At 38.7% G+C, this 242,816-nt stretch overlaps 3 protein-coding genes, 3 long non-coding RNA genes and 1 pseudogene across 16 annotated transcripts; 2 read left to right on the forward strand and 5 right to left on the reverse strand.

Moving 5' to 3' along the window:
• Positions 1–2,068: 2,068 nt before the first annotated feature.
• On the reverse strand, positions 2,069–15,505 carry LOC144309717 (putative ankyrin repeat domain-containing protein 26-like protein). The gene is made up of 4 exons (XM_077890818.1): positions 13,692–15,505; positions 9,376–9,490; positions 9,045–9,218; positions 2,069–2,195 (listed from the first exon to the last, which is right to left on the reverse strand). Exons 1-4 carry the CDS (start codon positions 13,952–13,954, stop codon positions 2,088–2,090), a joined length of 660 nt encoding a protein of 219 aa, XP_077746944.1. The 5' UTR covers positions 13,955–15,505; the 3' UTR covers positions 2,069–2,087.
• A 16,465-nt stretch (positions 15,506–31,970) lies between these two features.
• LOC144309718 (DNA (cytosine-5)-methyltransferase 3A pseudogene) lies at positions 31,971–35,239 on the reverse strand (annotated as a pseudogene).
• An 11,968-nt stretch (positions 35,240–47,207) lies between these two features.
• LOC144309719 (WW domain-containing adapter protein with coiled-coil-like) lies at positions 47,208–75,840 on the forward strand. The gene is made up of 9 exons (XM_077890820.1): positions 47,208–47,320; positions 47,883–47,995; positions 52,298–52,606; positions 64,929–65,174; positions 66,675–66,797; positions 67,925–68,073; positions 71,389–71,507; positions 72,978–73,164; positions 74,145–75,840. Exons 1-9 carry the CDS (start codon positions 47,211–47,213, stop codon positions 74,262–74,264), a joined length of 1,476 nt encoding a protein of 491 aa, XP_077746946.1. The 5' UTR covers positions 47,208–47,210; the 3' UTR covers positions 74,265–75,840.
• On the reverse strand, positions 68,317–136,264 carry LOC144309720 (homeobox protein Mohawk-like). Of its 9 annotated transcripts, XM_077890822.1 has the most exons (8): positions 134,960–135,076; positions 134,268–134,420; positions 133,724–133,990; positions 131,816–131,975; positions 124,099–124,252; positions 123,352–123,687; positions 91,573–91,664; positions 68,342–68,506 (listed from the first exon to the last, which is right to left on the reverse strand). In XM_077890822.1, the coding sequence occupies exons 3-8, from the start codon at positions 133,909–133,911 to the stop codon at positions 68,486–68,488; spliced, it is 951 nt and encodes a 316-aa protein (XP_077746948.1). In that variant the 5' UTR covers positions 133,912–133,990; positions 134,268–134,420; positions 134,960–135,076; the 3' UTR covers positions 68,342–68,485. The 9 variants fall into 9 exon arrangements, with proteins under 9 accessions (XP_077746954.1, XP_077746948.1, XP_077746950.1 ...); XM_077890824.1 differs by lacking the exons at positions 134,268–134,420; positions 134,960–135,076 and adding an exon at positions 136,142–136,264; XM_077890825.1 differs by lacking the exons at positions 134,268–134,420; positions 134,960–135,076 and adding an exon at positions 135,293–135,802.
• LOC144309722 (uncharacterized) lies at positions 133,224–183,058 on the forward strand. The gene is made up of 4 exons (XR_013375627.1): positions 133,224–133,475; positions 134,713–135,374; positions 178,026–178,099; positions 182,878–183,058. It is a non-coding gene; the product is annotated as an uncharacterized LOC144309722 (long non-coding RNA).
• Positions 152,472–184,508, reverse strand: LOC144309721 (uncharacterized). Of its 3 annotated transcripts, none has more exons than XR_013375625.1 (5): positions 184,330–184,508; positions 161,776–162,061; positions 160,953–161,065; positions 157,197–157,391; positions 152,472–152,581 (listed from the first exon to the last, which is right to left on the reverse strand). It is a non-coding gene; the product is annotated as an uncharacterized LOC144309721 (long non-coding RNA). The 3 variants fall into 3 exon arrangements; XR_013375624.1 differs by lacking the exon at positions 184,330–184,508 and adding an exon at positions 182,175–182,595; XR_013375626.1 differs by lacking the exons at positions 152,472–152,581; positions 184,330–184,508 and adding exons at positions 154,957–155,186; positions 182,175–182,595.
• Positions 184,509–201,522: 17,014 nt separating this feature from the next.
• LOC144309716 (uncharacterized) lies at positions 201,523–204,900 on the reverse strand. The gene is made up of 2 exons (XR_013375623.1): positions 203,232–204,900; positions 201,523–201,943 (listed from the first exon to the last, which is right to left on the reverse strand). It is a non-coding gene; the product is annotated as an uncharacterized LOC144309716 (long non-coding RNA).
• Between the last annotated feature and the right edge of the window lie 37,916 nt (positions 204,901–242,816).

Below are 242,816 nucleotides of genomic sequence, written 5' to 3' on the forward strand. Positions count from 1 at the left end.
TGCACTCTTTGGATTTGTCTTCTAGAGGATCTACCATAGAGAGCACAGTTGAACTGCAGCTCAAAATGTAGACAGCTGCTACATTTTCATATCCACCGTAGCACTCACACCAAGGCCTTGTGTCTCTGCTAGGCTGTGTCCAGCCAATGACTTAGCACAGAAGGAATACAAGTCATTTCTGTCTCCCGTAGGACCCCTCTACAGGCAAGCTTCTGATGGGGACTCAAGATCAGAAAACCCCGAGGGCCTGTGCTCTGATTCTCCAACAGGGGCTTGCCCTGAGATCCACGGTACAACTTTTCCCCACCACTGACACCATGAATAGCATAGGGTCTACTGGATCCTGCGACCAAAGCAGTGAGGACTCCTAAGCACAGCCTGCACCTGCTGCACAATTCATCTGCTCTGAGACCACTGAAGTCTTGCATTCCTTAGTTTCACCAAGGTGTATGGATGAAACGAGTACTCAATGTAGGACAAGGTTTCCCAACCTTGTACCATGGACATGGTGGATTGTTGTGGAGGCCTCTCTTGGGTATGTTTACCAGCACTCCTGACATCGACCCACTAGATGCCAGCAACATCCTCAGTTGTGAGGATCGGAAATGTCTCCAGACGAATCTATTGTTAGCAGTGTCTATAGCTAATAATACTGCATTGTATACTTAAACTTTGCTAAGAGGGTAGAGCTTATGTTAAGTGTTCTTACCAATTAATTAATTAATTAATTAATGAGACCAGGAAGAGACTTTGGGAGGTGATGGGTAGGACTATGGCTTTAAGGCATTGATGATTTCACAGAGGTCTATACTTATCCACAAACTCACTGAATTCGATACATTAAGTATGTACAGCTTTTGACATGTCAAAAAACAGGTCTCCAGACACTGCCAAATGCTCCCTGAGGAGCAGAATTCTTCTCCCACCACCCCACCCCCAACGCATTGAGAATTAGTGGCGTAAAATATGCTACCTCCAGAACCCAAAGAGGTCTCCCAGTTTCTGTCTTTGTGAAAAGGTATTCAAAATGTGGCAATTTTTCTTTCACTCCTGCGAGAATATCCTGGCATGCCCACTGGATGCCTCAAAACTTCACGGATATGTCAATTCATGCCGTCTTACCAAGGGCCCAAAGCGTTATAGCCTCTTACTGATCCTCATGTCAAATTAGCATGGTGTCAATATGATAGGCCAATGAGATATTCTGGGGATGTTCAAATGGTCTAGCTCCATGAGTTAATAAAACGCTGAGGCAAATTAAATGAATGAACACTTTGCCTATACTCTATGAATATGAACTATTTCTGATTCACTAGCGGACTAGAAAAGAATGCATTTGCCAAATCAGTGGTGACACATACCATGTACCTGATGTCTTATCAATCTGTTCTGGAAGCAATAAGAGGCGCACAATAACTATGACTGGAATTACTCTTTGTTTAAGTTGACAGTAACTACAGATATTTGCCACAATCTATCCTGTCTCTGAATGGGCCAGACTAGTGAATCAAGCAGAAATGTGATAGAGCTCACCAGCCTTTCATCCTTTAGCACTATCCCACTGCACCTCTGCTAGGATGCAGGGTTGTTTTTGGTATACCCTACCAAATGAAGGCTTGGAGACAGTTTCAGAGGTTTCTGCTTGGACTCTCTAAATTTTTTTTTCTCAGTTATATTTCCTTATTCAGGAGAGACACAGAAAGAAAGGCAGAGACATAGGCAGAGGGAGAAGCAGGCTCCCTGCTGGGAGCCCTATGTGGGGCTCAATTCCCAGACTCTGGCATCAAGCTCTGAGCTAAAAAAGAAAAAACTCACAATTTCAACAAGAAACACTTTTAGCTACTGTAAAATCATACAGAAAAAAAAAAACTATTGCAAATGACATCAATCTATATTACAAAGGATTCTGAATTATACTATACAATGTTCTTCACCATGTCCTGTCAGAGTAATTGTTTTCTACCTAACCGATCACATGCTGACATTTTTCACTATACTTATAAATACTCTTCTTATTAAGTTAAACTTTCCGCCTTGAGAAATTGTTACCACTCTCGACCAAATACTAAGATTCACAAAAAAAAACCTTACCTTTTAGCGTAGTCAACTGCATTTATATTTGCTTTTTCTACTAAAAATGCCACCATTTTCTCTTTTTTTTCATTTATAGCAAGTAAAAGCGGTGTGAGGCCATCCTGTAGGAGTGCAAACAAAATTTATAATTTACAAAATTACATATTTGGATAATGAATCGTAAAAATTCTGAACGATCCTGTAACTTAAACATGTAACATAGAAAGTAAATAAAATTAGCCCTTTCGTTCTCAGCCCTCCATGGTTTCACCAGCTGCTCCTTCTTTTTAAAATACTGCTTTCTCACGGAGCGTGGGTGGCTCAGTTGGTCAAGCATCTGCCTTCAGCTCATCAGCTCAGGTCATGATCCCAGGGTCTCAGGATGGAGTCCCACCTTGGGCTCCCTCTGCAGCAAAGAGTTAGCTTCTCCCTCTCCTTCTGCCCCTCCCCTCCACTCGTGCTCTCTCTCCTGCTTGCTCACTCTCTGTCTCTCTCAAAAACATAAAGTCTTTTTAAAAACTAAAATAAAAATAATAAAATAGACCTCCTCTTCCTCTTCAACAGATTACCTGCAGTCATTCCACAAACTCGCTTCAAACATTGCCTGGCTCCAAGAATCTTTGCTTCGCTCACAATATATATCATGGTATACCCTAGTTATTTTCTTCTGCACCATCTAAACCAAAAGATTCTAGAGGGGAGGGGTTATTTTTTATCTCTGTATCTCCACTCTCTAAAACACAGTAGTAAATATTTAAAGTATCGTTACTGATTTTAATGGATATCTCCGGAGTAGTGTTTCTTCAATTATATTCCAAAGAACACATGATTTGCAAGAGATACTGTCCCCCAAAAGAAAGATTCAATGATCATCTATGTTTGTGAAACATTACAAAACTGCACTATACATCTAGCACAAATGAACCCCATTTACATTTGCTTATCCCCATTTGACAATTCCTTCTTTTGTAGCAAACATTAATACTTGAGAAACAAGAGTTCCCAGGGATATAGTTTTAAGAACTTTCCAATAAAGGTAAGGGTTTTCTCCAGGTTGTACAAACTTGCTGGATTCTCATCTATCAATGGTATGGGGATCCCAGATGTCAACATAAAACACTCCAGCTCCAAATGAGTCACTAAGGAGATGGACTCTGAATGAAAAGAGCTAGGTTTCAGGGCAGCTGGGTTGTGCAGGCAGTTGAGGGACGCTTGGTTTTGTCTCAGGTGTGATCTCAGGGTCGTGGGATCCAGCCCCACATTGGATTCGGGGCTCCCCTGGCACTGAGCACCAAGTCTGTTTAAGACACTCTCTCTCCCTCTCCCTCTCCACCTCCCCCACCCCCACAAGCCTGTGCATGTGTGTGCTGTCTCTCTAAAATGCATAAAGAAACCTTTTAAAAATTAAAAAGAAAAGTAAATAAATAAAAATAAAAGAAAGAAGCTTCAAATGAATTTTGACCACTTAATACTAAATAATCTTTGGTTAAGGTGGGCCCACAATGAGATGAGCACTCGGTGTTATTCTTTATGTGGGCAAATTGAACTCCAATAAAAAATTGTGGGTTTTTTTGTTTAAAATAAAAAATAAGAACAATAAAATATTAAAAATAAATAACTAAATAAATAGTCCTTGGACTTTCTCCTATTATACCATGATAAAGTTTTTTCTTAACTGTTAGAAAGCTCAGTATGAGATTTTTCTCATTTTTACCCTTTTATTCAAATTCAGTTCCATATAACATACTATTAGTTTCAGAGGTAGAAGTCAGTGGTTCCTCAGTCTTATGTAACACCCAGGACTCATTCCATCATGTGCCCTCCTTAATGTCCATCACCCAGTTATCCCATCCTTCCACTCCACCCCTCCAGTGACCTTCAGTTTGGCTCCTATGATTAAGAGTCTCTTAGGCTTTGTCTCCCTCAGTCTCTCTGGTTTAAGTTTTTCTCTTCTTCCCCTTCTCCTCTGTCTTGTTTCTTAAGTTCCACATATGAATGAGATCATATGATAATTGTCTTTCTCTGACTGACTCAGGGTATTACGCTAAGTGAAATATGTCAATGAGATTTTATTCTCAACTATACTCATTCTGAGAACCTAATGCACATCTACTTCTAAAAAAACCGGTTTGTATTCTAGTTTCTATTATCATTGCTATTTTTGATTATTTATAATTTAGACTAAGTGTAAATCAGAAATAAAAATGTCATGACTTACCAATAAAAATTCTAATACTAGATGAGCACTGGGTGTTTACATGTTGGGAAACTGAGATTAAGTAAAAACTATTAATCACAAATTCTAATACTGCTTTATACGGATTATTTTTAGTATAATAAAAGCTACTATGTAAATTGAGTATTTAGGGAATAATACCAAGGAGAAAGAGAATACTGTCTGGAATATGCATAATCTATCCAAGCAGAACCAGGATTAACCTCACATGGCTTGCAGATATTCCAAAAGGTACATGATTACTGTACATATATAGAAAAAATGTTTGTAAAAAAAACGACTTTCAATTCCTAACTTAGAAAATTCATCCCGAGGCACCTGGGTGACTCAGAGGGTGAACATCATGATCCCAGGGTCCTGGGATCGAGCCCATATCAGGGTCCCCATAGAGAACCTGCTTCCCCCTGTGCCTAGCTCTCTGCCTCTCTCTGTGTGTCTCTCATCAATTACTGAATAAAGTAATGAAAAAAATAAGGTGACAAAGAAACAGAAAATTCAATCCCAATCCTAAGAAATTAACATAAAATACAAAATATATATTATAAATTAATATGGAGTGTCTTGAAAATCTTGAAATCTTTGTCAACATATACCATAAAACAGTAATTGTAAACTCAATGGTTATGGAGGCAAAGCAGGTGACACGAGTCAGTGAAGACCCTAGGCGGGGACACGAGCAAACTGGAGACACACGCCTCCTATAAAGGGACAGCCTCTGCACAGCATACCAAACAGCAGCATGGGCTCAAGGTACCAGAAGTGATCTGTAAGAAAAGCTCAAAATCCAGAGTTCTACATGCGTGCCATAATTTTAAGTGTTAGCTCAACTGACAGTGGAAACTAAATACATCCAGGGGCTACATTTAGTCTATAGCCTACTTGTGTTTTTCTATTTGCTGTGACTGTTTCCAATGGCCGTGCGTAAAACAAATACTTGGACATCAAACCTTTCCTAAAGCATCAGGATCATGTTTTACCAACAAATTAGGCCCCACCTTCTAAGGAAAATTGCTGTGAAGACTCATTAACACCTACTGTCAGAATTTTCCAATGCTTGTTTCAACTACAATCTATTTGTATTTACTTCCCTCACATTGCTAACCGAACAGACAGGAGTTCAGAGGAATGCTGAAGCAAAGTTATTAAAACAATTACCATCTGTATTGTCACTAACTACATGCTGAATGTTTAACACAGTAGTGATTATGCACTATGCCAGGGCCCTATGAATTTGAAAGACATCCTAAGATAGTCTATCCCACAGCTTCAACTAAAAAAGAAGGTTCACGGATTTCTACTGCTGCAATTGGGAAAACCCTGCTTGTAATAATCAGAATGGTAGCAAAACACGTAAAATCTTTAAAGGGTCAGACTCTACTTATTAAAAGACTACTCATAAAGACTTCCCATCTGGGTGCCGGTGAATGACTGATAGTTGGAAGAAAAGGTAATTATTTTTCAAGCCAACAGAGATGACCAATAATTTTCATCTGTAATTCTCAAAGAGATACAGACAGATGAAAGGCTAATGTTGGAGAGAGTGGAAGGAAGTAGCCAGTATCCAACTTCAGTTAAATCTCTTCCAGAGATTTAATATTTTTACATCTCTAAATTTGTATATGTATACCTACCCATTCAGTAGTTGTTAGCCAAGAGTTGTAACAGAATCTCAAAACCCTATTTCCAAATTTCTGCGTACACACGTTATTGGATTCACTCCATCGAAATCTTCACGGGACAGTTTAGGCTTGTAAATTCTTTTAAATTCCCTAGTTGACTGTGATTCACCAGCACAAGTCTAGCTGAGAAGTAGTACAGTACACAACCATGCCAGTCTCCTCTTTCACCTATGTGGCCAATTCTCCCTATCACTTGAGGATTCAGCCAAAAACAGAAATGAGTCACTTATCAAACCTGCATTCAATTTCCATGGCTAGAGGTAGAACAAGGACTAGTAAACTCAAAATGCAACTTGATTCCATTATTTACACACTCCTTACATCCTTCCCATCAAGACATTCTAGATTTGCAAGCAGAGTTTAGACTCGTATCTAAGTGGCTATAGCTGCAAAATACTATACTGTGTTCTTTCCTCTGCTTGTCCACTTTTTGTTTTTTTTTTAAGATTTCTATTGATTTATTCATGAGAGATGAAAGAGAGAGAGAGAGAGAGAAAGAGAGAGAGACAGGCAGAGACACAGGCAGAGGGAGAAGCAGGCTCCTCCATTCAAGGAGTGCCATGTGGGACTCGATTCGGAGACCACGGGATCATGCCCTGAGCCGAAGGCATATGCTCAATCACTGAGCCACACAGGCGTCCCTTTTTGTGCCCATTCAACCACCTGTTTACTGCCAATCTGATGTCCTTAGAGTCCTCCTAGAATTGATCTCTATATAAGTTTACAACACACTCACTGGTTCGTAAAGTAAGAATTATTATCCCTGAAAATTGAAGACTCCTTACCTAAACATAAACACTAAGAAAAACAAACACAATCCCAAAACCTTGTCTTGATATTTCCCCTCACTTGCCAAATTTCTAAATCGCTCTGCATGTTCCTGACTGCTTTCTCCTTTGCCCCTCTTTTGTCCCTCTTAAGTCAAGGCTGATAAAAGACAAACTCTGACCGTGTTAATCAATCACTTTTTGATCAAATAGGAACTTCTCAACAGCAGCAAGATTTGATATTGTAAAATACACTTGTTTTGTGTTTTAAGACAAAGCCTATTTCCAAGGCAAATTTTGCTTTCCTCTGTTGTTTGACACTAAATAAGAAAACAAACTGGGTGAGAAAACATTTTTGAAAATAAAGTTTCAGAACACATTCTGTGTTCTCATAAATATTTGCCATAAATACATAAAAGAAACTTGCCTTCTCTAATGCTTCTTTAGAGGTATCATTATTTAGGGGCAACTGAGTGGCTCAGTCCGTTGAGCATCTGACTCTTGGTCTTAACTCAGGTGATGATCAGAGTTATAAGATCCAGCGCTGCGACAGACTCAGCGCAAAGTCTACTTCAGATTCTTACTCTCTTTCTTTTCCCTCTGCCCCCACAACACCCCCTGCTTGTACATGCTCACTCCCCCGCAAAAAATAAAATCTCACGGCTGAGTAATATTCCATTGTGGACATATACCACAGATTACTCAACAATTAGAAACAAAAAATACCCACCATCTGCTTCAACATGGATGCAACTGGAGGGTATTATGCTGAGTGAAGTAAGGCAATCGGAGAAGGACAAACATTACATGGTCTCATTCATACGGGGAATAGAAAAGAGTGAAAGGGAATAAAGGGGAAAGCAGAGAAAACGAGTGGGAAATATCAGTGAGGGGGACAGAACATGAGAGACTCCTAACTCTGGGAACCAAACAAGGGATGGTGGAAAGGGAGGTGGGTGGGGGGTTGGGGTGACTGGGTGACGGGCACCAAGGGGGGGGCACTTGACGGGATGAGCACTGGGTCCTGTGCTCTTTCTTGGCAAACTGAACTCCAACTAAAAAAATTTAAAAAGAAAAAACTAAAAGATAAAATAAGTACATAAACCCCAGAGTGTGAGGTGAAAAAATAAATAAATAAAAAAGCTTAATTAAAAAAAGGAAGGCAGGAAGGAAGAAGTATTATGGTAAGCCTGGGGGGCTCAGTGGGTCAAGCATCTCTCTCTGGTTATGGTCACGATCCCACTCCTGACATCAAGCCCCGTGCATCAGGCTACCTGGCTCAGTGGGAAGGCCGTTTCTTTCCCTACCTCTGCCTTTCCTCCCTACTCTTGTTTGCTCTCTCTCATATAAATACAATCTTCAAAAATAAAAAGTTTTGTTATTTAAAGCAAAAGCTTAGACAGTTATTTCAAAATATTTTCATCCAGGAAATGTTTGAGCTTCCAAATATGAAAAATCGACCCTATCTATGACACACAACAGTGTTTCTGCAAGGGCAGCGACTGAAGGTAATGCACGTCAAAGAAAGCACAGGGAGACTGGCAAGTGTGGTCATCACCAGCTCCCCATGCACACCTACCACCCCACTGAGGAAATACATAGGCTGAGCAGGAGCTACTCTCCGGAATGGGAGGCCTCACCGTGGTACATGGCTGGCAGAGTGGCTACCAGCACAAGCAGATACCACCTGTAGGATGTCATGACCTGATCCCCCTGCTCTCATCTTCTGAACCTTAGGGCCTAGAGTGCCCAAGGCCTATTACAACCTGCTGCTTTCTCCTCCCATTTACATTCACCCAAGCTACTCCTCTGGGTCACGGTCTCCTACTCATCCCCAGAAGCATCCATTTCCTAAGCCCCTGCACAGCTTTCGGCCTCCATCAACACCACACTCCCCTCTAGGCCTTCAATCCTTTGTGGGCTCTGAGGGCACCATCTACTCCCAGGCACAAAGGGGAAGATTTTCTTTCTGGGGTGGAAGGGTAGCTAGCAGACAGAATGTTTCCTTACTATATGCATTACTTTTCTCTTTCCCTCCCTCTGCCTTGGTTTTGGAGTTGTTTCCATGATGACAGGACCTGCTGTATAAAATTCAGTGTCGATGTCTTCATATATATATGTGCTATAGTACAAATATATCTACATATACATGTTGAAAAACCTTTTGCAGCTACATTTATTTATTTATTTACTGATTGATTTACTGATTGATTTACTGATTTATTTATTTATTTATTTATTTATTTATTTATAATGTGAAATACGTTGTAAAAAAAACTTGACCTGTACCTTGTTTTTGGCCTCTATATCTCCTTTATTCAAAAGCAGCTTGCGTGCTATTGAGATATTTCCCTCATAGGCCGCATAATGGAGAGCGGTGTTGTCCTTGAAATCCTTAGTATTTACATCAGCACCTTTTCTGAGAAGAATATCTACACATGCCTCTTCTTGGCATTGTACAGCCTGTCAGCATTATAACGAGAAACAGAATGTAAATTCTGGGAACTGAAAGGAAACATGCCACAAGTTTCACCAATGAGTTATGTTTAATTGCAACAAATGTTCATTCCAAGGACTTCAATCCAATCCACCTCAGGCAGACATAGGTGTGACCACCCACCTTCACGAGAGCTGTCCTGTTTTCTCCATCACGGAGGTTTAGCTGGCATTGAGAAAGTACCAGGATCTTCACCATATCTACACTCCCAATGGCACACGCCAAGTGGAGAGCCGTCCTGTGAGCATGAAAGGACTTGTCAGGAAATTACAGTGTACCTTTCCAAAACATTCAAATTAATTCACAGAATTGTAAATGTTAAATACTGTATTATTCTCATGACTCCAAAACAAAGATTTAGTTTTCTTTGGAAGAAAGTACAATATTTATTAGTGATTCTTCACCGCTCTATTAAAAGAGCAGCCTATCTGTTTAGGAAGAGCATGACCTCAGGAGGCAGCTCAACCTGGGTTTGATTCCCACTTTAACTCTGTCGCTTCACAGTGACCATTTAGCCTTATCGCAATTTCCTCATCCACAAAATGGGCATAAAAATAGTTGTCTCAGGTCGCCTGTCTGGCTCACTCTGAAGAGCATGTCACTCGATCTCGGGAGCCAGGGGTTCGAGACCCCTGTTGGTTATAGAGGTTACAAAACAATAGTAATAATAAATAAAATAAAAGGTACTTATCTCACAAGACCTCTTGTCGTGATCCTTAAATGAGGATCCATGCAAAGTTTTAGAATACTAGTTCCTAGCACAAATATTATTATAGCTATTACTACAACTTACAAAGACCCACTACAATTAGGGAAAACAATCCAATTATGCCCACTTTGCAGCTACGTTTAAGGATGAGCAAGAATACTCTATTTCAATGATTCCAAGATGCTCATTTTGTCACCTTTTAATATCTCTGACATCGGAATCCAATTTCTAATTCAAAATGTCTTAAAACTATAACTGGCATGATTTCTAAAAATTTCTTCTTGGTACATAAATAGTGGGGCATCATACAATCTACGGTGTGTCTTAAGTGAAATAATAGTGACATATACAACAGGTCTGTTGCACTTCTAGTCCTATGCTTGGAATTACATTGTTCAAGAGCTAAAATAATTTTCAGTAGTTGAAAGCATTATGAGAAGAGAGGACTAAAAGAACAAAAGAATGTTTTTAAAGCAACCCTTACTTTAAGTTTCAAGGGATTTTAAGTCAAAAGAAACTCAGGATTCAAATAAACGGGGAGAGTTCTTTTATTTTTGGGGGGGTGGTGGGAAGCTCATTTTACTAAGCATTTTAATTAATAGAAAATGTTTAGATTCATAGAAATCAAGTATTTTCAATTACCAATATTAGTATTTAGTATTATTGCAATGTCAAAAGGGCAGGTAAAGGTAATCTTTTACAATTTCTGATTCAGAAATGTTTTCCTTTGACAGGAAGTTCCAAGGAAAAGCTTCACGTGAGATTAAGTCCTAATACTTCCATTTAAAATTTCTCACCTAGGGGCACCCGGGTGGCTCAGTTGACTGAGTGTCCAACTTTTGGTTTTAGCTCCGGATGATCTCACGGTCATGAAGACAGACGCCCACATTAGGCTCCATGCTCAGGGTGGATTTTGCTTGAGATCCACGCTTTCCTTCTATTCCTCCCCTCCCATGACCTTCTCTTTTTCTTTTTACAATAAATACATCTTTTATCATTTACAAAATAAAATAAAATCTCTCATCTTAGGAGTGCCTGGCTTGCTCAGTCTGTAGAGCATGTGTCCTTAAATGTCCAGCCCCATGATGGGTAGAGAGATTACTTAAAAATGAAAGCCTTAAAACCTAAATACATAAAATTTCTCATCTTGCTCATACTGGGCAACATGGAGTCTTCTTTTTTAAGATTTTATTTATTCATGAGAGACACAGACAGAAAGCACAGACATAGGGAGAAGCAGGTGCCTCACGGGGAGACCAATGTGGGACTCGATCCCAGAACTCTGGGATCACTCTCTGAGCCAAAGACAGATGCTCAACCACTGAGTCACCCAGGAGTCCCTGAAGTCTTGTTAAAATTGAAAAGATCCTGAGTAGACTATGTCTGCTACATAACTTGTGTTCAGGTTTGTCTGAGAAATAAATGGACTGAAAGAATACATAAATTTATTTGGAGAATATAAATAATAGTGAAAGGGAATAGAAGGGAAGGGGAAAAAATGGGTAGGAAATATCAGAAAGGGAGACAGAACATGAAGACTCCTACCGCTGGGAAACAAACTAGGGGTGGTGGAAGGGGAGGAGGGTGGGGGTGAATGGGTGACGGGCACTGAGGGGGGCACTTGACGGGATGAGCACTGGGTGTTATTCTGTATGTTGGCAAATTGAACACCAATAAAAAATAAATTTATTATTAAAAAATTCATTTGGAGAGCTCTGTAGTTTTTAAAGATTTATCTATTTCTTGGAAAAAGAGAGAATGCAGGAGTGCGGTGAAGGGCAGAGGGGCAGAGAGATAGGGAGACAATCTCAAGCAGCCTCCCCATTGAACATGGAGCCCAACAGGGTGCTCAACCCCACAATCCTAACATCATGACCAGAGCCAAAATCAAGAGTCTGATGCTCAACAAACAGCCACCAAGGCACCAAGAAAGTTCAATATTTTTAAAGAAAACTTTTGTGAAGTAAACTAATATTTTTGAAATAGCAATAAAATGTGTATTTGCTATTTTTTAATTTTTTTTCAGAAGAGGGATACAACAAAAATTCTATAAGGTTTTGCAATACCATTTGTATTTTTTATTTTTTATTTTTATAAGGATTTAACCAAAATAAAATCATTAACCGTTCACTTATTAGATGTTATAAAGCTGCACATAATAAAAACATATGTATAGGTCATCCCCCGTGGCGCAGCGGTTGAGCACCGCCTGCAGCCTGGGGTGTGATCCTGGAGACCCAGGATCGAGTCCCACGTCGGGTTCCCTGTAATGGAGCCTGCTTCTCCCTCTGCCTGTGTCTCTGCCTCTCTCTCTGTGTGTGTCTCTCGTGAATAAATAAATAAAATCCTTAAAAAAATAAATAAAAATAAATAAAACCGTATGTATATATTTAATGTATGCGTAATACAACCTACAATACAGATAAAAATATTCCCCTTAGTTCTGAAGAGGCTAAAGGTTGTTAGAAAATACCAATCCTCTCCCATCAATTTTTTTTGAATAGGAAGAGGGGCGCTTAGGTGACTCAGTTAGGCATCTGCCTTTGGCTCAAGTGTAGGGGTCCTGGGATCGAGCCCTACATCATCAGGCTCCCTGCTCCATGGGTTTCTGCTTGTTGTCCCCCTGCCCCTCCCTGCTGCTTGTTTGCCTGGTCTCTCTCTCAAATGAATCGATAAAATCTCTTTAAAGTAAATAAGTAGAAACTATTTTTTGTCTACACAAGATTCATATTCTTGTTCTCCTGGATTAGTTCATTGATAATAAACCTTTCTTAGAATTTTTATGTATCTTTCCTATAGAAATCACAGATTTTAAGAAAATGAAAAATCCACTTAGAATCCAAATGTTTGAAGATAACTAATTTTATATTTGCACATCTTTTTGGCTAACTCAAAACCATTGTCTGCTTATATGTATGTATCATCAAAACAATTTTTCACTCATTTAATGATCCAAAGTACAGCTTTGCATGTTAATGTGTATCAATTATCTCTGCCACATTCAGTGGTCACATAGTAGTCCAGCCTCTGGATACACTGCCATTTACAAATACAGGCCATTAAGTGACTCCTTAATACACTGCTATTGTAAATAGTGCTGAGAATAGCATATTGTATATTATTTATTTCTAATTATTTCCTAAAGATATTTTACATCAATAAGCTTCATGGCTCAAGGAAATACTTATTTTTCAATGTGGTACATAACCACCAAACTATCTGAAAAGTCCAAAACAACTTAAATTTTAAGTAGTATAAGTAACATCATTCCTTATCTTCACAAAGCTTGAGATGGAAAATGGGATTTTATGCCTCTTTTTAAAATATTTTATTTATTTGAAATTAAGAACACCAGCAGAGGGGAGGGGGAAAGAGAAAAGCAGACTCTCCACTGAGCAGGGAGCCTCACCAGGGGCTAAGCTCCAGGACCCAGAGATCATGACCCTGAGAGGAGGTCAGAAGAGGCCAACTGACTCAGCCATCCAGGGGCCCCTATCTCATTCCTGTAATAACTTCCCTGTAAAACGAAGATGTTCTTTTTCTCCAAAACATATGTTGTAAATATTTTGCAAGTACATTCTCTTTTATTTTGCTAATATTACTTTCTGATTCAGAGGCGTTTTTTTTTGTGTCTGTGGCTGAATCAAACTCCAGAATTTTTGCTTTTAATGTCATGAGCCCCTCTACTGCTCGCCCCGACTCCTCCCGCCCGCCTCAAAAGCCCTGTTACCTGTTCTTCCTGTCCCTTTTATTTAAGTCATGTAAACCAAAAACCAGCAACTGCTGTATCTCCTGCATTTTTTCTGTATCGCCCTCAATCACAGCTCTGTGGATTCCCCGGAGATCTTGATATCTGATGTGGTATCCGGGACCGGGGCTGTGGAAGCTGTCAACAGTCATAGTCATAGGCGGCGACCTGACCCTCAGAGGCCTGAGGTTGAAGCCGAAGCGCAGCAGGCCCCACCCATTCCGCGCTGTAGATCTCTTTTTCATAATGAAGCCGACAGGCTTCAGTGACACAGGTTTCACCGCCTCTAGTGCGATACACTCCCGCGCCAGCAATAAGGCAAGTGGGCCTCGCCTCAATGTCTCAGGGACTAAGCCCAACGACTTAGAATCTTCCTACGCAGAACCAGTGTAACCTAGCAACGCTGCTAAATGCGAATGCGCCTGCGCACCTCAGAAGCTGGCATCCCTGCGCATGCGCACAGAGGGCAGTGGCCAAGGGTGCCCAAAGCATATATGCGAGGAGGCCCAAGCCTCTCAAATCTCTGAGATCCCCTGTGAGCTGGCTGGCTTCCCTTTAGAAGTTGGTGGGATGACTGAGAATTTGGGGACATTTGCAAAATCCTCTGGGGTGTGGAAATGTAGTCTTCTGGGCCTGTGAGTGGCTCAGTGGTTGAGCATCTGCCTTTGGCTTCGGTCATGATCCGGGGTTCCTGGGATCAAGTCTTGCATCGCACACCCCACAGGGAGCCTGCTTCTCCCTCTGCCTATGTCTTGCCTCTCTCTCTCTCTCTCTCTCTCTCTCTCTCTCTGTGACTATCATAAATAATAAAAATTTTTAAAATTTAAAATAAAAAAAATAACATCACTCATTGAGCCCTGCACCACGCAGGGGGCTGATCAGCTCCCCCAAGTGCCCACACCTGAAAGTCAGCACAAAGGCCCCTCCACCAGAAGAATTGATATCAATCAATTAATAACCAAATTAATAACCAAATTTAAGACATACTTAGATAATAATACACTTATACTTGGTGACTTCAATCTAGCGCTTTCTACATTTGATAGGTCTTCTAAACACAACACCTCCAAAGAAACGAGAGCTTTAAATGATACACTGGACCAGATGGATTTCACAGATATCTACAGAACTTTACATCCAAACTCAACTGAAAACACATTCTTCTCAAGTGCACATGGAACTTTCTCCAGAATAGACCACATACTGGGTCACAAAACAGGTCTGAACCGATACCAAAAGATTGGGATCGTCCCCTGCGTATTCTCAGACCATAATGCCTTAAAATTAGAACTAAATCACAACAAGAAATTTGGAAGGACGTCAAACACGTGCAGGTTAAGAACCCTCTTGCTAAAAGATGAAAGGGGAAACCAGGAAATTAAGGAAGAATTAAAAAGATTCATGGAAACTAATGAGAATGAACATACAACAGTTCAAAATCTTTGGGATGCAGCAAAACCAGTCCTGAGGGGGAAATACATCGCAATACAAGCAGCCATTCAAAAACTGGAAAGAACTCAAATACAAAAGCTAACCTTACACCTAAAGGAGCTAGAGAAAAAACAGAAAATAGATCCTACACCCAGGAGAAGAAGAGAGTTACTAAAGATTCGGGCAGAACTCAATGAAATCGAGACCAGAAGAACTGTGGAACAGATCAACAAAACCAGGAGTTGGTCCTTTGAAAGAATTAATAAGATAAACCATTAGCCAGCCTTATTAAAAAGAAGAGAAAGAAGACTAAAATTAAAATCATGAATGAGAAAGGAGAGATCACTACCAACAGCAAGGAAATACAAAGGATTGTAAAAACATATTATGAAAAAAAAAACATATTATGAATAGCTATACGCCAAATGGACACATTTCTAGAAAGCCACAAACTACCAAAACTAGAACAGTAAGAGATAGAAAACCTGAACAGGCCAATAACAAGGAAGGAAATTGAAGCGGTCATCAAAACCCTCCCAAGACACAAAAATCCAGGGACATGTGGCTTTCCCTGGGGAATTCTATCAAAAGTTTAAAAGAAGAAATCAGGGGATCCCTGGGTGGCGCAGCGGTTTGGCGCCTGCCTTTGGCCCAGGGCGCGGTCCTGGAGACCCGGGATCGAATCCCACGTCGGGCTCCCGGTGCATGGAGCCTGCTTCTCCCTCTGCCTGTGTCTCTGCCTCTCTCTCTCTCTCTCACTGTGTGCCTATCATAAATAAATAAAAGTTTAAAAAAATTTTTTTTAAAGAAGAAATCATACTTATTCTACTAAAGCTGTTTGGAAAGATAGAAAGAGAAGGAGTACTTCCAAATTCATTCTATGAGGCATCACCTTAATTCCAAAACCAGACAAAGACCCCACCAAAAAGGAGAATTATAGACCAATATCCCTGATGAACATGGATGCAAAAATTCTCAACAAGATACTAGCCAATAGGATACAACAATACATTAAGAAAATTATTCACCATGACCAAGTAGGATTTATTCCCTGGACACAAGGCTGGTTCAACACTCGTAAAACAATCAATGTGATTCATCATATCAGCAAGAGAAAAACCAAAACCATATGATCCTCTCAATAGATGCAGAGAAAGCATTTGATAAAATACAGCATCCATTCCTGATCAAAACTCTTCAGAGTGAAGGGATAGCGGGAACCTATCCAGAAAAGACCATATACTGGGTCACAAATCAGGTCTGAACCGATACGGAAAGATTGGGATCGTCCCTGGCATATTCTCAGACCATAATGCCTTAAAATTAGAACTAAATCACAACAAGAAGTTTGGAATGCACTTTGCAATATAATTCAAATTAGAAACCAAAGATGCATATCAATTTCGTTAACTAGTGACACTCAAATTTTTGTCTTCTGTAGAATTTGTAACATACCAATTTAAATGAAATTTATAACTAAAATTTATTCTTTTCCCTCATTTTTTAAAATAAATTTATTTTTTATTGGTGTTCAATTTGCCAACATACAGAATAACACCCAGTGCCCATCCCGTCAAGTGCCCCCTCAGTGCCCATCACCCATTCACCCCCCCCACCTCCCCTTCCACCACCCATAGTTCGTTTCCCAGAGTTTGGATTCTTTATGTTCTGTCTCCCTTTCTGATATTTCCCACACATTTCTTCTCCCTTCCCTTCTATCCCCTTTCACTATTATTTATATTCCGCAAATGAATAAGAACATATAATGTCTGTCCTTCTCCGATTGACTTATTTCACTCAGCATAATACCCTTCAGTTCCACCCACGTTGAAGCAAATGGTGGGTATGTGTCATTTCTTTTTTTTTATAATAAATTTATTTTTTATTGGTGTTCAATTTCCGAACATACAGAATAACACCCAGTGCTCATCCCGTCAAGTGCCCCCCTCAGTACCTATCACCAATTCACCCCCCCGCCCACCTCCCCTTCCACCACCCCTAGTTCGTTTCCCAGAGTTAGCAGTCTTTATGTTCTGTCTCCCTTTCTGATACGTCCCACACATTTCTTCTCCCTTCCTTTATATTCCCTTTCACTATTATTTATATTCCCCAAATGAATGAGAACATATAATGTTTGTTCTTCTCCGACTGACTTACTTCACTCCGCATAATACCCTCCAGTTCCATCCACTTGAAGCAAACGGTGGGTATTTGTCATTTCTAATAGCTGAGTAATATTCCATTGTATACATAGACCACATCTTCTTTATCCATTCATCTTTCGATGGACACTGAGGCTCCTTCCAGAGCTTGGCTATTGTGGACATTGCTGCTAGAAACATTGGGGTGCAGGTGTCCCGGCATTTCATCGCATCTGTATCCTTGGGGTAAATCCCCAACAGTGCAATTGCTGGGTCGTAGGGCAGGTCTATTTTTAACTCTTTGAGGAACCTCCACACAGTTTTCCAGTGTGGCTGCACCAGTTCACATTCCCACCAACAGTGTAAGAGGGTTCCCTTTTCTCCACATCCTCTCCAACATTTGTGGTTTCCTGCCTTGTTAATTTTCCCCATTCTCATTGTGGTTTTGATTTGTATTTCCCTGATGACAATTGATGCAGAGTATTTTCTCATGTGCGTGTTGGCCATGTCTATGTCTTCCTCTGTGAGATTTCTGTTCATGTCTTTTGCCCATTTCATGATTGGATTGTTTGTTTCTTTGCTGTTGAGTTGAATAAGTTCTTTATAGATCTTGGAAACTAGCCCTTTATCTGATATGTCATTTGCAAATATCTTCTCCCATTCTGTAGGTTGTCTTTGAGTTTTGTTGACTGTATCCTTTGCTGTGCAAAAGCTTCTTATCTTGATGAAGTCCCAATAGTTCATTTTTGCTTTTGTTTCTTTTGCCTTCGTGGATGTATCTTGCAAGAAGTTACTGTGGCTGAGTTCAAAAAGGGTGTTACCTGTGTTCTCCTCTAGGATTTTGATGGACTCTTGTCTCACATTTAGATCTTTCATCCATTTTGAGTTTATCTTTGTGTCTGGTGCAAGAGAGTGGTCTAGTTTCATTCTTCTGCATGTGGATGTCCAATTTTCCAGCACCATTTACTGAAGAGACTGTCTTTCTTCCAATGGATAGTCTTTCCTCCTTTGTCGAATATTACTTGACCATAAAGTTGAGGGTCCACTTCTGGATTCTCTACTCTGTTCCATTGATCTATGTGTCTGTTTTTGTGCCAGTACCACCCTGTCTTGATGACCACAGCTTTGTAGTACAACCTGAAATCTGGCATTGTGATGCCCCCAGCTATGGTTTTCTTTTTTAAAATTCCCCTGGCTATTAGAGGTCTTTTCTGATTCCACACAAATCTTAAAATAATTTACTCTAACTCTCTGAAGAAAGTCCATGGTATTTTCATAGGGATTGCATTAAACATGTAAATTGCCCTGGGTAACATTGACATCTTCACAATATTAATTCTGCCAATCCATGAGCATGGAATATTTCTCCATCTCTTTGTGTCTTCCTCAATTTCATTAAGAAGTGTTCTATAGTTTTTAGCCCACAGCAAATATAATTCTCAATGGGGAAGCACTGGGAGGCTTTCCCCTAAGATCAGAAACAAGACAGGGATGTCCACTCTCACCACTGCTATTCAACATAATACTGGAAGTCCTAGCCTCAGCAATCAGACAACAAAAAGACATTAAAGGCATTAAAATTGGTAAAATTTATTCTTAAGGCTGACCGTGAAGACCATTTAATTTATTAGCATTTGGCTGAACTAAACACAGAAAGGACAAGGAGAAAAAAAGAGTTGTGGCTGCAATACTACAAAAGAAAAGAAATCCTGCAATCTGCAAAGGAAACAAGTTACAATTAAAATGCTAATTGCAAAAAAAGTGAAATGCTAATTGCATATGTAATACACTGTTTGATACATGATAGGTCACTTCTTTTGGCTAAAAAGGATATAAATCAGACGATATGGCGGGGGGGTGTGTGAGTTACATGTTATACTTTGATACTGAAAACCCTTGCTTGTTAAGTCAAAATAAGCTCATGAAATTCATTAAGAAAACAAAGGAATCTGAAAGTAACATAGAGATACTGGCCCTCTGTCTTATTAGTGCTGAGAGAGAACACGAAATGGACAAGGTCTGACCCAAGATGGCACACTATCCTGCTATTATATTACTCCAGAATAATCACATCAAAAAGTGAGATCTGGGGATCCCTGGGTGGCTCAAGGATTTGGCGCCTGCCTTTGGCCCAGGGCGTGATCTTGGGAGTCCTGGGTGATATCAAGTCCCACATCTGGCTCCCTGCGTGGAGCCTGCTTCTCCCTCTGCCTGTGTTTCTGCCTCTCTCTGTATCTCTCTCTCTCATTCATAAATAAATAAATAAATAAATAAATAAATAAATAAATAAAATCTTTAAAAAAACCATTAAAAACCAGTGAGATCTTTTAGTTCATGCCAGCCTTTCTCAGGCCTCACCCCAGCAGTTAGAAGGGGAGTACGTGTCTATCAAGAAAGACCTAATAAAAGATACATAGTTTTTTACAAGAACATAAACCTTAACTTTTTACAGTGCAACTCCCAGACCAAGAGCAGCCACTTAAAAAGAACTACATGGAAAGTTAATTACATCTGCTTTACCCTCTACATCACTAAGCTATACTGTCAGAAAAACAGATTTAAAATATAACATGGTGAAGGCACTCATCAGAATTAAATAGGGGAACAATGGTCATAAACAACTCGCAAATGTTAGTGGCACGTGACACTGGAGATTGATTACCTCACTCCTACTCTGTGGACACATGTCCTCTGGGAACTCTGCTCCCCATTTCCACACTCCTGGGCCCCCGTGCGAGAGCTTCTACCATTTGGAACAGCACCTGTGACCAACGGGGAGTGCACGGGTGGAGAAATGTAGCAGACAGTGCGCTGGCCCTCAAAGACTTCTGCCTTGCAGTGACACACTTTACTTCTTTTCACATTTCATTGACTAAAAAGTCACATGACCATAAGTAACATAACCTTATATGTGTCTGTGAACAGCAAATATCAGACAGTATACAGCAGGATGGATAGATGCTTACAACAATATACAAAATTCTTTTTCATTCCAAGTGAATCGTCTGAAAGAAATTTTAGGTCATACACACAAAAGCCTATGATTTCACTTCTGGCATGCAAGGTAGGTACCACTATTATCATCATTCACATATAAGGAACAGAGGTGCCACGAGGTCAGACAATGAGGTATTATCATCACACTGTTGGCATGATATTCTTGGCACAGCCAGAATCCAAGTCCAAGCAATGTAGCTCCACAGCCCCGGCCCTGAACTACCACCACAGATGTGTGTGCACCAGAATGGAGAGCCCGGGGATCTGCACACACGGAATACTCCTTACTACACCCAATTGACCATATAGCTAAGGCACTCCAAGAGAGGTGACTAGACAAACATAATGACAATGAAATGACCTCAAGGATGAAAGACAAAGGAACAAAAGAAAAAAGAAAAGAGGCAGCGAAAGGTCCACACTTGACCTGGATGAATAATGAAAGGTGTCCTGGAGGTTGCAGGATCCCTCCCTCTAGAAATTACCTTTAGTGCCTTGAGCCTCACACCAGACTCTCACTCATTCAATGAGTGGTAGCTGAGTGCCTAAGGGACCAAACTAAACTTCAAGGAGTACTACTCAGTCCCTCCTCCACCGAAATCAAATGGAGCTGGTGACAAAAGTTCACTTGTAATTCTATGCTAGATTCTGGGACACATATTCCTGTGATACTGTGAATATGGTGGTGATGTCTCCAAGTCAGCCCATAAAAGCAGGTTTCAATCCATCCTATGAGGGGTGTCTGGGGGGCTCAGGCAGTTAAGCATCTGCCTTCAGCTCAGGTCATGATCTCAGAGCCTCAGGGAGGAGCCCCACATCAGGTGCTCAGCGGGCAGTCGGTCACCTTCTTTCTCTCCCTCTGCCACTTCTTACCTGCTCATTCATTCTCTCTCTCTCTCTCTCTCTCTCTCTCGTAAATGAATAAACTGTTTTAAGAAAAAAAATCTACCCTGTGAGATTCTACCTCAACCTTGACTTTTCTTCCAACAGAACTTGTGTTTCTATAGCCCTTTTCACACAACTCAGAGAAGCGTGGACCTAGCCTCTGTACAATCGCCACATCCCGTTCCATCTCGGCCCTGAGGAACAGGCCACTCCCTTTTACCATCTGGGTCCACAATGAATTGTGGTCAATGTACTCTGAGAACCAATGCAGAATGTCAGGCCCACGCTCATGACCAAACACCTTCCCGGCAACAGGACATGAACTACCACCTACCCTGGCAATAAAACAAGGGTTCTGAAAACCACACAGTCCAGAGACTGAGGAGATAACGAGAGATGAAGCGGGGTACTGCTAACGCCAACACAAGGCTCGGCAAGCCAGTCACCTCCGGTCACGTACAATCACCTGTAGGATGATTTGGCAAAGCTGAATACAGTGGGAGACACATGTTCATGCCCCAACAAATCCACTGTTAGGTAGAATAGCTCAGGAGCTTGTAACTTCCCTACTAGAATTCCTGGTCTCTGGAGATGGAGAAAAACAGGAATCACCTCCACAAGGGAAGTGAGAACTGCCTTCCTGCCTCCACTCATTCCAGGCAATCAACTACCTGCTCTTATGTGATGCTCAGGAGGAAACATCCCACGTGCATTTTTGTAGAGCAAATAGACTCCTGTTATTAAATTAGGAATCGATCCAAAAGTAAGGTGACTGTTCTGCAACGAAGCATGGTTGAATAAACACTTAAATCTCACACTAACTTTCAGAAGGCAGCTGATGTGTTACGCTGAACACAGACTACCTCGGTAGGAGACAGCCCCATCAAGCAACCATTTCGGGACATCTGTAAGAAGAGAAACTGAGCATTTCCAATGACAACCTGGCTCCTAATCACTCAGCCCCAGTCCCACACAGATCTCTAAGAAGGGCTACATATGGTCTCTGTCTTGAGAGTGTGAATTACAAAGGCAACTGTTTACTCAGGGTCTCAGGAATTCCTATCTTTGGCAGACTTTACCTGTTTCTGTGCCAGAAAAAAATGTCAACTATAACGTAAGAAATAAGGTTGTCTGCTTCCTCCAACACAGCTGGCTGAACAATTACCTTGGACTGCCCAAGGAGCATTACCAGCTTCTGATGCCCAGGTCTCCACTCTGTCAGACCAGGTGGCCATGGATCATTTGCAACATCTGGCTATCTTTTCCCTTTCCTCCCACCAAGGCAAATAGGACTGCAGAGGCAAGTAACATAACCACCCCAACCGGGTTACTCTGAACCTAACACCACCTCTCCCCTTTCGAACAGTACAATTTGTTTCTAACAAGCCCTGTACCCCCCCCAAGTATCTTATAAAATATTCTTTTGAATCTCACTTACTACTATGTAAATCTCACCTTCCCTCCCCCACTACTTTGCTTCTCGTTGCTTCTAGACTCAAATAAAAGAGGAAACCAAAGGCCTGCACAGAAAATAAGTTTATAAAACCACTGCTCAAAACATGATCTCTCTGTCTTTCTCTCTCTCTCTTTCTCTCTTTAATAGCTTGGCTGTATCAATTATCTTGGAAATAACTTTTTTCCAAGCAACACTCATGGTGCTAATTAGTAAGAAAATTGGAATTACTGAAGGATGAAGATCACACATAAACTTCAAATTGGTCTTTCATTTTCTAATGTTTCCTACTTGGAAATATAAATATAAATAAATTCTTGTTAATAGGTTACCTTCTGAGCATCTGTTCAAGACTTACTTGTAGACTCAGACAAAGAAGACTTCCACTTTTAAAATTCTACCTAAATCGCAAGTATTAAAATCTTCACAAATTCACATGAATATCGAGATTTAAAATAAACTAATTATCCATCATATCTTCCTCCCTCTGGTCAACTACCCTGTCCACAACTTTGTGTGTTTCATTAAAAACAACATTCCAGGCTATCTTTTCCAAAGGAGAAACTGAATATTTCCAATTACAAATATAATTTGGCAGGGAGTTGGTATTCAAAATACACAACGAATTCTTTACAAACCAGCAATAAAAATAAGAACCAAATGATAAAACTAGGTAAAGCGAGACTTTTGGTTTCAGCTCAGATCATTAGGGAGAATGAAAGTCACAGAGCAAACTGCCTCTCGGAAATCAGAAAAAAACAGAGGAATAGAGAGATTCATGGCCAAGATCAGCTTAGCAAAGCAGAAGCCGGTGGAGCCAGAAGCTTGTAGGAAAACAAAAATGGTAACTCTGATGAATTGATGGTGACTGGATGCGGAAGTCTGAGAGTCAAAAACCTCCTGAGCCCCAGTCCTAGGGGAGGAGGCCCCTGCACGTTCCTTGCACCAAATTCTCATAGTGAAGACTGGAGAAAAATCCCCTTGGGTTTGCAATAGAAGAATAGAGAAACAATCATTTTGAAATACGTTAAGTCAAGAGCTTTTTCCGTAACCGAGGCCTGCCCTCTGAGAAAAGCAGCTTTAAATAGAGCCCTATTGGACCTGGGGAAAGAGCTGTAAGGTGAACTCCAGCCCCTGCTAGCCTTCCTGACCCAACTAAGGAAGGAGGGGAAAAAAGGAGGCTAAGAAATGCTTATAGGAGTCAGCAGAGCCCAGGACTCAGGCCCACTAAATAACGGACACTTAACCATCAAGATCACAAGAACAACTCCCCACCAACGGGGTGCCAGTGAAACCACAGTGGTCATAGCTGAGAGATGCACATCAAAGACCTCAAGAGAGTTCCTTAAAGAGCCAGAGGAGGAGGCAGGGAACGGGAGAGACACGAAGGTTTCCGAAGCCTCTGACACTGACAGCTATAGCAAACATTCAACACAACCTAACCTCTAGCTGGCTTAACATAAAAGCTCACACTAAAAGCTGGATTATATCAGTTCCTATTACCCAATAACTATGTCCAATTTTCAACAAAAATAATTACAAGACATGATAAGAGAGAAACACAGTTTGAAGAGATAAAGCAATCATAAGAATCAGACTCAGATATGACACAGATTTATGGAAGCAGGAGAAATACGGAGATTAAAATAAGTATGATGAATATGCTAATGCCTTAGCGGATTAATATGCTAATGTGAGATGGAAACTCAGAGAGAATTAAAGTGAAATGCGAGAAACCAAGAACAGTGTAACAGCAATGAAGGCTGCCTTTGGACGTGGCCAAGGGAAAAATCAGTAAGGTCGAAAATATGTTCATGGAAATTCCCAAAAGTGAAATGCAAAAAGAAACAAAATATCCAATAACTGTGGAACAATGCAAAAAGGATAGCAAACACATGATGGAAAACACCAGAAGGAGAACAAAGAGAGGAAGGAGAAGAAATATTCAAAGTAATAATAGCTGAAAATTCTCCAATATTAATGATAAAACACCAGACCACATACCCAGGAAGCTCAGAGAACACCAAACAGAATAAATGCCAAAAAGATCTACATCTTGCACTAATACTCAAACAGCAAAAACCAAAGATAAAGATACTGAAAAGAGCCAGAGGGGAGAAAAAAGCACCTTATCTACAGAGGACGAGGATAAGAAATACATCAGACACCTCATCAGAGATCATGCAAGCAAGAACAGAGAGGGTGCAGGTAAAAAAAGGTTAAAAAGAAAAACCCACCACCTAAGAATTCTGTAGCTGGTGAAATTGTACTTCAAAAGTGAAAAGAGGACCCCTGGGTGGCTCAGCAGTTGAGCGCCTGCCTTCAGCCCAGGGCGTGATCCTGGGAACCCGGGATCGAGTCCCATGTCCGGCTCCCTACATGGAGCCTGCTTCGCCATCTGCCCGTGTCTCTGCCTCTCTCTCTATCTCTCTCTGTCTCTCATGAATAAATAAATAAAATCTTAAAAAAATAAAAATAAAAAACAAAAAAGTGAAAAGAAATAAAAACAAAACACTCAAATAAACCCAAGGAATTTACTGCTCAGCAGACTTGTCTTGCAAAAAGTATTAAAACCAGCGTGCTGAGTTCTTAAGGAATATGACAAAGTGAAGTCAATTAAAGCAATGTTATAAAGGATGGGGAAAAAAGGAATTGAATATATTCTCCTATAAGGCAACTGCACTACCTGTGAAAAGGTGTAATGTTATTTCAGAGTGGACCTGGATTAGTTAGAAATGAATATAACAAACTGTAGGGCAAGCACAAAAAATTCTTTTAAAGAAGTATATGGGGATCCCTGGGTGGCGTAGCGGTTTGGCGCCTGCCTTTGGCCCAGGGCGCGATCCTGGAGACCCGGGATCGAATCCCACGTCGGGCTCCCGGTGCATGGAGCCTGCTTCTCCCTCTGCCTATGTCTCTGCCTCTCTCTCTCTGTGTGACTATCATAAATAAATAAAAATTAAAAAAAAATATTTAAAAAAAAAAAAAAGAAGTATATGGACAGGGTTGTCTGGGGGCTCGGTTGGTTCAAGCGTCTACCTTCAGCTCACGTCATGACCCCAAAGTCCTGCAATAGAGCCCTGCATTGGGCTCAGTGGGGAGTCTGATTATCCTTCTCTCCTGCAACTTCCTCCCCCTGCTCCTTCTCTCTCTCTCTCTCAAAACTAAAATCTTTAAAAAGAAAAAGTATATGAATATGCTAAGAAAGAATGGAATCCCATAAAATGTTAAACTAAAAGCAGAGACGGAAGAGAAAGAGAGGGTGATAAAAATATAAAAAAGAACAACTGTAATGAGTGAAAATCAGTTGCAAACATGGTGAATATTAACCCAACTACAGCAACAATTACCTAAAATGTGGATGGTCTAAATATGCCAATTAAAACAAGAGACTGGAGGTGCCTGGATGGCTCAGTGATTGAACATCTGTCTTCCGCTCAGGTCGTTAATACTGGGGTCCTGGGATCCAGTCCCACATAAGGCCCCCTGCTCAGTGGGGAGCCTGGTTCCCCTCTGCCTAGGTCTCTGCCTCTCCTTCTATGTCTTTGGTGACTAAATAAATTAAATCAAGCAAGCAAGCAATCAAACCAGAGACTGCAAGAGCAGATAAAAAGATCCAACTATATGCCGTCTACAAGATACCTACTTTAAATAGAAGTACAGGGATCCCTGTGTGGCGCTGCGGTTTAGCGCCTGCCTTTGGCCCAGGGCGCGATCCTGGAGACCCGGGATCGAATCCCACGTCGGGCTCCCGGTGCATGGAGCCTGCTTCTCCCTCTGCCTGTGTCTCTGCCTCTCTCTCTCTCTCTCTCTGTGACTATCATAAATAAATAAAAAATTTTAAATAGAAGTACACAGGTAGAAGAGAAGTAAAGGAAGGGGGAAAGAAACCAGGCCTACACCACCCAAAAGAAAGCTGAAGAACTCATATCAATTTCAGACAAGGCAGATGGCAGAATGAGGAAAATTCTCAGGGATAAAAGAAGGTATTACACAGTGAAAAAGGGATCAATTCTCTGAGAACACAGAACACTCCTTACTGTGTATGTATGTGCCTAACAAGAGAGGGTCAAAATACATGAGGCAGAACTGATAACATCCAAGGAGTCATGGATAAACACACTAGCACCTTTAGAAACTTCTATAGCCTTCTACACAATAATTGACAGACCCACTAGGCAGAACATCAGTGCGGATACAGTTGAACACAACAGCACCAACTAGTCTAACACTTCATCTAACACAGCACTACACAGTCTTCACAAACTCACGCAGAACCAGACAGACCACATCCTGGCCATAAAACACACTGTAACTATCTAAAAGAATGGAAATCACACACCATTAGCTTAGACCACATGGAGTTAAGTAAGAGAAATACAGCAGAAGAATCTCCATACATTTGGAAATTAAATGAGTTAAAGTTGAAGCACTGAAATTTTTAACTATTCTGAACTAAATGGAAATACAACTTATGCAAATTTGTGGAAGGCTGCAAAGGAGTGGTTAGAGGAAGATTTCAGCATTGAAGGCATATGTTAGAGAGAGAGAGAGAGAGAAGAGAACACTAAAATCAGTAACTTAAGCTTCTACCTTAGGAAACAAGAACAAGAAGAGCCAGGAGAAGAAAAGGAAGAATAAAATAGAAATCTGTGGAATTGAAACAGGCAAACATGGCTAGGTGGCTCAATCGGATAAGCATCTGAATCTTGGATTTGGCTCAGGTCATAATCTCAGGGTCATAAGACTGAGCCCTGAGTCAGGCTCTATACTCAGCAGGTGAGTCTGCTTGAGATTCTCTCTCTCTCTCTTCCTCTCCTTCTCCTCTGCTCATTCTCTCTCTCTTTCTCAGAGGAAAGGAAAGGAAAAAGGAAAAAGGAAAGGAAAGGAAAGGAAGGAAGACGCCCAGTTGGCTCAGCGGTTGGGTGCATGATCCTGGATTCCTGGGATCCAGTCCCACATCCAGCTCCCTGCATGGAGCCTGCTTCTCTCTCTGCCTATGTCTCTGCCTCTCACTCTCTCTGTGTCTCTCATGAATAAATACATAAAATCAAGAGGGAAGGAAGGAAAGGAAGGAAAGGGAAGGAAGGGAAGGAAGGGAGGGAGGGGAGAGAGAGAGGAAAACAATTGGGGAAAAAAACAACAAAGTCAAAAGCTGGTTCTTTAAGATGATTCATAAAATTGGTAAACCTACAGCCAGGCTAGCCAAGAAAAAATGAGAAAAGAGACAAATTACTAATACCAGAAATGAAAGAAGAGTCGTCGCTATGGATCCCACGGAGATTAAAAATTAAAGGTAACGATAATCCTATGCCCTCAAATTTGAGGATTTACATGACACGCACCAATTCCGTAAAAGACACAAGTAACAAAAACTCCTACACAAAGAGAAATAGGTGATCTCAATAGGCCTATACCTAAAGAGAAATTAAATCAATAATTAGTAACCTTCCTCAACAGCAAGCACTGAGCCCTGACGGCTTCACTGGCAAAAATAAGAAGATGACATTATACCAATTCTCAAACTCTTTCAGAGAAAATAAAAGAGAGGCTGTACTTCCAACTCATTCTATAAGGCCAGCCTTATCCTACTATCAAAACCAGATAAAGACAGCAGAAGAAGGAAAACTATAGTAGTCTATACTTTTCTATAGAGATATAGACTACTATATAGTCTATAGACATATAGACTACTATATCTCTTATGAACAGAGATGAAAAACTCTTCAAAAAAATTTGAAAAATTTCAAATCAAATTCAACAACATATAATATGGATGCTATACCAAAACCAATGTTTTTTTTTTTTCCAGGAATGCACAGGCTGTATAATATGCAGAAGTATTAGTGTAAGCCATCACTCCAACAAGATAAAAAATATCTATTTGATCATATCAACAGATGCCAAACAATTATTAAGAAAAATCCAACACGTATTCATGATAAAAGTTACCACCAAACTGGGAATAGAGGGGACTTCCTCAACTTGATAAACATGTATAAAATACCTAGAGCAAACCTACTTAATGGTGAAAAACTAGATTTCCCTCTAAGATCAGTAACAAGGCAAGGATATTCCCCTCTTACCACTAGTAAAGATTCAGTACTTAAGAAGAAGTCCTAGCTAATCCTCTAGGAAGGGAAAAGAAAAGAAAAGATTTACATATGGGGAAGGAAAAGGTAAAACTGCCTTTGTTCAGAGACAACATGACTATGTATGTAGAAAATCCTAAAGAAACACGAAAAAAACTCTGGGAACTAGTAAGTGATTATAGCAATGATTCAGGATGCAAACTTCATGTACAAATATCAATTACTTTCCTATATACCTGTGTTCTATGAAAGAGAGAAGAAAAAGGCTGACAAGTCCACCTTGATGAGAAATGGCTTCTTAAGGGGACTTATGGACAGAAGTGTGTCTTGGGAGGCTGAAAAATTAGTAGATCTCCACAACCCCACCTCCAGTGAGACCTGTTTTGGGGCCCAAGAAGCTGGCGGGTAACTGCTGGAAGCCCACCCAGGAGGAAATGCTTGAAAATCATAATCCTATCTCTAGAGCAGATGAAGGACATTCATGGGTGTACTTAAGGGTGTGACCAGACAAAAAGAAAGAATATGAGAGGGACCTGTGCTCCAGAAGGCTTCAGGCCACAGAGAGCCATCAGCATGGTGGGTCTGCCCAAGATAGCATTGTTCACACTGCCAATGAACAATGGGAATTTGAAATTAAAAACAAAATACCATTTACATTAGTGCCCAATCTAACAAAAAGTGTACAGAATCTCAATTCGTATAAAACTCAGCTGATGAGGAGCCCGGGTGGCTCAGCGGTTTAGCGCCGCCTTCAGCCCAGGATCTGATCCTCGAGACCCAGGATCAAGTCCCACGTCGGGCTCCCTGCTTCTCTCTCTGCCTGTGTCTCTGCCACTCTCTCTCTCTCTCTCTCTGTGCTCTCTGTGTCTCTCATGAATAAATAAATATTTTTAAAAACTCAGTTGAAAGAAATCAAAGATGATCTCCATAAGTAAATTCCATGTTTACGGACAAGAATATATAATATGATCAAGATGTCAATTCTTCCCAACTTGGTTTATATATACAACACAACCCCAACCCAAATCCTAGCAAGTTATCACATATATATGACAAACTCATTCTCAATTTTACATGAATAGGCAAAAAAAAAAAAAAAAAACAGAACAGCTGACACAATATTGAGAAATACAAAGTCAAAGGACTGACACCAACCAATTTCAAGATTTCCTATAAAGCTTCAGTAATAAAGACACAGCAGTATTGGTCAAAGAACAGAAAAACAGGGATCCCTGGGTGGTGCAGCAGTTTAGCGCCTGCCTTTGGCCCAGGGCGCGATCCTGGAGACCCGGGATCAAATCCCACGTCGGGCTCCCGGTGCATGGAGCCTGCTTCTCCCTCTGCCTGTGTCTCTGCCTCTCTCTCTCTGCGTGTGTGTGACTATCATAAATAAATAAAAATTTACAAAAAAAAAAAAGAACAGAAAAACAGATCTGTAGAACATAACAGAGCTCAGAATAAAACCCACACGAATACAATCAACTGGTCTTTGGCAGAGGAGCAAAGACGATTCAGTGAAGAAAGGCCAGTCTTTTCAAATACTGATGCTAGACAACTGGATATTCACATGCAGAAAATCTTTGAATCTAGGCATAGAACTTATCCCTGTTCACAAAAATGAACTCAAATTAGATCACAGAACTAAATATAAAGACAAATCTGCACAATTCCTGGGTGACTTTGAGCATGGCAAGGAGTTTTTCCATGCAACTCCAAAAGCCCAACGTATGAAAGAGAAATTGCAAGGTTGGACATTATTAAAATTAAGAACTTCTGTTCTGTGAAAGAAACCGTTCAGAGAATGAAGAAACAAGCCACAGACTGGAAAAAAAATATTTGCAGAACACGTATCTAATAAACGACACGTATCCACAAAAGACAACTGTTAAAACTCAATGATAAGGGAAAAACACAACTCCCTTAAAAATAGGCAAAAAATGGAAAAGACACTTCTGTAAATCTAAGACTGTTCTAAAAAGAAGTCTACTATTTCAAAGGTATCTAATGAGAAAACTGTCCAAAGAATCCAAAAAGACGTTTCTGCAAAGATGATACAAAAATAGCCAATAAACACACAAAAAGATAATGAACTTCATCAGTCATCAAGGAAACGTAAACCACAGCAACAAGGAGGTATCATGTCCCACCTTCTTCTAGAAAGGTGAGAACAAAAAAGTCAAACAAAAGCAAGTGTTAGCTAAAACAAGTGTTGGTGGGGCACTTCAGCGGCTCAGTTGGTTACACAGCCGACTCTTGATTTTGACTCAAGTCATGATACCAGGGTCGTGTGAGATTGAGCCCCAAATCAGGGTCTGTGTTCACAAGGAGTCAGCTTGAGATTTCCTCTCTGCCCCTCTCCCTCACCACTGCCCACCTCCCTGCTCGCTCTCTTGCTCTCTCTCTCAAATAAATAAAATCTTTTTTTAAAAAATAGGGTTAAAAAAAATAATAATAAAAAATAAAAATAAATAAATAAAAAAAATAAAAAATAGGGTTGACAAGCATACAGAAATCAGAAGCCTCACACACTGCTGGTGAGAATACAAAACAGTGGAGCCACCTTGGGAAACTGCTGGTTCTTCTAAGTGTTAAACACAGACTTAGCACTTAACCCAGCAATTCCGCTCCTACATACATGGCCCCCAGAAATGAAAATATGTCCACATAAATACCTGTATGTGAAGGTTCCTTTTTTTTTTTTTTTTCATTTTGTATTTTTTTTTTTCTCCAGGTGGGGTTTTTAACGGTCACTTTCCCACACTCTGGATAATTTCTGATCCCACCACAAGGAGCCCTTGAATTGGCTAATGTGAGAAACTGGGAATGAAGACCCCTTTTAACTGCCATCTTGCCGAGGGAGTCTCCTTTTTTTTGGAAAAAAAAATCGAAAGGTTATTGCGTGAGCCTGGATGAATCCCACTCTCAACCCTCCACGGTCCGACCCACCCCATCTCACCTCATACCCGTTTTTGGCAGGGAGAAGCAGGAGTACGTGGTCCCGAATTCTCCTCCTTCACCTTGTTAAACACTAGAGGGAAAGCCCGCCATGAATGGCAACAATTCACCTTCAAGCTGCCTCCCTTCATCCAACGTTAAAACCCTTTGCACATAAGGCAACGTGGAAGCTGATGTTTTTACTCACCTCGCTGTTTTAAAGCACCATTATGAAGTCAGGTTGTACAGTAATTAACAGTACCTTTTATATATATCTCATATCTGTCATTTATATATATATATACACACACACACACAAACTGGAAGAGGTAACAGCAGCTTATAGAAATGGATCTTCTTCAAGGTTTCCTGTGTGGTAAGCACCTGAAATACTGCATAAAAGGGTCTTGTGTGATGTGTCTCCCTGCTGCTCATTGGGCTCTGTTCTGCATGACCAGGAATGGTGCTGGCAAGAGAGCTCAGCGGCTGGAAGGAAAGTCTGCTGCTGAGCGTCACTATTTTCCACCCCCTGCTTGTGCTCCTATCTGATCAGGCTAGAGAAGACAACAAAACATACATAGTTAGAAAAAACTCCAATATATAGATTTCTGTAGAATTTCCTTTTTTTTCCCTCCTGTCCTTCCTCTGCAAGGTATTGTTGCTATGTCCTGTTACTGGTTTTTGCTGCAATAAACCCTCTTTGTTTCAATCACAGCAAGAAACAAAAATCCAAACAGAAACCCCTCTGAAAAGAGTAGAAAACAAAAGGTTTTACCTACAAAAAGGGGAGGGGGAGACAGGAGGGACCTTGGTTTTGTTTTTAAAAAGGACTGAAGATTAACATTGAAAAATCAGGAGATGATGTGCAACCCTTTGTGCAAGGCAAAGCCCTCTGGTACTTCCGCCTCTGGTTTTGTTTTAAATTTCCTTTTTCTCTTCTGCGTGCGGATACTTCTCTCCATCTTCATGTTGTCAGTGTTTTGCTGTGTTTTGTGTTTTCTTGTTTAACTTTGTGTCACTACCTCAGTCTGCCCTCATGTCCCTTACACACAAACAAAACATTCCTTCAGCAGAGCGAAGAGGTGGCGGATGACCGGCACGCTCCACGACCGGCCCAGCAGTCTCTGCGTCGCCAAGTGGCTCATGTTGGAGACATCAGTATAGTGGACAGGGAAGCCAAACACCCTTTCCATTTTAGTGCACCGTAAGATGTCCTCTTTCTCATTCATGAAGACGGGGACATGCTGGTCTTTGCCCTGCTTTATGGAGTTCGACCTAGTAGTAATGGTCCTCACTTTGCTGAACTTGGCTATCCAGCCGTGCTCCAGACACTCCTGCAGCTCCAGCTTATCATTCACAGTGGATGCCAATGGCCTCCTGTTCATACCAGGAAGGTTCCCCCAGAAGTAGTGGGCCCTGTGTGCAGCTGACACTTCTTTGGCATTAATCATCATAGGGTTGGACTCGAGAATTCGCGAGATGTCCCTCTTGTCACTAATGCCCATGGCCACCACATTCTCAAAGAGCCGGAAGAAGGGGCGGTCATCTCCCTCCTTGGGCCGCGCATCATGCAGCAGGTGGTAGAACTCAAAGAAGAGCCGGCCAGTGCCCTCGTAGAGTCCTTTATGGGCAGGATTGATGATGGAGAGACCATTGCAAGGACTGCCCCCAATCACCAGATCCAATGGGCCCCACTCCTGGATATGCTTCTGCGTGACGCTGCAGACGTCCCCAACATACATGATCTTCCCCACCGTGATGGAGTCCTTGCACACCTCGGAGGCGATGTAGCAGTCCACCTGAATCCCCAAATCCTTCAGCACCAGAAGCCCTGTAGCAATTCCATCAAATAGAGACAGCACCCGGATGGGCTTCCTCTTCTCAGCTGGGACAGGCAGGTAAACCTTCATAGGGTCAAATTCCTGGTCGTGGCTGTTGGTGAAGAACATCTGGAGCCATGAGGGCCAGTCGTCCCGCTGCCGCAGTAGCCCGTAAGTGCCCTTGTGCCCACACATGTAGCAGTTCCGGGGGTCCTCCTTGATGGCTGCCAGGTGGCCCCCAGCCCCAATAAGAGATCCACACCCTCCACACAAAAACACCTGCAGCAGTTATTGTTCCCACACATGAGCACCTTGCCCCCCACCCCCCACAGCAAATGGTGTGGTAGGACTGGTAGCTGTCATCATCATGGTGATACGTATGCACACTCCAGGAAGCAGTTCTTACAGTTTTGGCACATTTCTCCAACAAAGAGAGGGTGTTCCAGGGTAACGTTGAGGCTCCCACAAGAGATGCAAATGTCCTCGATGTTCTGGCACTTCTGCCGCACTTTGTACACCAGCTGCTCTCTTGTGCGTTCATCAATGATCTTAGGCTTCTCAGTCGTACTCTTTCGGGGCTTTTTGGCTGGGGGGGGTGGTGCATAGGCAGCTGCCTCAGGTTCGACCCACATGTCTGTGTAAACTTCTTTGTAGGGGTTCTTCTCTTCTTTGGGTGGCTTCAGGCCCTTGGGGCCAGAAGGCTGGAACCCTCCGAGAGACCACTCGATCATCTGTTTGTTCTGCACCTCCACGGACTTGGCAGTGTCGCTCTCATCGCTGTCGTGGCACGCTGGGAACAACTTCCCCGCATGGCTACAGGCCACCTGCAGGACTTCATAGATGGCTTTGCGGTACATGGGCTGCTTGTTGTATGTGGCCTGGTGGAAAGCACTGCAGAAGGAGCTCAGCGGCATCAACTTCTCAACACACGCCATCAAGAACTTGCCATCTCCAAACCACATGACCCAGCGGGTGCCTTCAGCTCCTCAGCTCCGGCCTGTCATCCACCAAGACACAATGCGGCCTGGCCACCAGGAGAAGCCCCGACGTTTCCCCCACACCAGCTCCCCAGTGCCAAAGCCCCGGCCGTCCTCGTAGGCCAGCTCATCATTGGCTGCTTTGGTGGTGTTCTTGTCCCCAGCATCTGCCCCCACGGGCTCAGGTGTGGTGGCCACAGTGGGGGATGCAGGGTTGGTGGGCTGCTGCATTGCAGGAGGACTGGCCTCCTCCACCTTCTGAGACTAGCCAGACCCCTGGTTTTCTTCCACAGCATTCATTACTGCGATCACCTTGGCTTTTCTTCTCAGCCCATAAGGCCACGTGCAGCCCCTCTATGTAAAGATTCTTAGCAGCATTATTCATCATAGGCAATAGGTAGAAATGACCCAAATGTCCAAAGCTGGATAAAGAGGTTAACAAAGCTGGTATATCCATAAATACTACTGGGCCATAGAAAGGTATGAAGTATTGCTACATATTATCATGTGGATTAAGCTAAGTGACAGGAGCCGATGGCAAACAAATCTACCCACCATATGATTCCATTTACATGAATTGTCCAAAACAGGTAAATAGAAACAGAAAGTAGATTAGTGGTTGCATAGGGCTGGAGTGAGGAAGGGTCAGAGGATGAAGGATTAGCGGTAGACAGCTACATGAGACAGGGGTTTGTTGGGAGGAGATGAAATTATTCTAGAATCGTGGAGGTGGCTGCATCACTTTGTGCGTACACTTCACATCCTTGCACATATACTTGAGATGGGTAAACTGTCTGATATATGTCTCAATAAAGTGGTTACAAAGAGTTACTATCTAAATGTTGATGACACCCCAATCAGAGTTGCGAGATTTCACAAAAGGAAATATAAAAAGACAGCACAGTTCATACGTCCACTAAAAAAATAAATAAATAAATTACTGTTTCTCTTAAGTTCAAATTAAACTGGATGCCTTGTATTTTATCTGGCAACCCGACTCCCAAGTCTATTACCTACAACCTAGAACTTACTAATTATCCTCAAGATCCACGTATCCAACTACACAGTAGGAAGTTCTACTTGGTTAACTGCCAAATAGCAAATGAACATAAAACTAAAATCACCTTTCTTATGAGAAGATATTCAATTATGTCAGAAGTGGTAGGTCAGGGCTTGTGCAGGTCTCTGGAGCCCTCTCTCAACCCCCGATGGCCTGGCATCAACAATCTGGTGGTTGGATTAGTGGATGTGGTGTCTAGGAGCTGAGGTTTAACCAACACGGGGGAGGAGTTTCAATATGTTGAGAAACATCACCCTGATGGTGAGGGCAGGCTGAGCATCCAACTCCCTTTCTCAAAACAAAAATCACTTTCCTTCCCTCACCCATGGGTTCATTGCCATTGTCTTGACCTGGAAATCTCCAGGCCCATCCCATCTCTGTAGCAACTAAATTTTACTTCTGAAAAAAAAAAACCAGTCTGATATCATCATTCTGCTGCTTTAACCCTTTCAATATACTGGCTCCTACCATGGTCAAATAAAGTCAAAGCCAATTAAGAAGAGGTCTCTACCTGGGCCCCTGGGTGGCTCAGTTGGTTACACCCCGACTCCTGGTTTGGGCTCAGGTCCTGATCTCAGGGTCGGGACCCCGGATCCTTCACAGGGCTCCACACTCTGTGGGGAGTCTGCTAAAATTTCTCTCTCCATCTCCCTCTGCACATTCTAGCACTTGTGCGCATTCTCGCATACGTGCACATGTGGCTCGCTTTCTCTCTCTTGCTTGTTGACATACTTGAAAGTGAACAGAATGGGTCAAAAGACACACGTGAAGTTTGCGTGTGATAGAGGCTGGGAGTGGGGGGCAGCTAGTAAGAAACATAGAATGGACTAGAGGGGCACAGTAAACATTAAAAGCACATTTTACAGCAATTACAGGAAGATCCTTGTAATAGTACACATGCTACTGTGCCACTTAAATGCTAGCAACATCAATTTGTTTACTCATTGCTTTTCTAAAACCAGGATATCAGTGACTATGCTTCCTCGCCACTTACTAGTCACATTTACTTTGAAAAACCACCAAGCTTAAAACTCAAGAGCTAGTGTAACTAAGACTTTGAAAAAAAATTAGTGTCCTTTTCTTAGTAGAAATAACAACCACCTATCACTACTTTTTGGTCTTTCACGTGCTATAATTTAATACTAAATGCCTGCTTGTATTTGCCTAACCTATGTAACTATCAAAGAAAGAAGATCTTCACTATTGTATTTGAAACTCACAAACCACCTTGTTAACATTATAACATTATAATTTCCATTTTATAGGAAGGAAACAGTGGCCACATTACAACTAAATAGAGACACACATGCATGCATTGTTTTGGGCATGTCTGTTTAATGGTTAAGGGGTGCTGATGAACACAACGATACACAAAGGTACCGTGGCAATTCCATAAAAACTAAATCAAGCACTCTAGTCTTTACATGTATTGTTAGGAAAAATGCCACATCTCAACTTTTTCATTTCTTGAGAGTTGCTACTGCTTGAGGCAGGCAAATTTCAGCCAATTTGATGGAAAAAAATGGACTAAGATTTCTTCTAGCCTGTGAAGCAAAAGCACATTGCAAGTGGCTGATTTTCAAATACTATACATCAGTAACATCCTTCTCTCGTGACAGACAACCATAGCAAATTCACCTGAGTTTGGTTTTGGTGCAGATAGAGCTAAGGCACCACAGGTATCAATTTCCTACAGACTCAGGTAAGACTCACATCTTTTTTTTCAGCATCCGGAGGACAGACCCGGCACTTGCTGCCTCGGGCGACGTGGCCGGAGGCTCTCGAGCTGTCCAGGGACCGTCTGTCCGCCGCTGGCGCTGCCCTAAACACGAGCCGCTTCCGCCTGGGCCCCTGGGCCCTCGCCGCTGCCCCGCGGGAGCCGGACGCCGCCCCCTCCTCAGGCCCCGCAGCTCCTCCAGCCAGCCCGTCTGCCCGGAACAGTCCGCGCGGCACCCACGCTCCGGGAGTGCCGGGTCCGGGAAGCACCGCCGGCGAGGCACCAGGCCGCAGCGCGCAGCCCACGACCGGTCACTCCTGCAGCTCGGGGTCCCTGCCTGCGCCCCGCCCGCGGCCCGTACCTTCCTCAGCGCAGACATCCTCGGGCGCTCGGAGTTCAGCAGGCGCAGGGCGACAGGGCACACAGCCCGTCCATCCGCAGGGCTGGCCGTCAGTCCGGGGGACCGCGCTCGAGCGCAGTGCACGCTGGGAGCCCCCCGCCGGCGCCTGCGCACTGGTCGACCGGGAGGCCCCGCACGCTGGGGGCCGGCCTGAGTGCGGAGGCACCTGGGGAGGGGCCACACCCGCACCGGGGAGCCCAGGCAGCACCGCGCCCTGCCGTCCGGGGGTCCTTCCGCCCCACCGCTCCCCCGCCGCCGCCGCCGCCGCCACGCGCCCCACCGCGCTCCAGCCCGGCACACGCTCGGAGCCCGCCGCCGGCGCCTGCGCACTGGGCGCCCAGGAGGCCTGGCGCGCTGGGGGCCGGCCGGCGCGCGGAGGCACCTGGGGAAGGGCCAGGCGAGCGCGGGGAGCCCAGGCAGCGCCGAGCATGGCGTCCGGGGTTCCTTCCGCCCCACCGCTCCCCCGCCCCTGCCGGCGCGCAGGCCCCGCCCCGGATGCCACCTGTGGCGCGGGTCCCCTGGCGCTGGAGGCGGCGGTAGCCTGCAGCACGTGCAGCTCGCCCGCAGCCCCACGGTCCCAGCGCCGCCTGTGCGGCCGGTGCCAGGGCGACACGAAGGTAGCGCGCGTCCCCCCAGGGGCGGTGCCCCGCATCCGGAGGACAGACCCGGCATTAGCTGCCTCGTGCGACGTGGACGGAGGCTCTCGAGCTGTCCAGGGACCGTCTGTCCGCCGCTGGCGCTGCCCTAAACACGAGCCGCTTCCGCCTGGGCCCCTGGGCCCTCGCCGCTGCCCCGCGGGAGCCGGACGCCGCCCCCTCCTCAGGCCCCGCAGCTCCTCCAGCCCGCCCGTCTCCGGCACAGCCCGCGCGGCACCCACGTCCCGGGAGTGCAGGGTCCGGGAAGCACCGCCGGCGAGGCACCCAGGCGCCGCGAGGGACGAGGCCGCCGCGCAGCCCGCGACCGGTCGCCCCGGCAGCTCGGCCCCCGCGGCTCGCACCTTCCTCAGCGCTGACATCCTCGGGCGCTCGCGGTTCAGCAGGCGCAGGGCGACATGCTTTGTGGCCCGTCTGTCCGCAGGGTCGGCTGGCCGTCAGTCCGGGGGACCGCGCTCGAGCCCAGTGCACGCTGGGAGCCCCTCGCTGGCGCCTGCGCACTGGGGCCTCACGGGGTAAACAACCCCCACTGAGCCCTGCACCAGGCAGGGGGTTGAGCAGCTCCCCCAAGTGCTAACAACTGAAAATCAGCACGATAGACCCTCCCCCAGAAGACCAGCGAGAAGGACAGGGGAAAAACAAGTTATTGACCAAGCAGCACTGGAAAGTTCCAGGGTAAGACAAGGGACTTGCAGGATACAGAATCAGACGATATTCCCCCTTGTTTTGTTGTTGTTGTTGTTGTTGTTGTTATTTTTTATTTCTGTTTGCTTCCCCCACCCCTTTTTTCCTTTCTTTTTTTTCTTTTTCTTCTCTTTTTCTTCCTTTTTTCTTCCTTTTTTCTTTCTTCTTTTTTCTTTTCTTTCCGTCTTTCTCTCCTCTCTTTTTCTCCTTTTCCCAATACAACATGTTTTTGGGCACTCTGCACTGAGCAAAATGACTAGAAGGAAAACCTCACCTCAAAAGAACGAATCAGAAACATCCTCTCTCCCATAGAGTTACAAAATCTGGATTACAATTCAATGTCAGAAAGCCAATTCAGAAGCATTATTATAAAGCTACTGGTGGCTCTAGAAAAAAGCAAAAAGGACTCAAGAGACTTCATGACTGCAGAATTTAGAGCTAATCAGGCAGAAATTAAAAATCAATTGAATGAGACACAATCCAAACTAGAAGTTCTAATGATGAGGGTTAACAAGGTAGAAGAACGAGTGAGTGACATAGAAGACAAGTTGATGGCAAAGAGGGAAATGAGGAAAAAAGAGACAAACAAGTAAAGGACCATGAGGATAGATTAAGGGAAATAAATGACAGCCTGAGGAAGAAAAACCTACGTTTCATTGGGGTTCCAGAGGGCGCCAAATGTGACAGAGGCCCAGAATATGTATTTGAACAAATCATATCTGAAAACTTTGCTAATCAGGGAAGGGAAACAGGCATTCATATCCAGGAAATAGAGAGATTCCACCCCCTGAAATGAATAAAAACTGTTCAACACCTCGACATTTAATGGTGAAGCTTGCAAATTCCAAAGATAAAGAGAAGATCCTTAAAGCAGCAAGAGACAAGAAATCCCTGACTTTTATGGGGAGGAGTATTAGAGTAACTGCAGACCTCTCCACAGAGACCTGGCAAGCCAGAAAGGGCTGGCAGGATATAGTCAGGGTCCTAAATGAGAAACACATGCAACCGAGAATACTTTATCCAGCAAGGATCTCAATCAGAATGGAAGGAGAAAGAAAGAGCTTACAAGACAGGCAGGAACTGAAAGAATATGTGACCTCCAAACCAGCTCTGCAAGAAATTTTAAGGGGGACTCTCAAAATTCCCCTTTAAGAAGAAGTCCACTGGAACAATCCACAAAAACAGGGACTGAATAAGTATCATGATGACACTAAACTCATATCTTTCAATAGTAACTCTGAACGTGAACGGGCTTAATGACCCCATCAAAAGGCGCAGGGTTTCAGACTGGATAAAAAAGCAGGACCCGTCTATTTGCTGTCTACAAGAGACTCATTTTAGACAGAAGGACACCTACAGCCTGAAAATAAAAGGTTGGAGAACCATTTACCATTCGAATGGTCCTCAAAAGAAAGCAGGGGTAGCCATCCTTATATCCGATAAACTAAAACGTACCCCGAAGACCGCAGTGAGAGATGAAGAGGGACACTATATCATAATTAAAGGATCTATCCAACAAGAGGACTTAACAATCCTCAATATATATGCCGCGAATGTGGAGGCTGCCAAATATATCAATCAATTAATAACCAAAGTGAAGACGTACTTAGATAATAATACACTTATACTTTGTGACTTCAATCTAGCGCTTTCTACACTTGATAGTTTCCTAAACACAACATCTCCAAAGAAACGAGAGCTTTAAATGATACACTGGACCAGATGGATTTCACAGATATCTACAGAACTTTACATCCAAACTCAACTGAAAATACATTCTTCTCAAGTGCACATGGAACTTTCTCCAGAATAGACCACATACTGGGTCACAAATTGGATCTGAGCCGATACCCAAAGATTGGGATCGTCCCCTGCATATTCTCAGACCATGATGCCTTGAAATTAGAACTAAATCACAACAAGAAGTTTGGAAAGACTTCAAACACGTGGAGGTTAAGGACCATCCTGCTAAAAGATGAAAGGGTCAACCAGGAAATTAAGGAGAAATTAAAAAGATTCATGGAAACTAATGAGAATGAATATACTACCATTTAAAACCTTTGGGATACACCAAAAGCAGTCCTGAGGGGGAAATACATCACAATACTAGCAGCCATCCAAAAGCTGGAAAGAACTCAAATACAAAAGCTAACCTTACACCTAAAGGACCTAGAGAAAAAAAAAAAAAAAACAGCAAATAGATCCTACACCCAGCAGAAGAGAGTTAATAAAGATTCGAGCAGAACTCAACGAAATCGAGACCAGAAGAACTGTGGAACAGATCAAACAAAACCAGGAGTTGGTTCTTTGAAAGAATTAATAACATTAATTAATTAGAGGTATTGAATAATATAAATGGTGAAGTAACCTCGTACTTGGAATTTAAAAAATTCTATCAGATGGTAGCGTGGAAAATACAGAAAGGAAAGAACAACTAGAAGGCTATAAAAGTGTAGGTTGAATCCAACAGATTTTGCCTTGGATATTTGGGTGATCATCCTACCTTAATCAGATTTGAAAGGTCTTTGAGACTGATTATTTCTTACCCCTTCTTGAAACATTGTGGGTAGTACATTTCCAAAGAAATTCAAAACATAAATGATAGATAGCATTTTCATGAAGATAAATTTAGAATAATTTTAAATACTGTAACAGAGTCTAGGTAGGAAAACAAAACATGTTAGTTATTTTAGCACAGAAAATTTGACAACACAGAAAATTTTACATGCAGGATTGGTTAAGCACATACTGCCTGTTATTGAGGAGTGGAGAAACCAAAAAGGAACACTGAGGTAACACACATACAGTATATATATATTTACCCTGAGAGCTGAAGTATGGTAGGAAGAGGATGTAGTTATTAGAACCTAATGGCTTAAAGGAGGGGCCCTGCAGAACTGGTGATATAGTACCTGCAAGCGGTGTGATGAAGCTGGTTCTGGCTTGGGTCAGATAACAGAGAACTGGAAACTGGAGCTGTGGCTGCTAGGTGTCTCCTTGTCCTGCCTCTCAGTGTGAATTCCAGTGCCTCCTATGGGCAGAATCTAACAGGAAGCTAGCTGACTAAACAGCATTATTTGCAGTATCCCAGTCCTAGTAGCATCACAGTAGAGAAGGGGGTGGTGTTGAGGCTGAGACAGCAGCTTAGTAAACCTTAATAGTTGTTGTCATCAAACTACTTGTAATGAGTTATTTCCAATAAAGTATATATTCAGGATTTTAGAATGAATCTAATTTTGTGGAAAGTGGCCTTGTTAATTTGCAAAGTAACAAACTCTAAAGTGCCATTTATCATTACAATTTCAATTTGGTAGTTCTTTGCTGATAGTTACAGTGGCAGGCCACTTGGACATTGTTTTGGCTTTTTAAAAAATCATAATTCAGAGAAAACTAATTCTGCTTGTTTTGATTTCTAAGACATGGGCTAAATGTAGTGAAATCAGAAAGAATAAATAATGGGCATGTAAGCTTGATGGACCCAAATCATAAACGGTGTCAGGGGATTTCATTTTATGGGTGGAAGCTGAAGACTGTTACCTGAATGGATTAAGTGTTACGTGTTTTCAGAATCAGGATTTCCCTTTCTATAAATTTCAAGTATAGGTATATAATCTCCGAGTAATGGTCTTTTTCATTATAATGCACCCAGTGCTGTGAGCATAACACCTAAATTATTTATAAATTACAAATTTAATCTTATCTGAGATGTTAGCTTTTGAATCTTTCTGCAGGTTACTGTAAACTCACTTTGTCTTTAAATCACTTTTAATGGAAGTTTTTGAGTAAAAATTTTAAAACATAAAATTAGTTTTTATCTAATATTTTCATAATGAAAGAATAAAATAACAGATGAATAACGTAGGTCAAGACATTATTTTAACCTAGGTTTAAGAAGTTATGGAATAACTTTTTTTTAAAAATAGTTCTTTTTTCTCTTTGAAGTTTTCAGACTTTAAATCCAACTTTGAAAATCAGTAACAATATTATCTAGTTATCTACATAGACATTTGGTTGTATGAATGATTTATATGTATCAAACGTTGATGATGGTCTAGTAGAAGTTAACCTTATTTTTTCAGTATTAGATTAAGATACTCACATGTAGTTCCCTAAGTCCTGTGATGAACATTTATTGTGATTTAACATAGAACCTAGCCTATGATAAACTATTTAGGAAAAACTTTTTTGAATGTCTCTTCCTTCCTAATATAAATCATAATAAGACTTACAGATCACATGTAGCTTGTTATAGATTAGTTATGCATATTTGTGATTTTTAAGACGCCTCCGAATTGCTTCATTTAGAAAAAAAAAATTATTCACATTTAAAGAGTTAATTGATATCTTCCCTTCTACATATCTACCAATTTTGATTTGCTGGGAAGTTCTTTAAATTCAATCACAGATGACTTTGCATTTATATTCCAGCACCACTTGTTATCCCTTAAATATCTTCTGCATTTTTTGGAGCTTTTCAAATTGAGGCTCTCAAGATCTACTTTCTGTAACCAGTCTTTGCCTGAAGATATTCTACTTAATTTTTTAAAATATATAAATTTATCAGAAAACTCTTAGGCCCCATGAATTTCTTTGTTATAGTAAATGCCTTTCCTTGATGTTGTAGATGTTATTCAGTGAACCATTCCTTATTAACAATTCATCAGTTAATTTCTAGGATTAACTATTTTTTTTTCCATCTTTTCACTTGGGGAAGAAGTAGTAGGATTCTGTATTTTAAGGGAGAGTGCAGAAAGGGATATACACTTTTTTAAGAGGAGAAAAACATGGTTAAAAGACATTTTGAATTGAAGGAGAGCAGATGGGTGCCTCTTTATTTGTTGAGTACATTCTTTCAGAGCAGTCCTTTTCATCCCTTTTGGTCTCAAGACCTCTGTCTCTACAGTCATGAAAACTGAGAGCTGTTGTTTATCTTCTACCAATATTTACCATATTAAAAATTAAAGCTTGATAAATGAGTCACTTGGGTGACTCAATCAAACATCTGCCGTAGGCTCAGGTCAGGATCCTAGGGTCCTGGCATAGAGCTCAATGTCATACTATTCAGTGGGGAGCCTGCTTCTCCCGCCGCTCCTCACCCTTGCCTAAGAGTGCCTGCCATGTCCCCCAACTCAAAATCTTTATTTAAAAAACTTGATAACTATGAAAAATAATTCTAAAATCAGTTGATTGTAAACCCTTTAATGTTAGCTTATGTAATGTTTTTATGAAAAATAATTATAAAATTAAAAAAATAGATCTTGAGTATCTCTTTAATGCCTCTCTTAAGAGGAAACTTCAGATGTGCTCTGCATTCAATCTTCCATGATAACATACTTTTCTACAGCATCTGGGAAAACTCCACTGTTTTTGTGGTAGAATGAGGAAGAAAAAGACCATCATATTAGTGTTATTATGAAAATAGTTTTGATCTTTTGAAATGATTTTGGGGTCCCTCAAGGGTTCCTGGACAACACAAGGAAAACTCCTGCCTTAGTATATCAAGCCTAAGCCAGCAAATTTGAAGTGTTTGCAGACCTTTTTGAAGTTTAGTTCTTCGCTTGTTGGTTTTTTTTTTAATTTTTTAATTTTATTTATTTATTCATGAGACACACGGGGGGGAGGGGCAAAGACACAGGCAGAGGGAGAAGTAAGATCACGCCCTGGACCGAAGGCAGGTGTTAAACCGCTGAGCCACCCAGGGGATCCCTAGTTCTTGGTTTTAGATACTCTTTTTTTTTTTTAATCAAATTTAACAACTTTAAGATCTAATGTTTAATATGGTGATGGTAACTGGTAACACTATATTGTGTAATTGAAATTTGCTGAGATGAAGACTTAAATGTTTTCATAAAATCTGTTAGGTGATGATGTGTTAATGAACCAGATGGGTGGAATCCTTTCACAGTGTCAAATCATCACAGCATACACTAAATATCTTCCAGTTTTGTCAATCATACTTCAATAAGGTTGAAAATACACAATGAAGAAAAGCATTGTAACACCTATTGCACAACAGTATTTAAATATTTCCCATTACTAAAAGGTTTCCCCCCCACAACCTTTTTTTTTTTTTTTGAGTATGGAAGTGGGGTGGAGAAGATAAACTAGAGTTATTAGTATGTTGTTGTAATGCTGTACGCTGAAACACATTTTGTTAAGTAAGACATTAAGTTATACTGAGCTAAGATTTGGTGGGCAGAATCCACACAGTGTCATAGACTCCTATTCTTCAAGGTTCTGGCCTGTAAACTTTTAACTGTCCTGGAGTTAACCTGGGTGTAAATTAACTGTCATTAAATAATATACCATTTACTTGAGCTGGAAAAAAAAATACCCTTTTTTCTTAAAGTGAGACTTTGACAAGGAAAAAAGTATGTTGATATAATTTTTTTTTTTTGATGCATGCTCCTTATCCCCTGCAGAACAGGTAACAATTCACAAAGCCATCGCTTTGAAGAGCAGTGGTGTAGATCACTCTGCCCTGCTCTGATGTCCTCTCATCCACCTGTCTCAAATCTTATCTACCTCTCCAACCAGACTAGTTATCATAATCAATCTCATGTAACCACCTTCCAAGCAACCCAAATCTTCCAGATACATGCATAGAAGTATTCAGTTTGGGGCAGCCCAGGTGGCTCAGCGGTTTAGCGCCACTTTCAGTCCAGGGCCTGATCCTGGAGACCCGGGATCGAGTTCCACGTTGGCTCCCTGCATGGAGCCTGCTTCTCCTTCTGCCTATGTCTCTGCCTCTCTCTCTCTCTCTCTCTCTCATAAGTAAATAAAATCTTTAAAAAAAGTATTCAGTTTGTATAATAATTTAGGTACAGGGAGTAGTAAGTGGTGAAAAAGCTTTTAGAACTTGGCCTTCTGTGATTGGGTTTCTGCAACTTGGTTGTAGCCTACCTTTGGAAACTAGAAGGATTGAGAATTAACTTTCTGTATGAGAGGTTTGGAGGCACAGGGCTGATTGCCAATAGCTTCATTATTTTGAGGCATAATCCCAAGAGCATAAGTGTGACAGAATCTGCAATATTTTTTCATCTCTTAAAATTATTGCAGCATTTTGAGAATTGGTATTGATTTGGTGGCAATAATGGGCATCCTGAAACTTAAGTTTTTATCCTTTTTTCTGTCACCAATTAGTTTTATGGCGTATGGATAACTCTTACGACTATCTCTAGGCTTGTTGCCTACTTGGCAAAATTAAAGCTGAGTCAGCAGGGCATGAAGGTTCATTCTTTTCCTCAAGCTTTAAGATTGTGTCACTGTCCACTGGTGAACCAGAATTGTAGACTACCAACGTATAACATTTCATTAATCTCAAAGCTCCTTTGAGGAAATAGTCCAGAAATTCATCTAGAAGTAACTTGGGATTCTTCCAGATTCCTGGGGCCAGTGCACTTCTTTAAATTTTACACTTTTTAGATCAGTAGCATGGAAATTGGCCCTCCTTTCAGATTTCTCTAATTTCTTTATAATTTTACTATACCTATAAAATACCTAAAGAGAATGTATCTGAGAGTTTTTGAAAGGCTAGTTTTTGTTACAGGGATATGAGTGATGCTGCTGACCTCATATATTATGTGAGACAAGGTTTAGCTTGCCCAATCTCATGGATTTTGAAGGTGAAGCAAATATATGGCTTTTAATTAGCTCTGTGTTTATAGTTTTATTTTTAAATTCTGTGGGTTTTTTTTTTCTTCACTAAGTAACAGTGAATACAGACCAATTGTTCTTGGTTACTAATATATATGAGTATTATTGTGCATGAGTTTAAAATTGATACGCCATCATGTCATGAAATCAGTTAAGTATGGGTTTTCTAATCTCCACCCCCCCCCATGTGACAGGATTTCAGCAATTAAAATTATGTAATGGGGAACTTTGGTAATGCTTTTCCAAAGTCAAGATGTTAATTTTGCATTTCTCATTCTGTGCTTAATAAACTAATGTATATGAATCTGTTTTAATTTCGTATTTTACCGGATTTTCCATTGTTATTTTTGAAGGTTTTCATAGACTAAAGTCTCCTAAGAGATATAGATAGATATCTACACACACACACACATAGATAGATAGATATCTACACACACACACACACACACACACACACAATTACATTTTATATCAGGGTACATTTTTTTTATGGTCTTTTCCCTTATATGTGCTTTGAAAACCATTGACTGTTGAAGTTTCATAATAAGTGGTTAAATAGTATTAATATTTTCTAATTTTTAAAAATGTATTTTTAAGCCTTATGATTCTGCAGATGACTGGTCTGAGCATATTAGCTCTTCTGGGAAAAAATACTACTACAATTGTCGAACCGAAGTTTCACAATGGTTTCCCAAAAGAGTGGCTTGAAAGGTATTTGCTCTTACTCATTAAAAAATACTTATTATTCTTGACTACAGCTTAACATCTTAGAACTTTCTCAGCTTAGGTTTCTTAGTGAAACTCCTCATTCCCCCCTTCAATTGCAATAGTTGGCCCATTATGTTTTCTATAATTTCTCTTTGCTTAAAAAAAAAAAAGAAAGAAAGAAAAAACTTGGATAAGTCACTGTCCACAAGGACCTTGTAAACCATCAGTATATTTAAGATTTTATATCAACCTATATTATCATTTATAATGAACATTTTCATAATTTAAAGTATATTAATGTTTCCTTCATATGTGTAGAATTAATATTGGGGAGTTTTGGTTGTAGGGTTTAATGGTGTTATAAACAATTGCTATAATGCTATCACTGAGAAACATTAATGTTCTGTTAGCTATGTTTCATCTCCCATACCAGTTGATATTATGGCTATGTTCAGTTCTTTTATTTTCCATATAACATTCTGTTGAGCATTTGGTCAGAAGTGTCATATGTAAACTCATTGTACCTGATGTAATTTTTATGAGTTTATCTATGTTTTATTTTTAGAGAACAGAGACAAAAAGAAGCAAACAAGATGGCAGTTAACAGCTTCCCAAAAGATAGGGATTACAGAAGGGAGGTGATGCAAGCAACAGCCACTAGTGGGTTTGCCAGTGGAAGTAAGTATTAATTTTTTTTTTCTTTGAAACAACATGATGTTTAATTCACTCCTATAGTTTGTATGTTTATATCCATATGCATAGCTGTTTACATATGTAAACTAAAATAATGTAAATGTATAGTTTCTTTTATGTTAGATCTGTCTTCCTAACCTCCACCATTTTGTTTCCTGAAAAGGAAAAGAGTTCATGGAGGATTAGTACACGTATGTTATTCTTCACTACTCATACTGGCTATGATGCAGTTGAATTGGTGGAAAACAAAATCTCATATTGTGGATTGACTCTTAAAACAGGAGTTGTTTGGGTTTTTTTTCCCCCCTTTGCTGAATTGTGTCCTGTTAAACTGGACAGTGAAACTTCTTCCAAAACTCATTGAATGTTTGAATCTAACAATTGAATTGTAGCCACACACAGATGGTAACATTAAAGTGTCTCTTGGTGTTTTGTGTTTATCAGTGAGAAACTTTTTTACCTTTTATCTGGGAACTGATTACATCATCATAGATGTGAATAGCATCTCTATACTGTGAGCATACCTTAAAGGTTTTTGAGGTCACATTTTGTCTAAGTGGGACAATATGAGTAATATGCATTTATTTCTTAATTCAAATTAAATTTGAATTTGAAGCTTTTAGTAAAGGTCCTCTATTCCCAGTGGCTTCCTTTTGCCCAGAATAGAATTTAAATGCCACCATAGACTTCTTAGGCTTTTTATTAGATTTTGAAATTTGGAAGAATTTTTAAGATGTGTTCAGGGAATTCTTGGACATCTTCTTCCTGTAACTTACATAGAAGGTTGTATTTGGTCTTAGCAAGACAGTACTGCTTTTTTGATGGGAAAAGTTTTAAGATGAAGCAGATAGTAAAGTAACATAATTCTTCACTGAATTTTTAAGATATGTTCCTTTGAACATTTAATTTTTTTGTACTAGTGAAATTGTATTTAATTCTTACAAAACAATGATTTAGTGTACTGAAGTAAGGAAATTAAAACTATTTTTGAGACAGAAGACTTGGGTCCTGGTTCCATTTTACTTAATATCTTGAATAACTGTTACTTCTTGCAAACAATCAGAAATAAGGTAAAGGTTTTCCTCTCCAGGTTTAAAAAAAAAAAAAAAAAAAACCGCACCCAGCTTGTAGTAGTTCTGTCTGAACAAACTGCAGAAGGATATTGAGAAGATATGGTGGAGGAGTGGCAAATGGTTGTAAAAAAAATAGTCACTTTTTTTTTTTTTTTTTTTTAAGATTTTGGGCCAGGCCTCTCACTTAGTGGGTGATAGTTCCCAGAGAGGGAAAAAAAATAGCCTAGTGCGTCAGCTTTATTCTTTCCAAAATACCCTATCATTTTAAGTCTCTTCTCCTCTCTTGAAGTAAATGGAAGTAAATAAAGATCTGATGGAAGTATTGATGAAAGTGAAAGTAGTGTTTTTTTGTCTTTCTAATAAACCATCTTTAAGGAAATAAAATCAGAATTGTGTTTTTAAATTGTGTGCATCTTTTTCTTTCACAAATGAAGGAGTTCCTTCTCTTTTTTCTTTGTAATTTCAAAAGTGAAGCATGTTTGTTACTAAAAAATAAAAAGGGGATTTTTTTAATTTCATGAGCCAAGAACATTTGGGGACATACACTTTTTTCTGCGTGTATATAAATGTGTATTAAAACTACATATGTGTGTGTTTTACATAATGGCATTATATGTTACTATTTTTAACCTTTTTTTGTTCATTAATATTTTGAGGAAATATTTCTGTGTCAGTTTAGAAATCCCTGTGTGTTAAAATTACATGGTTTTCCTTTTTTTTTTTTTTTTTTTTTTGATGTGCCCTCATTTATAGGTAATCATCTGTGGATACTTGGGTGGTTTTTATCCTTTTCCTACTGTCAGCAGTGCTGTGATGTCTATCTTTGCCCATTACTTCCTTAGTCACATTCCTAAAAGTGCAAATGAGGAGTCAGTAGGTCTCTGTGTGTGTTGAAGTACAGTCATGTGTCTCACTTTTTCAGTTTTAAGTGATAATTAGAAAAAAAAAAACCTTAGCTATATTTCTTTTTATTTTTCCTTAATTGGTCAACTGAGTTATACCTAAGTGTGGTAGTAATGAAGTCATTGAGTCATTTAAGTGCTTAACTTTTTCTGTCCAAAAAGTATTGGCAGAATTTTCCCATGTGTCCAGCACATTGGTGTTCATGTTGGGTAAGACCTAAAGCTTTGCAGTTTGAACTGCTAATACAAGGTATGCGTGTTGGTGGGGGTGGGCAGATTGAAAGATTTTATATGAAAGGAGAAAAAGGTAGAAAATCAATTTATTTTATGCACTACAGCAAATAATGTTATCTAGAACTTGACCTTGAAAACTTTATGGATAAAATTTTTAATTTGGTTTTACTGCTACTAGATTATTTTCATTGTCTTTAATCTGTGCCTTACAGAATTATTGCTCTATACTTAGAGAAACCTTAACTTGGTGTTTCTCAACTGTAGCACCAATGACATTTTGGGTTAGGTGATTCTTTGTTGTGGGTTGCTGTCCTGTGTCTTAGGACATAGAGTACTGTACCTGGCCTCTACATGCTAGATGCCAGTAGCACACCTCCTCTCTTCCAAGTTGTGATAACCAAGAATGTCTCCTTACATTTGCCAAATGTCTTTGTTGTGGAGGCGGTGTGCAAGTAAAGTCACCATGTTAACTGTTTCGTCTAGAGTTGTGAATCATAGAAAGCTGTTGTAGCTACAGCTTCCTTAGTTCCTATAATGCTGCTGCCACTGTAAAGCTTACAAGTGTCTGAAGAAGTATCAACTTTAATTTTCATCTGAATACATTTGCTTGATACTCTTTGACTCTAGTCTTACAGAAGTGAGATTTTTTTCTTGGTGTCCAGGAAATAAAAGTTATTGGTAATCAAGTGACAGGATTGGTGGGAATTGGGTATGGTATTATTTCTGTTTTATTCCTAAACGTTTCTGTTGTAGCAGTATTCTTTTCAGGAAGAAATTGTAGAATAAAATTTAAGTTCCTTGTGCATGCAAATGGATAGTTTACTGATGAGTTAATATCATGCAACAGATGTTTGTATTTTGCTGTGATTAGCTCAATCTGTTCACCTTTTTCTGTTAAGGTTAATATATGTGTAACTTACAACACTGAATTTCATTTATTAAGTCAAAGACTTTGTGTTTTGATATAACTAAAGCTTTTTGGCAGTAGCCAGTACATTCTGTTTAGTATAACATGTAGGAGTTGTACGCTGAAGGTTTGGAAACTGACTTGTAGTTTAAGCATACTTCCTTCTTTGTGCTGTCTTGGTTTCTAGATTCAGAGGAACCATGAATTGGGAAAAAAAAACCTAAAATACTCAATGGGGAGGGCATCTTTTGGTAATATTATTATTACATATGTGCTTGAATCTTAAGATATTTCTCTACTTGAAAGTTGTTTTAAGTTTCAGTTATTGATTAGACTTATAATTTTGGTTAGAGATTTTTTGATAAATTTTATCAAGATTGGAATTTTCCTTATTTTTTTGTGGAAGCAGAAGTATTTCTGAGGTTTAAATGTTTTGTGACCAAATTGGAAGAGGATGTTTTTAATATAACTGGTAATAGCAAGTAGATTTTTCTGACTATGCTGCTGGATGTAGGCCTTCTCTGTTTTCAGATAGCATTATCTATAACTTGAGCTTATTACTAACTTGTATTGTTAGCATTTTCAAAAATATGAACTGATTTAATTACTGATTGCACAGTTCATCATAAATTCAGCCGTCCCATTTAAAGCCCTAGCACAAACTACTTTAGAGACCACTAATTAGCTACTTCAGTATTCAGAAAAATCAGGCTAATAAAGCTAATATTCCTTTGCAGTTGAACCACTGTGGATAATTCAATTATTAGAACCCATGGCCCATATTTTCAAAGAATGGACCATTTGCTTTTTATATTTTTAAAATACTTTAAAATTTTTCATTTGAGTGAAACGTTAAAACTCCATATATGGACTGTTTGTTTGTTTGTTTTTTTCCAGTGTTTTGTTTGAATTGTGGTGTGGTTCTAAAGAATCCCCAAAAGCTCATAGCTCATTTGAAATCTGAGTATAGATTACTTAGAGTTGAGGCTAAATATCCTCTTTCAGTATTTGCTGGTGGTAAAACTGCAGATACTAACTGGGCTTGCAGTTTTATAACAAGATATAAGTATGTTGCTAAATTAGCTGATGTTATAGACAGGATTCTAACGTAATCTTTTTTCTTCCCCCTTCTGTCATTCCAACATCTCTTTTTTCGAACTGTGAACTAAAGTGGAAGACAAGCATTCCAGTGATGCCAGTAGTTTGCTCCCACAGAATATTTTGTCTCAAACAAGCAGACACAATGACAGAGACTACAGACTGCCAAGAGCAGAGACTCACAGTAGTTCTACGCCAGTACAGCACCCCATCAAACCAGTGGTTCATCCAACTGCTACCCCAAGCACTCTTCCTTCTAGTCCATTTACGCTACAGTCTGATCACCAGCCAAAGAAATCATTTGATGCTAATGGAGCATCTACTTTATCAAAACTGCCTACACCCACATCTTCTGTCCCTGCACAGAAAACAGAAAGAAAAGGTATGCCATTATTACTAGATGCTGCACGTTGAACTGTAGATTGAGTTTTTTTTATTATATTACAGTATCTCCATTAGCTTGAATAAGACTCTTAATTATAAATTCTTTTTAAAAGTCTTTTAAATGTTACTGCGTAGATTTAGGTCTAGAGTTAGCCATATTTAGCTTTTTCTTTTAATTTTAATTACTAAGCCTTAGCTGTTTTGCCTTTGACACTTCGAAGTCAAGTGCTTATTAATTTATAAGTTAGTAATGGTTTAAAGTCAAAGGACTGTCCCATCATATTTGTGTAAAAGTAATTTTTGTTTTTTGTGATAATTGTCATGATGGTTTAGTTGAGATATTGTCTCAATTTTCTGTTAATTAAAATTTGATATGAATAGAGACCTTTTAAAACCTGTTATTTCTGCACAACATGCAACTATTGGTTTCAGTTTGTGAATAAGAAAACTGTGTCCTGGGCCAGAGGACAAAGAGTCTTAAAGTCTGAATTAGAACTTAAATCTGAAGGGTAGAAGTTAACTTCAGAACTCCAATTGTGTTTATCCAGCTCAGTGCTGATAACCGTAGCATGTTAAAGGAGAAAAATTGTGGCTACAACTACTCAGGAGATAACATACAACAGAAGCAGAGTGATGAGATAATAAGTTTATTTGCACAGACCACTCACAATTCTAAACTTAACACATTATAATGTGTTTTAAGAAATGAAGGAAATTAAAAGACAATAGGCAAATAAATTATAGGCAGACCCATTAGCAGCCTAATTAGCAGATTAGCATGAGTAAATTCTGAGAAACTTTTAAATGTCCTGTGGGTTTAAGAGATGTTACAGGGAGCTAATGAGTCTTTAAGCTTTTAATCTATGGTTTGATTCATTATTTCACATTGATTTAATTTGCTTACAAAGGGTTCTCATAGATTTCTTTGCTGCTTGTTTTCTTTTATGCATGTTATTTGAATTTCTTCTGTAAGTACTCATTCCATATTTAAACCACGTACTTTGGGCCGCCCGGGTGGCTCAGCGGTTTAGCGCCGCCTTCGACCCAGGGTGTGATCCTGGAGACCCGGGATCGAGTCCCACGTCAGACTCCCAGCATGGAGCCTGTTTCTCCCTCTGCCTGTGTCTCTGCCTCTCTCTCTCTCTCTCTCTCTCTCTCTGTCTCTGATGAATAAATAAAATCTTTAAATAAATAAATAAATAAGCCACGTACTTTTGTCATCTGGTGCTTAATGCATCATAAACAGATCGTCCCAAATGTTGTCAGATTCCCCTAAGATAATTTGTACCAAAATCCATATGTTGAAGTCATATTTACCCTGATGCAGAATTAAATTTGTAAAGAGAATTCTTGAGGGAAATCTGAATTAATGCAGTAATTGTTAATGTGGTAGTACTTTCTAAAGGATGTTAACGGTTTTTCAATTTTTATAATTTTGATTATTTAGTCACAGAAATTCTTTTAAAAATCATTAAATCCTGTGGCCTTTTAAAAGTCTTTATCTTGGGGTGCCTGAGTGACTCAGTTAAATGCCTTTGGTTCAGGTCATGATCCCAGGGTTTTGGGATTGAGCCCTGCAACCCTCTCCCTGCTCAGCAGGGAGCCTGCATGTCCCTGTCCCTCTGCCCCTCCTCCCTACTTGTGCTCTCCCTCTGTCTCTCACACCTTTTTTTTTTTCTCTCATACCTTTTTAAAATCTCAAATAAATAGAATCTTTTTTTTAAAAAAATATCTTTATCTCATTTCTCTCTTGTTAATTTAATTCTTAGCTCTTACCTCCTTTTTGAAATTCTTTCCATCACTGGCTTCTGGAATAATGCTATTTTTCAATATTCTAGTTCTCTTCTTGCCCCCTAAATAACCAGTATTGTTCATCCTTTTACTGTTTTCTTTTTTTCTTGCTCAGTATGTTCTCTTTTGCCAGGCAGTCTTATCTACAAAAGTGACTCCCAAATCTTTATTTCTGACTCCTACCTTTTATCTGCTTTATTTCAATAAGGACTTGTTGTGTCCCAAATGCCTCCCTTTCCCCACAGCTTATTCTCAGATTCTTGGTAAGTAACTACACTGTCCTCCACTGTTTCTTGTTCTTTAGAATTTGTCCTCATCTCTGTCTACTGACCTATCAGCAGATCTTGGATTCCGCCTTCTCTATCCTTTCTCTGGTTGTCGCCACTACTATGGAAACTCCAGGCATCTCTCTTGAAAAAGCCTTCTAATAACTGTTCTGCATCCTTCCATCCACACTATTCACTGACAGTTGTTTCATTATAAAATTTAGATTGGATTGTGTTACTTCTAATACTTTTCCATTATCCACAGGATACGTCCATACTTCTTAGTGCCTGACAGTCTGCTTGCAGCCTGTTATATCCTGGGCATGTTATATCCATTCTTGTTGTGAGCTTTCGCTGAAAAAGGACATGCTCTAACATTCCATCCTGTTGAGCTCTTTAAGAGGCAGCTCCAATGCCCTTGGGTTCTCAGCGTCAGTTATGCTCTCTTAGTCTGTGTTTCCCAAACCTCTCCCTGTTATATTTATTTATTATTATAGCACCTATCATATTGTAATTTTAGTTGACTTAATTAAACTGTTTAGAGTTAGGTATTAATTACATGTTGAACTTGGTTCACCTATACTACCTTCTCCCTCCATGCTTCACCATTCCTGACAAATTTTTAAAATATCATTAAAAAATTTCTTTTAAATATTTATTTATTCATGAGAGAGCGAGAGAGGGTGGGGGGTGCACAGACACAGGCAGAGGGAGAAGCAGGCTCCATGCAGGGAGCCCGACATGGGACTCAATCCGGGGTCTCCAGGACCACGCTCTGGGCTGAATTCTGCGCTAAACCACTGAGCCACCAGGGCTGTCCAAATACCATTAAAAATTAACTGTGTACCAGGCTTGGTGCTAAGTGTTTACTACATATTTTAGTTTATTTTTTAAGACAGTATTGCAAAGATGGTGTATCTTTTAGATAAGAAGAACCTGAACATTGCCACTGTTTAAGTACATGATGTTAGAGGCAGCTTCTCCAAAATTCATGTTATTTCCATAAAACCCTAGGGTAACGAAAGACACAAATCTATATATTTTTTTTTAATTTTTATTTATTTATGATAGTCACAGAAAGAGAGAGAGAGAGAGGCAGAGACACAGTCAGAGGGAGAAGCAGGCTCCATGCACCGGGAGCCTGATGTGGGATTCGATCCCGGGTCTCCAGGATCGCGCCCTGGGCCAAAGGCAGGCGCCAAACCGCTGCGCCACCCAGGGATCCCGACACAAATCTATATTAATTTGAACCCCAGTAATTAAAAATTGGTAACAAATCCTAGATGATTCCATTTTAATACTACAAAGTATATTTGCTAATCACAAACTTTTTCTAAAACTTTTACATATGGTAATTTTAAACTTACAGGAAGAAACTTGGTTACCTTGCAGTTGACTATTGAAATAGGAAAAATTGTATAATTTTCCCAAGTATTCCTTGTGTATAAATGAAGACTACTATTTTCAAACTGTTCATTAGTTGGTCTAAATTTGTGAAGTGTCCATTAATTTGAAATATTTTTTTTCTCTCAGGCACATCCATGTTCTTTAAGTTAAGCCTTTTTATTGACTGTTATCAATATACTGATTTCCTTGTTTGAGTTTTCCTTAACAAATAATTTATATTAAAAGGCTGATGATTGGGTAATATCAGACTTTTGGACTCTTGGTTGTAAGTGCTAATAGTATGGCTAGGCTCTATCTGGGGGTGTCCATGGTAAGATGCTGTGTTAAATAATAGCAAGATCTTTGTCATTATGACCCACTGCTCTATCCCTAGTTCTGGAAAAAATAATAGACCATCAATACTTGTAGATGGATAAGTAACAGAGAATGGTAATGGTGTGTGTGTTAAGGGCTTGGAAAGCACTTGCAGTAGTTCATGGTTTAAGAAATGGATTTGGAGAAAAAGAAAAGTATTATAATTGTTGTAAACCTAAAGATTTAGATCTGTTTAATGCCAGTGTGCCTTTTGAGAAGAAGCAACTAAATTAATTAATTTAAAGGATAAATTCAAAGTCTGTGCTTGCTTGAGAGACAGAGTGTGGAAAATCTGAAGCTCTGGTTTTGTAGGAAACAATCCTGGTGTTAGGTAGGGTGAAACAAGGTCAGGCATCTTCTTTTAGATCTGTATTTGTTGTTAGGATAACATTTGAACATCTCTTGGCATATTACTTTATTGGACAACCATATAACAGAGTGATAGAGACAATGATATACTTAAACACCTAAAACTTGGTTTTTATCAGTTGGTATCCCATTAACCATTCCTCATATATATATATATGTGTATATGTATATATATATTATTTATTTATTATACAGCGCAAGAGAGAGAATATGAACTGGGGGACTAACGGGGAGAGGGAGAAAGAATCTCTAGCAGACTTCCTACAGAGCATAGTGCAGAGCCTGACAAGGAGCTTGAGCCAAAACCAGGAGTTGGAAACTGGAACCTGGATGAGAAGTCATCCAGGAGCCTCTTCAGTCCCCCATAGACTGTTCTAAATTGTATCTAACTCTACCCTTTCTTCCAGATTCATGAAATGACAAAATAGGCAGGAAACCATTGCTTTGGCCAAATAACTGCCAGAGTGAGAGGAGTTTAATGACCTTAATTAATAAGTTTCTTACTTAGTAATTTTAGAGTTATGATTTATTAGCATAAACAAACTTGAAAAGTAAGGCAAAATAACCAAAGAAGCAGACCTATTCATTGAGTAATGCTAATCTGCTGAGGGCTAGTTTGCATCTAAATCCTTAATGTGGTTACTTAATTCCGCACTCAATCTAACAGGAGGGGGGATTAGTCATTAATGTGAGGTGTGAGTCACTTGGAATAAACTTTGCTTTTGTGTCTTGATGGTATGTAGACTGAGTGAAATTTAAATGAACCTGAAGATTTCAGTATGCATTAAGGCAGTACTAGCCTTTTATAAGCTAGTGTAGTAGGTCATTAACTAACTTGAGTGGGCCATGTTCAGCCCTCGCTCCTTTGCTTTACTTTATAATAATTTTTAGGATTACTAAACTCTTCATGAAAATTAGGAAAACTGGTTACAGATGTGTTAGTGACTCAAATTTTTTTTAAGATCTTAAAAAATTTATTTGACGGAGTAAAAGAGCACAAGCAGGGGAGAAACACCCCACCAAGCAGGGAGCCTGATGCAGGGATGCAGGGCTGGATCCCAGGGCTCTGGGATCATGACCTAAGCCAAAGGCAGGCATTCAACTAACTGAGCCATGCAGGCCCCCCATGATTCAAATTTTGTTGAATAACTGAATACGTTAGTAGAAGAATTTAGTCTGTATTAGTCTGTAACTTTAAAATTATGCTAGTTAATCTAAGATGGCACTTTTAACAATGGGACGGGGGAATAGCTGTGATGAAAGAATATACTATTTATAATTTGAGGGGTGGGGAAGGGCTTTTTAAATCAAGATCCAGTATGCCTTTGCCTTTTAAAAAAAAAATGTTGATAAATTTAAACACAAGACATATCTCAAATTGGTAGAAAATACTTGCAACACGTATAGCAATATGTTAAGGATTCATTAAGAATACATCAAAATAGTAGGAAAAAAGACAATCTAATAGAAAAAATAAGCAGTAGATATGAACAAGCAGTTATAGAAGAGGAAATTAAAATTGCCAGCCTTGGCTTACAGCTATAAAAGTTAACTCAAAATGGATCAAATACCTAAAGTTAGGAGCTGAAACTCTAAAAACTCTAAGAAGGAAACGGGTGAAAATTTCTGTGACATTGGATTTGGTAGTGATTTCTTAGATGTGACACAAAAAGCACAGGCAACGAAGGAAAAAGATAAAACGGACTTCATCAGTATTAAAAGCTTTTGTGCATCAGAGGGCACTCTAGAGTCAAAAGGCAACCCATACAGTAGGAGGAAATAAATTGTAAATCCTATATCCAGTAAAGGATTAATATCTAGAATATATGAAATCCTATAACTGAGCAATTAAATGAAACAAGCTAGCTCAAAAATGGGCAAAGGACTTGAATAGACGTGTTCTCCAAGGCCAGCCAGTAAGCACACAAGGCATTCAGCATCAGGGAAAGCAATCAAAACTACAGTAAAAAAAACATTTCACACCCATAGGATGATTATTATGAAAACAAACAGCAATGAAAATAAATGTTTTTGAGGATGTGGGAAAAATTAGACCTCTTTTTTTTATTTTTATTTTTTAAGACCGCTTGTACATTGCTTCTAGGAATGCAAAATGATGCAGCTCCTGTGGAATACAGTTTAGCAGTTCCTCAAAAAATGAAACCTAGAATTACCATAGGATCAAACCATTCTGTGCTTGGATATATAACCAGAAGAATTGAAAGCCAGGGAATCAAACCGGTGGTTATACACTGATATTTGTACCATTGTTATTTAAAATAGCCAAAAGATGGAAATGGTTCAGGTGTCCATCAGCTGTTACAGGTTTTAAAAAAATATATATTAGCTAGACATACAGCCTTAAAAAGGAAGGAAATTCTGACGCATGCTGCTGTGACATAGATGAAATTGAAGACCTTATGCTGAAAGGAGGTAGTATAGTGGCTACTAAGGAGTGGGATGATGAGCCCTTGTTTAATTGGTGACAGAATTTCTGTTTGGAGAGATGAAAAGGTTTTGGAGATGGATAGTGCTATGTGATGTTTGCACAACAGTTTGTAAATACTTAATGGCCCTGAGTTGTAAACCTAGAAGTAGTTAAAGTAGTAAGTTTTATGTTATATATATTTTAGCAGGCTAAAAAATTTCAAGAGAAAGATTATCAGTGCATATTGGAAATTAAGATTAAAATAAGATTTTTCACCTTTAAGATTAGTGACAGTTAACAGCTGGATGTGGGGAAGCACAATTGGTGGGAATGTGTATGTCGGTTATTAGAGGAATCCCTTTAATAAAATCTGTTAAAAGTTTCAATACGGGGATGCTTGGGTGGCTCATGGTTGGGCACCTGCTTTGGCTCAGATCGTGACCCCGGGATCTGGGATCGAGTCCCACATCAGGCTCCCTGCGAGGAGCCTGCTTCTCCCTCTGCCTGTGTCTCTGCCTCTCTTTCTGTGTCTCTCATGAATAAATTTCAGAGTATGTTTATCCTTTACATGTATAGCATAAAGATTTCCTCAGTTGAATAAAAAAGCAAGGTGCAAAAATATATCTTAACATATTTTACATCACCATATTTCTGTACGTTTGTAAAATGCAAAGAAAAGGTTCTGGGTGGTGGATATGTGATTTAACATATTCATGAATTATCAAATTAAAAATAAGTGAAAATCACAGATTATATACCAGGTTACTGCCACCTAGATACCTTATTATTACATTTTTTTCCTACTACTTTTGAATACTTTGTTTCCTTTGTAACTTCCCCATGTTGTAATCTTCAGTGTAACACCATTACTACAAAACAGAACAAAACAAACTGCCCTTCTTGCAACAGTAGTTTGAGCTTTGTTCACATGTTCCCCTGAATATTATTACAGCAACTCTCCAAGCATCAGAGGAAATTAATGATTAGAAATGTAGTATGGTACCTTTTACCCTTTTTAAGTGCAGTGTCTTTAGATCTTATTGTAGATCTAGAAGGAATTCTTTGGCGTGCCAGAAAAATGTAGGTCAAAAATAGATTTTGACTTTGGTTTATGCTCTTGGATATTTTGGATGGGGGCCTAGATTTAGAAGAGGTGAATATTAACTTTAAACCATAAAAGAATTAGGGTATAGTAACAGATTTTTAGGTGACTCTGAAGTTTAGTCTTTAGTAGATTATGGCCCCTACTGGTAAGCATTGGAAATGTAAGTGAATAATTCATACAAGTATAAGGGGAAAGAAAAATTTTGTCAAAGCATATATACCAAAAATGAGAGGATAAAATTTTAAAGTTTATAGTAAAGAGTTGGTTAGAGATCTGTAAGTCTTAGAAATAATCATAAGGGAAAGTGACTTAGTTTAAGTTTAAAATAGGTGTGTAAGAGATTGAAAAAAATGCTCAAAGGAACCTAGATTTGCTTGGGGAGAGTTTACATTTAAGGAATGAGACTGGAGGATGATATTCTTTAAAAGTGGAAGAGCCTATAGAAATGGCTTTGTAATGCAAAAAGTGTTCTTTTACCTACATTTACTTCTTGGTCTTTATTTTGAAAGACCCAAGTTTTTATTTGTTTAGTTTGATAAAAATATATATTTGATGACATTACTGTTTATTCCAAATAGTTCCATTTCCTCTCTGTGTTTTTTAAAAAGAAAGGTTGAGTATTTTATAGGGTTATTTAAAATAAGCTTAAATAAGTTAAATTTATCTCTAAGACTACATATAGTTCCTTACTTTTATGAAAGTAGCATAAAGCTGTAATTGTCAGTTATTTAGGATGGAGATCTTAGACTTTCCTCCGTATTATCATAAATTCTATACTTAGAGATTAGAGGGAGAATGCATGTACGTGGACCTGGGCCTTTACTGCAGGATCAGGTACCCATTCAACAAGTACATGTTGATGCCATCTTGGTGTCATGTCCTCTCGTACCAGGGCTATAGAGATAAATACAACAAAATCCCCCTACTGAAGTTGTTAAAGTTCTGCAAGAAAGGAAAGACAATAAACTATATAATAGAAGATACTGGGTAACGTTAATAGATCTCTTTTAGGGCATTCAAAACACAGGAGAGGTACCCAACCAATACCTTTCTTTAGTAATATTTTAAGACTACCTTACAGAGTAGTATTTTATATCTATATTATTAAACTCAGTACATTGTTCTCAGTTATATATATAGATTGAGGAAAGTAATATGTAAAATGTTTAACATGTAACATGTTTTGGAAGGGCATTTGTATGGATGTGTCTTTATAGGGAGACAAGGTGAGTGGAGCTATTATTAAAATAGTGTGGAAATACTTATATATGTGAAGAGTCTAAAAAACCAAAACCAAGTGTATAGATACAGAGCACACAGCTTGGTGGTTGCTGGGACGAAATAAGTGAAGGAAGTCAGAAGATACAAACTTCCAGTTATAAAGCAATGGGGACATAATGTGCATAATAATACTATTGTATATTTTCAACTAAGTCTTGAAAGTTCTCATAGCAAGAAAAATAATTTTGTAACTGTTTGGAGATCATTTTGCAGTATATATAGATAAGAATGTTGAACACCTGACACTACTAGAATGTTGTATGTCTGTTATACCTCAATGGAAAAAATAGGAGACCTACCTGGGAAAAATGATTTAGCTTTTCTGTCTTGCATCTTATCCTTAATTCCACTCACTCCTGTACCTTTGTGCTATGCTGCTTTGTTTTGGTTTTGTTTCCTTTGGTTTTTAAGGTGAAAAGCAACCTTGAAAGCTCTAACCTGTTTTTTCAGAATCAACTAGGGTGTCAGAATCACCTATAGAATTCTTACAACTTCAACATATGCCTGGGCCTCCCCAGGTTCATTAGAGTGGAGCCCAGGTATCTGTTTTGTTTTGTTTTGTTTTTAGCTTTATAGATAATTCTGATAAGCTTTCTGCTGAAAACTGATACTCAAACCTTTTAATAGAAAAATTCTGGCCTTTAAAGATGTTGCCTGTTCAAGGGTCTCCTAGATATTAAGCAGGATCACCTGGTTTCCATACTACTCTTCAGTGATCTTTGACAGAACTTCAAAAGAAATTTATCTTAGAGTAAACAAACTTACTAAAACTAAGAGTTAAGGATATTTAGTTTTTGTTACTTTATTTCTTTATGGTAATATGTATAGTTTTCTTTTCTGGGGTGTTTCCTTTTTTTGGATTAAAGGGCAGCACTCAAGAGTTTTTTAAGCTGTGCTTATTTTAAAAATGTGTGGATAGATTGAGCAGCATCAGAATACGTTAAAAAACAGAAGAAAGCCACAATAAAAGTAACAAAAGAGTAAGGATCATTTCAGAGGTATGTAAGCACTAATTTGATGGTTCATGCAGAAAGTAAAAATGCAGAACTTGTTTTCATTTTAAACATTAATCAGGAATGCCCCTAAGCTGACCCTTAAGGAGTATGATCTGGAGAAAACTGTCATCATAAAATGTAAGAACTGACAGGTTTTCAAAGGGGAAATTTTATTTCTTTCAAGTTTCTGTATACTTGTATATGAATCCAGAGCAACAAAATTGAACGTGATAGGCAATCTGCTAAACTGAATAACCCTCTTTAAAATGTGTGCTTTACAAAAATTCAGATGTTACACTTTTATCAATTTTGATCATAGTTGATCAACATAGCCATGAAATATATTTTAAAGCAGCTGTGAAGTCCATACTTCAGAGAGCTATTGCCCCTAATTCTTTTGACTATTATAGTAGTGGTATAAAAAGGCTGATAGAGGAGTCCTTTTTCAGTAAGTTTACTAGTAATTCCCAGCTTCTGTGGGGACATGAAGATTAATAAATGTTTAGTTCTTAGAATTGGAAATGAGGATTTGCAGTTACTAGGTAGCAGTGTAATATTCAGATGCAGTATTCCTGCAACTTTTATACATCATATAATAGTCTTAATTTGGGATATATATATATATATATATATATATATACAAACTTGAAAATCTTCAAGAAATAGGTGTGTATGGAAAATTAAAGATTTTTAGCAAATCTTCATATTTAGGCCAGTATTGTAAGCATATGCATGAACATCTTGATTAGTTGTTTTAATATTTTTATCCAGAGGTCCTCTGTTCCTCTTTTTTTCTTTCTTTAAAGTTATTATATTAGTAATATTCCATGGTATGAAAATACAGTGTTCATCTTTCTGTTGGTGAACATTTAGTTTGTTTCTAGTTTTGTGCTAAAATAGAAACAAGCATTGTATTATTATAAAAATTGTAAAGCCATTCCGGTTTCTTCTGGGAAATGTCTTTATTTCATCTTTTGTTCATTTTTCTTTCGTGTAGTTTGTCTTTTCTGATTATAGGAGTTCCTTAGAATACTTATCTGTGCTTTGAATGTAATTGGTTTGCTTTTTGTAGTTTTCTGCGTCTAGATGTCAAAGATACCTTCTTGTTTTCATCTTCTAGTTCTAAAGACACATAACTGAAGTTTAATCGACCTTATATTGGTTTTCTTTCAATTGTGAGTTTTTATACTGGCAAGACACATTTCACTAGCTGTGTTCTTTTTTTTTTTTTTCATGAACTTCATGGCCGTACTAGCCCTTACCTTTTTCTTTTTTTTTTTTTTTAATTTTTATTTATTTATGATAGTTACAGAGAGAGAGAGAGAGGCAGAGACACAGGCAGAGGGAGAAGCAGGCTCCATGCACCGGGAGCCCGACGTGGGATTCGATCCCGGGTCTCCAGGATCGCGCCCTGGGCCAAAGGCAGGCGCCAAACCGCTGCGCCACCCAGGGATCCCTACCTTTTTCAAATAAGTTAATAGAATCAACTTCTCAAATACTGCCAAAAATGCTTTTGGAGTTTTGATTGCGATTGCATTGACTCTATATATGTAATTTGCAATGATAGCTTTCAGATAATGACCATTTTCCGTGCATGTTTTATTTATTTATTTATTTTTGGTTTATTTAAAATACTGAATATATGTATTGTGGATGGGTTGCTATTAAAAAAGCATCATTTCTAGTGCTAATAAGTTTTAAATGTGACAAATAGATATATTTATAGAAGGAAAGTATGTAATCTGGAAACTCAATTGTTAAGTATGAAAGTTCAAAGTTGGAGTTTCATTCTTCTGATCTGTAGCCTATATTGGAGGTGCTCGCCATGGTGTTAAATCCTGATTTGTTTTCTGGTCATTGTCATGTTTTGGAGGGCTGTTACTGTGGTCATAAACATTTTCACCTTAAATTAAGTCCAGGAGAATTGTATTGTACCTTTATCTTAATAGAAGCTTATTTGAACGTGTAGTTAATACATAACTAACTGTGTTTGAAACAGCATTACCAGTAAACAGAACATGAGACTTTTAGAATCAGACATGAATATAGCAGAATCACTGCTTTACCAAGTTTTGTGATTTCAAGCAAGTTACATAATCTTTCTTGTTTAGTTTTCTCACCTGTGAAATCGGGATATAAAAATACTTAACCCTATTATTCTAAGTAGGTAGATCTTTACTGAGCCCCCTCCCTGTGTCACCTTGGGAAGATGGAATGAAATTACTTGAGTTGGGTGTTTGGCACATGAAAGTTGCTCTTTCGATGTTGGTTCTAGTTTTCTCCAAGTAGTTTTTTTTCAGCCTTGTTATCTCCTTTTTACTTAGAGTCTACACCAGGAGACAAATCTGTATCACATTCTTGCACAACTCCTTCCACATCCTCTGCCTCTGGACTGAATCCCACATCTGCACCTCCAACATCTGCGTCAGCAATCCCTGTTTCTCCTGTTCCACAGTCACCGATACCTCCATTACTTCAGGACCCCAACCTTCTCAGACAGCTGCTTCCTGCTTTGCAAGCCACACTGCAACTTAATAATTCTAATGTGGACATATCCAAAATAAATGAAGGTAAATTGGTAACAGTTTTATTATTATTATTTGCTTCGTGTCGTTAGTAAATTCCCCAATTTAGGAGTGGTCTTTTGTTTCATTTTGAAATTCACATTTGAGCGTCATTCTTTGAAATTCATATCGTAACCTCATGGTTGTTGAAAGCCTTTGGTATTGTAATTGAGTTAGTAGTACTTGGATTTTTCCTGTATATTTTTCTTTTTTTTTTCTCTCTGTATATTTTTCAAGACTTGCTGTGTACGGTATTTACCGGAGATAAAGCTATTCTGTCTGCTTAATGTGTATAATAAATCTCTTTTTTTTTAATTAAAATTAAATTTTTTTAATTTCTAAAAACTGATATAAAAACACTTAAATTCTAGCATATTGTTAATTCCAACTTTGCTTTTCAGTATGCTGTTTAGCTAGCAACATCAAAGAAGTCTGAATAAAAGTGGATATAGTTTTAATTGACAAGCTATTCAAATTCAAACAGTCTTAAGAGCATTTTAAAATTTTCTGTTTAGAATAGTCCATTTCAGTATGTGTACATTGTTACATAATATATTTAACAGTAGTGCTAAATGGTTAAGTTCTTCCTTTATCTTAAAAATGGAGCTATTTCACGCTAGTTGGTCAATAATTTTGTTCTTACTGTACTTTCTTGCATTTTGATTTTATTCTCTTAAGATAACTGTGCCATTCTATTTGATAGGTACATGTTTTACTAGGGAAAGTAGGACTTTAAGCAGTTTGAAGAGATGATAGCATAAGAAAATGTCAATAATAAAGGATCTTGTGCTTTGAAAATAAATGATGTTCCTAAATTACCTAGCTTCTTTTATTTAATGTCTGTTCTTTAAAAGATTGTTGGAGTGGGTATTAATGTAGGGTTTTATTTTATTTTATTTTTAAAGATTTTATTTATTTACTCATGAGAGGCACAGAGAGAAAGAGAGGCAAAGACACAGGCAGATGGAGAAGCAGGCTCCATGCAGGGAGCCTGACATGGGACTCGATCCCGGGTCTCCAGGATCATGCCCTGGGCTGAAGGCAGGCACTAAACCGCTGAGCCACCTGGGCTGCCCTAATGTAGGGTTTTAATGGTCACCTTGTTTAGTAAAGCATTCACATGAAATAACTACCCTTTATCTTTTTAATTTCAGGTAACCTACAAAAGCCCTTTAGCTATTAATGAATAGATTTCTGGTATAATCAGAATTTCCAGGGAACACTCTTTACTGTTTTTAAAAAGTCTCCGGAGTTTCTTAAATTGAACACAAATTTTAATGCAAAGGAAAACTACTGTTTTCCTTTACAAAAAAAAACCATTAAATTTCTTCTACCTCTGATCATTTCCTATCTCTGGACCCATTTTATTACCATCTTACAGATTTTTATTTTGAGAGTTCTAGTTTGAAACACTGCAGTTTCTTTGGGGTTTTTTTAGTTTTCAAGTTGTTACTAATACCATACTGTGCCACTATGTTTTTATTTTAATTTAAGATATGTGTTTAGTTCTTACAGCAGCTGTGACACAAGCCTCATTGCAGTCTATAATTCATAAGTTTCTTACTGCTGGACCATCTGCTTTCAACATAACTTCTTTGATTTCTCAAGCTGCTCAGCTCTCTACACAAGGTATTCATTTTCTTAGGTATTGTGAGAATTGTATATTAATTTGGAGCAGGGGGTTCATGGTAAAACTTTTTGGTTTCTGAAGAGACTAGCTATAACAATTTGATGTTTGTTTTACAGGATCCTGTAATTTGTTTTTACTTTTATTTATTTATTTATTTGAGAGAATGTACATGAGGGCGGGGAGAAACAGACTTTCTGCTGAGCAGGGAGCCCAATGTGGGACTCAATCCTGGGACCCTGAGACCATGACCTGAGCAGAAGGCAGATGCCCAATCTATTGAGCCACTCAAACACCCCTGATGTTTGATGATTTTTTTTTCTAACACTAGTATATACAGTATTTTTTTTTCCAGATGAGGCAAACATTGACATTTATCTTCCAGTATTGCCATTAAATCTGTAATACATATTTAATTCAGACTTTAAGTTGTCAATGTACTCTAAAGCTGAGTGTAAACTGATATAAAGCTGAGTGTAAACTGATAGGTCCTCAATTTTTATGAAACATTGAATATATTTTAAGTGTTGGTTTGGTTCACATTTGATGTTTAATGATTTTTGACTGACCACAGGATACAGAAATGCTCAAGTCCTGTCTTAAATTACCTATTTCTCTTCTCCATGAAACATCCAATGGAAAGAGGCATATATAGGAACAAAGAAGAAATGAATTGGTCACTTTGACTTGTCCCCCTGCCCCAATTCTGAAAACTAATAAACTGAGCAGAAACACTTATTCTGAAATTGAAATATAATAGTGCAAAGACTTAACTCTCTGGTTATCCTCATGAGGCAGGAGATAAAGGGGTATAACCAGGCCTAAATATAGAATAAGAAAGAACAAATAAGAATGGTGAGGATGCCTTCCATGTGAGAATAGTTCAGGCTTACCTTCTTGCTTCAGCCTAAAAAAACAGGTTGGAGGAGGCATACATTGGATGTGCTTCTCTAATTCACAGCTCGTTTTTAGTCCGTGACTCCAGTGAGTATTTCAGATTCTGACTTTAAACAGTTAAGTGTTCTGTCTGGTGTTCAGGGGGCATGTAGAGGGATGGAAAGACCTCTACATATATATTACGGAAGTTTTGGTTTATTTGGAATTAATTAATTGCTTTACTTTTTCACAGCTCAGCCATCTAATCAGTCTCCAATGTCTTTAACTTCTGATGCATCATCCCCAAGATCGTATGTGTCTCCAAGAATAAGCATACCTCAGACTAACACAGTCCCTATCAAACCTTTGATTAGTACTCCTCCTGTTTCATCACAGCCAAAGGTATGTTGCTTTTGAGGGAAATTTGGAAAAGAAAGCACGAAAGCACTCACTTCTGGAAAAACAAGTTTAATGTTTTAGACTCTCTATTGTAGGAAAAGCCCTCTTTGAGAACGTGTAGTAGTGGTGGAGTGAATGATGGGTCAGCTTAGATGCAGGTTAGTCTCAGTAAATTGAGGACTCTAGAGGGAGTTGCATCTATGCTACTTTTAAACATTTTTTTAATTAAAAAATTATATTTATTTATTTACAGAGAGGGCATGGGGGGGGAGGGCAGAGGGAGAAGCAGACCCCTTGCTGAGCTGGGAGCTCACTGGCGGCTTGATCCTAGTACCGGGAAGTCAGACACATAACTGACTGAGCCACCTAGGCACCCCCATCATATGTGTTACTTTTATACGCTGATTGTTTTCTCTTACTGGCTGAGATTTGTGACCTGGAGGAAGAGTGGGATAAAGAAGGATAAAATAATTGTCTTAATATTTGTAGAGTTTTTTAACTTTTTAAAAGATATAACCTGTTTTCCAGTGGCTTTCCTCCCATACTTTTATTTTAGAAATGAATCCATTTCTGTGCTAAGAGCTTAATAGTATTATATTTAACTTCACATCATGAGAATCAACTACTATTTGCTTCATTTAATAGATAAGAGAATTAAGCCTTCAGTTAAATCCAGTTTTTGTGGTGGAATCAGAATTTAAGGCCTAGGTCTTTCTGAACACAGAATCCATTTTACTAAGCTTATACTACCTGTGTTTCTCCAAGCAAAAGTTTGCATGAATGGCTCCTCAGAGACAGTTAGAAAATTGCTGGTCTCTTCTTATTGGAATATAAACCAGACCTTAACAACACTGCCTTCAGATTTTATACTATATCATTTGAGTCTTGCCCAAATTTTTTTTTTTTAAGATTTTATTTATTCGTGAGAGACACAGAGAAAGGCAGAAACACAGGCAGAGGGACAAGCAGGCTCCATGCAGGGAGCCCGATGTGGGACTTGATCCCAGTACTCTGGGATCACACCCTAGGTGGAAGGCAGACGCTTACCTGCTGAGCTACCCAGGTATCCCTTACCCAAAATTTCTTAAGCAAATCTTAGTCATACTCATTCTTTGCTTTGTAGTCCTATTACCAGCAAAACATTAAAAGATTTGGAAGTTGGTATATGCACAAATTGCAGTTTTTTTTCTTAATGGTAAATTTAAGAAATTCTTTTTAGTTAAAAAGTAGGCTATTTCAATCCTTCATGCTGAAGATTTTTTTTTTAAGAAGGAACTTTTTTTTTTTAAGAATTTATTTATTTATTCATGAGAGACACAGAGAGAGAGAGAGAGAGAGAGAGGCAGGCAGAGAGAGAAGCAGGATCCATGTAGGGAGCCCGACGTGGGACTCGATCCTGGGACTCCAGAACCAGGCCCTGGGCCAAAGGCAGGTGCCAAACTGCTGAGCCACCCAGGAATCCCCTGAAGATTTTTTTTTTTTTAAGATTTTATTTTATTTTATTTTATTTTAATTTTTTATTTATTTATGATAGTCACACAGAGAGAGAGGCAGAGACGTAGGCAGAGGGAGAAGCAGGCTCCATGCACCAGGAGCCCGACGTGGGATTCGATCCGGGGTCTCCAGGATCACGCCCTGGGCCAAAGGCAGGCGCTAAACCACTGCGCCACCCAGGGATCCCTAAGATTTTATTTTTAAGCAGTCTCTACGCTTATCGTGGGGCTCGAACTCACAACCCTGAGATCCAAGAGTTGAATGCTCTACCTACTAAGCCAACCAGGGGTCTTGCCAAAATTTTATATTGAAATAAAGTTAAGGCTTAAAGCTTTAGGCTTTTTCACAGAAGCCTAAAAATAAAAACGTATTGAAAGATAACTTGAAATTGATGCTAGGACAGCTTTTAGGTCTTCCTTAGCTTATCCCTTCCCTATTTAAGTCATTTATCTAAACTCATTTTAGGGTCAGTCTGGATTGATACATTTAACTCAAAATTTAAAAAGAAATTAGTCTATTCTGCAATTTCATACTGTTTGCACTTTGTGAGAGAAGGAAAAAATTGTTTCAACAAAGGAGATCTTCTTAGAGCTTAAAACTCGTCAGGGTGTAGTATCTTAGGAGTACAATAAATAATGACTAAAAGTGATTGTAAAGTTTTACAATCAGTTATAAGATTAGCATTTCAAATCCCTTATGTATATGGGCATCAATTTTTTTTTTTAATTTTATTTATGATAGTCATACAGAGAGAGAGAGAGAGAGGCAGAGACATAGGCAGAGGGAGAAGCAGGCTCCATGCACCGGGAGCCTGACGCGGGATTCGATCCCGGGTCTCCAGGATCACGCCCTGGGCCAAAGGCAGGCGCCAAACCGCTGCGCCACCCAGGGATCCCCATCAAATTTTTTTTTAAGTGGGAATTCAGTATTAAGTAGACCTTATAAAAATGCTTATAAAAATGATTTTTATGTAGCCAGGCTATCCAGATTTGTTTGGGGGAATATTAAAAAAAAAAAAAAAAAAAGGAAGAAAGAAGAAAAAAACAAAACTATTATTGGAGGATGTGACTTAATCACAAATGGCTGTCTGCCTTCGTGCCTTAATTCGGGGCTTGTGTTTAAAAGTACTTGTTTTCTTTTTCTGTGGCATGTAAGTATGTGTAGTGTACATATCCTCACTGACAATCATGGTCCTCTTGTTCCACCTCTGTAGGGTAACATGTCTTTGAAGACCACTCCAGTGTTGACTCATTCACTGGTAGACCAATCTATACGCTCTGCATATGTGGTTTAAATTTGAGCAGCTGTATTTGTATGATATAGTAACATTAATTTTTACTGATATAAAAATAACTGAATCAGAGGAGCTATCTTAGTGTATTAGAAAGAAAACTGGGCTCAACATTAGAGAACTAGTTTGTGTTCTTCTGCTTTACAAAAAGTAATCTTAAAGTCTTCTGGGCCATTTTATGAAGAAATTCTATGTTAGTCTCAAAATGAACGTGGCTCTTCTAACTGTGAACTTTGGGAAATTAATCTGACTGCAATTCTTGAAGTCTCTAGATTTTTCAGAGTTTAAGACTATCCAACTAGATTTGGAGGGGTGTGTGGATTTGGGGACCTGGATGACCATGATTTACACAATTAAATATGTCTATATCACTAATAATTATGAAACAATTAGGGGACAGCTCATGTTATCTTAAAAATTACTAAAGAATAGAAATAAGAGACTTCACATTGATAGTACTTTTGGTTTTATGTACTTTCCATGGTATTTATGTATATAATAGAAGCCTGTCTCACCAGATTTTGACATTTCAGGTTAGTACTCCAGTAGTTAAGCAAGGACCGGTTTCACAATCGGCCACACAGCAGCCTGTAACTGCTGACAAACAGCAAGGTCATGAACCTGTCTCTCCTCGAAGTCTTCAGCGCTCAAAGTAAGTTCATGTGTGTTGAAACATTTTTTCATTAATGTTGCATGCTGCATTGTTTGAATATTATAAAAATATATGTATAATAGAACTTGATCTTGTAAGAATCCATGGTTAGCCTAAGTTTTATGTATTATAAGATTTACAAAGGCAAATCTTACTCCAAGTAGGTTGTTGTCTCTAGTAATGAAGCCAGCTTATTTTTTGAAGAAAGTCATTCTTCAGATTTTACTTAATAGAATATGATAGGAGTAACAATATGTCATACTTGTACAAAGAGGGCACCTGATTTTATAATACTTGTTGGAAATGACATCATTTTTTAACCTCCTCATAGCAGTTTTAGATATGAGTGTATTGCTGAATCCAAAAATGGGAAATACTATTTCTCAACTGGTATGTGTCAGGTTTTCCTAAGAGCTTCAATTTTGACCCCTGTGTGGAGTGCTTGTCAGATAGGGCTGTATTGTGTTACATGTTTCTTTGTTAATTAACAAATACAACTTTAAATGATTTTCATTTGATTGATTTTCCTATTTTGATTTCTTGCTATGAGGTAGCAAAATAATTCAACTATTGTTTTTATTGTTGTTTTCTAAACAAGCATTTCAGAACTTTTACATCCAAATGAGAGTTGTTCCCTTCAAAATAATCACCTTGGGAAGCTGTCTACTTACTCCAGCAATGTTGCCATTGCTCAGAACATTTTTGGGAAATACTTCTTTTAAATTGTCTTTAGAGGCTGCAGTATTATTTTAAATATCCTCAGTGATGAAAACTCTTCATCCTTTGGGAGATTTAGTTTTTGGAAATAACTGAAATTCATTCAGAGCCAAGTCTGGTGAAGCAGGTAGGAAATCAACTTGGGTGATTAAAGTTTTGGTTCTTACCACCATATCCCCAAACCCTAGCCAAACCATACAGTTTTAAAAGAAGATAACTTATCTCAGAGTGTTATTTTGGGTCTTATTTTGCCACTAAACTCATTTGTTGCTGTCCAATAAAATGCCTGTATTTTGCTTCACATTATCTACCCTCTGATTCAGTATTTTGTTCTGACACTAAACAAAGGCAATAGATTTTTTCCCCCTCTTTATCTACATGTACTTAAGATGCAATACTCAGTTGTGCCTTATATCTACAACTGTTAAAATATGACCATTTCTTAGTTACATTCTGAGTAGTGTTTCTGGTATACAAAATCACAGGTTCTGCTGTCAAATTTGAAGAGCACTATTAGTTTAAATTTAACTGACATTACTGTTCTTAGAAGGGCCCTTTTTCCTCCCAAAAGTGTGTTTAAGGAGTACATGATATATAACTACACTTTGGATTTTAAATTCTATGTATTTGATGTTAAAATAACAGATTTTTCTTAGGAATTTGGATATCTTTAATTTAATAGAAGATATTGACAATTTTTAGGTATCTCCTTTTAAAAATATACTATACATTCAATTCTTTTTTCTCTTCCAGTAGCCAGAGAAGTCCATCGCCTGGTCCAAATCATACTTCTAGTAGTAATGCATCAAACGCAACAGTTGTACCACAGAATTCATCTGCCCGACCTACATGTTCATTAACACCTACGCTAGCAGCACACTTCAATGAAAATCTCATAAAACATGTTCAAGGATGGCCTGCAGATCATGCAGAGAAGCAAGTATGTTACATGATTCATAGCAGATGTTTTACCTTTGGATGAATGACAAAATATAATTTCTTCTAGAAAATCTAATCTAGATCACTGAATTTAAGCTACATTTAAAGTAATGTCTAATTAGATTGTCTATAGTCAGTGCATTAAATTAAATATTTGGTAAGCACTTATTTTAGGGCATTTATGAGATAACTTTTTATGGTTTCACATAAAATATTTTAATATACTCAGCATTTAGCACTGTGCTGAGTGCTTTATTTTCTCCACTTCTCAAAACTGTTAAGCAGTGCAGATGAGTTCTCCCATTTTACCATTGAAGACCCTTAAGACCAAATAAATTATATACCAAAGTCACCCAGTTAGAATAGTTATGAGGCTTAAAGCCAGGATGCTACTCAGCCAGCTGCTCTGATAGTTTTAGAACTTGTTCATACTATTACTCTTCTATCTCTCCACTAGACTAGCAAGTAGAAGTTAGAAAACAGTTTTGCTTTGGAATGAGGGACCTTTGGACATTCCAATTAACTGCCATTGGCTTCTCCCTTTTAGCAGCTTACTGACTGTCTGAAATTTTCTCTAAGTTCACAGAGGTAATATTGCATATCTTATGACATCAGAATACAGTGAAGTCCCTTTTAACATTGTTACACCTGAACTTTACTCTGGCTGACTCAGCATCTTATTAACCACGAATCATGAGCTCTTCTATCCTTAGTGCTATGCAATACTAAAATTGGAAATACTATATCCTCCAGAAGTTGAAGGGGGAAATCTTGGAAAAATACCTTCTTTCCACCATTAGACAGTTTTTTAAAGAAAATCCTTTTTCTCCTTTAGATTCACTATCATTTTTGTGGATTTAAAGGCGGATTGTTCTGTAATCTTGGTACAAAGTTGTCAGAAATTTAATGTTTTGGGGTTTTTTTTTTTTTTTTTTGTACGTGATTGTGGCATGTATGTGATCTTTATTTCTTTAATTATAGGCATCAAGATTGCGAGAAGAAGCCCATAATATGGGAAGTGTTCACATGTCAGAAATTTGTACTGAATTAAAAAATTTAAGATCTTTAGTCCGAGTATGTGAAATTCAAGCAACTTTGTGAGAGCAAAGGTAAGTTTTTCACTGACAAAGTTTTTGTCTTAGTATATCTTAAATCAGACTGAAGAATATAAATCAAATTTCATTTCTGAAATTTAAAGTTCTCTTTGATAGAACGTGTTCCATAACACTGTAACTGCATTTTTAAAAAACGATTGATTTAAGAGAGAGAGTGAGTGAGGTGGGTGGGGGGGAGCAGAGGCAGAGAATCTTTAAGCAGACTCCCTACTAAATGTGGAGCCTGATAACACGTCTTGATCTCTAGACCCATAATAAGATCATGACCTGAGCCAAAACAAAGAGTTGAACTCTCAACCAACTGAGCCACCCAGGTGCCCCACACTATGATTACACTTTGTAATTTAATAATAATCCTGGTGAATGGTAATGGCATCTAGATTTTAGTTCTCTAACCCATGGTAGATGCTTCATTAGACTTTTGTCTTCTAACTCTGTAAAGTACAATAGTATTTAAATAGTGAAATGTTATAACACTGTTAACATATAATGTTAACTAAATGTTAACAACAACTGTTAACACAGTTGACAGCAACTAATTATAAAGGGTCTCCTCTTCAATTGAGGGTAGTATTTGGTTGCTGGCCATACTTGTTTCAGTTGAAATTTCAAATCACTGTAAACATTGTCTTTGGATATTTCCAAGATCCCTTGGAAATTTAATTGTCTAGCAAGTATATCTGTTTCTGAGGTGTTTTCACTTAAACTCTTCTTGTCTCTCAGTTTTTAATCTAGTATCCTACTCAAGCAAGGATATCTACATCCAAGTAAATAGGACAGATATTTTTTACATGTGTCTTATAAAATCAAGGACAAATTTTTAAGGGCCTCTCACATCCTATCTTTATAAGTCACTGGGTCACAAGTAGAGTTAGTCTTAACATGAATCTACAAATATTTAGTAAATACCAAGTTGGCATTTATAGTAAAAATTGAAAACTGTTTTTGTCTAATCCTTTATTAAATTCTCTGGAGTTGTATTTTGAATATCAACTGGGATTTGTTTATGATTGCTCTGAAAGTACTTCAAACATACATAAAACTTGACTACATTTTGGCTTAATAAGACAGGTGATTTGACTTTTAGGAAATTATTTGCTGCCCCAACTATTGACAACAGTATACACTGATTACCAAGCTATAAATACTATATAATTATGCCTATTTCACTGGTACAGGCAGTAAATATCATACTCCATAGAAAAGAAGGGTCAGAAGTTCATGGAAGGTTTATGAAGTTCATGGAAACCTAGTTAGCCGTGGAGTTTATTTTATTTTTTGTTTTAAATATGCTTGTTAATTGGAATTTGACTCAGCTTTCTTTATGAGCCTATGTTTATATTGAGAATTTGTTCTTCAAAATGATTAGCCTCTTGCACCTAGTTTATTCTAGGCTTATTCTGTTGTGGCCTAGAAAACATATTTGGCTCAGGTTGTGATCCCGTGGTACTGGGATCAAGTCCCACATCAGGCTCCCTGCAGGGAACCTACTTCTCCCTCTGCCTATGTCTCTGCTTCTGTATGTCTCATGAATAAAGAAATAAAATAAAATATGTGTCTCATATTTAATATGTGCTGCCTTTTGTGTGTATCTGTGGTGATACAGTAAATGACATTTTAAAAAATCAGTCTTTATAGTCAAATTAATTGAGAAATTGTTAGAAAACCAGGAGACATTCTAACTTTTGTCATCCTAGTGTTTCATGCATTCACTGGTCATTTTGTCTTAACTCTAGACTAACACATTTATTTATTTTTAAATATTTATTTATTTGAGATGGGGAGGGGCAGAGGGAGAGAGAATTTAGAGCAGACTCCCTGCTGAGCACAGAGCCTGCCATGGGGTTTGATCTCAGGACCGGACCTTAAGATCATGACCTGAGCCAAAAGCAAGAGTTGGGACACCCAACTGACTCAGCCACTCAGGTGCCCCTAGACCAATCCATTTTTAATTTCTTAGTTTTAACTGTAGTTATTCATTTTATCTTTTTTTAAACATTTTTAAAAGATTTTTTATTTATTTAAAAAAATTATTTATTCATGAGAGAGAGCAGCAGAGACAAAGGCAGAGGGAGAAGCAGACTCCATGCAGGGAGCCTGACGTGGGACTCGATCCCGGTCTCCAGGATCAGGCCCTGGGCTGAAGGCAGAGTTAAACTGCTGAGTTAAAACTAGACCTGCCCTACGACCAGCAATTGCACTGTTGGGGATTTACCCCAAAGATACAGATGCAGTGAAACGCCGGGACACCTGCACCCCGATGTTTCTAGCAGCAATGTCCACAATAGCCAAACTGTGGAAGGAGCCTCGGTGTCCATCGAAAGATGAATGGATAAAGAAGATGTGGTCTATGTATGGAATATTACTCAGCCATTAGAAACGACAAATATCCACCTTTTGCTTCGACGTGGATGGAATTGGAGGGTATTATGCTGAGTGAAATAAGTCAATCAGAGAAGGACAAACATTATATGGTGTCTCATTCATTTGGGGAATATAAAAATAGTGAAAAGGAATGAAGGGGAAAGAAGAGAAAATGAATGGGGAAATATGAGAGAGGGTGATAGAACATGAGAGACTCCTAACTCTGGGAAATGAACAAGGGGTGGTGGAATGGGAGGTGGGCGGGAGTTGGGGTGACTGGGTGACGGGCACTGAGGGGGGCACGTGATGGGATGAGCACTGGGTGTTATGCTGTGTGTTGGCAAATTGAACTCCAATAAAAAGAAATTTTTTTAATTTTTTAAAAAATTAAATAAATAATATAAAAATCATGTACTATGTATTTCCCTAAATTAAAGTGGAGTGAGTCAGAGCTCCAGGCGCTTGACAACTGCATCCCCTCACACTGTGTCAGTTTTGGGGCCATCATTGGAGACAGCCATGGTTCAGTGTGTTTCTGATCGCAGAGGTCCATGAGTCCCCAGGACACCAGATCAATTTTTGGAATTATTTACATACTTAGAACAATTGAGATAAAGAATAAGACTCTGGTGAACCAGGCAGATGGAAAACCTCTCTGAAGGTGACAAAAAGCCAACAGCTCTAAATCTACAGGAGCTTACCCCAAATGGACACAGCGATTCCCTGGGGCTCCCTGCTCCTACCTCCACAGTCTCTATCTTTATCTCCCCCATACTAGATCCAGGCGGGGTCACACACATATACATAAAGATTGGTTGGTTCCACAGTGACTCTACACTTCTTTCCTTTGAAGAATAGCATATGCTGCATGTCTCTAATAAGAAAGTAATACAGGTTCACTGCAGAATCTGGGAAAAAGTATAAGAGAGAAAGTAAAGGAAATTTAGGGAAAACTAATATAACATTTGGTTCTATGGCTTTCCAAACAGGTTTATATGTTTTTTAAAATGGGGTCATGCTGTACGTTTGCTTTTTCACTAAATTTCTACGTTTGCCTTACACCTTGTTAATAAATGATAATAATCTGCCATTTGGTCTTCCCTGATGTGAAAATGCTTTTTGCCTGTGAAATATAAACAGATTGAAAGAATTCAAAATCCAGCTTCATCCAGTTTAAACTTGAATATTGAGAGACTCAAATGTTATGAGAAGGGGTTATCTTTAGAATAATAATTACTAACTAACATTCATTGGATGCTTATTCTTATGTTAGGCATGATGCCAGGAACTCTAAAATGTTATCTGGTTAGATGCTTACAATAACCCTGTAAAATAGAATCATGGCCCTTATTTTCAAATGACACAGTAGCATAGAGGGGTCCAGAAACTCGCAAAGGACTCAGTTTGGCATTGGGGGTGGTGAGTCTTAGTGCCATGTCAGCCAAACTAAAGGTCATGTTTTTAACTACTGCATTCAATTATTCAAGTGGTCTCTATCGATAAAGTCATTTCTATACACTAACAATGAGACTGAAGAAAAAGAAATTAAGGAGTCAATCCCATTTACAATTGCACCCAAAAGCATAAGATACCTAGGAAAAAACCTAACCAAAGAGGTAAAGGATCTATACCATAAAAACTATAGAACACTTCTGAAAGAAATAGAGGAAGACACAAAGAGATGGAAAAATATTCCATGCTCATGGATTGGCAGAATTAATATTGTGAAAATGTCAATGTTACCCAGGGCAATTTACACGTTTAATGCAATCCCTATCAAAATACCATGGACTTTCTTCAGAGAGTTAGAGCAAATTATTTTAAATTTGTGTGGAATCAGAAAAGACCCCGAATAGCCAGGGGAATTTTAAAAAAGAAAACCATATCGGGGGCATCACAATGCCAGATTTCAGGTTGTACTACAAAGCTGTGGTCATCAAGACAGTGTGGTACTGGCACAAAAACAGACACATAGATCAATGGAACAGAATAGAGAATCCAGAAGTGGACCCTCAACTTTATGGTCAACTAATATTCGATAAAGGAGGAAAGACTATCCACTGGAAGAAAGTCTCTTCAATAAATGGTGCCAGGAAAATTGGACATCCACATGCAGAAGAATGAAACTAGACCACTCTCTTGCACCAGACACAAAGATAAACTCAAAATGGGTGAAAGATCTAAATGTGAGACAAGATTCCATAAAAATCCTAGAGGAGAACACAGGCAACACCCCTTTTGAAGTCGGCCACAGTAACTTCTTGCAAGATACACCCACAAAGGCAAAAGAAACAAAAGCAAAAATGAACTATTGGGACTTTATCAAGATAGGAAGCTTCTGCACAGCAAAGGATACAGTCAACAAAACTCAAAGACAACCTACAGAATGGTAGAAGATATTTGCAAATGACGTATCAGATAAAGGGCTAGTTTCCAAGATCTATAAAGAACTTATTAAACTCAACACCAAAGAAACGAACAATCCAATCATGAAATGGGCAAAAGACATGAACAGAAATCTCACAGAGGAAGACACAGACATGGCCAACACGCACATGAGAAAATGTTCCGCATCACTTGCCATCAGGGAAATACAAATCAAAACCACAATGAGATACCACCTCACACCAGTGAGAATGGGGAAAATTAACAAGGCAGGAAACCACAAAGGTTCGAGAGGATGTGGAGAAAGGGGAACCCTCTTACACTGTGGGTAGGAATGTGAACTGGTGCAGCCACTCTGGAAAACTGTGTGGAGGTTCCTCAAAGGGTTAAAAATAGACCTGCCCTACGACCCAGCAATTGCACTGTTGGGGATTTACCCCAAAGATACAGATGCAATGAAATGCCAGGACACCTGCACCCCGATGTTTCTAGCAGCAATGTCCACAATAGCCAAACTGTGGAAGGAGCCTCGGTGTCCATCGAAAGATGAATGGATAAAGAAGATGTGGTCTATGTATACAATGGAATATTACTCAGCCATTAGAAATGACAAATACCCACCATTTGCTTCAACGTGGATGGAACTGGAGGGTATTATGCTGAGTGAAGTAAGTCAATCAGAGAAGGACAAACATTATATGTTCTCATTCATTTGGGGAATATAAATAATAGTGAAAGGGAATATAAGGGAAGGGAGAAGAAGTGTGTGGGAGATGTCAGAAAGGGAGACAGAACATAAAGACTCCTAACTCTGGGAAACGAACTAGGGGTGGTGGAAGGGGAGGAGGGCGGGGGATGGGGGTGAATGGGTGATGGGCACTGAGGGGGGCACTTGACGGGATGAGCACTGGGTGTTATTTTGTATGTTGGCAAATTGAACACCAATAAAAAATACATTTATTATAAAAAAAATAAAGTCACTTTTGGAGACCATGACAAGGACAAGGCTTAACATGCTGTTTACTAGAAACCCTACTGAATGACAACCTATTAATCTATTAAGAATCTTTTTTTTTCTTTTTGTTAGTATTTTAGACCACAGAGATGCAAAGAGACTTTGTTTCCAGCTTATGATTTAATCTGTAAAGTAAAAAAGTCTATCCAAATCACAGAATAGGGACTCTAAGCTCTCTTGAGCTCTCTCCCATGCTTTAATTAGATTGACATTTTAATAGATGTGATATCCTTCTAATCACTCTTCTATTGCCCAGAGTGAATTACTGCTAAATAACTCCTAGACAGCTGTGGCTACATCACTTTTAGAAGAAATTTTTGTGGTTAGCCTCTCTTTGGGGTAGTCAGAGCTTCTGAATGAGTAATGATAAATCATTCTAAGTGATGTTTGCCTCAGCAGGAAGGAAAAAAATACCCAACAACCTGCAACACGTATCTGTTGATGACTGAACTGCTTCTTCCAGATCCACTATGACCAGAAGTGAGTTCTACTTCAAAACGTTAGCATGACAGGAAGAGATTGCAATTGAGCTTGGCGAGTATCAAGGACACTGCTTGCAGAAGAGTTATTGAAGACTGAGTTTCGACAGCCTTGAGACGAGGGAGTTGTGCAAGCTTTCTGAATAGTGAGAATTATAAAATGAAACCCACCTCATCTTCATGGATAGAGTTACAATTTTTTCCCTTTTGCAATATGCTAGCTAAATTATTTATCCTGAGGCCTTAAAGAACGAGTGGCTTCCAAAGTCATTTCAGAGTTTGAAGAAAAATCTTTTCCAAAAATTAAGCCAGTGTTTCCTCCAGCCATGACTTCCACCATCTGGCCATAGATTCTTTTCCTTCCTGCTACCTCTCATGTGGGCTGGCCCCTCACCATGGCTAATGATGCCCAGATGTCCTGGATCCACAGGGTCCCCACCTTCAGCTGCCTGTCAATGCATCATCTCCTCTAACTCCTGCCAGGAAATAAAAATTAGAAACCACATTCCTCTCTTCTGGACCAATAGCAAAGAGCTCCCTGGTCAGGGTAGGGTAAGTTGACATCTCAAAGCTTTCAGGGTAGGTTATATTTCCATTAAGAACAACAGAATATCTTTATTTTTCCAGCAGTACCCATGAAGGCACAGACCCCAGCAGTCTGTGTGCAAACCTGTGAAACTGTTGCTTGGCTCCTTATCAGTTAGGGAGTCTAGCCTTGATGGCTTTCCTTGCTATGCAGAGCATAAGAACTTGAGACTAATGGCTCCTTGTTAATTCCAAGTGGTACCTTTGTTATTGTAAAATGCACAGGTATTCTGACGCATCAATCTAGGCTGGAGGACTAAAGGTGAAGGAAGTGGGACTTATAATTTGAAAGGAACTTTTCAAATAAGCAGAGTACCACCCATCTGTCATGCCTTAACTTCACTTTCAATCTTTTTCACTAAATATTCTTGATGCTAAATTGTTCTGCGTAATCCCAATCTACCAAGATTGCTCCTCTGTGATCTCAAAGGTTCCACCTTTCCAAAGTCTAAGACTTTCACTTTGAAACTTCACTTTGAAAATGAGAATGCTGTCTATGGGGAGGAAATTGTTGGTGAGTGACCAGAAAGGGGGTTTGGAAATGTTAAATATTCTCATTTCTGTCCTTAGTTCATTGTTATTAACTACAAGGCTGGTCTAGTGTGAGGCGCAGAGACAGTTTAGTGCAGTGGTTGGAGCCCAGACCCTGGAACCAGACAGCAGGAGTTGGACTCTTGCTCTACTACTTACTATCTCAGCTGGCCAGCCGCTTGACTTCCTTGTGCTTCAGCTTTCTCACCTATAATGGGTCTAATAGCACAAGACTCATAAACTTCTTTTGAGGACCATATGATTGAATATTTTCTAAAACAGAAGAGAGCTTGAGCACTTACACCAAGCACTATATAAATCCTCATAAAATTAAAAAAAATTAACCTCCTCTCACTTTACTTTTTACATCTAGAATATGGGGTTGAATGTAGTCACCCGTAAAAGAGTATTGTTCAGAGATTTAATAAGAAAACCATTATGTAAGAACAAAATATTTTAACTCTGGGCAAAGTCCATCAGCTCAGATTAATGGATTAAGTGTGCAGAATCTATCATCGTCAAGGACAAAATGATGCTACTTTGTGCCAAACTATCACAACATGCCAAGACCAAGAGGACTGGAGCCACATGAAAGAAGAGCTGCAAACTTGAAGTGTCTAATGGATGTCGTTACTTCATTTTCGCAAGGGGAATATTGGAGATGTTACCCAAAATGTTTCATCCATGAAAGCTACGTTTCCAGCCAAAGTCTCAGAAAATGACTTCCTAACTATGCATGAATAACTCCCTGTGTGTTGCAAGGAGCATTAATTGTTTATAAAAGCACTCCATTTACATTCCAGTTGGGCTACTAGTTTTGAAAACTGGATGGACTTACCAATTCTTAGCTAACCCTTAATTCTGGCCCAAAGTTGACATTGATATTCATCCTCTAAGTTCTTCAGTAGCACAAGAACTCTTTTTCCCGAGATCAATGATATAGCTGCCACACTGCAGTTCTAGAAGGTTGACTTGTCAAATGAATGTGTAGCTGCATAGTGTTAGGTTGTGAAGTATTAATAGGTCTATCTTCAATAAAAAGAAATGGAAAAATATGCATTTGTAATGATCTAGAAACTGGCTGGAGAGTCTGGCTCCATCCATGTATTTTCTTTTTCTTTTTTTTTTTCCATCTATGTATTTTCAAGCTCTTCAGTATCTCTGAGAAACCATCAAAAAGTATTTTTCCTTTGATATATGAACTGTAGTGTATCTTTGAATTGGCTCACATTTTTGCCATGCTTTTCAAATTCCTCAAATTACCATCTCCAGAAATGGCACTAGAGACTAGGAGACCTTGCTGTTAAACCTGTCTGACTGCATTAACAGCAGAAATGACACAATAAAAGAGATGACGTTCACAAACTTCTTGGATCTTTCCGAGGAGTAGCAAATGACAGCTTCTCTACTCACAGTTCATCTGCTGTATTTATTAATAGAAAAGAAACATATTTTAGACACAAGATGAACAGGATTACTAGTCCTTCTACTTTTCAAATACATTTCAACGTTAATACATTTAAAATGTTAAAACTGTACTTGGCATGTCAGTGTTCTATGTTCACACATTTCTACATTTAAAGGTTCTGCGATTTTCTGCTTTTCATTTCAGAAACAGTCATTTAAAGTCTAAAGTGGAGTAGGGATGGGCTTTGAAATGAAGATTGGGAAGATTTTTGCTGATGGTATTGAAGGGCATGAGAATTTTAAGAAGGAACTAGGCATAAAAGGAAGATAAAATCCTTCTGGTGCCTTGGCTGTGGCTAGAGGTTCAAGAGCACTAGTCTAAAGGTCTTCTGATGTCCCATTTCGATGAAATCCCACCACCACCACGACCACCCCTCCACCTCTGCCATTTAAATCTTGCCAGAGGTATCCACTCTAAATTTCATCCAGAAATCTACATCCCAACACATTTATTAAATTCCAAAAACATACAGATCCTAATCCACTATTATCACCTAAATTTAGAATACAAGAGATTTATAGGGAAAAAATGGGAAAAATTGCTGCATGGTAATAAGTTGATCTGTTTGAAGGGAAAACAAAAACATTTTATAGATCAAAAAACCATCTTTTTGTATCATAATTTTTTGAAGCACAAGATATGTCCTGGGACCATAGGAAAACAGCCGACTCACCAGGCATGCAGCCTTGGGCAAGCTATGCACACTGCGTCTAAGTGTCTTTCCCTACAGAATGGGGACAGCAGTAACCCTACTTCCCTGGGTGGCTGTGAGGGTTAAATGAGGTAGTGAGTACTGAACTCTTGGAACAATTCCTGGTCCATAGTAAAGGCTATGGCATCATGATTCCTGAAGTGAAGAAGCAATGCTGTCACCCTTCACCAGCCACAGGAGCTGCTCCAAGTTCCACGGAGGTGCTAGCCCTATATGTGCTTTCTGCTATCACACCCTAGCCTCTAACCTGTCTTCTTGAATGCTGTAGAGAGGAGAATAATACACACAGGGAACCTCTCCAAAGGGCAGGCTCCTGGATCCCGTCTCTGAGACTGTGACTCCATAGGTCATAGAGATGCCAGAAATGTGCCTTTGAATGAGTTCCCCAGGTGCTCTAATATATGGCTGCCTGGGGAGAAAAACTGCTGCAGAGCATCACAATATGTGCTGCCGAAGTGAGCACTGCTGCAGAGCATTAGAAGTGGTTGTGTTTGGTGCAGGAATTTCTGGGTTTCACTCAAGTGTAGCAGCAAATGTACAATTTCTTCAGTTTTTCTCAAAAATCATTATGGATTCTTAATGTTCCAACAAAGATCAAATAACAGGGCTGTATTTAACAAACTAAGTTCTTGATTCTATCTTCATGTGAATAGAAGATATAACACTATTGTTGGAAAATATTTTTCAGAAATGGGTGCTCCAGCTTCAGAGATAGTTTTCATTGCCTATTTTTACTGAAATATGAATATAATGCCACTAAAAATGCCTTTTTTGGGGGAGAGATAAAACATTTCACTTTACTTGCATTGTTTTTCCCCAGTTATTACAATTTTTAATATACTATGACATATAATTCAGGGATAGTCATTACAAATACAAACTAGAGAAAAAAGAAACCCAAGATTTTTGCTGTAATATATTACAGAATACTTCAGAATAATCAAATCATCCTCTTTCTTCTAATTGGAACAGTGATGGTAACAATATACTGTTATAAGATCTGTGTTTTCTGTTTTGAAAATAAACATGTTGGCCCAACTGTATATTGCTGTGGTGGTGGGACCTTTTATTTTTGTAACCCTTGTATTTTTTTATCTTTCCTTTGGGAAAATAGGGTGACAGATAGTAATCCACATGGGATGATTAAAAACTAATTATTCAACGTAACATAGATTTTTTTCTTTCTAGGGTAGGATAATATGCTTTTAAAAACTAAAGTAAACTTAGTTTCTGCTGCTCTTAGTAGAATGTTTTATTCACGGCTGCCTCAAAAAGAACAGAGCATTGTTTTATTATACATCAACATAGTGATGAGGTTTTACAAACAGTTTTTGGTCGTTTTTAATGTTATTTTTATAACAGCCCTGAGACTAGAGCTATAACTAGTTATAACTATCATATAACTAGAGCTATATGATCTCTAAAGAGGAACAAGGTTAAGGGTACAGAGGGCGCCTGGGTGACTGAGTTGGTTAAGCATCTGCTTTCAGCCCAGATCCTGATCCCAGGGTCCTGGGATCGAGTTCTGTATTAGGCTCCCTGCTCTGTGGGAAGCCTGCTTCTCTCTCTCCTTCTGCCTGCCACTCCCCTTGCTTGTGCTCTCTGTCCAATAAATAAATAAAATCTTAAAAGAAAAAAGGATATAAGGTACAGAACCACTATGCAAAAAGCGGGCTACCACCAAGGCCAAAATCACTGAAATTGAATGCAGTGGAAATGATGTTGAATGTAGCTGTGAAGTAGGATTGAGAGAGTCCTGTCCAGGCCTGTGGGTGGCTTTGCTCTTGAACAAAGGCAAAATGTCAGAGCATCTTCTTGGACCAAAGGACCAAGAACCAAAGTGCAAATGGTGGTCACCTCAAAGCCACCTAATGGTTGATGGGCAGGCTGAGAACAGAGAATGGCCCAGGTGTCTGTGGAAGGGTGAGCTGAGAATGTTCCTTTCCAGAGCATGTAGACCCATCCTGTGCTGAGACCCAACTGCCAATGGCCTACCAAAATTATATATAGTGAATAAAAAGGGTCACTAAAATAATAAAGTTCCATACCACAGCCTTAAGAAATGTAATATTCAGGAAAGGTACTTCTGTGAGCTTCACAAGATATTAAAAATATAGAACTTAATCATGGAAACAAAGAAATGATAAAGAGAAAGCAAGCACCCATATACATCAAAAAACAAAACAAAACACAACACCAGATCTCAATGACCACCAGGGAAGAAGGAGAACAAATATAATATACAGAAAAATTCTTGCAAAGCCATTTCATGAAAATTTAAGTACAAAAGAATGGCACATTTTCATGATTTAAATATATTTAAATGCAAACAGCTGCCATACATATTGTCTTATAAATGTTATGTGCTGTGGTTTGTAAATAAGGCACCTTAAAAATAAAAAGAAAATATTTATTTTATCATTAAATATTATTTAGAGAAAAGAACAATGAAACTAAAACTTTCTCAAGGCTAAAAGTAGTCCTCTGCCATTCCTTATATTTTCTACCTTTTACCATAATTTTGAGACTTTAGAAAGAAATGTAGCATTTTAACAATCAATAACATAAATCAATTTTAAACAAAAGAGAGAAAGGGAGGGAAAGGCAGGGGGCTGTGCAAAAAGAAAAAGAAAGCAAAAGTTACATTTCCAGAACAAACTAGATCCACTTACCCACATTTTTGTTTCTGGTGATGGAATACTCTATATACATTCTCAAAATGATTTAAAAATTAAAATTTCCAATTCTAAATTCTCTTCAGACATCCAGAATTAGATGGTGAATGAGCAACGAGAAACAGTCATTATTGCCTTGAATCAAAATGATATAAAAGAGTCTGGCTTTCCGGTGGTCATCAAGACAGTGTGGTACTGGCACAAAAACAGACACATAGATCAATGGAACAGAATAGAGAATCCAGAAGTGGACCCTCAACTTTATGGTCAACTAATATTCGATAAAGGAGGAAAGACTATCCACTGGAAGAAAGACAGTCTCTTCAATAAATGGTGCCAGGAAAATTGGACATCCACATGCAGAAGAATGAAACTAGACCACTCTCTTGCACCAGACACAAAGATAAACTCAAAATGGGTGAAAGATCTAAATGTGAGACAAGATTCCATAAAAATCCTAGAGGAGAACACAGGCAACACCCCTTTTGAAGTCGGCCACAGTAACTTCTTGCAAGATACACCCACAAAGGCAAAAGAAACAAAAGCAAAAATGAACTATTGGGACTTTATCAAGATAGGAAGCTTCTGCACAGCAAAGGATACAGTCAACAAAACTCAAAGACAACCTACAGAATGGGAGAAGATATTTGCAAATGACGTATCAGATAAAGGGCTAGTTTCCAAGATCTATAAAGAACTTATTAAACTCAACACCAAAGAAACAAACAATCCAATCATGAAATGGGCAAAAGACATGAACAGAAATCTCACAGAGGAAGACATAGACATGGCCAACACGCACATGAGAAAATGCTCTGCATCACTTGCCATCAGGGAAATACAAATCAAAACCGCAATGAGATACCACCTCACACCAGTGAGAATGGGGAAAATTAACAAGGCAGGAAACCACAAAGGTTCGAGAGGATGTGGAGAAAGGGGAACCCTCTTACACTGTTGGTGGGAATGTGAATTGGTGCAGCCACTCTGGAAAACTGTGTGGAGGTTCCTCAAAGAGTTAAAAATAGACCTGCCCTACGACCCAGCAATTGCACTGTTGGGGATTTACCCCAAAGATACAGATGCAATGAAATGCCAGGACACCTGCACCCCGATGTTTCTAGCAGCAATGTCCACAATAGCCAAACTGTGGAAGGAGCCTCGGTGTCCATCGAAAGATGAATGGATAAAGAAGATGTGGTTTATGTATACAATGGAATATTACTCAGCCATTAGAAATGACAAATACCCACCATTTGCTTCAACGTGGATGGAACTGGAGGGTATTATGCTGAGTGAAGTAAGTCAATCAGAGAAGGACAAACATTATATGTTCTCATTCATTTGGGGAATATAAATAATAGTGAAAGGGAATATAAGGGAAGGGAGAAGAAGTGTGTGGGAGATGTCAGAAAGGGAGACAGAACATAAAGACTCCTAACTCTGGGAAATGAACTAGGGGTGGTGGAAGCGGAGGAGGGCGGGGGGTGGGGGTGAATGGGTGACGGGCAATGAGGGGGGCACTTGACGGGATGAGCACTGGGTGTTATTCTGTATGTTGGCAAATTGAACACCAATAAAAAATAAATTTATTATTAAAAAAAGAGTCTGGCTTTCATACATAAGAGTAAACAAACTACATATTTTTGTCATGAAAGTACAAAATAATTGTGTTTTTGGGTGGCTGGGGTGGAGAAGGCTAATGACAGCCAGGAAAACCATACATTCCTTCTAGTATCCCCAAGCTCTTGTAGGTAAGTTAGGTAAGTGGCCTTCTCCCCTTTTTAATAGGATGTGGTAGTTCTAGTCACTTTTCCACACTCAGGCGTTGGAAGCAAGAAGAGGGATTGGTATTCAAGGGAAGACTAGTTTTTTATCAAAAACAAAGAGATGGGTAGGCCTCTGCTCCTAGAAGAGTGCCATAGCACCATTGTTCATGACATTTCCTATTGTTTTGGATGTCTATCTCCTTAGACGCACACCCAGGTAATGCCCAGCATGAATGCACCACTCTTTGTTTTGCATACAGTTTGCACATAGGTGCACAGCCAAGGGAGCTGAAGGCATCTACTGAGCATAGGAGGAGTAACAATCCTTCTCAGGCCACCCAGAAAGGGAGCTGAACACAAGACATTACAAAACACATATGAAGAAGTGAGCCACTGTTTCAGGCCTCAGGGCAGCAGTTAATTACACAGACCTCAGCATAAGATGAGAACAGGAGGTGAGAAGGTGGAGTTGGCAAGTAAGTCTTTTTAGAAAAAGTATTTCTTTTATTTTCCAAACTTGAAGTATCTGGATACATTATCTAGTTGATTTTCAGCCTGCTTTAGGAGGCTTATAAAAACCATTCTATAAAATAATTGTTTATTAGACAACATAACATATTGATTCTTACTCAGACAAGAAGGTGGCCAATAATACTCTCAAAGTGAAATTAGTAAGGAATCTGTATTTGAGTTGACTTATAAGAGTCTGTAGGAGAAGAATAAAGAAACGAAAGATGAGCAGTAATGAAGAGCCCTTGGTAAAAATACATTTAATTATTCATACAACTAATGATTGTAAAAATAAAAATTGGCAGGGCTAGGAAAAGCAGAAAGTGGGCCTAGAAATAGAAAAGAGATTATCTTATACCGAAGAAAAGAGGAAGTAATAGGAGTTGCGTGGGGCAAGTGTTGGAAGCACCTATCAAAAGGTTGCTTTAGAAATGTGAGTCAGAGTTCATGACTAATTGAAGAATTTTTCAAATGGAATTTCAAGCTAATTTTAGAAATATTTGAGGCACAGAGAGAATAACCAATTAGTTGCTCAATTCGCCCAGCTGCTTTTAATGGGATTTGTGCCTTTGTTTTGGTTTATCATGAATTGAGCACACCTGTTCTCTGCTAATAGTACAAACTGTGAAGGATAGACTCACTTAACCACACTTGATTCCCTCAAAAGTAAAGTACACTGGAAAAAGGATAGATTTAGAAGCAGAGAGCTTGGGGTCTGAATCCCAGTTCTGTTGTATATTAGCATGTGGTCTGAGACAAGTTACCTAATCTCTCTAAGCCTCATTTTTTTCATCTGTAAAATAGATACAAAAAAATACTGAACAATGAGGACTATTGTAGAAATTATAAATAAGCACTGTAAGACATAAGGCACCCAGTAATACTTAATACATAGCAGTTATAATTATTCCACAATTGGAAATACTCTGCAGTGGCAGCAACCTTTTGTGAATGTTGAAGATTTATCTTGAAGTGGAGCAGATAAGTAACAGAACAATTTGAAATAGCTTTTGTATTTGAATTATCTAAGCTAGGTCAAGGGCAGCCATGTTATGTCTACGATGCTCAAGTGTAGAGAATTCTCACAGGAGCAAGGTTGCATATTATGAAGGCTTCGGTTTTGCAATGTCTTGGAGACTATCACTTCAGTTGCTTGGTAGCCATAATACTCAACACTTGAGGATGGAATCTTTGGTGAGAGTGAGAATGAGCATACCAAGACAAATTACAGGATTATGTCAGCAACTGGTCTTTTGCTGCTCATTTTGGGGTTGACGCATGTAAGCTATTGGACCAGTGGCTTATATATGTTACCCATGTAATCATATAGGCATGTTGGAGTATTTACTCTTAAATGCTTAGAGAAAGTATTACATGTGAAGACCCTTATTCAAGGTAGACTACAGCACCTAAATTTGAGAAAACAGCTTTGGAAATTCCTAATTCTTATAAGCTACTTCCCTAATATTTATTATTAAGGATTTCCTATGAAGATATAACTAACTAGTATATCTGTCCTTTTCACAAGGAATAAACTAATGACTTACATCATATTTAAAAGGCCTTAACTGTATCACTGCTTCATCTTAACTATACTTGAATCCTTAAATTCTTGATTGACTGGAGCAAGAATATATAGATTATTTCAAATACTCTTGATATTTTACAAAGAGACTGATGATTATTAAAAAGTTCTTCCCACTAATGACCAAATGAACAAAATACTTATTTTTCTTGAAATTTTTTTGCCATCTCTGAATGGTTGACACTTTGATAGAGAATGTACAACTACACTACAGTGAATCTGAAGTTATCCAAGTGAAAACCAAATTATCTTCTTGTACCAAATGTAAAATTATACTTTGTACATATTATTTTATCACCCTAAATCCCCCCTGCCTTTTGGGGGCATAAGTAAGGGCCAGGTTAAGTGAACACAATTCAGGTGATGATAATGTTAACTGAGCATCTTGCAAGTTGTAAGTGTGCAATTTATTTCATTTCCCTTTTGTGTGCACATATCATTTCCTTCATTTATAATATAGAAATTGAGACTCAGAAAAAATGACTGTCAAGTCCAAGGCCAAGTTGTTAGTAAACACTAGGACTAGTACTAGAAGCCACATCTTTTAAGCACAACAGAATTTGCTCTTCTCCAAGTTGTCTTTATTTACTTTTTCATGAGTCCATGGTTCATACAGCAAACATTTACTGAATGCATCTTATATGCCAGGCACTGTGGTAGGCCCTAGAAATACGAATCACCAATGAATCTCATCCCTAAGCAACTCACACTTTGATAAATGAATGACAACAGCTCCTTTTGCCAAGTGCTCTGGGAGCAAGGAGGAGGAGAGAGCAAAGGCAGGGGTAGGAGCTGGTGGTCCTGAAAGGAAAAGATATCCCTGAGCAGCAGATAGAGGCCTTGGGCAGCTGCAGCTGCAAGCAGTCTCCTCTATTCACACTAGCATGCCCAGCCAGTGTTATCATTATCTGAGTACCAAGTCCCAGAAAAGATGGGAAAAGGACAGGCCCGGGGAAAGATGAGCAGGAATTACTCAGGTGAAGAAGATGGGGGAAAAGCATTCCAAGGGAAGGGAATGGCTGCTGTATGAAAGCACGATGTCATGACATTATATGGCTCCTTTGGGAGACTCTATTTGGTGTAGCTGAAACGAATGAGGTGGGCGGCAGGGCAGTAGGGAAGTGAACCAAGAGAGATTAGCAGAGGCCAGGCACTGTGAGGTTTATGGTTTTGGGTGCATCCTGCAAGGTACAGGAAGTGAGTGAAGGGTATTTACCAGTGGTATGATCAGATGTGGATCATAGAAAGCTCCCTCTTGCCGTAGTGGAAAACCAGATTGGAGGAGCCAGGTGGGATCATGGCAGGAACCTAAGGCAGAAGTGAAGAGTCCTGGGATTAAGGACGGAACAGTGAGGATGACAAGCCAAGATTTGAGAGATAGGGGGGCAGACTTGTTGAATGTCTAGATAGGTGTAGAGATGGGAGTCAGGAGTTTGAGATGTCCCTTAAATTTCTGACTGGGATGAATGGATGGACAGTGATGATATCCTCTGAATTTAGGAAGAAAGGGAGAAAAGGAAATGTCCCTTTAGAGGAGGAGGGACATAATGAGTGATTCTGACATGCTGAGTGTATGAGGTGCTTTGAGGACTTACAAGTGTGGATGCTGGGTTGATGCCATCCTTAACATAGAACACTGTGTTTCTGGATGACTTACAGAAATTTTTTGATATTTTCTACTCAAAGCATTTATTTTAACATGGAAATTCATCAGCATATAGGAAAAGCAGCTATACAAATAAATAAGGATGAGTCTTATATGAATCTAACTACAGAATAATATTTTAGCACATAGATCTAAACATTTTCCCATTTGTTAATATTTTTCAACACGTGATTTAAAAAGTCTAAGATACCAAAGTCTTAAAAGATAAATTATTTAAAAATCTTTATTAGTCACACACCCTTAAAACATTTGCATTTGCTCTGAGAGGGAAATATACACCCAAAGGGTGAAGGAGAAAAAAATAGTTTCCTTAAGTGAAGGAATGGGAAGAACAGAAGATCTATCTGGCCACTTGCCAGAGAATATTGAAAAGCTGGACATTTCAAGACAAATCTCCACTAATCCATCTTTTACCAAAGTTCTCACTTAAAGTCCACTTTTTGACATGAAATATTTAATAGGAACTTATTTTAGCCACAAAGTGCCCTTAAAAAAATGTAATACTGGGCTCCTTACTCGGCTAAAAGAAGAAGGTATGAGAAGAAACTTGCATTTAAAAAAAGGAAAAAAGGGACTTGAGGAAAGCCTTGACCAGTTAATGAGAGTTTCTATTGAAAACTGAAAGTTAATGACAACACAAAGTTTCTTTGCTATTTAGGACAGATGTTTCTTAAAGAATGGATAAATCAATAAAGTTCATTTTCTATTGGCATCTGGAACCACAATTTTAATCTGTTGAAATGGCACAAAGACAAAGAACAAAATACAAATAAACACAAAAAGGTTTTCTGTAGAAAGGAGCACCTTTTAATTGGCTTTCACCCTCAGTTTATATTCAGCTCCCTAATGGGGAATAAACTCCCTCAGGAAGGTGACTTTTTGTTGGGTGCGTGCATGATGTTCATTTGTCTTGCATCTAAAAATTAGAACATAACAAGCTTCTAATCATCACCTGTTAATTCAAAACAAAAAGAATTCTTTTTTTTTTTCCATTGAAAGCAGATTGTAGTAAAAAAAAAAAAAGGGCAGCATTCTCCAAGGTCATATGCTGTTGGCAAAGCTCAAAAAAACCTTGTAGTCCAACTTGCTTATGTTCAGCTGTGTTTACTTAGACTTAACATGACAAAGTCTGCCTCTGATTATGCTGTGCAGTCATCTGCCCACAGATAAATAGGTATTACACAAACTTTTGGAGAGAATGACATTTGGCCTCCATAATTTTGGAATAATTTACTATGTACCTTCAACTTAAAACACCAAAATGATCCACAATATGTTTTTGGGAATGAAGCATAAATATTTCATTTTACAAAGGGAGCAGTCTCCATGACCTTTATGGATTTTAGGTGATTTACTAACAAAGTATGGTACTGGTTTGGAAGGTGTGGGGTAGCTCTGCAACAGGCAGTTTGAGGCAACATTTATTTCAGTCTTTTCAATAACCATCAAGATTTCAAGGAATTTCTGTAAACAAACTGTCACTTAAAGAAAATAACTTTCCATCATTTTTTGCAACAAGTCTCCAGAACAGAACATGCATATAAAAATAAGAGTTAACTAAATTATTTCCAGAGACTGCATCTTGGAGTAATGTTTACACTATTGGTAGAAAGCAAAAGCTCAATGTTTTACCACCATATCTTACAGTAAATGCAAAATTTTGCTTTTGGAGTAATGTAAACCATTTCCACAGCATACAGTCTGTTCCTGATTACCTAAGAATTGATTCTGACCCATCATATTTACTTTGCTTGCTGTTGTATTTACATAATAAAAGATACACAGACATTCCTCTCCAAAGTAAGATTGTTTCAAAGGTGGAAGTACTTATTATATTCCCCAGCTATCAATCAATAAACCAATCAATCAACAGATCTTTACTGTATTTTGCTAACAGCTGGTAATACAGTAGTGAACGAGAGGGAGATGGTTCTGTCTTCTGAAAATTATCTAATGAGAAAAATGATAAATGGAACACGTGCTGTCACTTTCTGGGTTACCTAGTTTAATTTACATAATTATGAAGAGTTTTCCTCCACAGAAATGAATATATTTTCAACCCTGAGTCTTGTTTTATTATTGAATTAACTTAGGAATATAGCCCTTCATTTAGAATGTGGTCTGTCAAGGGAGCCATGAATATTCAGCTGTGCCAGCTCCCTTTACCAGTTCAGGACACATCTGTAAAAAGGTTAGTTTTGACTGATTCATTTAATACTTTCTAGTTTGACCTTTATTCTAATTTACTGAATTTGCTTTGATACACACTCTGTAAAGTGAAATAAGGTAAAGGATGGCACTGCTACTCTTCTAGCAACTGCCACTTACATTTAATAAGCAAAGATTTCCAAAAGCCTTTCCCTCTAAAGAACTGAATAGATCTATGTACCTTATGCCACATTCCCCCACTGTTTTCTTACTGACTTTGGGATTCACAAACAATGATTTTAGGAATACACACACACACACACACACACACATTCATATATGCATATGTTTTCAAATGTGTATGCCTTTAAGGTTAGGAAACAAATCCATAACATGTGCTGGAGACTAGTGTCCTGCTCACACCAGTCTCTACAAGAGCATATATGTAGGCCTCATCAGCTTTATTTTTTTTAAGATTTTACTTAATTATTCAAGAAAGACACAGAGAGAGAGAGAGGCAAAGACATAGGCAGAGGGAGAAGCAGGCTCCATGCAGGCAGCCCGCTGCAGGACTTGATCCCAGGACTCCAGGATCACAACCTGAGCCGAAAGCAGATGTTCAACTGCTGAGCCACCCAGGCGTTCCAGGCCTCATCAGCTTTCAATGCAAAACTGCATCCACAATCATTCTAGAAAGGGCAGATTCCCCAGATTCGACGTGTAGTCAGAGAACTGAATCCAGGAAAATGAGGGAGTATGAAATTCTCTTCTGAAGCCCAGCCACATGACCAAGCCACTGATGGAACAGCAAGCCCAGTGAGGAAGGCTGCTGCTCTAGAGAGAAAGAAATTACTTTCACAGCTTGATACCTAGGTCCTATGATAGCTGCCTCAAAGAGGAAGGTAAATGATGTTAGAAAACATGGGGGATGTACAAATGACCACAGTTTACTTTCCGAGCATGGGAGCTGTGGGGCCAGTTGATATATTAAAGTAATGAAAACCCTTTAAGTTATGCAGCCACTTGCTGGGGGATTTCTTATTAAGGAAAAGTAAATTTGCAAGTATTAGATTGGACCAAGACATAACCCTGCACAAAAACTAGCACGAATTCCTTTTCATTTTAAAAAAGGAATTTGTAAGTCCTATATGTGCAAATTATCTGACATTCAGTCAGGGCTATCAGGCAGCAATATTATGTCTAAGAAAAGAATGGCAGACATCAGTATCTCCACACATGCAGTTTGCTCTCTAAAACACCGAATTTAACACAGAAGAAAATGTTAGTTAGCAGATCACTTGACGGGAATTAGTTTGCAGAAGATATGTAGTTGAATCAAACTTATATGGCTCTCTCAATGTTAACCAAAGTTGGAAGAAAAAAAAAAAAAGGAAAGCTTTCACAACCAAAAATCTTGAAAAATTTCCTATATTTTCTGGTTTCATTTTTCCCAGAACTGAAACACCACAAAATAACATCACCTCAGTGCACTCACTTCTAGCTCAGCCAGGAAGTGCTGAGGTACATAAACATTTTTTATTTCACTTTTTTACAAGAAGGTGACCAACATTTTCTTAGCCTTCCAAAAAGCTTCAGGTTTGGAATACATTTTGGTTAAATGTCAGCAAAGGAATTTGCTCATCGTTCAAAAAGCACTTTTTCTTTCCAACTTTGGAATATATGTAGAAACTGTGTTGTGAATGGAATTACCAAAAAGGCTTGGAGCCACAAAGGGAAATCTAGTTTTACAATTCCGAAAAGAGTTGTGTAGGGAAGCCTTCTGTATGGGAGGAAACAGAATGAACAAAGGACATTCATATAGCACAGCTTGTCAAGTGCTTTCACAACCATTAGCAACAGCTCTGGGAGGTAGGACATTTTCTCTCCCTCATTTAAAGATATGGAAATAAATCAGAGAAGTTAAATGATTTATCTAATGTTTTTCAGTTAATGGTAGAGAAAAAATATCTGAACCCAGATCTTCAAAGTCTAAGGCCATAACTAGAAGGCGCAGATTGAAAACCAAACGCCAGCATTGTGCATACTGGGAAAAAGCTAGAAGTCTTGCCAAGGTGTATCATCATCACTATTATTTAACACTGTATGTAGAGGTACAAGTCAATGCAATAAGCCAGGGAAAGAACTCATGGCAAAAATTTCAGCAGGAGGTAAAACCATCACTGTTTGCATGTAATATAACTGTATTGCTAGAAAACATAAGAAAGTCTACTAAAAGGCCTACAAAAATAATAAGCAAATTTATTGCGGTAGCAGAGTATAACAACATATGCAAATCAATGGCATTCTCATATAAAAAGCAACAACCAGTTAGAAACATGTGATGGAAGAAAGGACTCTACTTACAACAACAAAGCAGCAAAAAGATAAAATGCCTATGAACAAATTTAACAGAAATATGCAAGACTTATTTAGAACATTTTAGAACCCTCCTAATGGCAGCAAAAGAAGCTATGGACAGACATATCAAGTTTTTGGATAAGATGATTCTACATCCTAAAAATATCGATTTTCTGTAATTAATTTGGAAATATAACACAATTCCAATAAAACTAACAAAATAGTTCTTTTTAGTAGACAGGTTGATCCTAAAATTAATATGGAAAAACAAGCAACAATAGCTAGAAAAACTGAAAAAGGAGAAATGAGAATAAACACAGCCATATATTAAACGTATTCTAAAGGCTCACTAATTAAAACAGTGTGGGACTTTCTAGTAAAAGAGTAAAAAAAAAAAGAAGTCAGTAGAGGAGAATAGAGAGATAAGATAGGCTCAGTTTAAAATGTGGTATTCCTGGGGATCCCTGGGTGGCTCAGCGATTTAGAGCCTGCCTTTGGCCCAGGGTGTGATCCTGGAGTCCCGGGATTGAGTCCCACGTCAGGCAACCTGCGTGGAGCCTGCTTTTCTCTCTCTCTCTCTCTCTCTCGAATAAATAAAGAGAATCTTTAAAATAAAAATAAAAATAAAATGTGGTATTCCCATCAGGGAAGAAGGAAAAAGACAAATGGATCAATAAGTGGTATTAGGATAACTAAGTAGCTGTATGGGAAAAAAAATTGAGTAGTTTTTCACATTGTATGATACCATATGTCAAATTAAGATGCATTCCTAAAAGATTTAAGGTAAAAATTGAGACCCATAGAAATATTGGAAGAAAACTCGTGACACCCCCTTTAAAGCTGTGAAGGGAGGAAGTTCTATCACTTAAAATCTAGAAGCCATACAGAGACAGATTATTAAATATAATTACAGTTTTTTAAAGACTACATGAGGAAAAAATCAAAATGAAAATAAACATATGTAATTAATAGAGACAAAATATTTATTACTCACAAGTATCTCCCTACTCCATAAAGTGTTCTTCAAATTAATAAAACATTATCCACAAGAGAGTCCCATAGCAAAAAGAGTATGAATATATATACACACAGGGAGAATGAAATTTTGTGACTGTCTTATTTCACTTAAAAAAATGTCTTTAAGGTTCATTCATTTTGTAGTGTGTGTCAGAATTTCCTTCCTTCTTAAGGCTGAATACTCTTCCATTTTATGTATATGCCACATTTTCTTTATGCATTCATCTGTCAGCAGACACTTGAGCTGTTTTCACCTTTTGGCTATTATGAACAACACTTCTATGAATGTGGGTGTTACAAACATCTGCTTGAGTCCCTGTTTTCAGTTCTTTTGCATATATATATCCAGGAGTAAAATTGCTGGATCATATGGTAATTCTATTTCTGCTTTTCTGAGGAACTAGCATACTGTTTTCTATAGAGGCTGCACTTATTTTATATTCCTACCAGCAGTGCACAAGGGTTCCAATTTTTCCACATCCTTCCCAACACTTGATTTCTGTTTTGTCTTATTTATTTATTTATTTATTTATTTATTTATTTATTTATTTATCTTTTTTTTTTTTTAAATAGTAGCCATCCAATGGGTGTGAAGCAGTATCTCATTATGGTTTTGACTTGCATTTCTCTAGTGACTAGTAATGTTGAGTGTCTTTTCATGTGTTTATTGGCCATTTGTGTATCTTCTATGGAGAAATGTCTATTTAACTCCTTAGCCCATTTTTTAATTGAGTTGTTTTTTGTGGAGTTGAATAGTCTTTTATATAAAATAAGGGAAATAATACTTTATATTCATATTTGCTTATAAATATTAAGGATTCTCTGTAAGGGTATATTAAAAGTTAAATATTTAAATAATGTACTTAGATGACATTCCTCTGTTACATATTTATAGTATCCTGTATTTCTTTGTAGTATTTGGCATACTGCTTCGTTCAATGCTTATCTCCCACAATATGCTGTCTGTCATGCTCATTGTTTTAGCTTTAATACATAGCAGAAAAGATCTCAAGGATTATTTGCTAACAGACTCACTAACTGATGAAGAGAGTAATTTATCACGTTAGAACATATTATGCTATTAGGATGCTAGACTGTTAGATTACAAAATAGTAGTCTTGTTGGAAAGCAGAAAGAAGGACCCAAGGGAGTTAAGCAGCAGGCTCGGGGCTGCATTATGATTTTTGTATGCTCTAGGGCCTTCTGTCTTTGCATACTCTTTCCTATATAAAAAAAGGTTAAAATTGTATTTTATGATTACATCAATAGGTAGATGTATATAATTCACATTTGTTATGTATTCATTACTATTATGTTCATTTTTCTTTTGATTTTAAAAGAAGTAAGATAGAAGTATTTCCATGGGTCCTAGCCATTGTGCTACTGTTTGGAAGTTAGCCCTTGGAGAGGTAACCAAGGAATAAGTAGTAGATGTGAGGTATTTCTTAAAGAAAGCAGGCCTATGATGCTGTGATGCTATGACCAAAGACTTAATCCTGGGGGACTGAGAGGCAATATGAACACATGTGAACCAAGTGTGCATGAAAAGAAGTAAAAGGAACATACAAATTCAACCATTTTGAGGCTTATCTTCTCTGCTTCTGCACCACTGTTCTCTGCCCTCTCTAACAACTTGCTACAGTAGTTGGCATCCATTGGCATTAAACAGGGGTTACTTCTGTGAAACTAAGTTTTGAATTTCAAGGACAATGAAAAATAAAACAACTTTCTTCTCACCCTACTCTAAAATGTTCTTCTAGTTAATTCACTTGAAATTTCAAGAGAAATTTATCTTTAAAAGAAACTAACTCTGCTTTTCTAAATGGAAACTTACAATCTATAAAAAATTGTCTTCTTTTGTTTGTTTGTTTTTTTTTTTTGGTGAGCATAGTGAGATGAACATAGTGACTCCTGTTGTACATATACACACACACATTATGTTTTAGAGAGAGTGTGTACACAAGAGGGGGATGGGGCGGGGGAAGGGCAGGAGAGAGAGAGACTCCCAAGCAGACTCCACACCCAGAGTGGAGTCTTACAGGAGGCTTGACCTCATGACCCTGAGATCATGACCTGAGCTGAAATCAAGAGTCGGATGCTTAACAGACTGAGCCACCCAGGTGCCCCCAAAATGAATTATTGTAATAAAATATTTTCTTATCTCAATATGGTCCAAAATATTACCATTTTAACATCTAATCAATATAAAAATTGATGATATATTTTCTGTGTTGTTTTCCTCCACATATTTAAACATATCTCAGTTTAGACTAGTCATATTTTAAGTGTTCAGTGGCCTCATGAGACTAGAGGCTAATATATTGGACTGCACAGTTCTAAGTGACTCTAGATAAAATGCACACATGAACCACTCTATGACCCATCTCTTAATTCTCATAGTGAGATAATGAATCCTGAGGAATCTCTGAAATACTGAAAATGTCCATAGTTTCCCACAGCATTCCTGTGAAAGCAGAGATTTCTAGAGTTATCCTACAATGAAAAAGTTGAAGATAAGACAGGGCTTGACTGTAGCATGTATTTTGCTTTCCATTCTTGATCCCTGGTTAAAGAAACCTCTTATTCACTACTAATTGGTCATGATGACCATTTCCTTTTACCACATCATCTTCAGTTTCTGTATTAGCACAAGGAGAAAAGATTCCTTGCTGTTGCTGACTTCATGCACACTCTTTCCCCCTTAAGAGTACTTTTTAATCTTTTTTATGGGATAGTGGGAGAAGACTGAACGAGGCTTATAACAGGCTTATACATAAGCCCCACAGTACTCAATAAGTAAAGAATACCAGTTTAAAGACTCACCCCACACTACTCAACATGGAATCCACAAATTCCTTCAAGAGTCTCTTCAGGCCTAATTTGTCAGTAATTCCTGGTATTTAAAAATTCTCTGGTCCTTTAGCATACAGACCCTGATCTGGAAATAAGAGTCATTCCCTTATCCTATTATGATTTTCTTGTCTTCTTAGCTCTCTCCTTTCTCAGTCCAATGAACTTTTCAAATGTTCTTTTCCCACATCACTATGAAATATTTTTTGGATGTTTCTCTTCTAGTTTTTCTTTCCTATTACACATTTATTCGGTCTTTCAATTTCTGACATCATTATTTCTTATAATCACCACTATACTTTCTATTTTTCTAGATGATTCTCTCTCAAAATCAGATTCTCTAGCTCTTTATCAAGATAGAGCTATCCGACCTATAGTCAAGTATTAAAACAGCCCTTCCATCCCAGGAAAGAAATTTATATATAATTTACCTCAAGTACCCAAGTTTAAATGACCAGTGGTTAAGATAGAGGTGAATGAAATGATTTTTGATTCTGGCTGAGTCTTTCAATGGTGGCAGAAAGCACTTGAAGAGAAGTGTCTAATTGTGATGAGCTGGCTAAAGAAGGTAAAATGTGTCTAATGTTGCTCCTTTGTTTTTTTTTAAGATTTTATTTATTTATTCATGAGAGACACACACAGAGAGAGATAGAGGTAGAGACACAGGCAGAGGAGAAGCAGGCCCCATGTAGGGAGCCTGATGCGGGACTCCATCCTGGAACTCCAGGACCATGCCCTGGGCCAAAGGCAGGAGCTAAATCGCTGAGCCACCCAGAGATCCCAATGTTGCTCCTTTGATTTAACATCCTCCCAGCTTTTCTCTCGTTAATAAATCAGAGAGTAAGCCAAGGATTGGGGATCACAGAAGGTACTCCAGTGCTAGAAGAAAGCATGGTCAGGGCCTAACTTCCACTTTGAAGATGTCTACCTCTTCAACACAACCTCAGAACTCTAGGGGTTATAATGACATTTCTGGCTTATCCCTAACTCCATACCTCTGCCAGTTTCTCAACATATGTGTTTACTGGTGATATTTCTAAGTCATATCATGGGACTAGATGGGAAGCTTCTCTCAGAAATATGATAAACTATAGCCCAATAATATCACTGCTTTGAAATAAGATAAAAATCTTTTTGTCCTGCACAATCACATGTAAGAACAAAAGTATTCATGCTAGAATACCCTAAAAATGGAAATAGAATGAAAGCAGCAGTGCTTTGAAATCACAGACCATCACCAAGGAGAGGACCATCATGGGGAAAAAAGAATGTGTCTCTTAGAATAACATAGTTTCAAATTTAAAACAAATGGAAGAAATGATCTAATTATCTAATTGACTCCTTTCCTAAAATCACTATCCACTTTTTAATACCAATTTCTATTCCTCTATCATGTTATTCACTTTTCCTGATAATGCATGTATCATTTTCTTAATAGAGCACGAACATAAAACAAAGTATTTTCTGGTGGATTTGTTTTCTTTTTTCCCAGAAGCTTCAAAGCCACCCTCAGTTTCCAAACTGGCCAGGAAGATGGAATGGACAAGTCCATTAGTATGGGCTTCTGAGCCCAGAGATGACCTCTACACTAACTGTCCTGACCTGGATTCAACTCTGCAGAGGTTATGAGAGCACCCTGCCTAACCATCAACTCTGCTTCAAAGAGGAACCCCAAATAAGTCCTAAACTCATAGTCCCAAGAACACTAGAAACTCCAGAACTATCTCCAAATGGGGTTCCAAACCTAGGTGGAATGATGGTTGGGTTTTAGGGAATCCTTGAAATCTTTAAAATTATAAACACGTATAACTAAAGAAAATAAGTTCCCATTTAACATCACAAATACCTTATAAAGAAAGTGAAAGTAATAAACCATGAGGCCCCTTAGGTTTGTTTAGCATCTTGGGGGGCAGGTTAAGTATGCAAAGGTAGGCCTGGAACAGAGTTTGCAAGCTGATGCTGGAGAAAGCTGGATTCTACTACACTGAGTGAAAAGAACTTGGAGATTTCGAGACAATTAGGAAACTAGCGGGTGAATAGGAGAGGGTGGAAGGCAGAAACTTGAACTAGTGAGATGCTGTGAGGCTGGGGGACCACATCAAGCATAGCAGGAAGAGTCCCATGTGGAATGTCTAAAGGACACTTAAGAACAGGGAAAAATAGTGCTGCACATGAAACTATGTGAACTGCTATAATATAAGGCTCTCCTCCGTTCTCTCCAAATTTTCCATAGTCTACTACATTTCTGCATCTTCTGAGTGGAAGGACATGCTGGCATTTGAGGAATAAAGTACATTTCATATCTGAATCTTTGTGATGCAGAACAGGGACAACATATGTGAGATGGCAGTGCAACCCAAAGGTTGAATGTAGCATGGAAAGTACATAGTGACATATGCTTTGAAGACAGAACCCTCAGGCATAGTCAGAAATCCTCAGAAGGAAGGGCACCTGGGTGGCTCAGTGCTTGAGCGCCTACCTTTGGCTCGGGGCATGATCCCAGGGTCTGGGATTGAGTCCCACATCGGGCTATCTGCAGGGAACCTGCTTTTCCTTCTGCCTATGTCTCTGCCTCTGTGCCTCTCTTGAATAAATAAATAAAATCTAAATAAATAAATAAATAAATAAATAAATAAATAAATAAATTCCTCAGAAGGGCCCGACATTCCACAGCATGAATAAAGTGTCCAAGAGAATCCTATTTAGATTTAAGGAATCAAAGATACTCCTTCTACCATCTGGGTTACACTGAAGTGTCAGGTAAGGAGAATGGATGCACATTCCTCTGGACAAGGATCCAAAGCTTTCTATCCAGTTTTCAAAGCAGCCCATATACAAAAGGAGGAACAGCTCTAAATAAACTAAGAGTCACTGTTTGGGAGACTTCTACTCCATGAATGATTTTTTTTTATTTTGAATATACTTAACTAGAATGGAAAACACCGTAAAATCAAGTGGAAAAAGCCTGAACGAGGAGCTGAGAGACTCAACTTCTCTTTCTGGCTCTGTCATTAAGTAGCTGTGCACCAGTGGGTCACTCCTTCCCACCCTGCAAGAAAGCAGGGATAATTATCCTTATTTTTACGTCATAGAGTTATAATGACGATCAAATAAAATAACAGATGTTCATGTACTTTCTAAAGTACATAGAGCAACACAATGTATTAATAGATCTAATCTGGCATTAGATTTGCTAACCTAATACCAGAATAGTAAGTACAAAAAATGACTTTAGTAAAAATATTTTTACAATTCAATCATGGATATTATACCCTTTTCTTGCCATAATAAACAATGGCATTCTGCTTTAAAGGATATTTTTATCGTTCATCCAACTTTCGGAGTCTCACTGTGTTCTAGCCTCACTTTACAACTTCTATTTTGTGACTTTTCCTACCTACTGCCTTGTTCCTCTACAGGCAAGCACATCATACTTATGCAAAGGGAAAAGAGGCTTTGCTTGCTGCTTCTACACATGGCAATGGACATGACATTTGATCTTAACATAGGGATTAAGTCATTCATGAGTACAGCTCCAAAAAAACAACTAGCCTTGCTGGTACTACAACATCCAGAAATTCAGAGTTGCTTCTGGTACAGTTACAATTTGTAGTCTGTCTGGCACTGAGAAATCCAACTGCAGTCTCTGTGGTTTAAATAAAATGTATCTACAGCAGCTTGGAGCCATGTTTTAAAATTTTCCATGTTATTTTAGTTCAAGGACAAGCTTTCAAAATTAAAAGAAAACTTTGGCTTTAATTATAGATTAAAAATGAGGGTTTTTTTTTTAAAGGAATGCTATTGTGTCCAACTTTTGGAGAGAGCATTCAAAATAAAAAAAAAATTCTTCCCCTAAAGTAACAATCTTCATTAATATAGGAAGATCAAAAACTGAGAGCATACACTCACACATAAAGACAACATTTTTGTGGCTTTAAAACTATGATAGTCACAGTTCATCTACTCAGTATGATATTTTCCAGTAATTTCAGTCACATTTTACAATCAGGATGCAATACTTTAATAGGCATTACTGCTGACACAATGACAGGACTAATAAAAGGCAGTTGATATTGTTGTTTAACCTCAAATGTAAGAAAAACCTAATATCTTAGAATATAAACTTAGGAAACATAGAAGTTGAGTTATATCCTTCATATAACCAAAGGATTCAATGCAGGAATATTTGAAGTCATCAAGTCTCTACACTGTCTTTAAAATTTGATTCAATTTAAATCTAATGTTTGTGGAATGTATCTATTCTGCAATTCAAGGCACAGCTGTATTTTCTGTGGATTTCTATAGAGTGGCTTGAAGTAGAAGCCTGAAGTCAAATTTACCAGCAGAGGCTGTAAGTGAAGCCTTAGACCCCAGACTCTAGACAAGTGCCAGCTCCTCTCCTGCCCTCAGTGCTCTGGGGCCACTCAGGATGCTACAGGAAAGAATCTGACTTCTTTTCTCAACAGATTTGCTGCCCCCTCCAAGGGAAAAGCTCCCCCTAATAAAGGGCCCCATCACCCTTGTTCTATATGATTGCTTTATCTACTTTCTCCACAGCTTGGGCTCCACAGCTCTCAGGAAAATTGCTTTGGGCAGATGTTTGCTTCCCTATGGCCATTGTTATGTCCCTGGATCCCTTCTCCTTTCTACAGAGATGCTCTGTACTTCCTCCTGGAAGTCTATGGCCTGTGTGCCATTGCCTGTCCTACAGAGAAAGCTCTGTCCTAATTTGTCCTAATGGCATCATCTCCAGCCTTAAATACTCATTCATACTGGGACTCTGAAAAAACTTGCATTACTACAAAGGAAGTGATGAAATAAATTCTGGACTGAAGGTTGTAATCAAAGATGAAGGAGTGACAAGGCTGATAATAATCTTCTGGAATGGAGAAATGATTAGGATGGCCCAGAGGAGTGAAGGGGGCTCCTTTGATACTCTCTCACACATTCAATCATTTAGAGACCTGCACGTTCTGCTTTCAAAATACTGTGTGGGAAATGGGGATGATAGGTGGTACTTACCTCACAGGGTCGTTATGAAGATTAAGTAAGAAAATGACTGGCACTTGGTAAACAGTGCTCAATAATTACCAGCTACTATTATTGTCATTATTATGCCTAAACTATTTTGACCATGCTGTTTTCCATCACCTCACAGACATCAGCTGTCCTAAAATAAAGTCCTGCAATTTTTAATGGCGATTCATTTACTATAGAAGACAGAAGGGGTAGACAGAGTACCTACTATGATTGGTGGGAGGCTGAGCACAGAGCAAGGACATAGGCTCCTTAGGAACCAGGAGGTAGAATAAATCTTGGAAAATGAGGTGGGGGGATCTCTCAAGATATTACCATCTGTGTAACTTTCCCTAGGTTTGGGGAAAAGTAAAAAAAAAAGGGGGTCCAGAGCAAGGCTTTAGAGTCAAACAGATCTGAGCTTGAATTCTAGCTCTGCAACATCACAGCTTATGTGGACAAATTTTATATAACTGTTCTTTCATCATCAAAGTAAGGATAGTAAGACATATATCACAGAGTTATTGTGGGGTTAAATAAAATAGCACATGAGGGTAAAGCACAGTGCAAGGCACATAGTAAGCACTCAATAAATGGCAACTGTTGTTACCATGTGCAGTAGATGTTCACCATCACACTGGGAACCATTTAGGAATCTACCTTAGAAATACATTGTCAGGGATCCCTGGGTGGCGCAGCGGCTTGGCGCCTGCCTTTGGCCCAGGGTGCGAGCCTGGAGACCTGGGATCGAATCCCACATCGGGCTCCCGGTGCATGGAGCCTGCTTCTCCCTCTGCCTATGTCTCTGCCTCTCTCTCTTTCTCTCTCTGTGACTATCATAAATAAATAAAAATTAAAAAAAAAAAGAAATACATTGTCAGTTGTCTGATGGTTGCATGTTTGTTAAAATGCCAGCTTCAGGGCAGCTGGATGGCTGTGGTCAGTTGGTTGAATGTCTGACTTTTGGTTTTGGCTCAGGTCATGATCTTAGGGTTGTGAGACTGAGCCCTACATTGGGTTCCACACTCAGAGTAGAGTCTGTATGGGATTCTCCTCCTCTCTCTCTCCCCTTCTGCCCTCCCCTTACTCACACTCTTTCTCTCTTTCTCTCTCAAAATAAATAAATAAAATCTTTAAGAAACAGCCTCATGTTATGAGCTAACATTATGATATTATTATGATAAATATATGTATCATTAAGGAAAGCAAGACTAATCAAATATATAAAGAGAATACATAATGTGCAATTTTTGTACTCATATGTAACTAATTATGTAAATGTCAACTAATTTATTTAGACAAGATTTGATTTCACAAAACCTATCCATAGCAAAGCAGTATACTTTTCATACTTTATAATTAAAAGATCACACTAATTATAATGCTTATTGTCTAAACTTTTGAGATCGAATGGGCAAAACCTTACTTAAATCCCTCTAAGTGATCTCTTCTGGGATAGGCAATATTTTGCCCCTGTGACTTTTTCCCCAGTGTCACATCTGTGAATCTGTTATGTTCCATATTAAAAGTGGCACTGCAGAGGTAATTAAGATTACCAATTAGCTGACCCTAAACTGTGGAGATTATTCTGGATTATCTGAGTGGGTGCAATTTAATCACACATGCCCTTATACTCAGAGCTTTATTCTGTGGGGATACAGGACAGAAAGATTAAGTGTCAGAGGGGAGCAATGTGCTGTTGCTGGTTTGAAAATGCGGAGAACCAGTGAGGGGATCAGGCAACTTTGGTAAGCTGAGAGGCAAAGAAGTGGGGTCCTCAGTCTTACAATCACAAGGAAATTATTTATGCCAATAGTTTAGACAAACTTATGAGTGTGATCTTTCCCAGCGCCCCCAGATAAGAGCCCAGTGTGACTGACACCTTGATGTCAACGTAGTGAGACTATGAGTAGAGAATCCAGTCATGAATGCCAGACTTCTGGCTTATAAAACTCAGAGGTAATAAATGGTATTAAGTTGCTGTTGGTGGTAATTTGTTATGTACCGATATAAAGCCAATACATAGGAGTAACAACTATTCTGCACTTTATAACCACAGTTGTCCCTTTCAAATCCGTCATGGTTAAGTATTAAAAAATACTCCTTTTCTGTCTGTGGCATATGAGCTGTCTGTTCCTAGCAATGTATGTTCCATGATCTCAAGCTGGCTTTCCAGCATTTCTTTCTTCTTCTTCATTTCAAAGCCTTCATTTAATATTTTCTTAGAATAAGTGCTTGGATATATTGCTGCCCATTAGCATCTCCCACAGAGGGTATGCAGGTTTGTTGGAAAAGAAAGCCCTTCAAATCCCTATATTCCAGGAAAAAAAAAAAAAAAAACCCTTGTGAAGGGATTTGCTGCAATGTCCGGCTAAAAATTAGCTCTGATATTTACTGTTTATTCTTTTTGCCCAACAGCATATCAACCAGTGATAATATGTAAAGCCCTTGACCTCATCGAAATGATTCTAGTGCTTCAAAGGATATACCAAAGCATTTGCTATATAATCCAGAGAAAGACCCACCCCATAGAGCAGATATTGCCTAACATCATGACAATAAAGTCATCACAAGCAAAAGACTCTGGAAATGTTAGGTCCAAATAAAAGAGGGTGCTACTCTAGGAAAGACATTAGGAACAGTGGCCTATTTTAAATTAATTACTGTATAAATAGCACAGTCTCCACATGTTGACAGCTGGACAATCAAGAATATCCCTGAGGGAAGAAAGAAAACTCATAGAAAAGTATTCTGTGGTCAGTCTACCACTGCCCAGAGACATGAGAATGTGGTGAAATATTCAGTCAGCTTAGCCACAGTCGAACAAACTGAGGAAGAATCTGGATAGCAGAGCCCTAAATAAAGATCATGCATTTTACTCTTTAATAAAAAGAGAGAGAGAGAGAGACTGGAGAAGGGGATTGAAGGAGGAGGGGAAGGTAGGGAAGGAAGGAAGAAAGGAAAAGAAAGAAATTAGAGAAAGTCAAGATATTCTGACATTTTCAAAATAAATCAAATATGTAAATTTTAATATGCAGCTCTTTAATATGATATTTTTGAAATATGATAACAGTTTCTCTCCCATGGCATCTCTTTACTTTGATATATAACTTTAATCAGCTATATTTATAGCAATAGCTAAAAATTATTAAGTAATCCAAGTACAAAAGAGTAAAAAAAAAAAACCTAACAATCTGAAGTATATGATTATTCAATGCTCCATTAATCGATTTGCTTGACGGAATGATTGGGGAAAAGGAATGGAATTCTTAGCCACTTTTTTTTACTTAAAAATTCCCAACAGTACTCACTCACAAAGAACTTAGGTTTTCCACTGGAAGGGTGAAAAGAAAAGTTAGTTCTAGCAAGTCCTGCCACATGCTCAACTAGAGGGTAAAATAGTATCCATTCAGATTTGAAATGGATACTATCACATTTCAAAAAAAATCACATTTCAAAAGTGTAGCATTTATTAGGTCTATGACTACCAACTACTACAATATCATGTCATAATTACAAGTATTTTTTATTTAAATTATATTTACCTTTTTATTTCAAGCACTGAAGTTTGGAAAGTCTTATCATCATAATGTGTCATGTTTATGTACATGAAACCCAGCAAGATTTTTCCAGGAGTTCCCATGTTCCATTCTGTATGAAATTACTCTTTATTTATTATTCCTTTGATATTCAAAATCTATACATAATTCTGAATGTGTGTAAATTCCCACTAAAAACTATCAGCAACAAACATCTTTGAGAAAAACATTTACTGACAACAGTCTATATTACAGAGTTCCCTTTAAGATGGTGCACTGAAGAAGCTTTACTTATGTCTCTCAAAATCCCATTAAAATTATGGGATGTAAATTTAAAAACAAGTGCCTAGCAATGCTTGAAAACAATAAATGGCACCACCATCAAATCAGAAAAATTGAGAAATTCACAAAAGATGAAATGCAGACTAAATTGATGAGGAAATCTACACAGAGAACTACAACTCAAAACAAGTGGCAGAGTGTGGTAGAGTGTGAGCTGCTTTTCCCAACAGGGCACAGAAGACACTACAAGCCAGGAATTTATAGAGAACAAAGTGGGCCATGGGAAGAATCATGAAGGTTACCAGTTATAGAACAGACATCAGAAGAGCTAGCCCATGCTTTTCCTTGCTGAGTCTGTAGAGCACCTCTAGATTACCTGAATCCAGGACACAGTTTCTACAAATGTTCTTTAAACAAGTTAGGGGACCTAGCAAAGATGACTCCTAGCAAAGGCATAAAGGCCATTAAGAGATGCAGAGTAGAGATTCAGATAACTTCTGATCTCTACAGGGGTTATGACTGCTATGAAAAAGGAGTGATAAGAAAAAAAATGATGTTCTTAGAAAATAAAAAACAAGACACCAAAATTAAAAGAAGTAGAAAGGCTGACCAATAGAATGGATGGGGCAAAGCTGATGACCAAATGAGTGATCTGGAAGATAAAGCAGAGATAATTGTTCATGATATGGAGGGAAAGATGAAGAGCATGTGAGAGAAAGTAGAGAACCAAGGGATCCCAGGCCAAGATGATTTCATAGATGAACTCTTTCCAATCCTCAAGATATACAGAAAAACTAATCCTTACGTTGTTTAAACTTTTCCAGAGTAGGAAAAGATGAAGTATTTTCTAGCTCATTCCACAAGCCTGGTATACCTCTAATATCAAAATTGTGCAAGGAGAGTGTTAGAACAAAAGAAAATTATAGATAAAGCTCACTTGAGAATTTTGATATAAAATGATTAAATAAGGGCAGCCCTGGTGGCTCAGCGGTTTAGCGCTGCCATCGGCCTAGGGTGTGATTCTGGAGTCCCAGTTTCAAGTCCCACATCGGGCTCCCTGCATGGAGCCTGCTTCTCCCTCTGCCTGTGTCTCTGCCTCTCTCTGTCTCTCAGGAATAAATAAATAAAATCTAAAAAAAAAAGAAAAAGAATTCAAGGAGGTTAAACCCTAAGAAACTTACTCTACACAAACAGATTAAAAGAGGACAGTCAAATGGTATTAAAAATTGTGGAATTAGCATCTGATCATTATAATAACCTATTTAGTTATGTGTACATTTTGGGAGTGGGGAGAATCTCTTATTAAATAATCTAGGAATGGAAAGAGAATCCCTTACCTTGACAAAGTGATGACATCAGAAATTTTCTGCAAACGTTATACTTAACAGTAAAATATAAGAAAAATTCCCTTTGATGCCTGCCATCACTACTATTATCCAACATTGTTTTGGAAAATTTGGTCAATGGAATGTAATAACTGGAGGGAGGGAATAAGGGCAAGAGAGAAAAGAGCAGAATAAGTACATAAAGCTGTTACTATTTGAAAGTTGGATGTTTATTCATCCTCTGACAATCAGGTAAAAGAAAATATAAGATGGTATAAGAAAAATACACAAACCTCAACAGATTTCCTATTATATATCAGTGATAAATATGATAATATGTAATAGATTGGAATTCATCCACAATGGAAACAATAAAAATGAAAAAATAAAACATCTAATAATTTAATGAGAAGTATGTAAACCTTATGTAAAGAAAACTATAAAAATTTATTGAATATCCTGAAAAATAATCAGCATAAATGGAAAGACTGAGTGGAAAGATGATATAATAAGGATAGAGATATTCCCCAAATTACTATATAAATTCAATGCAATCCCAGATGAATTTCCAATGAAATTTTTTAAATGAAACTTGTCAATCTTGTCCAAAGTTCAACTGGAAAAGAAAATCTTAAGTGCCTTGATGAGAGTATTTTGAAAACACGGACAGCAGACATTCCCTGCCATATGTCAAAATGCACAATAAGGCTCCAGTCACAAAAACAGTGTGCTACTGATGTAGAAATATTTTAAAAGTTTGGTGGAATACATTAGAGTCTAGAAATAGACACATTAAAAGGAAGGTAAGGTATAATAAAGGTAGCATTTCAAATATGTAAGGAAATGTGGAAGTACTCAGTAAGTTGTGTTGGGACAAATGGTGTTGAGGAAAAAACAGAAATCAGATCACTACTTCATATAATTTACAAAAAAGTTTAGGTAGATAAATGTACAATTTATCTTTATCTTTTTATATACTTGTACAATGTACAAGTATATAAATGTACAATTAAAATAATAAAAGTTTGTTTTTATGTTTTTTTGGGATAGGTCTACCTAAAAATGACACAAGACATAAAGAACACACTGACATATTTAATCATAAGCCCTCTCCACTCTTGGCATCCTAACCTACCCTTAAGGTACAAAACCCTCCCTGGGCAAGGTCCTTTCCTACTACCATGGGGGCTCCTGTGGCCAAGCTCCCTGAAGCTCCTTTGAAATGTTCCTGAGCTCAGAGTCCAAATTTGTAGTGATAAAATGGTATGCACTTAACTATGACTTTGTCAACTGTAGCCTTCTTTTTCTCCCTCTACTTTTTCGCAGAATCTCAGATTTTCAAAGGTATAAAATACTTATGCATCCCCATTTTACAAGTGAAGGAAAACCAAGGCCCTGGTTAATAAAAGAACTTGCCTTGGAACACATACCTAGCTGCTAGCAGTTCAGCTGAATATGGAGCTCCTGGTTTCAAAGGCAATTGGTTTCTGCTCTTTCCACATTATAACTTCCTGTGGCCTAATCTACAAGTGGCTAATTTTCAGGTCAGGTATGGAGGCTTACTACAGAGAAAATTTGAACCCAATAAAGTCATTTTTCAAACCACATATGAAACAGTAGGAATTTAACTATAGTCAAAATACAGATTAAACTTGTATTGTTTCCAGAGTCCCTACTCATTTATACCATAATTTTAGTTAAAGTACCTGAGAGACAGGATGAGATCAAATAGAACATAGATCATTTGCCTTTGTCTTTTTGTTCTGAGCTTCCTATTAGCATTTCACTGAGTGTGTATGTCAGAGGGTGGGAATTAGGAATGGTATTTAGGGGTTGGTAATATGTCATGAAATCATAACGTTGAGATTTTTTATATTTTCCTAATGAGAGGAAAGTTATTGTAACTATAAACTAAATTTTACTGCTTCAATCATAGTAACCATGAAATAGTCCTCAAACACCTTTCAAGATAGTTGAAAATTACTATTCCAGATGATTTATGTTTGTACTTTTTAAAGCACATTTTAAGAAAAAATATAAATAAAAAACCTCCTGAAGGAAAAAAGAACACAGGTTAGATAAACCAGAGGCCCCATGGGTTATGAGTAAATCTGAACTGGTGCCATTTTTCTGGAAAGGTCTAAAGTAAAGGAACCCAGGAGACACAATAAAAACTAAGACAAGACCAACTGCACTACTGACAAGGTTGTGAAAAAATTCCTTGATCCAACTGGATAGATTTAGCAGCTCAGAAAGAATTGAGGAGTGGGGGGGAACACCAAGAGAGATAAAATGAAGTCAAGACAATGATAAAAGAAAATGCAAAACAATGGCAGTCAACCTCAGTTGCAAACTAGCAAAAGCTATGTGGGTTCTCAAGCAGCCACAATATTATAACCATCTAGTTTTGTGCTCAGGCGAAGACATCACACCAAAGGCACTTGGCACCAAATAACTTCTGGCCAGGGATTTTACATTTAGAAATGTAAGACCCAGTAACATTTAAGGAATTCCCCCTCTTGCCAGATAGCCATCCTCTTGCCCTGAAGCCATGTGACAAATGATCCTGAATACCACGTTGCCTTTTATGCATCTGTTGTCTAAATCAGTGTAGAAACTGGAAGGAGAGACTGAATTCTGGCCCTTAGCAAAAGGCTACATTTTAGTGTCATAATGACAGTCTTGGCAGAACAGGGCATTCTTACTTGAAATGTCTCTGCCATACTAAGAGCTTTGTCCACCATAACCTGAACCTGGCTTGATCGAAGGGACTATCAGTTCTAAATTTTAAATACACAATCAACTATGTGAAAATTTAAAAGAAGCAAACTGTTTCTTGGAAATCTCACTTCATGAATGATTGTCTCTGACTACTTTTTAGCACTTGAAAAGGTTTCATTTTCATTTGTGTTGTTTTCTGTTTTTATATCACCAAAATATTTCTCTCAAAATCACCACTGAAAACTTTTTTTTTGTTCTTTTTATTTAATGACACTTGATCAAAGGCAAAATTGCTTTTGTGTACTCTGTGTGTGTGTGTGTGTGTGTGTAGTGTAGTGTATAATGGCACCAAAAAGGGAATACATTCTTTCTGTCAAAGATGTTCATCTTGGTCACTGTATCAAAGATGCTCTAAAGCACTGAAGCCGGTAGGCAAGAAACTGTTTTTAATCCTCTCTGAAGTGCAGGATGGCAAGAGAGACACAACATGCACTTGAGAGCATCCTGGCCACAGTGCCATCACTTCAGGGTTGCCCAAATCTGTGAGTATTTTCATAGCTTGCTTTTCAGACTGGAAAGATCTAAAATTGTTGGAAATAGATGAGCAATGTTGTGCTTAAACCTGAGACTAGTCTATCTTCCCCAAACCATTTTCAATTTGGGTTGTTATTATCACTCAAGTTTTTTTCTGGCCACTATCAGGTAAGGATTCAAGGTCTCCAGTGTCCACACAAGGCAGAAGGAAGATACCACTGGTCATTTTGAAAAGCCACTTTGTTTTCCTAACTACATCCAATTTCTTTCACCACTATGACTACACACACATGCAGACACACACACACAAACCAGCAGTATTAAGTTTCAGGCGTTTTCTGCAAACTATTCATATTTCCCTTAGTAACCAAAGGATGACCCCTAGGTAACGATGCCTATTACAGCCTGCAGTCCATAAACATATGTAAAGATCTTTCCACTGCAGCCATTAAAATAGAGAACGTTTTTTAAATGAACATATACCCTGCCTAAGTTCTCAAAAGTTCAACAAAAAATGACTTAAGTATTTACTTTTATTTAAAAGTAAAAGTCAATTAAGTACCTGAAATTGCCCAAAGCAATCAGACTTATTGTACCAAGGATCTGGATCATATCTCCAAACAACTAAGCAACTCATCCAAAAACACTAACAATTTCAATGCCTAGAATAGAGCCTAAAACAATTTTCTAACCTGCAAATTCAAGAATTGAACTAGAGGAGCCATTAAAGTTCACTCTTGGATTTATAAAAATATCCTTGACTATTTCCTTCTTTAGTACAGTGAAAATGAGAGAAATTGGGTAACAAAGTTGTTAAAGAAGAAAAGGAGAAAAGGGGCATTATGCAATTGTATTTTAAACGGCCTTCCTTGACCTAAACTGAAAACTAAGAGAAAAATTCAAAATTTGTAAAAGAACCATTTCTTTTGTGAGTGAACAAAATTGTTACTTTGTTGCTTCCTCAAAACTCACAACTATAAATGATATAATTTCTAATAGAAAACAAGAACAGGAGTTTCCAAAATTTAAAAGTACCAAAATTCTGGTCTGGAAGAAAACACGTATTTATTCTGAGTAAAAATTCTGTTACATCAACAAGACACATTTTGACATAGAAAAATACCTGTTTAATTTTAGAAACAAAGTAGGGAGGCAGAAGGGAAAAACTAACTGCAGTTAACCAAAAAAGAAAGAAAGAAAAGAAACCACTTCCATATTCATTAAATAGAATGTCTTGTTATTTTCACAGACAGTAAAAACTTTTTGACATCCTTTTTAGTCCCAGACTGGAGAAGTGTCAATGGATCTTATTTGGTCTCTTCTTCAGTGTGTAGAGTTTACAAGCCTAACCAAATTTAGAATTAGTGGGAGTTATGCACTTATGTTCCTTATACATAAGAGAAGAAAAAAAGGCCCTTTTATGCCAGCTTTGAGCTGGGCTTGAATTTTTATGACTTATTTAGAAGCCCTAGGGAATGAAAAAAAAAAGTTTCTTAATGGAAATACTGACACAGTCTTAAATATAGTGACATGAACAAGCACTTCTATGAAACAGCACCAGGATGTGACTGACCACTCCAGCAAGTTTGAAGTGAAGACAGTTGCAGACAATTGATGATAACTGACTGAATGACATTAGGAAAGTAATGGCAAGCTAGAAAAATCAAAATTTCCGGTTGGTAAACTTGTTTTTAATAGGAAAATATGTAAAATGTATGGGATCTTTACTCCAGTAAATGGAGGAAAAAGAAAATGTAAAATTTTTGCATAGATTTTCTTCAATTGTTACCGGATTAAAAGTAGTCATTCTTAAAAAGTCAAAGCTGTCATATCAATCCTGAGAGATGTAGCGAAGAGTTTAAATCAGTGGATCTAAATCTTGGTTTCTCAGATCTTACAAGGCTATGTACTAGATAGAGATACACAACAAATACTTGTTTTTTGTCTACCTGTTACACTTTTCATTCTTTGGTGGATTTCTAAAAATTAGCTAGTCTTTTCCATTTATCATCATATTTTCCAGAAAGTCACTTATTTACTTGAAAATTGGGTTAGTTTCATTTTATACTTTCTAAATTACTATGTTGAATCTCTTAAACCTCTCGAAGTTTTCAGCTACATTTTGTTTAGCATTTTCCTCTGGCTTTAACTTTTTTCACAATTGCCTCTTTTTAAAAAAGCTGTTTAAACTTATTCAAGATCATTTTTTTTCTCTTATCATGTTCAGGGACACAGATCAACATGTATATGTGTACATTAAAATGTCCTTTATAGTTTGGAAGGCAAACAGACCAGATCATTAAAACACTAACTCATTTAAGAAACAGTTACGGGGCAAATATGGGAAAGACACTGTATGAAGTGCTAAGGGGGCTATAAAATGTATAAAACACCACTTCAGGACCCCAGAGAACTTTTAAACACATAAGGCAGTGAGTATCAGCACAAAAGAGAGACAGAATACCGCTGTCTTTCAGAAAAACAGTGTGTCTAACCTTCCCACAAATGTGTATTAGTGTTGCTATCATACTTAGGTATCGGATAGAAGAAATGTAATATTTGTTACAATGTAAAATGTTCCCACAAATGTGATTTAGTGTTGCTATCATACTTAGGTATCAGATAGAAGAAATGTAATGTTTGTTACATTGTAAAATGTAAAAGGAATGCAAAACGTACATTTTTAACAATGTAAAAGGACAGAAAACATTAGGACTAAACATAGTTCTAAAAAATGTGTATATTTTCTAAACCAAACTGCCATAGACTTCCGATTTGTTTGCAAGCCATATGGTATAGGGGCTTTAGGTCTCAGTATTTACATTTACGGTTTTTCAGACTCTCATGTAATACCAAAGAACAAAGAAAAGTGAAGGAAAAGTTACCCCTGAAGAAATCAGAAGAAATCAGAAAACTGCTCATGCCAATAGTTGTTCTTTTTTTTTAAATTTTTGTTTGCCATTACTCTCTCAGTTTTTAACAGTAGATGGAACACTTTTGCAATTTCATTTAAATTTTGCAAGTGAATTCATAAAGGAAATTTAATTTTAAAAAGCAAGCTACTGTTAAATACTCCATATGATGTATTTGGCTTTCATCATCACTGATAAACATTTACAAATCTATGGTGTTTAGAATATCGTGCTTAAGTTTGAATGATTCTGGAGTAACCTCACGCCTACCCGAAAGTCAGAACTTCTGTAGATATCATTTATAAGATTACTGCTTTGGAATAAGTAATTAGGAAAGAACCCTTTTCAAATGGCTATGAGAAAGACATCATTCTTTATTCAAAGATATTAGGGGCAAGTTTAGGATTGTGGTTAATTCTGAAACTACTGATTTGAAAGGGTGGAATATATAAAAAGCAATAGGAGGAGGTAGTTTAGAGAAGAAAGGATATTGAAGCACACCCCACATGCTGTGTTTAATATTATCATCTTAGGAGAACAGACAATTCTATATTTTTAAAATCAGTACTTAAATTTCTACTTGGAGATTTCACTTATGATGGAATACCTCATTCCCAGATGGTGTTTGATAGGCAAAGTATTATTGTAGTAAGGATACAAGACAAGAAATTGGATAACCTTTCAAGTATCCTTTAAATGTCACTAACTGGGCTCGTGATAGAGGGTTTTATTATTCTCCGCTGAAGTACATGAGCAGTCATTTGCATGCCAGGAAAAGAATGTCTGGAATAATCCAAAAGGGCAAAGCTTAGCTCTTTCACTAAAAATAAGGAAGTGACAGGCACAAAAAGGGAAATAAAAGAAGATAAAAGTATCCAAAGCAGACTTACTAGTCAACAAATCCCATAGAGAAACTACTATGTACACAGAAACATACTATTTTAACAGCTGGCTCTTGACAAAGCCTTCTCTTGACTACCATGAAGCTTTCTTTAAGCTACTCACAAATACAAAACCTAAAATTGATGAAACATATAAATTAGTAGTGATTATTCACTGTTGAAAAAGATCTGCCAAGACAGCCCTTTAAATCTTTCTTCTGCTTCATGTAACTATGGTTTCTTTGTTGAGCAGCCTAGCACAAAGCACAGGGCTCCAGTGAGCCTAGGATAGGGCCTGTGTAGAGTGGCTCTTAATATTTTTGTACATGGAATGAATGCATGAAAGAGCACCTCATACATGAGAGAACTGTATCTCAGAAACGTACCTGTGAAAGTCAGCTTTCCGAACTGGGAGTGCACTTCTTCAAAGAAGCCATTCTGTATAAAGTTAAGGTTAAATCCCAGGCTAATTCAATGCTTTTTTTTTTTTTTTTAAGATTTTATTTATTTATTCATGAGACACACAGAGAGAGGCAGAGACAGAAGAAGTAGGTTCCCCACAGGGAGCCTGATGTGAGACTGCCCCTGGACTCCGGGATCAGGTTTTGAGCCAAAGGCAGATGCTCAACTGCTGAGCCACCCAGGCATCCCTAACCCAGTGGTTTTACTGAACTCCTGAGCATACCTGGGTTTTTACCACTGATAATGCCCTTTACATTCTAAAGTACTTGTGTATGTAGGAAGAGAGAAAAAAGAACATCATTAGCTGAGAGGAAATGTTTGAAAATGGCATTTAGCCTCTGGCATCCTCCCAAACTTATTTTCTACTTCCTATTTCCTCTTTCCCTAATAACCAAAATCCTTAGTTCTGTCATTTTGCTCCAACTGTGGCAGGCCATCCAAATGGCCTCTACCTTCCAAAAAATTCCATGTAGCAAATAAATGACTTCTTTTTTTTCTCTCAATCAAAATCTCCATTTCTTCAGGGATATTCACCTCAGTCAAGTGGAGGGGAAGCTAATCTAATTAATTCACACTACCATAGGAAAAGAGTTCTATCGGCCTGTATGTTTTTGCCACACCACATGTGTCTAATTAAGAGGGATTTTAGACAGTTTAACACGATGAAGTTTAAACATTCAGCCTGTGGGAGCTGGTTAAATTTATGAATTATATACTAGCAGAGCAGTGGGGCTCAGAGAATAAGCATTCAAATGTACTAGCCATTTATAAGTTGATCATTTGTGAGCTGCAAAAAGAAAGAACATAACAGGGATTTGTTCTCAAGCCAAGCAAAAGAAGGGGAAGAAGTCTACCCGTTTTACTTCAAGACTTGCCTGATTTTTCCCCTTGTCAATAGACTTCTTAGAAACCTCTCCTTTCTCCTTCAGTAAAGAAGGAAATTTGTTAGGTTTTTGAGGATAAATCAAACTGCAATGCAAGTTAGGAAAGGCTCCAGTGAGGACTCACTGTAAGGTGGCACAGATGGCACATAGCTCCTTCATGGATGGTCCCATCTGGAGAATATCAGTACTGATTCAATAGAAATGGAGGTGGATATTAAAGCTAGTCTTCATCCTGATACCTCAGAGAGCAGACTCACTGAGGGACTAGAGGGCTCGAGGTCAGTTTGTCATGGGGATTCACTCCATCACATACCTGAAAATTGTCATCCATTAACCTAACATGATGAACAGTAAGATGAACAGTATTGTAATTTTAATTTAGACATAGACAACACTGAGTGACTAAGTTTTCTCAAGTATTATTTAGCTGTATTTAGAAGCAATAACCTTAATAATTCTAGTCAATTCTTGTTTAAAGATTTTATTTATTTATTCATGAAAGACACACAGAAAGAGGCAGAGACATAGGCAGAGGGAGAAGCAGGCTCCCCAAAGGGAGCCTGATGTAGGACTGTATCCCAGGACCCCAGGATCACGACCTGAGCCAAAGGCAGATGCTCAACGACTGAGCCACCCAGGGGCCCCTAATCAATTCTAATGTTATAATTTCTGCTGTTAGAAAGAAATATTTTAGCCAATACTTATTGAAAGCCTATTTTGTCCCCTGGGGGAAAAAATCTTTTTTATCCCTTGCATGATGGGGAGACTGTAGATTACAAAAAAATGTTTAATGTCTACATAAAATCAACAAAAACATGTTTGCATCTACTTTGATGTTGTCAGTCAAGTGGAGAGGAAGCTAATCTGATTAATACACACTGACATAGAAAAGACTTCTATCCACCTATATGTGTTAATTATGATTACTACTTTATAATCTAGCAGGCTTCACCCTCCTAGAATTTACAAGAACAGGTGAAATGAAACTCAGTGATACATTATCTTTCCACACACCAACTCTTTCATTTGGCTTTTTTTTATTCAATTATCATTAATGGAATGAATCATAAGATACTAAAAATGGGTGAGGAAATGGATACAATTCTTTTTTAGCATAGATAAATTAATACACTATGTTTAAAGGTGATCTAGTCTTGAAAAAGAATTTAAAAGATGAAATCTTTGCACTAGGGACACCTGGGTGGCTCAGTGATTGTCTGTCTCTGGCTCAGGGTGTGATCCCGGGGTCCTGGGATCGAGTCCTGTATCATGATCCCCACAGGGAGTCTGCTTCTCCCTCTGCCTATGTCTCTGCCTCTGTGTGTGTGTGTCTCATGAATAAATTTTTTAAAAAATCTTTAAAAAAAGGACAAAATCTTTGCACTACTATAAAACTGGGGTGGAGGAGGGGAGTGGTATTTAATAGCAGATTGAGAGGATTTCTTTTTAGGCAAAGAAAGAAAGATATAACCAGAAGGAATTGAAGGAATTCAGAATAAGCCTGTATGCCAGAGAAAACCATAGCAGTTGCTCAGAAAGTATTTATTGAAATCCCCTGTTCTACTATTTATGCTTGAGTGGTAACCCAGCTACAACTGCAGCAACGTTGTCGCTCGGTTCCCCCAGAAGACAGCCATTTATTATTTCAGGCTGAGATTTAGCAGACGAGTCTTAGACCACCAATCTTTCTCAACTCTCTATCCACAAAACCAAAAAATTTATTTCGTTCTTTTTAAAGTTCATACTCATGCATGCAAAACCAGAAGTTTACATGTCTAGGTTGCTTTCTCATTGTTTGCATAACTAAAAAATAGGCTTTTATTTAAAAATAGAACTTGGCAGATGAACAGGCCATTGATTGGATATTTTAATAAAAATAAATGGCCAAGATACTTAATTTCGAGAAGTATCAACTATACAGGCAAGTTTCCCTCTTTGGTTTTCTACTTTATCACCTTTGAAAAGAGCATGCATTTTCAGAAGATTCATCACAATGTGTAAATTTCAAATTTGTTTCTACTGGGTAACATAAAGAAATTTATAAGAAATTTCACAAAATAATAGATCTTCAATTATTCCACCTAATCAAAATTAATCTTCATTGTTTCAAAAAATCTTCCTTGTTTTTGTCTATATATATATTTGTACTGTCATAACTGCATTCAATGTTTCCACAATTTTAAATTGTTTTCCACTTAACCTTATGCTATCAATATTTCTCATGTTGCTTTAAAGTCACTATCAGTATTATAAATAAAAATGTTGATTTTTATGCTATTCTAATCTAGCTTTGGATTAGAATAACATTTACATTTTTAAAAACTGACATACTTCCCATATTTTTATATGTTCCAGAAAAATGCATGAAGGATGAGAATTAATTATTTCTTCAAAGTTTGGGGGAAAAAATCCAACAAATCTATCAAATCATATGTTTTGGGAACAGGGTTTACTAAAATCCTTGACTTTCCCTGAATTAGTGATCATTTATAACTTTTCTCATTGTAATTTTATAATTTACTTCGTGTGGATATTACCAATTCATTTCATCTGCACATTTATATATAGTATATTGTCAAATAACTGTGCATAATACACCACAATTTTAAAAAATATTTTTAATGACTATATATTGATTGCTATATCTCCTTTCTCATTTCCAACTTTAATCTCTGCCAAGTTTTACCTGTTTCTTTTAGTATTGCTTTCAGAGTCAACTCTTAATTTATTTTTCAGCTTTCCATGTTAACTTTTTCATTTTATTTTTATTCTTTTTTCAATTATCTGTACTTGCACATTTTGACGTCCTATCCCTTTCTATCTCTGTAAATAAAATTAATGAAGCTCTGAATTATCTCCAAGTTCTGCTCTGGTCACATTAGTTAGATGTTAGTATGTAATTAAAAAAATTTTTTTTATTAGCTAAATAGTCTTTATTTCATCTTTTACTTCTTACTAGACCCAATTATTACTTACAAGACTAATTTTGTATGTCAGAGCATTTGGAGTTGTTTTCAACCTTGAAGTTGGAGATGCAAACAGAAAGTGAAGTTAAGTCTTTAAAAATGTATTGAGATTTTCTCTGAATCCTTACAGATAATATATCTTTTTTTAAAAAGATTATTTCTTTATTTATTCATGAGAGACACACAGAGAGAGAGGCAGAGACACAGGCAGAGGGAGGAGCAGGCTCCCTGCAGGGAGCCCGATGTGGAACTTGATCCCGGAACTCCAGGATCATGCCCTGAGCTGAAGGCAGACACTTAACCGCTGAGCCACCCAGGTGTCCCACAGATAATATATCTTGTACACATTTGTAGACACTTGAAGATTTCCAGTTAAATAATCTGAAAGGTATATTAAACAGACCAAATGTAATTCTTTTATAAAGACCTATTGCCCACATATCAAGCTCCTTACAAGGACTACACTCAGTATCATTTGTGTAGTGTTTAGCAGAGGGCCTAGAATATCATAATTGCTCAATAAATGAATTGTGGCAGTATATGTAATAATTAAGAGTTATCATAGTCTTGTAGTAGTTATGTTCCTCCTACCCCTTACACAGGCTAAGCTGCACTACTGATCCGGAGAAGAGTTATTAACTTGTGTTTTTGGTCTGGGTTTTCTTATCTATGATATAACATGGCAGGACTAGATGCTTTCTAAAGTTATTTCCAACTCTAAAATTTCTAAATCTCATTTGTTGGCATTTTCAGGATCTGGACTCTATCTGCACCAGATGTAGGTCACACATATCCTTTGTTCTGAAGCAACTTGCTCAAACACACTCTTTACGAGCAAAACTCTGGAAACTGAAGTGAAGATAGAAATTTTTACCAAACTCACTACTCCATCAGAAAGTTCCGGACAGGCAGAAATCAATTCATAATTTTTGGAATAAAAGTAAAAATTTCAAAGCTATTTATCAGTCTTACTTGTGCTTTCCAGGAATAAAAGTAAAATTTCCAAAGCAATTTAAGCCCGATCTACACTTTTCCTTCACATGAGTCTTGGCACCCATGCTAATTTGTGTTCATTTTCCATCACTATTAGCAATCAAAGAATTTAAGAGAAAAGATGGAACACAAAGTGTTTGCATGGCTGGCTATAATTCAGGGCATTCCTCCTCCAAGAATGTATATCATTGAGATTAAAAATGAGCATTAAGAATGAAAATTCTCATCTTTATTACTAAGAGTGAAAAACCCAAGTAGACCATCATCTACTAACAAGTACATCTGGTAATTAAAAACAAAACAAAAGCTTTCAAATTAAATTATGAGCTATATGTGAATAATCTCTTATAAAAGCAGTAAAGATCATGCCATTATACCTGTTGAATTTGCTGCAGTTTTAGTTCTATTTTAAACAAGGTGTCATGAAAAGCACAGACTTACCTGTACGGTAGACAAAGTTGCCTTCGGTTTCTGATGATGAGGGAGACACCAATTCTTCCTCAAATTCATTGGAACTAAAAGATCCCGAATGGTTTCTTTGCCTTGTCTTTCCCATCATGGCAGCATTTGTGGCCATGACATGTCTCAAGGAGTCGTTAAGGTAACGATTCAATAAGCTGCTCTTGTATTCGGGGGGTGATACGTAGTCCTCACTGGCCTGTGACTCTGGCCTCACTCCAGCTTTTATGACTGAGCTTTCACTTTTAGTCACAGGATGATGAACTGGATTATTATAGCCCCCTTCATTTATGTGGTTTCTTGGAGGATTTTCTCCATCTAAGGGAGAAAAATACCAATAGGTAGTACTTACATATACTATTCCCTGTTATAGTCAATCATTAAATATATACATAAATAAAGAATATTTAAAGTATATTAAATTGTCTTTGATACCCCAGGTTAATTTTTAGGGAAAGGAAGCAGGAATCTATGTAATCTCTCCCTATGGTATCTTAATTTTAACGAATTTCACAGAAAATGTTATTCTGACACATGATAAATCTATAAACAAGAGGAAGCAGCCATATTCTGTTGGTCATTTATAGAATTGTAAAAATGAAGTTACTTCACGCAATAAAAAAGAATCATTAGAGTACCATCATATTTAGTGGAGTCAACCTTAAAAAACAGCACTTGGGGTGAACTTCTTATTAATAGAGGGAAAGCAAAATAAAAATATTAACAAACCTTCAGAACATGAATCATCGCTGCTTACACTAAGTCGCTCAGCGTTTCCTTGAACATACTTGTTGTACAGTTTTATTCGTAAAGCCCAGCTTAAATCTGGCTGTCGAACGGTATTCTTAAGCCGACGTCTTGCATTAGCAAACCAATTTGACACCTAAAAAAGTTTTATTTTTCAATTAACAAAACAAAAAATATTACCCATCACATATTACTTTCCCACAAGGGACCTAAGCCTCTCACAGTATCTCTGATCATTAAATATTCTCAGAATGCAATAGTACTAGACATTCATTCATTCATTCAACAAATGCTGAGCACTTACTACAGAGACTGAGCACCTACTGTGTTCTAGGAATAATAATAATTAAAAAAAGAACAGGCTTTGCCATCAAATGCTCAGTCTAGTAAGAGGTAGGATAGTGTACAAATAACTTTAGTATAGGAAAGAATGTGATTGAATGGCTTAAGAGGCATTAGAATAAAATGATACAGGAATCCAAAGGAAGAAGGGGTTACTTTCATGTATGACTTAAGACTTCATGAGGAATTAAGTGAAACATTGAAGGAGTGTGTCAGGTATAATGGGTAGGAAAGTGTGTTCCCAATAAAGAGGACTTGAGAACAAATATAAGTCAAATTCCAGAGACATTGTGGTGGGTGAGGAAGAGGGAAAGAGTTAAAAATGACCTTGAGCCATTCCTTTGTAACCAAGAGAAGGACAATGCCATTTTGAGAAGGAAAGTAGAACTGTTTATGGGTGAAATGATGTGCTTGGTTTAGGGAATGATTAGTCTGAGGTACTGGAAAAGCATACAGGTGAGATGTGAAGGAAGAAAGCAAAAATGATATCTGAGACTCAAGGGAGAAGAAAATCAGATGTGGGTCAAATGCACAGAAGTGTCGGCGGCAGCTTTGAGTAGTCAGGGAGATGGCTGAAGACCAAACCCTGGAAACCTCCAGAGATCAAAGAGACAGAATTATAACAGAGAAACTAGCACAGCAGTCAGATACAGCAATCAGAGAAGTAGAGAGAGAGAAATGCCAATAACACTCAGCTTTTTTTTTTTTTTTAACACTCAGCTTTAAGTTGAAAGTCAAATGCTTCCAAAGAAAATAGCTGAATGCAAAGAAACAAACACTGCAAAACAAAAGAAAGTTACTTCCATTTCTTTTTAATAGATACTATTGTATTTCTGGAAGTTAGAATGGTGCTTGAGATTTCCTTGAAAATATCTGGCTATCATCAGGAAAAAATATATGTAAATAACCCAAAGGGCCAATATTTGCTTTTAAAAGAATGATATATGGAAAGAGAATTACGTCTTTCTGCCAATTTTTTTCTAGAACATGAGTCCACATTACAACAATAGTTTGTGTGGCAGTGCTTACGTTGGAAGTTTCTTTTTTTTTTTAGAGATTAATAATATAAACCTACAATTTTTACATATTTCTCAAGACATAATTATTGAATGGGCCTATGGTGAATCCTACTTTTTAAAAAAACAGAACTACATTTTTTCCCTCTTTGACTCTACAAGTTTTTAAAACATGGTGGTTTTTCCCAATTTACATACACACACATACACATGCACACACACATATATACAGAAAATATATCATAGGTAATATATATCCAATATTAATTACCTTTGAGTCTTAAGTAATAACTGTCCCCTTAAATTTATGTGCATTGATGTAATAACTCACCATGGCATTCCAGAAGTTTTAGTTTTTATCAAGCCCTCTTCCTATCAAGTTGTGCTATTATACTATGATTTAATATGGCTTCAATTTTTTTAGTCTTCTCCAACCTCTAGACAGACACCTTCTGCAAATACTCATTCAATAAATATACATTGAGTAGTTCTTGTGCTCTAGCTATGGTGGTCAGTGCTAGGAATGTTAAATATTAGGATAAACTTCGTCCCTGCACATATGGAAGGATTAGTGTGGAACTATGTATTAACTGAAATACATGGGTGAACATTTACTATGGAAGCACAAAATGCCTGGTCTAGTCTTCAAACCTTCCTCTACTCTCCAAGTCATAGCCGAAGTATTTATTCAGGTTTTTGTTAGTAGTAACTGGGAATTTTAGAACTTTTTTTTTCTGGATTTCTCTATCTTCCATTCTATGCACTTGAATGAATCTTAACCATCACCATCAACTTCAAGTGTTGATGTACCATTATGATTTAATTGCTTGACTTCTTCAAATCCTCATCAATATCTTGTTATCCTATAACTGTGGCATAATGTTTTCCTATTCTGAATTTGCCAAAATCAAGTGTGAATCTACAGAAGTCACTTAACTTTTCTGAACTTCAAACCCTTCATCTATAAAATGCATTAGATGGTTCCTAACATCCTTGCCAACTCTAAAAACTAAGATCTGTGAAATACAGTCTAAGCTCTCCTACAAAAGTGTTAATTTATTCCTTTTATAGTTGGTACTAATCTACCTTCTGCTTTTGACCACTGCCCTTTTGGGGCAATCAGACATGTGTGTTTATGTCTTAAACTTTAGCACAACCATCATATAGTACAGTGTAATCCAATTCTTACGTGACTCTGCATATTTTTATTTAAATGCAATGGCCTTCTAATTTCCAAGGACATTAAGACTATAATTCTAACATACAAAAATTGGGACCTTTGAATATCATGGTGGGATTACAGTTTTTCAAATACAGGGGTCATATCCTTTTTATGTTTTATATAATTAGTTCTTACCATAATATATTTATCACATGTTAGAAGATTTTCCAAAAAGGTCTGCTGATATCTAAGATGAGCTGTCTGTAACCTGATTTCATAAGTTTGACTGGCAAGCAATCTGCTAATATATTCACTCTGCCAGTACTTTATCACTAGAAATTTACTGTACAATTTAAGGTGTTTAATATCTGCTTGCATTGTCATGTAAACAGCAAACAGTTGGTTAACAAATTTGCATAAATACTGTTTTTCTTTTCTTTTCTTTTTCTTTTTTTTTTTTTTTTTTTTTGGTCCTGATGCACTAATGCAAACTCCATCTGTTTCACAGAAGGTAAAAATACCAGTTCAGATTTTTCTACCTTCAACTTACTATGGATTCCTTCAGGTTGTCATGCAAATCTCATTAAATTCTATTTTACACGAAACAGGCCTCCTTACTATGGATAGGTTCTGCAACATCATTTTGATGTCAAACTCAGAGCTTAAGAAACAAGGTATTTTATAGTGAAAACTTGGAGAACCAAATATCTAGAAGTTGGAAGAGAAAAACTAGTAATTTTCATCCCTACTTTAACCAAGGTGTTTACATTCATCGTATTGACAGAGCAATCATTATAGTAAACCCAAAGGGATAAGCCAGCATCTGTCCACCTTTGAACATACAGAATTAAAAAACTTATTCTGAGTTACCCAACTGAAATATTGACAACCTCATTTCTATTCCATATAGTATAACACTTGGAATAATGTAGAAAGACCAATTTGAAATTTTGTTGAAAATTTAACAGTTGCTATAATCCTTGCAGTTGATAACTACATACATATTCCGGCAGAAGCACTCACCAAGCAAAAATGGAGTTATGTCAACAGAAGGGGCAAAATCTTAGAACAGAGCAGTTTTAATCAATGGTACATTGGTATGTTTAGCCATTATCATAGAAATGTGAAACTTCTATAAGTAAAGGAAACATTAACACCCAATCATTAAACATAATCTCAAGCTCAATGTGCATTGCACTCTGCATTGGGATCATGAAAGAAGTCAACTCAAGGAGACAGTTCACTCTTATAATCCAGAAAAAATATAATAACTATGTTTTAAAATATATACACATGAACAATGGGCAACACTGAAACCAGATATAGCACCCATCTGTCCTTCTCTGAAAAACTTCTTCCAAGGCAATTATTCTGCAGTATGCTCTATATCCTACAATAATATAAACCCTAAATGCATGCCACTTTATGTCATTCCACAATAAAGCTCTTCACATTTTGATAATACAGAGTATATTTTTTATAATGTTTAAGCAATGGGCAGCCACAGAGATTAAGCACAATGGAATATTTTGGTTGGTTAAAGTACACACACACACACACACACACACACTACCTGTTAATTTTATGGAAATGTGTATATCTCATTAGGTAGTAAGATGTCAGGTTAACAACAAAGAACTCTTTTAGCTTCATTTGTCAGGGATAAATAAAATATAAGTGTAGATTAATGTCCTTAGTGCTTCTATTTATCAGAAAAAGTACCTTTTGAGGTGCTAAAAACATTTCCTCCACTAAAGTTTCAATTCTATGCTTCTAGGTTTAGTGGGACTGCTGACCAGGTTTTATGTTCTTCCTTATCAATTTAAGAGTAACAAAACAAAGCAAAAATATGTTTTATGGAAAGCTTAATGGCCTGATACACAGCCAAAAGGAAAATGTTAAATGTGAAGGAAATTGTCAAAATACAAGACACTCTAATAGTTAAGGAATAAAAGTTATGTTAATTGCTTATTAACATCAGTTATAGAAACAGAGACAGAAGGTACTGCAATAAACAAGAAATAGGAGTTTGGAACTAGAAATAAGGGGAACACCCCATATTTATTCACAGACATTAAAAATATGACATATTTCCAGACATACTGAAGATGATAAAATGAGTTACATTCATGCCGTTGTATGGAACCATCATATAGCATTAAGGATAATGAGCTGCTCCCTGTGTATTCAATGGAATGGATTTAAAAACTAGAATATCTATAAGATTTCAAGACATTCTCTAGTTTTCAAAATGATACTTTGGAAAGCCACATGGTGATTATAGCGGTATTCCCCAAAAGAACCTATTCACTCTACAAACATGTATGAACAGTTTATGGAAAATACAGTGCTGGATAACATGGGGAGTGTGAAGATGAAAAAGACATGATCACTATTCTCAAGAAACCTGACTCCACAGTAGAAATTTGTTCACTGGGAGAACGTGATTCATTAAATAGGGCTCTAATTTGCAGAGATCAAAAGCTTTATTCAGCCCATAGCTTTCTATTTTTCCTCCAGAAGTGTAAAGTATTTACATAATTTATTTGGTTTCCCAGAGAGTCAGAATTTGCTTGAATGTTGAATGTATGTCTGACTTTCACAAACTCCCCCATACAATGCAATATAAGTGCAGCTGACCCTTGCACAACACAGGTTTGAACTGCATGGAACCACTTATGCACAGATTTTTTTTTCACCAAATCAGTAGTATTGTAAATGTATTTTCTCTTCCTTATAATTTTCTTACTAATATTTTAATTTCTCTAGGTCACTTCATTATAAGAGTATGGTATATGATATGTATAACACACAAAATATGTTTCTATCGACTGTTCATGTCATTGATGAGGCTTCCAGTCAACAGCAGGTTATTAGTAGTTAAGTTTTTGGGAAGTCAAAGCTATATATAGATTTTTGACTTGCAGGAGGGTTGGTATCTCTAACTCTTGGGTTGTTCAAGGGTCAGCTGTAGATAGATACGTATGTATACATACACACACACACACACACATATATATACAGATATTCTTACATGGATATCTTATTATGCCTCATTGAAAATAACTGGACCAAAATTGGATTATTATACTTAAAGTCCCTTGCCTATTCCACACATTTTTATTTTTTCTGTTAATCACTATAAAGTTCCAGAAACCAACTTCATTTGCTATAAAAATTTGAAAATCATTAAGCAGGAATCACTTATTATTATAAATAATTATCTTCGCTTCACTTAAAAATCAAATAATTTTGTGCATTTTTATTTTCTGAGGAGTAGTGTAAGAGAAAGAAAATACAATGAAAATATAAAGTATAATTAGAAAACCATAATAGAGTTACCAAGCTCTTAATGCAGAAAGAATGGTTATTTGCATTTGAGCTATCATTATAGGTAGAAAATAATTTGGTTCTGTATTAAAATTATGACTGCTTGCATTGCAACTCAACAGTACTATTGTACACAAAACTTTAAATGTCTCTGCTAATGACAATGTTACTTTTCATAATTAAAAAAAGTCTAAATATGCCATATGCTTTCCGTATAAAAGGACGGCAAGCATTAAGTATGGAACTGTATGATATACCAAATTAATCTAATGTTTTATTGCTGACATCATTGTGAAGTATTCAAATAGTTCTATAAACTAGTGTATTTTCAAAATAAATAGCATACCTGTTTAAACTGAAATTTGAGCATATGTATTTATTTTCACGAGTCAAGTTTTTCTGACTAGAATCACTGAAAATTCATAGTTTTATGTTAAACAGATACTGAGCCAAGAACACTAAATAAATTTTCCCCTCCAGTGCTACAGCAAATCACTATTAATACTATTGCCTGTTAACATGAAGCAAAACAGATGTTATTCTCTACAATTGTATTCTGAATATAAGCAGACAAATGCATATTATAGTTTTAATAAGCTTGAATACAAGTCAACTTTCATGCTTTGTCAAACTTTCCAGCAATTCCTAAAATGTCAACCTTCAATACTCTGGAAAGCAAGTTTTATTTTATCTAGTAGTTAAGTATTATCTTTTATTTGGGGCCTCCCTCACTATAAATTTAATGGAATGACCAAAACTTCACAAATGCAGTAATGTAGTTGCTACTATCATACATGAAACTTCTCAGCTCACTTACCTCCTCCTCCTGTTTCTGAATAAATTTGTTCTGTTTGCATGTATAAAAGTTCATGTCACCACACTTATTAAAGAAGTCTGTGGTGCGTTGGAAAGAGCATTTGATCTGGAATTACATTATTTCCAAGACTACTTCTATCCCTTAGTAACATTTAACTGCCACAGTGCCTTGGTCACATCACCTGTAAAATGCTCATTACTGCTCTAACTCACCATATTTTGGGGGAATATCAAGTAAGATTACGTACGGAAAAGTCAAATATAAAGAAGTGTTGTTCACTAGAGAAGAAACAAACCTGCACCCTTTCTCTGCACTTAACAAAGTGGTAAACCAACCACTTGAAATTGGCCTCTTCTCAACCCCAGTAGAAAGATACCAGCAGCAAAATTGTGTGGATTCTAGCTAATGCTCGGGATGCCTCTTACTTAATAAAATAAATACAATTAAATTAAATTTTAAAAAATCCACCTCTTGCTCTTCCTCTCCATCTCTTGGCTCTATTAGTCAAGGTAATTCTGAAAGTCAGCCTGTAATCGACCTTTCATGTGGGGCCCTAATGTGTAGTGCCTTTGTTTGTACACGGTTCTCAAAGTTTCAGCCAGGGCCAGCAACTTTAGTATCCTGAAAACTTGTTAGAAATGCAAATAATTGACCCCACTCCAGACCTACCCCTGAATCAGAAACTCCCGTGTGGGGCCTAGCAGTGTGGGTTTGAACAAGTCCTCCAGGCGACTCTGATGCACGCTCACGTCTGAAAATCACTGCAGGTCGTCCCATCCTACCCATCTATGCATGGCACCTTGTCATAACTCGCAGGTGACTTTTCACCTCCCTCCTTCACAAAGCACCACGCGTCCCTCCTGCATCGAGCACGAGCACTGAATCGACAGCTCAGATTGAGGGGAGACCCAGGGCAGGAGCCCGAGCCCCAGGACGGGCCTCCGCCGACCCCGTCCCACCGGCTCGGCTCGGGAGGCGTCAGGCGGGGGTTGGCGCAAACACGCCGCGGGCCGGCTCCTCGGCCGCCGTTACCTGCACGAGCGTCATCTGCGAGCCGAGCGCCAAGAGGATCTTCTCAGTCTTGGTGGGGTACGGGTTGTCACGGTGCTTGTAGAGCCACTGCTTCAGGGGCCGCGCCATGTCTTGCAGGGCCTGCCGCTTGTGCCTCACCTTCCCGCCATTCTGCCTGGCCCTGAGCATCGGGGGAGGGGGAGGGGGAGGGGGGAGGGGGCGGCCCGGGTGAGCGGCGCCGCCCGGCCGCTGTCCCCGGGGCCCCGGGGCCCCCCGCGCCTGGACGCCTGGACGCCTGGGCGCCGTAGGCCGCGCGGCCCGCTCTCGGGGGCGTCGGGCTCCGAGGGACGCGCCCGCCCCGCGCCCGCCAGCGGAGGTGAGGCAAGGACGGAGCCGCACTAACGCGCATCTCGCTTTGAAATGGCCTGCTTGCCGCCAGGGGCACGTGGCGGCAAGGACACTGTCTTGAAAGGCGGGAGAGCTTGGCCAGCGGCCAGCGCCTAGAGCTGGAGGGGACCGGACGGTTGTTAAGCGACCTGAGGGAAAATGGTATTTAGGCTCCGGATCTCGCAGCGGGGCCGGCCCCTCTCCCCCGCGCCCGCCCTAGGGATGGGCCCGGTCAGGGTGCTGCCAGCTCTCGAACGTTCCCGTGGGGAGCTCACGCCTGCCTCTCCCGCCTCTCGGGAGCTTCCCGAGCTCAACCACTGGACGGCGGGAATAGAGCAAGGGATGCTGGCGGTCCTGCCGCCCCCGCTCTTTCCCACGGAGCTATTTTCTTTGATCCTCTGGACAAAGGGGAAATTCTCCACGCAAGTGTTTGTGGAGGAAGGACGCAGAACCTTAACCCCCCACACACACACACACCCACACACCACCCCAGGGGCCTTTTCCCGACTGAAGGGAGACTTTAAAAGGTATGGAAAGCTCGGTCCCTGAGCAAAAAGCACGTTCAAAAAGGGAGGGAAGAGGCTGAAGCAGCGCGGAGCCCTAGGAGGCTTCGGCGCTGCGCTCCCCGGCGGCTCCGGGAGGTGTCGCCGCGCGCCGCGCCCTGCGGCTCCGGGACGGTCGCGCGCCTGCGCCGCAGCTTCCAGGACTTTCGCCTCCTGAAACACTTTGAAGTGCAACTCAACGCGAAAGGACTGGTAGTGACATTTCCACGAAACCTAATCTCTATTTCACTAACCAGCAACGCCGCAGAGCAAGCAGCTGATGCAATCTTTCAGGTGGAGACGGCCAGGACGGCCGCCCCTCTCCCGCGGGGCGCTCGGGGAGCCGCCGCGACGCCTCGGCAGCCGGAGGGAGCTGCCGGCCCACCCGCGAGTTCCCGCTCCGCAGCGGCCCCTCACCCCACCAAGCCGAAACCCGGCGCGGCAGGCCGGCCGCCTCCACCCCCCCCCCCCCCGCCCGGGCTCGCAGCGGGCCCCGCCGAGCCGCGCGCGCCCGCGCCCGCGCCCAGGGCGCCCCGCGCATTGGCGACCTTGCCAACACCTTCGAGGCAGCTCCGAGGCCCCGTCGCGACAGAAGATGGGGAAGGCCACGGGGCCGGCCTGACCCGGGACGCCCTGACCGCTTGGCCCTGCCCTGTTCCTTGGCATCGCGCTCAGCCCCCTCTGCCTAGCTCTCAGCCGCGTCTGCACCCGTGGGCCGGAGCGGGGCAGGCAGCCCCCACCCTGAGATGCAGGTATCGGGGCCCGAGGGGCCGTCCCAGGTGTTCTCACTTTCCAACAAGCCTCTTGTGAGCTGTCCTGATGAGCTGATTCCCCTATATTTCGAGAAACTAATGCTCGAGACCAGGGGCGGAGACCTTCCCTCCCGGGGACTCTGGGTCTCTAACCCAGGGGCCTGGCTGCCACTTGCACGCCCCGCGCCGCTCACCGCTCCCACTGTCCCGGCTGCAGGCGGGCGGGGGTCCCGGGAGGGTGCGCGTACCCAGTCCTCCGGTGTCTCAGGCCGAGGTTGTCCTTGAGGGGCGGGCCGTCCGGAATGCCCACCTCGGGGCGGGCGTGGGCACTGTCCAGGACGCCACCATAGGGCCGGCTGCCCCGTTCCCGCTCCGCAGCACCGCGGTCCTCAAAAAGCACGGCGCCGCTGAGCTTGTTGAAGACGATGGTGTTCATGGTGCGCGCTGGCAGGGGCGCGCCGCGCGGCCGCAGCGCCTCGAGGCCTGGCCGCCGGGAGCTCCGCAGGGCTCGGGTTCTAGACGAAGAAGATGCATCACGTTACTCGCTCAGTGCTCACGGCCCAACGCGTCCCGAGCCCCGGGCTTGGCCGAGGCTCTGGGCCCGGGAGCCGAGGGGAGGAGCGGGGCTGCGGCACCTGGACACGGGAATCCTTGCTCTCCCCACCTGGCTACACCGCTAACCCGCCAGCCTCCCCTCCCCCCCAACCCTGCTCGCTGGGGGGACAGGTCCCTACCCTCCTTCTGGCCCCCCGACATCGAGTTCCCAAGGAACCTCAACCAGGAATAATTTACCTGCGTTGGCAAAGGAAAGTAATTCCTAAACGAGTTCTTTTCTTGGTTTTAATCTGGAAGAACTGCAATCGGGTTAGCGGAGCCCGAGAGGCGCGGGGAGGGGGGTGTTGGTTCTTCAGGCACACGGAAGTCTAAAGCATCGCGGAGCTCCCACTCGGGTTAGAAGGAGGGATTGGAAGGAAGGGAAATTTGGGGGTAATATGAACGACTACATCTGCAAGTCCCGGTTAATGAGTCCCAGGCCACACTGGGATTCCGGGGATTTTCATGTTTTCTAGATCCTGGATGGTTTGGCTGAAACCCCTGCGTTCTAATTCTGGCTAAGGTCCCTGGGGGTAGGGGTGAGGGCAGGGAAAGTCAGCTCACTCCAGAGCTAGAAAGTTAAGTGGCGTCAGAGGCAAATGCACCACTTTGTGTCCCTCCCCCCCACCCCCGCCCGCTCCAGGACGCGCAGGGTCCCGGCGGGTCAAAGGCGCCGGAGACCCGGGCCTCCCGGAACCCGCTGTCAGTGCGGTCCTCTTCCTCAGCGCGGGTGTGAGCCTGGAGCTCGGAGCCCCTCCTCACTCGCCCCTCTCTGGAGCCTCGGGGAACCATTTCAGAGGTTGCATAGGTGTCAGGAGCGGAAGGAGGCATAGCGGTCCGCGCACCACCGAGCCTGCGGCTTCCATCCTTGGAAAAAGCTTGCAGCTCACCTCCGGGGTCGCGGCGGCCCCGAGCCTCTGGCCGCAGAGCGCCGGCCTCAGGTTCAAGCGCGCGCCGCGGCGGAGCAGTGGAGTTACCGCCCCCATCACCCCGCCTCGCGCCTCGGGGTAGCTCCTGTTTCTCCCCAGCCGCCTCCGCACTCCTGCCAGCGCCCCCTCACCCCGCCCCGCCCGGGCCGGGGCAGCCACCCCAACACCGCCAGATCTTCTGCCTCGCAGAGCGCCCACACTCGCCAACGCCCCCTAACCCCGCCCTCCCGCCGCCACAGCAGCGGCCACGCGCGACACTGAGGACCGTGACCACAAAGATTGAGAGACGGCTACCGTCAGGATTCCTGGGGAGGTGCAGCCAGCCTTCTGCGGAGTGCTCAGTGCACTATAAGGCTGAGTCCTCCCGCGCAGGCAGGTACGTGTCTGGAGTGTGCCCACAGCCTCGGCGAAAAGTGTCCAAGCAAATTTCCGTGCTTGCAGCCCCTGTTCTAAGGTCAGGACTAGCCTTGGTGGTGGTGGTGGTGGTTTTTTTTTTTTTTTTTTTTTTTTTAAATCAGTGCGCGTAGTGCTTTGCGTTCACGCTGAGATGTTTGTCCAACACACCCTTTCCCACTCCGACTGTGTCTCTCCGCCCCGTGGTCCCATAGTCAACGGCGAGTTTTTCCAGGCGACTCCGCCGTGAGGTTTGCCACCCCGGACCTTTTCCTGGCTGTCCCAAGCCCACGCAGAGGTCGCAGCCACAGACACCCGGCGCAGTCTGGGTCTGCAGGCTGCAGGCGAGTTGGGAGGGGGCTGCAAGGGTCCGAGAGCCGGGTCCGGAAGCGAGGGGTTCGGGGCGTGGGGCGTGGGAAGCGCAGCTGCCGGCCCTCACCCGGCGCCCAAGCGCAGTCCCCAGCGCCCCTTTCTGCTCCTGCACCCCCCACTTCCCCTTGCCCCGCCTCGCTCCAAACTGTCGCTTGGGGAGCTCCCTGCGTGTGGAACTACCGCACCCGACGCCCGCGAACAACTGTAAAGCCGCGCAGGAGCGGCCACCCCGGGGCGCGGACCTCGAAGCGGGGTGGGGGCAGGGCGGGGAGAGCCGAGGGCAGGAGGCAGAGGGAACGCGCCCCCCCCCCCCCCCGGAGCCAGGGCGAGCCGCGCGTCCCCCGGCGCCGAGCACGACGCGCGACCCGAGGGCTGTACCTGTGGCGGTGCGGCCGGCGGCCGGCGGCAGGGCGGCTGGCTCTCCCGCGTCGAGGCTAGGCGCGCTCCCATCCCCGCCGCATGTTCTCGGCGCGGGCTCCAGCGCGCTCACCGCAGCCACCGGCGTCCTCTCGGCTTTATTTACGCAGACGGGCGCGCGCGGCCCGGGCACAGGAATACCGAGGCCTTCTCATGTTTCTTGACTGCGCGGCCCAGCCGGCGAACATCCTGCGGGCGCGGTATCCACGTTCCCGGGCCGGCGAGAGGAAGCCTCAGCACCCTCCCGGCCGCGGGGACTGCCGTTAACCTCGCAGACGAGCCGCCGCTGTAGGCGCCGCCGGGGAGGCCCCCCCGGCCCCCCTCCCCCCCCGCTCGCCGGGTCCTCCCCAGCGGGGCCCGGCTCTCAGATCCACCGGCCCCGCAGGCGCAGAGCAAAAGGGGCTATTTCCTTCACACTTAGGGGAGAAATTGGAGAAGCCGCAAGTAGCGCTCGGCTCGGGCTCCGGGAGCTGAGAGACTGCGGTGCAAATCCCGCGTCTTAGCTGGCCCGAGAGCCGGAAATTTAGCCACGCGCGGCCAGCAGGAGAGTGCGCTGCGATGCGCCCTTCATTTGCTTCGCGATTAGCGGGAGAGAAGTTAGAGCTCAGGTTTGTGCCTCTAACGTGCGAGCATATCACGGGAGGTGCTTGCGCCCCGGGAGCTTCTTTTCTGGTGTCACCGGGCTTCTGAGGTCCGGGTTGTCTCGGATCCAGGCGCACGTCCCGCGTCCGAGGCCAGGGCTGGAGAGGCTGCGCTCGCCGTGGACACAGGGGTGGAGGGAGGCAAGGCTGGGGCGAGGCGAGCCCAGGTGCCCAGCCCACGGTGACCCAGGTAGAAAGAGAGGGCGAGCCCAGGGCCAGGGACCTGCATGGAGGAAAGGGCATGGAACTTGGAAGAATCCCGAGCTGGGACACAGTGCAAGGAGTCAGAATGCCTCTCAGATTCCCTTATTGACGATAGTTCTCTTCCCACCATCACCCTAAATATAAGAGTAGCGAAAGCTGTAATTTGGGTGCAACGGTGAAGCTCAGAGCTTCTGGCAGCCTTGAATATCCTCCAGGCGCCGAGCACGAAGCCGCCCGCGTACTCGCCGCGGGCCTTGCCGCCGCAGCGACACCTTCATCTTTTTGTAAGAGCGAAAGTAGATTTTCCCAAACCTGAAAGTTATGACATCATTATTCTTTTCTCCTTAAAGGTGGCTGGTCAGCTCTGGGGCAGAGGCCCACCTAAGCATCTTCCTTTTATGGCCCTGGAAGTGGTTAAATATATCTCTATATTAAAGCTACTATTTCCAAGACTAATCACACCTTCGAATTTTCCATTATGTTATCTCCCAAAATACGCGATGGCAAACCCGGCAGTGGCACAATCTAAAGCAGAACAGGACGAAGGTTTAAGTTTTTGCGCGTTAGGCAGATAAATATTATCATTTGAGCACATTCCCCCCTGTCCTTGTTTTCCCTTCATGTATAATTTGAGGTTGGAACGTTAGCATTTTGTCATTGGGGCCGCACTTGACTTGCTGAAGTGTGAATTCAATATACACATCGGTCTACAGAACTCGCTGTGGGATTTAAAGTCCCATCATAAAATTTCAGCCACAGACTTGCAGCGAATAAGTTTCACAACAATTGATAAATTGATAATTCACAGGAAGAAAGAGAGGGATTCTCTCCTATGGCTCTATGATGGTGGTCACCAGTCATTATAATGAAATCAGCTGTAAAACGCCCCTCTGACATCTATTTTGGTCAGCTGTGCTGTGTAAAGCAACAAGCATGTACTTGGTTGCTTGTAATTTCATTGTACAGTACTGAGTTAGGGAGTAGTATATACTGCATTTTGTTGTTTTAGTCTTAACTGCATTTACACAATTTTAAAATGCACTTAGAGGACTTTCATCTTAGATATATTTACGTATAAGATTTGTTTTCTTAAAATGTGATATAAAATATACAGCAAAATAATCTTTGTGTGAAACATTTTTTATTTGGTATAGGAATAAATATACACACCTTTGTCTTAAGTCACTGAAAAAGTATTGCAGAATTATTTTAGATTATAGTTTAGTAATTAGAATCCATTTTAAAATGAAAAAAAAAACAGTGAAGGGTTGGTTTTTAAATGAAATCATATGGAGGATCCCTCCATAATATACAAATGGGCATGTGTTTTCTGATAGACCAAAATTTTTATTTTTGCAAGTTTCATCCTCTGTGCAAGAATAAAGTTTCTTCTTTATTTTAACCCACAGTTCAGACACAGTTATCATTATATTAAATTCCACCTCTTCTGAAGATGAATTTTACTGAGCTTCTAATGCTATGTTGTAATCTCAGCATATGAAATGCTGCATTATAATCCTCAGAAGCAAACCTTCAAGTTTTAGAAAACATATCAGAAGACCTAAGAGAATATGTAGTTTGTGGGAGATGGCCATGTGCAGGTGAAAGAAAAAACAGCTTAGGCCAGAAGTCAGAAAATTTGAGTCCTAATCTTAATTTTGGTTAGTTTGATCTTGGTTTAGCCTGAACTTACTAAAGCATAAAAGATGAAGCTATTAAGTTTTCCACAAATTTGCCATATGCTATTATTAAGATTTTTTTTTTAATGTGAAAGCAATATATTACTACTGCTAAAGCTAGAAAAATGTTAAGTAACAACATTTGGCAGAAATCTTGATTCATTCTGTTAGACCTAGAGTGTCATTATAAACATAAGCAATTTTCACTTTCTAATAAAAAAAAAGCCTTCATTTTAAGCATTTTGGTATTTTACCAAGGAGCCTGACAGTTCAGAACAAATATTGATTAAAGTTTTTGAAAATAAGGATTGCTTTTAAACTCTTTTTTTCTAGTTATTACTTATAGGCAATGATATAAATTACAAAGCCAGGGAATGACTGTCACTTCCCGTCCAAATGTTATAAAATAGTAAATTTATGAACAAATAGCAGGTTCACCTCACACTTGGCCAGTGTGACTTGTAGAGATACATGTCGAAGTGCATAAGGGAAACAGCGAAGCCCATAGTGAAAGCCACAGCTGCAGAAACGTGGTGGGTGAGCCAGCAGAAATGGGAGCCTCCAAATTTCTCACAAGGCATTTTTTGCTTTGTTTATGATTTAATTTTAATTGCATAAATAATGCAGGATAAATTCTCTCTGAGAGGGCCTTCTCCATAAATTCACTCACAGCCAAGGAACAGAGTACAAGTGAAAGTTCCTCGTCAGCCAGCTCCACCCAGTCACGTTCCTGGGTAGCAACCACCAAGAGGTGGCCACTGCTGATTTGATGTGCAGCCTTTGGCTCCTTCTTCTCTGGGTTCACATACATGAATGCAAGCAAATCATCATAGTTTCGCTTTCTGACCTTTTGAAATAAATGAGACCATAACTTATGCCCTTATATAAACATACACAGACACACAGAATTAAACTAAAACTCGCTTTTTCATTCGATTTCATAGAGAACTTTCATATTAGGACATATATATGTAATTCCGTATTTTTAAGTCTTACATGATGCTCCATAATCCATTTAGTCATTCTCCATCATCATTTCTGCCTTTTCAATTCTCACTATAATAAACATTAAACACCTTTGTTGGACTATTTCTGCACAAGTGTAAGCATGTTTCTAGGAATCGCTATACAGATGTGGAATTCCTGGGTTGAAGGAGACATGATTTAAAAATTTTGATAGATATTTCCTAATTTCCCTCCAATCTATGCCCCTAAAGTCCCCGTTTGCTGACGTGCTACATAGCATTTCATATATTTGGACATCATAATGTTTGCCAGTCTGATGAGTAAAATAGTGTCTTATTGTGTGAGAAGATTTTCATTTGTTTATAAGCCATTTGTATTTCTTAATTAAAGAAACTTGCTTATAATTTTATTAGATGCCTTGTTAATTTTATAAAGATCCTTTATAAATCATTTTTCCATGATATATATGTTTTATATAGTGCAAATATGTTACCTGGTCTGACATCTGCCTTTTGCCTATTTTGATTTTGCCTTATAGGGGGTTTAAAGGTGAATATAGGTCAATAGGTCTGCATTTTCCTTTATGAATTCTTGGTTTTGTGTCTTCCTTACAATTTTGTGTCTGTATTTTGTGTTTTTATTTTCTTCTAATGGTTTTAAAAAATTATTTTCACTTGGCTCTTTAATCCTCTTGGAATTAATCTGTATATGTTGTGAGGTGGAAATCTAACTTGATTCTTTTCTCTTCTTCAGTTGAATAGCTAGTTATTCCTGTGGTGTCCCTTAAAGAGTTTTCCCCCACTGATTTGAAATTCCTTTTCTGGTGTACATGGCGAATTCCTTTCCAATGTAGATTGGTCTAAGAGATGTTGCAAAACACCCAAAAGGCTGTAATAAATTTAATCTTCAAAATTTTAAAACCATCTTGCGCTCCAAAGACTTCCAATATTATTCTGTTTCTAATTTCAGAGCATGTCAAGTATCGAAATAGTAATATGCATGGCCTGGTTATGGTTCTAATTTAGAAGGCTAATTCAACACTGTTCTAGGACGAAGCTGCCTTTTATTTTGTCATGTCCTGCTCGAAGCAGGAGAGCAGTTTCGGGCAGCCATAGTCTCCAGAGTAGAGGACGGCTGTACAGAGCTTTTCAAATGCATCACATAACCAAGTGGTAACTGACCACCAGCAATATAAGGTTATTTGTAAAAGTGATGAGTCCCTGCCATCCATCATTTGAAAAAGTAAAATGCATCTTTTTTTTTTCTTGCTCAATACTTAATGGAATGCGAATTACTTTTTTTTTTTTTTTTTTCACAAAGCAACCAGTCAATATGAGAACCTTCAATCTGCTTGCATATTAGTCGAATTCACTCTGGACAAACATGCAAATATTTTGTTGCCAACACTCCTCAAAACGTTAGCTACATAAAAAGTACAGAAATACAAATAATGAACAGTCAGTAGAGCTGAGATCCAGGTGGGTTAATGTTCTTCTTCTACTTCCCAGAGCTTGAGACAGGGCCTGAAGTAACCGTGAAGCACTAACACTTCATCTTTTCGTTTCATTCCAAAATATCTTCGGTAGCCACCAATAATCACAGAGTCTCTACTCCATTATACACATGAAAATATACTATATTGTGGAATCTTGAGGTGAAATCTGGAGAACGTTTTGTCCTCAAAATGTGCATTGAAATACAAGAATTTCTCCCAGGAGACTATTCTATCTTGAAAATCAATTTGCTTGCATATCAAAACGTGGCCATTTAAATATAGTGAAGACTTTTGATCACCAGCTAGTATGACTCTATGTTTGGAACCAAATGGACTTCAGGTACTCAATAGAGTTTTAAGATGCAATTACTCTATGTACTTCATGCTGTATCAAGCTTTTGGCTGACCCCACCACCCCATCCATCCTCCCTGCTTTCATTTTTATTCTGTTTTCATGTATGTGTGGTTTATTTGAATAAATTCACCAAAGGAATGCGTGTGAGCAAAAGTGATGTATTCAACTTTTGCTTAATCTGCTTAAAAAGAAATTGCTTGTCTTCTTTAACTCTTCCCTGTTACCAAGGGCTGGAACACGGATGTGACAGTGACCCACATCTATTGATCAGATAACAACTCAAAGAACAGCAGAGAGTCACAAGATGAAAGGAACCTGGGGCTTTGAATGGACCACATGGATGAGAGCTTCCGGGCTTGGGCTCAGATAACTCTTTCTGGGAATGGCTGGACAGTAAATGTGTGAGGTTTTGTGGGTCATAAGTTCCCCGTTCAACTCTGCCACTGCAGTGTGAAAGCAGCTGTAGATAATGCTTGAGTATGAATGAGTCAATGAATGAGTGTTGCTGTGTTGCTGTAAAACTATTTAATGGACACCGAAGATTGAGCTTTATGTAATTTTCATGTGCAACACAATATACTTCCCTTGACTTTTTTTTTTCCAGTCATTTAAATATGTACAAACTGTTCTTACCTCAGGAACAGAAACAGACAGCAGGCTAGATTTGACGGGAGGTTGATTTTGCTGGCCCCCCGCACCTGGGCTATTCAGCTCTGGACTCTTATGAGGGACCAATAGACTTCCCCTTCTTGAAGTCACAGTACTTTGGGGTTTCTTGACAAAGGGAACTTAGCCTATATGCTCCATAATGCACACCTGTACAAAGTTACCGCCAGCGGGCTTAAGCAAAGCACTTTTAGATGACTGGAGGCTTTCCCAAACAGAGGGAACTCAAAAGATGTCAAGAAAGCATGCTTTCTCCCCTCTCCTCCTGAGAATGTGTTAAATATGTTTAGAGAATCAGCCTAATTATTTTCACAATATTTTTAATGCTGTTCTTTTTGTATTTTAACCCCCTTTAAAAAAAAAGTATTGACATACCTTTAGACACGGTATTGTTTGGGTTTTGATGCTTATGTTTTTTTTAAGTCATGGAAAAATGGTGATTAATTTATAAGGATTACTGTTTTCTAGCTCACTTCCTCCTGCCTCTCCCCCAAACCCCACAAAATTCAAACTATTTTTTCCATTGTTTTCTTTTAAAATAATCAACAGTAAACATTTATGGGACACCTGCATGCAAAATCCTGTGCCAAGAACTGCATTGAATTTGATTTAAAAGACATGATCCTTGCCTAGCTTAGAAACTTGTTAAGAAAGCCCCAGAAAACAAACATACCTCATCTAAAATGTTCTAAGGTGTCTGATATAAAGATTGCTTGAATCCAGTAAATCTGTAAATCATCTGTAGAAATTGCATGAGGGAGCATAAAGACGATAAAGGGCCATTTTATGTGTCTGCTAAAAATTTTGTAACCATATTACCAACATCCTTCCCGAAAACATGCAAAAAGATCATTATTTCAGAAATTTGAGCCTGATTGAAAAACAGCATTTTCACCTCTTACATCAGACATTTTCAAGTTTTATGCCAAAAACCTCTGGGTTTCAAGAGAGATTTTTAGGGCTTCCATTGGAAAAAAAAAAAAACAAAAAAACAAAAACAGCAAGAGTAAACACAGGAGTTGTTAGCTCATCTTTCCTGGTCCAGGCCTTCCTGAAACCTGCCTCTGGTCCTCCACCTTTACACTCTTTTGGAAAACTCTTGAAGGGAGAGGGGGTTTGGAAGAGACGAGTTTTGAGAATAAACTTGTCATATGTGGCAGTGAGGTAATTCTTGAGAGAGAAGCCTCTACCTCTCTCCTAAGACCAATTCTTGCCCAAGTGTCTCGGCTCCAGACTACCCCGGCAGGCAACTTATTGGGGTGGAGTGGTGGAGTGGAGCAGTTGGGCCTTCACCTAGAACTATACAGTGATCCTAAGTAATTAGCTATCTGTTTGTTTTGATATTCATTGATCTTTGCTAAGTGTGCTTTGATGTTGTCAGCTACTACAAATCCTGTTTTAGAAGGGAGTGTGGGCTATACAAGAAAGGGAAAAGGAAAAAAGGTGTTTATGCCAATGAATTGTGCAATTTAAATAGCCCAAAGTCTAGGATAAGAGAAGCCCTGTAATATCCAAATATCACAGTTTTTTTTTTCTTGGACCTGCAGTAGCGGTCAGCTCAAGACAGAATGTCCTAATGCTGCTCTTCTGGACTCTTATAAATGGGGACATAGTTATGGAATAAAAAAATTTACATCATATGCACATGGCACTTACTACATGCCCATGTACCATCGTAGGCACTTAACTCATGTCATTCTCACAGCCATCCTTTGGGGTAAGCACCTATTAGTGCCCATTTTGTAGAAGAGGACGCCTAGGCCTAGAATTGCCCTAAGTCACGGGTTGATCACTGGTGGAGTTAGGATTTGAATGCCGTCAGGCAGGTGCCAGAGCTCATTTGCTGAATCACCTAATTCTGACTAACCGCCTCTCTGAAGGTACGCTGGAAGGGTAGAGAGAAAGAACGTTACTTGACTGCATCATTGTAGGCACAGCTAAATACGTGGTTGCACACCTTTTGGCTCCTCATGCAGCAGCAGGAAATTTGACACCAGTGTGTTTGCTTTCCTTTCTGTATGTGACCTTGGTGGGGAGCAGATAGACTCTCAGTGTCACCCAGAATGTGCTGACTTCCCACAGCTCCGACATCATTGCAAAAGGCTGTACTTCCTGTTAAATTTCATGTGTGTGTTCACACTCAAAAGCTAATAACTGCTGACTCTTCTGTGGGTTCTCTCAATCTGGAGAACATCCTTCCTACCAGGCGGTGAAGTGGTTCAGCAATGAAAAACAACATACTTTGGAACACCCCCAGCGATCTGGAAATGTTGCTCTGTTATAGGAATAGACACAGCATGATTGTAAGTGGCATATCCCAAGTGGGGTGAAAACCAGTCGTTTGACTGAGAGGCCTAAAGAGATGATAGTGGCTCCTACAACTTCATGAATTTCTTGCTGTTTTGTCTTGTCTTGTTTTGTTTTGTCTTGTTTTTGTTTGGGATAGCTTCTAGGCCTCCCTCTAATATTCGTGTAGTCCAAGGCAAAAGTACAAATGGACGCCTACACACCATATGTCTAAATATTTAAAAGTTACAAATCAAGCTAAAAACACTGTTAAATAAAATATGTCACATCCCTCTACCTTGACAACTATACTATCATGATGAAAAATCAAAAACTATTTAAAGTTATGATTTTTCTTTGAAAAATATTGAAGACAAGTTGGTTTAATTGTTACTGCACATGTCTGGATGTTTTGTTGTTGGACTAGCAATGTTAAATGAGTAATAAAATGAAAGAGACACAATTTGTAATTTATTATGTATTTATTTAGTTAAATTTATTTTCCTTGTCTTCATTTCAGTAAAGATCACTGTGTTATTATGATCGATATGCTCTCATAACTTGTGTTCTGAAGGAATTCAAATAAAAAGTAATTCTACTAAAAGTGTCCAAGATATATTGAATATATGAAATAAGTGAATATATTTTCATCAAGAATGTACATTAAAGCAAATATAGAAAATTTTAGGTTTAAAGTTATTTTAATATAGTTTATATATTTTTAATATATATTGTTATGAAGTGCTATTTCATTCTAAAACATTATATGTAACATTCAAATAGAAAAGAAAAATTAATAATTAATGAATATAGGGTTTTAAATAAAGCTGAAATTTTATTTAATATTTTGGAAAATTAATTTAGAATATTCCATATAAATAAAATTATCTGTTCATGCTAGTGTTCAAGGCATAGCTGGTTGTCAGTGTAAAGTATTGATATCTGATTTCATGAATGACAGTCTAGATCTACACACTTATCAATCTTTAAGTGTTATAAATTGTTTAATATTGCAAAATGTTCTGTCACTGCCAGGTGCAACCACTGCAAAGATTTGCTAAACATTGAATATCTTGTATTGGAGAAGCAAGAAAGTGATGCCAGGCACTTCTGGAAAACAAATACTATATGAAGCAAGGCTAGATTGCATTCAGAGGATTTGCTGAGTTGATTAACTTATCTTTTCTCTCTGCTCTTGAAAGAAATGCTCACCTCTAATGTTCTTAGCAGGATAACCAAAACCTTTCCAATATTTGGAAGTGATTACCTTTTATCCTCAGGTTATACAACAAACAATGTGTAGAAGAATTCCTATGGGCCCTGAATGGTATTGGTCACAACAGCAGATTTTTTGGTTTAAAGTCATTCTAATGAGTGCTAAGTCCTATACAACAGAGGCACTGTGTGCTCTTTAATATAGTTACCTGCACACATGTGTGTGATGTAGGTACTTTCAAAGAAAGGTTCAGGACAGTGGCCCCTTGCCTGGGTCTAAGGGTGATACTGGTTGTTTCGAGTGCTTTTAAATTTTTTGCATTTATTTACGTACTGATTAACTGACTTCTAAAAAATTTATTAAACTTGGGTTCTCTGATGAATCAAAATGAAATCACACTTACTGAATAATTCCCATGAGTTTATCCTCTGATGAGCCTACAATGATTAATGCATGTGACAACACCTGAAGTGACAGAAAGGAGTGTCATTTTTAACAGGGCAACATACATTTTTAAGAGGGGCAATTATTACAGAGCCGTTCTTAGGAAACAATATTTTCACTGAGGGTCAGGGGATTATACACTCGAGCGAAGTCAGCTTTTCTGTTTTTTTTTTTTTTTTAAAGATTTTATTTATTTATTCATGATAGTCACAGAGAGAGAGAGAGAGAGGCAGAGACACAGGCAGAGGGAGAAGCAGGCTCCATGCACCGGGAGCCCGACGTGGGATCCGATCCCGGGTCTCCAGGATCGCGCCCTGGGCCAAAGGCAGGCGCCAAACCGCTGCGCCACCCAGGGATCCCGCGAAGTCAGCTTTGCAAATTATTTCCCTTAAGATGAATGAGGAGACAGCTGATTATGGGCACTGCATATGGCTACTACCACTTACCAGCCTTATTCACAGGCAATCATGAGCTCCACAAAATGCTTTTTATTTCCTTCAACACCATGTTTTTCAACATGTAGCTTGTGAACTGCCTTAAGCAGGGGTACTTGTTAAAAATGCACATTCCAGATCCCAACTATACATGCTGAAAGTCAGGTTTCCTGGGCTTAGGCCCTATGGCAATGCTAACACAGATGTTTCTCAAACCATACTTAGGGAAAAAATTGATTTAGGGCAGTGGCGCTTAAGCTTTTTAAATTATACACCCTGATTAGTAAAAAATATTTTGGGCAGACGTCTCTAATATATAATCATGTATTTGTAAATAGTCTATGTGCACTATTGTCCTATTATATCATGTTAATTCTAAAACACAAAAAAAAATTTTTTTAAAGGCAAAGGTAAGTAATATTTTTAAAATATCTTTTTCTCTCAGTGAAACAAAAATATTTTTTGCTTCCAGCAAAATATAATTGTTAATAAGTAAATATATATTAATATGATCAACAGGTTTTAGTGAAAGTTTTATAATTTGAATTGCTTCATAATTAAAAAAATCTTGGCTTAATAATAATTTAAAAGTTGGGGCTCAAGTTCAGGTTAATTAGAGACTTGTTTTTCATGTCATCTCAAAAAAAGATACTTCAAGACAAGACAGATTCACACAGAATAGGTCAATTTCAGACCACATTTACCATTTGTTTTCGGCCCACCCACAATTAAAAGAAGAGTTTGCTTAAAATTATGCTTACAAGTCTTTGGGGATCCCTGGGTGGCTCAGCGGTTTAGCACTGGCCTAGGGTGTGATCCTGGAGTCCCAGGATCGAGTCCTACATCAGGCTTCCTGCATGGAGCTTGCTTCTCCCTTTGCTTGTGTCTCTGTCTCTCTCTGTGTCTCTCATGAATAAATAAATAAAATCTTTTTAAAAAAATTATGCTTACAAGTCTTCCTTGATATCAATCAGTTCTTATAAATTAATCACATGTTGCATTTTTATTTTCAACAACTGACTTTAATAATTCGCTTAAACTCTTTGAGAAATTTTTAAAAAGATGTGAAAATTTCTGTTTTCAAGTTTTTAAAGTGTGATTGGAGTTTCAATAGGCAATACAAGTCATTTTAAGGAGCAAAATCACACAATGGTGGGTACACTTGTAAATCATGAGTGTCTTTTGGAAAGCAGTTACTTTCTCAATTATTGTTAAATGTCATCTTTACCTGAAGGGGGCAGATGAAGAGTGTTTTATGCTTTTTGTTCTTAAATAACAGCTAAGGTAGATTCCCATTGAAAGTCATATCCTCAAGAAGATAAACAAATGACCATGGCTTTTAAAGCTGAAGTTTCAGAGTTGTAAAGGAAATGGTGAAAATGATGAGGCTGCCAAGAAGTGAGCATAAGCTAGATATTGGGAGACCTGTGTTTTATGTCCACTGCTTTCATTTGTATCCCATAAAAAAAGAGCAGTCATGGATGCTAATTGCTGACATTGCCAATTCACTGTGGGAAGGGTATGGAGGCCTCTGGGATAATTGGGTGCGTAGTGGAATTCTTTACTGTGAGGGAGAATAGTAACAATAGCAAGAGCTCATAATTATGGAACCCTTAGGTGCCAGGCACTGTCCAGGGTTTTATATGAATCACTTCATTTCTTACACAATGTCCTGGCACAGTCCTAGAATCAGGTTTTTCTGGATGAGGAATCTGAGTTCAAGGTCATATAGCTACTAAATAATGGAGCCAGGAGTCTGGCATGTTAGGGATTTCATTTGTGGATCTGGGGATTTAAAATGCAGGCCTGGCCCTGGACCTACGATTATGACTCAACTCTGACTTCCCAGTAAGATGGAGGAGGTACTAGAGGGTGCCTGGGGGGCTGAATGCTACACACTCAGGAAACCGACCAATCTCCTGTGGAAGGTGCCCTCTGCAATCTTAAATCTGCAAATAGAGCAGAGGCTAAAATAGCTGATCTTGTCAGCTGATCTTGTGGAGCATTGATTTCCTGAAGACTACAGCCTTCTTTTTTTTTTTTTTTTTTTGACTACAGCCTTCTTGGCAGGATTTCCCCGGTTGTTTTGGATCTCATTTACTTCAGAATGTGTTTCTTTAATTTCTGTGACATATAGAGATGCAATATTAGTGGCTGGGGCAATTTCTTGCCCCATTATAAATATTAGTTTATGTTTTCTTGGAGGGCTTCCTCTGATTGAGTCAATACTTTAGCATCCATTCTATTCCAGGCATTGTGCTTGATTCTTGAGATACAGTGGTTTCAAAAATCTGTCCCTTGCCCTCAGTCTAGACAGAAAGAGGTAAGTGGGTAGGTAGTTAATATAGCACGTTGAGATTGTTTTTAGGGCTAAAACAGCGTGCAGAGACTTGGAAAGACAGAAAGTTTCCCAAAGGGATGATTTGAAGATAGCTAGGTGGAGAGGTACGGGCTGCAGAGACTTCATTCACGTGTGTATCATCATACTTCAAAATAGGTATCATGTGCTTCCTATCTCTTTCCTCACTTCTGTCCTTGCCCAATACCCTCTTCACAGATTTCCTTTCATTGTTCTTCTGTTTTTAATTCCTTTCTTCCTTTAAAACAGAATCACTTTCTTATGTTCAGAAGTATATTATTAGCAATAAACAAAAGGAGATGAGCAAATCTTCACCAATAGTCCTTACCGAAGATTAAGAGTTCTCTGTTTAAAGTCATTGAAAATTATTGCAGTAATCAGTGTGAGGTACCAGAGAGATCTAAAATTCTAAGGGCATTAAATCATGGGCACTCCCACCCTCAGTGTTTAATTCTTATAGTTTTTAAACCACACACACACACACACACACACACACACACACAATCTTATTGTTACAAACACTGCTACCTTGAGAAAGCTAGAAAATAAGATAAGCAAAAATTAAGAAAAGAAAAGCACTATATTCCCACCATTGGAGATTATCTTTAATATCTTTTTGATTTGCTTTCAGATACTTTTTTATATATGGATGTATTTTTATAAAAAATGAAATGATTGCAAAGCAAGTTGTTTTGTATCTTGGTTTTCTAATGATCTTTCCCTTTGTGAGTCAAAATTTTAATCTTATCTAATAGTCTATCTTGAATCAGATTTTCTCAATTATCTTCATAATACCATTTAGAGCTAGTAGGTCCTACGTGTTGAATCTAGCTTTTATGGCTCTTGGTTTTCTTATATTCTAGCATCATCCTTAATTTTTTCCTCCATTGTACACTGACTTGTTGAACAGATCCGACCAAGGACCCCAACAGAATGATTCGTCTTGGTTTTGTCTGGGCGTCTTCTGGTGCTATCATTGAACTTCCCCCATCCACACTATTTTCTTATGCTGAAAGTTTGGTTTAAACTTCTGCTCAAAAAAAAAATAAAAAAATAAAAAAATAAACTTCTGCTCAGGTTATGTTAAACATTTTGGCTAGAATATGCCACAGGTGACAGTTTGTGTTTTTTTGTGTGTCACATCAGGAGACATAATGTTTGATGGCTCCACCATTCAGGGGGCTAAATTTGAGCACTGGATTCGGGTGTTGAAAATCTGGTCGCTTTGTGAACGTACACTTATGTTTTTCTCCTGTGACTAGAAAGAAATCTTTAGTATTGCTTTGGCACTTTATAACAGTTAGATTCCCCATAAAACATGCACTTAATGCTTTTTAACACTACTTGACAACCCTTGCCTAGGTCAATAATTTCATTAGGGATCAACAATGATTAAAATCTAATTCAATCCTTCCTTTTCTCTTAGTAGGTAATACTTTTCTATGAAATAACACTTTCTTTCATCAAGTGGTGTTGTTTTGTTTTGTTTTGGTTTGGTTACTCTGTAATATAGTCTAACTGGGGCAGCAAAATAAATGTTTAATATTCCCCATTAGATACATGTTTTCAAAGGAAAAAACTTACTTAATAACTGCCTCAAATGGTGACATCTGGTGAGGAGGGCTTCTTTTTTCAGTATCATTCTCTATTCATGGATTTTCACTGATTCAATCAATGTTCCTATATCCTTGAAACATTTCTGGTCTAAAAAGTTTTAAGTTGAGTAATTCAGTATCAGTTGTTTTACACTGAAGTGCTACTTAAGAGAAACAGATACAGCCAATTCTACAATTTTATGAATATTTTGAAAAAATGAGATTGACAAGATGGTGAAAATCCCTTTCATTACACATGACGAGCCACCTGGCTCAGAGTATGCCCTTCCCCGGTTGCAGTGTGTGAAGTTCAGTCTGTCAGCCTCACAAGATGAAAATGAATTTACTCTTGGAAAAATGGATTTACAAGGCTGAAAGGGAGGCACCATTTCACTAACTGTTCTCTTGTACCATAGGCAAGATAAGATGTCTCTATTTAGAGAATTTTTCTTTTTTATTTCACAATGCAGATATGGAACTTCAGATTTTTTCTTACCCATTTTAAAAAAATGAGTTGATAAACAGCTGACTACTGGCTTAGTGGTGCAGCTCATCACATAGCACATACATTGGAAAGAGGTATATATTTATTTGCTTGTTATTCTGTCTTCTAAAGTGAAGTCAGGGATCCCTGGGTGGCGCAGCGGTAAACCAAGAAGAACATGAAAATGACAAACGTGTGTGAGCGGGTATATATAAGCATGCATACATGCATGCATTCACAGAAAGATGTATTATTGAATTGTAATGTTACTGAATGTCTTGACTTCAGCACTGAAAGTCTCGTGTCTGGGTAAACACTCCAGTCCCAGGCAAAAAGGGATGGTTGGCCACCCTAAAGTTACCAGATAGAAACCACATGGGATTCAGCAACAGATCTCTGATCAGTCTTCCTGTTCTTGACTCAGACATTTAATAAGGCCTTTAATTCAGACATGAGTTAATATGTCAAACTGGCAGGAAAATAACTTATTAAGTACATAAGAATATGAATTCAAGTAAGTATGAGGAATGCACTAAAAGTCTTTAAAACTGCCAGTATGAAAAGGATCAAGAATTGTACTCCCTATTTTTTCTTCAGAAGAGGTAATATAGCTGCCAGTATTTCTGAATATTCCAGCCAAAGCTTGGAAAATAGCATGGCGGAAGGTACGAGGTACTTGAGTTGATTTTCACGATGGAATTTTATTTATACAGAGACCATTCATTGACTGTTTAGTTAGAAAAGACCTTAAAGAGTTATATAATCTATCTTTCCACATCTAGTCAAGGCCACAATTAGATCATGATGGGATTCTACCCAATATATTTTTAAAGACCCTCAAATAAAGAGATGTTCCATTATTAATTTTATGCCTCGCCTGAAACTCTCATCCTTTATATGGAACTAATTACTTTTCTGGTTGATGCTAGAGAGTGTGAATAGCCAGAAACCATTCTCTGACAAAGGTTAGAAGATTATTTTTTCAATTTCCTTTAAGTATTTTAATTCTAGAAGCTTTTAACTTTTCTTCAAAGTTTGTACTTTTAAACTTTTGATTACATCTGTGCTCTGCTCCAAATCCCTAATGCATACATTTGGGTATGTTCTGCATTCCTAATAGCTCCTAGGTGATGCTGATGGTTCAAGGACCATAGTCTTGCTTGCTTGCTTAATTGAAGTATAGTTGACACACAATGTTACATAAGTTTTAAATGTACAACATAGTGATTCAGCAACTCTGTACATTATCCTATGTTCACCACAAGGATAACTACCATCTGTCACCATACAACACTGTTACAACACCGCTGACTACATTCCCTATGCTGTAACTTTCATACCTGTGATTTATTCATTCTGTAACTGGAAACCTATATACCTCCCACTCCCCTTCACCCATTTGCCCCTCCCCCCACTGCCTTGCCCTCTGGCATCCACCAGTTTGCTTATTCTGTATTTATGGGTCTATTTTTGCTTTTTTTTGTTTATTTGCTTTGTGTTTTTTTTTTTAACCACACGTTGAAGAGCAAGGTTGCAAAGAACTTAGTTATAGCTTACTTCAGACTTTTCTTCTTAACCTAGAAAGACAAATAGTACCCAGTTAGATACAGTCTTTACAGAAAGCAGTGGACATAGATAGAGATGGAAAAACTATTTTAAGGGTATTATTGGTATAGAGAAATATTTGTAAAAACAAAATAAGAAAGCTATTTCTGTAACATAGTGACTAGACTGCGATATAAATATGAATACTATATACAATGGTGACTTATCCTGTAATTGCTGATTGCTTTAGTTATGAATTTTTAATTCACACTTTATAACTAGATTTAGACTTATTTTACTCCCCTTTGATGAAATTATTTTTCTCTACTTATTTTTTCTTTTTCTTTTTTTTTTAAATGATTTTATTTGTTCATGACAGAGAGAGAGAGAGGCAGAGACATAGACAGAGAGAGAAGCAGGTTCCTTGCAGGGAGCCTAAAGGGGGACTCGATCCCAGGATCCCAGAACCGTGACCTGAGCCCAAGGCAGACGTTCAACTGCTGAGCTACCCAGGTGTCCCAATTTTTCATAACATGAATATATGAAATTACTTTATACAAAGAAAGTTCACATGTGGAAATGCAGTATTGCAAATACCATAAACCAAATACATTTTTATATTTTGTAATTCAAGCTAACATTTAGATTGGGGTGCCTGGGTGGCTCAGTCAGTTATACATGGGACTCTTGATTTTGTCTCAGGTCCTGATCTCAGGGCTGTGAGATTGAGCCCAGCCTGTGGCTCCAACCTGAGCGTGGAGTCTGCTTAGATTTCCTCTCTCCCTCTGCCCCACTCCACTGGAACAGCTGAGGGCAGCATGGAAAACCTCAAATGTCTCTGTGAGGAGGCCTACCAGAAGACATATCAAAACTGCAGAGGCAAGGCCTCTATCGTACTTCCAAATGCCAAGTCTCCCGCAGAGTACATCTGATTTGTCAAGCCTAGATCACATTCAGAATTCAAGCTGCAAGGCAGTCTGGAAAATGTAGATCTTAAGTTTCTAGTCTCTATGACCTGAGAAGGCCAACTAGAAAAGGGGTGGAATGAATGGTGGTCACCAATACTTTATACCCTGTCCTAGGACTATTGTTCTAGAATAGAAGCTCAACATCTACATGGGATGATGTTCTTTTTTGTCAATTCTGACAAGTCAGTATATCAATCTATCAACAGTCTTCCTGATCTTGGTCAAACCATAAAAGTTTGATATTCTCAGAAACATACCAGAATGAGGCAATCTTAGATTTGAAATAATCGTGTTATTTAAAGATTTTATTTATTTGAGAAGGAGAGAGTAAGCACAAGTGGGAGTGGGGAGGGGCAGAGGCAGAAGGAGAAGCGGGGAGCCCAGTGTGAGATCATGACCTGGGCCAAAGCCAGACACTTAACTGACTGAGACACCCAGGCGCCCCTTGAAATAATCACTTTATTTTTGGATCGGTGCCTTTATATGTATATATATATATATATATATATATATATATATATATATATATATATATATATATTTTAGCTAGAAAATGCATTCTTCAGGTAAAATATCCCTTGGAAACATTATACATAAGTAAATAAATAAATAGCTACCCTCCTCAAAGTGGCGGTAGGGCTTGTTGGCAGAAATATTTTGGGCTTTCTGTGTATTCCAGGTGGTTGCTTAGGTCTTCCAGATTCCCTTAAAGTTAGCTTGAGACCATGTGATGGCTTTCCGGCCCTAAAACCCCTGTGGATCCTCCATTCCTTTCTTCCCATTACAGACAGTGGAGTCTGTGTATTGATACATAATAGCATCACACTATGATGACAGCTGGACCCTACGCTTACTAGATGGAAGAGGTCTTTTGCCTTATGCTGGTGTTTGTGGGGAGAGAAATAAACATTCATGATAGGATACCATTGAGATCGTATGCCATTGCAGCATAGCCTGGCTCTCTTGACAAATGTGGGCCTGAAGTCCTGCAGTCTCCACCTCTCATTCTTCCAATGCCAGCCTCTTTGCCTCTCCTTTTCTCTCTGCTTTCTACTTGCCTCCCAAGGCAAATCTACATCGCTACTTCCGGGTGCACAGTTTGTAAACCATTACTCTCGGCTTTTCAAGTACCCCCTCCTCTGGTTTTAAAAATATAAAAAACTGTGTGATAAATGAGTATTACTTTATAGATAAATGGAGGATAGGAGTGGGGTAGAAATGATGTTAAAATAGGCACAAGGGGTCCCAATTTCTGAAATAAAAATTACTACAGATACTATATCTAACCACTTGAAAATAGTATATTTGACTAGCAATAGAAATAAAGTTATATTAATCAAATAAATGGGAGCTATATTAATCAATCACAGAACATTCTACCTAATGAAGAACATTATCATAATATACTATAATTAATCAGCTCATGAAAAGCAATCTCAACAAATAGATCACAAAATTCAGAAGGGTTTATTTGAAAGATTGACAGGTTTTGGGGGGAACAGACCTATTGCATAACTCATCCAGGAATTTGATTACTTTCTTTTCCTCATCAAACATTTCCCTGCAATAATCTTAGGCACCAGAGATCAAGCAGTTGACCTCACTGATACACTGGAGGTCAGACTGTTTCTGTCAGCTTCTCTCTGGGATCCATGGTGTCCATGAATGTCTAGAAGGTCAGAAGGAAGAATGTTAATGGACTGAATATGGATCTATCTGCATTTACAAAGCAAGCTTCTAATCCATTCACACCTCAGCTCAGATGCCACCTCTTAGGGAGATCTTCCCTGACCACCTTATCTGAAATAGCTGTACTTTCCTCCCTGATCACTTTCTAGCCCTCGCTTTACCTTATTTTCTTCATACCACTTATCACTGATTGAAATTCTATTGTTTATTGTCCTATTTCTTCACTAGCACGTAAGCCCCACAAAGAGAGGTGCACCTGGGTGGTTCAATAAATTGAGCATCTGACTCTTGGTTTTAGCTCAGGTCATGAGATCAAGTCCTGTATCAGGCTCTGTACTCAGCACAGAATCTGCTTGAGATTCCCTCCCCTCCCCTCATTTGCTCATTCTCTCACTCAAATAAATGTTTAAAAAAAAAAAAAAAAAAAGCTCCACAAAGAGAGAGCTTTTGTTTAACATCACTGTAACTCCAACAAATACATTGCCTGGTACATTACATAGTAAGAATTCAATATTTCTTATATTTCCTATGGTTCTTTGCCAGACACAGTGGAGAGTTTCCTCTGATCTTTTCTATGAGAACCTGGTAGGGCTTTTGGAGATAAAACTCATTCCACCTTCCCAAGGCTGGATCCCACTCTGGAGTTTTTAATTCTCAAATTTGCACAGAGCCTCCAGCAATTTGTCAATTACAATTTAGGTTTCCTATGCCATAAATGGGTCTCTAGAAGGTTTTTCCTGCGTGGGATTCACCTATCTGTCTCTATAATTTTTGAGGCAGGGGTTTGCCCTATGACCTCAGTTCTCTAATGGATCCCAGAATTGTTGTTGATTCAGCTATTTTTATGTGGATAGGAGAGATAACTTCCAAGTTCTTTTTGTGCTGGACTGGACACTGGAAACCATTCAAAAATTTTACTAAATAAGTGAATAAATGCTATAAGAATGTACAGCTATCAGCTGGCTCACTATTCTAGTTTTGTAAATCTGAACTTTATTTTAATCAATCACAACATAATTATACAGGAAGAGATGAATTCTCATGCCAGTGAATGGCACTTCTCTGATGACTGAACTTTTGGACTGAACATCATATTATTTGCATAATATGGAAAGTGGTATATAAAAGTTACATTATTTATTAATTAATAATTCCTTAAACTGAAAGCAACATATTCTAAATGTATTGATTGTGGTATAGGCTAAGCTGCAATAACAGATACTTCCATAAATCATTGGTTCAAATATAATAGAAGATTATTTCTCTCTCTTACAGTCTGGAAGGAGATGGTTGCCCAGGTTGGGGTGGGCAAAAGATCAGATAGAGCCCCAGGCTGAGTTCAAAGAGAATATGTAACCGGATCCTGGCTGTTTAGTTAGGAAGGATTGTATATGATCCAAATATAAAGTGTGTATATGTGTGTACAGGGCTCAGATGAATCAATTTTAGCATAGCATTCCATTTGAAGAAATATATACTCCAGTAGCCCAACAGAAATTAAAAGACATTTTAATATTTTATGTGCATTTCTCAAGAACTGTTAGGGAGATCTGTGCCATAACCCACAACAATACTTTAAAAAATATTATCTGTCTTCCACACTTCTTTCGTACTCCGTGTTTTTTGCAGTCTTCTCAAAATCCCCCAATTCCCCTGACACCCACCTTTTATGGCTTTTCTGTCTTCTTCCTCCTGCCCCCACCTTATCTCTTTCTTATTTAGATCAATTTAGAATTGAGCTTCTTTTTATGGTTTCATTTCTGCTTTGCTCATTACCTGGATTCTCCACAAGAAAGAACCCAGGGCTGACCCAGAAAGCAAATATCCTTTCCCTTACTTGACTGCAGCTCTGGCCCAGTTGCTCTCCCTGTCTTCTAATTTTGCATTACAAAAACACCAAGAACTAGACTGGCAAAGAAAGACTTGCTTAAGGTGGTGGGGGAAGGGTAGAATCTGCACAGACAGGACTGGGGAGGCAGTGAATACTTACACGTTAAGACGTCTTGTTTCCATCACACATATATCATTAAGAGCTCAAGTGAGGATAATGTGGACTGCTATAACTCCAAAACAGATGGAAAATCTCTCAGTTTAAAAATATTCACAAAGCTAGATTTATGCAGATGTTCCACCTGAAGACAGCGCTGAACAAATTAATGCTCACTGTGGACTATGAAAGTCTAATCTATAAAGTGAAAAGGGAAGAGAAGGAAACTGAAAATTACTGAGCATTTACTCAGTATTGGGTTAAGCTCTTTAAAGAATGTCATGTTATTTAAAATCCCCCCATAACCCTTCAGATCAGTGTTCTCGGCTTGGGGATCTATAGACCATATTCTCACTCATATGTGAGTGCTGAGATTGAAAAATGCTTGTGTTTTCATACCAAAAATAGCATGAAAATGTTTAACACGATATAGTGTGAGTGCCTGACATTAACCTTTTTGATTGTAATGTAGGTGCCTGACATCAAGCTTTTGATTGCTGAGGTATTCATTTCAAATAAGTCCATCTCAAATAAACATACTGCCAGCTGTATGACACAGCTACTAGCTAAACAACTGTGCTAAGGAGTTAGGCTGCCCTCACCTGTGAAGGTCCCTTTTCAGAAAGCCCTGTGTCACCTAGATAGATGATTGCTTGAGTCAACCCAATTTTTCTTTCTTGCACCCCAATTCCTGCTTGGGATGCTGTAAATTCTCCAATAAAGAGTGAACCCAAGAAACCCTAGGGAACCACACTTGGATGCCAATAAAGTCAAAGCCCCAGATCCACACTTCTTCCCTCTCTCTCTACCCATGACCTCACTATATGGCCCTTGGATGTGCTGTGTACCCTCCAGGACCTCCAGTGCTCCCTTATCTTTGGCACTGAGGTGCATCTTGCAAATGTAAAAACACAAAGGCTGGTACAGCCACCACCATTGACTCTGGTCAGCGAAAATGTCTATGGGACCTTGGCATAAATAATATGGACCCAGGTGATTGGCCTCGGGCATTCCTGGGCCAACGCATTACTAACAATTGGCTGGCACTGACAGGAACACAGGGGCATGTTCTAGATCATCAGGAAGATTATCTTATAATCAAATAATTCTAACCAAAGAGTCATATGACTGTATGCTACTGTATGCTACTGTAATTGAGGTAGACTAGTGAGAAAGGCATGCAGTCAGACTTGATCTGTAAATGACATGTGTAAGCCAAGTGAAGGCCAAAATATCTCATACTGTATGAAATAAATGATGACTTTGTAAGAGCTAAAATTCAGAATTGGGCTGAGATTTGAGTCATCACCCGGCATATGGTGGTAAAGTCATATTCTAAAGAACACGCCTAGAAGCAGTATTAACATTTGAGCTGTGATTTGATATAAACCAAAAAAAAAAAAAGTCATCACATTGTTAATGCTATTTCCTTGAGGTTTGTTGTTTTTGTGAGTATTTAAACAAATTTACAAAATGTGTTGATTTATATCAGGGCGGTATATCAGAATGATTTATATCATTCTTCCCAATTTTTCATCTCTCTCTATCCCAGCATTCTCTGTTCTACAAGCCAAGCTTATGTCTTGTGACTTCGCAGCACCCCTCACTAGAGAAGGCAGAATGCCGTAGGAAGCTGGAAAAGAGGCAAGCTGTTTATGTGGCAGCAAAACACTGGCAAAACCGTTGCTTTCAGTGGCCCAAAGGCAAAAAAAAAGTACTTAATGAACCTGTGGCAGACAGAAAGGTTCTCAATCAGAATCTTGATAATGTGAACAGACTGTAATTTGCTGCATTCAAAAAGGTACAACAAGAAAGTGATGAGCTCAGAAAAACTGGCCACTTTGCAGGCAAAATTGAGAGGGGATGTAGAGAACCTAGAAATTCCAGAAGCTGTAGGGTTGATAAATAAAATTGTTTCTCCTTTCCATTCAGTAAGAGATAAAATTTAAAAACACCTTGTATTTGAAAGACCTACTAAAAAATAGCCTCACAGAAATGACAAAATCCAGGCACAACCTCATTAAGACCGACCTTAAGGCAATGTCTGGCAGTAGATACCTTCACCTGGACAAAATGACTTTTGAGAAAAGTGATTATGAACTCAAAGTACTTGTAATTAAGTCTAGAGAGAGACAGGCCTCACAAAAACTACAGTGTGGATTTTGGCACATGGAGTGGCTGTAATTAACGGCATCAAAAATCCAACAGGTTTTCAAGAGCCATGTTTGCAAAAGTGCTGCCATGCTAGATGAAGAGGTTGACTTTGAGATGGATCAAAAAGCTCTGGGATCCCAACTTTCTAAGGGTAGCAAGTGGGTGAGAGAACTGCTCATGTTCGGCAATACTATTTCAGATGTGGCCCCAAAGGGTGGAAAGAAAAATCACACCGGAGGCAGAGCAGGGCTGTGGAGAACAATGGACTGGGCCCTTTGTCCCAGGGAGCAGAGCCAGGGCCCGAATAAAGGACTGTTCCCTACCCTAGTGGAGAAACTGGCTGATATATCCCTGTTTCAGAGTGTCTGTGGACCAGTTGACCCCATATGCCTTCCAATCTTCCCTTTTTTCAGATAGGAGAGTTTACTGCTAAATCTTGTCCCTGTTTTATGATTGTATGTTGGCAGAGGGTGACAGATTCCTTGGTTTTGTTTTGGCTTGTAAATATCTAGATTGGGAAGAGCCACATCTGGCCCCAGGGTAAAGCACAGATCCTGAACTTTGAACCCCATGCTATGACTGGATGAGACTTTTTAATTAAAATGTCTTGAGAGGCAGGGGTGGGGGGAGTATGTTGCAAAAGGGAGCAAAGTGAATAATTATTATTTGAAGGAGACTGTGGTGGATTAAGCAGCTGTCATTCTCAATTCTTCATATACTTCCTCTTATAGATCTATTCATCCATGCTCTTTGCCTTGGGACTTTGCAGTACCTCGACTAGAGTAAACTAAGATATTTCCTTGCCCCATTGAAGCTGGACCTGGCTGGAATGTTAATAAACATGATGAGGCTTTAAATATGTGTGCATGGTTTGGCATTGCCTCTTTAGTCCAGTAATACATCATTAAAAAAAACCTAAACAAAACTCAAAGAGCCAAAAAACCCAAACAATAACAACAACAAAAACCCCATACTCCGTGTAGCCTCTGATCTCAAAATGAAGACTTGAGGAGAACTGATTCTACTTGTAACCTGGGGCTAGTCTTTACCTAGTCTACCTGACATCAGCCAAACCCAGCTGTGAATAAAAAAAAAATAAAAAAAAATAAATTTAATGTGCAAGCAACAGAGATCTTTGGTGCTTTCATTTATGCAATCAGTATTAGTTGACTAATAAAATTCACATAAGGAATATAAGTATAAAGAATTCATACCTCATTTTATGTTTATACATCGCTCATGTCATTAAGTTAGAAAACATTTTGAGTTAACAATAGAGTTCAATTTTTTTTAAAGATCTCCATGGATTTATCAAGTTTTAGAAACTTTGCCTTAGAGAGTTCTGATTAAACCCATTTTCTACTATCTGTCTTTCTGCCTCTTTTATTAGTTTTAAGTATCTTCTCTTTTGGTTAGGTGACTATTAAAATTTGCTCTAAGGGCATAAAGAGATTAAAAGAAAGAAAAAAGTTTTCTAAGAAGAAAGATAGAAAGGAAAAAGCTAAACTGCTGAATTCAGATGATGCAATTTGGCAGAATAATATAAGCAGAACTGTGAATGTCCAAACCCTGTCAGAGATTTTCACCATCAAAGGATTGACGTACCAGGTTTGCGCATCCCTACTGCGGCAGACAAGGGCAGCTTTCAAAATACTTCCAAACTTGGGACTATTCATCAATAAGGCTGATACTAACATCAAAATGTCAAAATGTGCAGCCTAAAAAAAAAAAAAAAAAAAAAAAAGATAGAATCTTGCAGAATTAGACCAGGAATGAGAGGCCCTTGGGGAATAAAAATGCAGATTACAAAACAAATAGAATCTTTTAATATTCAAGAGACATTTTTTTGTTGAAGTTTTCCTCACTAGACCATAATTTGAGTAGCTTCAGACATTAATCACATCATGGAGGGGTGAACCGCCCCCCACCCCTGATTTATTTTTTATGTGTCTCACTGTTAACAAACTTTTTTATATTTAGAAAAAACTTGAAAGCTCCTTGGGGATTTGCACAAACTGTTCCTAAGGTGGGCCATACAGAACCCTGTGGTCAGTCACTCCATGAAGGGAGCTGTGGCTTCCTTCAGTCTTTACCTCCTTTAGGTGAGCGGAGAGGAAAGGCTAGAGCAGCTCAAGCACCTCCCAGTCTGTCTAGAGGGAACTATAGTGACTACACAGGTTGCTTACACACAGGTAGGCTGATAACAAGAATGTCTTGTTTATGAGCATTACTTCCTCAAGGAGTGTTGTGGGGATACTAACGTGGTAAAAAGAAGGAAAGGAAAAACTAACAAGGAAAGGAGGTTAAGTCCTCCACCTCCAGCCATCTAGAGCCAATTTTCTCACTTTAGAAAACTTCATTTCTGAAAGCTCTCAAAAACCTGCCCACTTCTTAATTTACTGACCATCTCTTGGGTAAGGGTACTCACCTCCTTCATATGACATGTTGGGGCACATTTGCTCTGGAAGCAGTTTGGAATCAGAGAAGAATGGTTATCCCACAAATGTGGGGTCTCTTTCAGGGAATGATGCAAAGTCATTCAGTTTCAGGAGGTGAAACTTAGAAAGGTTGCTCTTGCAGATTCAGGGTCCTGGGGAGGTCATTCTGGTTTGGAGGCTCTCAGCAAGCCCTTGTGTCCAGGCTTCTTTGTCATTGGTAGCCCGAGGGATAAAGAGAGCAGCTGTTTAGCCAGGGCAAACTCTGTTCTGGAACCACTGTGAGAAAAATAATACTTCAAATCAAATTCCTATCAAAAAAATTCATGGATTTTTGGTCAAAATTAAGACTCGCACAGTTATCTTTATTATTGGTTGATTGATTGCTTTTCCCATGATCATAGGTGAGACCACTTCGTTTCCATCTTTACCTTTTCTACATTCTCCTTAGCTCCTTTTTTTGGGGATGCTAATCCAATTATTTGTGTTGTGGGGGTGGTAATGGAAAAAGAGAGTGGCTGCAATTATGGAAGGAGTGGGGGTATGGATCTTATTTTCAGTGCAGTTTTTACAGTAGATTTCCTTTAAAAATTACATTGAGCAGGGATACCTGACAAAAATATTACTAATACATAACTCTGAAATTAGATATAGCTATGTCTTATGTAGACCACTGTACATATCCTTAACTTGAGTAATTAATTTTGGATAGATACATTGCATTATTTTTATTTTAAAATTCTTTTAAAATCAGGAAAATTATTCTGTTTTAACAAATACAGAGGACAAACTGGTAGTTGCCAGAGGTGAGGTTTTTTGGGGAGGGGAATGGTGAAATAGATAAAGGGGATTAAGAATATAGACTTATCATGAAGAGTGATGAGAAATGTATAAAACTGCTGAATCATTATATTGTGCACCTGAAACTAATATAACACTATATTAATTATACTTCAATCAGGTTTTCTTTTTAAAAAAACAACATTTTTGTTGAAATATTTCAAGTTATTTAGAGGTACATAAAAAATGTTCAATCTCTCTGATAACAGTTTAACACTTTGGTGTATATTCTCCCAGACATTACACATACCTCCATATATAAATGGACTTTAACAAGCTTTTCTCCCTCTAGTTTTCATTGATGCTCTTCCCATGTGAGTTTATGTAATATAATTCATTCTTCTAAACAATTACACAGAATTGTATGTACTAGAATTTATTTAATCATCCCTTTATCGATTGGGCATTTAGGTTACTTCTAATTAAATTTATATTATAAACAATGTTGAAAAACAACTATGTAGAAATACTTTTTTACTCACTTAGAAAATTCTCTATAGGAAAGATTCCTAGAAATGATATATTTGATTGGCCTTTGTGCTTTTAAAATATTCATAGATGCTATCTGATTATTTTCCAAGAATTTTACTAGCTTATAAATGCATCAAAAATAGATAAATTTTGGGATGGCTGAGTGGCTCAGTGGTTGAGCATCTGTCTTTGGCTCAGGTCATGATCCCAGGGTCCTGGGATTGAGTCCCACATCAGGCTCCCCAAAGGGAGCCTGCTTCTCCCTCTGCCTGTGTCTCTGCCTCTCTCTCTGTGTCTCTCACAAATAAATAAATAAAATCTTTTAAAAAATAGATAAATTTTCTTCCAAATTCCTTTGAATTTTTATGCAATCATAGAATTCATTTAAAAAAAGGACATTTATATTCCTAACCTCCAAAGTAATGGTATTTGGAAGTAGAGCCCTTGGGGGGTAATTAGGTTTAGAAGTGGTTATAAGTGTGAAGTTCCCATGATGAGATGAGTGTCCTTATAAGAAAAGGAAGAGCATGAACTCTCTCCATCCCTCTTTCATCCCCCTCCTCTTCTCTCTGCTGTGTGGGGACAGTGTGAAAAGGCAGGCATCTGCAAACTATGAGGAGGATTCTCATTACATTCTCAACATGCTTCACACCCTGATCTCAGACTTCTCAGAGAAATGGATTTCCATTGTTTGTCACCCAGTTTATAGTATTTGTTTTGGCAAAGCCAACTGACAAATACAAGAGTTTTCTTTCCAGTTAGGGTGTTCTCAGCTGCAAGTGATAGAAAGCCTAATTAGGTGGGGCTTAAGCATTAAAGACATTTGTTACCCTCCCCCCGCCCCACCCCTTAAGAACTTCAGGGTTTCAGGGAACTCCAGGGCTTGATAACCTCACAAATCTATCAGGGGCCTGGGTTCCTTTATCTTTGCACTTCATTGTTCACACTGTGTTCCTACACATATGTAGGAATTCCTGCCTTTTCTCATGATCTCGAAATTGCTGCCACAGTTCTAGGTGTCATATTCAGACAATTTTTATTTATTTATTTATTTATTTATTTATTTATTTATTTATTTATTTTAAGATTTTATGTATTTATTTGACACAGAAGGAGAACCAGAGAGTACAAGTAGGGAGAACAGCAAAGGGAACAGCAGGCCCTCCACTGAGCCCGATGTGGGGTTCGATCCCAGCACCCCAGGATAGTGACATGAGGCCAAGGCAGCCACTTAATGACTGAGCCATATGGTCACCCCCCAGATAACAACTTTTTGAGGCAGAAATGGTAATATGTGTGACATTCTCAGAGTGAGGAAACCTTTGCAGCCCTCTCTAGCATATTTATCGCTAATGTCTCACTATGCAAAATGTAGTCATAGACAATGAGATTGCCATGATTATCTTGCTTCAGTGAAGACTTGCCCTCTGGGCTGGGAAGAAGCCTACCCTTCTTGTAAAATTGATTGCTTTAGTTCTGTATTGCTAGAAAACAAATTACCCCCTGAATTTAGCAGCTTTAAAGAACAAACATTTATTATATCACACAGTTTGTGAGAGTTGGAATCTGGGAGTGGCTTAGCAGGGTGGTGGTGCCAGTTGAAGGTCTTTAATGAGGTTACAAAGAAGTTGTCAGCAAGCACATGAGAAAATGCTCCACATCACTGGCCATCAGGGAAATACAAATCAAAACCACAATGAGATCCCACCTCACACCAGTGAGAATGGGGAAAATTAACAAGGCAGGAAACCACAAATGTTGGAGAGGATGCGGAGAAAAGGGAACCCTCTTGCACTGTTGGTGGGAATGGGAACTGGAGCAGCCACTCTGGAAAACTGTGTGGAGGTTCCTCAAAGAGTTAAAAATAGACCTGCCCTACGACCCAGCAATTGCACTGCTGGGGATTTACCCAAAGATACAGATGCAATGAAACGCCGGGACACCTGCACCCCGATGTTTCTAGCAGCAATGTCCACAATAGCCAAACTGTGGAAGGAGCCTCGGTGTCCATCGAAAGATGAATGGATAAAGAAGATGTGGTTTATGTATCCAATGGAATATTCCTCAGCCATTAGAAACGACAAATACCCACCATTTGCTTCCACATGGATGGAACTGGAGGCTATTATGCTGGGTGAAATAAGTCAATCGGAGAAGGACAAACATTATATGGTCTCATTCATTTGGGGAATATAAAAAATAGTGAAAGGGAATAAATGGGGAAAGGAGAAAAAATTAGTGGGAAATATCAGGGAGGGAGACAGAACATGAGAGACTCCTAACTCTGGGAAATGAACTAGGGGTGGTGGAAGGGGAGGAGGGCGGGGGGGATGGGGGTGACTGGGTGACGGGCACTGAGGGGGGCACTTGATGGGATGAGCACGGGGTGTTATTCTATATGTTGGCAAATTGAACACCAATAAAAAAGAAATTTATAAAAAAACAGTTGTCAGACTGAGTGGCAGTAATCTGAAGGCTTGACTATGACTGGAGTATCTGCATTCAGAATGACTCAGTAACATGGCTGTTGGGGGTGAGGGGAGCTCAGTTCCTGGTTGGCTTTGGCTGGGGTGTCGGCTCCTTGCTGGATGTTGGTGGGGTGTCAGGTCCATGCCATCTGAGCCTCTCCACATCTGGGCTGCTCATGCTTGGCAGCTAACTTCCCGGAGGGCAAGCATTGCGAGGGAGTGAGTAGTAAGCTGCACTGCCTTTAGCGACCTAGTACCCCAAGTCATGCACTGTCACTTCTACTTTATTCTATTCATCAGAAGTGAGTCACCATTAGGTTCTGTCTCTTACAGAAACAAGTATCAAAAAATTTGTGGATATATTTCAAAACCATCAGAGAAAAGTAAGTGCGGCAGCTCTTTCACAAGAGAAGAAATGAGGGTGGCTGATGAGACAATTGATTATTTTTTTTTACCTTCCATTCTTGGTTTGCTAGGTTTTTAAAGATTGTGTACACTTGAATTTTATCAAAAATCATTTCAATTATAGAAGCAAATGGAACTTTTTTCTCTTTTAATGTGTTGGATTATATTCTTAGATTTTTCTAATGCTGAAGCACCTTATTAGTAGTGGGATAAATCTTTATTGTCATTCTGTATTATTATTTTTTGTACATTGCTTATTTGATGTTGCACCTGTGTTCAAAGGTGAGATGCATTTCTTCTTTATTCTTCTATTGTCTTGTCAGGTTGTGGTATTAAAGATATGTTAACCTCATAAAATGATTTGGGAAGCCTTTCCTCTTTTTCTATTCTCTGAAAAATAAACCATGTCTAGCTGTCTCTCTTGCTCTCTCTCTTTTTGCTGTCCTTGCTTAGCCTTTTTTGGCTCCAGGGATATCTTTTAATTTGAAAATTTGTCTTTCTTAAGAGTGTGGTGTTTTCAACCACTGCCTTTTTTTCTCTCTAATAATCATATTTAGCTTCTCGTTTCACAAGGATCCCACAGTTACAGTCCCTCTGATTTATTTAGGGAACAGTTTTTCAGACTTTATTCTGCTAAAAATGTGACAGTTTCTGTGGAACTCTAGCCTAGTACTTTTGCAAAGTTTTAAGTAGGCATCCCTCCCTCTCAGTGCATGATTCCCTTTGGCTCCATGGATATCCTGACTCTACCCAAGGTGGCTGAGAGAGTTCTTGTTGGGAAGATGGTAACACACTTCTCTGGCAATTTTCTCCTGTTAGTGCTTGGACTCACTTATGAGCACTTGGTGCTGGTTTCTTCATAAAGGGGACCTCATTTGCTTTGTATACTACAGAAACCCTTCCCGATACCTGTTTTACTGGTGATACTCGTCCTTGATTTCTAGCACTTAATGGATTTATTCCTTTTACTCTTTGGAAATTTCAATGAGCTTTTGGGAGGAAGGATAATAAACCTTCGTGTTGTCCATCCAACCTGCCATTTAGACTACAAGTCTGTTGCTGCTACTTACTATGCACATAGAACTTGACCTCCACACAAGCATGTCCACAACTATGGTATTTAGAATCCATTATCTTTTAATATATACATTATAAAAATAACATATGCATACTATAGAAAACGTGGAAAATGCAAAAATGTGAAAAGAAGGAAAAAAGATCCATTGACCAAACACCTCAAAATAATGGCTTGTATCAGACCTGGTATTTTCTTGTAATTCTGTTAAATATTTGTAATCATACATATATTTTTATATCTTTTTTTTTTTTTGAGAGAGAGTGAGAGAAAGAGCTTGAGCGGAGGGAAGGAGCAGAGGGAAAGGGACAAACAGACTCCATGCTGAGCACAGAGCCCTGTGTTAGGCTCGCTTCCAGAACCCTGAGATCATATCCTGAGCCAAAATCAAGAGTCATATACTTAACAGACTGAGCCACCCAGGTGACCCTGTATATCTTTTTTTATTTAGTGTTATACCAGAATTCTCTTTTAGTGCTATTGCTTGTTTTGTAATGATAGTGTCATTTTTGAAGTCACTGTTTTCATGATTCTAGTATCTAATTTTTAAAATCTAATGATGGTCTTTGATGTTGCTTATAGCATTCCATTTTTCTGTTTTTACAGGATTTTCTACTAGTCCTTGGGTTGTGCTTTCTATGAGCAATGATTGCTCACCTTTTCTCTTTCTATGATCTTTTCCATTATTTTCTTTGCTGTAGTGAATTTATATATACTTGATATGTTATTTTGTTGCTGAAGGCAGCCCTACCAAAGTGTTCTCTCACATCTGAATATAAGTGAGTCATCTCGATTCCCTTATCACTTATCTGAAACCTGAGAATTCGAAGACCGAGTGCTGGTGTTCCAAATACTTTCAGAAGCCTGGTTCTGATCTTTAGTGAATGAGTCGTGATCTTTCTTCTATAATTTAAAGCCCTGTAATGGGATTAATTACATCTAAACAGCGGCATTTCTTACTCCCTTCAGTAATTTCCTTAAGCTTCACATCCTTCTCGACTCAGGCTATAGCACTTCAGCAGAGCCACTTCTTGCACTTCCCCCAGCTCTCCCCAGAAGCTGTTCACACTCTTCTCTGGCTCCTTTTTTTTTTTTTAATAATAGGATTTTTTTAAAATATAAAATTGACATACCATAAAATTCTTCATTTTTAGGCATACAATTCGTTGTTTTTTAGTATATTCACAGAGCTGTGCAACCATTTTAGCACTTTTCCTTATCCCCCAAAGAAACCCCCCACCCATTAGTAATCCTTCCTCATTGTCTTCCTCCTCCCTCATCCCCCTACTTTCCTGGGAATTGCCAATCTACTTTCTATTGATTTGCCTGTTTGGGACACTACATATATGTGGAATCATACTGTATGTGACCTCTTGTCACTTAGCATGATATTTTCAAGGTTTATCCATGTACTATTTATTTCTTTATTTGAGAGAGAGAGGAGAGAGAAAAAGAGAGAGAGAAAAAGAGAGAGAGAGGGAAAGAGAGAGAGAGAAGAGAGAGAGAGAAAGGGAGAGAGAAGAGAGAGAGAGAGGGAGAGAGAAGAGAGAGAGGGCGAGAGAGAAGGGGCAGAAGGGAGAGGGAGAGAGAGAACTTTAAGTAGGCTCTATGCCCAGCATGGAGCCCCTACAAGGTTCAATCTCACGACCTCAAGATCATGACCTGAGCCAAAATCAAGAGGTAGATGCTTAACTGACTAAGCCACCCAGGTGCCCCTATCCATCGACTTTTTAAAAATTGTGGTAAGAATCCTTAATATGAGAGCTACATCCTTAACAAAATTCTAAATGTATGATATGGTATTGTCTATAGACACGAGGTTGTGCAGCAGATATCTAGAACTTATTCATCCTTTACAATTGAAAATTTATACACATTGATTAGCGACTCCCCATTTCCTCCTCCCCACTGGCACCCACCATTCTATTCTTTGTTTCTATGAGTTCTATTGTATTAGATTCTTCATAGAAGTGGAATCATGCAACATTTGTCCTTCTGTGACTGGCTTATTGAACTTAGCATAATGTCCTTAAGTTTCACCCATTTGTCACATATTACAGGATTTCTCTCTTTTTTAAAGCTGAATAATATTTCATGGTACTTATATACCACATTTTCCTTATTCAGGTTGTTTCTTTATTCTGTTGTGGGGATAGGCCACATTTCGCATCATCAGTTAATGAACGTTGGGGTTGTTTCTACTTTTTTGGCTATTATGAATAATGCTGCTATGTCTCAGGGGTTTTAAGAGGGGGAATATCTCATGAGTTTTGATACAGACATTCTTTGATGGGGTATGGAAGGGGATGGGTGGTGGGAATCTCCTTAGACTTCTCTGCCCTGTGCTCTCACTCTAACAATGAATTTGCCTTCTTCTCCTTTGCTTTCTTTCTTTTTGTTTTATTTGTTTTAAGATTTTATTTATTTATTTGATGGAGAGAGAAAGAGAGAGACAGAAAGAGCAACAAGCAGGGGGAGTGGCAGGGATAGGAAGAGGGAGAAGCAGGCTCCCCGTGGAGCAGGGAGCCTGATGTGGGGCTCGATCCCAGGACTCTGAGATCATGACCTGAGCTGAAGGTAGATGCTTAACCCACTGAGCCACCCAGATGCCCCTGCTTTGTTTGATTTTTTTTTTGAGAGAGAGAGAGAGAAAGAGAGAGAGAGAGAGAGAGTGAGAGCACGAGGTGGAGGTAGCGGCTGAGGGTTAGGGAGAGAGACAATCTTAAGCAGGTTCCATGCCCAGTATAGAGCAAGATGTGAGACTCAATCTCATGACCTTGAAATCATGATCTGAGCCAAAATCAAGAGTCAGATGCTTAATGAGCATCTGAGCATCTGAGCCATCCAGGCACCCTGCTCCTTTGCTTTCTGTTCCAGCAAATCCTTGTTTGTCACTGAGCTATTTGTCTGTGCCTCACAAGGGACTGCTCTGCAGAGCCCTCTATGTGTTCTATCAAGAAAAACAAGAATGGTGAGCCACCATTCTTTGTTACTAGCCAGACACTGGCTTGGGCAAAGGAGTTCTCCCTTCTACAAGAGTTTGCTGCATTTCTTGTTCCATACTGCTCCCCTCTGTCCCAAATAACCTCTCCTCAACTGAGTAGGAGTCACAAGAATATTTAGGATTTCATGTATTTACCTTCTTCCTCCCTCTCACTTTCCACTGTTCTAGAATGGAGAGTTAGGAGTTCATCCAAATGACATTATTTATTGGTCTGTTTCTTGCCCTGACTACCACTTTTCAAGCATTATTATATGAAATTGGCCTTCTCTCTATGCATTGCTTTTTTCCTTCTGTTTGTAATCTTTTTTTTTTTTTCATTTTATTAGTTTTAAGAGGAGGGAGAGACATTTTGTGATTTGGCTTTTTTTTTTTCAGAAAGTCTTCAAGTGATTCTCCAAAAACTGTTATAAATTATTTATTTAATTGCTATTTAATAGTCCATGGTTCAATGTGACATGATTTATTCCAGAATTCCCTTATTTTTGGACATTAGGTTTGTTTCCCTTTTTGGCTATTATAAATAATGCTTGGAGGAGCAAATTTTCCATAAATCTTTTTGTTTCGAGATCATTTTCTTAGGCTAAACTGCCAGATGTGTAATTATCTGACCAAAGAATAAGATGGTTTTTAAGTTACTTGAAACATCTATGCAAAATTATGTCCCTAAAAGATTTCTCATTTGCACTCCCAACAGTATGGGTTACATGACTCTCTGATTGAATTTTTGCTCTTATTTAAACAAAACAAATCAATGAAACACATAACTAACTTCTTGTTAGAATTTATGGAACTATGAGTTAGAAAAAGCATAAAATTCGTTGTAACTGCCTTACAAGGCATAAAGGTGTGACAATGCTATTATTTTGTTTTGTATATCTGCCTACTTTTTGGTGGCTAGTCTTTATTTCAATGAAAACAGTAGAAAGATACATGTTGGATCAGCATGATCCACCAAGTTTGGGTATACGTAAGTAGATTTTTCAGAATCTTGACTTCAGCTAGGTCACTTTTTGTTCTGAACAGTTTTATTAGGGTAGACATACATATTGAAACATATAGTATAGTGCATATTTTAAAGTGCTTAATTTGGTACATTTGACATATGTATATGCCCATGAAACCATCAGCACAATCAAGACAAAGAATATTTCCATAATTTCTAAGTTTCTTCTTGGTCTTGTATTCTTTCCAGGTCTTTCCAGCACTCCCACCCCTCATCTGCTTTTTTTGTCACTGAAGATTAGTTTGAATTTTGTAGAGTTAAATAAATGAAATCATAAATTACATGCTCTTTTTTTTTTTGTCTGGCTCTTTCAATCAGTGTAAAACTATTTTGAGAGTCATTTATATTGTCATGTTTCCAGTTTGAGGACATTACCAAAGAGTTGCTATGAACATTTCTGTACAAGACTTTGCATGGACATAGGCTTTCTCTTCTTTAGGGTAAATACTTAAAAGTGAAAAGTCTGGGTCATATGGTAGGTATATGCTTAATTTCCAAATAAGCTGCCAAACTGTTATCCAAAGTGTCTATGCCATGTCACATCCTACCAGCAGGGTATGAGAGCTCCATTTCTTCCACATCATCACCAACACTTGGTATGTCAGTTTTTTTGAGTTCAGACATTCTGATTCTAATGGGTGGGTAGTGGCATCCCATTGTGATTTTAACTTGCATTTCCAACTGGGTTATTTGGTGCTTTATGGATGCCTAGTGATACAGTGGAACTGTTGTGTCCCTTTATATAGTTTTGTGATGCTGGATACATTATTCGATCTCTCTGTGCCTTGGTTTATTTATCTAAAAATATATAGATGAAGAAAACTGTACCATATACTTCAAAAAAGTTATTATTAAAATTCATGGACATTGCAAATGTAAAATGCTTTGCAAATTACATAAGTAATAGATATTATCATTATGATGGTTAAATTGCTGCATGATTTTGGGCAAATCACTTCAACTTATTTGAGGATTACTTTCCAGTTCTGTAAATTGAGGCTAAATAAGGTGACCTCTAAGTTTCCTTCAAGTACAAAAATGTTCTTGTCTAAAAAATATACTGATGTTCCAATACCACATATATATATAACACATTTATGGAAAAGTACTCCTTAATGTGGAAAAAATGATAGCAAAACATTAAAAAAATGCAAACTTTATAATTTCTTATTATCTTAGCTACGCCATATTTTAGAATTTTAACACAGATTTCTATTTTTCTGTGTCTTATGTGGAGGTGGTTACTAATAAGACCTTCCTTCATCTCTGTAACTACTCTGATCCAGAGAGAAAGAAATTTTAGTATTCATACACAAGTTCATCCTCTATTCCAAATATATGGAATTCAAAATATTCAAAATAATGTGGTCATTTCACTAAATATCATGCAGTTTAAGGCATTTTTGTGAAGTTTAAAAAACTTTATCTGCTGGGGCACCTGGGTGGCTCAGTGGTTGAGTGTCTGCCTTTGGCTCAGATTGCGCTCCCCATGTCCCGGGATTACATCAGGCTCCCCCCAGGGAACCTGCTTCTCCCTCTGCCTAGGTCTCTGCCTCTCTGTGTGTCTCTCATGAATAAATGAAATCTTTAAAAACAAAACAAAACTCTGCCTGCTTATTCAGATCAAGAGCCAGGCCAAATTTTGGGATGATAAAAGGTCTAGGAATCACTTCTATCTGGATTTGCATATAAATGAAATCATTTAAAGGAACACCTAATTGGAATTGGGATCAAGGGAACTGTGCTATGAAACTATTGGAGGATTCGAGGTTCCCTATTTTAATAATGTTCTGCCAAACATCTGTTTTATTGCTTAAAATCACGTAAACAAATAATAAGAGATTTGATAGAATAGCATCTCAAAGTTGCTTTTTAAATTATTTAGAGATTTAAGGATATAACTTGTTGTATCTAATGTATTTCTTAGCAATTGACCTAAACATGTTAATTCCCTCATAATTTCAATGACTTCATTATATTTTGATGCAGTTTAACTGCTCGGTTTGAAATATACTCACAGTGACATGTTTTTTCTTTAAGTCTTCCTGAGTACATTATGATTTGTCCATATTCCATAGAGTTCAACAGTCATCTATTAGATTGGAGAGAAACAGTAGCAAGCAGGAGCCAATTCCTTCCTTCATATTCTCCAGTATTTAGCAGTTGAAAGCTGACAAAGTTAAACCAGTGGCCTCCCATTTCTGCATAAGAATTCTGTTTTTCCAATATTTTATTTCATCATTTCACTGTCTTATTTTAGTTTCATTATTCCCATTTCCGGGCTTGATATTATTGGATTTGTTTTTACAACAGTTGTAGAATTACAATGATAGCTCCAGTTTTTTCTCCCTGACTGTATTCACACCCTTGGCCATCTCATTGTGAGTGGGGTGACTGTTCATCCCTCAATAAGCAACTCAGCCAGCTAACTTTCTTTGGTTAGTGGGATGTTAGCTGACCTGACTGACACAAGCCAAGTCTTGAAGAAGGTGTCTGTGGCTTGCTAACACTGTGGACATCACCACGAGAATATCTTTGGGCTAGCCTGCTGGAGGATGTGAGAAAGTGGGCACAGCCAGAGTCACCCTGCTTATGCCCAGTCACCTGGATCAGGCAATGGCCAGCTGACCCCCAGTTGTGTGAACTGGTCCAGCAAAGGTTGGCAGAACTGCTAAACCAATCCTCAAATCACCCCAGATGCATGAGCAATAAACACAACATTCTCTCCAGCAATGCAGCAATGCAGTGTTATTGTCACAATAGACAAGGACACACTACCAAGTCCTATCCTTAAGCAACTTCTCTTCACATATATAATATTTAAAAAAAAAAAAACAACTAAAGAGACTATTTGGAGTGGCTGAGCATCTGCCTTTGGCTCAGGTCATGATCCCGGGGTCCTGGGACTGAGTCCCACATCAGGCTCCCTGCATAAAGCCTGCTTCCCCCCTGCCTGTGTCTCTGCCTCTCTCTCCATGGCTCTCATGAATAAATAAATAAAACCTTTTTTTTTAAAAAAAATAATAATAACCCTTAAACAGACTATAAGGGTAGAATAGTCTAGAACAAAAAGGTATGGATATCTTTTGGTCAAATTTTGCAAGTATGCCAGGAATCTCCTATGCTGTTGATGGTGAATGAGAAAAAGTTTTATAACCACATTGTTTGACAAGATGGATTGATTAATACCATCAGAACTTTCATTAGGATAAAAAGGATAAAAGCCAGTGACAAGTCTGATGCTTTTCTGACTTAAATAAATTCAGGTAGGTGTCTTAAAGAAAAATTGGAGTTTATTGTTTGTTTGAAGTGCAGTTAGGTGATATAGTTACAAGGCATTGGTTCTCAACCCTGGCTGCATATCAGAAGCACAAGAGGAGGGTTCCAAAAATACCCATGTTCAAGCCCATCCCAGACCCCCTGCACCGGCATGTCTGGGAATGAGGCCCAGGTTTATACATTGTTTAACAGCCCTTCGGGTTTTCTAATATGCAGGCCAGGCTGGCAGATATTACCCTAAGAGGAATGATTGCATTATATAAGAGATAATGCTAAACATTTCATTCTGACCTCAAAAAGTAGGTTTCTTACAAGAGTAGGCTTCTACCCTTTTTTTGCAAAAAAGGTAGTGGTCGGTCAGTTCTTTGGTGACAAGGTACAGAGCAGAATGATTTAAAGACTTGAAACATATGGACACTGGAAGGTCTTCCAGAGTAGTTAGAGCTCACTGTCTTGTGAACATTGTTGGCATGTAGGTTTTATTTAAGTTTTTATTTAAATTCAACTTAGTTAACATATAGTGTAATATTAGTTTCAGGTGGACAATATAGTGATTCAGCTTCCATACATCACCTGGCACTCATCACAAGTGCACTCCTTAATCCCCATCACCTATTTCACCCCCCACCTCTCCTTTGGGAACCATCAGTGTGTTCTCTAGAGTGAAAAGTCTGTTTCTTAGTTGGCCTCTTTCTCTCTCTCTCTTTTTTTTTTTGTTTCCACATATGAGTGAAATCATACGGTATATGTCTTTCTCTGACTGACTTACTTCACTTAGCATAATACTCTCTAGCTCCATCCACAGCATTGCAAGTGGCAAGATTTTTTTTTCCTTAGATATTATTTGAGAGAGGGAGAGAGCACCAGCAGGAGAAGGGGCAGAGGGAGTGGGAGAAGCAAGTTCTCTGCTGAGCAGGGAGCTTGATGCGGGGCTCAATCCCAGGACCCCAGGAGCATGACCTGAAGTGAAGGCAGACACTTAACTGAATGAGCCACCCAGGCGCCCCAAGATTTCATTGCTGAGTAATATTCCATTATGTGTGCATATCTGCTCATTTGTTAATTGGATTGTTTGTTTTGAGGGTGTTGAGTTTTAGAACTTCTTCATATAGTTTGGCTATTAACCCTTTATCAGATTTGTCATTTGTAAATATCTTCTCCCATTCTGTAGTTTGCCTTTTAGTTTTTTTTTTATTGTTTCCTTCCCTTTGCAAAAGCTTTCTATTTTGATGAAGTCACAAGAGTTTATCTTTGCTTTTGTTTCCCTTGTGTCAGGAGACATTTCTAGAAAGAAGTTGCTGCAGCTGATATCACAGAAGTTACTGCCTGTATCCTCCTCTAGGATTTTGATTTCATGTCTCACATTTAGGTCTTTCATCTATTTTGAATTTATTTTTGTGTATGCTGTAAGAAAGTAGTCCAGTTTCATTCTATTGCATGTGGCTGTCCAGTTTTCCCAGAAGCATTAGTTGAAGAGACTTTTTCCTACTGGATATTCTTCTCTTCTTTGTCAAAGATTAACTGACCATACAGTTGTAGGTTCATTTCTGTGTTTTCTCTTCTGTTCCATTGATCTCTATATCTATTTTTGTGCCAGAACCATACTGTTTTGATCACTATAGCTTTGTCATATAACTTGAAGTCCGGGATTGGCATCCTCCAGCTTTACTTTTCTTTTTCAATATTGCTTTGGCTATTTAGGATCTTCTGTGGTTGCATACACATTTTAGGATTGTTTATTCTAGTTCTGTGAAAAATGTTCTTGGTATTTGATAGGTATTACATTAAATGTTTAGGTTGTTTTGGCTAGTATATTTGTTCTTCCAACCCATGAAGATAGAATGTCTTTCCATTTCTTTGTGTCATCTTGAATTTCTTTCATCAATGTTTTATACTTTTCAGAGTAAAGGTCTTTCTTTCACCTCCTTGGTTAGGTTTATTCATAGGTTTCTTATGGTTTTTGGTGCAATTGTAAATGGGATTGACTCCTCAATTTCTCTTTGTGTTGTCAGCATATGTTTTGATCTAATAATTTCTACCTGTCTTGTTCAGTGTAGCACACAGTTCAATAATCTTGTAACTTTCAAAAGCTTTTCATTAACAATTGCTCCTTAAGCCCCTCAGTCTCCTTCCCCCAAGAATGTACTAACCAAAGCTGAAGCAAAGAAAAGTATAGTGCTTCTATAAATCAAAAACTCCCACAAAGATTATGGGTTTGGAAAATGGTAATTATGATTTCTGCCTCCATAGCAAGTTGAACTACTGTTTGAATACTTTAAGTGGTAATATTGCTTGCTAGCATAAGAATTCTAGTTTTTTTAAAAAAAGATTTCTTATTTATTAATGAGAGACACAGAGAGGCAGAGACACAGGCAGAGGGAAAAGCAGGCTCCCTGCAGGGAGCCCGACGTGGGACTCTATCCCAGGTCCCCAGAATCAGGTCCTGGGCTGAAGGCACGGGCTGAAGCCTGTGCTAAACCGCTGAGCCACCCAGGCTGCCCAAGAATTCTAGTTTTAAGTTCAGATAGGTTTAGATTCAAAATCTGGTTTTATCACTAATTTTGGTTTTGTCATTTTAAAAATGGAGATAATAGTTAATGGTCAGTTGCTCATGAGGTTGCTGAATGTATTAAATAACATGTCGCAGAAAAGTGTCCTTCACAGTTCTTGGCAGACAGTAGTACTCAATACATGTTATCTATAATAATGATAATAGTTATTTTAATTACTATTATATCATAAGGCAATCATTCTATTTTATATTGCTTGGCAGCTCTGTACGATATTTAGGCCATTATATATTTTCTCAGAACTTCCAGTGACTGCAGTCATATTCTGAAGTACTGGGTGTTAGGACATTGACATATGAATTTGAGGCAGGAGCACAATTAAGCCCATAACAAAAAGCTTTGGAATCTTCTCCCAGAGTATGAAACCAGAGCATAGTGACCAAGGACAGAACACAGCTAGAGCTGATTCATTGAGGTAGGGTTTCTTTGAGCGTCTTTCCATTAGTACCCAGGGCTGCCCTGACTTGACTTCTGTCCTTCGTGAGACTTGGTCCTTTGCTTTCTCTTTTTTTATGAGCAATCCCCATTCCACGTGATGCACTCTTTTCTTTTCCCTTTAAGCTAGCCAGAGTTAATTTCTATTGTTTGCAATAAAAAAAAACAAAACTAAACAAAAAAAAAAAAACCTCTGACACATACCCTGAAGTTTGTTCCCCAAGTGTGGACTCTAGACAACTTGTGCCGAAAGGTGGCATCACCCTTTGGAAGTCCTTGTGACCAGAACCAACAAATTCCCAATTTGAGTTGGACCAAAAGAAAACTCCCTATATCCCTGGGTGGCGCAGCAGTTTAGCGCCTGCCTTTGGCCCAGGGCGTGATCCCGGAGACCCGGGATCGAATCCCACGTCGGGCTCCCCGTGCATGGAGCCTGCTTCTCCCTCTGCCTGTGTCTCTGCCTCTCTCTCTGTGTGTCTCTCATGAATAAATAAATAAAATCTTAAAAAAAAAAAAGAAAACTCCCTAATTGTGTATGTGTGCAGATATTTTACTTTATGAGTGAATTAAATTACTTATATGCTTAATAATAATTTGTTCAAAGAATATATGCTGGGAAAGGATTAGGAGAAAGTGCTCTTTTTAAAAAAAAATTCTATTTATCACTGAAAAACCTTATTTTTTTTGGTTTAGTTAACAATTGTGAAAGTTCCCTTATGAAGACCAGGAAAAAAGTTGGGCTAAACGGACAGAACACAAATTCTCTGGTAAGAAATGTGTTGCTTGGTAATAAAAGGTTTCGAGTGAAAGTCAAACCCATAATGCTTGATTTACAGGGTGGCTCTGACAAAGACTACTATTTATACTCAATGTTCATCCTCTATCTCCCCTTTTTATGGTATTAGACTATTTTAGTTGGGTCCATGGCCACCCGGAATAAAGGTGACATCTTCCAGCCTCTCTTGCAGCCAGTTGTGGCCATATGACTATAGCTATTGGATGAGTTACATGGACAGTTTTATGGTTTGTACCCTCCCCTTCTCTTTTATTCCTTGCCATGACTAATTATGGATCTAGTGGGCTCTATTAGACAATGCAGACAAGGGCAACATCTAGAAGAGCACTAGGCCAAGAGAGAAGGAACATGGCCATCTGCTGATTTTATGGGACAGACCCTTGGCACCACCTTGAATACTAAGATCCTTAGTATTGGAGAAAAATAAGCTTCTCAAAAAAAAAATAAGCTTCTCTGTTGTTTTAGGCTCTGTATTTTGGTTTAACCTGCAACAGTATCTATGTCCTATCTGATATAGTGGCCATTAATATGCTTTTTATCCTTGATTAAATATGGGGGTAATAGAGCAGCCCGGGTGGCTCAGTGGTTTAGGCCGCCTTCAGCCCATGCTGTGATCCTGGAGACCCGGGATCGAGTCCCACATCAGTCTCCCTGCATGGAGCCTACTTCTCCCTCTACTTCTCTCTCTCTCTCTCTCATGAATAAATAAATAAAAATCTTTAAAAAAATATGGGGGTAATAGTGGTAAATGGGACTATAACCAAATTAGAACTGTTGGTAATGAGTTGTATTCAACATGCTCAGTGAACGATGAACATGTACAATATTCACTTTTATCATATGTTGAAAGTGAGAGGAAGGCCCTCAACTTCAGTAAGAAATGTTATATTATATATTTCAATTCCTCTTAAAAAATGCTAGCAAAGAGCATTGCCATGATTTCAAGAGGTTTGCCAAAGTAGCTTGTATTGCAGTATAGTGGGTTTTGTTAATGGCCTGATCCTATCACTTCAGAGCCAAAAACAACTTAATTTCTTGATGTTTAAGAGAAAAAAAGAGAATTTCTTAATAAAATCAAACTCTGGTGCAAACAGCTCTATCATGCTGTGTATAAGTCCTTTCAAACATCAAATACTCAATTTTCTTCCATCTTCAGAGGAAAAAAATAATGACATCATATTGGGCACATTATAAAACCACATACATATGCTGTAACAGAAGTGGGAATGCTTTTCAGAGTCAAATGGAACCAAAGAATGGAAATCATTTGCCCCTAACTTCCAACTCAAAGCATACAACAGTCCAGCTCTTGAGTGTGGTATGTTCCTTGATTTGGTCTTTGACAGAATGCTGAAAGTAGTCCTCAATTGGAAGTTTGTCCATAATTTCAATCCAAATATCCAGAGCCATTTGTCAGATCCATAAAACATTTTCTGCCAGTTCTGATGACCTATAATTGTGAGTTAGCATTTTTTTATCTAATAGAATAAAAAATGAAAAATAAAACCATTTGAACTTGGAATCTAATCTAGCACTTTAGCTATCCATTTTTGAGGTTGATGTCAATTTTTGGTGAAAAGATTTCAAATCTTAAAATCTTTCTAACAATTACATAGTTTCTCTTTAATATTCTCATGAGTGTTCTTTTAAAAATTACCTAAAATGGATGTCTCCTATGTACATCTAGTGTCTAATAAGAGCATCTTGTGTTCCAAAAGTCAAGGAAAACCTTTTTTTTCAGAGTTTACATTTTCAGATTCTTTAGGGCTAAGATTCTTAACTGGGATCCATGAGTGAATTTATGAGTCTATGAGCCCACTCACTGAAATTACATCAAAATTTTGAGGATGCAGAGCCATAGCTTTCATCAGATTCACACAAACATTCATAACCCCCAAATAGACTAAGAGCTTATAAGATATTGGATAATAGATACTAAATAAGTGTTTAATATAACCTGGCTCTATACCATTAAAATATTAAAACAGTTCAATCCTTTTGCAATGATGAAAGCAAAATATCTATTGCAACAGCCCACAGTTTTCAAACCTTATTATTTTTCCTCAGTTGTACCAAGTCTTGATACTGTGATACTGAAGCCAGAGCCCTGCAGTGGCTGCTTAATGGAGAATATAACTCAAGATTGGAATAAGAGTTTGATGTTTACTGCATCAGTTTCAAAGTCCAGCTGTAAATATACTATAGTTGAGAAACAGAGCAATATAATCTTTTCAAGCTTGAAAAAACAGTGATGCATAGCCAAATACTTTGAACTGTTTGCTTAAGAACAAATCTATTTCAAGATTTGATTACCACTAACTCAGACTTTTTCATCACTAAGTCCTTTCAATTCCATATCATGTGTTTCAAATTTTGTCTGCATAACTTATTTTTGTTCTACTTTTCTGTCAAAAACAATGTGGAAATCCCAGGTTATATAATTGAGGACTTGGAGAGGCCATATACATCTAGCCAACCAAAATAAAATGAAAGCTATTATCATGAAACATGCTTAAGGAAGTGTATCCTTTGTTCGGGTAAAGAGTGCCAACATTTGTGATCTTAGAATGAAGTCAAAGGAAACTAAAATGGGTTTTCCTTAATGCAACCATGTGCAGAATCACTCTTTACCAAACATATGATCCATAAAAATATTTGTGCATATTTAGATACCCATGAGAACAAATCAATTTCAAGTAAAATAATAATGTATTATTTTTATAATATACCTGCAGGCTGAAGTCATCCCATTCATCTTCCTTACTTGGGTTTATTATCCTACACATTTGATAAGTCAAGTGGAAGCCTCTCTGCACACCCTCTCTGTATATAGAGCAGACACCAAACTGCTAATTTCTTTCTTCCTCCTTCCTTGTGTCAGGTTGACCATGCAACACATTTGAATTACTGTTAGAAGGTAAATGTTGCATGGCTTTGAACCAATATCTCTCCTGTCTATAGAGTTTTAAATTCACATGTGGGTGTTCTAGAAAGAGGAGGTTACCAATGTGTAGAGTTGTGAAGAGTCACCAAGGAAGGCAATTTAGATTTCTTTGTGGAGGGGTCAAGAGAGTAGGAGATTTTTCTGATAGGTACCTGATGGAATAAGGAAAACATTTCTCTATGGGGTGGCAGTGGAGAAAGGCTGACCATTACTGGACTGGCTATTGTATAAAATTGCCACAAAAATGCTTAATAAAGAGAAAATGAACAGCATATGGACTCTGGTTGAGGCTTCATGAAAACATTCAGGGAAAGAAAGAACAAAGGGCAATCTTTCCAATGTATATAGAAGAAGTAAGATGTTTTCCTAAGTTTTTCTATCACTGTCAGCATTTGGGATGGAAATATGCTGTAGGAAAAAGATTAACTCCAGTTTGCTTAGAAAGAATTTTCCCTGAAAATAATCCTGTGTGTTTTTAATATGTCGGGTTACATTGCCAATCAGTTCTATTTGGTAATTTTCAGTATGATTTCTTTTTAACCCATGAATTATTTAGAAGTAGGTTTTAAAATTTCTGAATTTATCAATTTCTTGGCTCTCTTTAGCTATTGATTGCATTTGTAACTTTGTTGCATTGTATTTTTGAGTTGTGTTTGTGGTCAAGTGGTGATCAGTTTTTGAAAATGTTCAATGTGTGCTTGAAATTAATATGTATATGCCATATTTATTTATAGGACTGTATACATATACAACATATATATGTATACACACACATATATATGTTATGTCAAGCTTAATAATTCTGTTGTTCAGATTTTCTCAATTTCTACTTAATTTTGATCTATTCAATCTGCCTCTCAGAAAGGTATGTTAACCTTTTTCTGCTATGATCTATATGATTTTCCACTATGATCTAAATTGTTAGCCACCCCTTCCTGCCACCTCTTGTTTTTCTGCTTACTTTTTGGCATGTATTTTGAGGTTATGTTTTTAGGTGGATACATAATCAGAATAATTATGTCTTCCTGGTAAATTTATCACTAAGTAGCTCTTGATCTTTAATAATGCTGTTTTGTGCTTAAATCTGTTTAGTATACATCACCTTTTCTTTGGTTCCTATTTATCTGGTGTTGTGATCATCACTGGTTGCTCAACCAGCATCCATTTATCCCTCTTCTAGTAGAACCAGGACCTCAGTTTTGTTCAGGTAGCCACCTCTTTCTCACACAGCTAAGTGTCTCAGGAGAAGGTTTGTTTGGTTTAAGGGTGAATCCATTCTTTTTTTCAGTTGATAGATCATTAGGCGTGGGATTCAGTGCTGGCCAAAATGAAGTGTGTGGGTAGGTAGGGAGTCTTTGGGAAAGTGTCCTTCTTCTGAGCAAGAGCTGGGGTCTCTTATTTCCACCTGGATATTGCTGTTTCTGGTATGACACCCAGAATCGCTGCAACCATCTCGTTAGAAGCCTAAAAACCCAAACAGGGATGTCAGAGCACAGAGATGGAAAAGACCTGGGTCCTTTATACAACCATTTGCCTAATTTCTTCTTGCATATCCTTTTAATTTTTTATGTGTAACTTTCCTTCTAGTGCCTTATATAACCTGAATGAAGTTGATTAGCTTCAGACCTGAACACAGGTTTTTTTCTTAACCTCTTAAGAGGTACATTCTTCCATTTATATTCATTTACTAATATATTTGCTCTTCTGTCATCTTATTTTGCTGTTTTCAACTTCTTTTGCTTTTTAATCTTTTGTCATATATACTAACTTTTATCTATTTTTTTCTTGATAACTTTTGTAATCAGGGCAGCCCCGGTGACCCAGTGGTTTAGTGCCGCCTTCCGCCTGGGATGTGATCCTGGAGACCTGGGATCGAGTCACACGTCGAGCTCCCTGCATGGAGCCTGCTTCTCCCTCTGCCTGTGTCTCTGCCTCGCTTTCTCTCTCTGTCTGTGTCTGTCATGAATAAATAAATAAAATCTTTAAAAAAAACTTTTGTAATCATGTTTTCATTCTGCAAGCAGGTGCCTTTAAAAATAAGAAAAATTCTCAATGTTCAATGCCAGTTTTATAAAAGCAAAAATTGATACAATTAAATGGTAGCAAGAATGAAATAAATCATATATATACATGTAATGAGATGTTGATAAGCAAATGAAGTGGTAATATTGATATTCACCTGGAAAAAAATTTTAAGAGATAATGATAAAAACAGTTTGTAAAATTCTATGTACAGTTGACCTTTTGTGACTTCCTATAGTTTGTTCCCATTCCCTTTATATTTAGCAGAAATTCTGTTATGTTTCTGGCATGTAACGCCACTTTTCCTAGTTTCCACATCTAGTTCAGGCTTTCTTCTATTTTTATCTTCCATTGGTCCTATCATTAGCCTGAGTGGTGGTGTAAGAATTAGAGTTTTTATTTCTTCTGTAAGTCTTTTTTTCCCTTTAGTGTTGGGTTTCATTCATTCGTTCCTTCAATAAATAATAGTGACTACCAACTAAGTGCCAGGTATTTAAGTGTTAAGGTTAAGTATTTATGCTTAATTGTAATATTTTATCATCTATAAACTAAAAACAAAAGAGGCTGGAAGATAGAAGGTGTTAGAAAATAAAAGCCCAATAAGGTAGCTTTGACTATGAATGAATAGGAGAGATAACTTCTCATTATGTATTTGTTGTTTTCCAACTGAGTAAGTAGAGTAGTGATCAGAAGAGAGTTCAAGGAAAGTAAGAGATTAGTAAATCTGAAGTTCCTCTTATTATTTTTTTAAAGATTTCTTTATTTTTAAAGATTTCTTCCCAGCAAGTGGGAAGGGAGAGACAGAGGGTGAGAATCCCAAGCAGCCTCCCTGCTGCGCCCAAGAGCCCAACGCAGAGCTCAATGTCATGACCCATGAAATCATGACCTGAGCTGAAATCACTAATACTTAACTGAGCCACCCAGATGCCCCAGTTTAAAGCTGGTTTCAAGGTGTGAATCTTATTCTACAACTTACCAGGAAAATCCTGCCATGTCACTATGTAAGAAAATCAATAGCCTTTTAATTATCTATGCTTCAGTTTCCTCTGTAAAATGGGCTAAAAAAAAATAGTGACCCTTCTAGGTCTAGCCTAAGGATTGAGTAAATACAGGCAAATGGAGTAATAATGACATAGCTATTATATATTATAATGATATTACATATTACTACATGATATTAATAAATTCTATTATATAATGATATTATATTAATATGTCAGGCACTTTGTACTTACTTTTCATATGTTAGCTAGCCCCTTTAATCCTCATGTACCCTATGAAGTCAGTGTGATCTTTCTTATTTTGCAGATGAGGTTTAGAGGCTTACTCAAAACATTTTCCCCAGGAAATAAATTTTTTTTCCCTAGAAATTTCAAAGATATGAAGACTAGTAATTACAGGGAAAAAAACCTGAAATTATGCTTTTTTAGAAGGCCAAAGTTATTGTTAATTTAAGAATAAATGTATCACCCACAGTTGTTCTCACCAATTACATTTTGTTGAAATGAAAATAGAATTTATTGAGATGATAATTGCATACGGGACAACTATTTGCATTGGAATGTTTTTGGTTTTATTTGGAATTGAGCAGGAAGCACAAGAACCTTTGTTTTGATTTAAAGATTTTATTTATTTATTCATGAGAGAGAGGCAGAGACATAGGCAGAGGGAGAAGTAGGCTCCCTACAGGGAGCCCGATATGGGACTTGATCCTGGGACTCCAGGATCACGCCCTGGGTGTGAAGGCAGGTGCTAACCCGCTGAGCCACCCAGGTGTCCCGCACAAGAACCTTTGACTCTGTGGAAGACCCATTGTGAGAAATGGGATTCACACTCTCACACATTTAGTGACACAATAACTGAGAAGAGGAGAAGGCTTTGTAGCACCTATTATGCTTTTTAATACATAGAATTGTTGCTTTTCTTTAAGAGAGAAATGCAAGAGATCCAAGCTAAGGTTTACTCCCTGAGAATGTTCTATAACCTGTCATGGTTTGTTACACAATAACCTGCCATTGTTTGTTTCTTAATATTTGCCTACTTATTCACCCAAATCAGAGCCCAGTCAAGGACAGTTTATTCCTGCTCCCCTTCTGTCACCTGCATTACCTGAAGCAGGCAATTTACTGGCTCCCTCCACTGCACACTTCCCCACTGAGTACCTGCTATGTGAGGTGAGTGAGATGGAGTCTCCATGTTGTAGTCTCTACAGAACCCAATGAAATCAGCATAAATCCATTCCTTGCCTTGGTTCCTCAGGGATGGATACAGTTAAGTCTAAAGCAATCTATGTTGTCATTACCTGAGTCCGTTCAATCAGCGGAAAGCCCAGAGGTTTACTCAGTGGCTCGAGGAAGTGAAACTCTTTTGAATGGAGTGATGTGAGGATATGACCTTTGGAATTGCTGCAGCCCTTTTGCAACTATGAGGGAACCCAGCTGAGGAAGACAACATACAGTAGAGGGGACAGCCAACATAATTTCAGACAATAAAATTCAAACTATAATGGAAGTTTACTTGAAGATCACTCTACCTTTGGAGAGTGGTTACAAGGTCCAGTAAATTCCCTTTTTTATTTTATTTTATTTTATTTTATTTTATTTTTATTTTTTTTAAAGATTTTATTTATTTATTCATGATAGTCACACACAGAGAGAGAGAGAGAGGGGCAGAGACACAGGCAGAGAGAGAAGCAGGCTCCATGCACCGGAAGCCCGACGTGGGATTGGATCCCGGGTCTCCAGGATCGCGCCCTGGGCCAAAGGCAGGCGCCAAACTGCTGCGCCACCCAGGGATCCCTCCCTTTATTTTAAATGCCATTTTGAGTTAGGGTTTCTGCTTTCCAACTACATGCATCTTAGTGCTGACAGTGGTGTCAGACAACAGGCTTGTAGAGAAATGTATGAAATCCAGGACTGTTTATTTAGCCATATGGTAACATAGTCAATAATAACTTGGTTTTTATTATTGCAGCTGATTAACTGCTTCCTGATGTCTTTTGTGTGTACCCTACATTGTATTATCTTTCTCACTTTTGATGTGGTCCGTACACATTTGTGTTCCTTCTTTTTGTTCATCCTTGGTGATCTGGCTCAACATCTTTCCTTGGTTCTCTAAATTGCCTTTCAGAACTTTGCACAGTTCTGCTCCTCCAATTTGGCAGGCTTTTCCCTGTCCTGCACTTCCCATATAGTTTGTTCACCTGCCAAAATTGTTTGTTTAAAGAGCATCCAGCTCTTCTGGAATCCTTTCTTCCCATCAAGTCTTTTTTTTTTCCTCGTCAGTGCCCTACACTTGTTGAAATTTGCTTTCCCAGAACTGATTATTTTTCCCTCATCAGCTTCTTTCCTTTTCCTTAGGAAAGGAACTTTTTTTTTTTATTACTTTTACAGAAGCTTTAGTTCTCTTTTAAGTCTTTATTAACTCTGCCATTATTGAGAATTGATTTTAAAAGGACTTTTCCCTTATGATGCATTTTTAAGCAAGTAACTATCTCCAGTATATTTTAAATCTATTTCACAGTTTGTGGTTGACCCATTTTCTACAGACAATATCGGGGAAGTTAGAAACCTGTCTGATCACTACACTGGGGTATTTGGATTCCTGTCCTTGTATAATTCCAGTCCTTGTATAATCTGCTAAAATAGCTATAATTATCCCCCACCCCACTCCTAGCTCATCATATGCATACCTCTTTTCAAAGTGACTTTGTAGCTTTTTTGACCCATGACTTCAAATGCAGCAGAGGTGATGTACTAGTTTTTCCTAGGATTCAAGAAGCCTTGTATACATGTGCTTGTTCTCTTAGAACTTGGCCCAGCCTCCATGTGAACAAACACTGGTTAGCTTACTGGAGGATGAGAGACTCCATGGGAGATTCATGTCAGCTCATCTGTCCCAGGTGAGGCCCTAGACATATGAGAGCCCAGCTAGTAAAAGCAAAGCTAACCTCCCGATGATAGCAGATGCATGAGGGTGCCCAGCTGAGTCTATTCCAAATTGCTGACCAGCAGAATTACTAGCTAAATAAGTGGTTGTTTGGAATGGTTTGTTAACCAACAAAAACTAATTGATAGAGAAATATTTAAATCTCTGAGGATACCATCATGGAAGGAGAGTGCTAGGAATGGGGGAGGCTATGGGAAAGGAAAATTGGTGGTAAGGAAGAAAGAGCCCAACAGGGCAGGCAATGTCAGTCAGAGGTCAACTGTGAGAATGGCTGGTAGGCAGAGCTGAGGTTGGTATTACAGAGTAAGTTTTCTTTAGTCCTGCCCTAACCCCAGAATCTCCCACAAATGACTCCTACTCATGTTTGCCTTGGATGCGTGGTATTTTTCAGAATCAAAGAAAAGAGGTTGTGTTTCATATCTGCAATCACAAGGGTATGAAGGGAGGAAGGAAAGGGGAGTAGTTGCCAGAAGTGAGACTTGGGTTAACTGAACATCTAGAAGAACCAAGCAATGATTAGAATTGTGCAGTAAGTCAGAAAGATAGGCCCCACCCAAGAATTCCTGGAAATATTCAAAGTGTTGAGTTTTTTTCTCCTATGTAGGTTCAAGCCAATTTTATCTAAATCTTAGTGCATAAGATCACCCCACAAACCAGAGAATGTTCAGTCACCAGGAGCCATCAGGTAATACAAGCTTCTGTCTATCAGATACGTTGTGTCTTCATTTGTTTCAAAAGCTTAAGGTGGCTACTGAAAACATGGTATGGCACACCAGTTCAGGTCTGGCATTGGTAAGAAGTCATTTTAATTAATTCATTGCTAATGTTTCTTTTAGTACATCTGGGATCAAAAGAGAAATCTGCTCACCAACCAATGTAAAAAGCCAGGCAACAGCAAAACAGGTGTGAAGTTAAAACTGAATTCTTGGGTGTGTTTGAGGTAGAGGGAACAATGCAGGCAAGATGTAGAAGCAGGACGGTACAGCGTATTTGGGGAAGAGAAACAGTTTAGTCTGGCTGATTATAGTGGACAGTTGTTTGAAATACCATATGATGTATTTTTCCTCCCTATTATTTCCAGAGTTAGTATTTTTTATTTGTTTGTTCGGGTAGTTGGTTGTTTTGAAAACCCTGCAGCCTTCCCTCCATTAAACAAAGAAGATGAAGATAATTTTTTGCAGGGAAAGGGAGACTGAACACTGTCCAGAACAAAGTCCTCGCTCAGCTCTAAGTTTCAAACTAGATTTTTAAAATAAAGTCTGGAGATAAATAATAGTCTCAAAAAATTAGACTTTCAAATACTCTGCAGTGCTAGAAAATCAAAAGAGTGCTTTTGTGCAGTGATGGGGAGAGGGTATGAAAGAGAACTGGGGGTGCTGTTGGTGTCCACTCATTGATCTGTATGATCTTGATCTTATATGGATGTTTGCTGTGAGAACTTTAATTGAGCTACATACTCATAATTGTATAAATAACTGAATGAATAATCAATAGAAAAAAAATAGCCTTTCAAGCAATAGAGGAATGTTTTCTCAAATGTCTTGGAGCAGAGTTTTTATTTGAAGAACCAAAGTTTTGAGAGGTGGCCTCAGAGAAAGATGAAGAATACCATTAAAAAATGTGCCCAAACATAGAGGAGAATGAAAACCTTCTACTTTGGGAGGAGATGCCTGGGAATGCAAGGAAGAAAAGGGGAAGAGGTTGCTTGCAAGCTCTTGTCCCACTTGGAGTTTGAGGGAAACAAAACAATATTAGGGATAGCTTGAGTAGGGGCAAGCCTCAGACAAGTTCCTGTGTCAGCAAAGCATCCCAGAGGAAGATGCCCCAGCACACCTGGCTGGGAGGGACATCTAAGTTGGTGAGCTCAGAGCAGCCTCATAAGATCCTCTTACAGCTTTAAGATGCTGGGAAAGTTGCCGACACATCCCAGCCCTCCAAGAGGGCCCAGCAGTGTGGTGACCTGGATGCCAGAAGAGGCCAGGGGTCCTCAAGAGAAGCTGCTGAGATGAGGCCTTCCCTCTTGACTAGGATCCATGGAGGACTCCAGGCATCAGCACAGTTGCCAGCACAACACCCCAAACTCCAGCCACACATCAGCAGCCACCAACACAATATGCCCAGCGACCATGAGAGCCCAAACTCCCTGCAGTGTGACAGGGAGGCAGACTGGTGATGCAACCATCAGGGAAACATAACTTACCTAGAGGCTCCTCTATGCCTCCCAGGAATCCTCCCTGCCTACAAGGTGCCAGTGAGGGAAGCAGGTGAGAAAAGGGAGAACACTCAAGAAGTGGGCAAACCCTGAAAAATGCCAAAGTTAATCCAAAAGAGCTATTCTTCTAAATCAAGAGAGGCTGGACACTTTTATTTGGCAAAATCAAGTTTTTCAACCATCAGCAGAAAGGCATGTAAAAATTAAAGTTCTATGAATTTCTGCACATCAAGTCAACATATGTGATTTTTTTTGTTGTTTTGGACCAGAGTACATGTAGAATATATTTGAAAAAGAATAGTGGGAGAGAAGACCGGTGAGGTAGATTGAAATTAGAACACAAAAGTATTCTATAAAGGAAGGGAAATCGAAGACATTTATGTTAGTTTCCTTGATCTCTGAATAGAAGGGCCAGGACTACATCTGATCATCTAAGAATATTTATTTAGAATGTTATTATTATTATCATCATCATCATAATTATTACTTTTAGAAGGTTATTATTAATGTTTTTTTCCTGGGAGACATTATGCTAAGTGAAATAAGCCACTCACAGAAGGACAAATACTGAATGATTCCACTTCAATGAGATTTTCTGTGACTATTCTAAAATGAACTCAGAGAAGCAGAAAAACGAATAGTAGTTGCCAGGGGTGGGGGCTGGGAGGGAATGGGAAGATGGTCAATGGCTATAAAGTTTCACTTATGATACATGAATAAGTTTTAAAAAATTTTAGAATATTCTAGAAACTACAACACATTGCCTATAGTTAACAATTTGTTAAGCAGGTAGGTTTCATGTTACTATACACACACACACACACACACACGTGACACAAGGAAACTTTGTTTTTAAATATTTTATTTATTTATGAGACAGAGAGACAGAGACGCAGGCAGAGGGAGAAGCAGGCTCCACGCAGGGAGCCCGATGGGGGACTCGATCCCGGGCCTCCAGGACCACCTCTGGACTGAAGGCAGGCACTAAACCTCTGAGCCACCCAGGGATCCCCGACACAAGGAAACTTTGGAAGGTGTTGGCTATGTGTATTACCTTAACTGTGGTGCTGGTATCATGAGTGTTTGCATATGTCCAAACTCATCAAACTGTACAGATTAAATCTATGCAGTTATTTGCATATTAATTAAAATTCAATAGAGTTTTTTTTTTTTTTAAAGAATAAATTGAGGGTTTTCCAATGCTCAATAAGGAATTCCTCATTCCTTAAAAATAGATCTGCCCTATGACCCAGCAATTGCACTGCTGGGGATTTACCCCAAAGATTCAGATGCAGTGAAACGCCGGGTCACCTGCACCCCGATGTTTCTAGCAGCAATGTCCACAATAGCCAAACTGTGGAAGGAGCCTCGGTGTCCATCGAAAGATGAATGGATAAAGAAGATGTGGTCTATGTATACAATGGAATATTACTCAGCCATTAGAAACGACAAATACCCACCTTTTGCTTCGACGTGGATGGAACTGGAGGGTATTATGCTGAGTGAAATAAGTCCATCGGAGAAGGACAGACATTATATGGTCTCATTCATTTGGAGAATATAAAAAATAGTGACAGGGAATAAAGGGGAAAGGAGAAAAAATGAGTGGGAAATATCAGCGAGGGTGACAGAACATGAGACTCCTAACTCTGGGAAACGAACCAGGAGTGGTGGAAGGGGAGGTGGGCAGGGGGATGGGGTGACTGGGTGATGGGCACTGAGGGGGGCACTTGATGGGATGAGCACTGGGTGTTATTCTATATGTTGGCAATTGAACACCAATAAAAAATAAATAAAAAAAAAGGAATTCCTCATTCCTTCTTTGGAACATCAGTCCTCTGCCTAAAGGGCTAAAAGAGAAATATTCTTTCTCAGGAAATTATTACCAGTATTATCCAAAAATGAAAATCTCACACAGCCACCATCCAGGGCAGGTCCATTTGAGCTCTGTTGGGCTCATAAGCAGAATCTGCAGAGCTGAGAAGCTGGACCGCAAGTCTTGGCAAGAGCACATCTGTCTCACACATTTGTCTGATGCATTCATAGGCAGAGAAGAAGACAGGACTCTCCTTTACACCTTCACATTTGTTGTTTTAGCTCATAATTAGTTCAGATTAAAAGAATAACCCAAATAAATTGACTTCAGAGAGCACAATGTGTTAGCTCATCTTCTGTTTTAAATCAGCATCAGCTGGTGTTTATTGCTTCAACAAGACAGTGTAACTAAGATGACCCCTTAAGGTTTTACACCTTGCAAGTGAAGATTGGGAATAACAGCCAAAGCTTTTAAAAAGCAACACATGGGTCTAGCTGTGAGCTCCTCCCGATGTGTGCACAACACTCCAATAAGACGAGGTTTGGTTGGTGCTACCATGGCCTTGCAGTGGAGGTGCATAAAGCTGGAGGGAAAGAGCGCGCAGGTGCAGACAGCAGCATTTGCAAGCAGTCAGGAAACCGGCCTTACTGTCTTTACAGGACTGTTTGTATGGAAGTTTGGATTGCATCCACAGTGCAAATTGCACAAATTCTCATCGCAGCTCTCACCGAGGAAAGAGCTCTAATAGCTCCAGAACAAACTTTTCAGAGGCCTTCAGCCTTTTTCTCTCTCAAAAAGTGCAGTATTATACATGGTAGTTGCAGAAGAGACATATTTCCCCTTTAGCACAACCTAGACATCACACAGTGGAACTTATGAGAGTTAATGTTCATTTTTTAGGCCATTTTGGTACTATTAGTGGCATAGTTGCAAGGCCTTACTATTTTCCCAAAAGTATGACTATACCTTCTTAAATGCCTAATTTGCACTCACTGAATCACACACTGGAAGAACTTGGCTCCTTCAGGATTTAAAATATACTGAACCTACTGAAGCAGCTTGAGGGGATTCTTTGTCTATGAGTCAGTGACCGTGAAGCTGTTGGAATGCTTAGGAAACAGAGGTCCTTCTAGAGAGACAGTGTGTGAGTGTATCTCAAGTCCACTGACTCTGCTGGTAAGGATGCCCCAAACCACCTTTTCTAATGATAAATTTGAGGAGTTAAGTCTTAAAAATAACTGTATCTAATTCAGCAATTCCACTCCTGCTTGTCTACCCAAAAGAACTCAAAGCAAGGGCTTGAACAGATATTTGTACACCCACGTTCAGAGTAGCCAAATGATGGGAACAACCTGAGTGCCCCTCAGTGGGTGAATGGTTAAAGAAAAGGTGGTATATACTTACAATGGAATAGAATCCATCCCTGAAATGGAAGGAAATTCTGAAGACATGCTGAGTGAAATAAACCAAACACAAAAGACCAAATACTATATGATTCCACTTATATGAGGTTCCTAGAACTGTCAAATTCATGGAGACAGAAAGTAGAATGGTGATTACCAGGGGCTGAAGGAGGAGTTATTGTTTAATGGGTAGTTTCAATTTGGGGTTCTGGAGATGGGTTGTGGTGATGGTCACACAACAATGTGAATGAACTTAATGCCACTGAACTGTACATTGAAAAATGGCCACACTGGTAAATTTTATGTCATTTATATTTTACCATAATAAAAAACATTTAAAAATAACTGTATCAGGGGCACTTGGGTGACTCAGTTGGTTAAGCATCTGCCTTCAACTCAGGTCATGACCCCAGAGTCCTGGGATGGAGCCCCACATTGGGCTCTCTGCTCAGCAAGGGAGCCTGCTTCTCCATCTCCCTCTGCCCCTCCCCAGCTCATTCTCTCTCTCAAATAAATAAAAAATCTTTTTAAAAAATAACTTTACCCCAAATATAATGCTGACTATAGCCTTCTAGATGAATTTCATTGAAATTCAAAATTCATACAAATTTGAATTTAAAAAATCATCATGCAATAGAAAGAGCATGACTGAAACATCTGTCAGAAGGGAAACAACACTCGACAAGATGGCGAATGATCTAACATAACCTAAAGAAATAATGAAAACTTGTATAAATTAAAGCAATAGTATTAATTAAAGAAACCCCTTACCCTAGCCAAGTGGATAGACTAAGACTTATCCAACATGGCATCCCTCTGGCTATATGAGACTAGAGAGCCCTTGATTTGAGGCTGGTCTGAGTTGAACTGTGCTATAGGTGTAAAATATACATCAACTCCAAAGATTTAGTGAAAAAGAAAATGTAACGGATCTCAATAGTTTTTATATTGATTAAATGTTTTAATGAGAATATTTTGGATGCATTGGGTTAAACATAGTAAACTTAATTTCACCTGTTTTAACACTTTTTAATAGGGCTACTAGAAATTTTATTTTATTTATGTATTTGTTACTTTTTTAAAAGTTTGTTTAATCTCTACACCCAACGTGGGGCACAAACTCACCACCCTGAGATGAAGAGTTGCATGCCCTTCTGACTGAACCAGCCAGCCACCCCTGCGTTTATTGCCTTTTAATTGAGATATAATTGACATACATTTATTAGTCTCAGATGTACAACATATTGATCCAATATTTGCATGTGTTGTGAAATGATCACCTCAAGGAGTCTAGTTAACATCCAACCATGGTTACAAAAAAGTTTTTCTTGTGATGTGAACTTTTAAGATCTCTCATAGCAACTTTCAAATAAACAATCCAGTAGTTTTAACTATAGTCACTATGTTGTACATCACATCCTCAGGACTATTTATTTTATAAATGGAAGTTTGTGACTTTTTTACTTCTTTCACCCATTTCACTCACACCAGTCTGTTCTCTGTATCTATGAGCTTGGGTTCTTGTTTTGTTGTTTCGAGTCCACATATAAGGGAGAGCATGTGGCATTTGTCTTTCTCCATGTACCTTGCTTTACTTAGGCTAAGCTCCTCCAGGTCTACCCATATTGTCACAAATGGCAAGATTTCTCTGGTTTTTAATGGCTGAATAGTATTCCATTACACACACACACACACACACAAACACACACACCCCTACGCCATTTTCTTTATCTATTCATCCATCAATGGACAGCTTAGGTTGCTTCCGTATCTTGGGTATTATAAATAAGGCCGAAAGGAACATGGGGATGTATTTATCTCTTTGGTGTTTTTGCTTTCTTCAGATAAATAACCAGAAGTGGGTTTGCTGGATCATGTGATACTTCTAATATTTTGAGAAAACTCCATACACTTTCCCAATTTTTATTTTCACCAAATAGTGCATGAGGGTTCTTCACATTCTCACCAAAACGTGTTATTTTTTCAATGTTAGCCATTCTGACAGTTGTGAGCTGATATCTCATTGTGGTTTTGATTTGCATTTGCCTGATGGTTAGTGATATTGAGCAGAAAAAAATTTAAAACAGAGTGGCTTGTCTTTTATTTCTATGGGACAGCACTGCTTTGGAGGTATACTAGGGTGCTTCCTAGTATAACAGTACAGAAATAGAGTTCATTTCATGATTGTGGATTCAATCTCTAACATATAAGAGAATAGCATTATTTGTTACTTTTAAGACTTTATCAGTCCTGCCAATTTTTTCTTAACATCTTTTTCTCATACTTTTTCCTTTCCATTTCTATTCCCTAGTGTTGGCTCTCTGTGGCTTTGAACTAGATCCCGTATAACCAATAATTATTGGCTTCAATTCCTCTTCTATAATCTATTCACTATACCCTGACCAGATTAACTTTTAGGAAACCCATGTGTAGATATTTTTTTCTGTGCTCAACACCTGGTGACTACAGTCTAGGGAGTTTGCAGATTCTGGGTTTCCCCAGAGATTCTGAATCAGTAGGTTGGGGTGGGGCCCAGACTTCACATTGTAACAGGTACCCTAGACTGTATTAAACAGGTCTGAAGAACAATAGCCTGTAGGATTAAGCTCAGATTCCTCAAAGTAATTTTCAAGACTCTTTTCACCTTCATAGTCTGGTTAGTTCAATCTGTCTGAGGGAGAATGGAAACACTCAATATCTAGAGAACCTCTGGAAAAAAATAAGCTTCTGTCTGAGCAGCTTTAATACTTGCCTAATTGAGGGAAGTGATTTGACCCTAAAGATATCTCCACCACAGCTATTCTATGACCCTACACTTACCATTATGATAATCTACTTCTTCAGAGTAATTTTTCTCAGCTTCTATCTGAATTTGAGGAAGCCAATCTCTTCAGTACCGCATTTTATAGTGCTGCTATCATAATATGAATCTACATAGACCAAGATAGTTTTGACATGTGTCCTTTTGCACTAATTATTTTCTTTGGTTTTCTATTGATTAACACCAGGCATCTTTAGGGATGCAATTGTCAGGATTTAGTCAAATAATCTTTCATCCTACTAGATAAAGATTATGATGTTGCAGACTTGTGAACCATATCTGGTTCAAAGAATCATTTTGATTTTTCTGCATGTTTGTTGTTATAGACTGTATCTCATAAAAATTCATATGTTGAAGCCCTAACTTCCAATCTCAGAATTTGAAGAAAGCCTTTTAAGGAGTTAATTATGGTTAAATAAGGTCAGAAGGGTGGGGCCTGATCCCACTGGACTAGGGTCCTCATAAGAGGAGGAAGAGCCATCAGAGACTTGTCTCTCTTTGCATGCACACAGAGGAAAGGGCATATGAGGACACAGAAAAAAAAAAAAAAAAGCATCTGTCTGCAAGCCAGAAAGAAAGGCCTCATCAGAAACCAACCTGCTGGCAGCTTGATCTTGGACTTCTAGTCTCTAGAACTGTGAGAAAATAAATGTCTGATGTTTAAGCCACTATGGTATTCTGTTATGGCAGCCCTAGCAGACTGATAGAATAGCCAATATTTAAAATTTGGGAGGATGCCTGTAAAAATCTGAATTTCTTTTGAGAAGTTGATTTGGCAACAACTGGCTAGAGATGAATAGTAATTTGTTTGCACTCCCTAGTTCTCCAGTCTCTGTCCCCCAGACATGAAGGCTAAAGGTCCATTGCCAATTGTGTCACTCTTATTTTATTTTTATTGTTTTTATTTTAATTTCAGTATAGTTAACATACAGTGTTATATTAGTTTCAGGTGTACAATATAGTGATTCAACACTTCCACACATCACCCGGTGCTCATCATGACAGGTGCACTCCTTAATCCCCATTACCTATTTCCCCCACCCCCACCCTCTCATGTCAATATTATTTTAAAAACAACAACAACAGCTGAGTGAAGTAAGTCAGTCGGAGAAGGACAAACATTATATGTTCTCATTCATGTGGGGAATATAAATAATAGTGAAAGGGAATATAAGGGAAGGGAGAAGAAATGGGTGGGAAATATCAGAAAGGGAGACATAACGTAAAGACTGCTAACTCTGGGAAATGAACTAGGGGTGGTAGAAGGGGAGGAGGGCGGGGGGTGGGAGTGATTGGGTGACGGGCACTGGGGGTTATTCTGTATGTTGGTAAATTGAACACCAATAAAAAAAATATATAAAAAAATAAAATAAAAAAAATAAAAGATACACGAACCATTAAAAACAACAACAACAACAACAACATATCTAGCTATTTACACTCACTTATGTTACTTGCCTAGCCCTTGTGAACACTTAGGTTTAAGAAAAGGATTTTAAGGAAAGGGTTTTATTTGGTTATTCATGAGAGACATAGAGAAAGGCAGAGACATAGATAGAGGCAGAAGCACGCTCCCTGCAGGAAGCCTGATGCGGGACTCAATTCCAGGACCCTGGGATCATGACCTGAAACAAAGGCAGACGCTCAACCACAGAGCCACCCAGGTGACCCTGCGTCCACAGAGCCACCCAGGTGACCCTAAGTTTATAATTCCTGATGTAACATATCTACTGACAAAGGTCAGTTTTCAATAGTGAAAACAATTTGCATTTAACTATCCACACTTTATCTAAATTTCATTTTTGATAATAGTCATTCTCTATGAGCAAGCCAACCAGCTATAGATTCTCTAAGACTGTATGAACCATGCTGATGTACACTAATGTACCTTTCAATCATTAAAATAAATTGGGACATAAATCTAAACTTATGACAAATCTTAACTCTGAACATCATGAGCCAATTATGTAATTTGCAAAGGATGTCTTTTTATCAACTAATAAATCAGGGTGGCATGAACTGGAGAAGAAAAATTCCTTTTAGTCTTGACAGATGCAAATAAAGAATAAATTATTTTTACTTGAATATTTGAAAATAATGAATTGGGAGTATAAGGATTCCATCTGTTAGATGAGTTCAAGTCAGCATGACAGTTGTGTATTGAAAGCATATTGAAATATTAACTTTACATCTTGCATTTATAGAAACTAAAGCATAAAACTTTTTAAGAGGCAGAAGATGTAAGAGCCATTCATCAGAGAAAATGGGAACAGAAGCTAGAGACAGAGATTTGAGTGGAGAGAAAAAAGGAAAATAAAAGCTTGAAGGCAAGGAAATTAATCTTAACAATTAGAGCATAAAAGAATAGCACACAAAAGGGGAGATCAGAATTCTATGATAGTCTACAGAATTTACTTACTGGCTGGCAAATTTTGTTGGGACTGTATTTCTTATTAGACTTATACTGTATTTCTACTATACGGGCAAAATATGTTAGTAAATTACTATATCATTTGTCTTAGCTATCTATAATGAAGTAAATAAATGAATGGGTAAAATCATTCTTTTCAAAACAACGTTTTATGAAGCAATCTGTCAATGACCTTCTGAGTTATTTCATTTGTCTACTTCCTATATGCTTGAGAATAGAACTGATCTGCTGAATTTACAAAGACCAAATAAGGAAATGTTCAAAATTTTGCAGATTAAAAATATTCTGATAGTAGGTTAGATGTTTATTTCATAAAAAAAACAACAAAACAAAAAAAAAACAAACCAACCCTGCTCATTAATTTGATCTACGGGTTGTGTATCCCATTTGTTGATGGAGGATCTCTCTTTTAAAGTTAGTATTAGGAAGAATGTCTATCCTAGCAGTTTCCAAATAATAGAAAAGTAAATTCATTGGGTGTTTTTATTGAAAAAAAAGTAATTCATGTTCATTTTGGACAGATTAGAAAACACAGATGGGCAAAGAGAAAGCAAAAATCATTCTTGTTGCTCTATTCAGATATAATCATTTGTTTAATCACAGATTGGTGTATTTAAGTTCTTTCTTCTTTCATTGTGTCTAGCTACATACTAATCTTTTCTAAAAATGTGGCTCAGGGTGTATATACTGCTTCAGAACCTGCTATCCAATTTAACAATATTTTGTGAAAGGCCTTCTATGTCATTAGTTAATATTCTACAACATGTTTTTGTTGTATGGTTGGACCATAATTGGATTAGCCAAAATTTCCCCTAACATTTGTACCATTATAAGCAATGATGTGGTAAATACTCTTGTAGAATAACTCTTGGGCATAATCCAAAACGCACACAAAATTATGAAGCTTTTGGTATGCATTGCCAAATTGCCCTTGCAGGATGATTGTGCCCATTTAGATAGACCCTAGTATGATACGAGATTATCTATTTTTACCAATTCTTCTGTATTTCAAATAAGATCACAAGTAGGAAGAAGTATATAATACAGTGCCTGTATATATTAATTAGCATTATGTACAATTTGGTTCTCTTTCTACTCCAGTGTCATCAAGGGACAGAATTCTACATTTGAGTACATGAGAAAGTGTTTTTTAGGGGGGAATTTAGTGCATTCGAGGCAGTGAGATTCTTAAAAAAGTGGGTTTCCTTACTGTTTTCACTGAATTATAGGAATAAACATAGCCTATTTATTTCCCAAGTCTTCCGTGGGATGAGATTAAATATCTTGAATTACTGAACTGTGAAATTATCTTTTAAACCTACTCCCATTAGGTAAAAGAAAAAGAAAAGATTTACCCAATGATTTCAGTTGTCTGTTTATCAACAACTGAGATTCTCATTTTCCTAACTGGAAATGCATTTTCTGAGTATTTTGGATCATAGTCTCTTAATTCCATGCCTTAGGGAGGCATAATGATAATACCAAAATCTCTCAAAATAACAGGATTTGCAATGCCATTCCATAAATGAAAACCAAATTCCTGTTAACTGTCAGAACCTAAGACAGTTATAAAAAGAGACAAGTTATTTTTAGTGCAAGTCATTCTGATAGTGGCAAAAGAACATTCACTCTAAACAGCAGAATGATCACGGCAAGATTTCTAAAAGGAAGCCCTGAAAACTGAAGATGGTGGAAGATCAAAGAATATCTATTTAAAATTCCTTCCACCTTAAATTCCTTTCAAACTGAAACAGCCGGCTATCACCAAGAGTATATTGGATTCCCAGGATGTCCTGGGGAAGAGTAAAATCTAAAAAAGAACTGTTGCTGAAAACTAATAAGGAATTAAGGTTGCCAGCTTTAAATAGCAGAAAATAAATTATAACACACAAAATCTTACCAAAAACTAATGAAAAAAAAAAAAAGAAAGAAAGAAAAGATGAATGCTATTGTAGCATATAGTAGCAAAGATATGGTGTGACTGTCCCCTGCTTGTTCTCTGATAGCTCTGGGTGCTTTCACTGTCTTTGACATTTTTCTCACGAGTTCAGAGTTTTCTGTGATGTCATTTCTCACACAGATGCGCACACACACACACACACACACACACACACACACACAAACCAAAATTAACCCTTAACTTCAGGTTCTCATTTGTAGTACCTAAAGATACTACCTTCCTGGAGTTAAGAATTTAAAAGAATTCTTAGGAACACACAAGACGATTTTCACATTAATTTCCCTGAACTGTTTTCAAGTGCTTAGTTTCATTTCACTTTTTAAAAAGATTTTATTTATTTATTCATGAGACAGAGAGAGAGAGAGAGAGAGAGAGAGAGAGAGATAGGCATGGAGAAGCGGGCTCCATGCAGGGAGCCTGATGTGGGACTCAATCCCAGGACTCCAGGATCACTCCTTGAGCTGGAAGGCAGATGCTTAACCACTGAGCCACCCTGGTGTCCCCTTAGTTTCATTTCAAATGGCACTGTTGCTTTTCTTTTATGCATTTATTAACCATAAAAAATGAAAACCCCAGCTTCCTTCTATGAAGCATATTGTGAAAGAACAGTCCTTCACTTCCAATGACTCTTCCAATTCTTTCTGTGCTGCTGTTTTCTACCTGCTGCTTCCCTTGGCTCCTAGGTCTCCCTAATATCAAGAATATTTTGATATTTTAAGATAGTGGTAAAAGCTTCCTTTAATAAAAATATAACAATAATGTTTGTTCAGTTTCTACAGCTTTCATAATCCATGATTTCTAAGATGTATTTTTAATTTTTGTGAAGCACAGGCAAACAGTAACTTTACCATTAGAAATATGTTGAAAGTTAAAGGATTTACACTATTATTTAAATCCAGTTCTTAGTTAGCATTAATACTATTGCCTTGTTCTTATTATCTTCTTTTATGACCTCTTTTTCAGAGGACGGAATAGGATTGATGTTTTACAAAACCTTGAAATTCTCAGAAATTCTTATTTTTTTTAATCAGATAATCTATCACTAGTATAATTTTCATCCTTTACAGGCTTCTCATTTCATACAAATTATTTACATTTAATTCAATTAAGTTTATGATCTTCTCCAAATTATGACAAACATAGACAGCACTTAGTATTTTTCTTAATAAAAACTGCTTAGCCTGTTCTTCAAAGAATTAACTGAGATAGTTTATGGAACTGATGCATACAAAATGATTTTCCTGGCTAGTACTGGATGCTTGGGACAGTTAGTTCCCAAACATTTTAGCACACCAAGGTTACATATGCGATTCCTTAAAGTGGCCTCTAATGTTTCCATAACCTGATAAAATGCTATTAATCTTTTGTGGCCACTTAAAAAAAAGTACTCTGTGTGCTAAAGGCGAGTTCAGAAATTCAAAGCAATTTTATGTGAAGTAATATTATCCTTACAGCAACATAAATTAATTCTTCAATAAAAGTGTTGGTCAGTCCTGTGAGGGAAATAAAACATAATTGTTTATGCTTCGTAAGTCTAAAAGTAAAAATCCCACTCATTGCTTATGTTTTTGTGATTTACATTATCTGGTACAGTGACAGCCATACATTAACTTCTCCGATGTCTGATAGTATTTAGGAGAAATCTAGAATGACCTCAGGATGATCTCTCTAGGTCCCGCTGCCTGACTCTAAATTCTATTTAATAACAGTTCGTGAAATCAGCACATCTCCTTAGAGCTCTCCCGTGGGTTGCAAGTGATCAAACAGATAAAACCATAATGACAGGGCAGTGAGATAGGTTTAACAGAAGGAAAATTCTAAAGACATGCAGAATGACTATAGGACTGCACACCAGGAAGGCCATATCTTTTATTAAAATCATCACAAACAAAAGTATCACAATTTTATTAGCTTTACATTTCATTACATGGCATATCCCCAAAATATTAAATAGAACACAAATATCTATGCAATTTTTGGATGAAGAGTATCCTTTGCATTTTTAATTCCTGTGTTTTCATTCAGACATTTATCTGTCTGTAAAACATTTGCTCAACATGCTTCCTGATCTAGGCTTCTTGGCCATGGGACTGACATGTTCCCTGTCATGTAAAATTTGGTAGTTTGTAACGTCTGTGCACATTTCAAGTGTATCTTGCCTTGTCTATAGCAAGAGCCAGTCTGCGTATGTTGGATATACATCCAGCTGCGGCTTCCTGGAGGTCCTGGTCAGAAGACCCAATCATACCCAGCAGTAGCTGTCACATGTAAAAGAGGAGGGCGGAGAGGGAAACAAAGTATAAAACCATTAATCTCAAGGCATAAAGTTAGGCTTTGAAAACAATTTTTAATATTAAATGTTTTTAAAAGTCACCAAAAAAAAAAAAAAACAAAGAAAAGAAAAGAAAAAAGGACAAGAAATGCCATTTAGGCAAATGCAAATATAAATGGTACTTAACCAGACCGAGATTTCTCATGAAATGCTTACCATTTTATTTCCTGAAGCTGAGATAGACCTATTTCTCCCACCTTTCTTTGGTCATCTAACTGCTATGGAGTCTGCTTTGAAATTTGTCTTGCATTCTTTCTGACTTTTCTGCCTCTAGGCCAAGCCAACAGCACACCATGCCTCGGCTATTAGTACAACCTCTTAGATATGATTTCTCTGCATTCCAACCCACTTGATCATGTCACAACTTAATTATGTCAATCCCCTAACTGCATTGACTCCCAGTGCTAAATAACTACAGCTTGGGACAGTTAGTTAACTAACGAGTTAAACAGTCTGTTAACTCATCCTTTAAAGGATTTTTGTGCTTTGGCCTCAGTTTACCTTTCTAGCCGCTTATCTTTCTCCTGCTCTATCCTGTACTCCAAGGTCACACACTTCTCCACTTCTTTTGCCCTGATTGATGCCATCCCTCTTCCTAAAAGGCCCTCTCATTCTCTTCTCTGAATTTCTAAATTTTACCTATCTTTCATGACCCAGTTAACTTTTCCACAAAGCCTCCACTGATTTTCATCAAATAAGATGCTATCTTTGCTTTATCAGAACTATCATAGCAGTTTACTCAAATGCCTATTACTATCCTTATATCATCCCTTTTATTTTTTTTAAGTTTTGTTTTTTATGTATTTAAGTAATCTCTACACCCAATGTGGGATTCAAACCTACAACCCCGAGATCAAGAGTTGCATGCTCTTCCAACTGAGCCAGACACGTGCCCCTATGTCTTTCCTATTAAATAGATATGTAGATTAATGCTTTCTGTCCTTTAGATTATAAACTCTAAAACTTATAATACTGTATCATGCCTAATACACCAAAAAATGACATAAAAAATGTAGACACCAAAAACTGACAAAGAAATTAATTAGAACTTTAAAAAAGTCTATCAGTTATGAATCAGATGAGTAGTTCTGACAAAGGATTTGAAAATTTAATTCGAGTCATCTATTTTCTACACAGTAGCATTTGGGTACAAATGTTGATGACAGAAAAGATGTGATAAGCAAAGAGATATTGTAAAGATAAATGTGAAATACCTTAAATATGACAGGCTTAGGGATTGGACTTTTATTCTGTAGGCAATAAAAAGAAGTTATTTAAACAGTTTAATCAGCAGAGTGACATGATCACATTTGTATTTTAGAAAGACAAATTTCATGACACCATGCAGAATATGGATTATAGAAAAGAAAGGGAAGGATCCTGAAGTCCTTCAGGGCAAAATGAATTCAAGGGACATTTGGGGGTTAAGCTTGTGTTGAACACAAATGGCCCAAGGATATCTGGTTATCCAAAAAGAAGAAAATAAAGATGGTAATCTTTCATCATACATAAACATTATGTCCAGGTGAATTAATGATTGAAATAAAAATGAAAAATATAAAACATTTGGAAAGTTGGAGTTGAGAAAACCCTGATAAAATTGAGGTACTGAAGGATGTCTGGCAACTCAGGTCCTCGACCTCCTCATTGTCCATGGAATTGTCCTCCACTTCCAGGGTCACATCCTGGTCCTTATTTTTCATCATGTTCAACAGTCCCACCAGTGCTTCTTGGACATCTCTATATTAGGCAATCTCAGAACTATCTCGAACCTAATATATTACAGATAAAATTTCTAATTTTTTTCCTATCTAAACCTGGGTCCCCCATCCCCAGTATTCTCCTATATCAGTGAAGATATCACCACTTAGTTGCTCAAGCCAGAAATCTCCTCACCTCACACTCCCACCTCATCTCCCCTGCTTCTATCCAACAATTATATCTTTGTGATTCAACTGCCTACACTTATTCCAAAGTCATTTGCTTCTCTCTATTGCCATTGTCATCACCCCTGTAAAGCCTACAGCACTTTCCCACTGTCCTTGCACCCTCTCTTGCCTGGCCCCCAGTCAATCATTCATACTGTATCCAGAGTAATGTCCTAAATTGTGAAGTTCACTGACAAGGGGCAAAATTCTAGAGAAGCAAAGGGAATAAGACATGATCAGTCTTCTAAGAGTCAAGAGAAAGAAATACCGTCTTCTGAATAAGGGAAACAGAGCTGTTTGGGGGAGCTCCTGACTTGAGAGTTTTGCATTGTTAAAGTAATTAAACAGGAGGCCATTAGATAAAGTGTCTCTAAAGATTTGGTGGCCTATGTAAGCAAACCAAAACCTAATCCAGAATCAACACACTTGAATCTAAGAATATGAAACCTGAGGCCAACCAATCACAAATAGGCTTTCCCAAATAAGGCAAGAGCTTATGCTATAGCCAATCAAATAATTTCCTTGCTTTGCTTCTGTATCTTGTTAAAAACTTTCCCCTAGCTCCTGGAGTGCTCCTAACCACTTTCAGTTTGGCACTGCCTGGTTTGAATCATGCCTCAGTTTATCTTTTTAATAACATTACTAGTGTTTTTCTCCAGCATCATCCGATCACTGAGGTGTAAGATGGAGGAAATAGGTTATAGCACTGCAACTCATTTGAATAGTCATACAGTCTGAGCTGACTGAAAGGACAAACAGAAGGCTACTCATAGGGATGCCTGGGTGGCTCAGTGGTTTAGCATCTGCCTTTGGCTCAGGGCATGATCCTGGGATCTAAGATTGAGTCCCGCATTGGGCTCCCGGCAAGGAACCTGCTTGTGTCTCTGCCTCCTCTCTTTTTGTCTTTTTGTGTGTCTCTCATGAATAGATAAATCTAAAAAAAAAAAAAAAAAAAAAAAAAAAGAAGCCTACTTATAATCTGGGAGGATGACCTGTAAGAATTAGGAAGGTAGGAAGGCAGATCTCTGTGAAGTGAGAAAACAGTGAGATGGAAGCTCAGGATGTTGAAAAATAGGACATTAGAGTTTGAGAATGGATTATGTGGAGTTTAAGATTTTATAGATAAACTTGTATTGCTTATTGACAGGGTCCAGGAAGTGACCATGGGAACATACGTCAATATAAGATTGTTAGGCAGTTTTATACATATGTGCACATGCATACACACACACACCTCTATGAACACATTTATTTAATTTATATTCTTATTCTCTCTGCAAAAAGAGCAAATAGTGCTCTATGAACATTATTGAAAAATAATGAGAAGGAAGAACAGAGTAGCCAGCTCTCCTTGGTTACTATAACACATGGCTTAGGTGTCTCGGTATTATAACTCCCACTTAAATCCCTTTTCTAGCTTGCAACTTTTAACTCTTGATCAACAATTCAATATTTTTATCAATTTATTTATTTTCTTGTACCTCATTTTATTATCATATGAAAGCTGCTAAAGCAGACACAGCTATATGAGGCTTCGGCTACTTCTTCTTGTCATGTCCTGTTATGTGAAAAAAATAAGGGAAGAAAGTGGCACTAGCAGAACTCTGTGTTCATGGTAATAGATGGATCAGTTGCTCAAATTATAGTTTCCTCCTGCATCAGTCTCTAGTCCAGAAGGACATCACCCCCATTGCTAAATAAAGGCATGAAGTAGCTATTAATAAAAATGAGACAAAAGCATTAGATATGGAATATGCTTGCAAGAGAAATGGGAGAAGTTCGATGAATAGGGAAGTGGCTATAATTCAAAATATTCACAAAAAGTTAAGGCTAAGCGATATTATTTATTAATTTATATTATAGAAAACCAGAACTCAATCACACCTCCTTTGCTATTAGAATAATTGAATAAAACTACCTTCATTTTGGAAAAGATTATCCTATAAACTCATTTTTTTTTGAGATTTTATTTCTTTATTCATGAGAGACACAGAGAGAGAGAATCGGAGGGAGAAGCAGGCTCCCTGCGGGGAGCCCCATGTAGTGAGCTGAAGGCAAACGCTTAACCACTGAGCCACCCAGGTGCCCCTATCCTATAAACTCATTTATGAGTTTGATCAGAACTCAGATGCTTTTTTGGTCAGATTTTCTACTTCTTTCTATTGGGTTGGAAGATGTTGAAATTAAAAAATTCAATCTAAGCGAAGGAACATGGAGAAGACCACAGCGAAATGAAGTACACTGATAATTTAATATTTTAAATGATTGTCCCTTCCCCTGCCTGACCTTTACAAGGCACATTAAGGAAAAGATTCGCACCCAGCCTGCTCCTGCTCTCAGACAAAGGTAATAAACTGGGAAAAGATGGAGTATATGATAGGGGCCAAGAGGAATGTGCATGGGGAAGCCACCTATGATAATCCCATGTTTATTATTTTCTATAATATTATCCATAAAGGAGACAAAGTTATATCTGATAAGGATCCCAGAACAAGGTTTGGCTCACAGTAACTACTCTTTAGTTCTTAGCCATTATTATTCCAATAGAAAACATACTTCAAGCACTATTCTAAGAGAAAACATACTTCAAGCACTGTTCTGATTCTAGTAACAAGTGAGATGTAACAAAACATTTTCAGCACTGTATTGGCTGGCATGATATCCTCTTATGAAGAAGTCAGGTTATTGCTACCCAGTGGAGGCTGAGAGTCACGTGGGTGGGCACTTCTGTAAGGAAAGGCAAGAGGCCCTCAGAGGAAGGTCAGCAGGGTAAAGTCTCTGAGTCCCTATCAAGTTCTGCCTCTGTGATGGGATCTAAGGAGAAAGGAGGGAGCCCTGAGAGACCGGGCTCATTGCAATTGGGAACGCTGGCAGGATGTAGTACTGACAGGTTACTGCAGGTCCCATGGAAATATAGTAGAAGGAATAGACCACTCTGTATTTCCTGCCTTGGGTTATCACTATGACTTTCCTCTGGTTCTTTAGAAGGAAGTCAAAGAACACTTTTGTGGGGTAAAATGATCTAGGAAATAAAGCAGTCAGGAACTTCATCAATACGTGGTCAAGACAAAATCAAGTTTGAATCAAAGTAACTCAACATTCTCTGAAAATATCAGTGAGAGTGACAAAACATGAGAGACACCTAACTCTGGGAAATGAACAAGGGGTAGTGGAAGGAGAGGGGGGCAGGGGGTTGGGGTGACTGGCTGATGGGCACTGAAGGGGGCCCTTGGCAGGATGAGCACTGGGTGTTATGCTATATGTTGGCAAATTGAACTCCAATAAATTTAAAAAAAATGCATAGTCAACCACCACCACCAACAAAAAGTATAACTCAACATTCTCTTTGAAGATTTAAAGATACTGGCAGAGTCACACTCTCCAGTAGCCTCTTGACAAATGTGCAAAGGAGGTAAACTTCTTAAGACTCACATGTCTTTTCTATGACTTGATTAAGAGTTTTACTGAATATAGGATTCTAGGTGAGAAATAATTTTTGAAGAGTTGGAAGAGTTTTGAAGGCATTCCTCCATTTTCTTCTTGCTTCCAATGTTACTGTTGAGAAGCCCAAAGTGTTCTTCATGTTTGGTTTCTCTTGTTCACTCTATCTTCTTTTTCTATTCTTTCTCTTCTGAACATTACAGAATCTTTCATTATTATTATTACTATTATTATTATTATACTTAATGTTCTAAAATTTTACAGTGCTATATCTTGTGGATAGGTATACTTTTATCCATTGTATACAGGGAACCTGATGCATCATTTCAATCTGGTAAGTCATGTACTCCAACTCTGGGAAATTCTATTGAACTATTTCATTTCATTTCCTCCTCTCCATTTTCTCAGTTATTCCTTTGTGGAACTAATATTCTGAAGTTAGATCTTTTGCACTGTTTTTTTTTTTTTATTTTTATCTTTCCTTTTTTCATCTCTTTATGTTTTTACTCTTTCTGAGAGTTTTTTTCTTTTTAAATTTTTATTTAAATTTTAGTTAGTTAACATACAGTGCAATATTGGTTTCTGGAGTAGAATTTAGTGATTCATCACATACAACACCCAGTGCTCATCACAAATGCCCTCCTTTTTTTTTTTTAAATTTTTATTTATTTATGATAGTCACACACAGAGAGAGAGAGAGGCAGAGACACAGGCAGAGGGAGAAGCAGGCTCCATGCACCGGGAGCCTGACGTGGGATTTGATCCTGGGTCTCCAGGATCGCGCCCTGGGCCAAAGGCAGGCGCCAAACCGCTGCGCCACCCAGGGATCCCAACAAATGCCCTCCTTAATACCCATCACCCACCTAGCCCATCCCCTCCTACCACCCCTCCAGCAACCTCGGTTTGTTCTCTATCATGAAGTATCTCTTACAGTTTGCTTCCCCCTAATTTTCCCCATTCCCATATATTCATCTGTTTTGTTTCTTAAATTCCACATATGAGTGAAATCATATATTTGTCTTTCTCTGACTTATTTTGCTTAGCTTATTTTGCTTATAAAACACTCTAGCTCTATCCACATTGTTACAAATGGCAAAATTTCATTCTTTTTGATGGCTAATATTCTATGGTATATATGCCACATCTTCTTTATCCATTCATCAGTCGATGGATACCTGGGCTCTTTCCATAGTTTGGCTATTGTTGATAATGCTGCTATAAACATTGGGATGCATGTATTCTTTCTGTATTTTTGTATCGTTAGTAGTGCAATTGCTGGGGCATAGCAATTCCTCAATTCCTTGAGCAAAAAGTTCAACTTTTTGAGGAACCTCCAAAATGTTCTCCAGAGTGGCTGCACCAGCTTGCTTTCCCACCAACAGTGCCAAGACGGTTCCCTTTTCTCTGCATCCTCACTAACATTGTTTCCTGAGTTGTTAATTTTAGCCATTCTGACAGGTGAGGTGATTGTGGTTTTGATTTGTATTTTATCTCCCTGATGATGAGTGATGTTGAGCATCTTTTCATATATCTGTTAGCCATCTGGGTCTTTGGAAAAAATGTCTATTTTGTCTTCTGCCCATTTTTTAACTGGATTATTTGTTTTTGGGGTGTCGAGTTTGCTAACTTCTTTATAGATTTCGGATACTAACCCTTTTTCAGATATGTCATTTGCAAATATCTTCTCCCATTACATAGGCTTTTAGTTTTTTTGACTGTTTTCTTCACTGTGCAGAAGATTTTTATCTTAACTCCCAGTAGTTCATTTTTGTTTTCGTTTCCCTTTCCTCTAGTGATGTATCTAGTAAGAAGTTGCTCTGGCCCAGGGTGAAGAGGTTGCTGCCTGTGTTCTCCTCTAGGATTCTGGTGGTTTGCTGGTTCACATTTCAGTCTTGCATCAATTTTGAATTTATTTCAAGAAAGTGGTCCAGTTTCATTCTTCTGCATGTTGCTGTCCAGTTTTCCCAATACCATGTGTTGAAGAGATTTTTTTCCCATTGGATATTCTTTCTGCTTTGTCAAAGAATAGCTGACCATAGAGTTGTAGGTCCATTTCTGGATTCTCTGTTCTGTTCCATTGATCTATGTACCTGTATTTGTTGTGCCAGTACCATACCATTTGTTGTACTTGTATTTGTTGTGCTAGTACCATACTGTCTTGATGACACAGCTTTGCAATAGAGCTTGAAGTCTGGAATCGTGATGATTCCAGCTTTGCTTTTCTAAAATTTTCAGGATTGCTTTGGCTATTCAGGGTCTTTTGAATTTCCGTACAAATTTTAGGATTGTTTGGTCTAGCTCTGTGAAAAATGCTGGTGGTATTTTGATAGGGATTGCATTAAATGTGTGGATTGCTTTGGGTAGTATAGACATTTTAACAATGTTTGTTCTTCCGCAAGCATGGAATGTTTTCCATTTCTTTGTGTCTTCTTTAATTTCTTTCATAAGTGTTCTACAGTTTTCAGAATACAGGTCTTTGGTTCTTTGATTCAGTTTATTCCTAGGCATCTTATGGTTTGGGTTCAGTTTAATCCTCTTCGGTTTATTCCTAGATACCTTACGATTCTTGGTGTATTGTAAATGGGATCAATTCCTTGACTTTTTCTGCTGCTTCATTATTGCTGTATAGAAATGCAAGAGATTTTTGTATGTTGATTTTATATCCTGAGACTTTACTGAATTCATGTGTTTGTTCTAGCAATTTTTTCATGGAGTCTTTCAAGTTTTCTACATAGAGTATCATGTTATCTGTAAATAGTGAAAGTGACTACTTCCTTGACAATTTAGATGCCTTTTACTTCTCTCTGTTGTCTGATTGCTGAGGCTAAGGCTGCCAGGACTATGTTAAATAGTAGTGGTGAGAACAAGGCATCCCTGTCCTTGTTCCTGACCATGGAGGAAAAGCTCTCAGGAAGATGGTATAAGCTGTGGGTCTTTCCAATATGGCTTTTATGATGTCGACGTATGTTTCATCTATCCATCTATTCCTACTTTGTTGAGGGTTTTTATAAGGAATGGATGCTGTCTTTTGCCAAATGCTTCTTCTGCATCTGAGAGGATCACATGGGTCTTATCCTTTCTTTTATTAAGGTGGTATATCACATTGATTGATTTGTGAATATTGAACCATCCTGGCAGCCCAGGAATAATTCCCTCTTGATCATGGTGAATAATTCTTTTAATGTACTGTTGGATTTGATTTGCTAGTATCTTGATGAGAATTTTTGCATCCATGGTCATGAAGGTTATTGGCCTATAATTCTCCCCTCCTTTTTAGTGGGGTCTTTGGTTTTGGAATCAAGTAATGCTGGCCTTGTAGAATGACTTTGGAATTGTACCTTTCATTTCTATTTTTGGAAACAATGTGAGAAGAATAAGTTTAGTTTTAGAAGATTAAGTTAAAGAAGTAACTCTTCTTTAAATGTCTGGTAGAATTTGCCTATGAAGCTACCTAGTCCTGGACTCTTGTTGGTTGGAAGATTTTTGATTAATCTTCCAATTTCTTTGCTGGTTATGGTCTGTTCAAATTTTCTATTTCTGTTCAGTTTTGGTAGTTTGTATGTTTCTAGGAATTTACCCATTTCTCCCAGATTGCCTAGTTTGTTGGCATATAATTTTTTCATAATATTCTAATTGTATTTCTGTGGTGTTAGTAGTGATCTCTCCTCTTTCATTTGTGATTTTATTTATTTGGGTACCTTCTCTTTTCTTTTTGGTAAGTCTCGCTAAGGGCTTATCAATTTTATTAATTCTTTCAAAGAACCAGCTCTTACTGTCAATCTGTTCTACTGTTTGTTTGTTTGTTTCTATATCATTTACCTCTGCTCTAATCTTTACCATTTCCTTTTTTCCGTTGATGTTACACTTTATTTGCTGCTCCTTTTCTAGCTCTTTTAGGTGTAAGGTTCGGTTGAATATTTGAGATTTTTCTTGCTTCTAGAGTAGGCCTGTATTGCTATATAATTCCCTCTTAGGACTGTCTTTGCTGCATCCCAAAGGTTTTGGACTGTCATGTTTTCATTTTCACTTGCTTCCATGTATTTTTTTTTTAATTTCTTTTTTAATTTCCTGGTTAGCCCATTTGTTCTTTAGTAGGATGTTCCTTAAGTTCCTTGTATTTATGGTCTTTCCAATTTTTTTCTTGTGATTGATGTCAAGTTTTATAGCATGTGGTCTGAAAATATGGATGGTATGATCTCAATCTTTTTGTTATTTGTTGAGGGCTGACTTGTGATCCAGTATGTGATCTATTCTGGAGAATCTTCAATGTGTACTTGAAAATAATGTGTTTTCTGCTGCTTTATGATGAAGTGTTAATATATCTATTAAGTTCATCTAATCCAGTATGTCATTCAAAGCCATTGTTTCTTTGTTGATTTTCTGCTTGGAAATCAGTGGGGTGTTAAGGTCCCCTACTATTATTGTATTATTATCAGTGAGTTTCTTTATGTTTGTTTTTAATTGACATATTTTTGGGTGCTCCCAAGTTGGGGACATAAATATTTACAATTGTTAGATCTTCTTCTTCTTTTTTTTTTTTTAAAAAGATGTATTTATTTATTTTTAGAGAGACAGAGGGAGAAAGAAAGTGAGAGCAAATGGTGGGGAGGAGCAGAGGGAGAGAATACACAAGCAGGCTCCCTGCTGAGCATGGAGTCTGATGTGGGGCTCGATCCCAAGACCCATGAAATCACTATGTGAACTGAAAACAAGAATCAGAGGCTTAACTGACTGGACCCCAGGTGCCCCTATAATTATTGGATCTTCTCAATGGATAGAGACCTCTGAGAGATTTATCTTCCAATTCATGTTCCCTGAATGCTCTCTTTTCTTTTTCTTTTCTTTCTTTCTTTTCTTTCTTTCTTTCTTTCTTTCTTTCTTTCTTTCTTTCTTTCTTTCTTTCTTTCTATCTATCTATCTCTCTGAGGATGTTCACTTTTTTCATTCTCTCTGCTACACTATGTTTCTTCCAAGCACTGATTTGTTTCCATTTGTTTCAGTTTTTGTCTTCTATATTCAAAACATTCTTCAGATGTTACTTGTTGGGTGAATAGAGAATTTGAGCACATAAATGGGGCTTGTTGGCTGTGTTTTACTGTAGGATAATCTGAGTGGTCTCAGGCCACTCAGGATTGTGCTCTCGATGAAAACACCGGATTAAAGGGGCCTGAAAAGCAGCTCTCATTTTCTCACTATTTCACTGGTCAAGGAAGAAGGGATGCCTTTTTCTTCCCTCAAACGTGTTATCTCCTTTTTAAGTCTCAGACCAACAAAGCTACATCTTCTCAGAGGGAACATCTTTTTCTAATTCACATACAACAGTTTCCCACAGCCACCAGAGGCCCTGGAAAGGCTGGCTGGGGTCTTCCCCAGGTCAGTATCTTGAAATCTTCTGTGTTGAGCTAGTCAGATTCTCCAAGGAAGAGCTTTTCAAACTCCAACCTGTAGAGGAAGGGACTCACTTGTAGGAATTTGGGACTGAGAAGGGCAGATCATCCATTTAGCTTCGGTGTTTATATGGTCACTTAATCTCCATCTTCAGTAGAATATCTTTACTTCACAGGGGCTGCTGTCCTCCAGTCCAGAGACTGTTTTATTTGGGCAGCTGCTGTGTTGGGAAAGGGCAGTGACTTACTGAGTGGAGTTAGGGAAGGGGCTCTAGCTTTTACTCAGTTTCCCTTATTATAGCCTCCATCCTGAACCCTACAGACCAATTCCAGAGGCACTTAGGGCTACCAGTTCTTAATATTTTGAGGCTTCCACATTGTAAGCTGGGTTTTTTTTGAGTTTCTCCCACTGTTGACTTTACATTCTGATTCCTGAGGTCTGCCAGGCAGTTGTCACTCTTCCACTGAATTTGAATTTACAAAATTTTGTTATTTTCTCCTCTCCAATTCTCCGTCTTTTTTTTAGTCACTTGAACGTAATGTTAGATTTCAGAAGGAAGCAAAAGTATATTCAAGAGTTTAATATGCTTGGAACAAGCTATAGGTTTTCTTCAGACTCCAGGAAAAATGTCCTGGATATCAACTCTTAATACAATGCCTGCATTTAACGTGAGTTATCTCCCATTGAGAAGAGACTGAAAGTCTATGTGGTTGCCTGTGTTCTATTGTTAGAACAGTTTTTGAGAGAGTATTTAGAAATATTTTTCTGAGAGAGGCTGTATATATATATATATATATATATATATATATTATTTATTTATTTATTTATTTATTATTTATTTATTTATTTATTTATTTATTTATTTATTTATTTATCAAATATATGTATATATAAGTCTCCAGCTCAGACCATTCAATTGCCTGTTTGACATCTGCACTTGGAAAGAAAATACACTGAGTTTCACAGAGGATGAACAGAGCTCAATCCCTGACCCTTTCAAAACCTATTTCCCTATGGCCTCCACACCTCAGTTCATGTCAACTCATCTCTCTAGCTGCTTGGGCCAAAAACTTTGGAGTATCCCTGACTTCTTGCTTTCTCTCACTGCCTTTATCCAAGCCATGAACCGATCCTGTTTTACCCTCAAAATGTACCCAGAATCTGACCTCTTTACCTCTGCTGCGGTGATCTGAGCCACTATCATCTTTCTTGGATTTAAGGATGAGGCCAAATTTTTGATATGCAAGAAGATCTGGAGCTAACTTTGAAAGGTATAGCCTAGAGAAAACTGAATCACTCAGATCAGCAATTTGTGAGAATCTGTTCTTCTTTTTAAGAAGAAAAGGCAGAGAAGGGAAGAGACAGTAAAGTGATCCACTGGGAGAATGAAAGCCTAGTTCAGAAACGGCCATGGGTTTTTTACCAGCTGCCAAATGTAATACCTGTCTTGAAGTTGTTGGCATTGCTACAATGTATACTTCCTTCCATCACTACAAATCTTTGATTTTTTTAATTAAATTTTTTTGCTTTGTATACAATGACTTTATAAGAATGTTTTTGTTTATTATTCTCATCAAGGTAGAAGTTAGTGGGGAGAACAAGATAAAAGGGTGAAATTTGAAATCTATGTCAGCTCTGGGTACAAAATGCTTATAAGAATGAAACAATCCATAACCTGAATGAAATAATCAGACTCTGGGTAATACACAGAATTCCCTCTAAATTAGACATTGTCTAGGGCATGGAAAGCAGAGGGAAGCTTGAGCCAATATTTCCTACATGATCATGGGAATGGCAGCCTTAGCTAACATCTGAACTACTGACTATGGGTTTTGTTTGTTTTGGTGTTTTGTTTTTGTTTTTGTGTTTTGGTAACATGAATAAAATTGTGACTTAAGATGACATCTCATCTCAAAATAAAAAAAATAAACACTTTGACCCAAACAATAATGTCACCCATAGCCTCAGAATTTGACCTTCTCAGTTCCATTGATTTTTACCCCTACTCCATAAAACTAGTCAGCTATTCTCATGGTCATACTTGGGCCTTACTAATCCAGTAACTGTTCCATATCTGCCTCTAATTGCCCTCTAGCAGAAGCTCCAGGTTCTGGTAGAGACAGAACGGGACTGAAAACACAGGAGACACTTGTATATTCACAGTCTTCCTGCTCTTACCTACCTTCTGGGCTTCACCATGTCAGCTGCTTTTCCATCACTAAGTTTAGCTCTCTTTTCTCTACTATTCTCCTAACATACTGATATTACAAATTGAAATCCCAGATCCCAACTAAGCTTCTGGATAATGCACACATGTTCATGGTCTCTTATCTCAACTGGCTCTCAATTCTGGCAATCCACAAAGGTATCCTTTCTCATCAGCTTTTTTTCTCTGCAGCAGCTATTTAAAACTTTCTCTATTCTCCTCAAATTACCCAACTCACTACTTCAGTTCCCTTGCTCTCAGCCTGTGCCTTTGCCTCCTACTTGATGGGGAAAATAGAAATCACAAAAAGGGAAATTGCCCAGCTCCCTGTCATCTCGTGCATAGATTACCACTGCAATTGTGCCCATCCTTTCCCCCTTGCCATCTGTCATACACAAGAGGTGTCTCTCCTCCAGGCTAAACTCATCTCCATGCCCTCAAGCTCTGTGTTCCCCTACCTCTCCATTCCTCTAGGAGCTTGCTCCATATCATTCTCAGTCCGATACCTTCACTGGCTCCCCTCTCTTCCTGCACTTGCCAATGAGCACATAAGCACACTCAAGTTTCTACTGTCTCAGGACACAAAATAAACAAAGAAAAAACCACCCAATCTGCCTTTACCTCCCCTTTCAGCTACCATTCTTGTTCCCTCTTCTTCTCTGCCAAACTTTCCAGAGTGGCCTCACTAGCTGTCTTCATTTCCTCATCTCTTTTCTGAGGTTATTAGAAATTGCTTTGCTATGAATCTAGTATGTGCTTTTTGTTCTTGTTTTTCTTCACTTTTCAGTTGGTCCCACTGGTTATGTCCTTGTTCTCAAAATAATCTCTCTTCTTGACTTTCCTAAAATAGCACTTTCCTTATTTGTTTTGATTTTTTCTCTTTAATACTCTGCTTGTGTGTGTGTGTGTGTGTGTGTGTGTGTGTGTGTGTGTGTGCATAATCCTCTTTCTTTGCCTTCGTGGTATGACTCAGGATATCATATCAACCCTCTCATTTTTTCTTTTCTCTATATACCCTCTAAGAGAAATGTCACCCAGTCTCATAATTCATGGACCATGGCTTTCAAAGCTGTTGTTAAGGCTTCATAAAGATACATAGGCTTCATAAAGCTATGTAAATATGTGTGTGATATCACATATACACATATATCACATCTCTGTATCTTTCAAGATGTTCAAAGCCAAAGTTCCTCAAAAAAAAAAAATTCACAGAGGTCTTCTTCAGCAGGCTTCAGTTAATATTTTTTATCTTTTTTTTTTTCATCTTTAGTTTCTAATTTGTTATCAGTGAACATACATTACTTATATTATTTAAAAAGTCATAACAAGTGGATTAGCCAGAAAGAAGTGAGACCCGCAAAGGAGATGAAGAGTCAACAAAGAGGTGAAAGGAGGACCAGGAGACTATGGAATCACAGGAGCTAAGGAAAGGTGGCACTTTAAGAAGATGGTGGGATCAATATTATAATGAGACTTAGGGAGATTAAGTAATTTGAGGACTGAAAAGAATACCTTGGATTTGGATACTTGAAAATTCTAGAGATTACCAATAAAGCAATCTCAGAATTTTTGAAGGTAAAAGCCAATGGAATTGGCTGAAGAATCAAGGACAGCTGGAGAAATGAGGATCTCTAGAGAATGAAACTCCTCTGATATGGTGGATTCCACAGTGGATGTGATCAACTGATGGTGCAATATGAAATGAGTAAGTAGGCAATGAGATATTAAGATTAAATATGCAGAAGTTAGAGGGAATAGCCAATGTCAAAATCTCCAGCTTTTGGAGATAAAATGAGATCATGAGTATAGTGGAGTATAGCCAGGAGAAGGAACACGCAAAGACAAGAGAGGTGTATAGACTGAATGTAGTTAAGGATAAGTTTGTAGGTGTAGGACAGAAAGTCAAATTATTTTCTGCCTGTAACTCAATTTTCTTTTTAATCTTGAATGCAAGTTCATGTGAGTAATATCCCTACTAAATACAGACGTAGGTCTATAATTGATAATTTCACATGGAAGTATTTTAAAACAATAAAAGATAAGCGCCATTTATAAGAAGGTATTTAGCTTAATTACCTTAAGAAATTATCATTGGAAAGATTTTGGTTTGGTTTACTTTGCTCTAGCAAATGCTAAGAATTTATAAAGTCTGATGTCAAACTATAAAATTATATCTTGCCAAGCTAAGAAAAAATTTAAAATTGTTTACTATAAAAATAAGGCCAAGCATTATCTCAAAATGGATATATTAAAAGGGATAATGATTTCCACAATACTCCTCAATACTAGAATCAGTCTGAATTATTAATGTTATATTGTTTGCATTTATATTTATCTCCAAAAACTGGCACATTATTAGAAGGAATTCAAAACCAAAGACATGTTAATATTTAAAATACCTTACTAGATATAGAATTCGTCCTGCATGGGAGCAAAAATGGAAAGATATCCAGAAAAGTTGAAGCTGAAGAATTGAAAAGGAAAAAAAAAAATCCTTTAGTGAAACCACTTTCCCAATTTCATTTTGATTTCTTTTCAGCTTTAAGAGCAGCTTAATATGGAAAAAAAAAATAAAGCACAAGGCTGGAGAGAAGAGCCACATTTTTTCTTCTTCATTGTCAAAGAAATAGCTTTCCCTGCTCCTACTAAATTGGAACTAAGCTCATAAGGATGAAAATAAATGACTAATTTCTTGGGAAATAACCTTAAATGAAAGATTCTTTTTGCCCAATGGTTGCTTTTCTTAAACTCCAGTTGACTTAACCTCATTCTCAAGGCCTCTTCTGGTCTTCCTTTCCTTGCACCCTACTGCTATCAAGTGTGCCTTAGAAGTCTGTCTCATCACTTGCTACCCATTTGGGAAATGTTTTCCTTTTGTGATACAATTTGTGGGAAGGAATAAGTCAAATGTGATTGTGCTTACTTAATTTCTCTTTTAAAACCCACCGAATGGGGGATCCCTGGGTGGCGCAGCGGTTTGGCGCCTGCCTTTGGCCCAGGGCGCGATCCCGGAGACCCGGGATCGAATCCCACATCGGGTTCCTGGTGCATGGAGCCTGCTTCTCCCTCTGCCTGTGTCTCTGCCTCTCTCTCTCTCTGTGTGACTATCATAAATAAATAAAAATTAAAAAAAAATTTAAATAGAAAAAAAATTAAAAAAATAAAAATAAAAAAAAATAAAATAAAACCCACCGAATGTTTAAGATTTGTAAAAATGGCAACCAAAAATATGACCATTAATTTTGCAAAGTAATGTTTCCAACAACTCTGACAAAAACTCCTGATAATCCTTGAAGTTTTTAATATATGCCTAAATATTAATTTTAGTCTTCTCTTTTTTGCTAAAATTATTTAAAAGGATACTTCTTAGTGTCATCTGTGTAAGAATTTAAAATTTCAGTGAAAGAAACTGAATTAATTTTATTAATTAATGAACACAAAGACTGTGTTCATTTCAGAGCCCACCTTGCATGGTTTTTGCTAGGTTAGCTGTTTAGAACTTCAGGGCTGGCCCTAAGCATGGTATTTATAGGCCAGTGATTTTAAAAAAATTTTTTTTAAGCAGTGGAAATCTTTTCCTCTCCTGCCCTCAAACTGAATCTTAACTATCCCATGAAATTCATATATACATAAATATCATATGTAAGACAAAATGGAACATCTGAAGAAAAAGTAGGGCTTGGGTTCCTAGAACTCTGCCTATTTCTTCTTGTTTTTCATAGTGACTCTCTGGTACCTTCTTTGATTCTATGATATGCAAAAAAACCACTCATCTTCACCATAGAAAGAGGGCCAAACTTTGGTCTCCATGCTCATTTTCTAGAATTTCTTTCTCACTGCAAAACACCTCTCCTTGCTTCTCACTCCTCAACTGGTGATGTAAGCTTGTTCATCATTTGTTCATTCCACACAGATCTGCCCAATCTACACTTGTACCCTTTCAACAACTATCCCAAACCACTACTTGCACCACAATCCCAGAAACTCAGTCCCTCTATTCCGATAGTCTTAGCTAGACATTTGGTAGAACACAGTTCAAACACATTGCTATTGAGTTTTACACGAGTGATAGCCTTGTTTACTGTTCCCAGATTTGAAAATTTTTGTTTACAAATTTTAGAGAAGATATTTTTTAAGCCAAATACTTAGTCTACAGAATTTCAATTATATACCAAAGTGTTACATTTTTTAAAAGATTTTTTTTATTTATTCACCCTGTCTCTGTATCCTGAGAGAACTGGAATGGGTCACATCCCTAAGCTGATTCCAGGACCAGTCCAGAGATTCTGATCAGACATTTTCATAAAGTCATTCCTTCAATCTTACTTTAAAATCTACTTGGATCTGGGTTACTAAAGTAGCTTATTTGTATCAATACTAATTTTATGTTAATCTAGCTTCTTCAATACACATCTTACATTTCTGGGAAGATTTTACGTTTTTTTTTTTAATTTTTTTTTATTTATTTATGATAGTTACAGAGAGAGAGAGAGAGGCAGAGACACAGGCAGAGGGAGAAGCAGGCTCCATGCACCGGGAGCCCGATATGGGATTCGATCCCGGGTCTCCAGGATCGCGCCCTGGGCCAAAGGTAGGCGCCAAACCGCTGCGCCACCCAGGGATCCGAAGATTTTACTTTTAAGTAAATTTTTTCTCTATTACATCTTTTTGGGTATGATAAGCAGGTGGGGCAGTTCTTTGTTTCCTGTGTCAATCAAGAAAATGTTGCTGATCACCTGTGATGGGATGTGATGTGAAAGGCACTATAGGAAAGGCACAGTCTAGCTCTCAAGAAGTGTACAGGGTGAGAAGCAAGGCATATGGCAGCCAGTGGCCCAGGGTAATAGCCCTCTCTCTGCCTTGTGGAGGGGAACCCAGGAGACAGAGAATAAATGACTTCCCAGCTTTCTGGTTGTTGTGCCCAGTGACTCAGGGAATGGGTGGTGGGGAAGATCTCTCCCTTTACAAAGCAAAGCCCAGGCCAGATATAAGTGAAAGCTCAGGCAAGCTTTCTCAGATCATCATCACCCAGTCTTTACCAGAAATGACATTCCTCCACTCATTCCACCATTAAAGATCCAGGAGAGGCAGGGAGGATAGGTATCCCTTGGGAAGGATGGAACTAATAATAGCAATAGCTAAGATTTCAACAAACAATTAATGCCTGCCAGGTATCAGGTACTATTCAAAGGGCCTTATATATGTCAATTCATTTAATGCTCTCAACAAACCCAAAGTTAAATACTATCATTAATAGTCTAGTGTTACAGATGAGGAAACTAAAGCATAGAGAGATTAAGTCACTTGCCCAAAGTTGCAATGTTTGGGAAAGCCAGGATTTGAACACAGGCTCCAGATCCCATGCTCTTACCCATATATACACACTGCATCCCTTGGTGTAAGTACCCATGGAGAGGGAGGTGGTCTGGCCTGATTTCTGGACCTGGACTCCCGGGGCTAGCACTTCCTGAGGTGTGTCTAGTTTTCCCTGGTCCATGGGCCATCATGCCTGCACCTGATCTTGAAATCTGTAGTCATAGTCAACTGCCTCCATCAGCAATTCTTTCATTCAATGGGGCCTCTCTGTTCCTGAAAACTCTCCTGTGGGTCTTATAGGAGCATGTGGCTCCCTTGTTTGCTATGTGTAATCTGTGGGGCCAGGATCTAGCTGTGGTTGACCTTTTAGATGCCCACCTCCACCAGTGGTGGACCATTGCTCCTACACCATACTGGTTTGCAGTCAAACACACTCACAGCTTCTCCTGAAGGCTGAACCCCTTACTTTCATCTCTGTGTCTTCAGGGGCTAACACAATCAACATTACTTTGAGGTTAAGATGCTCTGCATATTGAGTGGAGGTATGAGGTAACTAGGTGATGGGCATTAAGGAGGGCATTTGATGTAATGAGCACTGGGTGTTACATGCAATGGTGAATCACTAAATTCTACCTCTGAAACTAGTTATATGCTGTATGTTAACTAAATTGGACTTAAATGGGAAAAAAAAGATGCTCTGCATATTTCAGCTCCAGCAACAAACAAAACTGAGATTTTAAAAATGCCCTTCTGATCCTTTTTTTTTTTTTTTCATTTCAACTCATATTCCTTTTCAAAAGTGCTTGAATTTTTTTTTTCTGGTCCAAAATAAAACTTAACCAGCTACTCTTTTGTCTGGGCACAATGACACTGGATCTCTCTGCTTAATATTCCTCATAGCTTACTTGTGTTCACAGACTGGATTTCATTGTGTATGTTTTTTTCTAAACTGTTCAGTGAGATTATTCCTAGGACTGACCCTTCAAGAAGGCTGCCCAGGAATGGCTGCCCCCTCTATCTGTTCTCTTGTCCTTGTGTCCCTGTCAGGTTTCCTGACCATAGCAAAGCTTACTTATTTTGAATTGCTTTGGTGCAGAACTTTGTCACAAATGTCCTAGAAACTTACATGACAACTGGTTTCCTCCTTTGGGGCACTAGAGGAGCCCTAAGCACATTGGATGAATTACCATAATACACGTACTCGGCAAAGCTATTTTTTCTCAAGTGTTATGCCTTAACACAGAGTAAAAGGATTTACTTAATGTTGCATTTCAAGAGGAGACATTCACAATTAGAATCTTATCCTCTCCATGATCCTATGGTACGTTAAAGTTCTCATGTATTAAAACTAAGGGGATCCCTGGGTGGCGCAGTGGTTTGGCGCCTGCCTTTGGCCCAGGGCGTGATCCTGGAGACCCGGGATCGAATCCCACGTCGGGCTCCCGGTACATGGAGCCTGCTTCTCCCTCTGCCTGTGTCTCTGCCTCTCTCTCTCTTTCTCTCTCTGTGTGACTATCATGAATAAATAAAAAAAAAACTAAGTATCTCTTTTCAGCCTATCAGCTTACTCTGACATAAGCCATTACTATGAAAATGATCTTAATGAGCATTAAAATTATAAGTAGCAGAAATAATTTTAAAATTATTTCAGTAAAGTCAAGTGTTTATGAAGAAAGTATCAGTGCTAAATGGCTTTCCTAACTTGGTAGTGGTAATTTTTAAAGTTAAAAGCTTTGAAATTTTTACCTTGATGCAACAAACTGGCTTTCTCTTTTTCCCAGCCATGCTTTTTGAAGTTTTTCACATACCACAAAAATACATAATAAGGGATAGTTAACTTCACTCTGAACCCCAGCTACATGACCATGACATATTTGGAGGTGACTTTGAGGTGCATTCCCAAATACGGTACAATGCTTTCTAAATTTACAGTCTGATTTCCTGCTGCCAGTTATGACTGCCAAATGCTACTGACAGTGCGGCCAGTTTGTGGTGTCCCTAAAAATCATCAGCAATTTGAAAACATTAGCGCCCGGCAATAGTCATACTTTGCAATGATTGCCTGTATTTATCACCTTACTTTTCCAGGGTACAAACTAAAAAAAAAAAAAAAAGAAAAATCACAGAGAAAAATTAAACTTCTCTAGCAGAGGGAAAATATAGAGTTGAAAAGTCAAATGCATTATAGGATCCCAACCCCTTTCTGTATTGTTTAAAAACAAAAATAAACAATTTAAGCACTGGGCTTCTGTGGCTATGCAGAAGAAAAAGATCATAAATATGTACCCTCCTCAAATGCTGCTTTTGTTTGCCTTCACATTTGCAGAGCATTTCGAAATATTAGTATTTCGATCCTAATTGTGGTTATGTGGCAGTACTAAAAATGGGGAGAAGTTCATTGCTTCATTCAGCAGATATTCACTACGTTCTGCACCATGGCATGAACTGTGCCTGGCAATGCAGAAGTGCATGACACAGGCCTGGCTTCTGCCTTCAGGAATCTTATAGTCTCCCGAGACAAACAGTGATGTCCATACAACAGAGAAGAGGAGGCAGTGCTAGGAGAGCACATATGTAGGCAGGCAGTAAATACAGACTCCCCGGAGGAGCAAGAGTGAATCCAAAGCCCAAAGGATGGATGTGAGCAGTGCAAAATGTGGTATGGGCATTTGGAGAACATTCCAGACACAGGAAGAATGGTGGGGCCACCTACTAGAGATTTGGGTTTGTGCGGAGCCCAGAGGCACCAACAGAAGAGATGAGTAGCAGTCAGCCCCTGCTCTGCTCTCCATTTGTACATCGTGGCAAGTAGCTGTCTCCCATCCAAGACCATGTGTCTGTCTTTTCATACAAAGGTACCAAATGCTTGCCAAATCAACTCCTATGAGTAGGTTAACTTTTTAAAAAGTATTTTATTTTTTTTGAGAGAGAGAGATAGTAAGAGAGCAGGGTGGAGAGGGAGAAGCAGTTCCCCTGAGCAGGAAGCCAGACATGGGGCTCGAACCCTAGACCCTGGGATCATGACCTGAGCTGAAGACAGATGCTTAACCTACTGAGCCACCCAGGCGCCCCTGAGTATGTTGAGTCCAGGATAAACTATTTTCACATACAGACTCCCAAACTTAGTGGTTTAAACAACCTAGAAGTTTGTTTCCTCTCATGTGACACTGAGCAAGTGGTCCAGGGGCAGTAACGTGGCTCTACCACTGTCAGTGGGTTGGCTAGAGTCCAAAGCCACCCAGTGGTCTCTATTCTTTAGCCTTCAGGAGTAGGGAGAGGGATGTGACCTGGGATACACATGTGAGCCTTGATGTAGGGCGAGAAACACAAGTAGCGTGCATCACTTCTCACTTCTCATTCACAGGGTCATAGCAAGATTCAGGGGAGGCTGAGAGATGTATCCTGTGGCTGGAAGCCATTTGCTGTGCTAAAATTAGCATCAAAGAGTGGAGGAGGGATGTGGGTGGACACTCAGCAGTCCATGCCACAAGGGCAGTGAGGAAAGAAGGCGGGTGTGATGGTAGAGAGGCAGGCAAGAGTCCATCACATGAGGCCTCATTCAGAGCAAAGGAAACCATGTTAGTGTCTTAAAGGCAGTGGTGGATTTAGGAGTATGGTATTTGCTCACAGAAGAGGCTTTTGCAAAAGCCTTGATTGATCAGGGCAGCCACAAGCCAAGGTTTTCTACTGATTCTCCCATTGAATTGTCACATCACCTTCTTCACCAAAAACCCAAACACACATTCGGGGGACACATATCTGAGTCATATGGTCTCTGAAGAAATGGCTTGAGGACTTTTAACAGATAGTTGTGTGTAGTTAGACAGAAACCTGAAATATCCTGTGTTATTTGGCTTTATACTGTCAGTGACCGTAGGGCGTACTCTGAGGTTACACCCAGTCACAGAGGTCCCAACAAAACACACAACCTAAGGTGCGGAGGTGGCCACGGCAGCACATTCCTACCTGTAGATACAAGTGTGGCCTCTGCATTGTGGTCAAGCTACAGGAAAGAGCTAAGCTAGAGCTACCCTCTAGGGGGGCACAGTACTGCCTGCAGCCTCTCTGGGGAGCTGTATTTGTGGTCAGATCCCACCATGGATACAGGGCTGTCCACACAGCATTTTTCAGGCCAGCACGCCAAATTCTGTCTACACTGGGAACATCGAGGTCAAGGACTTTGCTGCTGTCTGATTTGTTCGGTATACAGGAACTGGACTTGAATCCAGGGAGAAGCCTGTTAGAAAGCCACCTGCCCCACACCACAGCTCAACTTGGCAAGATGCCACTCTTTCAAGGATAGCAGCAGCCATTCTGATGCACCCGCTGTGAGGCAGGCTCTTTATATATATGTAAGTGTGTGTGTGTGTGTGTGTGTGTGTATATACATGTCATGTTATATAGAAAGATGTATATATTATATATGTCATTTTCATCCTCTCAGTAACTATTTGAGGTACATATTATCATCCTTTTAGAACCATGGAGCCTGGGAAAGCAGGGTGACTTGGCAGCTGCACCCATAGGCAGAATTCAAACCCAGTTCTGATGGCACCAAACCCCAAAAATTTTACTGCTGTGTTATTTATTTAATTAGTAAGTTTCTTCCTGATATTTAATTTTCTAAATTCAATCAATGGACTGGCTTTGGGACATCTGTTTAAATTATACTTATATAAAAAAATTATACTTATATATATTATATATGGCTATCAACTAAAATGATCTTTTCGGGGCACCTGGGTGGCTCAGTTAAATGTCTGCCTTTGGCTCAGGTTGTGATCCCAAGGTCCTGGGGTTGAGTCCTGCATCAGGCTCCTGGCTCTGCGGGGAGCCTGCTTCTCCCTCTGCCTCTGCGTCTCTGCCTCTCTCTCTCTCTCTCTCTCATGAATAAATAAATCTTTAAAAATAAAAAAATATGATTTTTTCAAAACCTACCTAAATTTGCATGCAAATCACTGGCTATATCCTATAAAAAGTACATCAGAAAATTCTGATGCTCTTATTCTTAAAAAATGGCTTTTGGCAGCTTTAGTGCCTATAGGCTGCCTGGATTCTTGTCTTAAGGCTTCATTATCAAATCATTCTTTCTATGATAGGACATCATTTCTTTTAGGATAGCAATCAATGAATGAAAAATACAGAGAAGTCATGGCGGTGGTGTCCATTTAATTACTAATAAGTGTTATCAACTGATTAATAGTTAATTTCTGGTTAATCATCAATTATTAATTTAATTGAGTTGCCAGAGCTAAAACTTAAAATGGAGCTGAAGCACAGAGGACTGATTTAATAAAAGTCAAACCTAATCAGGAGAGTTAAGTGAATCACAGCTAAGCCTCAAAACTAGAAATGGGGCTTCTCTCAACACAGGGTTTTTGAGATCAGTCCATATTGTTGCATATGTCACGGCTTGTTCCTTCTCATTGCTGGGTAGTATATTCCATTGTATGGATGTACCTGTCATTCAGCCATTCACCTGTTGAAGGACATTTTGATTGTTTCTGTGTTTTGGTGATTAAGAAGAATGCTGCTATAACTATTCACAGAGAGGTTTCTGTGTGCACATGTTTTCATTTCTCTTGGGTGGATAGCTCGGGGCAGAGAGGCTGGGCCATATGGTAGGTGCATGTTTAATTTTGTAAGAAACCAGCAAGCTGTTTTCCAAGGTGGCTGTATCCTGTTGCATTCCCAGTGTGTGAGCAGTATATAAGGGTGCTGGTTTCTCCACATGCTTGTCATCACATTGTATTGTCAGGCTTTTGAATTTGCGCCATTCCAGGAGCATGTGCCTGTTTCTCAAGAAGTTTTGGTTTTCATTTCTGTGATGATTAGTGATGATGATTTTGAGCATCTTTTCATGTGCTTGTTTGCCATCCGTATATCTTTGCTGACATTTTGCAAAGTTTTGAGTTATCTTCTTACGTTGTAATAATTTTTTATGTAATTTGAATAATACAACTCCACTAACAGATATGTATGAGGGGGGACTTGCCCTAGTTTTGACAAGAGAGCTGGACTGAATGTTACCTAAGTCCAGATCTTGAACACTCAACTTCCAGACCCAAACTCCCCCACTATGAGAATTTCTGGGACTTGTGCAAACAAAATGGAGGGCACATTTTGGTGCAAGAAAGGTATATTCATCCAGATATATATCCGGACATATGATAATTTGTTGTTGACACACGGTTTCACCATAAAGTAAAGCAGCATCTTTGCTTCCTCTCCACGTCTCAGTAAGCATGCTGCATTTCCATCTGTGCAGCCCTCTGACCATGCAGCATTGTGCCAGCAGACCTGTCCCTAGCTGATCATGCAACACATCTTAGATGTGTTTCTACTTCTCTTTGGCAAAGATGACAATTTTCAAAGAGATTTTCATTTTTACTTTTCTGCATGCAAGGTGGAGTAAAATCATCCAGTCAACATTCTTATAAGTAGTTTCACTGGCAAGTGACCATCTGAGGAAAAAAAATACCTTTTGGAATTTATTTTCACAGAAATGTGATCAGATCTCCCCCAATCAGAAAAGCATGACCTAGAGAAAGTATCAATATTTGCACTAGTCAGTGTGCCTATTTTAAGTTACTTCTTACCATAAGCAGAGGTAAAAATACTAAGCCCCATGTCATAAAGAGACCCCCCCAAACAGCATGTCAGTTTTCACTGCTGTACATGGAAAAGAGGGGTGCTTTTCTAATTTTTTTCCTCCTTGGGGATTCAAACTTAAAACTTGGGTTATAAAGAATAATAGCTTCAACTTTAGAAATATTTTTCTTACTTTTACTCATGGATAACTAAAGACCTAGAGAATGAAGTGCTTTTTCCCAAAAGCATATTGCAAACTAGGATATTATAAACAAATCCTAACTTGTTAACCATAAGGATAAGCCATTATGTTTGATCACTCCTGAACCACAGGCATAGTTGCTCTGATTTCGATCTGAAAAAGCTATAATTAATTTGATTTTAAAAATGTAACTTTTGTTTAGCACCTGTACTTTTAAATTTGTGTCCAAAGACATTTCAAAGAGACATCTTACACCATGGCAATAGGTTGGAAAATACAGAGAACACAGCTCCTAAGAACCCAAGAGTTTTGTATTTTTTTTCTTAACAAAAACTGATTGATCCTGAAGGAAGTGAAAAAAAAAAGGAGCCTTAGAAGGGAATGTTAATGCATGCATATTTTTGGTACATTAAAGACTCCAACGTGCTAATTCAAGCACTGTTTACTTTTCGTATATAACAGGATTGCTGTTTTCAAGTGAAAAACAGAAGATATTTTCTGAGTGCCAAAAACTACTTATTCATGAAGTCTGAAATGCCATTATTATTATTATTAATTCTTATGTCTAGCATCTGTGAATAGCTTCTTATACGAGAAAACCATTTTGGGTCAGCTGAAGGCCAAAAATAATGAGCTGGCCTCCTGCCTCTGTGTATTGAATCAAGTAGCTGCCAATTAATAAAACTGATTTTTTTTTTGTTCCTGGGGTAAATTTCAGAAAATGAAAACAAACAGTTGTTGGTGCTTTTCATAAATTTCCAATGGAAAGAATATATTTTTCACAAGTTTAAAGACTGACTGTACTATAAGTAACCAAACAATTACGAGAAGCCGTCCGGTGTATTTCTGTGGTTTAGCAAAAGGGCCAAGTCGGAAGGAAAAGACATTCCTGGCATTTTCTGAAGCTAGATAAATACAGAGAAGAAATATAGATGAAAGATGGAACTGCTCTGCACAGTCCCTGCCAGATTCCTCGACTTTTTGGCATACTGATTGAATTTGGCAAATGTAACCAGTAACAATCTTTTCCATTAAAAAGAGCAGCATATACTTTATTTTACCATGCTGTTTGTGTATTTCTGACCCTCCCAAACTGTCTCTCTGTTTTAGAAAGTGATTCTTTCTGCAGAGTTGGCTGCCACTTCATTTATTTGAAACGGATCATTTATCACCAAAAAGGCTGCAGGGCACAGCTACTGTTGAACAGCTCCAAGAGACCTACAGCTCGGCAGGAAAAGTGTCTTTTTCTAGACCGAAAGATCCTTTAACATGTGCCAACAGCATCTTATGCCAATCTAATGCCTTGATATCCAAACCTGTGTAATTTTGAGGAATCCTGGACTGTACAGTTTAGACAACATAAGCTACCCAGTCCTGTCATTTTCTTTTATTTGTGATCAGAAAAACTCTAATGTAGCCTGATATTCCTAATTTTGGTAACATGATTACATTAAGAAAAAGAATAACTCTCCAGCCCCAAGTCTAAATTTCATGGACTCCAACACTTCTGAGCCCTAATGCTTTTTTCTTATCTGGCAGTGATACTATAGTAAATTTATTAGGATAGGTAAGTAGCAATCTCTAGAAATACAATGTTGAGAAGCAAATACTAAGGCTTTGGTTCAGCTTCCCCCAGTTTAGGGAATGGAGGTTCACACTTGATAGGCCTCTTATGCAACTCAGATGGAAATGACCTTTTGTCCTTACCTTTCATTGGCTTCTTCTAAACTAAACAAAGATTAGGGTGTTCACCTGTTGCTATGAAGTTTCTGAATACAACATGATAGACATGTTTTGGTTTTTAATCAGCCAAAATTCAAGCAGCCTTTGTGTGGTTGGCAGTGATTTGTGTTTGTTATTGCTCTTATGCTATTTGCCATCTCATACACCCTTTCTTAGTCATTAAGTAGCAGCTAATTTAAAGCAAGGGAAAAACATTAGCTTGGTGTATGTGCCAGATAAATCCTGTGGTTTCAATTTACTGTTTGGAGCCAACAGTGACAGATAAAAAAATGAGAATCTGTAATTTGCCAAGTTTAAAGTCCCAAAACCAACATGTGAATACTTCATAGGCTTATATGTTCATAAAATGAAGACTGTTTGCATAGATTCAAAATGCATATGAGTGTTGTTTCTTACACTTCAAGATGACAGATAATAATAGGCCTCATTTAATCACAAAGTATTGGACAAAAAAAAAAAAAAGCAAAAAAAAAAAAAAAAAAAGCAAAAAGTCACTGTTTAAATTTCAGAATGCTATTCCATACGAGTGGTAGGTCCAAAATATTCTCAATAAAAATTACAAATAATTACTTTCCACATTTTATAACTTACATCCATTTAATTCACAAAGGTTGCTTTATGAATGAGTTTTTAATAATAACAATAGAGCTAGCCAAAGCTGTTAGCAAGAATTTATAATTTTAACAAACATGGCATAACTGTTTTTAGAAATACTGGGTAAGGGCAGCCCCAGTGGCACAGTGGTTTAGCGCCGCCTGCAGCCGGGGGCATGATCCTGGAGACCTGGGATAGAGTCCCACGTCGGGCTCCCTGCATGGAGCCCACTTCTCCCTTTCTCTGTGTGTGTGTCTCTATGAATAAATAAATAAAATCTTTAAAAAAAAATACTGGGTAAAATGACTTTTTTTAAAATTTTTATTTATTTATGATAGTCACACAGAGAGAGAGAGAGAGAGAGAGGCGCAGAGACATAGGCAGAGGGAGAAGCAGGCTCCATGCACCAGGAGCCCGATACGGGATTTGATCCCGGGTCTCCAGTATCACGCCCTGGGCCAAAGGCAGGCGCTAAACCTCTGCGCCACCCAGGGATCCCTAAAATGACTTCTGTACATCTTTACAAGACTTGCAAAATAACCTCACAACTAAAGTTATATAACTCCAAAACACCCTCAATAACAGCATGATAATAAAAGAGTAAATGTTAACTGCCCTAAAATTTTCTCCCATTATTGGTCCAGAAATCCAAATCCTGGCTTGTCACATTAGTGCACACCCTTTACGGTATCTGCCCAGCCCACCAGGGATGCTCTTGCCTGCTCCTGTACCTCACCCCCAGGGCAAGCCTTGGAAGCAGTTCTGTAAATGACACACTGTTTCCTTGTCCATACTGATTGGATGAAAGGTGGATACTCTTCCTGAACTGGGCCAGTCAGATCCCCCTTCCCTGAAGTTTCCGAATTGAGAGTGTGAATAGGGGGCACCTGGGTGGCTCCGTGGTTGAGTGTCTGCCTTTGGCTCAGGTCGTGCTTCCGGGGTCCCAGGATCGAGTCCCGCATCGGGCTCCCCACAGGAAGCCTGCTTCTCCCTCTGCCTATGTCTCTGCCCCTTTCTCTGTGTCTCTCATGAATAAATAAATAAAATCTTTTTTAAAAAGTGGGAATACTATGTGGCCTCACTGGGTTGACTGGAGAGTGAAGCTTGGGGACACAGTGGAGGAAACCACAGAAAAACAAGGAAAGCCAACTGATGGAGAAAGAATAACATGGAACAGATACAGATGACAGATGAGGGAAAAAATGTACTAGAAAACCTGTGAGACCCTGTCTCAGTACCTTTTTAGATCTGGGTCTGCTACCTTCTTGCTTGCTTTTCTTTTTCTTTCTTTCTTGACTTATTTATATAGAGGGATGGGGGAGGGAGGAAGGGAGAGAGAGAACACGTGTGAGCATGAATGGATGGGGCAGAGGGAGAGGGAAACAGAATCTCAAGCAGACTCTGCCTGGATCCCAGGACCCTAACATCATGACCCAAGCCAAAACTAACAGTAGGGTGCTCAACAGGCTGTACTACCCAGGTGCCCCTACAGCTTCGCTGCTTTCTTGCCCATGAGATGTTAAATATCTGTGTATCTTCTTTGGCACCCAAGCTTATTTGTGTTGTTTACATTGCTTGCAATTTATTGTATCCCAATTGATCCTGCATTCTATCTATGGGGCTTTGGACACATCGCTTAGACTATTGAACTAAAGCTTCACAAATCCTTAAAATGGGGACAGTATTGCCTGCATCACAGGGTTCTTGCAAAGACCAAATGAAATAAGAAAGCACCTAACCCAGCAATGACCACTCAGTAATTGGCTGCTATTTTAAAGAGATTATTCTATAACTTCCATTTTATAAAATATATACAGCTATTTATATTACATATTTGTTAGTCAAGGGAAAGCACTGCAACCTCTTATTAAGCCTAATATTCTAATATTTGCTAATTATTCATTTAATGGGTGATTCCAAATTGTTTGGTGAAATTTAAAATAAAGAGGGGCTTCCTAACAACTATTACCACTATAGTATTTCCCTCTTCATAGCAGAAACCTTGTAAAAAAAAAGTTTGTGAATAAATCCATAATTCTTTCTTTTCTCTTAATCTCGCATTTAATCTGTAATGAAGCCCTGTTTAGGCTGCCATGTTCCCATGCACTTGACAGCTCACCAGCTTCCTAGAGGGTTTTTGCCAACACCCTTTCTGACCTTCTCCCTACAGACCTCTGAGAGTGATCTTCAAAAACACAAATGGGATCATATCACTGTTCACATTAAAATTTTTCAATAGCTTCTCAGTACCACTAGAACAAAATCCCAATTCTTTACTATGGTCTGGCATTCCCCATGTAATCCAGGCCCCCACCCCCATCCCTCCAGCTTTCTAAACACATCTTGTGTCACTCTCCCATTCAATTGTCACTTAGCCTCAACTGCCTTGATCTTCTTATAAGTCCTTGGAAACTCTAAGCATATTCCCACCTTATGGCCCCTGCACATACTTTCTTTCTGCAAATTCTTCTTGTCTTCATCCTTTATATCTTAGTTTAGATGCACCTGCTCCAAGATGCTTTCTCTGATTTCCTGGTCTAAATAAAATATGTTAGCCCTCTATTACTCTTCATCCAGCCCCATTTGTTTCCTTCATAGCATTCAGCACACTTAATAATTATTTTGTCCATTTATTATTATTTTTTTGACCAGGACCTTCTTATAGCATTTGAGAAAGCTATGAGGCCTGTAGTCCTACTCTTTTCTCCTGAATTCTGGGAGTGATGACTAGGCCAAGTCCTGCCTGTGTGGAGGATCTGTATACTGTGACTTTATTCTACCCCTTTGCAAAGGGTTATCTTTGTGAAGGAGGAGTCATCGCCTGGATCAGCACTAAACATATGTGGTCATTCTTGATTACACTTTTCAAGAGGTCTTGCCCCCAGTTAGCAGTGCATAATCTCCTCTGATTTCAATAAATTAATAACCAGCCTATGGAAATGAAGTAGAGTGGAATCACTTCTTTTCACTAATAGTTATCAATCTGCAATCATTTGAAGGATTATTTTGCTAAAAGGGAAATTCAGAAGCATATAAAATTACCTTTAAATAGATTCTATAAAGCAATAGACTATTTCCTATAGATTAACTTAAAGTGGAAACTAAAAATGTGGTACCTGTGGTAAAATCTTTAAATAAATTTAAATGACAAACTGAAAGGGAAAGTCAAGTCAGCTAAGTTATTACAATTATTTTTTTAAAGATTTCATTTATTTATTTGTGTGAGAGAGAGACAGAGAGAGCAGAAGGAAGGGTAGAGAGAGAGAGGGAGAGAGAGATTCTCAAGAAGACTCCATGCTGAGTGAGGAGCCCCACAGGGCTCCACCTCAGGACCCTGAGATCATGACCTGAGCTGAAATCAAGAGTCAGATGCTTAACCAACTGAGCCGAGGAGCCAAGTGATTAAAATTCTGAATATTTATCCAATATATTGGATATTTATCCAATCCAAATATTTATCCAAGTTTGAACATTTGAACTCTCATCTGGCATGAAATCAGTACAGCAAAAGTAATTGTTTAGTAATAATTATTAAAACCAATTATCAGTCAGTGCATAGGTCCACCAAAAATCATGTCAAGAATGCTCATAGCAGCACTATTTGTAATAGGCCTAATTTATTCTCACTTAGTATGTAGAAGATTATTTAAAAAGCATTATGTTCAAGTTATCCATTTGTAAGTTTCTCAGAATGTTGAAGAAGTACTCTATAATTTGTAAACAATGTAAATGTCTGCAATTATACATAATGTGTTATATATTCTCTAGAATAGATGAGAAACTAGTATCTAAAATAAATTAGAAACTGGTGTCACAATTTAAAAAGTAAGAGGCTGAAGTCACTTATTATGGAATATTAAATCTTAACAGAAACATCCTGCTTGCACACAAATCTGTACACAGATACCCTAAGGGTTAGGAAAGAGAGCTGAATCAATAATAATTTACACATCATTCCAGTAATCTGTGTAAATATACAAAATTTGAATACAATTATGATGGATGCTGCAATGGCTGCCCAGTATAACTGAGTAGAAAAGCAATTGACTGATGAAGAATATCTCTACATACCACAGTTACCTAAGAGACAACTATAAAATTTGGCATTCAAACTTAATAAATTAATTTAAACAACAAATAGTCTGAATGTGGACTAATTCATCAGAATCTAGGATATCAGAAGAGTGTCCCCATGAAATATGAAGTCAACAATATAAGGGCAAATAAAGTTGCTTTCTACTGAAGAAAGTAGAAGACTTATGAAATTTTCTCGTCTAGCATGTGGTTTCGGATAATAATATGAAATACTTAAATAGTGTTAGAAAAGTTATAGTGACCACATGTCCCAAATCAGAAATTTTAGCAATGTATATAAAACAGTTTTATGCATTCAGCACACTTATAACAATTAAATCACATTTATACATGTAACATACCTTTAGGGTCCATCCAAATCAACTTTATAGAAAATATTAAAACCATATCAAATTCGGATAATTAATAAAGGCAATCATGGAAGGAATACTTTAGCAACATTTAATTCCTTTTTCTAAGTTTAAGTGTACTCCTTATCCAGTGCTTCTCAAGCTTTACTATGAATATTAACCATCTGGGAATCTACTTAAAATGCAGATTCTGATCCAGTAGGTCTGAGGTAGAGTCTGAGATTCTGAACTTCTAATATGCACCTTGGTGCTCCTGTTGCTTCCTGTCTGGCACCACACTTCGAATAGCAAGTCCTTAGCCATTGGACTGTTGGGAGAGACCAAGAGCAAGAAAAAGCCCCAGACCAGTTGCATCCAAGCCACCGCAACTTTGTCCATTTATTCCAGGGTGCCATACAAATATCCCATACTTTTCTGCTGACAGGGGAAAGGTTAGGAAGCAGTGTTTTAGAAGACAAACATATAACATATATTTTGATAAACTTTTGGAGGCAATACCATTAGTTGGCTTGGCCAGGGGTCCGGCATACTGGGTCAGGTCTTCCTATTTTAGGAGAGTATTTTAAACTGGTCAACACGTCAATTTGTCTTCTCTCAGTTTTAGGAACTTATAGATATATTTTTATAGCATTAGCAGAAAGTTCTCCTTGTTTTCTTTTCTTTGATGAGGAGCAAATCAAGTGCCCTAGGGAGATTGTCTTCATGCTTGCAGGAATACAGCAAAGTGCAATTCTATAACTATATGCCTATCCCAATCTCGCATGGGCCAGAGCCACACTCATCCTGTTCAGCATGACATCATACACTGGAGCATTCTACATACACAGTTGTATTTGTTGAGGGGATTAGTTTTCCATGTAATGGCTTACTCATCCTCAAGCATTCTTTAACTTTTTTCTTTGAGAAGGCTGATTTTTATTTCCCTTGCATTTAGCATCATGGACCAATGAATATAAATGATAGTCTGCTTCTCTTGCCACTGAAACTCCTGTGGATCAAGGGTTCTTAAACTTTTGTGTGCTTCTCAGTTACCTTAGGAGCTATTGAAATACAGTTTTCAGGTCTTATTCATAGAGACTCTCAGTCAGTCCATTTAGGGTATGGCCCAGCAGTCTTTTTTTTTTTTTTTCAAACTCCATATTGCTCTAGACAGGTGGACTATAGACCACCCTTTGAGAAACACTGTGGCAATGCACCACAGTACATGAACGTGGCCCAGGAGTAACTGTTGGGAATGTTCCATAATACTTAAAGAGTATTGTGTAAGGAGAGATGAAAGCGCTGACTCGTAAGAAGTTATAAGGCTAAGAATGGACGCTATTATTCAAGATGTGCTAAGAGGCATGACCTTTTTATTGCAGGTATCCAGTATGAACTTAGATTTTTAATTTGATTTCTTTCATTAGGGATTTTTCTTTTTACTGCATAATAATTAATGGCATTTAAGGTACCTAGAAGTCATCCCTTGGTAGTGGGGGACGTGTTTTTTTGTTTTTTTGTTTTTTTAAGATTTTATTCATCCATTCATGAGAGACACAGAGAAAGAGAGAGACAGACAGAGACACAAGCAGAGGGAGAAGCAGGCTCCATGCAGGGAGCCCGACGCGGATCTGGATCCCGGGACTCCAGGATCACGCCCTGGGCCGGAGGCAGGCGCCAAACCTCTGAGCCGCCCAGGGACACCCGGGGGGATGTTTTTAAAAGTAAAAATAAGATACATGAAAGGTGACTAGTTACAAAGATCTTAGACATTTGGAATAGAGCTCATGTAAGTGGTAGGTATAGAAAATTGACGTAGATTAGTGTAAAAGATTTAAATTAAACCCAAAGCTGATGTATTCCAGTTTTCTAGTTTCAATTATCTTAATTCTAAAAATGCAAATATAGGGCAGCCCGGGTAGCTCGGTGGTTTAGCACCGCTTTCAGCCCAGGGCCTGATCCTGGAGACCTGGGATCAAGTCCCACGTGGGGCTCCCTGCATGGAGCCTGCTTCTCCCTTTGCCTGTGTCTCTGCCTCTCTCTCTCTCTCTCTGTGTCTCTCATGAATAAATAAACAAAATTAAAAAAAAAATAAATTAAAATGCAAATATATACATATATGGGTATATACTTATGCATACAAACATATATGACATAAAATGTCATTAGTATTAACTAATACTAATATTTGGAAAATATAGCTACCCTTCTTAAAGTCTACGTAATAGAAATAACTTTAAAAAAATCACAAAATCATATGGTTTTAACTACATATACCATAACTCTTACTAGTAATAATGCTTAATTAGCATAAAGCTGCAAAGACAGCAAGCAAGACTAGAAAATCCTGAAAACCAAGGAAAGAAACAGAGCATTTGGGATGCAGGAGGACGGCACCATTCCTCCATAAAACAAGTATGTTCTCTGTCAAGTCCTATTCCCCCTTGTGCCTTCCGAGACAGCTGCTCTGTCTCATAAAGCAGTTTCTCAACCAGGCTTAGTCTTTCAAACACAGCCTTACACAGCAGCGTCCACACCCACACACTGCTTTACCCTGCAGTGGCCGTTAAGAGAACAGACTGCAGAACCAGATTTCTTGGGTCCTTTCCTTATGACCTGGGTGATTCAGGGCAAGTCGCCTAATCATTATGTAACTCAGTTTCTTTACCTACAAAATAAAGATAATTCCCATATCACTGGAAAATGGAGAAGACTAAATAAAAGGGTATGTGTGAATGGCACACAGGAAGCCAAATAAAATGAAAATGATATTACTTTTATCACTATCTCTTTTGCTCTACTTACATGCAGCTCTGTTTTTCATCTTTTCTCACCTTTAGCCTTCAGGAAGGGGAGGGAAATTTATTCTGCTGGGAATGTGGTAGTGGAGACATAAAAGAAGTAAGATGGATTCATTAGAGTGAAGCAGAGCTAGTATGGATGAAGGAGACAAGTGTCCTATTAGCTCAGACTGTCTGAGACACATTTGATTTTTCCAAGGGCTCCCTGGATATTGTAGAAGACCACTGAATCACATCAAGCGTAAAAGCATTTCCTAGAGCTGTCCAAGGAAAATTTAAAAACACAAACAAAAAGTGGCTTCAAAGAGTCATTCTTGTATCAGATTTTTAGATGCACTACACTTATAAAAATGCAAAGAATTAAGATTAAAATTCTTGATTCTTATTTTGTAAATCTTTCTGTCAAAGCAGAGTGCTAAATAAATATGAAAAAGAGCTCCTACTGGGTTTCATAAACAGCAATTAAAGGGCAGCATGGCCCTAGTGCAGTAATTTTCAATTTTTTCTAAAGCAACAAAAAGCTGTTTTAAAACAAGATCTCATGCATAATCCTAATATGTAAAATGGAAAAACTAGCTGCTCTAATTAAAGTAGGTGACTGCCCCCCACATCAAGCATTGGCTTCCACCTTGCCCTGAGGACTGGGCCCCGATCTCTCCCAGGGGGACCCTAACAGTCCACGAGACACAGTTTGAAATTCCCTCATCTGTGGAAACAGCCCTAAACGAGACATCACAATCATTTATGATGTTATGCCATGTGTTGACAGTGTGGTTTTCGGTACTTCACTGATCTGGGCCTTACATTCCTCATCTGCAAAATGTGTATTTAAACAGGTAACTTACGTCTCCCAGCTCTCACTTTCCATGAATTTATTATATAAAGAAAGGATAAAAAGGAAATAGGAATTCTGCTTCATGCAAGATAGGCTAATAGGGACTGGATTTATCTTCCTGTCTAAAAAAACTTAAAAATAGTAAAATATATAAAGCAATGGCTTTTAAGACACTGGATATCAGGCAAAAAAGGACAATCATCTCTGAGAAAAGGTAAACTCAAGAGGTAAGCCCAACCACTGACCCAGCTCCTGCCTGGAGAGAGCTGGAGTGCAGGGAAAGAGAACCCGAACAAAGCACAGCAGCCTCTCCGAGCTGGGAGGCCAAACTTGGAAGGTTGGAAAGCTGTGATGACTGGAGTCTTCAGGGAAGATTACTGGAGGGGAGAGAACATTCTGAGCACAGAACTCTGGAGATGTGTAGTAGATGCCCATGAAGCTTTAGCACAGAACTGATCAGCACTTGTGTGTGCAGAAAGTACTTACCCAGACAACAATCTTGAAGCTCTTACGGGTCAAATAGTGCCTGATCTCACTACTCAGCATGAAAGCCTTAATAATCTATGGGTTTCAGGTAGAGTAACCAGAAGGCTCTTATCTCAGTAGTGGGTAAGAATTAGCCATAATCTAATTGTGACAACAAAGCATAGAACTGAGGGATGCCTGGGTGGCTCAGTCAGTTAAGCATCTGCCTTCAGCTCAGGTCATAATCTCAGGGTCCTGAGATGGAGTCCCAAGTCAGGCACTCTACTCATCTAGGAGCCTGATTTTCCCTCTGGCCCTGCCTGCTACTCCCCCTACTTGTGTTCTCTGTCAAATAAATAAATGAAATCTTAAAAAAAAAAAAAAGAAAAGAAAAAAAAAAGCATGGAACTGAAAAGATCAAATTGTTTCTAAGTAATACAACCACATCCTAGGAAAAAAACTCAAGAATATTTATAGAAACGATCAACTCAACACATTAAAATTCTGTGTCTTCCAAGAAGCAGACTCTTCACTATGGAGGGCAAACTGATGGTTACCAGAAGGGAGACGGGAGGGGTGCAAATTGGTGATGGGGATTGAGGAGGGTACTTGTCTGATGAGCACCAGGTGTTCTATGTAACTGTTGAATACTGTACACCTGAAACTAATACTATACTGTATGTTAACTATTCTGAAAATAAAATTAAAAACTTAATTAAAAAAATCCCTCCTACCCCACCGTCAGCGCCTGACATGACCCATGAAAAGGGAAAAAAATTAACCAGTTGAAAGTAAACCAGAAATGACACTAGAACTGTTACTAGAACTGGATTTCATAGGAGCTAGAAAAAAGGCTCAGTATATTAAGGAGAGACGTGAAAGATACAGCAAGACCCAAATCTAATCTTAAGAGATGCTATTATACTATCTGAGATATAAAACGCATGAATGGAAATAAAGGTAAATTAAACATTATTAAAAAAAGATTTTTTGAACTTGAAGGCACAGAAATAGAAACATTCCAAATTGAAACACAGAGAGGAAAAAAGACAAAAAATAAAAAATTAACAGAGCCACAGGGAGCTGTGGGAAAATGTCAAGTAGCCAATTATGGGTGAAAATGGAGTTTCCAAAGGACAGTAGAAAAGGAAGAGGACAAAGAAAAGTATTTGAAGAAATAATGGCTCTAAATTTGATGAAAACTATAAGCCTATACATCTAAGAAGTTCAACAAAGCCCAAGCATAAGAAACATAAAGAAAACAATACCAAGGCACATCATAATCAAATTGCTCAAAATCAGCGAAAATGAAAAAATCTTAAAAGCAGTACAACAAAAAAAAAGACATACAAGTAAACAAACATGAGCATGACAGGTTTCTTCTCAGAAATGACACAGGTATGAATAAAATGAAGAAACATGCTTATTGAAGGAAAAAAAAGTCTTTGTAAAATTATATGCCTACCAAAAACATTATTCTTCTTTTTTTTTAATAAATTTAATTTTTATTGGTGTTCAATTTACCAACATACAGAATAACACCCAGTGCTCATCCCGTCAAATGCCCCCCTCAGTGCCCATCACCCATTCACCCCACCCCCCGCCCTCCTCCCCTTCCACCACCCCTAGTTCATTTCCCAGAGTTAGCAGTCTTCACGTTCTGTCTCCCTTTCTGATATTTCCTACCCATTTCTTCTCCCTTCCCTTCCATTCCCTTTCACTATTATTTATATTCCCCAAATGAATGAGACCATATAATGTTTGTCCTTCTCCGACTGACTTACTTCACTCCGCATAATACCCTCCAGTTCCATCCACGTTGAAGCAAACGGTGGGTATTTGTCATTTCTAATGGCTGAGTAATATTCCATTGTATACATAGACCACATCTTCTTTATCCATTCATCTTTTGATGGACACTGAGGCTCCTTCCACAGTTTGGCTATTGTGGACATTGCTGCTAGAAACATCGGGGTGCAGGTGTCCCGGCGTTTCATTGCATCTGTATCTTTAGGGTAAATCCCAGCAGTGCAATTGCTGGGTCGTAGGGCAGGTCTATTTTTAACTCTTTGAGGAACCTCCACACAGTTTTCCAGAGTGGCTGCTCCAGTTCACATTCCACCAACAGTGCAAGAGGGTTCCCTTTTCTCCACATCCTCTCCAAAGTTTGTGGTTTCCTGCCTTGTTAATTTACCCCATTCTCACTGGTGGGAGGTGGTATCTCATTGTGGTTTTGATTTGTATTTCCCTGATGGCAAGTGATGCAGAGCATTTTCTCATGTGCGTGTTGGCCATGTCTAGGTCTTCCTCTGTGAGATTTCTCTTCATGTCTTTTGCCCATTTCATGACTGGATTGTTTATTTGGTGTTGAGTTTAATGAGTTCTTTATAGATCTTGGAAACTAGCCCTTTATCTGATACGTCATTTGCAAATATCTTCTCCCATTCTGTAGGTTGTCTTTTAGTTTTGTTGACTGTATCCTTTGTTGTGCAAAAGCTTCTTATCTTGATGAAGTCCCAATAGTTCATTTCTGCTTTTGTTTCTCTTGCCTTCGTGGTGGATGTATCTTGCAAGAAGTTACTGTGGCCAAGTTCAAAAAGGGTGTTGCCTGTGTTCTCCTCTAGGATTTTGATGGAATCTTGTCTCACATTTAGATCTTTCATCCATTTTGAGTTTATCTTTGTGTCTGGTGCAAGTTAGTGGTCTAGTTTCATTCTTCTACATGTGGATGTCCAATTTTCTCAGCACCATTTATTGAAGAGACTGTCTTTCTTCCAATGGATAGTCTTTCCTCCTTTCTCAAATATTAGTTGACCATAAAGTTCAAGGTTCACTTCTGGGTTCCCTATTCTGTTCCATTGATCTATGTGTCTGTTTTTGTGCCAGTACCACACTGTCTTGATGACCACAGCTTTGTAGTACAACCTGAAATCTGGCATTGTGATGCCCCCAGCTATAGTTTTCTTTTTTAAAATTCCCCTGGCTATTCGGGGTCTCTTCTGATTCCACACAAATCTTAAAATAATTTGTTCTAACTCTCTGAAGAAAGTCCATGGTATTTTGATAGGGATTGCATTAAACGTGTATATTGTCCTGGGTAACATTGACATTTTCACAATATTAATTCTGCCAATCCATGAGCATGGAATATTTTTCCATCTCTTTGTGTCTTCCTCAATTTCTTTCAGAAGCGTTCTATAGTTTTTAGGGTATAGATCCTTCACCTCTTTGGTTAGGTTTATTCCTAGGTATCTTATGCTTTTGGGTGCTATTGTAAATGGGATTGACTCCTTAATTTCTCTTTCTTCAGTCTCATTGTTAGTGTATAGAAATGCCACTGATTTCTGGGCATTGATTTTGTATCCTGCCACGCTACCAAATTGCTGTAGGAGTTCTAGCAATCTTGGGGTGGAGGCTTTTGGGTTTTCTGTGTAGAGTATCATGTCATCGGCGAAGAGGGAGAGTTTGACTTCTTCTTTGCCAATTCGAATGCCTTTAATGTCTTTTTGTTGTCTGATTGCTGAGGCTAAGACTTACAGTACTATGTTGAATAGCAGTGGTGAGAGTGGACATCCCTGTCTTGTTCCTCATCTTAGGGGAAAGACTCCCAGTGCTTCCCCATTGAGAATGATATTTGCTGTGGGCTTTTCATAGATGGCTTTTAAGATGTTGAGGAATGTTCCCTCTATCCCTACACTCTGGAGAGTTTTGATCAGGAATGGATGCTGTATTTTGTCAAATGCTTTCTCTGCATCTAATGAGAGGATCATATGGTTCTTGGTTTTTCTCTTGCTGATATGATGAATCACATTGATTGTTTTACGAGTGTTGAACCAGCCTTGTGTCCCGGGGATAAATCCTACTTGGTCATGGTGAATAATTTTCTTAATGTACTGTTGGATCCTATTGGCTAGTATCTTGTTGAGAATTTTTGCATCCATGTTCATCAGGGATATTGGTCTGTAATTCTCCTATGTGGTGGGGTCTTTGGTTTTGGAATGAAGGTGATGCTGGCCTCACAGAACGAATTTGGAAGTACTTCATCTCTTTCTATTTTTCCAAACAGCTTTAGTAGAATAGGTATGGTTTCTTCTTTAACTTTTGATAGAATTCCCCTGGGAAGCCATCTGGCCCTGGACTTTTATGTCTTGGGAGGTTTTTGATGACTGCTTCAATTTCCTCCCTGGTTATTGGCCTGTTCAGGTTTTCTATTTCTTCCTGTTCCAGTTTTGGTAGTTTGTGGCTTTCCAGGAATGTGTCCATTTTTTCTAGATTGCCTAATTTATTGGCGTATAGCTGTTCATAATATGTTTTTAAAATCTTTTGTATTTCCTTGGTGTTGGTAGTGATCTCTCCTTTCTCATTCATGATTTTATTAATTTGAGTCTTCTCTCTCTTCTTCTTTTTTCTCTCTCCTTTTTAATAAGGCTGGCTAATGATTTATCTATCTTATTAATTCTTTCAAAGAACCAACTCCTGGTTTTGTTGATCTTTTCCACAATTATTCTGGTCTCGATTTCGTTGAGTTCTGCTCGAATCTTTATTAACTCTCTTCTTTTGCTGGGTGTAGGATCTATTTGCTGTTTTTTCTCTAACTCCTTTATGTGTAAGGTTAGCTTTTGTATTTGAGTTCTTTTCAGTTTTTGAATGGATGCTTGTATTGCGATGTATTTCCCCCTTAGGACTGCTTTTGCTGCATCCCAAAGATTTTGAATGGTTGTATCTTCATTCTCATTAGTTTCCATGAATCTTTTTAATTCTTCCTTAATTTCCTGGTTGACCCTTTCATCTTTTAGCAGGATGGTCCTTAACCTCCACATGTTTAAGGTCCTTCCAAACTTCTTGTTGTGATTTAGTTCTAATTT

This window comes from Canis aureus, unplaced genomic scaffold, assembly GCF_053574225.1.
Source record: "Canis aureus isolate CA01 unplaced genomic scaffold, VMU_Caureus_v.1.0 ptg000196l_RagTag, whole genome shotgun sequence".
Classification (NCBI taxonomy): Eukaryota; Metazoa; Chordata; class Mammalia; order Carnivora; family Canidae; genus Canis; species Canis aureus.

What these genes read in the sequence shown, in the direction of transcription:
- LOC144309717 (XM_077890818.1), bottom strand. Translation starts at nt 13,954, where the DNA reads ATGAAAAAGAGATCTACAGCGCGGAATGGGTGGGGCCTGCTGCGCTTC. An exon ending in AAAAGGGACAGGAAGAACAG is followed by an intron (nt 9,491 to 13,691) that starts GTAACAGGGCTT and finishes TCATGCTCACAG; the next exon opens with GACGGCTCTCCACTTGGCGT. An exon ending in ATATAGAGGCCAAAAACAAG is followed by an intron (nt 2,196 to 9,044) that starts GTACAGGTCAAG and finishes GCACTCCTACAG; the next exon opens with GATGGCCTCACACCGCTTTT.
- LOC144309719 (XM_077890820.1), top strand. Translation starts at nt 47,211, where the DNA reads ATGATTCTGCAGATGACTGGTCTGAGCATATTAGCTCTTCTGGGAAAA. An exon ending in TGCTCAGCTCTCTACACAAG is followed by an intron (nt 66,798 to 67,924) that starts GTATTCATTTTC and finishes ACTTTTTCACAG; the next exon opens with CTCAGCCATCTAATCAGTCT. An exon ending in CTGTTTCATCACAGCCAAAG is followed by an intron (nt 68,074 to 71,388) that starts GTATGTTGCTTT and finishes TTGACATTTCAG; the next exon opens with GTTAGTACTCCAGTAGTTAA.
- LOC144309720 (XM_077890824.1), bottom strand. Translation starts at nt 133,911, where the DNA reads ATGAACACCATCGTCTTCAACAAGCTCAGCGGCGCCGTGCTTTTTGAG. An exon ending in CGCAGATGACGCTCGTGCAG is followed by an intron (nt 124,253 to 131,815) that starts GTAACGGCGGCC and finishes AAACTTTTTTAG; the next exon opens with GTGTCAAATTGGTTTGCTAA. An exon ending in CACATCTGATCATACCACTG is followed by an intron (nt 68,507 to 91,572) that starts GTAAATACCCTT and finishes CTCTTCCTCCAG; the next exon opens with GTCACAAATCTCAGCCAGTA.